We start from the raw sequence: 268,905 nt of genomic DNA, 5'->3' as shown, positions 1-268,905 counted from the left end.
GGTGTTCCACGATGCCCCCATGAAAGTAGCGTAAAGTGACCCACGGTAACAATATATAGAGGGGCTGGTGTATGCAGAGATACTCCTCACTTACATAGCAATAATGAGGTTGGCCTGTTACTGTTTCACGTGCGGTTGGTTTGGACGCCTATCGGAAAAAACAGCAGCCATGTAATAGATAATATATTAAGACCCGTCCTGCTTGTATAGACTATAAGCCATGGGTCTGGTTTTTTACACCATTGTAAATGATTAATTACATGTTAATTACTAAATTTTTATTACTTGGATGTGTTCGCAGGCCTAAAGAACAGGGTAGGTCATGCGAGCCTTAGAACATTTCATCCTTTAAATGAAATTGCCTGTTAACCTATGATTGTCATTCCTATGGCATTTGTCATCGACAGTTAGATGTGCCTGTAATTTAAATGCACAGAAAATCAAGTGGCTGAAGTATAAATCAGGGTGGCTTCATCAATAATATTGATTATTATTCAGAAGCTGGAGTGTATTCTTTGCCAGGAGAAGCAGTAATGTACTCATGGATTTGCATTGCATTCTCAATTCTGTCCAGCAGATGTCAGTAAAGGCAAGGTAGAGAGTATTTCAGAAGCTTACTGTCTGAGATTTAATCACATACAGGAATTGTACTAATTAAAATACTGATTAACCAGAGCCTAGGGCCCCCTCACCTTGTTGCCAAATATAGCTTTTACTCTGCTTGGGATCTAAAACTCTACAAGAGACATCATTAACCAATTCATCCCAGATCACCAAAACACCAAGACCTCTCCAGAAATGCAGGTCACGTAAAGAAAATGCATATTGTAAGGCTCTGCTGCTTCCAATGCAATCCTGCAGAATTTTTACAAATGTCCTGCGTTGTGCTTAGTTCACACTAGGAAGCATCTGCGGCCATTTATACAGAAAAATATGATTAGGATCCAATTCTAGCTTTTTGCTGTAGAAGTCATTCTGGGACGCAGACAGTCGCTACTGATTATCCTATTGTAAGTGTTGGTCTGGTTCTTCCAAACCAACAAAAATTAGCATTAAAAAGGATTTACTGTCCAACACAGTATTATTTTATATAGTACCAAGGTTTTCAGCAGTGTAAACATGTATGTAGATTTGTATACATTTAGCACTAACAGATGTACTTTAGTGCTGTACATTTTACTGTATAATAATTTACCGCAGTCGTCTAAGAAACACAAGTAGTCATACAGACATTATCATCTACGATTTATGTTAGGAAAGCAGGTGATATATATATATATATATATATACACACATATGTACACATATACATATGTTTGTCTTCGTATAGCTGTGGTAAGTATTCTTAGCTGTTGTTTATGATGCTTAGATGTTTATGGTAACATACAGCAAAAAAATATTTAAAGATTTTAAATTGTTAATTCACAGTTATATTTTAGCACAATCATCATTATAAATGGCTATAACATAATATATATATATATATATATATATATATATATATATATATATATATATATATATATATATATATATATATATATATATACTACCATTCACTTTTAATGGGGAAAAAAGGAAATTTCGAGCTGTGCTGACATAATTGCAAAATTATCAATAAGCCTTTTAAACTTAAACTTAATTAACGAACACAACATGCCATTGGAACACAGGAGTGATGGGAGTGATAAAGGGCCTCTGTACGCTTATGAAGATATTCCATTAAATATTAGCCATTTCCAGCTACAATAGCCATTTACATTAACAACTGTATTTCTGATCCATTTGATGGAATAGACATGTTAATAGTTTATTTTTATCATTTAACAAAATGCAAAATGAGTAATCTGTGTAGATTGTTTTGGCGCTATATAAATAAAAGATAATTATACTAATAATAATAAACAGAATATAAATAAAATCAATATTTGATGTGACTATTATTTGCCTTTAAAACAGCATCAATTCTTCTAGGAACGCTCGCACACAGTTTTTAAGGAACTTTTAAGGTTGTTCCGAACATCTTGGAGAACTAACTACAGTTCTTCTGTGGATTTAGGCAGCCTCAGTTGCTTTTTCCTTCATGTAATCCCAGACAGACTCGAAGATGTTGAGATCAGGGCTCTGTGGGGGCCATACCATCACTTCCAGGACTCCTTGTTCTTCTTTACTCTGAAAATAGTTCTTAATGACGTTGCAATATGTTTGGGGTCGTTGTCATGCTGCAGAATAAATTTGGGGCCAACCAGATGACTCCCTGGTGGTACTGCATGATAGATAAGTATCTGCCTGCCTTCTGAGCAAATCCCCAAACCCATTTGCAGAAATATGGCCCCAAACTTGCAAGGAACCTCTGCCATGCAAACACTGATTCTTGTACTACTCACCAGACCTTCGGCAACCAAACTGCCTTCTGCTACAGCCTAATATTTCAAATTTTGACTCATCAGTCTAGAGCACCTGTTGCCCTTTTTCTGTAGCCTAGTTCCTCTATTTTCGTGAATAGTTGGGTCGCTTTGCCTAGTTTCCACGTCAGAGGTATGGCTCTTGGCTGGAAGTCTTCCATGAAGACTTCTTCTGACCAGACGTCTCCAGACAGTAGATTGGTGTGCCAGGGTCCCAATGTTTTCTGCCAGTGATGTGCTGGTGGCACTGCTGGATGTCTCAGGTAAGTAAGCATGATGTGTCTTTCATCTGCTGCACTAAGTTTCCAGGGCCGACCACTTCGCTTATGATCCTCAGCTTTACCTGTTGAGCCTGGACAGAACATTTGGAAACCCCTGTCTGCCTTAAAATTTCTGCCTAGGAGACACTTTACTGATGTAGTATAACTACCTTGTGTCTTGTTGCTGTCGTCCGTCTTGCCATATTTTATGACTTTTGACGTTAAACTGTCTTCAGTAAGCTCACCTTGTTAGTGAGTTGAGCTATTCCTTGCCCACTTTTTTCCTCCTACACAGCTGTTTCTGTTTCAGTTAATGATTGGGTTTCAACCTACATATTAGATTGATGATCATTAGCACATGTTTGGTATAATTGTTTAATCATAAACCTAACTATATGCAACCTAGAAGACTTGATGCTGTCTTGAAAGCAAAAGGCGGTCACACCAAATATTGATTTGATTTAGATTTCTCTTCTGTTCACCTAATTTGCATTTTGTTAAATTATAAAAATAAATTATTAACATGTCTATTTTTTAACTCCTTACTTTATAGCATTTTTCACATCTGCCTAAATGTTTTTCACAGTACTGTATATATTTATAGTCCATATATATATATATATATATATATATATATATATATATATATATATATATATGGACTATAAATATATACAGTACTGTGAAAAACGTTTAGGCAGATATAGATAGATATATATATATATATATATATATCCACTATCGTTCAGTTGGATCAGAAATACAGTGTAGAAATTTACTTTTGCATATATTTCCTTGTTCTCCATAAAAACAGTTAAATGGCTCCAAATGTTTGAACAGTAGTGTATATATAAGGACTGCCCCTGAAAATCTGAGACAGCTGGTCGGTATGTTTAAACTGTTGTATTTGTATGGCATCCAATTTCATAGGCCTGGCATGAGCTTAAAAGAACACATGTGCCTGGAATAGCGTGCATACAAGCAGTGAAAGGGTGTATTTATCTATAGATAACGACATATGCTCCAAGTGTTCCGGGTTCTGATCACTTGGAATATTGATAGGCTGATGATCTGTATTGATCTGATCTTTGTGATTCATCCTGTCATGGTAAACGACCTCTGTGTTGTAATTATCTGAAATTAAATGTCTTTTATATTCTGCACAGGCTCCTTGTACTTGATTAAACCATAAAAAATTGTGTTCTGGTATTTTTACATTGATTGAACCTTTCTCTGTTCTTTTTTCAGGATATATATATTTTTTTTGTGTTAGGACTGAAAAGTATCATGAACGGATCATGTAAACAGTCATTAGGACCTTTAAATTACTAGACAAAAAAGGACGAGCTATAATTCACAAGGCTGGGGTGTTTTTTATCTGTCTATCTATATCATGCATACATCCACGCATTCATAAATATAACAATTATGTATTAAGTGCTGTCCACATTCTTTAATTATCTCTGTTACTTTTAACTCCGATGAAGTTTCAAAGTTAGAACAACATTTAAAAAGAATAATTGTTTTTTTTCATGTTTTTTCCCCCAATGCAATCTGCCTTTTGTGATTGTCTTGAAACAATTACTGTGTATCAGCGAGTGGTGAGGGGGGGTAAAGGGGGGGCAGACCCATTAACCGGTAATACAGAACCACATAAAAATGTGATTAGAGCTTCTAAAAGGAGCGCAGTGGGTTCCTGGTTAACACAATGAGATTCCTGGCAAGTGAGGCATGGACTCTCCTCAATGACATCCACTATCTTGCACATTTACTTCCAATTAAATTACTGAGGCAGCACAGGCAGCAATGAAAACACGTCCAGTACGTTACTGGGGAGGAGAGAGCCCCCCCTCTCCATAATGAATCTCCCTGAAATGTCTCAAAACTCACACTTTGTACCCAGAATAGAGAGCTCCTCGCTCTGGAAAATGATGTGTGGTTTGTTTTATCAGAACATTAAAGCGACCCCCCACCATCCTCTCGTTATAAGAACAGATCCCAGACCCTCTCCCTCCCATCGCCATGTTATCCGAACAGATTTCCAAACCTGTCATCTCTTATTGTCAGATTCGTCATTATGAGAGCAGATCCAAGACATCTCATCGTTTTCTCAAATGATTAGATCCTCAAATCAAATCCTCTGATTAGAAGAAAAGAAATAACCGTTTCTCTAAAAAAAAGCCAAGAACGTGTGTTTTCCACTAAAGGCATCCCATGTCTGGGTTATTAAGTTTATCCCAAACCCATACATCCTTAAAATTGTGTCCAAGATGACCTAGCGTCTTGTCATAAGGCTACGTTGAAGTCCTAATTTACCCTTTTCATTCAGAACCACCTCTGCAGGAGGCTCGATCGGCATCCGGTACTTGATACCTTTTAGTGAACCAAGATCTCGAATGACACAAAATAGCTTCGTTGACCACCGTCTCTTATTGACGTTCACATTGATAAACGTGTAAACTTTACAGGCCTTCTATCCCTAAAGACATATTAGATTTTTAAATTTATCCTAAGGAATTCCTGCTTTTTTACTAAAAATCTGAGCGCGCGAGGACACCCACCACAGTGACCCGACGGTACGTAGCACTAACTGACAGTGACACAGACACACTCAGAAGCACACACTCACATTAATCTTTGACACCCACTGGTTTAAATGAATTCAGACCTCATCAAAAGAACAGCACAGCTGAGCAGGGAAGGTGGGGGTCCGGGGTGATCAGAGGGAGGTGATATTAGGCGAGATGCGGCTCAGATATTGATGTTTGAAATGATAGATCATGTGAGAGTGGCAGATATACTATTTGTCTAATAGCCCTGCAATTAAATCTCGTGTAAATGACCCATGCCTCATTTCATCCTAATCTATGGAATTTTGATTGAATTCGTCAGCTCTAATTGAAAAATACTGCACTTTAATGTCTGCATTGCAGGCTGGGCACTGCTGAGTGTGATCAGGCTCTGTCCCTGTGACCTGACTAAGCCGCGTCTCGACATCAGCCACGCGGGGCTCAGGGACACTTGTCCTCAGTGCCAACCTGGGCCAGCAGTCTGCATGCTAATGGCCGGCCAGCTGCGCATTGCTCTATATATATACAATGAAACTTACTGCACAAGGAGGTCATCTTGGCCCACAAACCATAGATTGTTCAAAAAAGGGATTTTATTTAAAAAAAGGAGAGAACAAATTTGAATTACATTGCTGCTGCTTGTTCTGAAGTATGTTCAGAGACGTATCAATATATATATTTATTCTTCAAATATAATATTTCAATAATATTCAGAATTATACATATTGTACGTGTGTGTATATATATATATATATATATACACTACCATTCAAAAGTTTGGGGTCACTTCTTTTTAAAAGTAATGCTAATTTTGTTGTTTGCTAATTGACGTTGTTATTGTCACTGGAAACGGCTGATTTTTAATGGAATATCATCAGAGGTCTTTAGCACTCCCATCACTCCTGTGTTCGCTAATCCAAGTTTACGTTTAAAAGGCTAATTGATCATCAGAAAACCCTTTTGCAATTATGTTACAGCTAGAAATTTCCTTGTTTTCCATAAAAAAGCTAAGTGACCCCAAACTTTTGAACGGTACTGTAATAAATATATATTTTTTTATATATATATAAATGCACATACGCACATATATGTTATACAACTAAAAAACAGAACATGTATCAACAGAAGTGTCTGTTGGTTTGCTGTGATATGAGTTAGTGTAGCACATATATATATATTTATATACATATATACACATTTAATTGCAAAGTAATTTTTAATACATATATAACCATTTCAGCTGACATTGAAAGGCTTTGGTGTCACATGTTGCTGTCCCCGTCTGCGTACACTGACAGCCTGTCACGCAGAGATTTAAATCTGACACATTCTGTCTGGCAGATATACAAAAAAAAGCACACTGACACAAACAGACATTGTCATATAGATAAACGGGGACACCGACACACACTAGCACAGTGACACATTGTTACTCAGCTACAATAAACTGTCATCAACCGAGTGACAATCATGCAGGAGTACAAAGCGACACACAAATATTGCAACATATCTGTATTTAAAATGTAATATTTCATATTTATTTATTTTAACATTCTTAAAAAGGAAAGCAATGCTGAAGTAGTACCGTAATATATGGGCAGAAACACACAAATTAACACTCCGCCATGTATACAACTATATATAAAACTGGACTATATCGAGAATGGATCAAAGCACTGAGAATGGGGAATTGCCGACCTCAGCACAGAAGTGGAGCAGTCTAATCTGAGTATATTGTCAGTGGTCTGTCTAAATGTTTTGTGTATCACTTATCACTCTATCACAGGTTAAATGACATGGTTATTATTTTGTTCATCCATTTGTACCACTTTCATGTAACAATGTCATATAGAGAGGATGCTTGCCTGGGCACAATATTCTCTCACTGTCTCTCGCTATTCCATATGTGTGTGTATATATATATATACACACATATACAGTATATACAATTTATACAGTAACAAAATAGAATAAGTAATAGTATACACTGATACACAAATAGAGATTCTGGGGCTCACATTACTTAAGTACGAGATAAGAGAGATATTGTTTGATCACAGTATCCATACTGAATTATCAGTGCCCATATCGGAATAAGACAAAAATGAGAGCTTTAAGACACAAAGTAGCGTGTTTTTTTTTTGGTAATTCTGGAAATCCTGCAGTCTCAGAGAACCGCTTGTATTTACTCTGTGCTAATCATCTGCTTCAGGCCAATAAAACTGTATAATAGAGCACTTAACGTAATAACGTTTCAGATATGCAAAGTTACTTTAATACTTAGTTAATGCCTGTTGTTTTTTCTCTCGCGCTAATTTGTGGTTATTTTCTGTTATTCTTTATTCAGTTTTTAATTATTAATATATTTCCTTGGTTGTTTTGTTATTAAAAATAATAAAAGCTTGCTGAAATCACTTATTATACAAGGCTTCTTTTGGAACAATCTCAATGATGGTCGTATTTCTGGAATTGTCTATGAATAATAGAACCAGATTCGGATGACGTATAAGAGCCATTTGGTCCACCCATTCTGCCCATTTCTTTATTCCTGTGGTAAGACCTCAGACCTTTTTGGTGCTTGGGCTTGTCTTGTGTCCAAGATAGTCTTATATTTATCCCATTCCTCCCTAAATGCACTTATAGGTTGTTGCCACAAAAAGTGAAAAGGACTGTCTCTTTAAGCATTTTATCCTTTAGTATGATATATCTTCAAAGTTTTCAAAAGTGGTCCTATCACCATAGTAACCAACAGACCATCCCTTCTGATTGCACCATTTCATTAGTTACTATGGTGATAAGATCCCTTTTAAAACCTTCTTACCTGAATATCATGATATGTAGTGTACTCTGAAAATGAATGCCTACAGCATCATACATACAGCACCCTAGAAAAGCTCTTACATATAACACAGAAACATAACCTCGAGTAATGTAAAAAATTCAGTGACTTCCAATATTATTTACAATTTTGGATGGCCTCAAACAGATTCCTGCTCCATTACGTATGAATTGATTACAGTTGGGAAACATTCCTCCCTTGCCCTGGCTTGTTTTATTGAAGATTCAGTAATATTTCCTGTCCTAATCTCAGTGAAATACAGAATTGTGAAATAAATAATCTGGAACGCTTCTTTCGTAGAGAAATATATATATATATTATCGGCTATGTCCTAAAATTTCACTTGCCGTATCCTACAACCTAAATACCAAAAAATCTTTCCAGCAATTATATTGAGTTTATAAAATGCAATGGATTTCCCGGCATCGTACAGCATGGAGATCGATAGTAATTGACCAACCACCAACCCAAAAGCTTGTAGGAAGTGGCCGGATATTGCTTGCTATAAGATCCAGCCACGTATATATGATGGGCACACCATGGGTGTTGAAGTGATGGGAATTATTGATATATGACTGGGAGGCTAACAAGGGATCTGGGATCTGGGTTTACTGGGGAAGCGGAAACATTTGAAGTCCAGGAAAGAGCCCAATAGCGCTGGATAGAGCGTTCCATACAGTGCTGTAGCATAAAGTCTCCTAGGTGGAACGAGATGAAGTACTGAAGAATTGGAGTTATGATGTTGATAAAGATAAAGAAGCCGCTGTCGTTATTTTAAATTTGATCATGGTGGATACTGGCAGATAATATAGAGACTGGCAGAAAGAACTGGTCTTGTATGAGCAATCAGTCTTTTTTTATGTTTGGGTCCCTAACAGGGCCAGATCTCTTTTATGTCCTCACATTGAGGTACAATGTTTTTAAAGAGATTCGGACACCATGATTTTAGGGTACTAACTGTAAAACAATCACATTGAGAGAGCCATCTTTAATGTTCATGGAATACATGGGCAAAGAGTAGGCCCAAGGGACAGCTGCTGTGGGCCCCTGGGGTAAGCATTGGCCTGGGGCTACTGCCCCTTTACCACCTGATGTCCCTGTATATGTAGGTAAATGTGATCACATATAAAACTACTGAACATAGCCCAAAGTATGGGGTTTTACTACTATATAACAGACGCGAGAATAAATCACAGGTAACTTAACAGCCAATTAATTAACGTTTCTTATCAAAGCGCCAGTATTCATCCCTAATTTGATCCATGGCTCAATCCTGCAGATAAATTGACTACGGTTATGCCAGACCTACACGTTATATCATTACCAACGTGTATTAAAGGAGTCACAAAATCTTCAAAGGGAAGCTGTGCCAAGCTTCAAAAAAGTGAAATCTGGTCAAGGTAGAAAATAACAAAAGGAACAAAGTCGGCAAACTGGATGATATTCGCACAACCTGCAGGTCGTTCCACACCCAGTCCCTCCTATTCCAGCCGAGGTCCGTTCATTCATCCGCTGAAGAACTGTGTGCTTCTCTAGCCATTTGCTGGAGGGCCAGCTACACCTTGCAAAACAACTCACTGGAGATTCCTTGGGCAATTAAACATTTAAAGGATCCTTATCTGACTAATGATGGCTTCATAGACAAACAAACAAAGAAAATAGTGTTTGCTGACTGCGGAATTGCAACAATTATGATAATCAAAAGACATTAGAGGGAAAAAGTTATCTACTTTAAAGATTTTGCTTCAGTGGAAGGTTACAAGCAGGTTTCTGAAGAGGCAGCTGTCCTAAAATTAAAAGGTCACGATGTAATCTAATAATACATTTTAAAAGTAGACCTTTCTGGATGAGCCACCTCTGCTCGTACACCAATTTTTGCACTGTATAAATGGAAAATGAACTGCCATTGATATATTTTGCTAATGGTTCAATAGTTTAGATTATACCTAAAATTGAAAACAAAAATATTATGTTGCACCTAAATTTTTTAAGAAAACTGAAGTCCCCCAGCACATGAAAACTTGCCCCTGACGCCATGCACTGGACTTGCAGAGACCCAGCGTTGCAGATTGAGCTATGGATTGGTCCCTGGATGACTGAATGCTATTTAGATTTAGATAATAATGAGAGCAGCCCAATGGGCAATTACCCGCCATGCCCATTTTCCCAGATTGTTTGGTAGGAGATTCATTTATGAGAATGAATCCATTGATCCTGAGATTGGGGAAAAAAATCTAAAGTGCAAATTCCTATGGAATTAAACAGAAAAGGGTACAACCAAAGAAATGGTTGTGTTCTTTTACCATAGTTTAGATACAAACAGTCCCTAAATTCTAATCGCACATGACCAAAGCTGCTCTTTCCTATATGTATAACTCGCTTCAACTTTACATTAAAGAGTGTCCACTCACTTTGTCCTTATGGACAACAATCTCTCTGCATCCTGTACAAACACTCGGATTATCTACATTCAGACCAGAGCACCCTTTAATCCTCTAACTCCCTGTTTCCCTCCTCCTGTTAATCTGAATACAGTTAAAAACTTTGATGATTCAAGGAAGGGCTGTCAGAAGTTGCCCAATTTACCTAATTGTTGCCTGAAGTGGATAACAGTGTGGGGCTAGGGGTTTATCTTTCACATTAGGCTATCCTTGTTCACCCTTTAACCCCTATTTCCCTCTTTTTTAGGTAGCTGGGATTTCCATATCTCCTATCTCCCTAACAATTCCCTGCCCTCCCCCATCCAAACATAAAGACAGCTTCTTTTTCTCTGGCCTTTGAAGCCCTAATTAGGAACAGATAAGATGATAGGGATCAAATATTCACCTTCTCACCTCAGACCTCCTACTGGATCACATTATCTGCTTAGGACTAGAAACATCGCTAATAGCAAGCAAGGCTCGGAGAGAAAATACAAGCCCAAATAACACACAAATGATCACAAAGATTGATACAAACGGCTATTGAATGTGGATATTTGTGAGGGTTTACTCCCTGGATAACGCATTTTCAATCAAATATATATTTTACCTCTATTAGAGTGTTTATGAATACATTTTATCTGATCTCTTTATCTTACTACTTCTTTGTCGAGAAAAATGAGAGTGGTGACTTATAAATAAAATATTTAAGGTATGAGTAAATTACACCTGCTATTAACCCTAACCCTTATATAAACTTGGAGTCTGCAATTTAAGTCTGCCTTGGAGTCGTGGAGTATGGCTAATATCAGACTTGAATTTAGAACACTACTTTTATGGACTCCATCATATGAAGAACCACACTCTGGTTCATACACTATGGACTGAAATCAGTGGCCGAGAAATTTCAGCACCTTCTCTAATCTCTGTTTTTACCATTATGCAATGTATGTACATATTTCTGGAGAGATGGCCTAACTCTGAAATAAAATTGTAGATGTTCTTCAAATAAAACCTTATGAAGGACCACCATATTAGTTTTATAAAGGGCCATGTGTTATTTCATTTTGGTTTCCTTCCCCATGTAGACATGGCTTTTCTGCCCAGCATAGGGTTTGAATGTGTGAGCCTTCCACCTACATGAAGTTGTTTCAATCTAAGATAGTAACTACTCTAGCTCATGCTATTGAATTTTAAATGGTATCTAGTAATTTTGTATCTTTATTCTGGGTCAAAGTCTTCCATAGAGTTCCAGCAGATTCTGTAGCGTTATTACAATGACAGGAGTTTACAATCTAGTAGTCAGGTAAGGTCTAGTGTCTTTATTAGAGGTGTCTATCATAGCATCTACATTTACCCTGCTGTATTTTCTTCCATGAATGTATCAGTCGAACCATTAACAGCGCTAATGTGCACCCACGTTATAGCCATACAATCCGAATAAATTTGCTCTTCCACTGGGGAGCTGGAATGACCATGTGGTCCAATTAGCCTATAAAGCGCTAAAAAATCTAAAGCTAATAATTGCTTTGAGATAAGAACTCTCAATTTCTTCTGAAAGAGATATCTTCTGTTTGTCAGTTTACTTCAATTAGTGCAAACAGAGGTCATATGGTCATGCATGGCTGCCACATGAGAAAAGCAGGTTCAGAACCTGGTATTAGGATTCCTGAAGGAATTAAATGTTTGTGTTTCCAAAGTTGCAGATTTAACCATAGGCCCAGGTGTCTCGAGATACAGAGCCTCCCCCTACCTATATGAATGAGAAGCTAAGGTGCAAGAATTTATTTGGGCAACCACACACAGACAGGGTATGAGTCAACATATTACATGTATTGTAATTACTCTACGCTAAAGTAGCATCTTCAGGAGGTCAATAGGATCTGGGCATGATCTGGATGGAGCTTGATATTGGATTTAATTAATAAATATAATTGTCTTTTTTTGTCCTATATTCATCATTGCTCGTTCTGTGTCATGGTGACTTTTCGACTGCTCGGCATATAATACTTTGATAAGTTGACACATAAGTAGACAACTCTTGTTCTTCTAGGACATCGTCCCAAGTTTAATAGAAAATAATAAACAGGGTCCTATATTGTTTGATATAAAAAATATTGTTAAAAGGCAGTGCCTTTCTTTTCATCTCATTACATGAGTATGTGGGTTGGCCAGCACTATTGCAAAAAGTCAGCCCTTGGCCCCACCTGGGGTTTTGGCTTTCATGAGCTCCTCACATGAACACAGGTGGATCCATCAATGTCTCAGTTATTTTCACAGACATGCCTGTGATGATGAAACAGCCACCTGTGCCCGCGTGAGCCTATTCTCAAATTCGGCATTCTGGAGGTTGACACTAAGGGTCTCTGTTTTACATTCTTAAAAAAAGGGTAGGAAGATACCTGATCAATCCGTGTGGTCTATAGGGAATATAATCATTGATATCACCCATTTTAAAAATCATCTGACATTGTGATTAGTGCACAGATGCATCTTTAAGAGTGTATTCACTAACCTGGGAGGCATTTTTTTGAAGAACTAAATGTTTCAACTCCCTGATATTACTAGCATTATAAAGTACCATCCATGGTAAACTCCTCTTAAAAGAAAAGCTGCACTGGCCCTGTATATTGTATAGTGAAAGTAATAAGAAGGCTTTAAAGAGATCTTCCAAAATGAATTATGCAAGGCCACCTCAGCTCTTGCTGGAGGAGATCACCAGGGATGTAAAATATGCCACTCTATTGCAATTTGTACCTAGGCATTTAGAAAGATACCTGTTTGGAACATTGTTCGATTTAGTGTGTAACCTCCAGGATCTGAGCTGGCACTGGTATAGGCCAATTACAGTCAGTGCCGAAAAAGAGGTGACTTTGGAACTGAATGATAAGTTTGGCACAAAACTGGACCAACTCAGACCATGCTTAAAGGATCTGTGATAATTAATTTTATATAAATGTTCACACTGACCACTGATTTCATCACTGGAATTTTGAATGGGCTTTTAACGTATTTTAAGCCAAATTATTTCACATGTAAAATTCAAATCAAGATTACAGACCAGAAAAAAATCGGATAAGCATATACTAATAGCAGACCCTTGTCTTCTATAAAATAAAGCAAATTAATTATATTAGCCTGGCCCTCTATAAAAATGCATTTGAACTTCTGTGATGCGTGATCTTTTGTGTAAGCTGAAGTTAGACAGAAGCATTATTACCTTCTTAAATTCAATTGGATCTGACATGGCAGTACTTAAATAGACTTATAAACGGCCAGCATTGAAGCGAACCAACATGTATGAACTCTGTGAGATGCGGCATTAACAGTACAGGTATTTCCACCTGCTGGCACGCATACAGAGATCAAAACTTGTATTTGTTTCTTTTGGTTATGACTACATTTATTACATTGAGTGGACGCATTACCGGGTTGCGCTCATTGCTATACATTGCACTGTGTATAGGTACAACAGCGTAGGAGTTAACTTAAAATGCTACGTGCTCCTGATTTATTGCTCTGGTTTCCAAGGTATGGGCTGTTGCCGGTGTTCTCATAACCCTTACCGATTTACAGTGACAGATAAGGTAGGGTTGTGTTTTTTTGTGGGATGGGGTCAGTTTTTTCTCACTCCCCAGACCCTCTCATCAGTCATTACATCCCCACCCCTGCTATTAGCACCGGGACAAATGACAGGGGAAGGATCCTGAATCCGGAACGTATTGATTAACCCGGGCCTCTGTCAGGGGAATGCTTTATCGCTGGGGCCTCCCATGTGCGCCATTGTGTGTGGGGGAGGGGTACAGGGCAATCCCCAAAATTACTTATACTACATATAGTGTGGATATAACCACACATGTGCATTACATGTCACAGGTAGACGGGGTGTTGTCCTGTCTGTGCCACTGAATGCCCCAAGTTAGAGCTCCCTAGGTTTTCTTATCACATGTCCCACGTGTGCCTCGGTGGCATCTAAACTTCAGTCAGTGTGCCAGCAGGTGTTTCTGCCCGTGTCTTCTGTTTCTTGTATGTCTGTGAGTGGCACGGGCATGTTTTCCGTGTATTGGGTTGTGATCAGCACATACTTGTGCATGTTTCTGAGTGACCCTAGTTCTTAATGACCCTGAGTGTCATCGAAGACACCCCTTGCTCCCTTTTTACATCTTTGTGAAATGTGTGTCAGATTGTATACATACATACTGAGCCAACTGTGTGTTGCAGAGTCTCAGTCTGTCAGTGAGTGTCAGCTCTCTCTACCAGTATATCTGAGGGTCTCTGTGATCCCATGGAGAGTCATTTACAAGTACTTGATCTGTCCTCATTGCTCACTCTCCTCATTATTTATTGGTCTTCAAATTGTTTCAAGTCCTTTGACGTCCAATTTACAAGTTTGGGGTCTGTTTTGTTCTTTCTTTTGTCCTCCCAAAAGAATCTGTGTTGGGGGAGCTTTGAAAAGCCAAACATGAGAGGCAGTGTGTGAAAGGGGACAGGGCTAGGGGCTTTTGATTCCTGCTGGAGAGTCAATAGTCACTTTACATAATTGCAGGAGAGAGTTTCAAAGCCACAATCACAAGGAACCCCCTACCCCTCACCTCCAGGAGTCTATTGGGGCTTTCAGGCCTGTATAAAAGGGGATGAATAAACTGGGCCAGGAAGATGGGGCTTTAATGTTTTGCAACTTGCATATTGCTGAGTCCAGATGGGGGAGAGAAGCTACAAACCCCCTTTTGTTGTTTTCCTGGGTGGAGAAGAGAAAAGGGGGGATGCTCTCTCCTCTGCCAGCTCTAGAAACTTCACCAATGATTGTCACTTGCAAGATTGAGCAAGCAAACAGAATTAATGGCTGTAAATAAATGGGGAAAGGAGGGGACTGGGAGCCCAGCACCTCCCTACACAGAATGGGGACAAAGGCAGTGAGTGCCTGGGCTGATCTGCAGGGCCTGGGTTGGGGAAATGGGGTAAGGAGGGGCAGCCTCTAATGAGCTGGGACTGGACTGTATTACTTACATAGGGACTAAACTATCCATGGGCCACCCCCTATACAAACATCACACATCATATATATATCGAGGAACCTGGAATATATATATATATATATATGTGTGTGTGTGTGTGTGTGTGTGTAAGTATATAGAAGTCTAATTGATTAACATTAATGAAATCAGAGGGAATTGTATATAGGTGTCAGATCCTGCTGTCTTTAAATGATGGTAATGTATAGCAATGTATGTGTTCCAGCCGAGCTGTCAATTTTTCACCTTTAAATCCGTAGAAATCCACGGTTACCCTATCCATATACAGCACCGTACACACAGCCGGTTGCATGCCATGCAGTGCCAAATCCTCATCCGCTTAAATACTCCTCTTTAAAATTCAATATTATTATGGAGAACATTTAAAACAAATAATATATATTATATAATATATAAATAAATCACTAACAGTATACATCGTGCATTTGAGATCCGCTGGAAACAGTAACAGTATCTGGGGATTATAGACGGGTTTCTATAATTTACAGGGACAACGAACACACTACGGCACTATACTGTATATAATTATATTAAAACATTATGATATTTTATACTTTATATATGTTTTAGCCATAAAGACACACGTAAAAGTTTACCTCTTGTCACCATGGCATAACGATACACATAAACTATACATACCGGTATATATAATTATCGTCTCTCTCTCTCTATATATATTAGCTAGTATATATAAATATATATATATATATATATATATCTACACGCATACATATATATATATATGTGTGTGTATGCGTGTAGATATATATATATACGGTATACATCTAATATATATAGAGAGATAATTCTATATATTACACAGTATAATTCTATTATCTACCATCAATAATAATAATAAACAACATGAATTTCTGTGTCATATATATATATATATATATATATATATATATATATATATATACTGTGATGGCCTCTCCTCCTGCTTCTGGTGACAGGCAGCGATCACATACTTGTCACAGGAAAAAGTTTAAGGAAAATCCGATTGAAACATAAATAAATGAAGAAGGAATATGAGAGGGCTGAGAAGGTGATGAAGAGAAATAAATCGGAGCGGAAGACTAGGTGATAGCCCGCACGGATGTGTAATCATGCCTCTTGTATTATCTATTCATTAATCTGCCCCGCACACCGGCCACTGCCGCCAGCTGCTCTCGGTCCCTCTGTTAAATCACTTTGAGATCCTCCGCCCTGTACGGGCGTATCATGCGGATATGAGCCGGTTCCTATACAGCTACACGGTAACGAACGGGACTCGCTGTATATGCCGTGTATTCGCAGTGATCGGGGTAGCGAGTGTTATTAATCACAATAAGCGCAGGGAAATGCGAAGAGATCACTCTGCCAAAAAAGGACGAAAAGCAGAATTTCTCTAAGAGCTCATTTCTAATTATTTTTCACTGGATTGTATTAATAAAAGTTTTATTTTGTGTTACTTCTTACAGGACAAAGTTGTGTGCTTACAAATTAATTCATACACAACACAAAGTAATAAACACCATAGCTGTAAATATATATATATGTATATATATATATATATATATACATACAGATGCCGAACCTAACACCCTAATACAGTGAGTTATACAGTTAATTCATATAATAATCGATACAACTGATAATCTGTATAAAGAACATATGTACAACTTGTGCACAGCCGAATCCATAGGTATATATATTTATACAAAGTAATTCATAAGAGATCTACATGTGCTATAAACAGACATATTATCTAACAATACATATCTAATTCCTAAATTACACATACACAACATATGCATACAATTTAACACACACACATATATATATTTCTTAAAATAAACATACACCACGCAAAACACGCTTAAACATTTCCACGCTTCCACAGATGAATTACACAAATTAATTCACATAATAATCGATACAACTGATAATCTGTATACAGAAACCTACATTAAATATATAGACAATACAGACGTTTACATTCTCTATACATTTCATCTAGATTTATTGCACATCTATACATTCTGTGTGTATAACCCTATACATTGTATCAACAATATGTGGGCATTAAGCATACCCACAAAAAGAATAATATTCATTTTACACACAACCTATTTATGTTGCAATTAGTGCAGACATTAACTATGTATATTTGTAAGTATATATATATATAATTATTATTATTATTATTAAAACAATTCAGTCTGAAACCTCTTAACATACTTTTCTTTCTGTTTAGATGAAGATGTGGCTGTGGGTTTTATTGAGTATTGAATATATAGTATTGAGTATATAGGTGAGTAGTGGACCCCAGGGACTGCATATACATATAGGTGTGGGTGAGTCTATCACCGTATAGCACTTATCTGTTACCTGTCCCCAGCCCCAGCACTCTAGTCTAACACTCTCCAGGGGTGTGAGGAGGGCTAGGTTTGCAGGGACACACCCCCTGCCCTCTACCAACCAATCACCTTCATGAGATATGCCCACGTGACCGAGGGAAGGTTCTAAAATCTGGCAATATGTGAATGGGAAACAGGAGCACGGTTTGTATGTGCTGAGACCCGAGAGAGAAGAGGCTGCAAGTCCAGGTCAAGCAGGGAGAGCAGCATCCCAGTACAGAGCCCTGGTACCGGTCACAGCACAAACAGGAGCCCCGCAACACAGAGAGAAGACAATCCCTTCACACACACAACCATCAAAGTGTGGCTGGGGGAGCGGGCACCGCACCGAACATCACGAGCAGAAAGAGAACCCAAAGTCCCACATCCAGAAGTGGTCATCTGCACAGAGAGGAGACTCCATCTCCTGTCCCCTGAACCTCACAGACACAGAGAAGTCCTCCCCCAGACATAGGTAGGAACATCCTGCTGCACCAGGTCAGGAAGATTCTCTTAGAATCCCCAGAAAGAGAAGGAATGCCCTTATGTTAGAGAGTGGCCCGCTTTATATGAATCTGGGACCCATGAGTAATTTGGCACAGAGGAACCAAGCTGAAGCCAGGCCAAGAAATCTGGAGACCCGTCCCAGGCTGACGTGAACAGGACCTGAGTGTGCAGCCCCTTCTCACTGTGTTCTGTGACTCCGATGGACGCTGTGACAGGCTGAGTCTCTGCTGAAGACCCCCCGAGTGTTTGAACTGCTTTAGGGTACTTGCCCTGTCCTTTTCTTAGTCGCCCTTTGACTCCCAGTAGCTTATATGAGTGCAGCCTTCCAACCTCCTCTCATGATGATGCAGCGTCCCCTGGGCAGCAGTACAGCTTTCAGTATAGACTCACTGATAGGAAGCCCACCTCAGCCCAGCCCCGGGCACTTTGTGTACACAGGATACCCCATGTTCATGCCATACAGGCCTGTGGTTTTACCCCCTCCTCCACCTCCCCCTCCGGCTCTGTCCCAGGCAACTTTGCAGTCAACTCTCCCCTCCACTCACCCTCATCATCAGATCCCAAGCCTGCCCAGCGGATTCTGCTCCAGCCTGGCACAGGGCATGGCACTCACTTCCACCCTCATGGCCACCCTCCCCGGAGGGTTCTCAGCCTCACCCCAGCACCAAGAAGCGGCCAGGAAGTTTGGAGCTCAGAGTCTCCAGGGTGGATTCGATAAAGGCGACAGTGGCCAGTCTGATGGAGAGGAGGGCAACAAGACTTATGTGACCAAAGAGGGGACCATATTGCCTTTTGCTTCATCAGAATCTTCTCTGGGTAAGCGTCCAAACTCCAACCTGTATACTTCCCAAGACTCCTTAGATCTGAAAGTATATGGAAAATTACAGATAATTTCATGCAAATATAACTCAACATGATAGATGCAGGTTTAGGATCTTTACGGGTTCGCCTCATAGTCTTCTCTTCAGATGCATTTTAAGTAAAAACATGTTTTTTGATGATCAGAAAACGTATATCTATTTTTACACGTAATAATGAAGATTTCATAGAAATGTATTTTTCTGGTTTAAATTCAAACAAAGGGAAATTAATTCCATCTAATTCTATACATCCCCTTACTGAACCCAAATTAATACAGATTATATAGTCCAGGAAATCAGTCCCAATGTGGATTAATGTTAGAACCAAATTCCTGTTTGCATACTATATCATAAGGAACCTAAAGGATGAGACCTAAAAACATCAAATATCAAATAAAAACTTAAATCACTTTCCAGAAAAAATACACAAAAAGCTACATTCAATCACACAGATACATTTATCTCTGCAAACTGAGTATCAGACCTGCAAAAAAATAGATACAAACAAAGATAAAATTCATCCTAAATTATGGAATGAAGTCCAATTTTCTGTTCATTTTTTAAGAATGTTTTTGACAGTTTGAGGTGAAATATATATTTAAAACAATGTGTAAAATAAACAGCGATTTCTGAACGAATTTTAGCGAATAAGATAGATCTGATTTGATGCTCCATGTTTTGGGAAAAAAAATATTCAGATTCATTTAACTCACAAACGTTAAATTCCTTAAATTGCCTTGATTTAGTCTGCATTTTATGTATTATTATTATGATCTATTTTTGTTAAAATGTTTTTTATCAGTTTATTATTAATTACACTATATTTACTCATTTACTATATTCAGTCATTTAACTAAAACCCTATAGAAATGGAATTAACAAATAATATACAGTCTTAACCTGAATAGATTTTCTAAATTTTAGATTTTAAATCCGTTAAAATGTGGAGTTTGAGTTGTAGGATCGCTGGGTGTTGATCTGTTTAAATGATTTTATTATGGTAAATGTTAAATTCATTGAAAGTACACAAATCACATATTTTAACTATTCTATATAATAGCGATTTTCACTATGTTTTAATAGTGATAAAAAAATCAAAGATTTTTGGTGAAATTGAGAATGTAAATTGTTTGCCTTATCTATCTATCTATCTATCTATCTATCTATCTATCTATCTATCTATATATCTATCTTATTTATCTATCTGTCCATCTATATGCAGCACTTTTAAAATACTCAAAATTGAGTAAATGTATATTTTTCCTTACCCAATTCTTTTTATTGTATGGATGTTTTTATTGTAATGTTGCGATTTTAGCGATCGTTCGTTCAACCCCAATATTCCTAAATATTTCCACGAACATAATGTAATAATTCAAATAATTCGTTAATAAACTCAAGTTCCACTAAGAAAACAGTGTATAAATATTTTATTTTTACTCACGTTTTTGTCTGCCTGGTCTCCTGACCTGATGCACACTTAGAACATACCCCATTGTACAGCGCTGGGGAATATGATGGCGCTATATAAATCAATAAATACTAATAATTTATGGAAGGAAATAGCAACAATCTATATACACTGGGGTGTTTTTTTGTTGTTGTTTTTAGTTTTAAAGCAATGAGTTACTTAGTTGTTACTCTGTATCTAGAAATGAAACCTCACTTTTTTTGAGAGTAAGGATCAATGTAAATGCATATGTCTCCGGTCACCTATATAACTGTGGAGGTGCTCTGATTGCTTCCAGGTCCTATGCGGGCACAGGGTAAAGAAGACACGGGAAAGGATGAGGATGCGAAGGGGAAGGAGGACTCCTACCTGATGGACAGTGACCTAGACTACAGCTCTGATGACAACATCTCGTGTCAGGCGACCCACAAGGAGGAGGACGCCCCGGAGGAGAGTCCCCAGAACCCCAACCCGTCCAGTAACAGCACCTCCACCGGGAAGAACCGGCGGCGGAGAACGGCCTTCACCAGCGAGCAGCTGCTGGAGCTGGAGAAGGAGTTCCACTGCAAGAAGTACCTGTCCCTCACCGAGCGCTCCCAGATCGCACATGCCCTCAAACTCAGCGAGGTCCAGGTCAAAATCTGGTTCCAGAACCGCAGAGCCAAGTGGAAGAGGGTCAAAGCCGGCAACGCAAACTCCAAAACCGGGGAGCCCTCCAGGAACCCCAAAATCGTGGTTCCCATTCCAGTCCATGTCAGCAGGTTCGCCATCAGGAGCCAACACCAGCAGCTGGAGCAGGCTAGACCCTGAACTGGACTAATTACCGAGCCGAGAGTCAGGCTGATTAGTAGCCATGGACAGGAGGGCTGAGGTCACCAATTAATTCTAGACTTTCTGGAGGACAGCAATCAGAACTCTAAGTATTTATTACGGGAAGAGGGACAGAGGGACCTGGTGACCAGGCACAGGGTAAGGTCTCCTTATCCGGGACAAAACTATGGACATAGAGTCCAAGAGACAAGCTCACCTTCTCCGAGTCATTTCCAGGTCCTCCAGTTTTTTGGGGACATAAATCCCTTCTTTTGGACAAACCGGTGTTTGCTTCCCCCAGAGCTTCAGACTATGTTGTGATTAATTTATTTCGTGTCGCATATTTCTTCTAATTTATAAAAACTCGAACAAAACTCAAGTCTTGTGAAACTTAATAATGTTACTAATTATAATAATAATAATAAATAATCCCATGTGGCCAGTCTGGGAGATTTGGGGTCATTCCAGAAGGTAACATGAAGGGCTTGTGATGGGTCCCAGCTAATCTCCATCAAAACCCTCCTGGGACTCATTTTGTCAAATGTGATCTGTGTGATGTGGAGGGGAGTCACCAGATGAAGGTCTGTGTGGGATTTTAATAGAGCAGCACATGTGGGGTCTGTTGGACAAGAAATAAATGAATGTACATTTTCTTCTGAGAGATTATTTAATTGTGAAAGGCTGAAAGTGTCATCTGTGCAGTCAATGTGTCTCTGTTACCCTGGGAAAGGGGGTTCCAAGCATTCACAATTAGGACACATTTCTAGGGCTCACTTTTGGTGGAGTTGAATTAAGGTTTTTTATATATATATATATATATATTTTGATCCTGGGTAGAAACAGATTAATAATTGTTAGAAAGTACCCAGCAGTTCAGACCCAGAACAGTCTCTTGGATGTTCAGGGCTGGGATCTGTCAGGTTATTTGTGGCGATTGTACAAAGTGACTCAGGATCCCAGCAAGGAATAGACAGGGTCATCTCTCCCCATGTCACTTCATGTCATTTGCTGGATGTGTCACTAACCAGCTAAATGGCAGATAAAGGAGAAAGATAGAAATATCTCTTGTGTGGAGCAGGCTGCCCTTCGGTTTTATTACCCTGTAGGAAAGAAGCTTTCTCATCCTCTGTGATTTCTACAGGAATTCCTCAGGTCTTTTTTATATTTAGTATTAGTAATTAAATAGATTTTTTTCTCTGTAGAGTAATGGGAGGAAGGGGTTAAATGCAGAAGGTTAAACGTAGAGATCATAGCAATGTGATGCAGATAAATATATAGATCAATGTATGTTAGAGTGCACAAATAGGTACAAGATGCACCTAACACTCATTTAAAATAAATGACTCTTGGGGGAAATCACACGCTAATTATATGTTAATTGTGTGTATATTGCAACTTTAGCGCTGGGATAAATAAGGTTCATGGTAGGCTTCCCAGCGCTAACAGCAAGATATAATATATATAATATAAAAAATTACTGTTTCATTGCGATATAATATTCTAGGTAAGTGACTGCATGAAACATTTTATTGATATACATTATATATATATATATATATATATTTATATAAATATAAAATTATATATATATAATTTATATATTTATATAAATATATATATATAAATATATAAAATTATATATATATATATATATATATATATATATAAAATCTGTTAGAGAGGAAACTAGAGAATTTTGGGTAATGGTGAAAGATTTGCGATCACAGACTAAGTGAGAGAGCTGAAGAACTAAGCAGACAGATACATTATTGACTGCAGCAGAAAATATATTGCGCCATTAAAAATAGATGATAATAATAATGAATGATAGCCGCAATCGCTTAGAGCAATAGATACAGATAGCTGGATAGACAGATAGATAGATATATAGATGAACAGTGCATTGATGGTTTGCTATCACACACACAAGGAGACAGATACCATTTTAATACTCTGCGTTCATAAAACAAATATATAAAAATCAAACTGCACACATAAAACAAATATATAAAATTCAACGCCTTATTGTTAAACATGCAGTAAAACGCTCAAACTCACTTTTATAAGTTACCATCTCAACTGGGTTTCGGCATATGTTGTCTGTGTCGTGTGCCGTGCGTAACCTTATATCTGATGCTGCCCTTCCTCGCTTTCTTAAATTTAAAAATTGGCTTAGAACACTTAATACTCATTGTGTTGCTCTTTAAGGTGACATGCAATATGCTTCGTTGATGAACGGGCTATTGCGGTCTAGTGGTACTGATACATTCTACAATTCACAAATAATGTCAGTTGACTTTTTGACAACCGCAAGATAGAAATGCAATTACAATTTGTATATTTACACACATTATTGCCCATAGGTACCAATATACATTATTTACACACAGTTGTGCACACACATGCATATGTTGGCTACATCCGCATACGGTACCATAGATGCGTGCAATCTAGACGGATATGAAGTTAGATTACTGTGGATTGAGCGTCCAGGTTTTATCTCCCTTGAGTGCTTAATGGAGGCGCTAAACACATTTAAAATATATTTACATTCTCCAATAGGTTATTATCACTGGGTGCAATACAAGCAGGCCTATGTTTTGCACATGTAATAATAATGTATAATATATTTTTACTGAAAGAGTTTGGGAGAAGGATAAAGTTACGGTGCTAAGAGCTACAAAAATTCATATACATTTGGTTGATCTATGCGGTTAAATCTCAATCGCTTCTTAAGACACATATACAACTACAACGCATGTTTGGAGCTTTCAGGACACAATACTTTTGCAATTTATATACCATTTACACAATTTTCCCTATTCCGTGGTGTTGGTGTTTGCGGAAATATCTCATTAGTAACATCACACAGTTACATGTAACATGTAACAGATACACACATTACACTGTACATGATTACATGCTACAGATATATAACGTTACACTGCCTACACAGATCAAAATTACTTTTTTTTACTTTACTTTACAAATTGATACGTTTTTTGAACAGATATGGAGGCAGGTACTTACACATTCTATACAGTTACAGCTTTAACACAATCATTCACACCATACTCACCATTCGTATTGTACGCCATATAATACATATTGTTATGGATTTTTAAAAAAAGTTTCATGTGGTCATAAACATAAGGGTCATGTTACATGGAACCGTTACATACAGAGTAATATGCTAAGTGGTTGAAAGTCACTAAAACAATATTGTACCTGTTAGACATAAGCCGCCTGACAAAAAAGGAACTCTTATGTCACGGCAAATAAAATTGGAATAACGTCACCCGTATAATCCAGACATTCCTTAGAAACATTAAAATATGCACACACATGTACCATAACATGTTCACATCACATGTTTAATAAATCAGTGACGCATACAGTCACACGTACCGAATGTTAAATGCAGTTGGAAATAGCAAATTTCAGAAAAAAACATATATATATATATATTAAATTCTAGATGTAATTTTGTTTGTAAGAAATAATACTGCTGCACCCTTTCTTGACTACTCATTAAAAAACACACATATCATAACATACTATTAGCACATATTTAATATATATATATATATATATATATATATATATCTCAGATACATATACATACATTCACACAAACATATTCTGAATGTATTTTTCAAAGCGAGATTGTAAACTTGCATTTAAATGTGATTACAATTACTACAATCATAAATTATTTGCAACATAAGTACAGACAATAATTGCCCTGACAACACGCATTACTTCAGATATAATGACTTCTTTTCAATTTAATCTTGGAGGTCCAATTAGGCCTGAGTTTTAAGCGCCAATCAAAATGTATATGTTCCACTCGTACGCACAAAACTATACATACACATGTGCACACTCTAACATACATACACATGTGCACACTCTAACATACATACACATGTGCACACTCTAACATACATACACATGTGCACACTCTAACATACATACACATGTGCACACGCTAACATACACATTCACGCAGGTCCAAATCATGTAGTCCTATTCTATATCCTATATAAAATACGGGATTGGTGAGAACAATAAGAAAGAACAACAAAATAGACAAATACAGAAAGAAAAGCAAGCAAAATAATAAAAGGTTGAAAAAGGGCCCGGACATTTTAAAGTGGGTGGAAAAAGTAATCTTGTGAGCCCATCATACATGAAGGCACCAAGATCTCACGTTCTGGAGACCAGCACAAGGTAAGGAATGGAGACAACCAAATCCTTGATCTATAACCTTTCTAGATTACTGCAAATGGTAATTACACCCAGGGCAGAAATGGTGAGCGGGGATGAGCGGTGAGTAAAGGGGAGAAGGGACAGTGGACTTTTTGTGAGCGGTATTGGGTGATGTTCCAGAAAGGAGCCGGGGGTGATGGACTTATTAGTCTGAAGAGGGTTTGGGAAACGGGGGTTAGCATTGAACGAAATAAAGGTTGACCAATGGGGGCATGCACAAGGAAAACAGGTAATGACATAAGTCAATTTTGAAATAAACGGGAGGGCATCCCAAATAGAGGAGCGATACGCAGGGAGAGGCATAAATTGTGGTGAGGGAGAGCCTCGGAGTCAGCTTGGAGAGGGGGCAGGGGAAGGAGAGTGGGTGCTGGTGAGGGCCTTGATCCTGCACTGGAGAGGCAGGGGGAAGATAAACAAGTGGAGGGGTTTGATTGCAGCCATCATCACAGCTTTCATTTGGCTGCCTAATGAGTCACATCACAGGCAAAGAGAAAAATTGTCACTGGCCCAGGCGCTAATGAATTTTTTTGCAAATTGTAATCAAGGCAGGGCCGTCTGAGGCTGCTGATTAATGGGACTCGGGGGGTTTGGGCTCTCCCCATCCCGTCCTCCCCGCACTAAATTAACAGCAACTTGTCTGAGCTTCAAATTAACTCTCAATGATTAATCCTGATGGGAGCTGTGAAGAATAGCGCCTGCTAATAGCTCCTGGCCCCTGGTGCTGCTTTCTATTAATTCCGATCCCTTTAGCTGCTCCAGCCCCGGCCGGGTCTGCACTGCACCATATTTGTTGCTCCCATAAATTATTATTTACATCTGCACATGAAATTATTGAGTTGGGGGTGTGGGGGTAATAAGCAGCAGCTGAGCCCCCTTAACCCGCCACAGCGCGCGCCAGGTGTAAAATTGCTACATTTTTAATATACCGATCAAAAGTGACTTACATCGAGACCTTCATATCCAATTATACTTAAAAACTCCAATTAATAATTAAAAAATAATAGCATTTCACCTGTTTGCTTTCATGTTTTTGTTAATAATATCTACATATATTTTTTGTAAAAAGGTATACATATTGCAAGATTTTATATATATATATATATATATATATATATATATATATATATATATATATATATAGGTTATATCGTCCCAAATGAAACCAATGGACTCATATAAGTTAATGTGAATGACCATCAAAGGGAACTTTCTAGTATATGTGTGTATATATATAGCAAGGAATTAATGCACACCCAGTAAATACTATTTAAAGCACCTACTGGGATCCCATCACACTATATGGCCATATATTGTCAACTGGCACCCACATCAAAGTACCCCATTTTGTTTAGTTTTATTTATATATTTTACCAAATGATGTACAAAGTGTATGAAAAACGCATCTACTGGTTAATTAGTTGATCTGTAAGATAACACAGAACAGGTTAACACCCTATACAGATTTACTGCATCAATTAAACCTAAAGAAAATAGTCTCTGAAGTCTCTCTCCCCAAATACCCATGATAATGGGGCAATGGCCCAGGGGGAGGGAGCGATTATTGTTAGGACCTGGGGGTGAGGAGAGCGGGAGGAGGAGAGGAGAGGAGAGAGGGAGGAGGAGAGGAGGGGAACTTCTCGGTTTCTTCAGAGGAGGCCCCATTCCTTGACTCTGATGCGCCTACAGACCTGCTTTTAAATGCGCTCGTTGCAACGGAGCCCTGACACCATGTGACGCTCTCAGCTAATTGCATATCTCCACGCGGCCTTCAGAACAAAACACTTTAATGTTCTTCCCGTGGAAGCGACGCATGTCAACAGAAGGCTCTCCCGTGTATCGCATAGCAACATGTCCCAAGCCCCTCTGGCTACAAAGCCGTTAATATGTTTATATTAATTAGAGCAATAAGATCAGGGACTTGGAGAGGCTTTCATCTCTCTAAGAAGGTTATATCAATACAGGCGTCTGTCGGAGGCATATTGTACAGATACATGCGCGGCTCTCCGTATTAGCCAGCTGTACATGTTGCGCCGTGTGTGCAGCCCGTACAGGCTGGGCCCTGTCTATGGATCAGGTGCCAATGTCCGTGATGTCAATGGTTCATATGCCTGTATGATAATACACGCTTACAGAGAAGCACGCAATACATGCTTAGAGATATGCACAGGTGACGGCACAAAAACTGCATAGACAACCCCAAAAAGGATCCAGTCAGAGTGTAAGTGCTGCTTGAAGTCCTTGTCAACTTGGACTCCCAGTTAATTTTATGTGGAACTTCTAGTAAATCACACAAAACAAGATAAATTTGTGTTCCCTGCCTCCCCTAGCCAGTCATTCTCCAAAATATATCAATATATAACACGGACACACACACTGCTCCAGGCAAGAAAAATGGATATTGCTGTCCAGGCCAAGAAAAATTGGAGTCTTTGGTCAAAGTTGATACCTTTTATTGGGCCAACATAGAAAAAAAGATGCAAAGCTACATAAGCTTTCAGGACCTCGGAGGTCCTTCTTCAGAATCTGTTTCAGAAGAAGAGACCGCTAAGGTCCTGGAAGCTTCCGTAACTTTTCCAGGTGCTATACAGATGCACACATTAATACTGAAGCACCTGTCGTGCGGCATATAATACCCCTGTTGCTCTACGCATAGGGATATTTAGAGCCGTCGATATGGTGCATACAGCCCGTGTTAGCGTGTGTAATAGGAGGACGCACAGTGTGACTCGCTGTAGAACTGCGATCGCTAACTGGGAAGAGATTGCAGAATGGGAGGAGGCGCCGGCTCGCCTGATGTCCTGTCACGCAGGGCATGTTGGAACACAAACGTGCATAATTGAGTAATCAGCAGCATATAATTGGGTGCCATAATTAATTTATTGTTGTGTAAGCAGGACCGATTCCTGAGTGATTCTCTGCACAGCCCCTGCCACGTTACCTCAACAGCTGGGATCCGGTCTGTTAGGGGGCCATCACTCTACTGTGTGTCTGTGTTGGGAGTGGGGGCTTTTCTTTTCTCTGTTGCAAATATGGCACAGCTTATGGATTTGTAACCCTCCACTGATGCTGGCTGATGGGAATCGGAGTCCAACAGCAGCTAAAGGCCTTACACCAGTCAGCTATAGTGTTACCCGGTACGAGTGACAATGTCAAGCTTTATGCCACAGAATGGGGGGCCGCCGATGTAATGGTATATAGGGGGGCTGTCACTGTCTATAAATGTAACACACTGGCTCGTTGGTGTCGGCTGCATTCGGTTCTTTTTCACAATATTATATTTCTGTCCAACTCCCAGCATCCTAAACGTCTTTTTGCCCCCCTCACGCCCCCGCCCTCTGTGGTGGATGAATATGCTGGTTGCTTCTCTGTCCCTTCAACTACAAGAATTCTTTTGTGGGGAGAAAAAACTAGGATGAAAGAGGAAATGGTCACTTTCTACAACTGGGGAGGGATTTTGCTTTGTATGTAGAGCTGGCAAGGAGTGGGGGCTACTCTTTTTAATTATTTTCCAGTTTATTGTCTAAGTGGATGACTGGGAAGGAAACCCACTGAGCCATGAAATGTAGAGGATTCCTGGCTTTTGCTCATTAAAAAAATGAATTTTTAAAGACTTTAAATTTAGATAAATTGCATGGAATTATGCTGTTTGCTTAATAACACAACAGAAGATCTTAAGTGCGCCTCAAAGAATCCGATACTCCAACTACAGCGAGCGACCGTTTCAAATGCTGGCTGAGAATGATAGGTGTTGTAGTCCCCAATATCCCCGAGCTCGGGATCTACGATCCACCATAGGCTGTTAAAGGGTCTCTGTTATATCTGTTTGTTAAGGAGATTCTAGATTTTTGATGGCTTCTTTGTAAGGGTTATGGGTAAGAATATGAAAGTAGAATAAGCGATACCCACTGTCTTCTTAGCTTCATCTCAATTCCAAAACAAACGCAAGCAATAAAGCACCTTCTTAATCTATCAACCATCCTCCTTTTCACGAGATCTCATCTGCTACTTGATGGCGAGCCGAGCAGAATGAGTAGTTTGCACCATGACAGCCAGAAAAATAACTGTCGACTTAATGAGCTCATTAAGTTCCACTTTATTAACTAGTCTTTCCCTTTAGCTTCTGTGCCGGGGAGAATGTACATTTCAATGTTTGGTAGTCTTTTTAGTACAAATCCCAGAATCCCCCTCACTGAAAATGCAATGGAACGGAAAGCACAATATTTTTTTTTTTCAAGTCAAGGCATTTTGGTTTTGTTCATGGAATTAGACATTATAGCGTCGCTCGCATACAACGTGAAAAATGTGAAAGGGCTGGCATTTTTAGAACGAGAATTTGGGCAGATATGAAGAAGAGACCTGTGAGGTTTCGAGAATGTTTGACGGTCTTCTAACTTGCATCACAAACACATAAGGACATATGGGACATATAAAAATCCATTCTGTTACAAAAAGTGTCATAATCAACACAACATTTGATGAACAAGATATGTAACCCGTTTGCCGTCTTTTATATTGTAAAAATTACCAATTCTATTTACTACATTTTTATTATTATTATTATTATTATTATTATTAATATTATTATTGTCACCTCTGGTTTTCACGTATATTGTATATTTATGATAATAAAGTCATATTTCTATGTGTTATGTAAACACTGTAATGGCCCTGTATGTGGAACCCTATGGCTATGGTTAGCGTGTAATGCAGTATATGTGTAGAATAGGCCATGGAGTGTGAAGCTCACGTTGAGGGTAAACTGACATTGATCGGTATTATATGCAGGGGCAGCGATAGGGAAAGGCTCCAGGAAAAGTAGTGGCGGTGTGATTGATAGAGTGAGTATGTTTTAGTGTAAGTGTGTGAGAGGGGGTGTGTATGTGTAAGTGTGTGTATGTGTTATAGTGACTTTGTGTGTGTGTGCTAGCGTGTAACCTGTAGGTGGGGTGGCAATGGGCCACTCAACTGTATCTGTACCTCCCCTGATTATATGCACCTATAATCTGATATATAATGCTCACTTTAAACGTAGGGTTGTCATTTGGGCCATTTCTTTCCACAAGCACATGGGAAAGAAGCTCCTGCGGTATCAGCATTCACATGCAGCTGGCAATGAGACAATCAATTAAATAATCACTTTGGAGATCTCTCGGGAACGGCTGTCATTATTTCATTGATTTCCTTATTTCCAGCCGTATGCGAAGGCTACATACTGTCAGGTGTCTGCCGTGTGCCAGCCAACAGCATACATAAATAGCAGGAGTCTGCAAGGTTAAGGGGCTGACCCTATGTGATAATGCTTCAGGGGACCCCATGATCTAACAAGTTAGGACCATGTCTGCGGTCAATTTCCGAAATATTGGCAGGGGTTCGCACAGTAACACGGTAAAACAAACTGAGATATTGGGATTGCTGTAAATACAGAGATGTGACTTGCTAGGTTATCTCACCATGAGGGTGACCTGGGCACTGTACATTGCTGCGTCTTTTTGTGTAAGAAGTTTAATGAACATGCCATTTCCAATAAAGCAATTCCATCCATCATTGTGTTTGTATGCACCGGTTAATTGATGGTAACCTTTTGAAAGGAGTGAATACCGATGTGTCTTCTACCAAAACAGAGGGGTATTTTGTTTCCACTAAATCACTTGCATTGTTTGATGATGCTGATTTCTTCCCCACTTGCTTTATCTTTTGTTGTTCCCACCTGGCAAATGTGAATTACATTGTAGGTAAACTATCATACAAATGAACAAGAAACTTATATCTACCTACAGTATATATTTACCTATAGTTCAAAGGTTTGGGGTCACTAAGATGTTTTCATGGAAAAAAGGAAATGTCAACTGTAACCTAATTGCAAAAAGGGTTTTCTGATGATTAATTAGCCTTTTAAATTTAAACTTGGATTAGCGAACACAACGTGCCATTGGAACGTCAAAAAGGGCCTCTGTACGCTTATGAAGATATTTCACAAAAAATCAGGCGGTTCCAGCTACAATAGTCATTTACAACATCTACACTGTATCCATTTAATGTTACTTTAATGGACAAACATAGTTTTTCTTTCAAAAACAAGGAAATGTCTGTGACCCCAAACATTCGAGCGATAAATATATATATATATATATCCAGATAAAGAAAGAGGAACATATAGATTGAGCTAATTAGGTTTTATTAGCTACTATTTACTGGATTACATCCCAAAACCTTCCTGGTGTTATCAGCAAGAGGTCAGCGACAGTGCGGAGATAAAGAAGATGATACTGTCGGAAATCACAGTAAATGGGTCCTGTCAAGTAGAAGGAAGGGCCAAAATCCACCGTATTCATAATGAGGAGAGAACATTAGAACTGGTACAGTCGCATCTTATGGATGTGTTTGTGGTTTGGGATATAAATGACTTCTTAATCCTTTGTAGCTATTTTATGTCTATCTGCATAGGCCAACAATGACATTAAAAAAGAACAGGTTTTCTACAAATCCCACCCACAAGGAGATGCTAGATACCATTACTGGTGTAAGTTCTGGAGGAAAGGACGCAATGAAGAAGACCACTATAAATGTGAATCAATACCAACTCATCAAACATCTAAAATCAAAAAATGCAACACACACCAGATCAGCCCCATTTAAATAAAATAAGATTCCACATGCATATTATTATATGTATTTTTTATGCTAAATAATGCAATTTGTCCTGCTTATAGCTTCTCCCATGAGGGAGCCGTGGTGGCAGATTTTGAAAGTTATGGACTTGTTACCCGCAAAATAGGAAGCTTTATTCAAGAATCGGGTGTTAAATGTGTTGAGGGTATCTGTTACTAGACATGAGTATTGTTGCTTCCACTTATGTGCTGTTGGGAGCTTGGTAGCTTGGGGATTGAGAGTGCGGATAACATGACTAAATGTGCCAGGTGTGTATCTAATATATATATATATGGCTCTATGGCCGTTCTTTATGTCTAAAACATACTCTTGGGTGGAAACCCAAATGCCTCTTTTGTAGTCATGGGACTTAGACCAGTCTATGGACCTTTATGATTTCTCCTAATATTTCCTCTGCAACTTTGACACTCATTAGTAAAAAAAAACAAAAAAAAACAAGATTCACTCATCTCAGGGATATGGGATGTCAGCCTCCAGTTTCCCTTCAGCTTTAAGTGAGATCCTAATTTCCCAATATCTATGAAGAATCTGAAGAAATGGACAGTATACTTTTTGAATCCATTCATAGTGGTGGACATTTTATTAAATGTCTTATAGGCAGCAATGACTTCACAAGCCTTGCCACAGACATGGGTGTCCTTGACACTTTGCCTACATCTCACAAATCAGGGAGAAGTGAACAAGAACTAATCAATAGGTTCTTCATGTTGCTACTCAAGAGCAACAATGTGATGTCCAGCACCTACGTGGGTATGGCCATGGCAGAAGAGACATGGCCATGTTTGTGGACATGTTTGTGAAACATACAGGCAAGGGCAGCTGCGGTTAATAATCACCAAGTTCAGCCTACTATGTTATTATGGACATGCTCTGTAACTTATTCTGTTTTATGTAAATCTGTACGTTCTAAGTAATGTTATTCTGTACTGTGTAGAGTAATATAGTTCTATTACATCATTACTACAGTTTATTAAACTAATTAAAGTTAGATATCAAACCAGTGGACAGGAAAACAACCCAATCTATACCAGTGTTTTTTTTTTCTTTTTAAAACATAGATTTGACTTATATAATTTCAGCTATCACGACCCTTCTCGTGAACCTAACCCAATGAGATATCCAACTGCTTGCAAAGAGCTCATTAAACCGGTAATCGGTATTCACCGACAGGTGTTCTAAGTAGATGTTTACATAGTCACATGATCATCAAACAGATACAAAAAAAACAACAAAGTCCCAAAATGTAATATGTAAAGCCAATCCTTAAACTCCCATCTGCCACATCATGGTATTAGAGGCAGCCTCCATAGGAGGCATTTCACAGGGATGTCATTGAATAAGGAAGACTTAGAGGTCAGAACGCTGAAAGGGCAAACAGGGGGTTCTGTTACCCAGGACTCCACTATCCTCTGCTAGAGTGCAGCAGCCGGTTACTCTAAATTAGAGCCGGTCTTTCTGGCACCGAGTAAGTTCATTTATTTCATTGCTTATCGGGCCTGTAAATGAAAGACTATATGTTAATCCTAATAAGGTGAAAGTTAAAACAAGTAATTCATTCCGCCAGCCCGTGGATCTGAGAACCTCTGGCTGATGTCAGAGAAACAGTGTGTGTGCCCCCAATTCAAGGCATTCCTGCTGCAGAGGAGCCACGATCAGACTGCGGGGACAGATGCAAATCAGTTTAATTGAGATAAGCAACGCTATCATGGCTGCTTGTAATTAGTGAAATGAGGATGTAGTTCCTGGGTGTGTTAAAAATGTGCGCAACCAAGGAATTACTGATTTTCTTGTTTCCATAACAACTTGTACCTGTATCCAGCTCAGTCTCCAATCCCACAAGAGTTAGGGATTTTTCTAAAGTAGCAACCAAAAACCGGACTGAAGCCAAATGTAACTGGTCCAAGAATCGCACTGGTTTTGTTGTTATAGTGTGACTGAATCACTATGAAAAGGGGACACTGCTAGATTTCTACAGCCGGAGTCCATTGATCTCAATGCAGTTTGAAAAGGAACTGTTAAACCGTAATTGAATCCAGCGTTGAAGCCATCTATCACGAGCGTTATTATTCCACTTAATTCTACATTTTAAGCCATTCATTTCTCGTGATACTTGAGTGAATATTGTATGGGAAATCTCATGTGAGCCCATCCAAGAAGTTATACTTTCTGGTCTCTACCCACACACTGTACATGCATCTGTAGCACTGGACATTGTTAACAACCATGCAGTTCCTCTCTAATGCTCTTCTAGAAGTATCTTAGGATGGAGCAGCATTTTAAAACATGGCATATGGCAGCAAGATGGCAGCTCCCATGTATATATTATTAATCTGTCTCTTAAGGATGTGTGGCCCCGACAAAAGCATCGTCCTCTGTGTCATAAATGGAGATTTCTTTAGTAACTGGCCCATTGAGCAGAAGCACACCAAAGTGCATGGTTGCCAGTTGGGGTGATCTGCCCCTAGGCTTGCAGAAGGGGGGTACGCTGCCCCTCCAACCTGGCACCCTACGTTGCTGTTGACATGCTGCTTACAGGTGGAAACCTCGGACCAGGGATAGTTTGGAAAACATACATAATATTCATACAATATGCAAATGGTGACCTCAAATTGGTCTGAGCCTCACAAAAACACATTAACCACGCAGTGGCCCCAGTAGGTTGTCACTGGATGTAAAATTTCTGGGTAGGATCCCATGTAAATCTGAAGGCCAATACATCCTGGTGGTCTTATATCAACTAGAGCATCTGAAATTCTGTACTCAACTCCTTTATGTTCTACACTAGTAGCCCCCGATTCCAATCCTTGTAACTCTCCAACAATTCAGGTATCCAGTATCTCCTCACATCTGCTTTAGTCATCCTTTCTTTCTGATCCACCTGTGCTAATTAAAGAAACTTGGAGTAAGTTGGGCATTGGGATGACCTGGACCACCCGGAGGACCTCAAATGTTTTACATTGACCTTACATACCTTGGCTTCCTTACCAAACGTATTGATTAATCTCTGTCAGTTTTACCTATGGGTAAAATGCACATTAATGTTTGGTGCTGAATAATAATAATCTAAAAAATAATATAATAATAATAATTGATCTATTTGGGCATTTGAAGTCCTTGGCAGTGTGAACATAATGGGAGTTGATGTCTATCGTGGCTTACGTTCCACATGTTGCCTATGTACGGTGTCAATAATGGAAAACTCACAGAGGGAGACGAGAATGGTGAGGCACTAGTGAGACCGGTAGTCCTCTCCTAGACAGTGTCAATAAATAAGATTGGCTTAAATGTCTTCATATTAATTCCCAGAGCTTCAATGGGATCTGTCACACAGACAGAAAGAATGGATTAGGACTGTTGGAAGCAATTTATTCTAAATCTTTTCTGCCAGAGGGGCGATGAGCTGCTGTCTGGAAGCACAACAGTTAACAGTGAGAGCCAAATGACATTTTATGAAGTGTTACGGAATGTCCTTTAGCTCACAAAGAGCATGTATTTTCTCCATGTAAAACTTGAGGGGTTAATGTTTGCAAAGCATAGTGACATTATTAACCACCATTAATTTTTATGGCAACTGTGCTGATTTTAGGAGTCACCACCCCCCCCCACCCCCCCACAGTAGAAAGAGAAAGCAATGTGCCCTAGGGCAGTAACTGACCCTCTTATCCCCTGGTGACATGCAAATCGCCATCTTCTTTTGAAATTTCCTTGATTGTCACTTTGATCCCTAATTGCAAAGAAAACAACAGGATCCCAAATAATTTCAATATTATTTATTCTGCAAATTAATTTACTGTTCTATTATTTGTCGTACAAAGATGGCAGCTCAGCTTGGTTTACCCATAAAGTAATGGAGCTCTATTATTATAATTTAAAGGGTATGATAAAATAAAATTTACAGACTAAGACAAACTGATATACTAGATCCTGCCAGCATGGTTTCATTATATTAATGGTTTTAAATCCTGCCCAATTGGATCTATTGCTTACAGATAAGCACAGAATCATTAATATAGTGGGGGAAATTGAAACATGCACAGGACAGGGATAAAGCTAGTCCTAATATAAGACAAGACCAAGGACTGATTAGGGTCTGAGTCTTATATAAGGAAAATGGGCCGACTACATGGGCCGAATGGCTCTTATCTGCCACCAAATTCTATGTTTCTATTACTGATTATGGTCCTAGTCTTTAGATCAGGAACAATGGGTAGAATAGACGGGTCAACGTATTCGAATTCTATGATTCTATGAATCATCACAAAAAACTTGGTACGGCAATGGACCAAGGTGACCCAGAGGATCTGGCATTTACCCAGAACATGTGCCAAAACAATCTGGAGGTAACTTGACTTTTCCTTTAGCAAGGATGGAACGAGGAGGGGTCCACAGGCTTCCAAAATAGTCACATCCAATCTAAGTAAGAATATCCCTTGCTGTAGTTTGCGTCTGCTGTCCGCCAGGCCTCCTCTATATGAAACCTGTACCCTATAGCTGTTTTATGTTTAATGAAAAGTCTTCTGTGGGACCCCTTAAATGTTCAAGTTTGGGCTGTGTCGAAATGATGTGCAGAGCATGTAATGTGGTTGTAAATGCAGTATTAGTTTCCTGACTTATACCCAAGACAGACAATATATCCAGATAATATCATTATTGGGGAGTTCCTGTATGACAATGGGACTTGTAGAAAGGAAGTGAACAGTTGACCGGGATGGGGGGAGGCTGGTGTTAAATTTGTGTGTTATCTGGATGCTCTTTTTCCTGCTGGATTTGGCCCAGGAGAGGATTCTCTTTAATTGATTTTCTGCCACTTGATGCCTTTTGTTGTTCCTGCCCCCTGAGCGGATAAAAGTCCCTTTCCTCTGGTTTTCAGTCTCCTTGGCTGCCTGAATTACAATGGATAAAACAGGATTACACTGAGCTGATCCTATTAAAGTCACCCAATCCTTACCCAGAGCCCTCCCCACTGAGCAATCTGCAAACTCACTTACAGCTCTCCTTCTCTCTGTACTGAGACTTCCACAAACTCCGCCCACCTCAACGCACCCTTTCACTGCCAAGGGCTGCTGCTCCTGCCCTGTATGACCTATACACACCCTCTGTTCTTCATCACAATGTAATAAATTAGGGGTGACCACTCTTACGTTTTCAGGGGACAGTGTCCTCCTTTAGACCTCTGCCCAGAAATATTCCATTCTTGTGCTTCTAATATTCATATTAAATAGTAAGCATCAACTTACCAGTACAGTACTGTTAACACTATTATTATTATTATCTACACTGATTTCAACTGATGCTATCGTTAAATATTTTAAAATAAAACAGAGTTAACCTCTCGTAAATAAAGCAACTTTCACCTATATAAGCATTGCGTAAATTGTTGGTGCCAAATAAATGAAAGATAACAATAATAATAATAATAATAATGATAATAAAAAGTATACCAAGGAGTAGCCAGCTTCTGTTCTCAGAATCTACAATACATGATGATTCCTCCCCACTAAGTTACTGCCCCCACCATAATGGCAGCTGGGTTAATCACAATCCGCCATTAAATAACATATTTGTATTCATTATTTTTTTTTCTAAAGCTAAATGTTTACCACTGTCTTTAGCACTGAATAATTATTATTAATTAATGTTTTCCCCCTAAGTAGTTATTTGCCTGCGGAAGGAGTTAATCCCCAGACTGGAAATGCCACAGGCTGCCTTATGCCTTCCTGAGCCGATTGCACTATTGGTTTCAGTTTTAATGAACAGATAAATGGTACATTTTTAAGAAGTTTAATTTAGCTTTACTTTTTGAAATGAAAGAGCCCAGCGACAGGCTGTTTATTTTACTTTAGAATTAATGGAGGTCTGTGCTTTTCCTGGAACACCAGAATATGACATCACATCGTAACATCATTCTGCATAAAGATGTGTAACATTAGGAAGTGGGACCCTCCAGCGAGGCAGAGCTGGGGTCCGGCTGAATTTACTATTTGCACCCTTGTTCAGACAGGTGGCTAAGTCGAGGGTATCCATGTCTATGTGCTAAAGCTCTTGTGATCACACATTACTAAAGAAAATACCAGTGACTCAACAGGCTCTTTGCTTTGGGTTGTTATGGGTTATTAAGGCCGAGGAATTAAGTGCATGCATATATTAATATTTCATTGATAACGTGTGTGTTTTTATTCCCCTCCATATAAAGCTTCACAGGTTATAAGAAGCTGGTGTCACAGCATCTCCGGCTCCCCGAGACAGATGCGGGAGCAGCGAGTCAGTTCCTACCTTCCCCAAGCTCTGTATTTTATCCAGAGAATCAATGTCTAGAGAGAATCCGTCATCTCCACTATTAAGCTGCTGTTAGTTTTTAATGCACTCGTCAATAGTGCATTTAATAGACAGGACGAACAGCTGCAGTTCCTGCGATAACTCATAACGCTGCAGCTGAACAGTCGCAAGGGAAGAAGAATCACCGCAGATTTTAAAGAGAAAATTGTTAATTTGGGATTGATAAAAGGCTTTTCTAAATGAGGAATAGTGAAGATAAATTGACTTGTCTTTTGCTCTCATTTTACAAAGTAACATTTGTGAAGTCAGAGGATTTAAATTATTTCTCCAACATCATTCTTTTTCCCCCCTCTATCTTCTCTACCGCTGTTCCTCTCTCTCTGTATATTCATCCTAAAATAAACTCTCCCTTCACCTCCCTCATGGTCCTGCTGCCTCTCTCCAGCCCTTTCACGCTCTACATTTTTATCTTGTTCTTTTGCTTCTCACTTTTATATTTTGTCCTTTTGCATTCACATTAGATATATTTTTCTATGTAAGCGTTTTTCAGACAGGCCTGTTTTTCTTTCCAGAAGATTAGAGAGTTAGCTGCTAGGATCAGTGATCCCCAGGTTTGGTCAGGAGGAACTTTCTAAATACCTGCGCAGTGAGCGCAACTTCTGGTTCTAGTTTCCAATAATTTAGTTACTCTTAACTGCTGGATGGATATAACATGGACATCCCCTCCAACACTTGGAGGGTTAACTCCTCTATGATGTCAAAGTGCATTAGTAGGGGCTGGTGGCGATGTCTGGTCTCGCCTAAAAATTTTCAGGAAAGGGGAGATGAAACCGAAGGGGTTAGGATGGATGCTAACTTCCAAACGCACCAGTAAAAGCCCCATGAAAGGGAAATCAAAGACAGAAGGACTGGATACACGGCTAAATACGGAAAATAAAAGGTCAACCATAAAGAGGACTGCGAGGCTTTCACATAAAAGAAAGAAGCACAATGGGTCACCCGGGCTCAGATCTACAGTGAGATGGTTTTATATGGAGAGATGGTATAAGAGGTCCTGTTATAATGTGGATCAGGTTATAGCTAAAGAGACAGTGGATCCCGGGATTACTCTTCTAGAAAAGGGAATAACTGTTTCTCTTTATGCTCCATCCTCTTTTATATAGTTAATGGGTCACTCGGATCAAGTGTTAGTTACAGTATTGAATTTATTGAACTGTATTTTATGGAACTCATACCTAGACACTGGCTGAAGGGTACTTTATGGGTTTGTACAGGTAGGAATTCTCTTAAACAAACCACAACAAGGTGCTGCTTTATGACCTGTCTTGCTTGTGTCTGTAAGTCATTTTATAGCCCAAGCAGATCAATAACATATATTTATTGCCTTCCCTGCAGTTGTGCTGTTCAGAAATCATGTAAGCCGCTTCTGTTGTGTTTTGCAAGCCAGTTAAGGGTATGGTTCTTTTATTTATTATTTAACAAGGAGGTTAAGAATAACAAGTATTGTGACAGCAACCATTCCTCCAAGACGATCGCAGTGAAGCATTAACAAACCAAGAGAGCAGCAGCTGACATGAAAATAAATCCTGTACAATACGAACATACATTTCACGCTCAGGATAAGAACTGTAATTCTAAAGGTGCTTTCTTCAGAGATCAGAATGTACAAGGAATGAAGAAATGTTTAGTTGGACTCCAGAAAGTGGGTGTAGGGCTCAAAAAGATCTTGCGAATGGCCCTATAATCATAGCTGACTGATGACAAAAAACATTAAATATTTTATTACTCTTTTAAACAAACATAAGCTAAAACTGAAAGGGCGTTAATGCCTAATTGTAATTTTATATGTGTCAGGACAAAAAGCTTCCCTCGCTTTTGCCCCTAATAGAGCAACATGCAAACAGTCCCACATTTTCCGATATAGTCCTGATAACCAGGCTTATGGTCTAGCCGTTGGCAGCAATTGTCCCGTTGCCATCCTCCTCCTCTTAGTATGCACAACCAGGCCTGCTGCACATGTGCATGAATGGGTTAGCATTCCACCAAGCAATGAGAGGTAGAAAGCTCAACGCAGAAGCTTTCTGCAGAGCATGGGGAAACGGCGACTGACGTTAATTTGTATATTTTCTGTTGAGATAACTTGGTAAAGTGGAATAAGAGGATACCCATAACTGCATGGATAATTTACGTACCTGTATATCCAGTTATCGGCACAGTGGCAAGGGCCCCAGTGTCCATTACAAGTCCAGAAAGCCTGTTGCTGCCTACCGCAGTTAATCCCTTGGCAGTAACACTGCTCATTTAGAAAGTATGCCTTCTTCCGGATCAACTAATATAGGTTTATGGAATGGTGAACTTGATGGACTACAAGTGTCCTCCACTAATATTACCCCCCCCTTTTAAATATGAGCTTTCAACTTTTCTACAAAAAAATACATAAAATACTCTGCTCTCGTGCATATCAAACAATTGTAAACACAATATAGGTTTATATAAAATAAGCGCAAAATACGTGCGGCACAATTATTGGCACCCTACTAGTCAATACTACCTCCATTTGCCAAGAAAAGTGTTGGTTGAACAATTTCCTGTTCCTAGTCACCCGGGTGTCCTAGAAAATATAAAATATCACTCCAAAATATATCCTTCAAACGTATTTTTCTCATATGAATTCATAGGGGTGCCAATGATTGTGCCTTATATATTTCATTTTTTTAAAAACCTGATAAACTGTTAAAAACAATAAAGACAAGTTTTACAGCATTATTTTGCCCATATTTACCAAGGGTAACAACATTAGTGGAGAGCACTGTGTATGTCTCTGTTAACCTAATTAAGTGAATCGACTATATAGGTGAATTGCTGCAATATGATGGATCTTAATATATGTATTCGCAGAGTGGTTCTGTAAATCAATAAATCTACTGGGTGGGAGAAATCTGACGAGGGGCTTAAGAGATTTATAGTTATTAAACTGCTAAGTGAAAACATTGTGTTAACTGTTTCTTTAAAGTTTGAATATGCTCTATGCTCACACTAAACGCTTTGGCATGATTGACTCCAAAGAAAGACACACGGCCCGTACATTTCTAAGCTGTTCGGGCTGAACCCTCTTCAACTAGAGACAAAAACAATGTATAATGAAGGGTGGTGTGGCAATTTAAGGCAAATGATACTATAAACTATAAAGAATGACGATGTGTCTAGTAACAAAAAAGAAAAAATATTTATATTTAATGATGCAGGCGTTCAAGAAGAAAAAAAAAGCGGTGTTGGAAGTTTATTCTGCAAAGCACTTTATGTGCCGTACCGAATTATGGTACGCAATGTAATGTTTTGGGGAAAATTCAAGTATTTCTCTAGGAAATCTAATGTTCACATAACAATCACAGTTTTGCAACAATTACTAGTGTTCTTCTGAGAACAAGCAGGTTTTTGGCCTAAACAAGCAGATATATTCACAAAAGTTCTTGTAGCGACAGAACACAACAAAGTGAAACCAGGTTATGTTTCTATTCAAATTGGGTTTTTTTCTCAGTTTTTATTTTACATACATTTTGCATCCTCTAATAAGACACAATACAAAATAATTCTGTATAACTTAGACAACATAATCAAGAAACACCAAAAAATAAAAATTATAAAAAAACAAAAACACCAACTCAGTCCACCTTGGCATAAGGATGGCGCAGAGTAGTGATCGGAAATAAAGTACGCTCTAATCTTCGCCACGGGCCAGAGACTGGCTCCACATCCGCTCAGAAGAAATACAAAATTAAATTAAAGGTGCCCCCATATTCTGGTGGGGTGGGTGATGTACAGCAAGTGTCCATGGGTGACCCCGACTCTGCCACAGGGGATAGCAATGCATTGTGCAAGTCTCAGGATCCTTCGAAACACCACGATTCACGTATTCCCTTTTTTGAATCACACACGTCCTATTCAAACAGAAATGTCCCTGACTGGCCACGAGGCAATGTGTGGTCCAGTCTCCTGGAGGCATATATGGATTCTTTTTTAGTAGAGCAGATAAGCAGTGTAAAATTCAACAATACAGCCTTTTGTTTTGTTTGATAAGCAATGGTTTGCTGGGGTTGTTTCAGAGCACTGTGTAGAGCCTTGGTTGCTGCAGGGTTGGACTTGTCTCTCTGGTTCCATTGTGAGCATAGCACTTCAATTAGTGTTTCCAATATACGTCAAATGCCACTTTAAAGAAGACAAAATGAAATTGTGGGGATGTTACATGGTTGACAGTCTTTTTTTTCCTGTATAGTGTTTTTGTATGGCTGGTTGATTCCATCTTGATGTTAGAGGCCAGCTTTCCTGATCTGCTTGTTATAGATATGCCCTTCAACGGGTAATGCCATAGTATCGTGTTCCAGGAGGCCTTACCTAAACATCTAGTGATTTTTGACATTATTGAAAATATAAGAAAGTGCTTCCTACAGCTGTGTAACGCTTAATGTTACCGGTTACGGAAACTGGGTGACGTCACGTTGTGCTACTCCTCCTTGGGCCACGCACCCGACACGTACTGCATGCCTACACGATAACCTTCTCTACGCAGAATCTAAAGTCCCTGTCATTCAGTTGCAAAAATGTATGGAGATTTTGATCAACGGCCACATTTATACCCACTTTCCTGCTAGAGGTCACTGTATACAGGGTAGTGTTAGTGCCACTTTTTTGGGGACACAAGAAATCCCCGCAATAGTGAAATGTGGTGAACGCGTGTTAAAAATAATAATAAAAACGACAAGTTCACGATACAAGCTCATTAAATTAGTGTGTGATTAAAGGTTAAAACATCTACCCCTAGGCCTGTTAGAAGCTGCCACTCTACCTAGTTCCTGGATGGAAGACAAGGGCGTCACAGCCACAAGTGGAAATCCAGTATATGGATCGCGTGGCGGCTGTGTAGTTAGATCTCTTAAGTAACGCGCAAGTTGTGTTTCCCTACAGGTGATAAAACGTTCCCTGCTTTACTCAGACTGCATTGTGAAACTCGCAGCACCTGCTAGGTGCAAGTAACATCACCTCAAGAAAAAGAAGCTACAAAGAACGGTCGATGTTCCGCGCTTCCTTATTTCCCGCGCGCCGCACTCGCCTTTTGTCTCGTGGTTTGAGACAAAGGTCAGAGAGATCAACCTCATGCGTCCTAAAAATGTAGAGTTTAATAATCTCTGTTCATCGTCGAGTCCATCAGATATGACAGCTAAATACCGACCCCCGTGAGGGAAAGAATGTATCTGCTTTGTACTCCCTGAATAAAGCGGTGGGCGCTCAAACGGTTTAATGTACACAGACCTGGGGGTGCTGGGTAGGGGAACTCGCCCTTTTAACTAATCAGCACCTGCTGAATGTCTATTTAAGTCATAGAAAAGTCCAATTCACCCACAGGAGACAGGTGATCCAGCAAGAACCGGCTCCCTTCATCAAATCCCGTGTACAAGAATAATATACACGTAACTACGTTCTGCCTTTACACATAGATGAACGCTACTTTTATATATAAACTCTTGCGTGGATAAAGACCCAAAGCACTGCAGAATAAAACTATAAGGTTACATTTTAAATTTCAACACGCAAAGGTTCCCTGTTCTTTCTGTGTAGTCACGCTGTGCCTCCAGACTTTTATTATTTTTTACTATTTCTCTGTTTAAAATTAAATTTGAGACCAAATAACATTACCATTTAAAATTATTGTTAGACTTTTTAGCCAGATAAAACAATCTGACCCCAAATAGCTACCCTTTTAAGGAGATCCTCCATGGGAAGAGACAAGGTGACACATTTTTAGGTGAGCAATTATAATTGCCATAAAAAAGGGTAAAACATCTAAATTATTATTTCACAATGCAGAATGAGACCTGATAGGAGATACATAAAGAGTGGTTTTAAATGTATGCCCTAAAATACACATTTAATAATATTTAACACGTGTTTCCCCCATTTTTTGGGGGGTTACATTTAAACTTACTGGCGCTTTTGAGTTACGAGATAATGACAAGGAGTCTGAATATGGGGCCCAGAATGTCTCTGCTAATATGATTCTTGTAAGAATATTGCAATCACATCCCTGTAATCAGCGAAGCGTGGAGAGAGCTTCCTCCTCAGCTAATATGCTCCCTTCTACATGATGAGTAATCATGTCCTATTAAACAGCGGTACAGGCTGAGGGAACTCAACTATACAAGTGTAATGAAGCCAGCATTCTCTGAGGACAGATTAGCTCCAAGTGATTTGACACATAGCATCATTGGAGCCTCAAACCTGACAAACTCAGTGCCTGCGTGTGATTTATGTGGAGCAGTCCTTGTCAGATGAGAGCAGAGCCTAAGTGCTCTGCTGGGGTAGAGGTGAAATGTGCACGTAACTGACAGCTCTCGGTCTCTCCTCCTTCCACTCGTGTGCTTTCCTCCCTCTCTCTGAAATGCTAGAGGAGGCCGGATAATATTTTATTCTCCCCCCAAACCTTCTTTGCCCTTTGCACTTGGTGCTCTAACTCCTCCCATGTCATTTCTGGCTCCTCCCCCTGCATCAGCGGGCAAGAGGTGCTGAAGCCTATCTGCACCCAGTGTCACCGTGTCAGATCAAGGTGGGCATCAGGCCTCCTCCTCCTGCATTGCTGTTGTTGTTGCGATTGTTTTTCCGGGAGAGGTTTGGGGTGGCCATGAGCACAAACTGTTCATCGGGGCAGCCATATTGAAGTAGGAGTTCTCGCACTTCTGGGGTTACAGCCTGCTTGGCGTATGCTAATGCTGTGTTCCCGTGGAAGTCTCTCGCCATCACGTCCACGCCGTACTGATGGAAAAAGGAAGGGTCTGTGAGTGCACAAACGCCCATCTTCATGTGTCTCTCTCATACAGATCTCCCCAAACACACAAAAACACTGAATCTAAAGCCAAATTCTCCTTCCACCACATTACCCATTGGCAATGCTCGCCATCGTCAACACAAGACCAGTCATTAACATGCAGCAATAGTCTTCCTCTTACACAGCAAAATCTGTTAAACCCCCCCCCCCCAAAGAGTGCTGATGTTCGAGAGCACCTCATACAGCACACACAACCGGAGATACCCCTTCCTCACCTTCCAACAAGCACACACAAGGCCAACACTAGCTTCTTCATCCCTCTCTACCCCATGCATTCTATACTCACCCATATGAGCAGTTGCACCAGTACCACGGTGCCTTTGCGACAGGCTAGGTGCAGGGCCGTCCGTCTGTCTCCCTCCCCGCACGTTTCATTCACCTCTTCCCTGGAGCCATGTGCAAGGAGAAGGATTACAGTCCTCAGATCCTCTTCTGCTGTGGCCTTCAACAGCTGCTGTCCCAAGGGTAGATCCCGACAGGGCAGAGGGGCCAAGAAAAGTTTCTGCTCATACTTTGCCCGTATCCATCGTTCCTTCTCTTCTCTGCAAGAAAAACATATAGATGTGGTGTCAGGGGACCAGCATGACAAAAGCAATAAAATAATCCAATGAGTACACAGGTAACAGAATAAAGAAATAGATTTAAATTGCGTTAAATAATAAGTAGGAACAACAGACTTCTACTATAATATAGAAATAACTTTCTGGTAACATCAAAGGTGCGGAAACCCCACGTGGATGAGCCACCAAACATTTGTGGAATTAAAAAAACACACACACAATGAAATCACAAAGGAAGGATTTATCTCATTACCGATGGAGCAGTTTTGCAGAGGTTAATCCTGCCACTCAGTGTCATTAGTGGAGTCCCTGCCGAGGTGGGGAAGGCCTCTGTCAGGGCCCCTGGCCGTGTTTACACTCTTGGAGGTAATCTAGTGTCAGGTTAGATTTAATCCACATCTAATCCCTCTGTGTAAACAGTTTCTCCAGAGAGTAAATGGGGATCATCTTTACATGGTTTCCTGTACATGCAGAGTGACCCCGAAGCGACCCCGCATCTCCCCTGGTAAGGCGTCACAATGATCCGTTTGCATATCACACGGGAAAATGGGGGTATATTACCGGGGAGGAAAAGGGGGGGGGCAATAACACAAAAGCCCAGGCAATCAAAGAATTCAAAACCTGGATCTGGGGTATATGAGCATATCCTACATTTATCTTGCAGCCCTGTGCCAAGGGATTAGATAAACAGTTGGTATAACATTTGGTCTTCTTTTGTAGAGTGAATATACTTTGTTTAAAAAATACATATAAAAAGAATAATACAAAAGGTACTCAGACCATACGTTTCTCTACTATCATGGACTAAGTTGCTTATGGAGAGTTACAGAATATGATTGCGCTATAGAAATCAATAAATAACTATGATATCATATGGGACAGTTAACTTAAACATAAAAACAAACTATTTTAAAGTGGACTGGAAATAACTGCTACTGTATTTTAGCTGTAAATCCAGACTTTTGGATTTCCTCCTCAGTAAAATCTGGTACTCTGGTATATATATATAAATCATTTTACCATTTAAATTAAACAAAGGAAAATACCAAGGAGATTATATATATAATGAACTACTCATAATATAGTGTTCTGCTTCCCAAAAGTTGACAAGGAGGGAAGGAAGAAGATAACTGAACAGAAATAGAATTTGATGGCAGATAGTCTACCCATTTTCCCTAAAGATTCAGACCTTAATCGGTCCTTGGTCTTGTCTTTGATTCAGGAAAGCTTTATGTCTACCCCATGCTTGTTTAAATTCTCTCACTGTATTAGCCTCTGTCACTTCTACTGGGAGGCTGTTCCACTTATCTATCACCCACTAAAACTTCCTTTTAATCCAAACATCTGACCCTCAGATTTTGACCTCTTGTTCTAACATTTCCCGTTGTGTATTTAGATGTTTCTATCACATCCCCAGCCTCTCACTTTCCCCTATCTGTCTATCTATATATGAGCTCCCTTCGTTCTCCCTGAAAAAATGTATCCTGCTAACCATTCACCATCTCTCCTCTGAACTCTCTCCAAACACGTCCATGTCCTTCTGGAGATGGGATCTCAGAACTGTACACAATACTCTAGGTGAAGTCTGACCAGGTGCCCAGGATTACCTAACTGCTGCTAATAATTTTTTATATAGCACATCATATTCTGTAGTGCTGTACAATGATAATAGGCTACCCTTCTATGTTGTTACCTTGGGATCAGCCCAAGGAGAGCGTTGCATTACGCAGCGGGAAGGAGCGCTTCATAGACTGCACAGCTCTGCCCAGACTGACCGCTCAATCCAAATACAGGAGATTTGATGCGACTCAAACTGCCTGCAATAAGTCCTACGCAGCGACCTGTAAAATCGCAATTCCTTATCCAAGAAGCGCAGGACGCGGCTGCACCAACGCTACCCACGTGCCGTACGTATCAGACAGGTAATCCCATAAATTCACAAGGAGATAAATGTCTCCAGGGCTAGTACCGATCGTGCGTCTTCAACATGATAACTCCGGCTGTGTAGATCAGAACCTGATGAATCATCTACGGACTTTTTATGAGCAGGCCATCCTCCTGTGATATCGAGGCAGCAGCGGGGGGATTCTTTAAAAGAAATTAACAGTGTAACCCAGCTCTGTCGTGGGCACTGCATCCAGTGAATTGCAGTGCTCGCTATAAGCATCGGTAAAGACCTGACCTGCAATGCCACCTGGCTCTAAAAAAAAGTCAACAACTTTCTTGGGTCTTGGCGAACACTGACACAGACTGTACAAAATCAGCCCCCAGTGTTTATCAGGGTAATAAAAACTCCATAGGCCATCCCCTGCAGACATCCCTTCTTGCCACAATTACGCGTTTCAGCACACGTAGGTGTTTTTTAAACCATTTAAGATAATAACTACATGCATGTTTCTTCTACACAGCTCAGCAACGGTTAAGTTCCCACATACAGGGATCATACGCTGTAGTTCTGCCCTAGTTGCCCAAGGCGCAGAGCTCAGACTATGATGGCACATCGAGTGATAGTATCAAGATCACAAGCAATTCCTTCTTTAGTTTTCAAATTTGTAAACTTGAAAAAGAAAATTTTTGTTAGTCGTTTTTTAATACAATGTTCCTAGAAAGCACGCATCCCTCCCAAATCACAGGCGTTGGGAAACACTAAAAAAACGAAACAAAGGGAGGCACTAGGTGCAGCTATGAAAGAGTTAATGTTGAAGACTAAAACATAGGTAGAGGAGTCACCTGTTAATCAGAGAGGGAAGGGGCAGCTAGCTGCAAGGAATGCGGCCCCAGTGCCATCATGCCTACAGCAAAGAGGAAGTGGGAGGAAGAAGAGTTGGAAGAGGGACTGGAGACAATGTGTACGGGGTAGGTGGGGGGACTCTTTCTCTGCAGGGGTAGACTCCAGTGTACGGCACAGGAAATGCTTAGCAGATGGCCGGCCGGGGGCCGCATGCTTTCCGAGCTGGGCTAGGTTGCTAAGGCTGGAGGAAGCAGGGAGGGGATATGAATGGAGGGGGGTCTACATGCTCCAGTGAGCACGAGGGAAATTGCTCCCTGATAGGGAAGGTGTAAGCGGGAGTATTGGTGTAAATGTAACTTGTATTGCACAATTCAATTTAGTAAAAGCACACGGGAACATTTATAAAGTAATAAGGTGTACAACTGTATTTAATGCGAGCCGAGCAGTTTGCAGGGGTTCGGCGGCGTCTGCTAACACGTAGGACAGCGTCAGTGTTTTATTGATGTGTCAGTCAATGCTTTCGGCCGCCTGCCCCGCAGCATGGCGGAGCTCACTTACAGAGCACAGGGAGGGAGTCGTGGATTTATGCACTAACAGGGGCCATGCACATAAATATCCCAGAGGGGCCCGATCAATAAGATCAGTGTTTTGCCAACTTGCAGAATGTTTTATGGAGTCGAGAGAACGGCGGAGGCATTGATGATTAAATAAAGCCAATCTATTAGGCTTATTAGGAGAGCTACAACACTGGGGGTCTTCTGACACATCTCAGGCTGCTTCAGAAGACACACATGAACAGGAACACACATGACTCTGCAACAAAGGCTAACATGTTCTATGTTTCATGACCTAAACAATGTAATATAATATAATGTTTTAAATTGAGCCAAATACAACATTTCAGGATTAATTTCATGGTTCGTGTTTAACGTCTACATGTCCATCTATCGTCACGGTGACTCGTCTGATTAGATACGCAATACTATTTTTTTTTATAGGGAAACGGTTTCATTATCTGCAAGGAACTTGAAGTCTCAGATTAATACATATGTTACGTTTAGATGTCTACCATTCCGAGTAAAAAGCATTGAGATTTCTTCTGAATACACTTCTGTAGATATAATGGGAATACCCGCTGGGTATCACTCCATTTCGTTTAGGGTCCTCTCTCGGTTGTTGAAGTTGCTTCCCCTACTCAAGACATGTATTGTTTACAAATGTCTCACAATACTTAATTAACTTTTCAGGTATAGTTTTTAACCAAAAAGAAAGCAAGCATTGGAAAAAAGGTAATGTTACACCTGCTGGAACCATCCTTCAAAGACATACAAAGTATAGTCTGACCCATGCAGTCTGCAAATTACTACTCATTTCCTCGTTTGGAGATAATTTGCCATGTTAGTAATTTTGCGAATGATTTAACTGTAGGATGCAGACATGTTTATAATTCTGTCATGTTTTCCTAACCCCTGTCCGTGGCACAAAAATGGCAACTTCTCTCCCGTCAAGAATTACAGAGCATGGAGGAACCCGAAGACGACGTGCCTTCAATGAGAAACTGATTTACTACTTAGGGATTAGTAGGAATGAGTGAGTGAGTGTGGTAATTATCAGACTACGCACAACTCACTATGAAAGTCATAGACCATATGAGTACTACTATATAAAATACCTTTTTTATTGGACTAACATTCCGTGTTAAGGGGCGAGCTTTCGAGAAGATCAACCCCCCTTTATCAAGTCAAAAGCAATACTCGAAAGCTCGTCCAATAAAAAATGTATTTTATATTGAAGTACTCATCCCATGACACACACACACACACACACACACACACACACACAGAGGTATAAGGGATACTAAACTGTATAGTAGGTGGACAGCTGCTGTTAATATTCACTTAAGACATGAATAGTAGTTTGTTTTTTTTTAAGGATAATTCCTTCTAAAACACTCTAATTCACCAGCTTTATTGCCAGGGTTTTACAACGTGATGGACATCCTTCTGGCAAGGAAAGTGTTACATACCACCCATAAATTACCAAACCATCAGTATTTGAGCATTAAATTCTCTTGTTCTCAGTGTGATGACGGCTAATTTGGACTTAACTGATTAACACCACAGTCACCTAAAATCTTGTATTACCCCCTCCCTGTACCAATTTCTCAGCTGGATGTTTGCTCCACTTCTCTACTACCTCTACTACTAGAAGCTAGATTTGTGCTCACGGGCTCGTTTGGTGATCAGTGTGCATGGGTAGCCTTCATACCCATACATTGCCCACTCTTTTACCCCACTCCCCTCCAAGACGGTGCGGGAGGCCGTGAGGAATCTCTGCGGCATTACCGAGAGAAAGCAGGAAATTGGGCAGCTTGTTAGAGGCTCACAGAACCAATCAGGACGAAATTATGCAGTCATGTAAGAAATAATATCTATTAGGCTAATTTAATCAGTGCATACTTTACAGATGGGTTAGAATGCAGAATCCAATTATATCAGACATCGTGGCTAAGATGGACTTGAACCCCCCTCACAAGGGAGCAGGGGATGAAAAGTGGGGAGGGGGCAATGAACAGGGAAGGGAGGAGGGGGCATGTAAAAGAGGTGAGAGGTAAAATAGAATGGATGTGCTGTGATTAACCCTCTCTGTGGCACACAAAAGTTAGCTGTGTCAACAGTATTTGTTTTTTTAAATTGGGAAAAATTAATTACAATGTCTAAATCTGTGAGCCGTCAAGATCCCCAATAAAGAAACACATGGAACATGTGCCCCCCCAAACCAAAAATGGCAAAGTCTCATTAGCACTTTAAATAATTTAGAGGTGGTGTAGGATGGACGTTCCATGGCATGGCTTGGATTGTTACCAAAAGCATTTCTCTGCACAGATATCGTTAACCTAAAGCCAGTCCTGCTATGGAAGTTATGATGGGTCATGCATGAAACTTAACATTTAACCCCCCCCCTCACTTTCAAGTTTTAGCAGGCAAAGGTCCTGATGGCTACTGCAATAGAGTTAGGGTCTAGCTCCAGAATGGCTCCAGTTTTGTTTGGATAAACATGACTCAAAGTACCATCATAACGTCAGCGTGGAAGATGGAGCCTTTTAATCTGGGACATGTACTTTACGCAGAGGCTGCAGATATTATATCGGCTCACGTGGCAGAGAGGTATTCTGACGCAGCTACCTGTGACCCACATCACTAGTGACAGTGTGATCTATTGGACGATCTGATGACTCTGTCACTACAAAGGAGCAGGATGACAAAGTAAGAAGCACACCGGCAGCATACAGTAACCTGACAGAGGATCATGTGCAGTATAAAAAGAATCCAGCAGATGGCTTGCTCTCCAAACAGAGCACCCGATTCATCACTCACCTCCCAAACACAAAAACCGAACTTAACAGTAAATATAAGAAAAGAAGTCTACCCACAGTGATCTTTAAAACGCGGGCCCTTGCTTTTGTAATTTTCTTTGTAACCTCTATAGCACATATTTTGGGGCCTATTCTTTGGATAAGGAGCACCCAATGCCTTGCATTCCCTGCTTCATTATGATGTTTTGAAGCTTGACCTCGTCATGGATCAATGTGAAAGATCTGTTTGTTTGGGGTTTTTTGTTCTTTATACTACTCTGTGTTCATTGCGACGGCTCACGCGGTTCTGTGCTGTTCTGTCCAATCCACTACTTTATGAGAATATTTAGATTTCAAATCCTCCAGAACTAATATACATTTTGTTGCATACCTTCATCTCTTGACTGTCAGGGAACATGAATTATAGTGAAATAATGCAATGATACATTGGTGTCACACTTACATGAGCCTCTCCCCTTGTGGCATCAATTAGCCCACTAAGTTGGCTAAACTATATAAGCATTGGGGGCACTATAACAATTAGATGGCACTTTGATTTTTGCATTTACTCCTTTTTGCACTTTAGTGCATTAAGGTCCGTGCATTTATTATTTAATCACCAGAATTAGAGAATGAGACTTCTGCTCTTAAGTTCACTTCCTGGACATGCTTAAAGCAGCCATTCGGTCGCGGGAAAGGACATGCGCAGCAGGGTCTCATTAGACTGGCGTTAAGATTATCACAGCTAGGGTGGGGGAAAAGGGGCAAATGCATATGTATCCTGAAGAACCCCCCATGCATTTGGAAGGGGAGCTCCACATAGATATAGAGAGCCCTTCCTGTTATCATATGGAAGGTGACGGGTCACGGAACAAAACCTTTAGTACATTTCCAACCTTGGAGTTTGAATGTTAGTCTAAAATTGAAAAGCGGGGAGTGGGTTGCCAATAAATAGATATCCAAAATTGAAACCTACAGTTACAAAATGGAAAGCTCAGAGCAAAAATTGATTTAAAATAATATCAATACTACTAAACATGCTCCTGACAAGTTCAATTAGTTCAAAGTAGAGTTTCTAAATAAACCGCCAATCTTTTTCTCTTTCCCTGACCTCGGCAACGGACACGGCCAGGACACAGTGTGCATTGCTCAGTGATATGCTTGCCATGCGATGCCTCCAGATACCCCATCACATATCTGCACCAGGGAAAGAGGGGAAACGAGCGCAACATTGCTTTGGGTCTGTAAAAAGCAGTGTCTCAGTGTCTAATTAACGGCCCTGCTAGTCACAGCTGGAGTGGCAGATCTAGGGGTGATTAATTCAATTAGCTGGCATAGGAAACAATAAGAGTTTCATTCGTCCTCCGTGTGAGTGTGGCCTGGGGAGGGTGCTGCGTGTTTCTGGAGGGGACTGTATGCCGAGTGCCAACTTGTGAGCTTTGAAGTGCAGCGATGACATCGTGCAGAGGTACAGCAACCAGCGAAACGTCCCAGCAGCGCACCTTACAGGAGCTGGAGCGCAGAGAGCCTTAAAACCGAGGCTCAAAGTAGGATCTTAACGATCGAAATCATTTACTCAGAGTACGCTTAGCACTGGGTAACTTACCGTGCCAGATATTGCACTGCCTATACAGATGGGGTTGCAATGCATTGTATTGTCCGACTCAGGACTTATCTCATGGGCAGAAAGAAAGTAAACAGTGACATATTCCTTTTAAGCATTGCCCCTCACGCACAGGCACATGAAGCCCCCTCCCAAGCTGGGGCTTTTCTCATTACGGACACTGTGCTAAAATTAATCAAGGTGAAAATTGCAATCAGTCTCCTGCTGGGGAGCCAGGCTGGCATACATTGCCTACGTGGTAGAGGGAGGTAGGGAGCAGACTTGTGCATCATGTGCTTTTGAACCCATAAAAGTAGCGATTGGCATGACGCGTGTGCTTGGCAGAAATGCTCAGGGCAAGGCTGGCGACGACGTGATTGTTCGGTACAGGCAGCTGGAATGCTATACCTTACAAACTCATGCTTTTACCTTTATGACAATAAATTTCCACAACGATAAACTAGATCCTAAAATGTTTTGCCTGCAAACATATTAAGAAAAAAATACAGAATCACATGGCACCAAAGGACGCCACATGTATATTGTTTTTATACTATTGCATTTTAGGAAGTAACAGAACATTGTAACATGTAATATTCATTTACTTAAGACTGTCCCCATGGTCATTTGGATTTTACCCGGATTTGGACATCACCTAACATATATGTAACTTTCTGGCATAAGCAGGAAAATGTGTATCCATAGGTCGCTTTAACTTGTGTAACTGAGTGTATGCGAAGAGAGATTCGGACTGAAAAAGGAACCTCTCTCTACACCTCTTCTTTGGACAGAAAGAGTTAATAATGTCTTGACACCCCCATAACCCACACCCAGCATCTGCTGCCCCAGGAGAATCCAGCTGTCCAAACTTTATTGGCAGCAAAATGTCAGATCTCCACGCCGAGCACACGGGCAACAATCACATGTAATCATGCCAGAACGCATGACACACGGCACAGGCAGAGCTTCCTCGCATGAGCATGGCATCGAGGGCACGCTGATCCGGCACAGCCCGCCTGACTCTAATACACCTTGAGTTGCAATTAGTTGCCCTGTCATTTTCGGGCACTGCTGCCAATTAATTAAGCCTGTCAAACAGAAAAACAGCGGCATTCACAAGATAATTAATATCGGGAGAGACGCTGCAGCTCCGAGCTGCGAGATCTTCCCCTGGAGAAGAGCAGAGAGAGAAGGAAAGACAAATAGAAACATTGGGAGAGACAGAGGGAATAACAGATAACGCGATACACAGAAACATACACAAAAAGGAGAGAGAGAACATGAAGACAACACAAGAAAAAGGTGTAATTAGAGAGAGAGACAGCATCAGCAGAAGTGATGGAACAGAGAAATCAGAGAACAAGGAAATAACAGAAATAATGAAGGACAAAAAGAAAGAGAACAATGAAGTAACATATGAACAGATTATTTTATGAAAAAATAAAAGGCAGAACATGATGATAGTAAGGACTGGAGGAAGAAAGACTGATGAAGAATGAATGAAATGAGAGAAAATGGAAACACGGTGAGGGAAAAACAAATGAGGGCGATAAGGTAGACTCGGGGGGAAGAAGAAGAGAGACTGCGCAGACAGGAGAAATTGTAAAGAAAGAAGAAGAGAGAACAAGCAAGATGAAAATAAAGATGAGGGAATGCGAGAGGAGGGAAAGGAGAACACAGGATGCCGGAGAAGAGATTGGCACCAGCAAACTGGCAGAGAAGAAAGTTAAACTGCCCTTGTTCTAATTGTTAAATTTGATGGCCCGTGGAGGGGGGGTGTTGTGTGCTCTGATTAAAACCTCCCCACGAGCCCGGCAGCCTCTCACAGTCTGGGCAGCTGCAGTGTCAGAGCTGGGGAGCTTATTCATATCATTAAGCCCCAGAGAACTTAATTGAAAGAAGAGCCAGGCCTGGACCTTGACACGCAGGAGGTCAGAGTAATTGCTGCCGGACATATTTAACATTAAGATAATCAGCCTATTAATTACCCTTTGGATCATTAAATCAGCCAGTTGCAAAATGAAATTCCTGCCTCTATTACTCAGCTGAGAGACCACAGGGCCTCCACTCACCATCTATCAGTGTGAGGCTGAGCCAAAAGAGAGCGAGAGGGGGGAGAGTGGAGCAGTGAGAAGGGAGAGTGGGAAGGAGACAGGGCACAGAGAAGCGAGGAGAGAAGGTTATGGCAGAGGACCCTGGTCATCAAGAACATGGAAGAAGCAGCCAAAGGTACATGCGAGAGCAACAATGAAGAATAAGGTAAATATGACAGGAATGGGGTATTATGAGCAGAGATGGGAAGCTCTTAGAAGGAAAATACGAGTAAAGAATTTCACGGAATATCTGTAACGAAAACAATTTTATTTATGAATTCTGGTGCTATCTGTACGTTCATTGCATCTCCGAGGTGGGAACTGACAGGTTAAATCAAAACTAAGACAGGAGATGGCCTCTGGACCAGAGTGGAGAGATCACAGCCAGCCATGAGGTCCTGATTATAGCAAGTTAACGAGGTGAGGTGACCCTGGCTGGCAGAAACAGGAGCCAGGGTAAGTAAATAGGGGAGGGCACGCGTGGGGAGTGTGTATGCGTGTCTGTGTGTGTGGAGGGGGCCGCCTGCTCTCCACTTAGCAGGATAATAAAGGAAATCATCCTTGATTATCAGTGCTAATTTGGACACTGCCGGTAGCTTGTTATGTGAGCTCTGAGTAGCATTTAATTAATTCAATTGCTCGTTAATGGGGGAAGTGACATGTGGGGAGCAGATGGGTCTGTGGGTCAGTGCAGCACAGTGTATTGTCCTGTGCTGGTTACACACATACCCTCCTCTTCTGCTCTAAAAGCAGGGGCCACACACTAGTATGTACTATACGGTATAATGAATAAGAAACATATGGTGGCAGAACGCAGTGCTAATGGTAATGACAATCACAGAACGGCTCCATCATTTATTTTTTTAAATTAAAATGATCCACACTTTTTCTATAGAAGTGAATTATTTCCATGATGCGTCACAGAACACTTTGCATAAAATGTAAATTACATTTTCCTTTTCAACAGTAGATGTCATTTTTATATCTGCTCATACACCCTACTGTATGTGTATACATGTATGTATGTATGTATGTATGTATGTATGTATGTATGTATATACACCGGTATATACATACAAACAAATCCCGGCAGCCTTTTGGCCACAGCTCCAAAAACATAATGGCCGAAGCCTGTTTAAAGGGGCAGTCACCTTATAATGAGTGCAGCTTAATGTAATGGTCTCCATATATCAGACAGGAGGGTACCTGTGTGCGCATACACTAATCCACTAATGCTTAACATGCTATCCTTTGGCTGTTCTGGTCAGAAACCAGAGAAGGGTATGTTTCTTTAATTATTATCTAGATATTAAATCGGAACATTTATGTTCTTTTTTGTGCGTGTTTTCACTGGGTTAACTTATGAAAACAGACATCGGTCTGAGGACAGGTGGATGTAAATGGCCAGTAAGCATTTTTCAATAAAATGTCCAAACACAATTTGCTTCTTTAGTGTGGAAACGTCTAATTTAATATCAGTTAATATCTGTTTTAATGGCGCTGCTTGTTTAACATTTCAGATCCACTAATTCAGCTGATTGGAGAGATCACAAACAGGATCTCATAAGAACCTGTGACTTCTTACCTGAATGACTGAGAGCTTGGCTGTTCGTTGACACCCCTAGGACTCTTCCTTCATTGCACTCATATACAAAAACTCTGCTGATGCAAACTCAGCAATGTGATATTTTAAAGGTGAATGACCCCCTATTGGTAAATATCCTGCCACATAGAGTGAGTAAACCCCGCATATAGAGCTGAGTTCACATGCCACAAACAGAAAAATGGAGCAGAGATGGTGCGGATGTGTTATACCCACAAAGTACCAAAGTTGGTACCAAGCTGTCAAAGTTCTAGGTTAACTAATTGAGGATTTTGTTTGGAGTGAAAACCTTCTAGTAATGGCACTGACCTGGGGCTTTCTGAACACGGCTTCACGTGGCCTTGACTGCTCCCTTCCCATATGCTGTTAGCCAGCTCGTTTCCAATGGCTGACATGACTTTGATGAGCTCGGGTGGCCAGTCATCGAGGTCCAGAGAGCGGACGCGGGAGAGATGAGTACCGAGGTTGCGGTGGATCCCAGAGCACTCTATGCACATTAGGGTGCCCAGGTTGAGACTGGCCCAGTCTGGATCTGTGGCAGGAGAGAATGGAACGAATGAGCAGGGACGGTGCCAATAAAACCGTGACAGCAAGAAACCAAGGGACAGGTCACTAATGACTGCTTATGAGTATCTATTAGCAAGAGGGGGAAAAGGATGCCCCCAAATAATGAAAAGAGCTCACTTCCCCATGACCACAGGACTATGACCACAGGAGATGTGGTTAGTCTGCTATTCATGTATGTAAGTGTGTGGATCATGTTCAATAATGTAGACGAGAGGGGAAAAACACCTCAGTATAATTTGATGATGAGCAATATATACCCACGATGCATCGGGGGATCATTATGGGCATGTGTTGCGATAGCCGGGCATTAGTACAAACGAAGCGCTATATGCCCCAGCTGTCTGCATGTAAGCAGGACGCAAACTAATTTGTATACCTGCATGTTACAAAGAAAATAAAGCAGCTTCAGCCCAGGCGTTTAAGTGGATGGAGCTGCGTTTGTTTTCCCAACATAACTTACTATGTTATAAGCTCTTTTGGATACTAGGAGTGATGCACACACATTGGTGTTTATGTCTGGGAATTACATGACAGGTACACTATTCTGGAAGAAACTATATAAGGCGGTGTGTTACATCCCATGTACTGTACATCTGCACAAACCAATGAAAAGTATCTGCGCTATCCATATGTGAAAGGAAAATGCAATGAATGTATATTTGGAAAAGGTGCATAGCATCCAACTTTAGTTTTGTGACACTCGCTATGTCCTACCAGAACAACCACACTGGTTTGTGTACATGGAAATACACAAAACAAAGAAAGCACTAAGGTATTATACTTGTTCAAGTTGTGTCATTACACCAGATATCTGGCATTTTCATTTAAGAGTATCACTCTTTCCTTTTCACTGTGTACATGGAAATGTATAGGCATGTATTAGTAAATAATTCGATGCTCTTTTTATAAAGATCTAAGAGAATACAAAGCAGTCTCATTTATAAGAGAAATACTTACTTTGTGCGTCACAGTCCACACAGTGGGAGTTTCCTGGCAAGTTGCGGATGGACTGGAGGGCTAAAGCCTCGTTGTGGCTGGTGAGACGGGACTGAACGAGAGAAAAGGAACAGAATTTAGGGAAAAAAACTACATGTAAGTAAAGTCAGGGTGCAAATCAGTGCAGCGGTTATTAAGTAGCTGGAAACATGTTAGGTGGCATGGAACGTGATCTGCAGAGCCTTGAACAGCTGGTAGGGCATGCTGTGATAAGGTTGGTTTCAATGTCTTCATGCAGGAGGGTGTGCTAGGGACAATTAGTCTAGGGAACTAGAAATAAGTGTTGGTGTTGGGCCAGCTTGCAGAAAATACAGGCCGAATGGACAGAGAGCAGAAGTAGTACACGTCGTGGTCACGCAGAACGGCTATGGAATAGTGCAGTAAGCCGGTACCTTCGTTGTGGGATCGTTACCTTATTCTTGCTGCTCTCGCAGGACTGGAGGCTGGCCAGAATCTGACTCTCTATGGCCTGCACCCAGGAATCCCTCTCTTCGTAACTGGTGGCTTCAAAGTGCCAACTTTGACCAGTAAGAGAAACAATAATAAACTCAAAGTTCTCCTCTTGTTCTGGAACAGAAGAAAAAGTTTTAGTCAGAAACATTGAAGCGGGTTAAGAAATCTGTGGGCAGACAACATCAGCTCTAGAACGGAACAGCAGCGTGTGATATGGGATGATGACTTTGCCAACGTTGTACAGTACCACCAAAGATACATGTTACGGGTCTGGATACTACAGAACGGAAGAATTTAATTCTCAGTGTATAATTTATTTCAGATGCCCTATTATCGCACGTGAGGGCAAATCACCTATGAAAAACATACCCCTTGGGACTAAGCAACCTGGACTTAGGTTAGTAGTAGCTTCATAGAAAGCATGACGTCAACATGAATAACCTAAAAACGGCAAGAGCTTCTGTCTTAGCACACATGTATTAAAAGCAACAAATGAGCTAAACAAGAAAAGTGTACTCACCTCACACTAGCAACACGCGTAAGGGTATTTAATATCGTACATTACTACACGTCACAACAGTATGTATAACGTGCCAAGAATGCTTCAGACCGAGATTCGCAACATTTATTACCATTATATGGAAAAAAGCGATTTAAAATTTACAATTTGTAAAATCCTGAAAAAGACAAAAACCCTAACAAGAAGGGAAAGCACTCGCACACGTCAAACACACGGTTTCATATGTGTGTAGTAACGCGGTTTGAGGGTGACCATCCTATTGCACATGGACTTGATGCACAAATGAATGAGTTTACATTTGTACGCTTATTTCTTAGATACGCATACATACTGTGGGACACGCTGCTCATCTATAAGCTAATGGTAGGAAATCTATGTGCTCGGCCTCCACGGGGCCTGCGGATCCAGGGAGTCTGCCAGCAGGCTTTCTAGTACTCAGATGTGCTATGCCGGAATCGCCACTAAATGAAATGGAAAAGGTGGGCACGGGTGGGACTGCAGGTTTAAAAATATTCAAACAGAATCAGGGGAACCGTACCATCTGCAAGGGCATCTGATCCCGACCACAAGAGAAAACATGACATTCATGACATATAACGTCAACTTTAGGGTTTTCTGTCATTTAATGAACTTGAACCAAATTTAAAAATGGGCCCATCATCTAAACAGCATTCTACATGGTATAAGTACTGAAATGTCCTAAAGCACAAATTCACATGATATCATCAGAACAAACCTAACGCCTGTTATTAAAGGGTCTCCCTTAGCTCTTTATTATCAAATATCTGGTCATTCCCGTCACCGCCAAGCATCGCTTTTTCAGCTGCTGTGTCAGACTTACTGGCGACAGATTCTACAACACAACAATTCTAACGTAACGGAGATCCGTTCTCCACATTCATTTAGTAGGCTTACTTTGTGGCTGATACAAGTGCTGTCACCGAATTATTTGCCCATCACACCATTACATTACAGTACATTTTATTTATGGAGTATATTACCCTGTGATGAAAAGGCTATTGGAAATTGACCATTGTTCCTGATTTATTGTTTTTGGTAAATCATTGCCATTTAAATTGGTTCTTTACAGATCTTCGGTAAGCGAGCCCATAATCATTACTGGACTTTTCAATGACATTGAAAAGACACAATGTGCGCTTACGGTCTGCGTCAATCAGTGCAGGTGCATGAAGCGCGAGTCTAGCGCAAAATTGTGTCAATAAGGCGATCAGAAAGAACATGCCTTTGGTTTCCATGGAAACTGCTCTACTTTTCACCGGGAAACGCTCCTTACAGACACCCTCTGATATCCATGAGCGAACCTCAGTTGCCTCCAGTATGCATCATATTTATGCCCCATCAGGCCACAGAGGAGCCGCACTTTCTAAATGACGCCCAGGGAAAGCAATTTGTATGAATCCATCGTCGGGTATAAATTGCTTTGGCGACCATAGTGTTAAAGGACAGGAAAGCGGAGCTGGAAATCTTAAATAAATAAAAATCCAATCTTTTATTAACTAGAAACCTGCGTGACGCGTCCCCCAGCCTGCAAGTCAATTTGTGACCCCTGACCTCGCTGACCTTTAACAAAACGGCAGCCTGCGCATGCAAATGGCGCCTTCCGTAAGAGCAGCAGGGGAGAGGCGGGGGGGGGGCACATCTTGGAAACGAGAAAGAAACGCGGGAGAGGAGAGAGAGGAGGGTGGGGGCAAACAAAAAACAAATTAAAAAGCTGTTACTTAAATGTCACAGAACACAATTGTTTTTGGCTACAGATCATTACACCTGATACGAACACATTACATACACAGAAGTATATAGAGATATATATACATATACACACATGATGAAGGGTAATGACCGAGGAGATGGCCCCTGTTGCTGCATGAAAGAAAAATAAAATGTATTCCTATTTAACAATTTACATGCCAGGGATGGACTGGGATAAGTGCTACAATGGCATAATGTGCATACGCTACACTAATATAATTATTTCACCAATATGTGTGTCTTTATATGAAAATGGCTATAGACAATGGAGACGGACGCAAACCAGTCATTACACATCGAACATTACATTCTTATTATATGGAGTTATAGTCTTAGAGCGCCAGCAGATTGAGAGCAATTACATACAATATTTATATATATATATATATATATATAAAAAATAATAATAATAAAAAAAAATATATATATATATACATACACACACACACACCCCGGTATATAAAGTCACACCCATATATACATACACAAACGTTATACAAAGTCATAACCTGCTGCAAAGCAATTGTTTTAACCCTCTGCCACATTCATACCGTTTATCAGGGAGGACAGAGACATGCTGCACTTGTATTTGCACAAAACCAGATTGTGCCACATTGTTCCAGAAGAGGTTTGCATCCCCTTCTTGTAGGCCAGTGTATAAAATGTAAAGTCTCTCTTTCAGATTAAACAATTGGAGATATATTCTGGAGAAAGAGAGAGAGGAGAGAGAGAGAGGAGAGAGAGAGGAGAGAGAGAGGAGAGAGAGAGAGGAAAGAGAGAGGAAAGAGAGAAGGAAGGAGAGGAGAGCGGGAGCGACCTTCATCTCGAGGTCCCAAGTCATGTTCTGGACACAGCGCAGTAAGTAGTATAACGCCCCGTTTATAGTTAAAGGTTTCTGAGAGCCGTGTGAATGTTTTTGACTCGTGCGTTGTGTCCTGGGCCATAGGCTTCCATCTTAGTGCACATTAAGCCTACATTTAGCACACTTTCTAAACGCTGAGATTTGTAGAACAATATGACGCAATATCACTGAAACACTTTTGGTGCAAATCTCATAACGGTTGATGGCCAACAGCCATGTTACCCACTTGCCAGGGCTTTGCTAGCTTAGTTATCACCAATTACCCTCCTATGGTACCCACAGCCTAAGGGAAAGGCGTACACTGACAGCACCCACCATCTCACTAAGGAGCATTGCATGTCACCCATCTCCTAAAGGGGTCCAACAATCCAGTCTACTGACTTTTCACACTAAAAGAAGGTTAAATGAGTGTGTATAGAAACTAAACTTATGAAGGCACATGAAATCCAACAAATGCATCGTGAGGGTTTGGCTAGATCTAGACTTTGGGAGGCATGGTGATAATAGCCAAAAGATGAGTCCGTGCCCACATGTGACTACAGCACGACTTCTGCATAGGGGTAAATGGATGGGTTTTCATGTGCGAATCACAAATGAGTGCGTAACTGGACACTACTTCAAAATCTTTCTCACGTGAGAAACACTTTTTGCACAAGATGGAGGCCGGAACGGGTGGTAGTAATTGGATGAAATGAGGCAAAATGGGACGACGACCTTGACTGGCTGACTACAGCCTTGATGAGACTACCAACCTTGTAAGCATCTTCCAGCAGGGGCCGAGTCACCTCCGTGTCCTGTCACGGAGTGTACGCCGCCGTATAAAGCTATCACATGGATATGGTACTCTGCTGCTATGTATGGTGCTGCGCATACACCTTCCGGGACGTGAAATGATAGCGGCCGCAGAACGATGACATGAAACACCAAGAGAAGACACAGCCGGCGAGGCACATGCAGACAGCGTGGGGTGAGAAGGGGGCGAGCGTTACCTTCAGTGTTAGCGTTGCCGCTGTAAACATTTCGCAGGCTGCCAACACGGTTTAGTTTCCATGCTTTGCGTTTAGCTGCATCCAGAGAGCAGGAGGTAAGGAGAGACGGAGAAAGAGAAAAATAAATGGGGAAGAGAAAGGAGAGGGACAGACGGAAGAGCGAGTGGGTCGGAGGGGGAAAGGGGGTATTATGTATTGTGTTTCCAGTGCATTCGACAAAGATCTAGCATTAGCACAGCATTAGGCAACCTGCGGCTGTCACGCCAAGACACATTTTTCTCCCGCATCTGTACAACAATGAGCTCCGCTCGATGATCATACGGCCGTCAGAGATTAGTTATTTCTCCCCGCCAGTCACTATGCTTTGTTCCATCACGCGCAAGTTTGGCTATCCAAGCAAACACATCAGACCCGTTAAGCTGCATAAAGTCCTGTGTAATGCAAAACGCATGATCTGTTTCGGGAATAAGAAAGCGACAGCGGGTTTGTTCACAATATATTTGTTAAAGCGGCTTTTCATTATTTAAATTCATGAATTAAACGTTTAGGCTGTTATAGAGATTTATACGTAAACAGTGTCACTGAGGTGTACCCGATGTTACAAGGCTGAAAATGGACACGCCGCAGAAACCGAGGAAAGGAATAGACGTGAAAACATTTATCCAAAACAACTGATGGATGCAGATCTGCCCGCTGCTCTATTACTAACAAAGAAGGAACGTGTTATGGATATGATGCACATACATGCTTACTCCGTGTACGATGGATACAGAGCCAGTCTGGTAACACAGATACACGTGTGGGAAACCGCGGCGGTCCGCAGCCATCTCAGAGAGGCTTTCCCCACTTCATCGCGGCCCCGATAGTGATAGAGGATCACTAATACCAGCATGCTGATCCAGCCAGCAGGTCAACCGCTTAGACGTAATCACTCAAATTAATAAAACAGAGAATCCTTTCCGTATATTATTATTATTTTGTATTTGTTTTACCAATTAATTTTCAATATAATTATACTCACCCTATGTTCCAATCAGTGTCACTAGAGGACTATCACAACACGTCGGGTACAGAAGCAAACATCACACTATGAGAATTATTTAAAGGTCACTGTGTTTATGACTCTGAATGGAGGGACACAAAACTTTGATATAAGTTGAAGTATACACCATTCATGAAACTGTGGAGTAAGGCCTAATAACATACATATATATATATAAATATAAAATCAATGGCCTGAAAACCAGTAACACACAATACTGCCCATTTCTAAAACTACAATCGCAAAGCAGCTGCACTTCTTTACACATGACAAAACACGAAGTGTCCAGAGATGGTCCATGGATATACGAGAGACCCCCTGATCAGTAATTAAAATCTAGGGGTGCATCATATAATACATGAGCACAGGTGCACAAAATGACCATAATACGACTTCCAGGTGCAGCAAGCTCAGGGCATGGGAACCCGCAGCATCAAACCTAAGCAGGGCTTTGACAGGGATCACATTTCAAAGGGTTAATTAGAGGGCTGCATATTTAACGTGAATCTGTGATCAGTGAAGCACTGGATCCCCAACAACGCAATTTGAACTCATCCAGGGTCTAAGGATCTGATTTTACAGATGTGGTCTAAATACGGAAATAATTCCTTATTTCAAACATTCACAGCAAAAGGTCCCAAACTGCGGGAAGGACTGAAAAGCTGCGGCATCTCAGGGAGACGGAGTACATTCTGCTTACAATTACAAGGCAGCCGATAACGGCCCTGTCATCAGCTAAATCTGGGGCGGAAAATGCTTATACTATTTAAAACTAGGCAGCAATATTGAGGCGAAAACCTGAGTGCCAGTAAATAACATGAAAAGGGACCATGTGCTATTAAATCATTTGTAAGGAAAAAGGGCACGTAAGAAGTTCAACCCCTCCGTGTTTTTTTGAAATGCAAGGATGATGGCAAAAATAATCAGAAAAGGTGCATCTAGTGATTCTGCTTCCAGCGTCTTCTATCATTATCAAAATAATACCTTTGTCGGGTATAATAGTATCAGATACTCTGCTATTTCATGGCTTCCTATGGAAAGGAGGTATGGCAAAAATAGGCTAAAAAATAGTTATGGTAAAAAATTTTTTAAAAAAAAGTATACATTGAGTATTATACGAAAGCATTTTATGCAGCCGTACAAGCTAACAGAAAGTAGAGAAATACAAGACGTAAAATTGACATATCACCGCACAAAACAAACATACCAATTCATTCTTTAACCTGAAAGATTATGATTAGCTGGGAAGAGGGGATGACTTGGCTCGCTAACCCCATCCCCAGTGCACCGATACCTAAACTGTATCTCATACCCCCAGTGCACCGACACCTAAACTGTATCTCATACCCCCAGTGCACCGATACCTAAACTGTATCCCATACCCCCAGGGCACTGATACCCAAACTGTATCCCATATCCCCAGGGCACCGATACCTAAACTGTATCTCATACCCCCAGTGCACCGATACCTAAACTGTATCTCATACCCCCAGTGCACCGATACCTAAACTGTATCCCATATCCCCAGGGCACCGATACCTAAACTGTATCTCATACCCCCAGTGCACCGACACCTAAACTGTATCTCATATCCCCAGTGCACCGACACCTAAACTGTATCTCATACCCCCAGGGCACCGACACCTAAACTGTATCTCATACCCCCAGGGCACCGACACCTAAACTGTATCCCATATCCCCAGTCGAGGAGGGCGACAGGGACCTATTTGGGTGGGACATGGAACTCCATCAGGCAGCCACAACATTGGCAAATGGACACATACTCTGTAAACCTATTCTTCTCTCTCTACGGGTTAAGGGTTGCTCATAGGTTTGTTAGAACAGTGTTGATGAAAGGAATTTTTCTTTTTTGCAGCGGTGAAACCGTAAAGAAGGAGCCCACGGTGGAGCAAGATTTGATGTTCACATCAGAACAAAATTTCTCCGTCGCATTCCTTAATGGCTGTGACAATGAAAGGGTTAATGTGATTACAGACAGTGGAAGAGGGCTCTCACCTTCGGCCGTACTGGACAGGCCGTCGGCTTTGAAGTTGCTGGTGCTTTTCTTTCGGCGGTGCTTTTTGCGGTTGGCGTGGGGAGAGGGCGGCGGGTCTATCTTCGGGCTCGCGGTGCTGCAGATGCTTGGACTGGAGCACACGGAGTCACCCAGGCCTGTGTCTGTAACAAGAAGAGAAAACATGACTAAATCCGATGTATGCAAAGAGGGGGGGAAAAAGGACCAGACAGAAAGAAAAGAGTATGTGGGTAAAAGATAATAAGAAATGAGACAATGAAATAACAGAACAGCATGAAATAGACAGAGCAAAAAGAGACAGAAAAATAGCGAAGGATGAAATGAAGAAAATAAGAAGAGCTCAAAGAGTGTAGAAGAAACCGAGAGGGAGGGGACAGGGAGAAGAGACATCGTCTATTTAGATTGCGCTGCTTCTCCCCATGACACAACAATTTCAATTATTTTATAGATCTTGTACATTCACAATCCTGTTTTATTGCGCTAGCAAGAACCCGTCCCATCCGCTCCCAAAATATACCCCTCTCCTCTGGGCAGCAGCTCCGATCAGCTTAGTGTCAGAGACAGGCAAGGAATAAAATAACATTCACATCCCATAAATATCAGCAGCGGGGAGATGAACCCTCCGAGTGATCGCTGCCATCACCGGCCTGCTCTCAAGGACACTCGTAACTTATTGTACAATCATTTAGCTTCAGCTCAAGTGGAAAATATGGCAACTTATCTCAGCTGACAGGATGCCACATATTGTCCTGGCAATACCCTCTGGTCATGTTGTGACTGGCGAAGACTCTGGGAAACGGCACGTCCTCCAAAAATAAAATAAAATGCAAACATTTCGGGCCTCACAATGAATCTGTGTGATTGCTCGCTCTATTTCCTGTATCCAAAAACGGTTTTATGTCCGTAACCGGATTTTTTCTCAAAAAAGATGGCGGTGTATCAGAGTGGGGAATTGAGACGCTGATTCTATTGCCTCAAGATATACTGTTTCCGCAACTTGGGATTTTACCGGTTTCACTGCTTTCTGGTTGCTGATGGCTGCACCCGGTTAGGATACGAGTTAAAGCAAAGAGCGCCGTAGCCACGTTACTGCCAAAGAATTAATGACTGCCCGGCCATACAAGCATTTAGCATTCTGCAGCACCGCAAACTTCTGTGAATATGGGACGCAGGCAACTGAATACCGTTACAAAGATACCAATGTTTAATAACGGAAGAATATGGAGCCATCATGCCTGATGAGTGAAAGAATACACCAGACACCGGAGCGATAGGATGCCGTGTGCCTCCGTGTTTGTTTGTAACAAAGAAACGAGACGTTCTTCTGCAAATGTTCTGGAGTTTCAGGTCTCTCTGTCGTTGTGTTCCTCAACTAGCAATTATGCAAGAACGTAAATGTTTTTTTATATGTTCTTAATATTTTTTCTTGTTTTATTTAAAAAAATCATGCTACCTTAATGTGGACCGCGGGCAGTAACGTATAGCAATGCTCTGACTTTTTTTGAGAGCATCAATTGATGAAGAACGATACATCAAGCACCAAAACGCTAAAGTATGTTGGTCTTTTGTGAAAAATAATAAAAATTCCAGTCGCTCACATACGTGAAGAGGCTTTAGAACGTTTTCACGTATATCTTGCCATTTTACAATTCAACGAGACCAACGGGATTCTAGACACTTTCCACCCTACAGCAAGCGGAGGAAGGCCCAGGGCCAAAGCGTCCGGCGCATAGCGTTTAACATACGGAGATTTCGGTGTTTCTGGCCGCTTTGTTAATGGAAAAGCCCCCCTAAGCCGGCTTTCCAGGTGATCCGCCGGTAAAGCGGTTACGATATGACAGAATCATTTTCCCGCCCGGAGTTGCTTGAGAGCTTCACTGCTCCACTGACAAATCGTACAAGACAGCTAATTTTACAAGTCAGGTAGCAGATACCACACAGCCGGCAAAAAGCGGGCAAGAATCTGACACGAGACCCTCCGACGCCTGCCTCCTCCCCCGATCTATAGACCGCACTCCGGCGCTTTTTTTATTCTCTCGCAGCACCTCCTGTTTTGTGGCCCTTCAGATAAAGTAATTTATCTAATTAGGAAACGTTCAGAGAGCTTTTCAAAAGGCGGGAGCCACAGGGAAACGCGGGCTGCTTAAAAAAATAAGATCCTTTTACTCTGCCCCCCATGCATGCCGTTAATTGAATGCGGTGAGGGGGGAAGACGGCATTGAAATCAGAAAATAATATGAGAGCCCGATGTGTGTTATTTTGTCTTGCACAAAAAGCAGGGACAATAAGCAGCATATTCACTGGCAAAGGGGGACATTTAAATCCCAAAGATAGAGAAGAACAAGAAGAAACAAGAGAAAAAACTTCTCTCCCCGGCCCCGCTGATATCACACGCGCATTAACACAGCGCTTTTAGATTCCGAAACCTTTTAATGAAAGGAAGAGAGAAAGTTTAAATTAAAAGGATTTTACATGTTTGAAGTAAATGACAAAAAAAAAAAAAAAGGAAATAATAAAATAAAATAAAAAAAACCCCCCTTAAAAGTATGGAACAATGAGCGTTGATGGTGCAGCGTGAGTGGGCCACGGGTAAGGGGGGTCTGAGAGATTGAATTTGCTGTCTGGAAAGAATGGGGAGGGGGGCCACTTTCGGAAAAGTTTATTGCAAGAAATATCGGAAGCATTTATCATTTTTCTCGCATTGCCAAGTACCTGATTATTCCTCATTTCCCTTTTTGTCATATTCTTGATGAGTTTTTCCACTGGGGAAGTTAACCCTTTATTGCTATAAAACTAGCTGTGGTGACAGCCTAGCAGCCGATAAAATTACACCGATGGTCAAGAGTGGAGGATTCTGGGACGGTAGGTGGTCGCGTCACCATAACAGCATCTTTATTGCTATGGTTTGCCTATAGTCACTGGGTGGTTGCCGTTGTCTCTACATCTTTTGATACTGACCTGTGTACCCGACGTCAATTTTATGCCAAAATTCTTTAACCATAAAACTATATCACCACACAAATACAGTAGCAAAAAAATACGTCAGTACTCAGTATCCGGTGACGTCAGAGGAAGAAACAGGTCCGTAGGTACACACCTTAGTCTGGACATACCCCATTATGGTTCCTCCACGTAGGGACTAACCGCAAGCACAGTCTATAATATAGGACAAGAAAAAAGGGCAAACCCAATACTTTCTAGGCTTTTTTGCGGGGTATATGAGAGGTTCCTACACCCCATGCCTAATATCTATATTGCAGTAAGATACGCAGGTTGTGCGATCTGTGATGAGGAGGCCTACACCCTTGGGCACATGCTCCCCTTGTAGCCAAGACCAATCCCAATCTTTCCCAAAGCTCATAGCTGTCGCATTAACATGAGAAGACAAGGTCACCAATTCTCTTTTAAGGATCCTGATCTAGATGAATAAAAGACACGCAAACCATTTTCTGGGGCTCGCTGTGGATTGTATTGTTCCTCTGTGACAATGCTCACAAATAGTGTCTTGTACAGGAGACATCTTCAAACTCGCGCCCCCTCCTACCCCCCTTCCAAATACTCGGCTGTCTTTTTTTGGCTGCATAGATCCTTGTTATTATTTCTTGCGCCTCTGAAGACATCTCTCTTCTCCATTTCCCTCTGTTCCGTTTTCCCCGTCACAAGATTGTCACTCGGAGGAATTTTTCCCTTTCTTGTGCTTTTCTCTTGGAAGAAGCTGAAAGCCTCATCCCCGACTGTCACTTCAATGGGGTTACGGCTACGTCCCTACCTCTGCTGTCTGCAGCACCTGAAATCCCTAGAAAATCTCAGCTCCAGAACCAGAGAACTTGTGCAAATTACAGCAAAAAGTTGTTCCTTTGCATTAACCAATTCATGGACATCACCCTTATATAATCATTTAAAAAATAAGGACATAAACTGGGAAAGTAGTAATAGATTTCTTACGATTGTTTTTTGGGAGGATACAGGACTGTAGGATGCTGCAGGGGGTTGGTGATTAAAATGTGCTTCACTGAGCGGTGCTGTATAGTGTGCTTTGGCAAGCAGTGTGTTTGTGGTGGGCATTGTGAAGTTTAGTGTGGCAGCAGGCAGATTGAGGTTTTGTACGTGGAAATGGGCACAGTAAGTTTCAGATGGTGGTTGTGGCAGTGCAGTATGCCACAGTGCTCATGGTACAGTTTAGAGCGTGGTGGTGGCGGGCAGGGTACAGTTTAGAGCGTGGTGGTGGCAGGCAGGGTACAGTTTAGAGCGTGGTGGTGGAAGGCAGGGTACAGTTTAGAGCGTGGTGGTGGAAGGCAGGGTACAGTTTAGAGCGTGGTGGTGGAAGGCAGGGTACAGTTTAGAGCGTGGTGGTGGCAGGCAGGGTACAGTTTAGAGCGTGGTGGTGGCAGGCAGGGTACAGTTTAGAGCGTGGTGGTGGAAGGCAGGGTACAGTTTAGAGCGTGGTGGTGGCGGGCAGGGTACAGTTTAGAGCGTGGTGGTGGCGGGCAGGGTACAGTTTAGAGCGTGGTGGTGGCAGGCAGGGTACAGTTTAGAGCGTGGTGGTGGCGGGCAGGGTACAGTTTAGAGCGTGGTGGTGGCAGGCAGGGTACAGTTTAGAGCGAGGTGGTGGAAGGCAGGGTACAGTTTAGAGCGTGGTGGTGGCGGGCAGGGTACAGTTTAGAGCGTGGTGGTGGCAGGCAGGGTACAGTTTAGAGTGTGGTGGTGGAAGGCAGGGTACAGTTTACAGTTGCTGACATCGGGCTGCTCGCTTCTCATAGATCCCAGTACTTCTCAGTGCCAGGAAAAGCTGGTGGGATATTTGCAAATAATTATAGTTGAAGGATAAGCAGTACCCGGTCACCTCAAATAAAAGTCACATCGTTGGGATGGGCAAAAAACTGCTATGCTCAAGCTGGAATGCTTGGTATTAATTATTTTGTTAATCCACTATTAGAAGCACATCTTTTCTGTATATAAAGGGGCGATAATAAATAGAAAAGTTGTTCATGTGAGACATTTGCCACTTTTAAAAGTCTAAGGAAACTACAGAATGTTAACCCCAGAATTGCAAAAAGAGAGTAGGTGAGGATTGACAGTAATGTACCCAAACTGTCACAAAACTGTCAAATGCGCCACACATATATAATAACCAGCCATTGGCTGGCGAGGAAGATATTAAACGGAGATGGTTTTTGGCATGTCCTTACCGCTGCTGATAGCTGAGTTGGCGATGACAGCGCCCTCACTCCACTGATCGGCACTGGACACAGAATACGACCTTTGGTGCATCCCGTCCATCCTGCTGAATGATCCAAGACTAATTCCACTCGGGCCACTAGCCATCTGGGTGACGGATGTGCTGCTGGTCACATTCCCTGGACAGGTTAGACAGGAGGAAGTTTCTACATGAATCATTGACTTTGGTCCCAAGCTATAGAGGATATCCAGTGATCATTAAAAAGTGACCATGTATATCATCACAAGGGCAGGCAACTGCTGGATTTGATAATATTTTTTTAAGAAATGAACAGCAATTAAGTCATCGCTTTAATTCACACAACATCTTGGCATTGCTATTTCCATCACCTTATATAGAAACTGCTAACATCATGAGTGTGTCTTTATCTTTAGGTCTTTCTGATCGATAAGAATATGTATCAAAACAGGTATAGAGAAACAGAAATAAATGAGATAAAAGAGATACGACATTAGAATACAATTTAAAATGAATTTAAAAGCTCAAACAGTCTGAAACCGCAAAGAGGATACATTTGGATTTGCACTGACATAGAACACGGAACAGACAAAGGGAGGGCGTTATGGGTATCTATGTAATAATATGTACCATATATCTACTCACACGAGTTTTTGTTTGGAGGTGGCAGGAAATAAAGTGAAGGAAAGAGAAACAAAGAATTGACAGCAAAAGGAAAGAGCATAAATGAGGGACGAGAAGCGGAAGTAATAAACAAGTGCTGGAAGAAAGTAAAAGGGAGAGGAAAAGGGGACCCAATAAGTGTTAAAGAAACACAAAGGGAAAAAAAGAATAGCAGTTAGAAATCGCAGAAAAAATATGAAAAAGCACAAGAGAAAAGATAAAAAGATACGGAGAGAAGGACAGGAAAAGAAAGTGTTGTGTGTGTGATCGGGAAGCAGAACGAGTCCTGGTCCAATGAATGGCAGCAGAGACTTGCGCCAAGCCCATGTTACCCCGCTTCCCAATCACAAGAAGACTTTCCCCGTCTCCGGGCTCTCACTTGCGCTATCTTTATTATTAATATTAGTCTCACATTTACTTGCTCCTGCCACAGCGAGAGCGACATCAGTTGGTGCCTGTCGGCTGCGAGAGGCGTCCTGATAAACAGCCTCTACAGGACACACAACAGGGATAATGTACACTTAAGTACTTGCAATGTGCTGCCATTCTGCACAGCCGATTACTTCCCGCGCCTGTCACTCAAAGAGGAAATGGCTGAAGCCATTAGATAGAAACCTTTGCAATGTATCCGAAATGCATCCTGCGATGCCATTAATCTGAGAGCTGGAGGACGCCTAGAGAGGAGCTTCCCTCCGTGAGGGGGCCAGTGGAAGGGGCTGTAGTCACGTGAAATTGCCCCCCCCATGTCGTTAATCAAGGCCTGCTTATTGCCCCCACCACTGTTTGAGGACAAAAAGCCCCCTCTTAAACTCTCATTATGAGACATAGAGCACAGCAGAGTGGGAAGCGTGAGAGAAGCGGGTGAGAGGCAGGAAGAGAGGGGATCAGCGTGTAATGGGGGAGACGGAGAACAAAGAATTAAAAAAGTGCTCAAGGATTAAAAACGGTAAAGGAAAAACATACCGGATGGAGAAAAAGGAAGCAGGAGACACGACGGGGAGGAAAGAATCTAAGTAGTGGTGGAAGAAGTAGTTTAAAAAAGATAATAATTAAAAAAAAATTATATATATATATATATTTCATGCATTCACACACACACACACACACACACATTTATATACACATACACACGTGCACACAAATGCATCTGTATTTATATGGGGACTATAAAGTAAAAGGGAAAAGTGTTGAGGAGATAGGAGATGCAGACAGACAATGGGGAGGAGGAGGAACACAGGGGACCAAAGCAAGTCCGATGGCATTAATATTCATGACAATAATTAGTATTCTAGGTCACTGAATATTCATTGCTATTAGTTTGGATTTTATGGGTTTACGAGATGTTCTGATTGTTGGAGTGTGGAGGACGCGGCACGATGAGGACTTTTAAGATGTCATCAGCAGTTCAGCACCGAAAACACATTAGTGGTTTTGGGTAAAAATCAGCCCCTTGCCTCTTGATGGATTTAACATTATGAAAGAGACCTGGGGCTAGTGAAGAGTTGAGGAGGGGGAGTTTTCACCCCCTGTCTCAGTGTGAGAAGCTGGCAATACATTAAGTTTTACATGTTTTAACAAAAAATACACAGAGACACGCATCTCATTTACAACTCTACATTCATTTACAATGCTATATTCCTCTGACTATAAACATCGGACTTGCTGTGGTCTCCTCTACTCCACCTTCCAAGTCTTCTCCATCACCTTTCCCTGCACTTCTTAACTTCCAGCTAAGAGACACATTATAATATACATTACCCACCCTTCTGTCCTGAATTCTTCCACTCACGCTCATTCATGGCGATTTTTTTTACCTATCATATTTATATGGTACTCATTTTTTAAACTTTGTTCTTCTCTGCCCACCATTATCTTGGTTGAAACCAGATAAAATAATGCTATATTCATCAAGTGGGCGGTAACAGTAATGAAGGCTTGGGTGTTGTATTCCAACAGCCCTAACCCCAACCCGCCACCCATTGGAAATGGAGGCCACATAACGTAGCAAGGGAGGCAGAGATCCATTCTTTCGCTTCTGCCACAAAATTAATTCCAGGATGCAGTGCATTTTATTGTGAACTGAGACTTGTTGGCATCCTGGCACTTCAATAACTAATTGCTTTCATTAAAGCTGCTTATAGGTTGTGCTTTATGCCAGTCAGCCAATGTAACAGTTTTGTAGATACTAGGAGTAAAGTTACCCTCATATAAGTAGAGACTGGTCGATGAGAGAGAACAGACAAGATCACTCAGACTCAGAACAGAAAATACCCTTCCTCGTGGTGTACACATAAGGTGAGTTTTTAGCACATTTATTGCTTATTTTCATCTGTAAATATAATTAGGGTTCATTTAGCACATAGAACTGTAAAGTGTAGAATTTGGAAACAGCAACTGATCAGCGATAGGACAGAAAATGTAATTATTTACAAATAAGATTGCCTAGTGACCCAAGAGAACACTGTTTGTGACTTTCGGGAATATTTATAGAATATGTAGCGTTACGTAGGCTTTCAAGACCTCATTGAAAAAAAAGAATGAACCTACAAAACATCATATAAAATGGAAATGAACTTATCACCTAAATGATTATTCCAATTCTACATATATAAAGAAGAACTGAGAATAAACTACAATTACTGGTAAAATTGCACATCTCACATAAGGCACCTGATCTAATATAACTTACCAAGAAACACACACTGCTCAGAAAGCACACTAGGTGGATGTACTTGGCACATACAAGATCCTACACAAAGCTTCCGCTGCTTGCCATATACACATTTACAGCGCAGCAGGCAATCCAAGCTATCCCATACCTGTGTTAGAGGAGATCTGCAGCCCGCTAACCTCCTTTGTGAGGCCGTTGGTTTTCGGACTGGCAATTGGCGCGCAAGATGATGTTGCTCGTGGAGGCCGTTTCCCTGGAACTTTGACTGTGGTCCTGAGGAGATCAATCTCTTTACCATGGACATTCTGCATATAATCCTAAAAGGAATCAGAATTGACATGGGATGTGAAAGTCAGCATGGTGCCGTCACGCAAACCACATCATATACCGTCATACATGTTTTATATACTTAGGCAGGACTAGAAACCATCATTGTGCCAGTCCAGGGATGCACCACATGACAATTCGGCATGTGTCACAATGAATGCGGATCTGAACAAGTCCCGCTTCCCACAGCTGAGTATAAAAGGCTCACTGAATATTAGGATAACGTGTAATGGAATCACATTGACCCACCAAAGGAGAGTGAACACAAGTGAAAACCCCACGTCAACAGGAACATACTAGCCATGCGTTTTGATCACAAGGGACAAAATATAGCTGTAACATATATGATGCAATGGAAACACAACCATGTACACGTGTGTCAAATGACTACCACCAGAAGAAAGGAACAGCAAAAATAATGACTACAAATAATGACAAATCAGCGTTCTGGTGAGCCGTGCCCCCTAGCAGAGGGTCAAAGCGAGACACCTCATAGAGGTCGAGGTACAAGAAATGACTTATTAAAAGCTGACCTCATCTCATCCTGCGGATCACCACCAGTAACGGGCTGCGCATCCCGGCTCACATATGCAGATTGCTACCCATTCCACCCCCATCCAAAATCACTGATCACAGGCAAACAGCAGAAGATCAAGGTACACGGACACTTAACAAGACTGGAGGAGGAGGCCGCACCAGCACTCGTGAGATAAAGAGCGTTTAACAAGTCTCTGGGGGCCACTCCACGGACCCCCCCCTTTGCCAGAGCCCCTTTCTGCCCCTTGAAAACCTGAAAAAGAGATAATTGCCAGGCTATTAGCATGCTCGGCTCGCGCTGCCGCTGATCTCTTAACATTAGAAACAAATAAACCCACATGAAGGGGGAGATTATCTGTCTGAAAAAGGAATTGAGTCGCCCCCTGTCACTGTGTTTCCCATTATTTGCGTTTCGGACGCTGGCCGCGTTGCACTTGACACATGTGGCAGGGCGGCGTTTCTCTTATCGGTTATGCGGGAAAAACCTGTATTTGGAAACAAAACAAGACAAAAAAGAAACACGCAAAAATAGCACATGGGACCGGCAAAAAGCCTGCATGGAAAGCGATCTGTATGTGTTCGGGTAAGTGGGATGTTTGAGCGTGGATGTTACAAAAGGGATGACGGATTAAAATGAAAAAAAAAAATCTTGGTTATCACGATTTAACCTCCAAATCTCAACACGGCTCGCTTCCGAAGAATACCATACACAGGTGTAACGCGTTGTTCTGCAATGTGTTTTTACCCCAAGCAGTAAAAGGGTTAACATCTCTCCCACTAATTATGTTGCATCTTATTGCCATACACTTAATTAGCTGCATTAATGTGATTTCTTTTTACATAGGCAAGCAATTAAGGGCTATGATTGAGTTTCATTCAATTAGCCTCAACAAACATGCTAATTGATGTCCCAGATGCAAATGAGATGTGGTGAGGAGGAGAGGCGCACACTGCGCAGTGGGAGGGGGGATCTTTACTTGAAGAATGGGGTCTCCGCGGGGTCTGGCTGCCGCCTCGCACCCTGTGACTGGCACCTCATGGGGCACTGCTCTGGGGCTGGGTGGGAATGAGAACTTTCCTTCTTGGGAGGGAGGGCTGCGAGTGACTTTATATCGGACCCCCGGGGCAAGCTCTTATAGCAGCAACAATTAGCCAGCGCAGACGGCAGCCAAACGTCAGCAGAAAGCAGATTCGTCGGATTGCTCCACAGTCTGCTGCATCCTTACAGATATAGGGGGTCAGTATCCAGCTCCCATCCGTGGCCACGCGATCCGGCAATCGCCGTACTATTTTATACTGATGCTTCTCCAAATCAGTCACAGCAGAGATCGTTCTAAACGGGGCTTATTCACCGAGAAATGTGAGGTCTGCAGCTTTCTCGCAAGAACAAAATAAAATGTAAAAAAACAACATCACCTGTGATTATTGCCAAAGTATCTAAATAAATCAGAAGATCAGGTCTATTGTTGGCGATAACGAGCACCGCTTACAATGACATCGGAACCCACCGTCGCGTACCTTATAGAAAGGTACCCTTTACCCGCTACACTCACACCGTACTATCGCTTACCCCGCACGTGGATTGCTTGCACGTAGGGATATGTATGATAGCAGACGAGTTTATTTTGCAGAGATGAACATTTTACCAATGAAAAAAGCAGCAGTGGCGAGACTGGAGAGACTGACGAGACGGCAGATGTTTTCAGAACTAAAATTACTAGAGGGGGGCATTGGGGGGTTGTATTTTTTTTTATAAAAAGTTCACCATCTTATTTTTTTTTTTTAAATGTAAGAGGTATTCATCTAAGTTGTTAAGTGTCGTCTAAGTGTGTTTACGTGGAGACACAGAAATGTGTTGGGTTGGGGCACTCTTATTACGTGTGTATGTTTGTATATATTTACATACCATACGTATATATTTACACACTATATGTATACACACATCTATCTTGAGATGGACATATACATATGTACATCCGTGTGCCACGCTCCTGATGCCGGGTTGCCAGTGGCCCTTCCTGACCAAGATTTTCAGACAAAAAACTAATCTGTTAAAAAAAATAAAAATAAAAAAGAACGAAGCACATAACCTCTCTGCAGCGAAGGGAGAGCGAAGGAAGAGAGAGAAGGGAGGGAGCGGGGGCTCTCTCGCCTTTTGCTTATTGAGTTTAAGGCATTACACGCAGCAGCACAGAGGGAAGCAACACTAATTTTAATGCCATAAAATGCTTTAAAAGTGCCCCAGGCCCCAGCTACGTGGGAGCTACTTGCACCTAAATAAGACACGGTTCATTTCCTCTGCAGCTTAGCCTAATGTAATCAGCAGCCTGGAGACGCGAGCGCCAGCAAGCACATAGAGAGGGGGACACACCGCCAGGGGTCCAGGGGGCTGCGGACAGATTGCTGTTGATTAGAGAATTTTTCAGTTTTGACAAGGATGTAACGAAGAGCTCGTAGAGACCATCACCTGGGGAGGAGGGCGTCTCGGACAGACGTCACCTCCGAATAGCCCTACCGCAGATGAACAATACATTGGCATGCAGTGCGCCAGGATACACCGACGCAGAATACCAAACACATGTAGATACCCAAACAACGGGGCACAACACAAATGGCACACACAGTCGTACTTACACAGAGCCATGTAACTAAAAGAAGATACACACAACACAAAACACTGAAACCATCAATCTCCTAAAACCGATGATTAACAGATCCATGTGACATGACCACATAAACAAGGTGTGGGTTCTTTATTGTATTAAATGACTCAATCACCTGAGACTGACTATAAAAACCATACATGCTGAAATAACTAATAGGATTTGGGGGGGGGGTTTAATCTTGAACCAGCCAAGTACATTCAGTACCTGATTCCTCCAATACATATGAGTGTCTTCTTATGGTACCAGTTTTGGCATCACAAGGCAGTCAAAAGTCAAACAATTGATACATATTTACCAACAGCAGATACACAAACCAACACATGCATCAGATATACCCATTTATACCAACATGTGGTTACACTGGGGTGGAAAATCAAAAGTCAAAGTGGTGTTAGAAGTCTGCACTCACATGTAAACTGGGGTGATAGGTCAAAACTCCATTATCACTCAATGTGACATATTTCTTCTTCCACTCCTTGTTCAGCGACTTTCCACTTCTTTTCAGCAGCATGCCCTACAGTGAAACCAGAGATAAGGAACATTAAGGAAGGAAAGGTAATTGAGAAAGAAAGTTTTATTGGAATGTATCATTTCAAAACGGACAATATGTACTGCAACGCACCACGGTCCACCGGTGGATTACACCAAAGCTAATTTTGGCTCTGCAAGAACAGACGTCAATTCCAATATTAAAGCAAAAAAATGTTTATGGAATCGATGACATTCTAACATTATTAGAGTTCAATTACTCAGTCGTCAGTAACTCAACACAGGAACGTGGTGTTTGGGGTCAGCCATTGTCGTAGACAAATGCCATAACAAGGACTAGTAATAGGTTCCTAGACTAGCTAAACTAACAATGTTCTACACTGTCCTCTGGCATTTCAAAGTTCAGGCTCATGTAGAAGTGTAGATGAACGTCCTTGACGGAGCAGGAAAGAATGAACTCTCCCGTAGACATGTGCTCCTCACCCAAGAGCTAAGGCAATTTGTATAGGTGGGAGTTGTGCCCCCTTTGGCCGTCACAATACAGCGCTCGCACTCTTGCATGGAAACACAGCTCAATAGCAATTATTTACCAGCAAAGATTTATTGATCCGGTCCCGCTCATGGAGGAGCGGGTTGGGAGGCTGAGAGGGACTTGGGGCAGGAAGGTCCTCAGGAAATGTGAGCGGGATGGTGGCACGAAGGAAGCACAGCTCAGCTTGCAAATTAACTCACAATCCCCATTGGGAAATGTGGCACTAAATAATTCCCAAAACACAACATTTCACACCGAGGCATAAAGCATCGCCATTTAATGCTTAAAATATCCTCTTTTATATAAGGGTTTTTGTTTTTTTGTTTTTTAAGGAGATGCCACAAACACAATGTCCCCTAAACCTGAAAATGAGATTGGAATACAGCGCCCAACTGGGCTGCTAATGGAGCGCAAGAATGAGGAGGGAACCTGAAACAGTCAACCTAGGGCACTAGGAACCTTCAAGTCAGTTCTGCAAGCAATGAAAAGCGAATATACAAATACACCTTCAAAATCACCAACCTCCTGAATACACAAAGGATGTGCAAGCCAAATAAACAAGTATGTTGCTAATTTATAATGAACCCAAATAGGTAAAGTCTGCTATTGGTTTTAGCAGCCCTTGCCGCAGGTCCTTGGTACTGAGATGGTTAATCAGTGTCACTTCCCCCCCAAAATCTGTTGTTAATAATTCTGTCACTGTGTAGGAGGAGGGGGGACACCGGATTACACTTTAATAGAGCTGTCAATGGCTCCCAAAAGCCCCTGCCGGGTGCCGAGAGGAGACTTGTTATTGTGGTTGCCCTATTTGCTAAACCTGGAATAAAAAAGAAAACCAAGGAAAAGAAAAACAATAAAAGGATGTTGGTGGCGGGTCACATCACCCCAGTGACCCCACTGTCATTACCAACATCTCACCGCTGGGAGGATATCACACAGGAGCTGGCTTCAAAGAGCCCTGCACAGGAGAACAGTTAATGACAAGCAAATCCAACTCAAATGCCACTAATTGGCTAAACCGCTCACCTCTCCAGCGCTCAGCAGTAATTTACAATAATAAAGAGAGGGAGATAGAGGAAGGAGAACGTCGCTCGCTACCATACCCCCCCCCCCACATACATATATATATATACATAATGACCGATAGATTCCAATCTGGGGCATCTATGGAATTGGGAAGGTAATTGAGAAATAATGTAGTTTTAACCTGTGAATCACCAAAACACTAATCCACTGTTGGTTTTCCTGGAACTACAGTTCCAATAATGCAAAACACACCAACCAGGCTTGGTAACTCGGGCAAAGCTAAAGAAATCTATGCAGGACTAATAAGCCAGACAGAAAATTCTAGGAGCCAGGAAGGGGTTCTTCCATAGACAACGATAAGAACACAAAACATCAGGCTACGGCAGTAAAGTGTTAGGCGCTGGTCAGGGAATGGTGGTCCAGGGCAGCCGACATGCTCTCATGTAATGTTTGAAGAGCGCCACTAAAAACTATCTTCGCTCTTCTATCCGATTATATTCATCACTGTACATTGTTTTTCCCTATTGCAGTCTATTGGTAGTCAGATATCAGAGACAGTGTCAGATTTGGCACAGGTAACAGAATCTGGAGAAGAGTGTAGTCAGGGGTCAATAATGGCTTTGGGACCGGCTGAAAGGTGGAGGGAGGCCATTTCTGGAGTCCGCTCATCATATTTTGTACTGCTTTATATTCGTCAGGGCACAGCTATGTTCTAAAATTCAGCTTCCCTAAATAACAAAAACCATCCTGTTCCGGTGGCCACAGCTGAAGTTGAAGCTGGAACCTCAGGGAGGCTATTACCATCCACCCGTGACCACAGTCATTCCAACCTGGGGTCCATTATAGGGATGCTCCATCACCTGCCCACCCTGCTGTCCCTGCACATCTCTCCCAAGGCCAACAATTAAAAGAACCATTTTCTCCCAGCTTGATTTCCACAGGCCACTGCAGCTATCCCCTGCATATTAACTGAAAGTCTGTCGTATCTATAGGGCATTGTGCGCATGCGCCACAATATACAGGTGCATGACAGTCACTTCACAGAACTATGTACACATACCAATTGTGCTTTTAGCTACTATTAAGTACAATGTGTATAATCATTACATGCGCTCTAGGTAAACACCATTGATATGAAATATCTTGGGACATTATTTAAGTCTGGCCCTGCAGGGTATCCGTGCGAGAAGGGTCAGGCTGGCTCTTCCCAATGTATGGTTAATGCAGATAGATTAACAAATTTCATCTGGAACTAAATGCAACATTGGATACATCCTCCATAGTACTGCCAAAAATTACAGAATTATTTATCACGTATAAATGATGTCTCTTGGGAATACTTGTAAGATGAACCAAGAGCTGGCACCCATAGCGTGTTTCCATAAGGATTCTTACACTTAAGACCTGCTAAGGGTTATTTACTTATCCTTAAAAAGAAAACTCCATTCAGTGGCTCAGCCCAGAGGATTTTAATAGAACTTGGACTTAACATGCTTGGGTCCAGTTCAGTTCACGGTGTTCCTTGGAGCAGTTCTCACCAAACTGTGGACATACCCATGAAGTTACCCCAATAGGTTTCATATGATAAGAATACTTCATAAGGGTTATGACAATTACATACTAGGCTGACTTAAACCCCAACTCTGGATATATCAGCATAGGAATGGTTTCCACCACTACACACACCCCACATAAAGAGGGCAAGGTATACAACATGATGTATTACCATGTATCGTAATGAAGAGACCGTAAAAGAGCTGGCTGAACTGATAGATGTTGAACTCCTACCGCTTATGTGTTGGTTGAGATGTATTCACTGGAGATATAATGGTTCTTTGCTTGCTTTGACTGTAAGCAGGAATAAGGGCCAGCCCAGGCAGATATCCCAAGCTGTTACATTTAACGTAATACATTTTAGCCACATAGGGAACCACTCAAAAGACTGTGCTGAATATGTCACGATCTCTGAATCCGGCACAGTTCAGTGTTAATCTTCTATGACCTGCCGAGGGCGGCTTAGCTTGATAGAAATGGCGGGACAAGTTCACCTGAAGGTCTGCTACACAAGAAAATCCACACACTGGTCTTCAGGAAGGAACATGGTAAAGCTCAGCACAGCTTGGCAAACAATGATCTGTCTGAGGTTTATCTGCTGAGTTCAGCATGGCTGCAGGCAAATTCCAGACATTATACCATTCAGTCATATAAGCTATAGCAGATTAGACCAATATCTCATGAAACCTGTGTTTATAGCTAAAGGGAAGAGACGAGGATCATTAAATGCGTGACTAATTAAATTAATTAGTTTTACACACATAATGTGCTCTCTGCCTACTATTAGAACTCCAGTAATTATTGGGAGGATGACCCCACTCGTAGATCTTGAATGGCAAATATGAAAATCAATATTTATTAAACTTACTGGGCTATTGGTTTGATCATTATTGGGTTTAATGTTGACTGTTCTATGCAACAGCAGCATTTCTAGACCATAAAATCCCAATAATTACTCGAGAGGCACCTGCATTATGCTACAACGATACCACATCATTTTGTCTAGCGAGCCAGTGCGTGTTGTTGTATGCATGTTCCCAGCTCTATCTTATGTGTAGTGTTATCCAGTGCATGTTACTCTTCCTATATGTGTTATAGGAGGTACCTACTTGTAACCAGGTGTTCTCATAGCAAATGGTTAAAACTAACAATGTTTGCATCCAATACCACCTAAATCTCACGTTAAACATCTCACTGTGTTCTCAAGATCTCCCTCCCCACCTCCCAATGAAATGTTAATGGAGACCGGAATGCATGTCTTATAAATGTAACGGGGATCGCATTCACTTTGTTCACGACCACAGCAGATACATATCGGTGAAATATGAGCGGCTCGAGGAGCATGGCTGAGTGCCTTGTCCAAGGTCCTGAATTCGGTCCCTAGCGGAGCTCTGTCTACAGGATTCCACCCCAGCTTCTGCTTCCCTCATCATTAATTCTCTGTCTCTGCGTTCCTTGCTATCTGCCTCTTGTCATGAAGATGAAAGTGACATTATGCTTCTAACATTAAAATCATTTGATACACAATGTTTTACGAGAAGGACATTTAATGGCTCATTTAGCACAACAGTTATTAGATTTTAGTCAACAATTAAAGGGTGGCAGGATAAAAAAGCAGGGTCTGCGCTTTTTTTGCTCTTCAAAATATACATCTTCACAGCTCCTTACACATGACAGCTCAGGCGCCCAGAACATGCACATTATAGCGGAGATCAGATTGATTCCACGCTGCTCGGGAGGCGGCCGGATCCGTATAAAGGAAACACACTCCTTTTTATCATTTAACCATTTGCTTACAGAATGCCATTGTTACACAAGGCGGCTACCCGGCCCACACCCTATCCGCGACGAGGTCAGTTTCGGGGTTTTATGCTCGAGCCCGTGTCCCCTGGACACTCAAATGGGGTCGAGCACAGAACCAAAAGCCCACGCAACGGGGGGGGGGGGGGGGGGGGCTATGGCTTCTCCACCGTCTCCTCTTCCCCCCACCCCCTGCCTACTGACACAATGAGTCTCAAAGTGTCATTCATCTCGCTCAGCGTCTTCGCGGAGAGCACATTATCTCACATTGTTATTAGCAAATACAAATGGAAAACAAGAGCAGAGCCATTTGTAACTAAGTGGAATAGCGCGTTACACCGTCTCGAGGTGCTATCGGGGGGGCAAAGAAATGCATCTTTGTAAATTTTCCCGTCTTTTCTAAATCGAACCTGGCTGGTTTTTTTTTTTTAGATTTCCGACTAACTCAAGTACAGTACCCCAAAGCCATTTACTTCATGTACTCTGGCTGCGCACCGATTTCTGCACCGATAACTGTTAGGCAGCAATTAACACGAACAAATAAACACAAAACTCCCACGTTCATCTAATGAGCACTTCCATACAATACGATGTATTTACACACAGCGCGCTAATACCAGCGGATCACTGCCAGAGCTAATTCCAGCTCGCTCCATTCCCCATAATAACTCAATCAGCGGATAGAAAACACACACGGGGTTAACCTATTCCCCGCCAACTGGCACTGCTGACCACTGCAGCGGGGAAGGGGTTAAGCAAACCAATGAAAGCCTTTTTTAAAAAATGTTATTTCCTGGTGACGGTGCCGTATCTGGAGGGATATTACCTGTATTAGATATATTTATAAGCCTAAAATGGGATAGACAGAGAGGAGCTCCAGCGTCTCCCCCGACCCGATGGTCCGCAGGGCACGGCCCCCTGCACCCCCCACCCTTACACTGTCAGCGACAGGAGCTACCCAGAGAGCAGCTAATGGGATTAAACGCCGGCTTTAATTTTAATGAACAAAGTTGCCCGTAGCAACATAAGCGGCAGCGGAGGCTCCGTTATCATTAATAAAGCCCAGACAACATTAGAGGCCCGACAAGAGCACAAAATAAAACGAGAAGAAGCCCCCGGCCCCCACCTCCCGCTGGGCTAAATTGGCTGCCCAATTTTTCTTAAGTGTCCGCACTATTTAGAAGGCAATTTATTAATTTTTGTCATCCATTGTCACTTTGACAGGCCATCACTTCCCCATTCGGAACTTTACAGAAAACTAATTGAAGGACTGGCAGTATTTATGAGGGATATTATTTATCAATTACGTCTGATAATGATACTCTGCCCCGCTACCTTCCCCAGCCCTCCCCACCTCCTCCTCCCCCCCAGCGGCTTCCGTCGTCACATTGCACATTGACGGACATATTGTCTCTCCGAGGGCAGCACTCGCACCACCAATCTTTGTGACATCGGGCAAGGAGCACACCACCATCTCTTCAACTCCTAAAAAACCCCAAACTGACCGAATGCTTCTTTAAAAGTCTGCAGGGAGGCTGGTACATGGATCCACAACTTTTTCAGGTCTATTTAATTTCGCAGCATGATCCCATAATTTTCGAACTATAAAAATATTTGCAGACAATTTTTTTTTTCAGAATTCAAAAATATTCACGCTTTGTCCTGTACAATTTATATTTGTGCACAGATAAACACACAAACGCCTGCAAATTATATAATTTAATAACATAAATGATATTTGGGGAGATAAAATGTTTTATTACCCCAAAGTCTATGCTACGGCCACTAAACTTCACCTTCATCTTTTTATTGGTCTGGTGGGTTGGATGGGTTTGACTTCAACCATAATAAATTACTCTTGGAAAGGAAATATATGTATAGAAGGCATTTGACTTGTTGACTGTATGGTGGCTCCAATGCCTGGTGGGGTGGGATTAGGACACCGAATGCTCAACCTTTCACGATTTAATTAAATGAAGGACCGTACAGAATCCATGACCATCAGAAGGATGCTGACAGAGGAGTACAAGAAGAAACTATCATAAATAGTTTTTTTTTTGTTTTGTTTTTTTAAAGATGGAGATGGTAAAAAACGATAAAGTAGAAAAAAAAATAATCACATTGTCAACATGGAAGAAAATTAGGGACACACCATAGGGTTGAAGAAAGAGGGAAGCATAGCGGAGATAAAGTTCCCCTAATCACAGTGGGATCAATCAGAGCTCAGGGTTCTCTCCCCAGCCCATGGGCGATAAGACTCTGAACAGACACACACTGAATGGCGCTCATTTGCAGCAGTATTGTTGGTGGGAATGAAGCAGGAGATGGAAACGCGGGTGTCCTTTGTGAAAGGGGATGCCAATTCTGGGAGGCGTGGGACTGATGGACTCCAAACTTTCAAGGCCTTTGTTTGGGAAATGTCAGAAGAACATCAGGCTAGCCCGTGAGTGACATGGTGGGAGAGAGCAAGGCAACTATCGTTGGAACCAATCTAAGCATCACCCACCAGCTCACTCCTCCAGCTAATCCATCATCACCTATGGGACACAGGGAGGGGACAGTGGCCAGACTTGGTCAGAGATAAGTACATACGAGCAGCCAGTACAAGGACAGAGAAGGGCAGGCCTGGGGGACATGGAGAGACGGAGATGGTGATAAAAAGGAAAAAAAAATCTCTACAAGCATGTTATCTGATGAGGGTTCTGGGTAATTAATTATAAACTCAATTACCTAACGCTTACTTCAGCACTCTCTATTCATTAAGAGATAAAGCCTGACTTGGTGATAAGTTTCTGTTCCTTGCAGCAGAGGGCTCCTGAGTCTGTGTATTACCAGGGGGGCTGATCAGAGGCAGTGGGATAACAGCATGATCACAGGCGACAGATCAGCGACTGTACAATACACGCTCTCAACAGGAGACCCCACTGATGTTTCCACGTGTAATTATCACGGGGCACCAGCAAGCATCGTCACAATCCATCTTTGCGCAGGTAGACCATGCTGGCAGTAAAGGGGTTAATGTTCACTCAACGGGCAGAATAGGTCTACTTAAGGTTAGAAGGCATATACTCATTAATAATACGCAGGGCAACGCATCAAAGTTTTCCCAAACATGCGAGCTCGGCCCTTTGTACCGGATTGTGGCAGGCGGGGTCCCAGTGTCCTTCTCCCAGGGACTTGTGACGGCGGGTCGTTAGTATTCACGGGAATAATTAGGGCTGCAGTTAATTTCATTAGAGGCTTCGCTGCTAAATGAAGCAGATTATGAGACACCTTTTATTACAAGCCGTGAAATTACAGCCTGTCAGCTGCCAATTGCAGAGTAAAACAAATGAATTACAGCATAAATAACACATGAGGGGGGGGCTCAGCTACTAATGGCAGAAGGAAAGTATATGCGACGTGCAGCACTGCAGGAGATAGGCTACCAAGTCATAATTATCAAATTGTCGCAAACTTCAACAACACAAGAGAAGTCATTAAAGGAAATGCCCTCCTGAAATTACCTGCATGCGAAGAATCAAATATCAGGGGGCCAACTATGGTTTGTGAGAGGCCTTCGACTCGAGGGGCCACACGTTACTCATTCAAATATGCGTTATCAAAGGAACACGATACACAACGTTACTTTACTTTTTAAACAAACTTCTATCTTCCCTCCATATTCTGCAGCAGGCCCCATATTTCAACAAGGGTCCTAGGCAACTAGGCCTATGGTAGCCCACCTTATGCCTCCAAATGGGTATATGGACATAAGTGGGAGCTTATAAGAATGATCAACAGGCCACGCGCGCCCTAGAAACAACATTCAGCATTAAATCACCAGTTTTATTCTGTAGGAAAAGGTCTTGCGTGTGCTGGTTACACGTGTTGTTTGGAAGGTTATTAATCAGCCACCTATGCAAATTGCACAGAAAATTATTTGATTTCATATGTTGCAGCTGGCATTCTCGGTGTTATCTCAAAAGTGTTTCTTCCCAGATCTTCTCCTGGAATCAATGAAACAAAAAGTGCATGGCCCACAGACTTCCGGAAGGAACCGACGTCATTAGCATTGCCATAAAGAATGATCTCAGTGTGGAAAATCACCCCAAACGTCACGGACAATGGTAACCTCTACGTCTGCCGATAAAGGAGATCTATTGGAACGGAAAGAGATTCCAAGACCAAGGACATGCATTCTTTTCTGAGGAGGTTCTGTTGAATATCCGATAGAAGGGTTCAAGTGAAAGACCGTAAAACCGAAGACAACTAATTTGCATGTTTAGAGATGCAGATTTTTCCTCGGGATGGACAGGGAAGAAAAAGATTTTGCCCCAAAGTTTGGAAATGTGCCCAAAATCAAACCTTTTGTGGACATGCGTTTTGTTTTTTTGTGCAAGGCATATTGTAGAATTTAAAATATATCTAAAGCTCCACTATGGTTATACAGCAACGAGAAATAAACCTAGACGAGAGATCTCGATATCAATAACTGCTAAAATACAATAGGAGTTTGCTTTCCTTTGACAGCGTGGACTGTGAACTTGAGGAACAAGAACGGAAGAGGTTAATGCGTGGCCTTAGCAATGGGATTCGGAGGCCTTCTTCACCGACACTTTCTTATTATCCATACGCGCCGTGCAGACGCTCCAGCTCCTTAAGCCTCCGTGGGTATAGCCATTTGACATGATAATAGCCATTATTACTGGTAATCAGTCATTACTGGGAGGATTGGTCTGTACAGGTGAGGTACTTTACTGCATTTGCATGATTACATTTCCGCCCCTGAGCTCTGCACACGCAGACAGAGATGTGATGCTTTACTACCACCATCGCTGCTTTGAAATTGGAGACCATGGCTTCCATGTTTGCTGAAAGCAAAAAGCTTATTTGAAATGCTGAATGGATCAAATGTATACTTTGTATATAAACTGGGAGTTTTTTCTAGGATATACCTAAACTGCTTTCCGATGCAAAAACAATAATATGATTATGATGGGAAGGAGGTTGTATGGGGTGAGGAGCAACTAAGAAGATATAGAAATAAGACATAACAATGAAGAAGGGAAGGAAGATGAAAGAGTTGATTTTGAGTTGTGACATCATACGCGTGGAAAGTGAGCAGTTTGGGCTGTGAACCTGCCTCGTCCTCCCCCTAGTCCTTGAATTATTTAAATGCCGTCCAGGTGCTACCCTCTGTGAGGCATCCAGATGATTTATGGAAGCGCTGTGAGGTGGGTACCACTCGCCGTAGGGCATGTAGAGTGGGTAATTACAGGAGGACTGATGAAGGAGGGAGAGGGACTTTCAGGGCTATGATGGTTGATTAGTGAACAGTTTTTGGACATAAGGCTTTAAATACATGGGGAATTAACCCTGTTTTGGGATATATCACGGGTGTGAAGGGAACAGCTTAATATCTGGTAAAGGTATTGAGTTTGGAAAGATCTCTGCTAAGATTACTACAAAGATTGGCAATTCACTACTACAATGTTGCCAAATATTAAACAACACTGTTCCAACTTGTGAATTGTATATAAAACATGATACTGTTATCCAATCTTGTATCCTACACAGCCTGTAAGGATTAATGCAGGTGCTTTTAACAATGAACACAACTGGTTTGCTAAAGCATATCCTACTGTGGAGTGATGATTCCATGAGGACCACGGAGCAATTAACAGACATTGCAGTGGTCCAGGGAGACCCCTAAACAAACAATGCAGCTTCCAGCTCCATCAGTGGTCTAAAGATGTTCACCACTGATTGGCTGCTTCAGTGGCAGGAAAGTATTACCATTGACATCCTCGGGAGCACTTTCCATGCACGCTTAAAGGGGGTCTCAACAGAACCCTTGCTTTATCGTTCACCGAGCCAGTACTGGAGCCAACTGGCAGTAAGTATATCGCAGGCAAAGAGATGCGTCTGTCAGAACATACCTCTCGCGCAGAAAGAAGCTGCGGGCACCATGTAATGCATTAAAGTGCATATGATGGCTGGAGTATACCTTTAGCAGAAATGGTTTCTGCAACATATAATGATCTATAGAAGCTTGTCTATGCGTAGTGCTGCCTCCTAGTGGTAAAAAGGTGGACATATCTGTTGCAAACATCCTTAGCCTTTTTTTATACACAAAAACAAAGACATAAGGGTTGTGGAGTTCTCATGCATGATCAGGTCATTTAAAAGGTCACTGTAGGTCACCAATGGCTTTTGTATTTTCAGCCCTACCAAAAACGTGTCATTTCATAAGCCTGTGATGGCAAAAGGTGCATAAAAGCCGACAGGGCGGGTAATACAGTTACATTTATATGCTATACAGTTGTGCCACTATATCACACCTTTACTTAATCATGCTGCTTGTGATTTGGTATCCTGTCAGTTCTAAAGCTTCTAAAGAATAAAAAGGTGGTATTTATGGAATGGGACATGAGCGACTGTATCTGTGGCTTCACTGACACAGAAATAAATAACGCTTTTGGATGTGAAAAGCAACAGGGAGTAAGAGAAGAGATCCCCGACGCAGTAACACAACTCGTGCAAGTATATACATCATTTATGTTTAGGAGTCAAGTTATTTTCTATCACAAGTTCATACCGGTAGTTGTAAATAGTTAGAAAACAAACTTTGATACGCACTTCAGGTACAATGTAGTAAAAATTGAGCAGCTCTTGAATAAGTGCCTTTGCGCCTTTACATTGTACAGGAAAGCAAAAACATACCCTGCCACACCAAGGAACGGCAAGCAGATTAACAGGTAGGAAAAGCAAGCAGTGTGTCTATGGTATTAAACCCTCCTTGGTCTTTTACGGGGCACCAACCAGCATGTTCCACACCTAAATTCAGTCAAGAGGGAAGCCCGAGGAGCGCACATAGAGAACGGGACAGACAGGGTGACGAGGAATCTCTCTGCAGTCCTTCCTACAAAGTCTGCGCAGCCCTCACAACACCTTTGCCCTGCAAATCAATTTATTCTTGTTCCCCGTACAAAGAACCAGGCCATTACAATGACAAACACAAAGCTCGTTCATAATTAGCACTTAATTAGTACCAGGGAACAGATGTTGTTAGAGCTTCAGCAGCTACACAGGTTCTGTAAACAATGCTTATAAATCTAAACGAATGTATTAAACATGATGTGCCTGCCATCCGCCACCAGAATAAATGTGCAGCGGGATGCTGGCTGACAGACCCGGCGATACCGTTCACGCTAACAGTAATGTGCGTGACACCACACCCGTGTTACCGCACACGGCATCGGCACGCTCTGCCAGCAACACAACCACACTTGGGAACGATACGAAGATATCAGGATCAACGCTGAGGTCTGTTATACAAATAGACCTACATAAAATACTACAAACAAAGATAGTTGGGGGACTTGGCCAACCAAATTTATGAGGATTTCCAAAAATTGTTTAACACCCCTCGGCATGTCCTACATCGCACCCGCACGGCAACAAACCCTTACTACAGAATAATCTAGACACCCCAATATCCAACGTACGCGGGTGAGAATAAAAACTGCTCTGTTGATATCAGATTGTCCTCCACACCAAGAAGTAACAGAGAAGTCCACAAGGCCAACGAGTAGAAATGTAATTTGCAGGCTTTGCCTAAACAGCCAGCCCATGTGTAACGAGCGAAGGTTAAGTTATATCAAAAAGTAAAGAGCAGAAGTGGTAGAGGGTAATACAGTGAGGCGATCTAAATAGGCATAAGATATGCATGAAACTAAGGCCAGACCAAGGACTGATTAAGCCCAGGGTCCCTGTATCAGGAAGGCTTGGGAAGAATAGATGGACTGAATGGTTCCTATCTGCCATCAAATTCTACATTTCAAAAAATATCCAGAAAGAAAAAAAAAACAAAAGGGCTCCAGAAAACCAATGTTAAGTTACTGGGTATTAATTGTTAGAGGAAGGCATGTGGAAGGGTATTAAGAAAGCAACGAGATGCGTGCAGAACATCGACTAGAAAAGGAACTGGCATCTTAGGAGCATGAAGTGGCACATGCAGGGTACGGGGAGGGAAAAACAAAGGCACAAGCAGGGAATTAAAAGGGCAAACAGGCACACAAGGGGTATTAACATGCCAGACAGACACACAAATAAAAAGGACAAAAACATAGTAGGGTATAAAGAGAACCAAAAGCTATGTGGGGGTATTAAGGGGGCAAGGAGGATACCCCCATAGTATCACTCATAAAAGATCTGAGACAGCGTAGCAATCTCATATGCAGACAAACACACACACTGCTCCTCTCATTACATCTAATTGGTAAACATGATTGTGAAGCTGGGAGAACAGACACTTAAGGAAAAGCAACAAAAAGGGAAAAAATGAAGTGAGAGAGAGTGTGCAGACCCCAGGGAATTACCAAATCAATTAACAACTAATTCAGGATGTAATTTCCGGATTGCCTCTTAGCACAAAACTGTATCTTTAATTTCTCAAGCAATAAGCATCATCCAGAGAGAGGGCTCTAACACACACTGACGCTTCAAATGAGTTTACAAGTATCTCTTTTTGATTGGCTATATAACATTATTTTCTTCACAGTTCGTTGACACTGCTGCCGAGTGCTTGGAAAGATTTAATTATACTGGTACAATCGTTAGCAGCTTTCAGTCCCATCCACAAGGACTCGTAATGAGTCTCTGTGACTCAACCAACGCTGGGTGACCAAATTATATGCGGCAAAGTGATACAATTCCACTCCTAATGGGAAGCTGTTTATGGGCCCCATTTAATAAAGATTTGTCCCAGAGGCTCTGGCGTGAGACACCGGGAAGAGACGAACAAACTTCTGTCCAGAGGTCTGATGGATCTCTGCCGCCGGCGGGTGGTAACACGCGGTCTGTATGCGGTCCTGTTTCACTGGGTCTAACTGGAGCTGTCACAAAGTGGAAGCACTCAGCGATTCAACAGTCATAAAAAACACATTTCTCCCTCCGGTATCCTGATTAATAGCCAAAAGCTCCTCATAAAACACAAAAGGTCATAATTACATTTATGGGAATAAAATAGATAAATATATTCCTAAGCAGCACATGATGTAAAAGACAAAAGCAAACAGCAGAGAGACCCCCTTTTATGAGAGCTTTCAATGAAAAGAATACAATCACGCTTCAAAAATAGACCTTAATTTCCCCTGTTCTTCACGAAAAGATTTACCTAAACAATACATTTCCGCTGTGTGTAAATATGTCACAAACGAGTCCAGAACCTTTGTGCGGAGTTAATTTCTGCACTTGTCAGAAGAAAGAGGGAAGCAGTTGTCAGGGCACAGGCTCTTGAGAGCAGAATGTGTGCAAAGTTAAACTTCTTCCCCTAGTCTGAGAAATCACATCTGCAGCTCCAACATCACATGTTTGTACGCAGGACAGGAACTGCATGGAAGATGTACATTTCCTTTTAGAGAAAACAATGCTCAGATAGCACTATTTATGCAAACGCAACAGTAGACATTCTACTGCGATGGGCAGGAAATATAAATCAAGGATGATGGCTATATTGTTATGCAGGGTATGAGTGAATTATACAGGCCAACTGATTATTATCTGTCATCAACATAGTATCCCTGCCCCAACCACTGTATGTCTACCAGTCCAGCATGGTGTGTGCGTATATATATATATATATATATATATATATATATATATATATATATATATATATATATATATATATATTTATATATATGATACGGGGGCTGTAGACCCTGGCAGCAAATATCTCAGGAGCCACCTCCCATCTGCCAGCACTGATCTGCATGTCACCTTCCCTGCCTCATTTGTACCTCATTAACTGCCTCTGACTTAACAAGATTTATGCAAATGGCACCAGAGGAGCCTCTGCCTCCCACTGCAATCAGGAGTTCTGTATGTACGGCTCTCGGCGGCCAGAAATATGGCAATTGTGAGGAAAGAGGAGGCTGGCAGAAATAGCGTCAGATACAAGAATATTTACTTATTACTTCCTCACACACGCATATAGAACTGTATCTGTACATAGACTTCCGGGAATATAGAATCTATCCTCAAAACTAGACAGACGAGGGACAACAAAAAAAGAATTCGGAAAGGGAAAAAAGCTAAAACACAATCATGAAGGATACGTGTACAGAAGGAATAAGCATTATATTATACAGGAGGCATACACATACTGATACACGCATATATAACGCTAGCCGTATCCGATTGAACAGAGAGGGCATGGCACGGCCTTGGCTCTCATGCCAACGTATACAAAGAGAGATTAGGGTAGGGGTACCATTAGACCTGACTTTCAGAAAACACCTGCAAAGTTTCATTCTATATCCCTCATATAAGAGACACGGTTTCTCAGACTGATATCCGGCCGCTGGATACACGTTTGATGGAGACTACGGTGGTCTGTCGGATGCAGAGGCTGGAATCACACGATGTACATTTCTTCTCTGCCTCGTTATTAAGCCCTCACACCTATTGGATCCATACCAAAGCTTCTCCTCCTCGTTAGGCTACTAACGCTCTTTCCTAGGCTAATGTTTCACAGCTCCAGCTCCTGCTGGCTCTACTTTAAACCCCCCCTTCTCCCCAGCAAGTCACCAGAAAGAATTAATTAAGGCCGTTCATTAGGGCTGTAAATGCTCACTCGGGTAATGGAGGCCTAAATGAAACTGAACCTAATCAAAAGGTACAAGTACTTCATTAGCAAATTACAAACAGGGTCTTGCAGCTGACACGTTCAGTGTGGCTAATTGCCCGCCGGCCTTCAGAGGGGGGCTCATATTACCAGCCAAATCAAGCCCGTACATGGTTATCAGAGGGGGCTCCCTATCCCTCCCGCAGACAGGCACACAGAGGCCCAATCAAAGTATTCTGCACAAAGGCGTCACTTTGAAGCTACCTAGGCCTGGCCGCCTTCCCCTGAACAGCTCACTTCATTAGGGCCTGTTGTCACATGGCGCCTTCCCCTCCCCCTCTCACACCACCTCCTTATCCTAATGATCCCATTTTAATGTGCGCAGGATTCGTGCCTAATTGATGTCAAGTGAGCAACTCTTCTACATTCAGGGAGGGGGGCATCAAACACGGTGCAGAGAGCGGGGGCCTCGGAGACGAGACCCCGAGCGTGGGCTCCTCTAATTACACACCGGAGCCTGGCAGAGGGAGGCGGAGGCCGAGAGGAAGCTTACCTGTTTAATTGGTATTGCTCGCCCGCTGCCGATGCTGTCGGCTCTGCTCTCTAGACCTTTCTTATCTTTGTCTGGGTCGCTCCCTTTTCGAGACTGAAAAAAAGCAAAAGTTCACATCCCGTTAAAACCTCGGCAAACACGGAGCGTCAGGTCCCCCGGCGCGTCTCCCGCCCTCCCGTCGGAGCAGCTTCATTTAATCTGCTGTGGGTGCAGAATTAAGAAATGAAACCTTTTTTGGAGCAGTCGGACAGCAAGCTGTTGCAGGATCCGGGGCCATTTGCAGAGTGATTACTCTTCTATTTTTGGCTACAATTTTTACCGACAAAAGGACAAGCAAAGCACCTCAGAGTCACACGGGTAGCGATGCCGAAAACAACCAATTTGCACTTAGCGCAAGTCTGCTTTAACCCCTCAAAGTGTCAGAGAGGTGAACAGCCAACTACTCCAGGTATTCTCAGCGAAAGCTGCTGTTCAATACATCGCCGAGTCCCTTATCGGACCACTGACGTATAACGTCCTTAGACCAAGAATCAAATGACATGAGGCTCCCCTGGGGTACGGTTGCTACCTAAGTATACTCTACAGATAATATTACACAGCAAGTGGGGCCTGTGTTCCCGTGTTGAATCTTTAGAGTAAAAGCTGCTTCGCACAAGGATCTCCATAGTATCGTTACAGAACTTAATGCCCCGGGCTACCTGTTACACCTCCGGCGTGTAAATGCCCTTGGCGTTTGCGAATGAAACAGAAGCCAGGATCTCAAATGATGCCCATGCTTGTTTAGCATTTCTATACTGTTTAGACACAGGGTCATGTTAATGTTGTAAAGGCTACGTTGTGTATACGGAGTTTATATTTCTGTAGACATCTGTAGAGCTCCAAGATGAAAAAAAAAATCTTATCCGGAACACTTTGACTAGATATTCACCAACAGGCCATAAAAACAAAGCAATTGCCACCACTTTTTTCTGCCTCCCTACGGATATTCTGGCAAAAGGTCTTCTTGCAACACTTGGACTTCCAGAGGTGTTTTTGGGGCCAAATGTATTAAGTTCCCTTATACAGAACGCTGTCAGTGAGCAAACTCTAATGTGAGGAAGGAGCAGTACATCTCTCACTCTGCAGAGTAACTAACCCTGACAGCTGCACTCCATTAGCCTGCCCAGCAACCACTAGGAACAGTACAGCGCTGTGCCCGGCAGACACAGGGTTAAGCCCTTTGGTGCTGAAAAGGCAGGCGACGCACTCAACCCTACATATGGTTGAATAAATCTAATAACATGGGACGTACAAGAATCCTGGCACTGAAAAACGTTAAAAAATACATCGCTGAATAGTTTGCATGGCTCATTAAAGATGGTTGTCTGCAGACAACTTTGTGCTCCATGTCCAGAAAGAAAGAAAAAAAAAAAGAAAAAAAAGACGAGGGGATTCTTAGGTGAGGATCAAAAAAAAAAAAAAGTGTGATTTCTACTGTTAGAGATTAATTGGAAATTTTTAACAAATACATGTTAAATAAATACATATACCGTATTGGCTCGAATATAGGCCGCACTTTTTCCCCCCACTTTAAGTCTTTAAAGTGGGGGTGCGGCCTATATTCGGGGTCTAGCGCCCGACGCCCGGGACTGCCGGGCAGGCAGCGGGGTTAGGATACAGATCCCCCGCAGCGGTGCAGGCGACCTGCATCCTACTCTCCGATACGCTCAGACAGCCACTTTCCACGGGGGGTGCCGGCACGGGAGGTTGTCTAAGCGCATCGTGACCGTCCGCACGATGCGTTTTACCTCTGCCCCCAAGACTTACCAGAGCAGACGCCCAGGTGTCTTGCGGGGCCGGAGGGGGACATCTACGCAATACACGTATACAACTGAGTGCCGGCACCGGAAGTTGTATACGCGTATTGCGTGGATGTCCCCCGCCGGCCCCGCAAGACACCCGGGAGTCTCCTTTGGTAAGTCGGGGGGGGGCAGAGTGGCAGCATATCTCGGGGGGGGCAGAGTGGCAGCATATCTCGGGGGGGGGGGGACAGAGTGGCAGCATGTTTTTTGGGTGCTTTTTTAAAGAAAAACTTTTTAAAATAGCACCAAACTTTTAGGGTGCGGCCTATATACGGGGGCGGCCTATATCTGAGCCAATACGGTATATAACAAATACAAAAATGAAGATTAGCCAGTCCATTTGCACTGATACAAGTAACACATCCGCTTCTGGAAATACATAGAACGGGAATTTACGGATGGAGCTGCAGTGCCTTGTTTTCTGCTGCCACCTGGTGGGCATAAACGTGACTTACACAAATATATCACAATCCGTATGCTCCATTGTGCTTTTACATGGGCCTTTATTTTTCAGGTGTCATTTAGCAATTACATATGCAAATAAGTCAAATTAATTTCAATTAAGTCAAACTTCTCCAACTTATTTCTAAAGTCGATTGGACTCGCACTGCCATTTATATTATTGTAACACTCCTGTATGCTTTCCGTTTCTTTGTTAGTAATCAGCCTTTTTTAAAGTATTTACTAAGCATGTGAAAACTGCGTCACACGACAGTGAACTTCAAATTTTTTTGTCCTTTTATGTGTTTTTAAAAAAAAAAAAAAATAAAACCTTTTCTATGGTGAATATAAAATATCCTTTCCTGTAACCTAAAAGGATGCTCCGTGTCATCTCTGAAGTTCCAGCTGTAAAGAGATCTTTCAGTGGCACAGCTGGACATTAATGACTGAGACCACGACTCACATGACAGGTAATAGTGAAACTATTCACTACTCCACTTGCTGGGTTCCATAGCTTAACTTACAGAGAAAACCCTGCTCCGTCATGGACAGCCTCCTTAATAGCTATAGAAGAATGAAGCAGCTCAGAGCATGTCGCCCAGAATCTGTTTCAATTAAACGGTAAGCCATATTATGTGGCTCCTGACATTAAGTACGTGGCACTGACTCACCGTGAAAAGGTTGGATCTCCGCTTGGATTGCTTGCGGACAGGAGTGGGGGTGCTGGCAGTTGGGGGTACATCAATCCTCAGCTCCTTCTGGCTAGTGCTCGGGGTGGAAGGGACAGATGAAGAATAGTCACTTAGACTCCCTCCGCCATTACTGGTCTGCGGAGACAGTGAACAAGAAACAGTGTATTCCGGATATTCGTGTGCATGTTTAAATGGTTTATTCATATGTATACACATGTGTACCGTGGGTGAACGAGCATGCGGCTGTTTATCGCATACCTGGCTTATGTGCACAGCAGACACCTGTGTCGAGCAAACAGACGTGTGGCTGGGAGAGTTTGGCAGAGACTTGCAAGGACCAATGGAGAGCTGCTGCTTCTTACGGGTTGCTACAATTTTCTGGGCCACTGGAAATAGAGAACACAGAAGATATGTGGATGGGAATGGAATAGAGAAATAGCGTAAACAGGAAAATGGGGGCGGAAGGAGGGAAAGTGGCAACAAACAAAAATAGTGAAGAAAGACAAAGAAAGGAAGAGACGGTCAGAATCGTTACAAAGGAACCTTATAGACACAGCCGCAGATTCAGCTTCAAACCAATAAAATAAAGCATTGGCAGTTCAGGCGTTCACAGTATGTATCATGTCACGTCCAGCCAGGAACCCTGCACACGATCAATAGATTATCACTCTCAGTGTATTCTGTGGACTTAACTCTCTAACTTATTCCTCCCTATAAAGCATGTTGCGATTAATACTTAGAACCATTTGACAGCTAAACTGTTTTGTGGTTCTATAGCACACGCACGGTCACACACACACGGTCACACACAGTCATTCCGGCTTTCAAGCTCCAAACTGCTGAGAATGACTAAAGTACATGTTGGGAAGACATTTATTGTGATTGATCGCCCATAAATATATTAAAATCAAATATGGAAGGGATTTATTGCATCTCGGAAAAAATGCACAAGGATATTTGTCAAATTATTGTCGAGAGGATTACGCACAAGTACATAAAGCACGTTATATATATATATAGTCACATACTTAAGTCATTTAATATTTTATATATAGAGTAGCAAGGACATCCTATATACTTAAAATTACATATTCATATTTAGGAAGCAATATGGTATTTAAGGGGTTTTGGCCCAAATTAAAACTGGTGAGTGTGTGATAGAGGTGGGACGGCACCTTTAACAGTGGAATTAGTTTTTGGGCAATCATTCCCCTCCCCCACTGCCCCCTGAGCTCCGCTAGGCCAGTGCAATGAATCCTGCAATAGCCATAAAACATCGCCCTCACAAAGCCTGACACTCTCTCCTGGCCTCCCTCCCTCTCTTGCAACATTAAAACAAATTTATCTTCATTTATGTCGCAATTACCTCTCTGGGCTGTTAATTTGCTGGAAATGGAGCTATTCTTTAATTGCTCCTATTAATGGGGGGATTTAAATGCGAGAGTAATAAGCTGTTACCTTCAGAAGGGGGACAAAGTCACCCACAGCATAACAGAGGAGACAAGAACTCTCCGGAGGTCTCTACCCCAAAATCAGGGGGTGGCTGCTGGGACTGAGAGGGCCTCCTGTCCTGTAGTGATCAAAGAGCAGCTTTAACCCTTTAATGGATAGGAACTGCAGCTTCCATTGTGCCACAGCTGAACTCAAACGGTACGGGAACATTTATTATATTTGCTGTGAAAACACTGTATTAACACAATTTTCAAAAAGCTCTCAATGAGAGAGACAGGGGAAACAGATGAGTAGGTACTCATTGGATACAAATGTCCCTCAATAATAGATCACCTTCAATAATAGATATAAAAAAAGCAGAAAACTCAGCCAACAGTTCTCTTTATTAATGGAAACATTTTCCCCTCTAATTGAGAGATTTTTGAATATTTATTGTTACAGAGTGGAGTTCACATTTATAAGCAGCTCCGGTGATCCTTTGCTATATTAACACAATTTTAAATGAAAAAAATTTATTTTATTAAATGGTTCACCTTTATTACCTATATCAGATCTTTTCAAAAAATTGGTGCTAGTTTTTTAATTTTTTATTATTATATATTTTTTTTAACAGTGCTAGTTTTAGCATGTTTATGTTTTCCGATATCTGCATATTAGCCATTTGTATGTCTTCTAACGGCTCAGGTGTAACTGCCCAGACACTAACTCTGTAACTAGTGAAAGTCTATGGAGGAACATCTATCTATACATATATACACACATATGGTAAGAGACACACAAAGGTTATGCACAGGGCATGTTAGTGCTGAACAGGAATATACGGTCACTAGCGGCGATCCAACACACGGCTATGACCATGTCAGAGCACACGTAGTAAGCTAGTGTCCCACAGTAACCCAACTCACGATATACAGTATTAGAAACAATACTGATCAACCAGACCATCTGGAATGACATCTCTACAGCCCAAGTACCCAATGGACACATAACTGCTTCTTAACATAAGCATATCTGGGATCACAAGGTTTTTCTTTTGAATCCTAAATAATAAATTGACACAGATGGGGTGTACTGCCTGGCCATGCACGCAAAGCGGTCTCGCAGTCACAGGTACCCACTGCTGCCACCTGGTGGTAGGATAGTGTTCATGCAACAAATAAATATTAACTTTTTCTGATCAATCCATAAGGTTTGATTTGAGCTCCCAGTACTCTGTAAGGGGAGATATTTGGGAGATGGTTCAGAGAGGAGGTTTTACAGCATGTGGAGAAATCATGTAACCTCACAAAATGAAAATGTTTTGGATACAAAGGCTGTTTGAAGGCGCATGCAGCATTTACAACCATCAACGGTCACAAAAGGTATATCACTTAGACCTAAACAAAGAGCTCTGTATATACCTGTCACTTAATAAATGTGTTAACTAGTTTAGATGCTTAAAATGTGTCAATGAAACAAGGACTTTTACCCACCTATTCTAACCTAAAACTATAATCGTAATCACAGCACCGACCCCTGTGCACACTGGACTTGTAAGACATTCATCCAGAAGAACCCTGCTATCTTCTCATGCATAGAGTATGGAGCTCTAACCACACCTGCAGCTGGTGAACCTACGCCGTCGGTAGATACAATTGAAGCCCCTGTGACTCTTGTGCCTCTCTCATCTCATCAGGAGTCAGACAGAAACCTTCTCCTTCTCAACATGTTTGGAATATTTATGGGTTGAGGATTAGTCCAGAATCACTATTAACATCTCGTTCTGAAGCTTCATTTTGCAGCTCTCTCACCCTTGCACAACTCAAAGCTCATCCAGACAGACAAGTAATGCCCGGAGGGCACATTAATATACCTCAAAGGTTACAAGATATGGCCTGTTGGCTCCTGCCTGCTTATTTCATGGGTTATTACCAACCTCTACTAGTCAGAGGCTGTATGTTATAGAACGACAGCACCACCTGCTGAATAGAACAGGAACTGCAGCGCTCATATTTAATATATCGAGAACAAGTTTAAAGCACAAAGCAAGTATATTTTCTCCATACTAACTATAACCGAATCACTGCAGATTCAGGTGATGGCTACACTGGTTATGTTTTTACAAGTTTAGATTTGGTTAGTTTTTTCCTATCTTTTTTGTTTTAAATCATGATTGATTTTTTTGGATTGTAAACTGGCAAGCAGGGCCCTCTTTACAAGGTGTATCAGTGCGTCTTGTTATTTTGTAACACCTTTTGAATGTATGTATATTGTATTAAAGAACTGTGAACATTGTTGGTGCTATATAAACGGACAATAACTTGTATTATATGCGAGGACATGTGTGTGTATAAGATTCTGCATGTAACCGTATGTTATTGACAAACATGAACAAGAGAAGGTAGTAATTGCTTACTGCCCAACAAAGATAATGTGCTTTTTATGACGGATTACAAGGGTCTGGCTTTTTTTTACCCTTATCCACCCGACGTACAAGATGTACCATGTTTTTTTGTCATAGATGCTGTGTGTTATAGAAACAGTTTCCAGTCAACTTACAGAATGTGCTGGGGCCCCCGATCAATGTCTATTAGAACATATCAATTTCATGTGAAAATCAATCTATGCGTGCAGTTATATATGGAGCCAAGGAACATTTTTTTTATTTTTTACTAGCAAATATTAATTCACATGTAAACTAGTTTTTCATATTAAAAAAACTATGATTGAGAAAAATGCATTTCTTGTTTTTATTTCCTTTTACTCCAGATATGCCTTATACCTCCTATATGCCACTCTGCCTCCCTGACATGCCGTATAGACCCCTATATGCCGCTCTGCCCCCCCCCAGGCATACCAATGCATCCCGAGACTTGTCCCCCATGCTTCAGACTCCCTGGTGTCTAGTGGGGGCAGCTGGTGAACGTCTGCTGCTACCCCGGCACTTCCGACAGGGCTTCAATGAGAGAACGCCGTAAGGTCATGTCATGCCAGCACAATGTCATAAAAGTGGAAGTGTTGGGTACTGCTGCTGCCTGGCACTTCCTCTTGGGGTTCTATGGTGAAGCACTGGAAGGTCATGTCACGCTGGTGCTCGGCCATAGAAGTCCCGACAGCAATGCCGGGCAGCAACAGAGTTTGTCTGCGTATATCGTACAGATGTCCACTGCCGGCCACAGAGGAGGATCCAGGTCCTCTGCATCGCAGCGAGACGGCCTCAAATACAAGAGGAGGGGTATTTTCTGAAAAAAACATTGTCGTACATTCAAGCAAATACGGTATATTCAACCTGCAGAGGGAGCTCAGAGTTCTCAGGAGGGCCGAAGAGACCCTCTTCAGAACAGGTGGTTGGAGCCATATTAAATATGGTGCATGTTGACACTCCATAGAGTTAACAGTGAATTCTGTAGGATTACATACTTTGTTATAAAGGTGTAGCCAGGCAATGGAGAGAGTAGGAGTAAAACAAAAGTATAATAAAGTGACAAATAAAAATGAGTAGGGCCTTGTTTACAGTGGGTGGGTTATGTGGGAGTGATCACAATTAAATCCCCCCTAATATTCACCATTAAAGTAGTAACCTATGATCAGAACCTTGTGTTATTCTCGGAGCTATATGATGGGGAAGCCTGCCAATTCAACATCAATAACTGAAAACAGGGACCCAGACTTTAGAGCCAGTAAATGTGGAATGCGTTCTCTGTATACACCACTTGTGAACACATCTGTTTCAACCGTTTCGATTGAACATCCTGCTCAGGTTGGAATATCCAAAACCGTGGCCTGTTTCCAGCACCTAAGGCCAGGGAATCATCGGCCTTAGTCTGGGGACACATTAAACAATATGTATCATACTGAGGAGGATGTGCTAAAGAAAAAAATACAATGTACATTCATTTTCCCTAACATGTACCAGTATTTTAAAATAATACGAGAATTTTTTATGCGCTACGCTACTAATATGCTAACGTGCGACTGAAGCTGAAGTTGCCCGCAGCATTACCGCTATTGGATCATTATAACGAAATTAAGCTCTCATGGCGTGTTCTGAACAGTTAGCAGCTGGGATGCAGGACTGGGCTAGAAACACACATAATGTACTTGGAAATTAGTAATCCAGATGAACGCTGGCTTTTCCTTAGGCACACTGTCATTTAAAGCCGAGCGAATGCAATTTACTAATAGACCTGTCCATTTAATGAATTCCTTGTAACGCTCCTGTCATTCCAAAGTGCAAACATAAAACAATAATCCGAAACCAGATACCATGAATAAGGGAAGCGCGTGAAGATTAATTTAATAAACCACTGTTTTTTGGTACGAGTACCATATATATATATATATATATATAAATTATTTTTTATTTTTTTTTAACACTTTTTCGCAAGCCAAAAAGGATAAAAAGTGAGTTTTATACCAGGGGTGCTGGTAGGGTGAGGCAGTCTAACCTGGGCAAGCTGCTGCGGGCCGGATAAAAACCTGTGGCTGTAGATTGGAGACCCCTGCATTAAAGGAACAGTAAACCCCAATTGGATTTTAAATTAAAAGTAAATGGAAACGAGGGGATATAGTGACTGGTTTACAACCATAGAAACATAGAAAGTGGCGGCAGGTTCATACGGTGCTATTCATGGAGAAGCTGCACAGTACTTAAAAGCACATTAGTCTTGGGATTTGCTTTACGGATCACTCAAAGGAAACATGCTGCTTTAACACTTCACCCAGTGCACAATGTTCTGCCCATGCACTGTGCTTAGAGAATGTGAGGGGCTCCCTGTAGGTACACATTCTGCTAGACAGTTACTGTATTTGCCCAAAAATAGGCCACACTTTTTTCCCCCCACTTTGAGTCTTTAAAGTGGGGGTGCGGCATATATTCGGGGTTTATCGCCCGACGCCCAGGACATGCAGTTCTGGGCGCCGGGTGGATGTTTTTTTCCCATTTAGCAGCGCTGCAGGGTACATAGATGCATGTAGACAACCTCCGATGCCAGCACTTCCGCCGGGGCTTCTATGGTGGAGCAGCGGCGTGACATATCCTTCCAGTGCTCCACCATAAAAGCCGCGGCGGAAGTGCCGGCAGCAGAGCTTTACTTGCATCGCCATAGCTGGTGACAAGCCGGCCCCGCTAGACACCAGGGAGTCTGGGGGTGCATTGGTAAGTCTGGGGGGGTGTGATATATCTAGGGAGCAGAGTGGCATATCAGGAGGGCAGAGTGGTATTTCTAGGGGGCATAAAGCATATCTGGGGGCAGATTGGAATGTCTAGGTGGCAGAGTGGCACATCGGGGGGGGGCAGAATGGCATATCTATAAGGTGCATTATGAATTAAGGGGGGGCCTTAAAATGGCTATTGGTTTTCCAAAATTCTGTCTGTATGTAACATATGCTGACAACGCTGCATAATAGATACCAAACATGTTAAAATACATGTATTCCTGTGTATTAGGTAAAATACTGTTTTACCATTCCACTAATGTGTATTTTTTAAAATAGCACCAAACTTTTAGGGTGCGGCCTATAATCGAGCCAATACGGTATATTTTTTTTAGTATATCAGTAGTATACATATAAAGGTTGACATCCTCATTCAAAGATAGTTTCAGCAATAGATGAGTAAGTGACTTAGCAAGTACAATGTATGGGGGGATTTTACACGCTGATCCAGCTCTATCCTCATCTGGGGGAATTTAATAGTAGGGAACCAAACAGAGTTGGTTAATCGTGGGAGACACAAAAAGAACAACCCATTTGGGTCCTGGGTTCCCAAGACATTACAGAGCACATCACCCTTAAAACTTGGAGCTGTTCTTCCAAAGCAGAGCCATTTAATGATGTGCAAAATACACCGGGGGATCATGGAGCGCAAAACTAATTGTAGCTCAGCATAAATGGCACTTGCCTCATCTGCAGACTTTAAAGGATTCCAGTAAAGTTAAGGATATAGCCCCAGTTCCTAGAATGTTTGGAACCTTGTCTCTTGTCGCTGTGTGTAAAGGGCTAACTTACTTTTTTGGTCTCCACAGCAATGCCCCTGGTTTACTAATGGTGGTTACTACATGAAAATATGTCAGGATACAACAAATTCTCTGTTAACCCATTCAGTTCTTGGTAATCTTACAGCAGTGAACAAAATACTTTTTTCTACGCTAGGAGAATACATATGACTTAATTGTATACAATACATGTTCACATTTGTGTTCAGTGTTAACAGAACAAGAATGAAAAAAGAACCCTGTTGACACGGGAGCCTCCGTGCCATGGGCTCCTGGACGGGACTGAGTGCCAGCTTCCTTACTACAGACTACGGGCCCTGGTACAGAGTGCCACGTTATCCAAATCATAAGAAACTGTGGAGCTCGGAAACAGATTTGGGGTTCCTGCATTTTGGGACTGTGAGTGTTCCTAGAGTCACCCTAGACCCCAGTTAATGTTATCCTTTTGTGTATTATTAACCCCTTAATGACCTTTGCCGGTTCAGGACCGTCATGACATAACGGTCACTAAATGACCTTTGACGGTCCTGAACCGTCAAAAAATTAAATAAGCTTAGAAAGTGATCAACGATCACTTTCTTCGCTTAAACGGCGTTACTGTAATGCCTCGATGTCGAGGCATTCAGCAAGGCCGAGATCGGCATCGGGGGCCATGTCTGGCCCCTCCCCGGGGCGTCAACAGCCGCCATACATTGTATGGCGGCGGACGCCCGTTTTAAAGCGTTTAAACTTAAATGGTGTCGCTGGAATGCCTCGATCAGGAGGCATCCAGCGACACCAAACACTTACCTCTGGATGGGCTGTGACCGTTCCGGAGAGCGGTCACAGCCGCAGCTGCCGGTGTTCTTCGCCATCAGCAAGATGGCGGCCGCCCTGTAAAAAAAACAATCACGTTTTAAAAGTTCGCTAGATGGTCTCCAGACCCTCTAGAGACTTCTGGCTCCACTTGCAGGTACTGCATTCAACCATGCAAGTCAATGGAGCCTAGCTTTCTAATCACAATGTGATTAGTAAAATATTCAAAATTATGCAGTGATGTCACTAGATGAACCATCCAGTACCAGCAAAATGTGTAAAAAAAATATAAAAAAAAGTATTAAAAAAATAAAATAAAAAAATAAAGTTTATTATTTTGAGCAAGTGCTAAAATTTCTCAAAAATCTCAACAAAGAGTTAAAATAAAAGCACTTCAAATACCCAAGGGGTGTCTAATATAAAAAAAATGGCTGATGGGGTAAATTGGAGTGGCCGAGCTCAAAGATAGGGCATAGGTACAGACTTTCCAAAATGGAGAAAAAAAGCGCACTTCCCAAATGTGGCATTTTAAATCTCAAACATCCCGACAAACCCATGCATCTCGGGTATCACTGCACTCAGGAGATGTTCCTGAACACACATTGGGGTGTTGTTTGACAGTGACATATACCAGAACCTGTATATCTATAACTAAAGTACAATTTGTGTGAAAAAAAAATGTAAAAAATTACTATTACAAAGTTTGACAAAGTGTAGTTGTATAATTGGTGCATGGAAAGGGTTAAAATAACAGCATTTGGCATACCCTGGGGTGTCTAGTTTTCAAAAATATATGGTTTGAATGGGTTAAATTGAGTTAACCGGCTTCAAAGATGTTCCAAAGAGGAGATGGAGGCAGAATGACCAAATGACCACCTGAATTATGCATGCCCCAAAAGTAGCCTTTTACCAGCCAAACAATCTGACAAACCCATGCATGTTGGGTATCGCTGTACTCAGGAGATATTCCTGAACACATATTGGGGTGTTGTGAGACAGTGGCATATACCAGGACCTGTATATCTATAACTAAAGTACAATTTGTGTGGGGAAAAAAAAAAATACTATTACAAAGTTTGACAAAGTGTGTTGCATGGAAAGGGTTAAAATAACCGCATTTGGAATACCCTGGGGTGTCTAGTTTTCAAAAATATATGGTTTGAATGGCTTAAATTGAGTTAACCGGCTTCAAAGATGTTCCAAAGAGGAGATGGAGGCAGACTGACCAGATTTGTTAAAAAAGATTTGGAAATCATAAAACGCTGCTTGTACTTATTGCCCTATAACTTACAAAAAACAGCAAAAAACATAAAAACATTGGGTATTTCTAAACTCAGGACAAGTAGTAGAATCTATTTAGCTAGTTTTTTACTTGCTTTTTTAGGTGAGTAAGGCTAGGTTTCCACTTGGGTTTTTGTCATGCGTTTTTTTTCTTGATGAAAAACGCCAAGAAAACTGCCACTGCATTCTCCTGCGTTTTGGCGTTTTTTTCTGGCGTTTTAGCCTTTCTGTGGAAATTGCTTTTTTTGACCTTAGGCAGTTTTTCCAGCCTTTACAAGTTAGAAGTTTCACCCAGCTAAAAGGGATTAGGATAAATGGCAAGTATCTGCCCCCTGATGTCATTTACTTGGTAGAGTTCTACTTAAACGCCCCGGCGGACCCTTTTGTCTCTTTTCTGTGGTTTGTAAGGCCTGCTTTATTCCGAATGTCTGCTCCTCTAGGAAGATTGGCCCCAAATGATGGTGCAAATTGTTTGCTGTTGCTTTTGGCACGCAGGATCTAGTTGATGCATCGCGTATGTTTGTTTGTAATGGCATGTTTGTTCCAAATGGTGTAGAATTCAATATGAACTTTGTTTTGTGTGAAACTGTTTGTTTCCAGCCTATTTCTCGTAGGACACACAGATACTGGGTCCATCCTCTGCATTGTAACTGTGGAAAAAACTCCATAAAAAACGCCAAGGCAATAAACCCACATGGCTTTTTCATGGCGTTTTTTCTCTCCCATAGACTTCTATTGGAGAAAAACGCCATGATTTCCTTGCAAAAAACGCCAGAGTGTCAACATGCTGCGATTTTGAAAAACTGCCACAGAGCCCAAAAAAGCAGAAAAATGCCAAAGAGGACTGAAAAAACGGCAAACAAAAAAACGCCAAGTGGATATGGCATTCTGCGATTTCCTATTGAAGAACAGCTAACATCTGGCTGCAGCGTTTTTTCACAAAAAAAACGCCAGGTGGCGCTATTGGCGTTTTTATGGGTGTTTTTAGCAAAAAAAAACCAAGTGGAAACCTAGCCTAAAAGATTTTTCAAATAAAAGTCATAAAATGTGTTTTTTCAATTTTTCACGTTTTTTTAATTTTTTTTTTTTATAGTAAATAAGATGATACGATCAAAATAATGGTATCTGAAGAAAGCCCATCTTGTCCTGAAAAAAACTATATAACTTATGTGGGTGAGGAAAAAATTACAGCTGAACACAAGCACCACAAAAGTGTCAAAACAGCCTCGGTCCCGCAGGGTAACAAAACGAAAAATGAGCCCGGTCCTTAAGGGGTTAATAAAAATGTATTTTATTATTGCCTTATTTCCTAACCATTTACACACAGCACACTAAGGTCTGGGAGATAATTTAATCAAGACAATGTGTATTCCTTATCTTAGTGGTGTGTGTGTCCCTTTGTATTGTTAATCCCTCTACTGCCCCTGTTGTCTCTGGGAGGCAGTAATCCCAGTATCTTGTTTTATGTAAATGTGTGTTTTGCTGGATATATCCAGCCGTCTGTTTCTAAAATAAATCAGTTAAATCAGAGACTAAAAAAGTTAAAATTATATACACTGGATAAACGGCGTCTCAGAGGGGATATGATAACATTATACAAATATATGCAGGGCCAATATAAAGAGCTCTTCGGTGACCTGTTCATTAACAGAAATATACAAAGAACAAGAAGTCACCCTGAGACTGGAAGAGCGCAGGTTTCATAGACGACAAAGGAAGGGATTCTTTACAGTGAAGACAATAAAGGTATGGAATTCACTTCCAAGGGAGGTGGTGTTATCCAATACATTAGATACCTTCAAAAGGGGCCTCGATATTTTCTTAGAAAGGCATGATATACAGGGATATAAACAGAATAACATTATTATTTTAGAGCTTCTTGTTCCAAGGAGAAATCCGATTGCCTCTTGGAGTCAAGAAGGAATTTTTTTTCCCCTGATGGCAGAATTTGAAGTAGCTTAATTAGGGTTTTTTTGCCTTCTTTTGGATCGAGAGTAGGAAGGTTAGGTAGAAGGGTTGAACTTGATGGACTTAGGTCTTTTTTCAACCTTATGAACTATGTAACTATATGTAGTTCTCCTCTTGTTGTACCTAAAGACGAGTCTTGCCTGGTTATTTGGGTGCTGGATAGCGATATCCCTTTACTTTGCTTGGGGATATTTCCGACGGATTGCGGTGGTTTGTCCTAGCGGGATAAGTAATCGGAGAGGGACAACCTGAGGTCCCTGGTCGGTCCGTCACACCAGTTCTAGAACGCCTGAGTATTGTAGAGTTTTTTTTTTACGATGGCTCCATGACCTAGGTTTCAGTTTGATATAAACGTTCCTGTTTGTTTCCTTTGGTTTTCTAAACTTTCCTTTCTGAAAACAACATTGTGGCTTTTATGATAAGAAATGCACGTTCCCGTCCCACACCTTGTAAGAGTGCTATGGAGACAATGTCACTTCTGGCATCAGAGATCATATGAGTAATATCTACTTCAGTATGTGCTATTCCTTACAACCCCAACAATAACCAGAGGCAGCCCTCAAATATTACCGTTGCAAATGTATTAAACATACACTTTCAAAAGCACCACAAAGAATCATACCAAAATGGTATATTACACAGGTAAAATGATCTAGAGTCATGGTTCTATGGTTTAACATATCAGGACATAATAAAAATGATCTGTTCCTTAACGGGTCTAAAATTAGGTGAATACAACCTCAGATGAACAACACATGACATATTACGATTACGATGATTTACTCAAAAATAAAGCCAAAATGGAGAAGCCATGTGTGAAAACTAACTACACCCTTACTGCTTCCATAGGAATTGAGCTGCTAAGTAGCAGACAGGTATTGTTAATCAAATGCCCTTGATTAACTGATCATCAGCAAGTGTGATCACCTCCATAAAAGCCAAAGTTTTAGTAGTTTTCTGGTCTGGAGCATTGGGATGCGTGTTAACAAAATGCCAAAGAGGAAAGACATCAACAATAATCTTAAAGAAGCAATTTTTGCTGCTCATCAATCTGTAAAGGGTCATAAGGCCATTTCCAAACAATTCAAAGTCTATCACTCTAAAGTGAGAAAGATTATTCAAAAGTGGAAAACATCCCAACAGTGGGCTTGCCTGCTAATGCACCAGATTAAGTCATACAGAAAACGAGTACTTAGTTTTTCACACATGGCTTCTCCAGCTTGGCTTTATTTTTGTTGAATAACTTATAACAGTGTAATATGTCATGTGTTGTTGTTCATATGAGGTTGTATTTACCTAAATGTTTTAGACCTGCTAAGAAACAGACGATTGTTATTATGTCCTGATATGTAAAACATTAGAATTCAAAGAGGGTGTACTTTCTTTTTCACACAACTGTATGGTACTCCCTCATTAGTGTGCAAGGGCGAATTTGACATGTGGTGTGTGTCATTACTGCCAGAAGATGGAGCTCTTGCATTAGATATCAGCAGATTTCAAACATTTCTACTAATAAAATCACACACAAATTACCACTGGAAACAAACCCCTCATGTATTTTATTACAAAACTTCACATACTGTATTATTCCTCTACAATGTAGAGATTGTAGCACAGACTTCCACTCTCAGCTACAGTGGATACAAAAAGTCTACACACCCCTGTTAAAATGCCAGGTTCTTGTGATTTTAAACAATGAGAAAGATAAATCATGTCAGAACTTTTTCCACCTTTAATGTGACCTATAACGTGAACAATTCAATTTGAAAACAAACTGAAATCTTTGAGGGGGAAAAACAACTCACAATACCCTGGTTGCATAAGTGTGCACACCCTTAAACTAATACTTTGTGGTAGCACCTTTTGATTTTATTACAGCAATCAGTCTTTTTGGGTAGAAGTTTATTAGCATGGCACATCTTGACGTGGCAATATTTGCCCACTCAGCTTTGCAAAAGTGCTCCAAATCTGTCAGATTGGGAGGACATCTCCTGTGCACAGCCCTCTTCAGATCACCCCACAGATGTTCAACTGGATTCAGGTCTGAGCTCTGGCTGGGCCATTTCAAAATGTTAATCCTCTTCTGGTGAAGCCATGCTTTTGTGGATTTGGATGTGGGCTTTGGGTCGTTGTCGTGCAGAAAGGTGAACTTCCACTTCAGCTTCCTAACGGACGCCTGAATGTTTTGTGCCGAAATTTCCTGGCATTTGGAACTGCTCATAATTCCCTCCATCCTGACTAAGATTCCAGCTGAAGAAAAACAGCCCCAAAGCATGATGCTGCCACCACCATGCTTCATTGTGGGTATGGTGTTCTTTGGGTGATGTGCAGTGTTGTTTTTGCACCAAACATACCTTTTGGAATTATGGCCAAAAAGTTCAACCTTGGTTTCATCAGCCCATAACACATTTTCTCACGTGCTTTTGGGGGACTTGATGTTTGTTTTTGCAAACTTCAGCTTGGATGTTTTTCTTTGTAAGAAAAGGCTTCCGTCTTGCCACCCTACCCCATAGCCCATTCATATGAAGAATATGGGAGATTGTTGTCACATGTAGCGCACAGCCGGTACTTGCCAGAAATTCCTGCAGTTCCTTTAATGTTGCAGTAGGCCTCTTCTAAGCCTCCCTGACCAGTTTTCTTCTCGTCTTTTCATCAATTTTGGAGGGACGTCCATGTCTCGGTTGTGCCGTATTGTCTCCACTTGATGATGACTGTCTTCACTGTGTTCCATGGTATATCTAATGCTTTGGAAATTCTTTGGTACCCTTCTCCTGACTGATATCTTTTAACAATGAGATCCCTCTGATGCTTTGGAAGCTCTCTGTGGACCATGGGTTCTGCTCCAAGATGCAACTAAGCAAATGTCAGGTTAATCCTACTAGAACAGCTGAACTCTGTGATTAATCAGAGTCACTTTAAATGATGGCAGGTGTGTAATGACTTCTATTTAACATGAGTTTGAATCTGATTGGTTAATTCTGAACACAGCCCCACCCTCAGTTATAAGAGGGTGTGCACACTTATGCAACCAGGTTATTGGGAGTTTTTCCCCCCTCAAATATTTCAGTTTGTTTTGCAAATGAATTGTTCACGTTATAGGTCACATTAAAAGGTGGAAAAAGTTCTGACATGATTTATCTTTGTCTCATTCTTTAAAATCACAAGAACCTGGCATTTTAACGGGTGTGTGTAGACTTTGTATATCCACCGTACTGTAGATAAGCAACTTAAAGCAAACAATTTATTTCTGGTGACCATGGAACAGTTTTGAAGTGCTGATACTGGTAGCAGGTACTTACCGTCTTTAATTCAACTTGTGACAGGGATTAAGGCATTTTGCGCAAATACTATTTCGAATACTGCCCATATCCACACACTAGGTTGCTATTAGTCTGATATTTTTTGCGTATCATCTTCGTATATTATTTGTAACTACAGCATTGATAAATTGCATAATCCGTGTTTATTAAATACATCACTTGCCATCCATTCTAGCTGTGCTTGTAGCTCATACTTACCATCCTGGAAGACTCGTTCCACATTTAGCCCATAGGTGGCGCATGTCTCATAGTAAGTGCACCTCTTGAGGTCATTGGAAAGCTTCCGTGCGCGCCCGTCATCTATAACACGAGGATTACTGCAACTGATGGCGTCTATTAGGGGAGAGGTAATAAACACCAGGCTGTCAGCTCTGGAGGACGGTCACATCATCCACATGTACAATTCATGTACATACAGGTAAATGTTTGCTTCTGGTTTAATGCTAACCAAACAAATGCATGATTAGATCCGACACTGAGAAATCTAACTTCTTCTACATATGAAAACTGGGGTATTGATATGCCTAAGTTTCATAAGTTGCAGAACCATCTAGCTTTCGTTTTTTCTTTAAAGCCTGTGTACAAAAATATACTTAGTACTCTGCTGTACATAACGGAAAGACACATGGACAAGTCGACAGACCCCGAATTCATTATACCCTGGTAGATAATTTTAAAGTGTTAAAAGAGGAGTTGCTAGGCTTTGTTAAGAAAAATCTAAGACTTATGCATGGCTACCTTCCTTTTATTTATTAGACAGGTGTCAGAAATGAAAAAGAAATCAAACATAGAACTTAAAAGTTGAACACCAAATTACAAAAACAAAGATAACAAATAGACCAGTGCTTTATTGAATTATGGTTTATCTCCTATGTCACCTTTCGCCTTTAAATCTTACTGCACTGAACCATCACACCTTAGGGTTCTTTACCTGTGAGACGCTGCCACTAAAAAAACCAAAGAAAGTAGTTCTAAACTAAAGATACATATTGGGTGTATGATTATCACAGTCAGTCACTAAAATTCAGTAACTTGGTTAGTTGTTTCTGAGAATTAGAACTAGTTATTTTATGTCATATTTATAATGTTGCAGTTAGCTACGCTCCCTGTAGAGGGTGCTATGCTGCCATTAATGAAAGGCCTCTGTTACGATAATGTTTCTTTTAGTTTGGCAGAGCAGATGCCACATTCACTTACCCTGAGTGCCCACCAGCACCATTGGAATTTCGTTGGTGTTGCGGTAGTTGGCGAGGCGGCTGTAGTAGTGGTAAACAGTCTGGAAGCTGATCTCATCTTCCAAGCTGAACACAAAGATTACAGCATCCACCCACATGGCAAACTAAACAAGGAGAGAGACGGGAAAGCGAGGGAGTAAAACGATACAAATGACAGACTGGAAGACGGTACAGGTCAGTTCAGGATGACCAGGAAATCGGGAGAGAGAGCAAAGGAAGCAGTGGAGGGAAAAAAGAAGGTAGGAGTAAAGAGGAAGTAACTAAGGTACTGGAGGTGAGCAAGGTTATGATGTGTCCACAATATGAATGAGGCAAGTAAATATTTAAAGCAATTTTGGAGATCTGGAAGCTACAGATCATATTTGCCCTTCAAGCTGAAATGCATTACGATAAAGAATGGTGGTCTGCTTTCCAAATGACGCAGCTTAATACTAGTGTAGAGGATGGTTTATCTCCAGTCCTCAGCAGCCCTAGTACAGGTCTTCTACTTTTCCTCACAGGAACAAAAGTGGCCCTATGTGGACAGGTGCGGACAACATGAGATTCCAGTGTACTTCTCTGAGAAGAGCCAGGTATTTGAGGATCAATGCTGGGAAATTCTGGTCAAGAAAAGTCATAAAAGATAGAGCTTGGAAGGTTTGTAAAAGTAAAGTCAAACCGGGGGAGACCCGTTACCTGTGCTTCTGGAGGTCCTCCCTCATCCCTGATCAGCAGAAGGTAGCTTTGTCCATCAACCACAATTTCTTTCTTGAACCTACCACCTGCCACATTAGTAAAATAGTTAAATATACAATAAACAGATGAGGGGCAATAAAAGGGATGAAGAAACGTATCAGGTCTTTGCTTGCGGAAGAAGTTCTGTAATCCAGCAGATACTGAAGTTGATTGGGTGCACAAGGTGAGGAATACCAGATCAATTTACAGGCAGATAACCCGTACATGTACTATCCTCAACCTTTTACTTTGACATAGCCTGTATGGGCTAGATTAATATGTTTAGATTAATAAAATTGAAGAGAACACTTTCTGTGATGTGTCCATAATTAGTAAAATAACAGTGGGTAGAACATGGCTTCACTGGTAGGAATTCCTACAGAACAAACTGCCTTTTCCCTTCAAACCATGGGCTACGTATCTGGGCTAAAACCCAGTGGCAGCTCGGGCAGGGTGAGGATGGTGGGACCAGCAGAAAGAGGTGATGCTGCCCCCCAAACGCTGCTTTAACAATGAGCTGCACGTCTCTAACGCTAAATGGTGCATTTTCTTGTGTCCCTGACAGGAGAATATTCTTCCACAGGGAAAGCCTGGTTTGGTCCAAGAGGTGGTTTAAATGAGAGGTCAGGAGACAGTAACAATACGGCTAGGACCACCAGACAGGGCAGGGCTGCTATCACACAGCTAGTAATGTGCAGGGAACACGCAAACCATAATGGATTTAAAGGGACCTGGCGTTAAATCCTCCCCACCTGGAATAAAACACTTTCCTAGTAGCAGCCCTGCCCTGGAGGTGGATTCTACTACAGAGGAATCACAGGATGAAAGATGTGGGACCAGAACAGGACAATGAGAGACTTAAACAGCGACAAAGCAGAACCACACAGTGACCCAAACACCCCACGCACCAGCCACCAGCCTGACCTACGCAGAAAGCACCATTAGAACCATCATAATCAGATTACATCTATATTCCTAAAATCCACAAATCTATATTCGCAAAGAACGTCTTAAAAAACTGAACAGGTTGCCAATCACTCCGGATTCACACTGTCCATACAACGCACCATACGTTTAGTACACCCCCCCCCCCCCCCCCCCGCGTTACTGCAGACTCCTAGCACCAAGCACATTCAATCAATCAAGCCGAGTATCTCTAAGAGAGGCTTCTCCGGGCTCCTAACATGATCTTAAGTGCCTCTTTCACCACAAGCAAAACCAAATCACGGTGGCCCGGAGGCCCAACACTTGACCTCCACGATATTAGGCTATCAGTAGGGTAGATGCAGGCGCCCAATCTGTGGAACGCGGGACTCAGTCTCAACACCCCAGCAATTTTTCACTATCACAGACAAATATATCATTAAGAGAAGATAAGGGCTGACACACAAGACAACTGTGGAGGAATTATTCACTAAATGTGGAGTTAGCAGGTGAGCTGTGGTAAAACCCACAGGCTTAAAGTGGCAGTAATACTGGGGCAAAGGGTGTTTCACTTAGAATTGCTGCCTCCTGGCAGACGGTACCCCGGGTATACTGCGCATGTGAGTGCGTGCACACGGAACATCACCATGCATTCTCCCCTAGCCCAGGAGCACATGATTAAACCTTCTCCGCTGCCATCAGATGCTATTTAATCAGACAACCAAGTATCCTACCTAAAAACAGGGTGGAATGGGTGGACGCCCTGCATATAATAACCCTTGTACAGCGCGGCGGAATATGATGGCGCTATATAAAACAAATAATAATAACAAGGTGTGAGGAACACAAGAGAACCAAGACGTTTAAGGGGTGTCTGGTTTTTATCATTTGAGGTTAAAATCTTCACAAAGCGGCTTCTTTAACTGAGTGAAGGTAAATTCCTGCTGTGTATCTGGGATGCCAGAAAGGGAGCAATGTGTTTAGGTTGCTATTCCCCCCGAGGCTGGGATCCCAACTGGGATCCTATTTGGAGTTTCCATGCGGCCCCTTTTGCTGACATTGTGTTCGCCAAATGCCCACCGTAATGCACGACTCCAAAACAAAATTTACAGGCGGAACAGGCATCATGTAGTCCGTTTTGGAGCAATGCATTACATGGCTTGCCAGACTTTTAAGTGATAATTATTCTTTACCACTATGAGTGCCACGGGGTAAACTAAGGTAAAGGGTACCATTCAACGCACCATCCGCCAATCCGGCCCCCGCTGTGTTAAAACCGTAATGACATTGAATTAATTTGGAATTTGGGTGTCCCCACCAACAGCAAGTGTTTGCGGACCAAGTATATGGGATGAAAGAAAAAAGCACTGACAAGAGAAAGAGCTGTAAGATACAGAGTACAGACGATCCGAGACAGAAAGAGACACGGAGGGTGGAGGAGTAAGGCTCAGGGAAACGGACAGGGATGGGTCAGATAAAAGCATATCACGAGCGGAGAGAAGGATGAGAGATCTGTGTGCTGTACTTATAACATGACAGATAAGCTATGGACAGAGCCGCTTCGCTCCAGTACCGCTTCAGCCATCACATCAAGAGTAAAGCCATATACTGGAGCGGAGGATGAACTCCCTCCTGAGTGATGTCACCCCGGGAGGGCCTGCGTCTAGACACTAATCACTGACAGGTTGGCTCGCTATCAAACTTTGGTCAAAGATCAACAATGTTTTACTGAAAAACAAAAGCAAATGTACTATTAAAAACTATTTGAGAACTTCTACCAGGTTTTGAGACCAAAACACGCCAGTTACGGTGATCCTCCCAACGCGCCGGATATTGTTACCCCCGATCCTCGTTATAGATACCCCTATTCCAGCCCACCTGGCTGTAACTCGCATCCCACCACGCATGGCGGTTGATGTCCACAGCTGCTGGGGAGCCACAGGTTTCCGAACAGTGGCTCAGTCAGTGGGCCTGACACAACGCTCAATAACACTTGGTAACATTAGACGGATGATGCTTCTAGGTGACAGAGTCTAGCGGGCGACAGTGGGGAGACAGCGGGAGTGGGATGAGAGTAACCCGAACTAGGTGATGCACAGGGACACAGAGAGATACAAAGATGGAGGTACACAGAAGGAGGAGCAAACTCTACGTCGGATATCTCAGCCGCCTCTCTGTCTCCTCCGCCCGTAGAGAACGTATATTTACCTGCATCCATATCTGCAAAGAACCAACGGGACAGGCAGTAAGGGAGAGAAGGAGCGCAGCCAGTCACAGACCGGCCACGGACGTACACAGTATAAAGAAGACAGATGCAAGCGGTACCCAAAGCTACAGGTCACAGGGGTCAGAGGAATACTAATCAGGCAGGTACAGAAATAAGGTCCGTTATATCACAGACACACTTTTCATATTAGGAAACAAGCAGACAAAGCCTGGCATGGAGAATGGACTATATCTCCACTATGCATCAATCCAACCAGCAACGTCTAATCAGCAATTCAATAAACAAAACGCATAACTTTTTAACATTAAAGGGAATCTATCACGCAAAATGAGATTGGCTTGTTTCATTCCCTGGTCACTAAAACGATTTTCGTTGTAGATGTCGGATATAAACCACAAATTGTCATGAATGAAGCAAATGTAGCGATCAAGCCAAAAACACAATTGACGCATTATGCACAGTAATAAGACAACGAACTGTAACGATGTAGAATCATTTGTAGAATGCGCTTTCATCCTGATCTGTACTTTCACATATACTGTGATTGGCGGAATATACTGTGTGCTTTACATTTACTATTTAAACACACGATTACCTTTAATGGGGACCAGGTATGAAGCAGACTGGCGCTTGTATTATTTTACTGGAAAGATATTTTTAACGTGCCTTGGGACGTCTTATTACAGAGGTACAGATGCGCACAGACTAATTAACCTACCTCTGGGCCCCGGGCTACTTACAACAGCAGTTAAAAAATGTATGGAAAAAATACTAAACAAAAGAGGTCAAAATGACTGAGCAGATTAAAGCTCAGTTACCTGGTAACATGTCTATAATAAGCATACGCTAATGGAACATCTTCCAGCGATACTGGGGGAAACCACCACGGCGGTTGCATCTTTCACATGAATGAGTCTGTAAAATGTCAAATTAACAGAAATAGGGATTCTACACAAAGATTTTGTGTATAAGCAGAGCCGCCTATTAGAGGACTGCATTGGGAGGCGGGACCCGCCAAAAAAACTTGGACGCAGGCGGTCTTGCTGGTGCTGCGGGTGGGAGCGGGCGGTCAGGCACCGTACCTGCGGGTCCCGGTAATCTTGCGCAGCCCCGCAAGGCTGCCTTCTCGCTGCTTCCTTACAGTGTCTCTCTGTTGCTCCGCCCAGGAACAAAACGGAGTCACGTGATGTCACTTCCCGTGACTCCGCCTTGTTCCTGGGCAGAGCAAGAGCAGAGACACTGTGAGGGAGCAGGGAGAGGGCAGCCTTGCGGGACTGGGCGGGAACTCTGCAGCTCAGGTAAGTAGGTGGGCGTGATTGGCCACAAATGTGGCAGGAGCGGGCGGGATTGGGCACACATGTTGCGTGAGCGGGCGGGAGTGGAACACCCACATTGCGGGAGCGGGCAAAAAAAACAGCGGGAGCGGGATTAAAAAAGCTGTCCCGCGCAGGGCTCTACCGCCTTTTGTTCTTGTGCTAAAAAAGACTGTAATTGGTCTAGGTTGGTGATATAAGAATTGCAAATGAATCCATGGACAGCAGCCAGAAATTCAAACCGGTATATGTGTAAAGAAGCAATGCGTTTGACACCACGAAGCACATTTTGATGGCAGATTCCCTTTAATGTTCTTATGGTACATTTCCTTCTCTGCCCGCATACAGTTAACTTACTAATGGGAAACAGTATTTATTCAATTACGTTTTCCAACCCCGCAGGCTCTCCAGGTGTTCGCAGTCCAGGCGTAGGATATGAAAAGCATCATGTCACAGGGGAGATAAGATCGGCACTCACCTTCCGGGGACTCCTCTTGCACGTAGGTACCAGTGAGGTACCGATGCACCAGCGCCGACTTCCCACTGGCCAGGTTGCCCACGATACCCTGAGACAAAGCAAAGTTATAGAACGTTTAAATGCAGAGAAGATCTCCCACTCCCAGTAAACCAGCCGGCAGCACCGTTCAGCAGCCGCTACCGCGAGGGTAGGTCCAGCACCTTACATCATAAACCAGACGGAGCTGCTCCTAAACTCTCACAAAGGGGCCTCGGAAATGGTGATGAGATACTAAAGAAAATAATGTCTAGAATAAACCTTAGGCTGCTTTACACACATATTAATGAGGACCGATGTGGCACCCGTGTTAACCCTTTCACTTATTTCACGACATGGCTTTGACTAGTGCATACTCCACTGCGAGTGTTGGGGGAGTTACAGGCCTTCGGGATTACCCTCAGACGGTGATACCTCGCATCTCATGAATCTGGTCACCTCTACTCCATGGGGAGGTCTAGCAGTCTCTCTCGGCAATGATTTAGAGCGTGTCCTGCATGAACAACTACCACAGGCCTGCACAACACACAAAGGGCTTTCAGACAGCATTAATAGCCATGCAAAGAAAGGGCTTATAGATAGACTGAAAACGTGTGTGTGTGTGTGTGTGTGTGTGTGTGTGTAGGTATGTGTGTGTGTATGCATGCGCGTGCATATGGTTTCCTTGATGCAATATATAGGTGGGTTCCTGCAAGTTCAGAATAATTATGTATGTAAAATAGAGGGACAGGGAGAAAGAAAGATGACACTAGAATGAAAAAAAGAGAAAGATGGAGGGCACAAGACAGAGAGAGAGAAAGAAGAAATCAAACTTTGTTTAAAGCCCTTTACTGACGCTTCTATCACCAGTTCTGAGGAGGGGTATACCGAGTGCTGATACACCGACAGCGTGCCATTTCTAGAGCAAACCCCTCGCTTTAAGCTGGTATTTAGGATGAATACGGTTTTTATCTACTCACCACTTAGTAGTCACCCCCCCCCCCCCCCCACACACACACATATGGGATTAATAAGAGAGAGGCAGCAGCCCCCCACTCACCACTTTGAGCTCCGGCACAGCACGGCTTAGTGTCCATTCTTGACTATTTACAAAGGCATCTGAAAGACAAAAAAGGCAACGTCACAAAGTTAGGAAGATAACTTGTGTCAACAACAATCAAACAATACACTGCATGATGGCCTCTTTTGTATTAAATGGTTAAATGTCTCATTGGATCCGTGCATTCATTTAACACTTCGGTGGCTTGTACTAGAAGCAGAGAATTCTTTTATAGTGCCACGTGAATGGAGAAAGACTGACCTAAAGATGTTGCCTGTATAAATAAACTCCAGCTAAGCTGTTTACATAACTTTAGAAAAGATTCCCCAGGGTTATTGCCGGTCCAGCCAAGGATCTGGATAGAGAATATTCCCTTTAACTTCACAGTCCTTCCACTCCCACCCACTCGGGACAGATGAGTAAAGCACACTCTAACACGACCTAAATCCACAGCTGGAACACTCATACACTTGGTCTTTAACACTTCCAGCTGGTCCAAGATCCCCGTTATTGGCTGTGCAGAGATCCTTCCATTATCTAACTTGGTGCTGCTGGGAACAGACCCAAGGTTCAGAAGTGCTGGCCGCTCTCTGTGTAGGGTTAATGTTTGGGTTCCATATCAGAGCTTTCACTACACGGAAACTCCAAGGAACAGCACATCACGCAAAACTTCAGAAATTCTCGAGTTGTATTGGTCTTGCACATGTAAAAGGTCTGGAGTCATCCCTCGCAACACAAAGCAGCATCACGGTATCTCACACACAAATATTCTTATCTGAATGAAAAATATAACTAGCTGGACACAATTATAATGTAAAGCAAATATATTTGGCTCCAGATCTACAACTTTCCATAGAGGCATTTAGAAGGTTGAAAGCTCTCAATTCCTCCTCAACAGAACCACCAGAAACCCTATATGTGTCAGCCTCAGCCTCCTGCGGCACGATCTGACACGGTTATCCCAAAATAGCTGCGATAAAAAGCTAAAACCCACTGGAATCAGCGCGAGAACACTCTATAGGTATCCTCTGATTGATCTTGATGTACAATTCTTATTACAGACGGTCTTGTTTCACCCGTTATTCAAAGATATTGCTTGGTCAATAAGGGGGTTTATTCACTAAAGTAGGCACTCCCCTATTCACAGTAAAGAGTGATTTACCTACACAGTATACAGGACCAGCCAAGTTTCCCTGCAGCTCACTAGGGTTGGACCTTCATACCGTGAAGTCAAGGAGTTGGAACTCCTGCCAACTGTCCCTTTACTGAATAAACCCCAAGGTGTGGCTTAAGTCAACGTAACAGCAGCCATTCTTAAAACACACCGACCAAAATCACCGTTGATCATTGAAGTGCTAAAGGACTTACATTATATTTATTGAGGTCCTACCGACTTTCTGTGGTCTAAACACAAGGAGGGGCTGCACATCAAACAGGCTCACCCCCCCCCCCATGTCAGGCAGCAGCAGGATCTTGTTCTGCTAACGCGGTCTTAGACACGGCTGTGATACGATCTCCTGGAACCACCACAAAGGTCCACAGTCTGGAACTTCGCTTCAGACAGACTAACGGTTAATCACAAGCAAAACAGACCCTGCCGTAAGCAGCGAGTGCTCATCCGGTGCTCTGGGACACGGAGGATGTATCAGAAAGATAATGGGAAGCATGGGCCCCAGTCCTCTAGGGCCACAAACAGCATAGAAAGCCCATGTTTCCTTGCAGTTTACCACATTATTTATTGAGATGCATGTGGGATATCCAAATAACGACGTAGCCTTTTTTTGCGGTCCTCAAAGACTGGTGTAGCGTACGGTATGGAAACCAGGGAGTGCGTAACAAAACGACCCCAACAGCTTCGAACCGCCTGGGACAGCCATGTACAGAAACATGAAAATACCATGCTTAAATCAAACACAAAGTATCCTCCTGGGAAGCAGTTTATGTAAATATGGGTCACACAATGAAGAAAGCAAAGCCTTTTTGTCTTGATCGATACACAGCTTGCAATTCTGCAGAATATTGGTTTGCTTTTTTTAATCAAACAAGTCTTTGGAGGTCTGGTCCCCCGTAACAGAGCTTTGTGACAGTCTGGGAATTATAGAAGAGGACACGATTTTAAGATTCTTTCTAGCATGAAGATAGCGCCCCAGGCCCCTCAATGCAAACCGTCCTGACCGCTGATAAATAAAGGCCAACCAGCCCCAAAACACAAGGCGACCGATCAAAGAAAGCTGGCCCCCCGAGGAGAGGCTAATAGAGAATTCAGATCCCTTTTAATGCTGCGCCAAACCCGAGAGCAGCCGACTATGTATTTACCTATATGTGTATCTTCATGCAGGCCCTTAACAATGTAGGACATTGCATATCTGTCTATTTCCATCTCACTAACAAACCCCACGACAGGACACGCCGCACGCGCCACGACAAGACACACCACAACACACGCGCCACAACAAGACACACCACGCCGCACGCGCCACGACAGGACACGCCACACGCGCCACAACAAGACACACCACAACACACGCGCCACAACAAGACACACCACGCCGCACGCGCCACGACAGGACACACCACGACAGGACACGCCGCACGCGCCACGACAGGACACACCACGACAGGACACGCCACACGCGCCACAACAAGACACACCACGACACACGCGCCACAACAAGACACACCACGCCGCACGCGCCACGACAGGACATGCCGCACGCGCCACGACAAGACACACCACAACACACGCGCCACAACAAGACACACCACGCCGCACGCGCCACGACAGGACACACCACGACAGGACACGCCACACGCGCCACAACAAGACACACCACGACACACGCGCCACAACAAGACACACCACGCCGCACGCGCCACGACAGGACATGCCGCACGCGCCACAACAAGACACACCACGACAGGACACGCCGCACGCGCCACGACAGGACACGCCGCATGCTCCACGACAGGACACGCCGCACGCGCCAAAAAAAGACACACCACGACAGGACACGCCGCACAAGCGGGGTTATTCTGTCATGGCACAAATCATTCATGGATACACACTGAAAAGTCAAACCACCAACACGGGGCGCCACAGTAACAGCCATCTCTAACGGCACTATCAGTATCCTTGCCTCTAGAATTTTATGCCGTTGATACTTTTTGTAACATGGAGTATATTTTACAGTATACTCTTTACCACTCACTGGGTGCCTTATTGCTCCTTCACTGGATGTTCTGTTTAGACGTGGTCCCGACAGATGGTTTGCCTGTTCAGTTTATTGGACACGGGTGCGGCAGGGGAACACCTGGTGCCCCATATTATACATGGCCTGGAAATGGAGTCATTTAGGTCGTTGAGATCTCACTTGAGACAAAGGAAACGGTCCGAATAACCCAGCTCTGTTTAACCCCTTTCACTGGTAAAGGTGGTGCGATTAAGGGCCAGGAGGCCTTGGAAACAATCAGTTGTACTAAACTTTGACGCAGTGGCTGTCCGGGAATCCGCGTCGTACCTTTTATGCTTTTTAGGTTGTGCGCTGCCTTATTTTGTACAAGCTCATGCGCTGAAGAAACATGAAAACACGGTGGGCTGTAATCAGAACTTCTCTTACAGTAGTGGTTATATGGAAATGGCATCCAGCAGAGGCGGTACTACCATGTGTTTCTGATCAACTCATATGTTCTTATCGTTCGAGAATAGCGTCAACGATGCATTAAATGCCTGATTTCTGATTTCTAGCGGGTTTCTGTAGCTACGGTTTGGATGACCGAGAACAGGAGCAGCAGAGCGCACAGTGCTGCGCAGACACCTTTTACGGGAGTGAACGGCCACCTGTGTCTTTACTACTTAACCCTTACAAGAAGTCGTTTAACGCCGGTACAGTCCCACCAAGAAATGATTATTATTCATTAGCATGTTCACAAAGGTTCCTTTTAAGCAGTGAATCAGCTGAAGGGTCCCTTTACTCTGACAGCCTGTCATCAGCACCGTACGAGGTTTAATACACCGCAGCGCGCAGACCTGCTGGCATGTAACACAAGCACTGCACACGCGTGTGTGAGGCTTCCCGGGATCTGAGAGCCGCCGCTGCGTACAAAGGGCAGATCCATCACATTCTCCAAACACACTATTTGCTTTCCACGGGTCAAAAAGTTAATGAATATGCAGGAATTGTGTAACAGATTGAAACAGATAAAAGCTGCCAGCGCCCGCCTTGGGGGGGGGGGGGATCCGACACGCTGCATGTGAACACGTCTACTGAACATACTGAACACATGTGTGAAGCGGCACCAGATCACTGCTATCCAGCCACTAAACCGCACAGATCGAGAGCGAAGCCGGCGACTCCCAACCGCTCCACGCACGTCTGTACCGAGAGGGCACGCGATCTGCCCGCCGCCGTTACGTCAAGCTAGTGCGGTCTAACGCTGGCTGCGCTTTTCCCATTTTGACCAGAAGCCAGCGTGACATTTGTGTGTAGGGGCAGTGTGTGTGTGTGTGTGTGTATGTATGTATAGGCAGTGTGTGTGTGTATGTATAGGCAGTGTGTGTGTGTGTGTGTGTTCACAGGCAGTGTGTGTGTGTGTGTGTTCACAGGCAGTGTGTGTGTGTGTGTGTGTGTATGTATGTATGTATGTATGTATAGGCAGTGTGTGTGTGTGTTCATAGGTAGTGTGTGTGCGTGCGTGAATGGGCAGTTTGTGTATGTATAGGTAGTGTGTGTGTGTGCGTGCGTGCGTGCGTGAATGGGCAGTTTGTGTATGTATAGGTAGTGTGTGTGTGTGTATGCATGTATAGGCAGTGTGTGTTTGTGTATGTATGTATAGGCAGTGTGTGTGTGTGTGTGAATGGGCAGTTTGTGTATGTGTATGTATGTATGTATGTATAGGCAGTGTGTGTGTGTGAATGGGCAGTGTGTGTGTGTGTATGGGCAGTGTGTGTGAATGGGCAGTGTGTGTGTGTGTGTGTGTGTGTGTGTTACCCTCCCGCTCGTCCTCAGGGGATACGCAGCTATAATCCTGGCAGCTGCAGCATCTAACCTGGGGCCGCTGTTTGTTAATTACCCCTCCTGCTCCTTTCCCAGGGGCCGTGTGTGCACAGCCCAATGACATCAGCCCATCTCCATGACATTAAACGACCAAAACAAGAGGTTTGTCCAGAACAGAAATCCAAGCGCCCTCCATGTATAACATGATTGACTTCAGTAATGCTAAACACTTTATCAACTGCAGAGAGTTGGGGTCTTAACGCCGGAGGAGGCGGGCGGGAGACGTCCTAGACAATCTAGATTGTCTATAAGACTTGCATTTCAAAAGGGGAGGAAAGTGCAAACCTAATACCGAGATGGTGGTGGATAAGTGGAACAACCTTCCAGCAGAAGTGATAGATAAATATACAGGAGCCAAGAGTTCTATACAGATAAATATATAGCCCGTTCGACTGGTAACCTACACACACGATGTATACGCAAACCAGGAAGATCAATCAGCATTACCTACACAGAGATTTATCATAAACACACTTCTACAAACGTGTGTGCGAGTGAGTGTGAGTGAGTGTGAGTGTGAATATACATATATATAGTATTTGTGCGTAAAAAAGAAGTTTAATGAGAGCAGAGCTGGGAGTATCAGCAGAGCTGGGAGTGCTGCGCACACACCATGCATTCTTGGAATAGTTTGCTATGATTGATAGAACCAAAAATCCACCTTCCCAGATACCGGCTTCCTCCGCCAGTAAACAGCTCAGGGCTTAACAAACATGCAGATTACACACCGAAGCACCCTGCGAGAGATATAACGCCATCCGCGGGGGCGAAATAACGCCATCCGCGGGGGCGAAATAACGCCATCCGCGGGGGCGAAATAACGCCATCCGCGGGGGCGAAATAACGCCATCCGCGGGGGCGAAATAACGCCATCCGCGGGGGCGAAATAACGCCATCCGCGGGGGCGAAATAACGCCATCCGCGGGGGCGAAATAACGCCATCCGCGGGGGCGAAATAACGCCATCCGCGGGGGCGAAATAACGCCATCCGCGGGGGCGAAATAACGCCATCCGCGGGGGCGAAATAACGCCATCCGAGCGGGGCGAAATAACGCCAAAAAAGGAGGTTAAGTCCCTAAAGCGATGGGGGCCGCTCATCCGGCAGAGAAAGGGGTCAAAAAAAGAGGTCACCCTGCGACTATAACAGAGTTATATATAAGCAGCGCTATATCTGTACCTGTCAATGACACGGCGTGATTCCTCTCTGTAACCGCACCGACTGGGTGTCAGGACATTATCTGCACTCCATAGCACCCAGCGTGTCAAGCAGAGGCGCTGCTCCAGGCTGCGAGCCACAATCCGGAACACACGCCAACTGCATCACACACACATGCATGTTTCATTGAGAGAATCCACGAATCAATGAAAGGCTGGGAAGGAAGACTGGGGGTGCGCTTTAATAGAGCGCCGTCCACAACCTGCCTCTCCTCCTGCTCTAACCCCAAACGCAAAGCGAGGAACGTGACGGCAGGCGAGAGCCGCTTCACCCGATCCAACCCGCCAACCAGCGCAACATGCAATAACATTAACAGGGTACGACGTCTCAAAGGGGTCTCATGCCTTAGAAACCAGTGGATTGGCCCAAAAAAGAGAAACATTTAATTATCTGCTAACAGGATAAGGCAGGTGGGAGTGGAGCCCACATTTACATCAGCAGCCCTCACTCACATGTAAGCTAGCAACATACTGGTGTCCATACAGCATAAATCTGAGTGCAGCTGCTCCTACTCATTTCCATGGGGCAGGTAGTGAGTGAGCGCTGTACACAGGAACGCTCCCAGCTGAGGAGCTAAATGAGACCGCAGTGACCGCCTCCACCTGTCTGCAAGCAGCAAAATTACCCCAACACGTATTTTACATAGAAACTAGACTGAAGTGCTTCTTTAATAAAATGCACAGCGCCCGTTACATCTACCTGAGTAATCAAGGGCCGAGCGGGCCATTGTCACATTATCAGTCCTGCTTGGGGCTCTGGGCTTTGAAGATGTGAAAAACACTGGTGCAAATTCCTGGAGGGAGGGATAGTTAGCCTGTAAACGGCGCGGTTAACCCAGCCCAGGCTCTATTCACTAAACTCGGGTTTTTGGAGGATTCCTTGCGTATTGAGTTTTTCTGAGCACCGGCCGGGGTGTTATATTTCTTCGTCATGGGGTGCAGGGCGGCTGATTTATTTCACAAGCAGCGGCAGAATATGGGCTGCTATCCTGATGCCAGCACAATAAAAGCAAGTCAAGGTGTTTCCAGATTCAAACCAGAAGCTCGGAGCAGATCAGCAACTCAAAGGAGGTGTTACATGAGCCAACCGCGCTGAAACACGAGCCTTCTACCGGCCCCAGGAACGGCACAGACGGGCCCCAGGAACGGCACAGACGGGCCCCAGGAACGGCACAGACGGGCCCCAGGAACGACACAAACAGAAAACACAGAGCTTTCATATGTCCACAGACCATCAGAGCAACCCCGACAGAATATCCCTACAAATACTAACAGTTCTCTTAACAGGCGTATCTACAAAGGAGGATCTCCAGACAGGACATTAAACTCTCTAGTGTATTAAGCGAATCAACCTTAACCGCTCTGTAATTTTATCCTTTTATATAAAGTTTTAATCATGCAAGAAACAAAAAAAGAAAAAACAAAAACAAACTTAGGAAGCCTTTTCAGTTTCTATGACAACCTATTAGTGCACATTTATGTGTCACATGACAATTAAGAGTCCCTGGAAAATGACCTACAATGAAAGAATGATTTACGTGGCTCGTGTTCAGACATTTATCAGTAATGTGTTCTCAGCGATAAACATGTCAAATCCAGCAGGTGAAACAAACACGAAACATCCCGAGGAGCGCGGCCATTCACAGAGAACAACCCACCCAACAGCGCGAGACGGCAGCCGGAGAGATCGCAATCTCCGAGTCATTCCACAAGCCCGGTAGCCAAAGCACAGAAAGCTACTATCAGCTTCTACAACTCAGAGGTGACCCATACAACGAGAGCGTGCGGAGACGCATCACTAACATTCAACCATTGATAAGCGTTACAATCATACAGCGCCGGTGTCTGAAGGGCACGCCAAGAAGAAAACAGCTATCATTAAACGGAACACACAGGGTCATCGGGCTTCTTCTTCTATCGATTCACTCAGGCCAGTCATATACTTTCATGTTGCGCTGTATTCCATAATAAAGCAGCACCGTCCAATACACCCTCACATTACACTGTATTCATAGAGCAGATTACAATAGAGGAGACTGCAACTCATCAGTAACACCAAAACACACAATAACACACGGCAACACATACCGGTGCGGAAGGAGAAGCTTACAATCTATCACTACACAACGGATTTCTAATCTCTCATTCACTAAAGAGGGACTTGGCAGGAGAGCTGGGGTTCCAACTCTCGGAATTCACTTTTCCTTATACGCATGACACCCCTTATAATGCATAGTTCAACCAGTGCCACCAATTTAAACATGCATGATACAGGGCCATGTGAGCTGTTCTTGAAGCAGCCGCTCTCTGCTCACCCCTGCGCAGCCTTCGCCAGACACGTTCCAATACTATGCCACATGCAAGTTTAGAGCCCCCCAGTAACAAGGCCACCCGTTCTAACAGTGTTTGCCAACAGGTATATCCCTTTATGTATGGGTGTATGTACAGAAAAATGATGGGGTAACCTGCTAGCTTTCATCATTTCTAGGCAATTGTTCTATATTCATTTTCAGTTCCGAGTATCCCTTAACGCGGTGACACTAAGTAACATTAAACTTCTATTTTGATACATAGAAACCAAATAATACATAAACGGCGCATAATAAACAAACACTTCCGCTGTACATTACACCTTTCTGTAACGCGATGCAATGTTTCTTGCTTCTTGTTTCCTAAAATCTAAGTGTTGAAGGAGCCGTGTGACGTTTGAACCGATTCATTATCTTGCCTGCCATTACTGGAGAAAATACACAGCCTCCATACCATTTAACCCTTTGGCTGCCAGGATACTTTGCAGTTCCCACATTCATACAGTTCAATGAGAACCCGCACAGACCAGGGCTTCTGGTAAAAGCATGTTGTGCATGTGTGTCCAATCACTGCGTTAGAGGGCCAACAGCACTTTGCCTCCCCGTATCACTCCATGCAGCATTTTAATACGTCAGAGGTTATATGCAAGTTCTAAAAAGCATGCTTATCACCATAACAACATATGGGACAGTGTCACTAAGACAAGACCACTTTTCAACCTTTGCCCCAGAGCTGTTTTTTCTACATAACCCCTATTGCCCCCATTCCTCCGAGGTGCCTGAATGAATTCCGTTACACGCAAGGACGTGCGTGTTGTGTAAACAGAATAAGCATGTCACCACAAACAGGACTGGGCACACAAGGTCAAAAGCTATGCCCTAGAAACACATAACTTGCTTTCCAGGACTGAAGCACTTGGAGGAGGGATATGCAACATATGGTGCTGTGGGCACTTGGCAGTGGAGGGGTTAACAGTACAAAAAGTGTACAGGAAATTCCTAGAAGCCTCACAGGACTGAGCTCTGTTATCCTGAGAAAGCTCATGCCCTCGCCTCTGCTCATGCCCTCGCCTCTGCCATGTCTGCTTCCTCCACCACCATCTTCATGCACCTTTGTCCACTCTAGTCCTAGTTAGACTGGCCTTCCCAGTTACTTCCAGTCCCAGACCATTTCCCATCTCTTTCTTTTCTCTATCCCCCTGCACAGCACCTTCCCCATCCCCCGCTCTCTCCTCCATGTTCCCTGAACAGCCCCGGCTCACTAAATGCTGTGGCTCGGTGAAAAAAAAAGTACCTAACAAATGATTTCAGAAATTTCAGCACTGAGTAATTTCTAACAGAACCATTTTAAGTGTGTGCCACATATTGAATCATAAATTCCTGCATCCCCAGCGGTACCATAATTCTGCCTCTTGCTGTAAACGCTGAGGAGCTGCTGCAACACAACGGCAGATCCAGCCACATGCTGCACTAATCCCCAGCACAGCACAGAGTACACAGACAGGGCCACTCGGTCGCTGGTCCGATTCTGGCAGGAAGGGAGGAAACCACTATCAATTACATACGAAAGGAGAGAACTATTTGAACAACGAGGGAGACGGCGAGTAACAGCAGCCGGCAGTGTACCGCGTGGTACAGTAAGGAGGAGGATGGCAGTGGCAGGGCACACACCAGTCCGCGTACATGCGGCTCATCGATGTGGGCAAAGATCCAACAAATTCATTTCAATAGTTTAAAATCCCAGCGCTTATCCTGGACATCATACAAAAAGGCGTGTGCATGTTTGTACATGTTTATATGTTGATTCTGCGCATGGCATTAACCCAATACACTGTTCATCATCCTTCTGGCACGTTAAGAATTAAAAGCAGACCAGAGCCAGTTGGACAATCTGTTTTGAAACCCCGCTGGCCACATCTGACCCTTTCCCTTACGTATAATATTAAGAGTGTTTGCCTTCAGTTCCCTTCCAATAGCGAGACTATCCTGTGAACCGACCCATCGAAGAGATCAGTGCCCTGCCATATGTGCGCCCCTCTTTCTGGCTTCAACGCATCGCCTCTTTATGTTTAGGTGAATATTATTTACTCAAAGAGCAAGTATCTCTAACTTATGGTTTATTTCTGCAGCACCAGATTTGCAAAGTGACAGCAGTTGCCAAAGACCAGCATCTGCCTGGGGCTTTGAACTGCTGAAGATCCCTTTTAAAGTCCGGCCAAGTCACACAGAAGGGTATTAGGGAGCCCCGGAGCAGAGAGGGTACATACGCTTTATGTATATTCCAATGTGCTTAAACCAGTACAGGGGGGAGAAAAGGTTCCATTATTATCGCTGTCACTGAACACGCTGGGCTTGAGCTGGGGGGGGGGGTAAGAGGCTACCCTTAGAAAGGTTCACCTGGATGTGCAATTGGGTCTGCGCATGCACAGCCTACACACACAGTAATCCATTCACCATGACGGTACACACAGTACAGGTTGTCACATAAACATAAGAGGACTGTAACTTTGTCAGCAGAACATGACATTTTCTACACATATTTGTTCCAAAATAAAAACAAAATGAAGGGTGTCTATCCTATTGTACAGCGCTACAGAACATGATGGTGCTATATAAATCACTAAAGAATAATCATCTATTATCGGCAGAGCTTTGTCCTTTAGACTATGGCTTAACTATGATTTAGGGGGTTCTAATTACTGTAGCCCCCCATTACTTTTAGCAATACTGATCTAACATTGCCGCCCCAAGCCACGGCTGCTAGATTTTTAGCGCTGGCTGCTAATTTTGTGCCATTTATACTGATTTCTATCGGTGAACCTGTCTATAGAGCCTAAACATTTCAAGCTGGCTCCAGGATTTGTCCATCTGGCTCCTGAGCGCTACACAAATTTGCCAGCCCTCGTATAGACGGTTCTAAAACCCTCATGCGTTTGTGATAGGGGTACAGCGAAGGCTCGTAATCTAAAGCCAGGCGTGACCTGAATTCCAGCGGCCGGTTATTAGCACATCTGGACACAAACACGGCTGTGACCATCGCGCACGGCCTGGACTTTATTCTCAGCGCTGCCAGATGAGCCCTTCTCTCAGTAAACACACCTTCAGGCCAACACTTCGCAGGTCACAGGGCTATCTGCTCTCATTCCGCTCTTCCATTATCCTAGTAACACGAGGCGATACATTTAACGGGTACCGTGTATATATATATATATATATATATATATATATATATATATATATATATATAGATATATATATATTTTACATGTACGCACACACACAATGCAAGACATTGCATGGCGCTGCATACATGTATAGAATAAAGAGAGCCATGCTCGCACCTATAAAAATGTTATGAAAGAAGCAATCACCTTAATAAGGTGTACGTGAAAGGTAAGTTGTTCCTTTTGCAATAATGAATAAACCATCACACTATGTCTATGTATTGTTTTAAGGTTTGTTTTTTTTTTATAACAATTTTGGGGTTTTCAATACCTGTCTCTGGTGTTTAGAACATTACATTACATTTATTTATAAAGCGCCGGCCGATTCCGCAGCGCTGTTACATTCATTAGAACAATTTATAAACAAACACAAGCTTGCGAGCTTACAATCTAGCGGGTGGTTGAGGGGAGTGAGACAATAGGAGAGGACAGCTTGGGTGAGGATGAGTTGATCTGCTTCATAACCGCATAACCTGCTTCTGATGCCATTACTCGGATTGGAGCTCTAGGGGTATTACTTTAAAACGATCAAACACGTTATCTATGCTAAAAAAAAGAAAGCAAGGAGAAAGCGCTACCAAGAAGAGCTGTGGGAAATTCACCTTTTCTTTGTTTAAGGGTCCCTTCTAAACACAAGAAACATTACCCAGGAGCCATGAAGGATAGTTTAATACATTAGGTGAAGGATTCATGGAAATTTTGCATCACACAACGGTACGCATCAGAAAACAACAATTCAGATCAATGCAGTCCGGCTGGTGGGTTCATTAACACCAAAGGCCTGCTTTACAATCTCATAAGCCCACTTTTGGAACTGTTGGTATTAATTAAAAGTGTCTGAATAGCCACCAAATGCCTGTAGAGCTAAGAGTGCTAATAATATACTACTAGCGTCATTAGTGATACATTAATGCCATTGTGTCAAGCGGAACACATTAGCGGCTTGAGACATTGCCCCTGGCCAAAGCATTGTCTTCTGGTTACTACAGACAAGCTCTGCACTCCACTAAAGCTCTCCGTTAGCTCTTTAGGAAGCGTGGCTGGTATCATGTCTCCCGGTAAATGTAACCGGATCCCACAGTAACCAGGACGATGCTCCTGACAGTTAAGTGGTTAACAGATTAGGGAAACCATCAGAAACAAGACACCTTTAACAGTTCCTTTCCGAAGTATGATGAGGGGGTAGAGAGGGTCTAGATTTTTATCATCAGACTGAGCTCACAAACACGTGTGCTGCCAGTTACATTACCAATAAAAAGTGTCATTTATGTTAGAAAGCCACAAAGAAACCCCACCCCACACAGCGCCAATAAATAACGCCATAACAAGAGCCCAAGGACACACCAGACCTAGAAAAACATCCAACATGTAACAATCCGGGTATTTATCTTCTATACCAGTGCTGACCAAGAGGATAGGCAGAGCATTCAAGAAATATGGCATATTTCACATTAGAAAGGGGGGGGCTGTGGCTCCGAGCTACTTTTGGAAATGAGCCTCTGCCAATGAAGAGGCCATCAAAGAAGGAAAAAGCCGAAAGACTAGATGTTGTCCACCTTTGCTTTTAGCACCTGTGAAAATGCTCAGTTATTAATGAATCAATCACAATGTTTCACAAAACCACATTCAGTCATTCTGTGGGGTGATAAACAGCGCCAACCCTTCCCCATCGTACTCTCAGATGTGCCCATTCTACGTAATGCTACATAGAAACACCATGCGTTGGCCTACTGTAAAGTGAGGTGACATCACTCTATTAGTATGATACAAAAAATAGAATAGCCTGGGTTTCATAAGTTAATACTAATGCATATATATATATATATATATATATATATATATGCGCATCTGTGCTTTGACCCAACCCGCTCATATACACAACAATGATACAACTGGTGAGGGATTATGCTAAACTGATCGTATGACCATCCCCTGCGGTAATGTCATTATTCTATAACTCTTGTGACTTAAACAAAAGGTTGGAAATGGGCAGAGGAAATAAACACCTAAGGGGTACCAGACTCATATTTCCAAGGTTCTAGATCAAACATCCAGCCCAATCTCTAAATATAATAAGTATTACAGCTGTTCCTTTACCAGACACTGTAGAAAAAAACCACAAACAGTACAACAGATGTTAAGTGGCTGCCCTGACTACCAAATAAAATAGGTAGGTATGAACAGTGATTGTTACCATAGCAACCAATAGAATGTTCATGCTTATCTGACCATTTCATTGGTTGCTATAGTGATAAGACCACATACATAAACCCCTGTGATTCCATGATTCTCAGCGTGTGGAATACACGTGTATCACTTACATCCAGACTGGCTGAAGAATGAGATTGGGCAAAATCTGAGAATGTAAACTGTGTTTCAATGCCGTCTACTCCAGCCATCACATGTACTTTAACGCATATGATTGTGGCGCGGTTCAGATCCCTGTGCGCATGCATGGCAAGTGTTCAATCAATGGAAAAGGTTTCCTGGCAAGCAACCAATCAGTGGCAACCAACGTCAGACCACTAAGGATGAGAGCTGCTGCAGCAGGACTGCAGCTTCGGTGTGAGCCAAGAGCTTGTTTTAGTCTTATTTTAGAACTTAGTACATTACTATGCATTGTTCTTTAGAGGCCTTTGATTACTTACATTATAAGTATTTCTGATGTACCTGTCAGGGTGGGGTTTTTTAAGCACTAAATCATGTCACTTTTCAAAATCACAGCAGAGCACTGGAACGTTTGCATAAACATTGTGCGTACATATCATACATGTATATACACAGATTCATGCCTATGTTATATAATGTGAAATCACATTAGAAGCTACAAGGAAAAGCTTGTCCGTGACAATGCTTCCAGAATTTCACAAGCGCTCAACCCAGGCTGGTTACGTTCTGGAAATCAAACGCCTGCTTCCCAGGGTTGTCACATCTCACACAGGCGTTCTGCAAGTATCGTCATGTCAGGTGCCAACCTAATCCTCCAAGGTGTATCTTCTCTTTAAACTACATACATTTACTAATACTCACTTTACTTTCACCAGAAGTCAACCCAACAGCTTTGTTTCAGAACTTTGCATGCATTCGCGGGTTACTTTGGGGATAGAAAAAGCAACAAATAATTGTGACATGTTCCATGTTCCATCTAAATTAGGTTTATACAAGAGATATTTTAATGAAAACATCCCAACGCCATCCGCTTCACTTACTGCGCCAACAATTCACACCAACACACAGCATTGAACAGGGCGTCTGACATGACTATGGGATACAGAATGGACACCAGCTTCAGCCATACGCTGCCAGATCGTTCCTAATGTAAATGACACAACAGCTGGGGTGACCCAGTAACCCACATTACAGCAAAGCATTATTCTTTATTCTGATGGAAATTAGAGCAAAGTCACCTAGTTCTTGCTGTCAAGCTTCCCTTAAAATGCCTCTCTACTCAATGTATGCCAGACACTTATTTTCACACTATACACGTAGCTGTCTATAGGCCTCACAGACGATAAGACTATTCTAACGTGAGTTAATGGCGTTCGTACATCCATGTGTTACTGCAAAGGTAATTAGGGTGAATTCCATTTCAGAAATCATCAATTTCTAGAGTAACATAATACCGGCTCCGGCACGGAGGTATAAAGCGATGCCAATGGAGTATTCTGCAAGCCCAGATGTTATTGATAACCGTGAATCGCCTGCATATATGTCAATTTGCATACAATAAAAACCAATAAAGGGAAAAACTTGTATATCAGGACATGCGAGACACACTTTTTACAATCACTTCAAAGCAAAGGGTTAAGCTCCTTTTGTGAGAGGTACGAGGTTAAAACAGGAAGAGGTCTCAACTACCCGGTCCTCATCCCATGAAACCCAATCCCCACTTCCTTTCATTTTAATTGGCCCAGTGAGAGATGTCTTTCTGTATTCCCAGTCTGTCAGTCCTCATCACAACATATAATTATTATATATATATATATATATATATATATATATATATATATATATATTACATGGGACACATATGATGTAAGCCTGGATGAGGCTGAGACTGGAAAACCTCCAGTAGCCAGGTAGCCACAGTTGCTACATTTTAACATCTGCCTCCTGACCTTTTGTGCCGTTTTATGTTGCTCCCTACTGTGATATCCACTCGAGCTGTTAAAGCATAGACTAGCTCCTAACATCTGCATTCTGCCGCCAGGCCCGGGCTGAGCACAGACAATTCTGCTAACTGTAAGCAAATGAAATTATTTGGGAGGATAAACGGCTCCCAGTGTTAGACACTCGTATTGTACCAGCGCTCGGTTGTGAAGTAAGGACTTTTTGCTAAACCAAAATACGCAAAAGCAATGCAGTAGAACTATAACAGATACCAAGAATCCATCCACGCCATACTGTTAGAAAATGCACCTTTGTAGGGCGATCCATTGACGCTCTCTGAGCTTGACTGGATGTCGCCGGCCGGTCTTTTCAAGCTGCTGAAGTAGCCCCTGGACCTAGAGTGACCGGTCCTAGGTGATCGTCCTCCGGGGCTGGTAAATTGGGCCGAAACTCCATCTTTCCTAGAGAAGATTCCGCTGAAGAACCTCAGCAGTCTCTTCTCCTGACCCCTCCTGTCCATTTCCAGCTGCTCAGACAGCTTGTGGAGGTCACTGTTATCCAGGGTTCGGTTCTTGCTCTTGCTTCTTTCCCACCTTTCTATGTCAGTGAGAGGGTCCGTCTTGTTCAGCACCTCACCTACATCCAGGGTGTTCCTCTTCTCATTGCTACCGGGGTCAGCTGCGGACACACAGATGGGGTCCTCAGGTTCTACCCCGGGTTGGCTTAGACAGCTGGAGCTGCTGTGGTGTTTCTCTTTTGTGAGACTCCTTATTTTCAGGAGTTCCCCATTCCAGTGTCTGAAGCTGAAGCTTCTCCTTAGAAGGCTTGGGTGCCTCTTATCCCAGGACCCTTCAGCTCCAGGTTTGACCCAGTCCCCTTTTCCTGGCAGGACAGGCCCCTGGTTACTACCCGTATCAGGGGGCCCAGGGACATTGTAATCCGTAGTTGGCGGTGTCTGTAAAGAGGTCTCCTCAGAAACATGTGGGGAGCTTTTGGGACGGACCCCCGGGGCACCCCCATCTTCAGGACAGATGGCAGGCGTCTCCGGGACAGGAGGGACCCGGTCTCCACCGCAGTTGAGGAGGGAATGCTCCCCGGGACTTATTACTTTGCCTCCCACTGGTTCCCCGCTCCTGGCTCTGGGGCCCCGCGGCAATGCCCGACTCACCCTGAGTCTGCCCAGCTCCAGCTGTCCGGTGCTTCGGGTCCTGAAATTCCTGAGCCCCGGGTGAGGGGGGAAAGTGTCCTGCTCCTCTCCCTCCTCCTCCGGACACTTCTCCAGCCTGGTGTCCGTCACCAGCTCCTTCTTCACCAGGGTCAGCGAGATCCGGTAGACGGTCTTCCTCTGAGGAGTACCCCGCTCCATGGAGGGGGGCGCAGGGTCAAGCAGGTACATATCCAGGTGGACGGCGGCCCCTACGGCTCGGGCACGGGGGAAGCTTTAGAGCGGTACTGGGGGTTCCCAGCCCTTTCCCCGGTTCTTTCAATCCCCCGCTGTCGGTCAGAGCCCACGAGCACCGTCGGGGTGAGCTCCGCTGGGAACGGCATGAGGGACCGGGACAGCGGCGAGCAGAGCCCGCAGGAAACTGACACGGAGCCTGGGGAGAGAGAGGAGGGCGAGGGGAGGAGAGAGGGAATGGCTGTGGGAGGAGGAGAGAGGAATACACAGGGAGGGGAGGGAGGAGGAGGGAGGAGGAGGAGAGAACAGGCAAACCCCGGGCCGGAGCCGCAGCGAAACACTGCGCATACATCATAGATTGCCAGCTCTCAGAACAAGAACCGGGGAGCAGTTATCTATATCATAGTATAATACATTACATATATCACATACTATGCATGTGAATATAGTCTGCACACACAATATGAAATATATTTTTATACATTATACTATTATTAAATAGCCACTTCCTATCCCCATCCATGTTATTACCCCCTGCCGCACCCACACATGGGTGTGTATATATATATATATATATATATATATATATATATATATATATATATATATATATATATGTATGTATTGGGTGCATAGGCGCAGACACGGCTCCTCCATGCGCCCTCTCCCGGTGCTCCGCTCCATGTTTTGCATGCGGTGATAAATGAGCGGATTATTCTCATCCTCAGATGACTCCGCGCTGCTCCCGGTAATGGCGCGCAGATACCGTGTGATGCTCAAGGTGTTTTCTGTCAACACTCTCCCTGGTCTCTGCATTAATGCTGTGAGGGACAAGATGGCTCCTCTACCTGCTGTTATTGTGATAACAGCATCTGCTTGTCGCGGTGTCCCTGAGCCCAAACCCCACGGCGCTGCTGTGCTTTTATTCAGGTGTAGGGGGGAGAGACCGCCTGCCAGCTTCACACACGCTGTATCTGCACCATCCCTACAGCAGCGGTGTGAAAAGTTACAGGTAGCCATGGATCCTACCTACAGCTCACATAATGACAGCAGCCATCAGAACACCCATTAGGGTACAATCTGCCAACGACGCCTTATATCCATATAAACATCTGTATGGCATCCCTATAAGATCCCAGCCGTATAATATCCCAGCCTTAGAACATCCGTATGATATACCACCCTTAGAACATCCCTATAATAGCCCATCCTTATAGCATCCCATCCTTATAATATCCCATCCCTATAATATCTCAGCAGATGAAAACAAACCAACACAATCAGTAATCGCAGTGACCAGCGGATTGTTCATAAGAAGCCATTATGTGGAGAAATGATTGAGAGGCCAGAATCTAAAACTAGAGGGTCAGAGGTTTAGATGTAATGTAAGAAGTTTTACTTTACTGGGAGGGTAGTAGATAAATGGAGCAGCCTCCCATCAGATGTGGTTAATACAGTGGGGGGGTAAGTACAAAGCTATTCTGCATGTTAAATGAGACCAAGGATTGATTAAAGCCTTTATATCAGGATAAATGGGCAGACCACACGGGCCGAATGGTTCTTATCTGCCGTTAAAAGCTACGTTTCTAGGCCAGTCAGCTGACGCTTTTTCTTGCTCTCGGATCAGAAATTCTACATACATTTGTCAATCTGTTGCTTTTTGTCTCGGTTTGGCAGGGCCTTTTTCTCGTTACGGTCATCAGCTGCCTGTCGAAGGAGCCCGCGGTGCATCACTCTTACCCCGCTACCGAATTCTTACTCCCAGATTCATGCTGTACGTCCGGGGCTGGAAATAAATCCTAGATTTTCACACTGTGACTGCCTACAAAATAACACGCGCAGGAAGCAAAACAAAGCGGTCTGTAACGAACGCGGCCAAAAGATGGCACCTGGCTCCGATCAGGAGACGCGCGGAGAGCTCTACAGCCGTAAGGAAGCCATAACGGTCCATCTGGTGAAACGGTCATTAAAGAACCAGTGACCCCCAAACATTTTGCTAGCTGTTAATGACTTTTATTCATATGGCGCCAACAAGAGACGTGGCGCTTCTTATGTACAAAACTAGTACTGACCGACCAAGACAAGCCGACAGGCAGAGAGGGCCGTGCCGGTGAGCTTACACTCTAGACGGTCACCTAGTTGATGCTGCTAAGAGAGTTTGTAACACGTGTCAGATATCTACCGTGTAACGGAAAGCTTTATTACAATGATTTTCACTTAAACTCTACACCCGCAAATGATTATCTCCTGGGTGCTCTTAGCTGAAAGAACAGTAACCAATTCTGCGCATTAAATGCATGGCTCAGGGCCGGATCCATTCAAAGCAAGAGAATGTTACACGTCTGAAAGTTTTACTTTACTGAAAGGGTCAACGATAAGTGGAACAGCCTCCCAGGAGAAGTGGTAGAAGATAGTATTGAGGGAAGTTCAACATACGTTGTCTAAGACAAGACCAAGGACCGGTCGACGTTTGAATCCATTGTGTCTAATTCTACAGAAGACGATGCAGCCGCTTCATACGGATCGCTTATAAGGACTTAACAACCAACACACCACGCGTGAAACGTGTAACACGCAAAAGGTTTGTGGTCCGTCAACACATCCATTTGCCTTTCAATAGCTGGATGGCACATGATGTATTCTCTGCCCCCTCAGAGACCACACGTTAAACTGGATTCATTAAATGCCATCTCCATCTTCTTTTTTTCCTCCCCAACACCTCTGAGGCGACACATTACAGTAACAGGTCTGAGCAGAAACCAGATGAGCAGGATTCTTGCACGTTTACATATATGAGCGGCTGGATTTCAGGAGTCGCTTCATAATGCGGCTCTGGCAGGGTTAGGACAGGATTTCCCAAAACCCGCCGCCGCTCACGCATCAAATCAAACGCCAGCAGAATATGCAAAGAATGTATTCAGGAAACCCCCGTAACTCTCTGCACTGGGAGCCCTACACGTAAACTGGGGACCGGGTACTGGTGTGCTCAGCGTTACACGGCAATGTAACTCCCAGCACTCTCAAGTAATAACATGCCCCAGACTCCGGAGGGAACGGGACACTTAGTGCTGGGGAAACCTACGATCGCCGATAACCGGAGATCTCCAGGAGCCGAGGACTTTATCCGCTTAAGAATGCTGGGAGTAATAAGTGTTGTGGATCTTCTATGACATTTTATCGAGACATTGCAGTTGTAACGGTGTCGGGAATTTTGCTAATTTCATGTGTTTTTTGCTTAATGGCAGTATCATCGTTACTATGATATCCAGTAACACGTATATTTGATAAACCACACAGCCCCTTCCATCTCTATTCCTAGTACACCGAGTAGCCGCCTGGCAGTAGATCCCCCGCTATATACGCAGCGGACGAGGTCCATCCGATCAAACACCAGCGACTGCCACGACATTCGCTTTGCACTAGAAGGCCCCTGCGTTTCTCTTCCCTATGAGTGCATGACGGGGATAGCCGTTTTCTGGAGTCTAAAAAGGTGGATACTGCGATACTTTACTCCATTACAGATCCGTTTTAGAAATAACTGATTTTGTGATAATTTTACAGACATTGGATGAATTATGCACCGATTGTGTCGCTCGTCCTTGCCTGCTCTTGTTGAGACAGATGGCTCATGGTTTGCCAATGTTGTCTTGCCATCCTGAACTGTCTTGGGCTATTAAGAGATACATTTTACTGGCGAACGAAGGCTATGGGCTGTAGGAGAGGGGCTCTCAGCTCTTCTGACCCTTACATGGTGCAGAAACGCGTGGCCCTTATACAAAGCACATGGCTAAGAGACAAAAAGCCTGCTTCTCTGCAGTTTGTCTCTGGGGCCATAGGGCTAATCACGGCTGGAAAGTAAAGACGTGCTAGGTGTGGAGCAATTGCCAAGGAAACCAATGGATTTTTTGCTATAGAACCACTCCAGTTTAGAGGTGGCCGCTGGTGCTGTGTTGTGGCTCAGGGACCATCCGTGGAGCGTTTAGATTAACTCGGAATTGACTGCCATCATCGGCACATTCCAGGTGGGGATTTCTGATGTCTCCATCTTCTCAATCTACATGGGATCCTGGGTGAAAGCAGACAGAGCGATTTCCCCGCTAGCTCCGCTGTTCAGGAAACACGGAATGGAATGGCACGATGGGGGAATTTACATCCATTCGTGATGCCGTTTTTGCTTTGGGGTTAAACAGACCCAGCTGTCCAGGAAATGCCATTGTAATGAACACATTATTGAACACGGAGGAATCAATCAGGGCTTCTCTCTAAAGGCTTCCCATGCCGTACACGTGCCAATCGCCCAAACAAAACACCCCCCCGCCCCCCCGAATACAAAGTGTATCCATCATTTATACATTATACTTGTGCACAGGAAGCAATGTAAAGGACCGGAGAGCTCCGGCGGGTCGCGTTCTCCCAGTTGCTAACAAACAGAGCTGTAAAGTGTTCCGGACACATCTGCGAAGACCGATGAGCACCGGCTCTGTTACAAGCGGGTCTCCGCAGTACACTGGGACCACACAACACTTAATGTGTGTGCAGATGTCCACACCAAGCATAAAGCTCTATATTCATCAGACATGGCTTTCTTTTTCATTTTAATTCAGAGCCAAATGCTGTGCTCTAAAAGACAGGGCCACCAAGGACACTGTATTTATCTGTTAACAAATGTTAATACATTAACACTGTTGATGTATTCTACATTCACCTATATTGACACAGGGCTGCCTCTACCAGAAAGCAAAAGGGGCATTTACCCGGGCCTATACCTACCTGCCTGCGAATGTTAAAGGATAGAAGCAAGTGATGCTTTATCCTGAGTCACGGTTTGGAGCAGCAGTAGATTGAGAGAGCGTAGGGATGTTACATTACACAGAAAAGACTGCAAGCTCCTTGGGTCAGAATTCAGGCTCCGTAAATAAAGCTTGCAATCAATTCTAGATCCTACAACCTGCTCCAAAAACGTCGGTTCAGGCTAGGCCTAAGAACCCCCCTTATGTACAGGTGTAGAGCCTACCAGGAGTACCTGCTTAGTTCTTGCCGTGGTCGGTATAACGCCAGCCAGAATATACATTTTAAGAAACCCACTCCTCACCGCGATAGCAGGTCGAAAAGTTTCTGTCTGAACATTGGTTTTGTGGCTGGGCTCTGTTACGGTCGGCAGGCTTGGTAAACAGAATGCATTTGCTTATGTGATCCATACGAGATATACAGGGCGTATAAAAAGATCACGCATGTTTTTGCTTGCATACAGGAGGTGAGATAGAAGCCAAACATGTTCTCGGGTTCTTCATTGCTTGGGACATGTTTGCACGTTTGCAAGTATGTATTCGGATTTTTATTTCTCATTTGAGGAGGGGAGGGGAAAAACATGACATTTGCACCAAAGGTGGCTCTTTGCACCTCTGCTTCTGATTAACTACATCGCCAATGATACTCCAGTAGCCCACTCCCCGATTGGAGACACTCAGGTTAGGCTCATTTGATGGATGACATGCCTTATTAAAGCCTTATCCCCATGCTCAACGCACCAAATGTATGCAGTAATGAATAACATACAGCCGGTACGTCTCATGGTTTGAATAACGGACGAGAAACGCCTTTAAAACGGCTTATTCATTTTCCAATTACTTGCATAAAGGCTCCTAACGACGTAGCCATTTCATTAGGTGTCTGGTATAGCGTTTTTACATCACATGGTCAGGAGAGACCGACTCCAGACATGAAGAAGAAATAATACTTAATACTGAGTGGTCACTAAACAGTCGTGGGGTAAGCGTCAGGTTGGCAGTCATCATGTTTATTAACCCTGAATAGGCCTGAGTTACACACTATGTGTGTCCAGTCCTGCAACCCACTGGTGTTTTAACCCTTTCTGTAATAATTGCGTGCCAATTTTGTTTATCATGAATCATCACTTTTACTAGATCATGACGATATGGGGAATATTTTTACAGGTTTTTCTTTATTGTGGTGATATCTGCATTCCAAGAACGCACCGTGACTATCAGATTGGAAATATTTGTCATGCAAGGCGAGTTGGCCTTTCCCATTCAGTCCTCAAAATACCCAGACTTAATAACGTTTACTTGGTAATCCCGGGCTGGGGATGATGAGGATGAGGATTTTAAGGCCAGTGGCCGCCAATTAAGTGGGCGCAGCAGACAGGTGGCGACGAGAGGCCGCACGCTACGTTTCTATGTACATGCAGCGTGTGGCCGGCCATTTATTTCCAGTGGCCACACGCTGTGGTACCTGATCTGCTGCTCCAGCATGGAACGATGGCGGCCAGCAGCCCACTGGGTGCCACAATGCCAGTCCAGGCCTGTTGGAAGATACATGATGAGTTCTAAAGGTAATCTACTGTATAGTTTTTCTTTTTCGAAAGTGGTAAAAAGCTTTAGGTCTTACTCCTTTACACAGACACGTGAATGACCAGCTGCACCTCTCTCTCCTTTATCCACGTCTGTCTTAAACAGGAATCCATCATGAAAAATGTGTTTTGGTGGTTTATATCTTCAAATGGATGGCAGTGTCATGAAGTTCAGCATTGTATTAAATATAAATTGCTTTTTATTGATTGGCTCAGTAGACCTGGAGTTACTTGCAAGGATTCATTTCTTTTCTTCTTTGTCTCATGAACGTAGACAAGTAGAACTCCTTAAACTATGGTGGTGTTATCGGGCTGTTATAGGGAGAAGCGTATCATTCAGAAGCACAAAATCTTTAAGATCGCTGTCAATACAACAAGACCTACAGTTTTTATTCCGGCTCACGAGCAATAAAACATCCTACAACAATGCACATTCTAAAAAGAAAGCACAAAATAAATACGTTGCACAAGATTTGTTGTTTAGTAATCGGGTACTGATGGGGACTCGCACCTTTTTGTCCTGTATGTGGCATACTATATATTGTCACTAGGGTACCCAACAATGAGCGTTTTTGGTACTTACAAGTTTTACATGGGTGCTCCTGAGTGCCAGTGACAATATATAGTATGCCACATACAGGACAAAACCGTGTGAGTCCCCAGGGGGTACATATTCCCTACAGCCATACGACAATAAGGCTGTAAAAGTGTATAAAAGTATCGTGATCGTGGCAGTTCCCTTTTAAATAGTTGTATTTGCATAAAGGTTGGAAAAAGAAGAATAATTACATCAATTCACCGGCAGCGGGGGTATCCTGGAAGATACAGAAAAGAGTTGTATGTCCCTGGCTTTTGTGTTAATTATTAGATCAGGGAAGCGGGTGCTTCAGATCACTTAACACCAATCTTCCTAGATAAGCACATAGCAAGCAGCCGCTATGTGCGGTCAGCGGTCTGATAAGCCTGATTATCCTGTAAGGACGATGCAGGGAGCGAAGTGCTACATAACTACATGGACACAACCGCCAGCCCGTTCCAGCTCCGGCCCCGGCCCCATGTGCTCGCAAGCAGAGCGGAGGTTTTCATGCACACGCAGTAATTATTGCTTTCCTGTGTTTGCTTTCTATGAATATCTCATCTTCCAAAATATGGGTGTTTTCCCTGTAGTTTGATACAGAGATATAAATATATCTTCTACTTCTATAACCTTTAGTCAGCATGTGCCCTGCATGTCAGCAATCTGGTCACAATGCTTTTTTTGTTTTAATTGACCATACATGCCTAGGGTCAAGTGATGGGACCAGTCCACAAGCGATCAAACCTTAATACACATCCGTGCACATAATACCAGGTGTCGCTACCTGCCAGCCACAGGACAGGAAGCAGCTGCTGGAACGCAAACAACTAAACGTCCGCTGAAAGATGAACATCAGGGAAAGGAAATAAAAAAAACGGTTTACTTTCAATGAAAGCTATGACTGCCCCTCTAATATTATAAAACAACTGCAACAAAACAGGAAAAAAAGGCTAACACTCCTTCTGGACTACAACTCTCATTCTGCTTAGTCAACCAAAAGCGCGCGGGCAATAGAACTGTGGTTATTAGCAAACACTCAAATGTAACATTCAACACCTAAGACAATCTGAGACGCTTTATCTGCTCTGTCCTATAGATGAGCCAGCTAATAATACGCAAATAGGGTTCTTATCGACATTTTTAATACCTGGCCCCAAGACATACGTTTTTATCAGGCTGACAGCCAAATGTCTTGGTGGCAAATGCCGTAAGGTCTGGGGCACCTACTGCAGGATAGAAATAAAAACAGCTTTAACAGACAGCAACTGGATTTTGTTACACCACAAATCAGCGCGGACTACTTCTCTCCGGAAATACGCTTAATAACGTAATAATCTTTAATTGCACAGCACTGACTGGAATGCTCCGTCTCCCTCTTGGATTCGCACGCCGAACTTTGGACAGAGCAGATTGCATGACTATTTCTTTTTCTGGAGACGGAAACTAGAGTGAGAGAATGCAAGCAGACCGACGCATGGAGGTGGCGCGGCCAAGGGAAAGTGTGAGTGAAGCAGATGTTAAGTGCAGCGAGGAGACGTTTCCCAAGAAGAGATACCAAGAGAGAATTTCCATTCCAAAACATCCAAGATCAGGAAGTTTCCCAGAGATACGTACTCCCCAAACGGGATGGTGACGTGCGTGAGATCATCCCCACTTCCTGAGATCGTTGGAGGTCATCTACAGTATCTTTGTGTCCACTCACGGCCAATCCTTTCATACATCGTGGTTATGAATTAAAGGGACACTCCAGCCACCATATGTGCTTTAATGCGAGTATCACTCGTGTAAATACATGGAGGGATCCTAAAGGATCCAACACGATGTCATGTTCAATTTTCAAAAAAGCCAGGGTAGCCGAGTGTAATGGGAAGGCTTATACGCTCATTCATGGCAGCTTAAGAATAACAGCTCTATAATATAAATACCCCGATCTGGATTTGTTTTTAAATGTTCCACAACCTATTTTGATGCACTAAGGGATGTGGTCGTAGCAGTGTACAGTACCAGGGCGTTAATTAAAACACAAAAATATTTTTAAATATGAATTGCTTAATTATTTGCATATCTTCAGTGGTTGAAGGGTTAATTCAACTGTCATGCAGTACTCTGGATTAACAAAAAATAATTCAGTTTTTCCGATTAAACAGAGGTGTCATTGGGTTTGTTTAGTGAATAAATGCTGGGCAACTAAACGTGGCTGCAGATTTAGGTCCGTTTGCCATGTCGCTGCATGCTCCCTGCCGCAGCACCGCGTTCCACTTCCATGCAGCCCACCCCACGGCGCACGTTCCTCTGCTGGAGGGAATTCGGAGATTCATTTCAAATAATTAAGAGATCGGCTAACGGGAGAGGAGGGGGATGGGTCGTGTGAGGCTGTTACCATGGTAACATCTGCAAAAGAGCGAGGGGGCTTCAAAAGCTGGTCAAGAACAACAAATACTCCTGAAAGAGACACTGCTGTTGGCTGAGCGATAAGAGGAGGGATTTGGCATATAATAACGCCACGGCCCAGGTCACAAGCAGAGCTTTCACTACACTTTGATCTTTGTCTGCAGAAAACCTTGCACCTCCGCAACCGGTACCCAGAGAGCATCGAAGCATTATCCAATCATGATGCAGCTTCCCCTGTCCTCTGGGGAGATCTTCACAAGCAGATCTTTCAAATCCTGGGTCAGTTAAAACATCAAGGAGCCAATAAAAAGGCCACGTTTCCCGGTCGAAACAAAAGGGCACTGTATGTAAATAAAGCGTACCCCAGTTTACTGCCAAGTGTATACAACATACAAAGCCGACATAACAAATCATCTTTTTACTTTAGGTAGTGAGGGAGTCACGTTAATGTTCTTAACACTCACTCATACTTAATGTCAAAAGCAGAAGCCCCATCCTTCTTGTACATAGAGCTGTTCAGACCTTTCCTATGCTTCCCAGACCTTAAAAACATATACAATACATATATAATTGGTCAAAATAATGGCTCCTCCAGCTTTTATACAATATTTTCAGCCCTAATACACCTAAGGAGTTTCTATCGAAGATGCTCAGCCACACACCTGAGTTTATGCATTTCCTTCAAAGCCTGTCTCCTAATTCAGGGGGCATGGAACTTGATACACGGTATATTATACCAGGTCGTAGATGTTCCATCAATATCCGACAGCAGTTGATTCGTGAAACGATGTTCCAGGAGCCTGATAGAAGAGCAGGAACCAGACGGCAATCTCCTTTGTGCCAGTTAATATGTTTAGGGCTTTGGGTAGGAGTCTGTCTGCTCGCTAATCATCTGGCTCCCTATCTATAATGCTTCTAGGAGTAGGAAGTAGGACACTTCAGATCTGACTCCAACATTAGGCAATTGGGCGAGACATGAATAAGAACTTATAAAAAAGAGTTAAACTATTAAATATTGATTCCCTGCAAAAAAAAATCTAACATTGCCACACTGATATTTCGTTGCAACCCATTTGGAGACAAAACTAAAATCAAGAGGAGAGCTTTCAGTCACTAATAACTCCCTACCTATGAATTCAGATTAGGACTGCTAGCGGGATCTCTCTGTTAGTTAACCGAGATCCCATTCATAAATTAGTTTTAATACTAATCCCGAGGTGACAAATTCCTCCATATTGTTAAAACTACACATGGATTAGGGTTGAGCGGCGACTTTCTAGATAAGTAAATTCTTGACTGTAACAAACAGACTGCTCCGGCTATAGTTACCCGACACAGAGGCTTCTATTGCGGCAGACACACGAGGAATGATACCATGGAGGACATCTAAGTGGAATTAGCCTTCACAGGGGGACATATAGACATATGCTTATCCTGAATCCAATGACTTTAAAGCATAAAACAGGCAGACTAGATGGGCCAAATGGTTCTTATTTGCCATGAAATTCTATGTTTCTTTGTCTTACATCATAAAAACAAAGCAAATTCACCACCACGCCTGTCCATCTTCTTTCCTCTACATCTGTAGGTAAGGATCCCAGTTAGAAAAATTGAAGGGCTAATAGGGACACACGTTCTGGATCAAAAATGGGGGGGGGGGGGGGGGGACCCAGTGAGACACATTCATAATAGATGAAAAGATTTGTTTATGCAAATGCGAAATACATTTCAGATCGCGCTCTTAATGCAGCTACAAGGGAGGCATCTGTCAGAGAAAAAGTAGGTCAGCTTCCACCATCCGCAAATCACGCAGATTGAGATGAGCACGAAGAGGAGGATGTTCAGCGTCCCGTGTGAGACGGATTCCTGCTCCATGTCATGTAAGGTAACAGAACACATGAAGAGTTGGATTATCACGCAACAGAAATAGGCAAAGGCTGATACCTCTCATGGGTACACATTTACTTTATTTATTCTTCTCAATACTTCTAAGAATAATAAATACTTATTATGTACCGAGCTGAAATAATCAGCGCGTGACTGAGTAAAGCATACTAAACCATTCACTGCGGCATTTACACTGAACCTTTCGGTTAGCCACTGGGTAAATCACCACAAAATAGCTAAAATTCAGGGCACAGAGTAAACCCCCTGGTTAGATGCAAAACGTTCTGGAAAGGTATGGAGAAATGAGTAGGCCAACAGTATGGGTTGACCTATGTGCTTACACAAAACACAGGGATGTGCCATATTGTGCCAAGTACACCAACACATACAAATTCCCAATCTCACTCTAGCCTTCAGTCCCAAAAACAAGCAAGGTTTTCCTTCTTCTCCAGGAAATAATCTTTACTAACCAAACATAACAAGATACAGAGCTTGTCGGTAAGAGTCTGGAATGTATGGAAAGCCACCAGAACACAACTGTGGACACAGGTCTGTTTTGTGGCCCAGGTTGATGTTTAGTAGTTACTAAAGTATAATGGATTGCAAGCTTTCAAGACTATCTAGGTTTCTTCTTCAGGCATCAAAATCTTGCAATCCACTATACTACAACTAGCCAATAAACATATCACCTTTACCAATTAAGGTAATGATTAGGTGTGTCCCAATACTTTTGTCCATATAATGGATCTTGCTTTAGAGTTGCCCTATGAATGTCCCATTTCAGTATTTATTAAAGGCTATCCACAAGAAGCTTGGACTGCCCATTTCCAGAACCACTACACTAAAATCCCAATTGGCCATTTCCTGGCTTTCTTTTCCTTGGTCTGGCTAGTCTCTGATATCTTATCACACTTCATCAGCACTTATCTAAAAACACAAGTGTTCTTTCAGTAGCAAGGACATAGGAAACAAATTTAAAGAATCCCAACCACCATTCTTAAATGGAATGGTCCAATCAGCAAGAACACTTACTTGGTGGCTATACCACTTTTCAAGCAGGCCATCCGATGCATACCAGTTCACGTGTAATATGAAACGGATTGTAAATTACTAAGAAATAAGAGACCCTTCTTGGGTACAGACTTCTTGGGCTTATTCACTACAACGAAACTTGCTGGTAAGTCGCATTAAAATGAAACAAAGCAAACCAATGGCTTCACCGTGCTTTAAGCGGACCAGCTAAAGCGAGCTTTGTCTGCATGAAGGGGTGAATTAACCCAGTATAAAGCAGTCAAATCAGAGTGATTACTGGAAAGTTACCTCCCCAGCTGAACTACATTCATGCAGGATCTACTGAGCACCTATTACAAGATGTTGGAGCAACCTAAGGACAAGTTATTTGGAAATGTATACCTACAATATTAATATTAATGGAGAAATTATAAAATTGAGAAGAGTCTTTAAAGGAACACTGCACTTTAACATATATGACAGCTGAGTGGTCCCTTTATATTCTTGTGTGGTCCCTGTTGCAAACACTTATGCATTTGCCCCACATATAATGTGAAACGGTAAACAGGAGCATGTCCTTGCTACTTATTGGCTGCTTGAAGCAGCCAACCAGTGGAACAAAACCTTGAATCACAGAGACAGTCGTGGGCTGCAGCTTCTCCGTAATTTATCATTTGTTTTATGCTTTTTAGTTTTTTATGTTAGTTTAGGCATATTAAAAGTATTTAAAGAGTACTTCAATATGCATTACCCAGCGAGAGTCATGTCACCAGAATAACATTCAAAACTCATGAGGATCACAGCTTCAAAATAATTTACACAGAGACTATTTTTTTTTATCTCTAGATACAGCCCACACCTACACCCCGGCTCTTTCTTCGTCTCGCACAAGCAGTTTTTGCAGATAGTTAAACAGTTGTCACATCTAGTATCAGAGGTGGTGGATAGAAGGGGGCTTCAACATCTAAAAAAAATGACGGGTCCACACTCCGCCACCCCCCTGAGACCTCATTATCAAAGCCGTGGATCTCAGATGCTATGAATTATTCACAACATCCCCAGGCCTATTATTATCAACACGAAGCAGAGAAACCACAGCTGAGACCATCCTGTTTTTTACCAAAATCAGTTGCACTAAGTAATCGTGAACATGTTATTTCAAAGCCCTGCCAATAACCTTAACAAGTATCCAACTTTGTTTGGTTACTCAATGTCCACGGTCTGATCTGTATCCACTCACTGCTGTCAGACTCACAAACAAGGGAACAGTTGGGTAACAATGGCCAGGGTTCTGAAACAAAGGATTATTTTTCTGCAATAGATGTGAAGAGAGTGGCGCCGACACACAATTCTAATCTATGGTGATCTTGGTGGCAAGTACAGAACAGCCCATTTTATTGGCTATTCTCATCATTGTGCATGGATTAATGCAAGGAACATCATAGGTACATACATGATTTATACCATGCTGATCCCTTTATAGCCATAATGTATACATTACAAACGTGCCTTTTCTAGAGTACACTTTATTCAAATGAATATACAAGAAAAATGTTACATAAAATCAACTGATTTCCTGCTGGTTGTAGACTTGGTGTAACCCATTTTATTATTGGGGTAGCTATACATGCATGTAAATGATACACAATCAGAACTGGGTCATGCTCCATGCAACGGCCACACGGCTCTGTAACGTACATGGGATGCCTCTGTATAACATAAAATCACATTTAAGGCTTTTGATTATTGTATTTAGGGTATCCTATAATGAAGCCCCTAAGCTAAATCTGCTATTCACATGTCTCAATGTATCTCTCTGAGACCCCCCAAGACCCCAGGCTGTGTATGTACGGCAGCTTGTGCTACTGTACATGAAAAGTATTTGCCGGCGTTGGGGGCTGCAAAGCATGGCAGCCAATCAAATTTGGTTACACGTTTCTGCTACAGAGCTGTTACCATGGCAAAATCTCTGTTCTGCACAAAGTCGTAATTGCACATCGACTGCAAACCTCCTGCGTAGTTCTGCTATAGGAGGACATAGCACAGAAGGGAAGGGCTTATATCTTCGGGGTAAAGGTGGAAGCAGATGCGCGTGACTACAGTCCTAAAAGAACGATGGCTTTCATTGTCAGATGAAGAGGACAGGTTGTGCTTCTCATAGTAATAGAAAAAGGGCCACATTACTAGGAGCCCTGATAATGAAGCCGTCTCTCCACAGCACTCACACGCTACCTCCACTCTACACAGTATTACACAGACATGGGGTGGAATATGAAGCATGGAGCGAAGGGGGAGGGGTGAACATGCCAGAGACTTCCCATCAGCATTCCCATCTTACGCAAAAAACACAATACATGGACTTAATCAACAAACCACCACCTTGTGACCTTCCTAGGTCATCTTGATGACACCAACAATGGAAGGACAAAAGACAGATTTAATAACAAAGACTAGAATTTTATGTATATGTAAATATATATATATATATATATATAAAAATATACTTCCATGTTTGTATCAATGATAGAAACAGTAACTAACAAGCTGTAACACCACTTTAGAATGCCTGTAATGGCTTCAGGGTGACTAGCCCAGCTCCAATAAACTATTTGGTTGTTTTTTTTTCTTCTTTAAAAATAAACTGTAATTATGCATTCCTCTGTAAAAGAGCAGAGACACGTGTGATTCATGGTATTCACTAAATGGTGCCTGATGCTTCTCTAGAATGAAAGTATTAGCAGCCGACAAGTGGGCCGTGACACAGACTAAAACACCCCACACTTAGTATGGCCTCCTAATATTATGTTCCAGTAATTGGATCAAAGATAGGGCCCAGGACGTTAAAGAACTCATGCCCATAGGTTAAGGTGGGCTCTGCAACTTGTGTACCACCAGGAAACTGTGCGGGCTACGACCGGTACCGAGCGCTCGTCTTACATGAAAACCAGAAAAGGTTTCCAACTTAGTATGCTGGAAGTAGGATCTCTCCTTCTGCTGGCATAACAGAAAAGTATCATCATTTGGAGTGTGTAAAATTAACGTTTTCTTATATTTGCTCCTCGATTCTCTCACCACTTTCTGTCCTGCCGTCTCCTTTCCCCACCTCCTATGCCTTGAGGAGAGCTCCAGTGAGGACATTCCACCAATCTGCCACCACCTCCTTGGTGCAGCATTTCACCACATTCCACATGAGCATTCCAGCCATCAGCTTCAAAGGGATACTCTCTGGACTCTCTCTTTTACTACAAAATTCATCATTTTCTGACTCCTTTGTTGCCTGGCTTACATATTTGAGAGCAAGAGAGAGAGGAAAGAGTGTGTGCAGGTTGGGAGGTAATGTCTAAATGCTTTCAATATTTCCAATGCTACATGTCTGTCGCTTATGCGTCATACATACTCACAAGTCAGATGCAGAATGGTGATAGGACTACGACGCATGCATACGTGTTATGACCTTCTTTGCAATACTTGATGCCTTTTGTTCAAGGCTGCTTTAAAGTGTTGGTTAGCCCTTAGTAGACCTCTTTACAGAAGCCTCCTCACCTGACTGGCATGACAGGTAGTTGCCCATCCTCTCTAAAAACTGGCATGACATTCTGGGGCAAACATTGAAGACCAAGGGCCGGCATCTATATTTCCCGTTAAACGGTACAGGGCTGGGCAGCTGGCAATATTGATTTTAAACTCTCAATACGCTCAGCATGCCCATGGCTGGATATTTGACCATGCTCAATTACATTTGGTTGCAGGATATTTTTCTACAAGAGGTGCATGGCTGACGAGGGTTGCAGAACACTTAGGTAAAGCGGCCAAATACACAGCTATGCCTGCTGCACAAAGGAGAGAACATGAGAAAAATCTGAAACCTTAAACTTCCGCTTCAGGCACATATGGTTCATATCAAGGAAGAAACACACAGAGGTTGGCTTAGCCGGAGCAACCGCACAGGAGCGCCGCATTCTACACTTCTCTGCATTCTGGAGAACAATGCAGCCTGCACGGCGTGTTACCGATACACAGGATGGCCAAGAACTTCACTACGTGCTGCGTAAATGCATGCTACACGATATACACATGGCTTTGTGTGTGAAACAACATAGGCACTGCTATGTGCATGCCATCAGTGTACTCCGCTCTGAGCATGCAAACTATTAAAAAGTACTTCTCTGTGGGCCATTTGCTGCATATTTTGGTCCCAACTATAGGGGCATCTGTGTCCAATCACCTTGTATGTGCTGCATGCTTGCCATGTTTTCTGTAGGTGGGCGACCCAGAATGCAATGTTCTGCGTGTGATAACCCAGTATGGGCTGCTCTGGGAGACACCAATACCCACTATCCTGCGAAGCCTTCAATAGAGATCAGTAATGCAGAACGTCCCACAAAAGATAACAAGTAAGCTGTCTTAGCTTTATTATGGGAGCAGCGCTCTCACGCTCTGGATGAGAAGATCTCTGTCACCGTCTCATGCCACACAATGAGATCTGGCTGCTGTCCAAAGAGACACAACCGCATTTCCTGCTAGAGCAAAGGCAGATTTCAGCTGTGTCTCCCAAACATTAACATGCCTGCTCCATACACCGAGAACTTAGCTAGAATGCACTGTAAGAAGCGGATGTCCCTCGGAGAAGGTTCATCATAGGTAATGTATTAAGCTTAGAGCTCCAGATGTGGCCCTTGCTGCAGAGCTGGGGGGAGGGCTGGAGATAAAAATAATCAGCTAATATAAGAATAGAGAGACAGGACAGTGGCGGCAGTGATTATTCCAGAATAACATCACTCACGCTGCGTGTCTCGTGGGGCACAGCTAATAAACATCACCGTCCCTCCCCCCGCATGGAAATGCCCCGGGTTTGCAGACACTAACAAAGCACATGGATGATGTATGACCCCGCACAGCTCTGTCACTGAACATGTCAACCGGGAGAAATGAAAGGAGGTGGGGGGGGGGGGATTACCCTCAATGCTGCATTACTTTTCCAGGTCCAAGCAAGACTATGTGCACAATGCGAAGCAGCTGTCATCGCCCCCCCATGCAAACACAATGGACATAATTGCTATTAAACAAAGAAAGTCATACACGATGAAGCAGCTTGCTTTGGGAATGCTCCTTGTCCAGCCGCTGCAAAGATGGTCACTCTCAGTATGGGACCAGCGAGCATGAAGAAAGCCACGGGGCCACGTAAGTGGGAAAAGAGAAACGTGAAGTCACGCTCCTGGCCTCCAGGTAACGGACATTGCCATACGGTATCATCTCACGGAATAATCGATCGTCTCCTAGCGAGGAACTGTGCGATATGCTGCGGTACATTATTGCATAGCTAACACACAGTTAATGTTTTCATTCATGCTTTAAAAGCTTTTGGATCGTCACCTGTCTCTCTACCTGTCTCTCTACGTCCTACAAACGGTGTCTAGCCAAACAGGAAATGATGTCAAATGTACACTGGATGTAAAACCCACAGATCAGCTTGACATAAAGCGAAGGCCAGCTTCTCGGTGTGATAAACAGGACTTTCGTGGACTGGTTAGAGTGCAACAAGTCAAATGTGAGCGTCAAAGCCATACCTGGCACGTTTCCTGGATTTCTAGGGACATTCCCTAATTTTGGCTTCCTGTTCTGGTCTACCGAGGTCATGGACATGGTCTCAGATTTTTAACTGGTATTTTAGATTCATATAGAGAGCCTTCAAATGTATAGCCCTCCCCATTCCTGCTTTGGCTTTTCGAGACCGAGGTAGAGCCCCGCGGTCCTGGTTTCATTCTTTGGTGTCTGCGGCATACCACACTGCCAGTTTCAGGAACACTCTACCTTCCACGCCTCGATTCGCTGGGGGTAGAAGTTGGGAAGTACGTGTTATGTTTGAATTTCACTTATTTATATTGCATTAAAAAGTACTTCGTATCCCCACGGTCACCTCATTATTATGACTTTATACACTCTATGAGACTTTGTGATGCTTCCTGTACATCGTTTATGAGGTCTATTCAATTATGTTATATAAAGTGAACAGTCTACTACAGAAGACTATTACAGACATATAAAGATAAAATCACATCATCCATGAAGACAGTTAGGAAGCCAAACTAGAGCTCACTCAGATAGCATGGAGACAAGAAGCCTCAGCCCTGATTGGCTGCTTTATTTGACAAAGTGTTTGCAGCAGAAGCAGAGCGCAACAGGAGTACAGCAGCTCACTGCTCCCATCTAGTGGACAAAGGGGGCAGTGCCACTGAATAGATCATGTCTAATACAGCTAATAATGCTTATCTGATGATAAAAAAACACTTATTTTCTCTGTAGAAAATAGGGGATCCAGCTGCGTATTTTCTCGATTAGGATGTGTATGATGTATCATTCACTAACCGCAACATGTGCAGGTAACCTATTAACATGTGCAGGTAACCTTAGTTCTGAACAGCTTCTTCTCATTTTTATTTGGCATTGGTTTTCATTGCCATATGTCTGTTTGTGGCTAAACAAATAACGACAATAGTAAACAATATGGCCTGCAGGCTATTTTGTAACTAAATTTAAATATATATACCCCTTATTTGTCAAGAACAAAGTGTCTTTCCCCTCACCCATTTTTCCATTCTTCAAAAAGCACTTCAGGATTCTCTGGGGAAAAAGTAAGTATAGAAGCCGTCATAATATTATGATTCTGCATTAAAGGGTATGAAATATTTCATTGCTCTAAACCCATATAGACTGTGAGTCATTTCTTTATTATCTATAACCTTATTGTATTTCTTAGGGTGTAAATTGATAACTAAATAAGAATCAATCATGATGATGCAAAATAGTGTTTGAGACTTCTGGTCTAAGAGGTTCTGCAGCTGCTGCATTTGTTACGACAAGAGCTGGGGTTTCTAGCCCTGCTGGCATACGCAGCAAGAATCATTTAATCACAGCAGGAGACATTTTTCACACACACCGACAGTGGTGCTGGAAATGAAAAGTGTAAAAATAGCTTGAGGAAGGATAGCAGGATATCCACGACAGGAAGATGACAACATGCAAATGAAGGCAGCTGGACCAAGGAACTGATCTATAAATCATCTATCCAGGATGATCCGTCATGATATAATCTGGATGAACTTGTTGAAGGCACCATTAACAAGAGAAACAAATATATATAAAAGTGCTAAAGCAAAAAAATACACAATATGATGCCGCACATACATACTCTGATGCTTCATCATATACTCATTGTATGGTGCTGTTGAATATGATGGAGCTGTTTAAATCAACAAATAATCTTAGAAGTATTAACACATATATCCCATTATCTGCTTATAGTCAAGTTCAGGAAACCGGCCTGCTAAACATTTTAAATTATTAGATATTATATTTATGGAAAAGCCCAAACACCCAGATTATTATTGAAAAAGTTGCTTTGGATTTGTACTGAACAGAAAGGAGAGAAATTATTGACATTGCATAATTGTGATTGTATTTAATTCCTTCTGTGAATGATTTTTGATTATCCCTCATAGTTAACATTATGGGATCCAATAAAAAAGCCATCATCAGGTGCTCTATACCAAATATTATCCTGCTTCTTGGTTGATTTGCACTTGCCACCCATCTACTACCAGTTCAGAGAAATGTAACTAGAAAATAAGTAGGCAATATACTACATATCTATCAAAGTATAAAGCATAAACTATTGCTAAATCAATGCAGTAATACACAGAAATCGCCACTAGAGGGGAGTGTAGGAGCAGCTAAGTGACATTTTCCCAAAGCTACTCAGAACAATCACTAGTAGTTACCCGTATCGATGCATTTACCTTACTTCTGTCTTATTATTATTGTTACCTTATATTTTTATAGCGCCAACAACAGAACTAAAAAACTATGACAAACCAATACATTAAATTAAAGATGGGCCTGCTCGCAAGTTTACGCTCTAAAGGCAAATATAAGTGTAAGACTTGAGATAAGAAGGCTCTTCTATTTTAAAGCCACAAGATTGATTAATAATCCTAGGGAACCCACTGACACCACTTTAAAAGCTGCAACATCCCGCTTCTCCTCCGTCTCTGATGTTATAAGTGACATTACACAATGTGCAAGAATATACGGATGACGGACCTTCTCATTGCTATTTACTTTGAAATAAGATGGTGGTGTCTCAGGCATCACAAGTCAAGAAGTCAGTAGCTTTTGGTTGCCTTTGTCCGATGTAACATGTAACTATAAATCCTAATATTTTCATTATGCAAGTACCTATTTTATGCTGTGAACAGACCCTTAGATGTGGCCTTGTCTATATGTAGATATATACCGTACTGCATTCTAAACACATAGACATTAATATGTAGTTGGTCCCCCCCTTCACAGCTATAACAGCTTCCACTCTTCTGGGAAGGCTTTCCACAAGATGTTGGAGTGTTTCAGTGGGAATTTTTGCCCGTTCATCCAGTAGAGCATTTGTGAGGTCAGACACTGATGTTGGACGAGACGCCCGGCAAGCAATCTCCATTCTAGTTAATCTCATAGGTCTTCAATGGGGTTGAGATCAGGGTTCTGTGGTGGTCAAGTTCTTCCACACCAAACTCATCCATGAACGAATTGATGGACCTTGCTTTGTACACTGGGGCGCAGTCGTGCTAGAATAGAAAAGGGCCTTCCCCAAACTGTTCCCACAAATCTGGAAGCATAGCATTGCCCAAACTGTCTTGGTATGCTGAAGAGGACTATTGTCCATAATGTATGTATATAAGCCAGAGACGTAATCAAATAATCAACATGACAGGTGCCTCTTAGCAGTAATATTTTTAAGAGTCAATGCTACCAGAGGCCAACCAAGCCGTGGTTTCTGTAGTTAATCTTTAAACTCCAACCTCACAATACAATTTCTGGTATTTACTTTATATCACGTGCATCCAAGGGGATTGGGGAAAGCGAGGCTTCATCCTTCACTCCATGATAGGCCTCGCATTCATCTCTGGCTATAAAGGAGACTTGAGTTTTACCGCATTGTAACATCAGTTCCTGGTGCTACAGAAGTGAACGGCTTTGTTCTCACACACAGGGACTTGCAGCCTATGCAGATGTTTGCTCTGCCCCAGTGAGTAATAAGGGAATTACAGAGAACAGAAGCAAACTTGCGGGAATCAGAGAGGCCTCACAATATACAGATCAATAGCAAGCTGGTATAAATAGATTGCCATGAATATCATGAGGAGTCTCAGTGTGCGTAGCCCGGGTGTATAAGAACAGGAAATTCACACCAGCTAAAAGGAATGCAATAAACATATCCGGATCTAAACACATTCCTTACAATGCTGCAGCAGCAATTTTAATTCGGATGAGATTATCGGTTGATACAAAACGCAATGTTCTTGGCTTTGCCTTAAAGGGCCAGTTCTGTGACTGGGAGTGCGTTTAATGCAAAGGCTTGGATGCGTATGTCAATATCCTTAACTTATTAAGGGTACGATGAAAATAAAACCAGCATGAAAAGATAATTTCCTAAACCCAAGCACATGTAAGACACTATTATTGGGATGGTTGTTCACTCGCACACACATAACACGGGGCACGGTCCAGAAAGGTCCCGCAGACTGGGACTGCTGGCAAAGGCTAGAACTCCTGTCTAGAAAAACTCTTTTATAATGTAAATTAAAAATGCTTTAAAACTGACAGATTGGGATATTTTAATACTAAAATCACACAGTAGGATGCGTGCTCAACAGGAGGATACTTGTCACAGAACCCTAAACAGGAAGAGAATTCCTTCCTCTGCCGGCTTTTTTAAGCAGCCTTTCTATTCTGCACCTGGGATGCTGTAGAAGCGTCACAGCATCCGCTCCGAGACCCCCCAATACATCCTACTAACTACAGTCGCTGCAAGAGAGGGGCTGTCCGCGTACACACGTGCATCACTCAGTGGCAGTCACTGAAGGGTTAAAAGAAACCCTTTCATGACACATTTAAGTATCCCTTCACCATATCCTCTCCCTCCTTGGTGTCGGCACACCGCCAGGACCCAAACAAGGAGTCACATTCCCACAGCTCTTGTTTTGCCAACAGTCAGTTCACAGCTGGTTCAGTAAGGAACTTCCTGCTCAGGTCACCCCCAGCTTCCTGTTTGCTGGGAGAAGTATTTATATATTCATTAGCATAATCACACTGAGTGCTTGACAGAGCTTACCAGGTTACAGTGAGCACCACTTGACATAATGATCCTCCTATTATAGTCTGGAACATAGGATACCCTTTTAAGCAGGACACTCAGTTGACAGGTTAATACAGACGTTCTAGAACCACGCTCTTCCCAACACATGAAAAGACCAGTCAGGGACACTTCTGTTTAGGAGATGTGTGAGGGTCGAGAGCGTCTCTCCCAAAGAGGTACACTTGGGAGGTACGGAATTATTTAATAGTACATATTACTGCAGTGGTTGACATAATTGGTGTATATCTAAGAGACAAAAATGTCTCCTCTCATAACACACTGACACACTAACATACTTCCATACAGTAACATACTTCCATACACACATTACCCAAAGTACAGCGTTCCACTGCACAACCCTAGGCATTAGAGAGTGATTTCTTGTTGCCGTGGTGACCTGGGGTTTGTCAGGCCCTGCATTACTGAGATGACCTTGGGTAACTCACACTCATGCATTACAGACGGACCTAACAGCAAAGCACCAGGTTCCTCTGGAAGAAGAACACAATGGATTTACCAGGATCGACACGATACAGGGTTTGCACCAAGACCCACATCTTAGAAACACAGAATGTGACGGCGGATCATTTTGCCCGTGTAGTTGATCAGTCCTTGTCATAGATTCGGTATAGTTTTATTGTTTATCTTTTTGCTACGTCTGCACCGCGTCTATGTCGCAGGGGCTGTGGAAGACTGAAGTATAGACAATGGGTCGAATTGGGGCGCAAACACAAAAGTGAAATCAGATACGACAGAAAAATGTTCCCACAGCAGCGTGTCAGGTCCTGCCGTATTCCGCCGATTGCCAGAGCATTTCTAGGATAGTTGTAAGGAGCCCAGCGATTCAACAGGGAGATCAGTATAACAAAACTGTCTCCTGGGGCCGACGGTGGGCACAGCTGCCCAGTGACTCAGCTCTGCAGCGGAGAGAGAACATACCCGCGGCATAAGAATATTCACAAGATACAGGCGCCAACACACGGCACAGACATTAAATGGTTAATAGGACGTGCACACAGCATACTGATGAATGAGAATGATTGGCATATTATAGTCATTGAATAAGGTACTGAGGGCAGAAATCTTGTGTTTAAAGACTGTTTATGCATTGCTATTACACTTGAAGACAAAGTCGGTGGAATATTTCAAGCAATTAAGCCATTAAAAATATTCTATATTCTGACACTATCAGATAAAATCACATTTGTGTGGATAACGTTCAGTACTTATAGCAATGCATGTCTTACCCTATAACATTTCAATATTTGTTTTAAACGACTTTTTGAATGCATTTCATTGAATACCATAACTGCTATTGAAAAGGACTCACTAGACTATATCAACAGGACCTTGAAGACACGTAGTCAAAAGCAGGGATTGTGGCTTGGACAGGCTGCGGAAGGATGCCCCCGGGACTGGCACCAGGTAACCGCATGCAATAAAGATTTAGCCGGGCTGCTTGCGCTGATCTTCATACAACAACAAAGAGAGAGTAGGAGCTTCTCTGATTGTTTGTCCTTCATAGAAACATGCCGGGGGTCATGAGCGTAGGCAATTTCACCACGAGCCACGTTATATATATTTTATACCATAAATATGTTGTATGTGATTCCTCAAATAGTTTGTCTTGTTATCCTCTGAACCATGATTCCTCTGGTTCTTGGTGGGATATACAATTCATTAAGGGGTATAATTCCTACAGGACCCTAGAAAAGTAATAGTCAGTTGACAACGGCCAGGGTTTAACTTTTGCAACCGTCGTTCCCATCACATTCAGTTACATAGCAAGCAGGACGAGATTCTTGAACAGCCCCAAAGGAGCTACAAGTATTCACATTTAGCAACACTCGTTCTAGACAAGCTGCTGCAAGTCAGAGCAGACGTCCTCCACGATACCCCACGGTGACAGTGTATTACCAGAAACTAACAAAGCAGCATAAAAAGACTACAAAACCTCATAAAGAACCTATACAAACACAGAAAATAAAGGGATGGAATGTGAAACCCAAATACAGACAGGATAAAGCCAGTTTCTTTTAAATTGCAGGAGTTCATACATTTGACAAAGTCCACTTTTCCAATGTTTTGTCCCTAAGGGGTATAAGGAAGGCCAGGCGCTATATCAGCACTCTCATAACTAATATATTACACCAGCAGGGCATTAAACTCCCCATGAACCAAACAATAATAAATCCATGGTGAACAAGAGTGTACTGTAACGCTACAACACTCAACCAGTTATAGATGCTGCGAAAAAAATAAAATACAAGAACTATTAATGTGTCGTTCATACGCCCGGCACTTAAACAGTTGAGGCCACATACTTTCCACCAAAAAGTCCAGCTGCCAGTGTCCTGCGAGATAAACAGCTGAACTGACCACCCGGCTCTGGGAACAGATGCTTCTAGGCTATGAATGGACGGAGCGACCCAGACTCCGGCTTCCCATAGGATGTCAACGTTGCACAGAAGAGGACGTCAAATCATCATGCCCAGTTTACCAGCCCTGCCATTCTGTGCTACTCCACAAACAGGGCAAAGGCTTCTCAGAGCCATGATAACGACTGTCAAACGGTCACACAGACCGACGTAACCACAAAAGGCCGGCTCGCAAACAGGGGAGTAATCATGGGGTTGATTTGCCCAAACATCACTATGCGTACTACACGGCTGAAATAGTCACAAATGGAGACTGCTTGCTCTGCCTTTAGGAGGATCTGTTACCTTTTAAACCCCCTGTCACAAAGAAACGTCTACGTGTTTTAAAGACAAAGCAGTAGTTTTTGGAAAGACGTGTTGGAGACTATATAGTCACTCACGCTTATCCCACTCTGTACATCCCCCCTCCTAGTGCTAATGCCAGAACAAGTCAACTTCTACCAAAGGTGTAAAAGAATGAATAGCATAATCACGGAAATCACGATAGACACCTGGAGTTATAGGGGAGTATCTCACAGGTAATAAATACCAACCTTTTTATTATTCAGAAAGAACCAACATACGCTACAGTGCTGCACACCTGCATGGGGCTGGCATGCAAAGAGATAACACAATACCAAAAGTCTTACATTACAACTCCCATCATCCTCAGTCACCAAGAAACCCTTACTTGTAATGCTTTTGGCCTGAGTAAATAGCAAGAGCTCCAGTCAAACACCCAGGTACTAAAACAATGCTACCCTGAATTACCACTCAATCAGCAATTGGGGCGAGGGGATGATAACCTTCCTGAAAGCTATTATGAGCGAGACACGGTAAATATAAAAGGTCAACTACATATTAGATAAGGAGACATCCGAGGTCTGCAACAATTCCACACAGCCGGTTACACCTTTACATTAATGACACAAGTTACTTTTGAGTAAAATAACATTTTCACTTTATGATTTCCTTCAAGACAAATACACGGCTGCATACACACAAAACCGTATTACCGACAATGGGATTACACCTGCCCCATGCCCCGTCCCATGCCCCCTCACCCTGCCAGGGGAATTACAGTCTGCGGGCTTGTAGTTTTAGGAACTTTGGCCTGCCTTGGTAACTAGGTGACAGTCTATCGCACTCATTGTCACACGTATTATGTACTTAAGAGTTAATCTGTAACGGACTGCAGCCACAGAGCCAGACCAGTCCCGCTGGCAAACCCCAGGTAAGCGTATTTGCTTTTACATTTATATATACGTATACTATTTCATTGACTATTATAATACCATCAAAATACGGACTTCATTTATTAAACATTTTCTTAGCTTTATTGGATTCTCTATTGTCATTGAGTTTTTGTTTCGCTTTTATTATCCTCACTATGTGTCAGGTAACAATATACCTGTTTCAGTGCAGCCCTAAAATACCCTGTAATTCAAATAAAAGCTAATTAAAAGGGACCATATCCAACATTATTTTAAAGTATATTTCCAAGGGAATGAAATGACACAGCTAATGTTACTTTGTTAGCAGAATAAAGACAGCCGGTTTTTAAGTTTAGTTGCAGCCCTCGTTTCTTCTGGTGTAGCGCGTGTGCTCCATGCAGTAAAGTACATTTCAGCAGATCTCCAGAAGAGAGAGGCGATGCGTGTCCCCCAAGACAGCAGCATGTAGTGCTAAGCGCGTTCCACTAGCCATGGTACCTGCTGCTGCTGAGTTTGAATAAAGAGGACAAAACATACTTTTCGCTGGGATTTATCGAGACATGTTGGTGAGATCAGAATTCTAAGCATGTGACGTGAATAAATTCCTGCACTCGGTAGCATATAACTAAAGCAAGTTCACATTCTATGATATGGCCACATGTTATATTAGTGTTGGGAGGGCAGATATGCAGGGTGCTGTTGGGAGGGCAGATATGCAGGGTGCTGTTGGGAGGTCAGATATGCAGGGTGCTGTTGGGAGGGCGGGCAGATATGCAGGGTGCTGTTGGGAGGGCGGGCAGATATGCAGGGTGCTGTTGGGAGGGCAGATATGCAGGGTGCTGTTGGGAGGTCAGATATGCAGGGTGCTGTTGGGAGGGCGGGCAGATATGCAGGGTGCTGTTGGGAGGGCGGGCAGATATGCAGGGTGCTGTTGGGAGGGAGGGCAGATATGCAGGGTGCTGTTGGGAGGGCAGATATGCAGGGTGCTGTTGGGAGGAAGGGGCTGCTCTGTGATGCAGAGCGAGGAGGAGGTAGCCACGTGCTTCAGGGAGCGACCTCCTCATAGGTAAACTGTATACCTTTTAACCCAATAGCTGCCTTTTCACAATGTGTGATTCTGGATTGGGAAGTTCTGGTTATTCATTGTGACCTGGCAATGACGATGAAGATACCTGTTTGCCGTGACACCGAGGGCTTTAAACACCACAAGGGCAGATTGGTAAATCTAAACTGACAATGCGAGCAGATGCTCCTTCCAAACATGCACCAGCTGCTCAATCTATCGTAAAACAAGAGCACTAAAGGCAATAACAGACAACAAGCTCTATTCCGAGTGATACTTATATGAACGCTGCTATATCAGGGAACCTGAGGGCTGCAAGATGCCCAACACGACTCCAACCAAGATCTTTCGAGTTTAAAGTGCTGGCCACAAGGGTAGGTAAACTGAATGCCTCCCATGATCCCCTCATCAGCACTGTGACATTATATTTAGCCTACGTCAGCAATTTAGGTCTTTGTCAAGCCACCATAGAAGGTCACAGGTGACTCCAGAAGCGTTATGTTTGAGTTTCCAGCCTGATGTTCACTTATATCCTGAACGTCTGCTGCTACAAGGATCTATAAGCGACTGCAACAGTTTCATCAAATAAGCACAGGCGGATCAAGTGGATTCTTCATAAATAAGGAGCCACAAGTGTTCAGGTCAGGACAGAAAGTCAGCTCTCCGGTGTGTGTGTGGGGGGGGGGGGTTGAGGGGAGAACAGCTGATAAGCACTACTTCTTTGCACTTATGTCATGAGTGTTTTGCAGTTTTGAGTACCAATGTGTACTCAGGCACATAGTTTGACAGACATCAGGGATGTTTTTATTCAGTTGGTGCCATCCATCTACAGCTAGCAACAGATCCCAGGACTGATATTTGGAGATAGGCATTCTTTTAAGAAACCGCAAATCATAAAAAAAACATAAAACGATACGTTCTAAGAAAGCACACTTAATACACGTATACCACATCGTTCTATCGCGTAAGATGGTGTTCTTGTAATTTTGATGCCGTATCTCCAGAATGAACTTGGTCATATTGCAAGCTATTTAGAGGGTGCTGTCAGTATCAGAATCTCTACACACAAACCCTAACATACAGACAGTGGGCTTAAAGTAAATCCACAGTAAATAAACAGCCTTTCAGAGCATCAGGTTAGGAGCCTCTGGCTGAGTGTACCCTCTGAATTTGCCAAAACTACTTTCAGCATCTAATCAAAAAGCTACATGGCACTTAAAATGTCAGGAAGTGAGGAAAAATGCATCTTGTACAAAAATAATAAAACTAAAATGTCAAGCTGTGAAGGTTATACTGCATAAACAGCACCCTGTACCATGCATAATGACCATGCACCAGGAACACCACGAGACACTTGGATCTAAACTCCTGCTTCACCAGTCTTCTCTCATGGCACAAAAATATATTTTCTAGTTTTGAACAACTTGAAGAACAACTTCCTTTGCAAGAACTTTTATGATTTCACTACAGACCTGAATTTGACTGGCGTTCTCAAGGACCTCAGGGCCCTACAACATTCTCATTATCTGTATAATAATGTGCACATCACATCTAGGAACAGCGACGACTGCTTATGCACCACATACCAGGGCCCCTAAGATATCTATGCGAAGACAAACTCACTGCTCCCCAACAAACTTTGGAGCTGCTGCGTATTTAGTTATGCAGATCCAACATTTAGAGGTTCCCACAGGCCACAGACAGATTCCATCAGCAAGCTCCACGTTCTTCCACATCCTGCCCATGCATGTCCCGTACTGCGCTGGCACAACTCCAAGATCACTTACCCAGACTTTGTAACCCACGTACACCAATTAAATGTAGCAAAATGACACATTTTATCCACACAATGTAGGCAGCTGGACAGATCACACAGTGCTGTCACATTCTTCCGGCTGCTAACATTAAACGGTCGTGGAACAAATTCTCCCAACTACCCACAGGGATCAAAACAAAGCAGGCAGCAAAAATACTTCTAATTATTGCAAGTATATAAAGAAGCAATCCAACTTGGCGTAATGCTCCAGCTCAGCCTCCATAAAACAAAGCAGTGATGCCATGTGCATTGAAGCATTTCTCAGATGTCTCTATAACAAAAGGTATACATCTTAATATTTGCTATACACATGGTTTATGACAAACTATTACCGTATTCTACAGAGGGCTTGTTAAGCATCTTCACTGAGAAGACAGTAGAGTATCACCCCCCATCACATGGGTGAGGAGAACAGGCCCATAACAATGGAGGTGTCTTTAGTATACAAGTCTTAATAGCTGCACTGACTAGAACTTCGCACCACTGTTACTCAAGGACATACTCACCACAGCTTTCGCTGAAAGTACCCAAGGTATTTTAAACAACCACAGTGGAATCATTCTCTGGGCCTCCTGCCAACAAGTAAACAACAGAGTCTATGGTCTATTGCAAAAGTGATGGCTATCAGAGCCCCATACCCATAAAAACATGCGGTCTCGCATATCTATCTATTACCCACACCTACATCACCAGGTGGCCAATGGAGCTAAAGTGCCAGGGTTGCCTTGTGATCGCCAGTGCAACCCTTATAATGGCCCGTCAAGTCTAATCACTGTACCATTACCTCTTGTCTCAAACAAACTGGAAAGGTTCTGTGTAGGTGCCCGAAGCCAATGATACCAGGAAGTACAAAGGAAGGGTACCTAAAACACATATTGGACAGTACAATGGTCTAAGAACTAAGAAAACGCTTACACACACAAGCATAAACATGGGCACGCAGCATTAAAAAAAAAACATTTTTGTAGCAGATAAAGTTTACTGAATTATTTTTTTGCTCACAGCACCTCATGTTGAAGTCAAATTGAGGAGAGTACAAAAAAATCCAAAACGCCATATATTTGCTTGACAGATTCTCTTATATGTTCTTATATAGTGATAGGGCTTCTAAGTTCTAGAAACCCACAATCAAAAGGGAGGTGAGACATGTTCAAGGTCAAATGGTGCAGACCCTGCATTCTGTGACTTCAAAGGCTGTGCCTGAGGGCTCCCTTCCTCAGAGCTCCTCTCCAAGATTCCTTTTACACTGAGGCAGCAGCCAGACCACAGCGAGTGCCCTTAGCGCATGAAGAATTTGCTAAACTCTTTCGGTGCCACACTGCTGATTCACAAAAAGATTGTTTCAAAGCTCTCTAAAAATGCATCTGTGCAGCTTCATGAAAAACACTACCCAGGTTAAAATGTACCCCCTCTAATGCCTCCCCTGAACTACTATGTCTTAATTGGACCTCAACATCGTTCCTTAATCCAATGAGTCCTACTTGCCAAGCACACTGTCAGGGGTAGGCAAAATGCCTCTATAAGGTTACCAGCGTCGCTGGCAAGGCTTGTTCAAGGCAATGTTGCTTTTGGGGCATTCAGTCGAACAGGTGCCAAATAGCCTGTTTCTGCATTCACCTCCCGATGCCTTCAGCAAATCTATACCGTATAGAATAATAAATAAAATGTTAAATCATTTAGTCAGCGTAGCAGCCTTTCCAGAGAGATTCTCTCTATATCAAAAGCCCATTTTCCGAGCTTGCCTCCTGTAGGGCACGTTTTCCTCCTCGCTAATTAATAGAGAGAAAAGGCCTGTATCTGAAAATCGGACATAGGGAGCATTTTCCAACAAAGGACGATCCTTGTTACAGTATCAAGAGTTGCTACCAATGTATATGTCAAGAGCACAGTGACATACAGTTGTGTGAAAACGAAAGTATACCCTATTTGAATTGTATGGTTCTACATATCAGGACATAATATTCCTTATATGGTTTAAAAATAAGTTAAATACTCAGAAAACAACACATGACATATTACACCATGTCATGATTTAACAAAAATAAGGCCAAAATGGAGAAGCCATGTGTGAAAAATGAAGTGCACCTTATGATTCAATACCTTGTAGAACCACCTTTAGGAGCAATAACTTGCAGGAATTGTTTTCTGTATTACTTTATCGGTCTGTCACATCGTTGAGGGGGGGAATTTTGGCCCAATCTTTACAACGTTGCTTCAGTTCATTGAGGTTTGTGGGCATTAGTTTATGCACAACTCTCTTAAGGTCCTGTCACAGCATTTCAATCGGCTTGAGCTCTGGGCCATTACAACACCATGATTATTTTCTTTTTCAGCCATTCTGTTGTAGATTTGCTGGTGTGCTTGGGATCATTGTGCTGTTGCATGACCCAATTTCGGACAAGCTTTAGCTGTCGGAGAGATGGCCTCACATTTGACTCTAGAATACTTTGGTATACAGAGGGGTTCATGGTTGACTCAATAACTGCAAGGTTCCCAGGTCATGTGGCTGCAAAACAAGGCCAAATCATCACTCCTCCTTTCCCTGAGCATTGCACGGTCTGACCTTGGTGTGAATTTGCTAGAACGTCCACTCCTGGGAAGATTGGCAACTGTCTTGAATGTCCACTTTTGAATAATCTTTCTCAGTTTAGAATAATATACTTTAAATTGTTTGGAAATGGCCTTATAACCCTTCCCAGATTGATGAGCAGCAAAAAATGCTTCTCTAAGATTATTGCTGATGTCTTTCTTCCTTGGCATTGTGTTAACAGACACACCTGAATGCTGCAGACCAGCCAAACGTCACAGTTGCTTATGATCAATTAATCAGGGGCATTTGATTAGCAGCACCTGTCTGCTACTTGGCATCTTAATTCCTATGGAAGCAGTAAGGGACTACTGCATTTTTCCACACATAACTTCCATTTTGGCTTTATTTTTGTTGAGTAAATCATATCACAGTGTAATATGTCACGTGTTGTTCATCTGAGGTTGTATTTACCTAATTTTTAGACCCCTAAGGAACAGATGATTGTTATTACGTCCTGATATGTAAAATCATAGAATTCAAAGAGGATGTGCTTTCTTTTTCACATGATCTATATATAAAAATATATATATATATATACTTCTGTATGCAGAGCCATACCTAGGTCCTTTTGCGCCCTGAGGCAAGAACAGAGAATTGTGCAAGAGTAGGTAAATTGCCCCAGCCCCAAGATTGCAGAACAGTACTTGCCCCAGCAACCAAACTGTAGCCACAAGGACTTGCCTCAGCACCCAAACCCCCCAAGATTTCACACAGACACAGAACTTGCCCTGACTGCATCCAAAGCACCCAGTTTGCACCCACAGCGGTCTCCTCTCAATCCGGCTCTCATGCACCCTTGCTCCCTACGCTTTCTTGAGTCTGAGTTGCTGGACTCATTAAAAGGACACCAAGTGTTTGTTTTTTTTTATTTTAAACAGTATAGTGCCCATGAGTTTAAATGTGTTTGAACAAATCATTCTATACCCTTTAGGCACAAAACAGTAATGGGTAGACTGTCAAAATACACTCTCTCATCATCTTTCCTCTCTTTCTCTCATTATATGACATCATATCCCGGTGCTCAGCATCAACAACATCACACTTTGTGAGGGAGCATTGAAACAGAGGTCTGTATGAACCGACTTCACACTCCCTTTATTTTTGCACAGTCAACGGGAGATCCATGATCTCTCCAACCAGCCCCGCGCCTCCGATTTTTGACCAGGGTTCATACCCTTCCCAGCTTTCAAAAAGTTCACTAAAATGTCATATTCTTAAAGAAAAATTATAAAAAACCTAAACTAATCTTCAACCCTTTCTTCTTATTAAGCGTATTTGATTACTGAGTGAGTACTACTCATTGAACTAAAATACAATGTTTTAGACAGATCTCGAGTGGCTTTTGAACAAGAATAGTCCAACCAAAGCTGAAGAGCAACAGTTAACTTAGAAACGGAGGTGGCCAATTCCTGTAAGCATATAGCTGTAGTATTTTATTAATACAATTTATATGGAACTGTATGCCTCCATCATACTTGGCTCTTACAATGTTAACTGGATTAACCTCTGCCTAGGACCATAATGTGGCTAAGTAAGGGGGAACTCCCAGGGTCATCCATCCCAGTACTACCCTGCACCACTAAACAGATGGTAACCTATTGTGCTGTGTGGACCACAGATGGAACGTTATCCTGACAGAGCTGTGATTAAGTTATGAGCGTTCCTGTTCACAGCTGTGTCTTCGATACAAGAAAATGCAGATTAATATCTTAGAAGGGGAGTAAATGTAATTAAGTCATCTAAGCAGGTCTAAGGGGAAGGCTAATCAAGACAAAGTTTTGGAGATCAGCACAGCCCACGCTAGCATAATCTGGCTTTTAAGTGGAGGAAACACAAAGCATGTAAATCCTCCTCATTGAAATTTCTATTCCTGTCTCCTATTTGCCATCTTAAGAAAAGATCTCAGAAGTTCCAAAAATTATGTGGCACCAAAACTTTTTTCTATAGTGTCCTGGATTTCAGGCACTGTCTTGCTTTTGTGGGCAGCGGAGATCATTGGCCAGTTGGGGAGGGTCCTCTGATCTTCTGTGACTGGCCAAAGAAGCTGTAATATCAATGCAGCATAGACGTTTATTGCAGCTCCCATGTGGCCACCTTGCAACGCTCTGCAGCTTAGCGTCACAAGGTGGATCTTCATGTAAGGCAGGTGGGTGGCCACCATACATTTGTACATAAAAGAAGAATTGACTGGAAGGGCTGCTGGTCAATACAGTGAGGAAATTTGAACTACTCCTGGGACAGGCATGTGGCTATCCCAATATCAAGTACCGATTAAGGATTGAGTCTTTACATCATTCAAAACAGGCAGACTAGATGGGCCAAATGCTTCTTGTATGCAGTTAAATACTATGTTCCTGCATGGTCTTGGGCATTATAGAAAGTAGTAATTGGGGATGACTGTAATATGCTGCTGATGCTTATCTGCCACTAATATTTGTGTCACACTGACCCAGACAATAAACACAGAGACAGGAAGGGCAGTCCAAGGCACTATGATCTGCAGCTCTATACTTAGCATCCTCACAAAAGCCCTAATGTTCTCTACAGCCTGCGAGATGAGAACTTTCCATCTCTGCATCGCACAAACTCTGCTTTATTGACTTAAATAAAGAGCTTGTTCAGGCTGTTACTTTTCTGCAAATAGATTGTCTTTCTCACTTATCGATCTGGACATACAGCAGTCTGAAGACAGCAACATACACTGCAGATAATTGGACTGAAACTAAATCAAGAAATCATTCTCAATAAACAGAGCTTTGAACACTGCACTACAGCCATTTATTGGATTGCAACTCTTATGACACTCAACTAGATTATTTTGTTATGGCGATGGGATGGTGTTAAATTTCAGGCTCAGGGTTAATCAGGGCTCTTGAAAAGCAAAATTCTCATGGTGCTACACGAGTTGCAACTTTGCATCATAAAGTCACAGTTAAAGTCAATAGGCGTCCATTCACAGAATATAAGCTCTTGGGACTGTCATTAACTTAATTTTCTATATAAAATATATACAAGAAACACTCTTGATAAAATATACATACAGTTTGCAGTTGTGTCAGCGATTGTGACCTCTTCCACTTAAATTTATTTATTTATATTATTTATTTTTTTTAGAGCCTGAGGTGCGTGCTCCTGGGTGCTGTACTCTGTGCCATAAGGCAGCAGAAGCCAGATACGAAGAAGCCCTCCCCATGGGAGGGTCGGATCTTGAGTCAACCCGAAGGAAGACTCAGCTGGGCTTATTTGAAGAGAGGAAAGGGGCGATAGGCACCCAATCCTCCTCCAGCCAAATCCAGCTTCACTGCATCTAAAAGAAAACAGTGTCCAAAACAAAGTGCCAAAACGTGTGCCAACTCAAAGTGGGGGCCTCGCCGTGAATTTCAAAGCCGTGTAATCAAATAAGGGAAATTAATAGGCACTCGTGAATCACAAAGTGATGAATAAATTAATAAAAATAATTTAGGGGCGGCCATTTCTGGCCTAGCCAGATTCAAAAATAAATTCTTCTCCCCAAGACCTGATGGTTCAGGGGGAAAAGTGGGTGCAAAGCAACCGCCAGTGCGACCGTGCACTCACCATTTGCAGCGGCGTGCAATACCGCAAATGGTGACTCCAGCATTACTGCCGGGGCAAATCAACACCTCGGGCTCCATTGAATTCCCAACCCTAAGGCCAGAGGATCAGCATAGTCCCCCCCCTTCCCAAAGGGGAACTACACTTGATCTTAGCCAAAAGGCCGAGAAGCGACCTCTTCCACTTAAAGGGACATCATTTGCGACAATGCAGAGTGTCCCTTCAAATATTCACCCGCTTGCCCAACACATGATATACTTACTGCCAGTCTGCTCCACTGCTGTGGAGTCTTCCTGCCACTGATTGGTTGTTTCAGGCAGCCTATCAGTGGTGCGGAATGTTCGGCTACAGAAGAGGGACTCTGCTACAGCTTGTGACACTGGTATATCCCTTTACAACAAAGCATTGATTGTACTCTCTGAGCAAATAAACATTAGCAGCTCTATCTTCTTGTCTGTCTTTTGAAGGTTTGGTCATAGTAAAAATAGAAATTTAAGAAGGTTTTTCAGTTTCCACGGAAACAGTCTATCAGTTCCAACCCAAAAATATGAATGAGGCAAATTTTACTTGATTAAAAAATTATTTCTGGGAAGGGTTTGGGTACTATAGTACTAAGAATGTGTCCCATGATGCATTTAGTTACAGAGGTTTAACAGAGTGGAACAGCACCTTTAAACTTTATACATAAATGTGACAAGATTGGGTCTTTTTGTTGCAGAGATGTTGCAGAGATTTTTTTGGTTGGGCCACCTAGCTGGTAACTAGCTGTTAATGAACTACAACTCACAGTAAGGCTTAAGAAGTGAATAGCTTTGGACTTGGTTAACTACAATTCCCAGTAGTCCTCCACCTGCTGAATTACAAAACCCATGACACTCAGCTGGATGTGGGCTGCGTATTCAAAAACATCTTGAGAATCGCATATTCCCAGTCCTCCCTTATACTGCTCACCAAAGGCGAAAATAAGCTGCTGGCAAAAGAACGGGCTAGAAAAAAAAGAGAGGTGAGGGAGACCGAGAGGTGGGACCTACTTTAGGTGCACAACTGTTCTGTAAAACTAACAAGACAAATGGCACAGGCACTAAATAGAAACAGGCTATGGAAGTGTTAGCCACAAGAAAACAATAAGTGGAGATAGATGCCTTCAACGTAACATGAAATAGAACTTATTAGCAATCCTGTTACACCCCAGTCAATTAGGACTTTAAGATGGTATCGGAGAAGGTTACTCGGGATGGTACAGGAACAGCCTGGAGATGGTGATTCATTCCCTACATAGTCTGCAAAGATGGATTGTAAACCAATCTTATCTCATGATGCTCCACGCGGGTAACACGTACCAAGGATATGGCAAAACTGGTAAAGGACAAAAAAAATGGCGTTCTCTAGGTATAAAATTATAAAAAGTAACAGAATTCTCCACCCACCCTTACTTTTTCTACTTTTTACTGAAGCGACGTCTTGTTTTTGGACACATGTACATGCAATCAAACCAGACAGTGTGTAGCTCGAGGAGGAAACACAAATGCCATGAAAACAAAATAGGACAGAAGAAGGAGGAAACAAAAAACGCAAGCAGTAAACAGGACACACAAACTGACCCAATCAGTGCATGTTACACACTGACAATCGGAAAAATCCCAAAAAGGGCCACTGAGCGATGACAAGGGTACAAGAAATGATATTTGAAATGTATTCTTATAAAAAGGCAATTTGTTAAAATAATACAGATCTGTAGCTCCAGCTCCTGTATAGGTTGATACCAATGGCTCTAGTAATCCCTCCCCATATCCATACAGAGGTTATTCAATAATTCCACTGTATTCATTATAAATGAGTACTTCATTACCTCTCGGCCTGTCTCCCTCCTACTCCCTGCCTCTGTCACACTCCCCGTCTACAATATCTACCCAGTTTCAGTGCAGAGCCTGAACTCCCATGATCATGTGCTTGAACACATCAGCGTTAGCAACCACTGCCTTAACGTATGTTAATGGAAGGCCCTATTAATTCACTTGTCTAACCTCGGAGTGGACAGACTAGGCTTTTTGCTCGGTGCACACAAAGCAGAGGCTGTCAGAGGAATGTGCTAGGAGCTGGAGGGAACCCCACACACAGCGACCTCTCCTACTGGAATAAGAATGCATACAAACTGGGAAGAAGCAATCGGAGCCGCACAATGTTACATTATACTAAAGGCCTCGATCCTTCACCCACTCAGTGTACACACCAAGTATTCACTGTAAACAAGGACAGCCCGGAGCGAGCAGAAGTACCAGCGTCCTGCACGTACTCATTACATTGTAACAATCAATGTGATTGTTGCGATATACAGTTTTCTATCATAATAATTACAATATACTCCATGAAAGGCGAGACTGAGTCAATCTGCAGTGGGCCAATCATAGACAAGTACTGCATAGGGGGATTATGATATATTGGGCGCTGCAGCCTTTATGAGAAGGATAACATGTCTAGTTGCCGGACAATTCCCAGGATGCAGGTAGCTTTGTGTCTCTCTCCTGTATCTAACTTTCTGTCCTGGCTTTAATGGATGCCTGTGGTTACATTTTTTAATGGCTCAAAACAAAGGAACTCGCTTGTCCAATGCAAATCGACCTGCTGGCCCACAGCACCGAGGGCATAGCCTAATTGGCTAATGGAAGGGCTGTCGCTGCACTCTAAACTGGGCAGCTGTACAAACAGCAAGATGGTTATGGAGGTCATGCTGAGCCATCAATAATCTCATCAGGGATTGATATGCAGAGATGCAAGTTCATTACCTCATAGGCAATAAACTGGGCGCTAGATAGTGTCAGCATACAATTATATGCGACAAAAGAGAAACTAATGCTGGAACACACCTCAAGTCACAGAAGGACTTTGTTTTTAAAGACAGGTAGATGATAATACAAATACATGGACATGGCTTAAATGATGATAACAGATGTGAAGTATGCTTTCAGGTTGAGTAAAGTTCCAATAACTTCTCCTGGTGCATGTCTAAAACCTCACGTCAAGCCATCACACCTCCTTATCACCTGTACATCTGTCTGTGGCACCATGTCGGGGGGAGGCATGTCAGGACAGGGTTGAGAATGAGTGATGAAAAGTGAAAGCAGAATCCTAAAAAGAAATCTTAAAGAAAAACAGGCAAGATTTCGGTAAGACTGACAAAAGAACAAAGCCAAGCAACAGCACTGGAGTATACGACGGGATGAGAAGAAGTGCTTTGTGTGGATAACTTGGAAAAGAAAACAATGAAAAGAATAAAGAAACACAAAAGACACCTGGCCAACCATGGCTCCTAATATAAGAAGAGTTAATGTAAGCAAGTATCAGGTAAACACACAGCTCTATGAGCACAGGTGAGTGTGAGACAAGTGAGTGTGAGCTACTGGTATTGCCACAGCCATACACGGTGAGTGTGAGCTGCAAGCAAATGGCTATACACAGGTGTGTGTAAGCTACAAGTGTGCCCACAACTGTACATGGGTGAGTGTGAGCTACAGGTGTACCCACAGCTGGGGGCAGATCTGGATATAGACATCACTTGGGTGAAGCTTGGGTAACATCGCCAGCTCTGGGGTAAAAGGCTTTGTGAACACCGGGTATACAGTTATGTGTGCAGGTAAATGCCAGAGGTGCGGGAGCTCAAACCATTGTTCAGTACTTATACTAATATTTACCTTACAATGAAACAAATCTCTCGCAGTACGTCAGAAACGTTCAGGATGTATCATATGTTCCCTAAACCGGTCTCCATGGAAACGCTGGACAGGAAGTGACGCAGAACTCCCAGAACTTTGGCTGGAACACAAATTAACCTCTTCCCTGCCAACGATGTTAACACAAAGCAGCTCTCCCGCCGGGCACACACCAGGCCCGAGCGTCAGCTTGCCAAGAAGGTGCTGCAGTGGAAAACGTCTCTGCGCCAGATACCGAGAAACCAGCAGCCCGAGAATGATGTGATGTCTGCACAGGACACAGACACGGACCAAGAACCTGCCCGGCCTCTCCAAGCCTTCATAAAATAAGTGTTTAATTTCCAGTAGACCTACAAATTAACTCAAACGAATATTATTTCTGTTCACATTTAGGGAAAGGATTGTCTGGCACTTAAACCGTTAATTTCTTCTCTGGGTTCCACAAGTCTGGTAGCTGAAACATCTCTCCAGTCATCTCGTTCTTTCTGAGCTGCCTCAACTTGAACTTTCTGTATAACTGTATGCTGATACCAGTCTAAATAAATAGCTGCATACCTCCCCATTACACAGCTGAGCAAGCGTGAGGATGCTCTCCCAATACTGTAGCCTAAGGCCAACATCTCTCTGCCTAGCTGGCGAGACAGACACGGAGCGAGCAGGAGATAAAGCTATAGGCCATGCACGTGGCTGCTCCCAGATGCTAAATCTCACAAAGAAGAAAAACACACAGATGCAGAATCATACATTTGTGGGTGTGGGTAATATCACAAGACGCACGCTTTTCCACACTAACATCTTATATGGTGTATTCAAGGTGCCGTTTCACGGAGTCAAATCATTAACAACACTCAAGGATGTTTAGCAAATACACCATCACTGATCTGTCATTTTATTCTTTCCTCTGAACATCTAATCACATAAAAAAACAACACAGAACCTCTAAGGAGGATTTTCAGTGCCTATGGCAACAACCCATGACTGTGACATGAGAAGCAATTCCCAGTAAAAATGATGAGAGAGGCAAAATTTGACACGGTCAACTGAGTGTTCAACAGCACAAGGAATAATGTCATCAATGGTTTACTGTGGACAGGTTGAAAAAGGACAAAGTGCATGTAATAGACCCAAAGCACACCCAATCACCTCTAAAAAGCAATGTTTGCCATCACCTGGAGGGACTCGTGCTGCCGGAAAAAATGGTCACCCACTGTAAGTGCCGACATGGCCAGCCTGAGCTGCAATTTACAAACAAAAACTGACATTAAGAAGCAATTTCTGGTTACTTTTAAATACAATACTGCCTAATTATTTTACTATGGCAAAAGCAGGCCAATTCAAAAATGGTTAAAAAAAAACTTAACATTATATTTATTAATCCATAGCGGCAATACATTTCTTACTGATGAACAAAGCTAGAAATTAGTAAACTTCGGAAGTAGACGCTTGCTCAAAGCAGCTGAAAATCAACCAAAAATGTGATTTCAAAAACTAGTAAATCAGTAAACTAGATACTTTTGTTGCCTGCTAACTGCATTATTCTAAATGTTTGGAGCAGATTATGTAGTGCTGTTAATATAGGGTGATAATGAAAATTAACAAGAACATTAAGCATGACAATAAACAAGATTGACAATCACGTTAATACACGTCCAGACAAAAGATGGATCTGCTCCACCTACACCAGAGGTTGACAAATTTGGTTTCTAACTGGGAGCCAGCCAAAAAACACAGGAGCCATTTTTTTTCCTTAGTAAGACACAGAGTAACATGCGAACACACACATACATACTTACTCACAATAACATACACACAGCAACACTTACTAACACACACTTACATATTTACACACACACACGTTTTTGAACCGCTACCTTTGACAGCTCTTCTGTTCATGCTCACTCATGATCCCACAAGCTGCTTGCTTCCGAGCACCGGGACTTGGCGCCATCTCCCCATGCTCAGACAGAGAGCACGGGGCAATGGTTTGTGGAGGGTTGTTAGCGGTACTGGGCAATGGTTTGTGGAGGGTTGTTAGCGGTACTGGGCAGTATGCAAAATACAGTACTCCCCTTGAAAAACCTTAGGGGCCTGGAAGAAATTTCTTGTCGCCATGGCTACCTAGCACCTGGGGTTTACCAAATCATGATCTAGATCAGCGGTTCTCAACCTGTGGGTCGCGAACCCTTTGGGGCTTGAACGACCCTTTCACAGGGGTCACCTAAGACCATTGGAAAACACATATTTCACAATATATAAATACATAATTTTATGGTTGGAGGTCACCACAACATGAGGAACTGTATTAAAGGGTCGCGGCATTAGGAAGGTTGAGAACCACTGATCTAGACCATTGCATTCCACCTGGCTGGCCGTAGCTCATTTTATGTCTACTCATCAAATGGGGTCTGCCATAATAAAGGTGGGTAACGCTGCTCTCAATGTTTGCATAGCATCCACATCTATTAAGAAAACTTAAATAAGAAATTCAAATATAATGATTCAAAATGAGATAATCAGGACATGTCTTAAAAAAATACAAATCACAGCGTGAAAACCTTAGCACTAATCAAGTGTGTAGTGAAAGGTGCAGTAGGCAAAAGGCTCTTATTTCATTATTCATTCAAAAAAGGCTCCATGATGAACTGCTTAATGGCAAACAAAGATTTCTTAGCAAGACGGAAATATGAGTGTTTCAAGAACAGGTGAAGGTAGAAGAATAGGCTTTAGTAAATGTCAGTGCGATCAGTTCCCCCTCTCCCTGTTCACAAAGAGACAATATCACATAACTCCGGAAGTGCAAAGCCTTCCAGCTAACCGCATATACGTTTTCTTTGTAGCTGACAGACAAACTAATTGAAATTTAAGTGCTACTAACAATTCTGGTGCAATCTTTTGATCATTTTTTCTTATTGGAAAATAGGGCCACTCAATAATAAATAATACGTCAATTACACCGCCATGACAATCCAAGGCTGGACAAATGCAAGGGCCTCTAACATTTCATACAGTTTCTAATATTTTGTTATACAGAGATCTACTATTGTATATAAGAAAATTTAAATACAACAAAACCATGCTGCGCCTGAATGTTTCTCCTTGGCTCTCAATTAATTTTATTTTAGCGTACAATTAATTAATTAGTGACTCGATTTCCTAAAGCGGTGGGTAATGGCTTTTATTTTTCCATTTCATCTGCAGTCAGTAGAGAGAGAATAGGTATTCAGGAACACAGAAATAACGACTGGAAGCTGTTCTATTCCAGAGAGCGGGAGCCTATTCTTTTCCACATTAATATCCTTTCCCAGATTAAGACGTGGATAAATATACTCTCTGCTGTTGTTAATCCCCAGGCATCTGCTCCAAATCCAAGGACACATCTGCACAGGTGTCTGTGTAAAAGTAATTTTTACAGCACAATCAATAATCCAATATCGGTCATGCTTCAGACAATACTAGAAACAGAGATTTATGCAAGAGAACAAGAGCCATATTCCAAACATAATCATTTATTAAGCAATTTCCTAATTCTAGACCTCAAAATCCATCTGCTTTCCTACAGCAAAGCGCTGTTTGAAGGGGAAGGTCTTATTAAAAGAAAGGTATGGAATAAAGATTGTCTGTACATATATTTGTTTCTGTGTGAAGCAGCAGTTCTTTACTTTTCTAATATAAATTGGGATTGCACAGGTAGTCGAACATTCAAGACAAAACAATAGTTCCCGGAATGATTTCTCCGCATCCCGACCCAAGTCAGCAGGAGCCCTCACTTCTGCTGCAAAAGGGTGACCCTGGTCTATTCTTTCCACCACATCAGTATAGACATGAAGACAGAGTGCAGAAAGTGAACAAATCATTAATAAACCATTCGCTTTATTTATTACCCGATTATAGTAATACAAACAAAAAATTAAGAAAAAGCAAATTCCCTCAAATGCTAATATCAGACCTTATGAAAACCATTGCTTGCCAGAAGCTATTTATATATTGTGAATTAAGCTACCTGTATTGAAGGAGGGATTTGAAATATGAGATACCAAAAAGAATTAGATCTGAGTTATCATTAAATGTAGAATATAACATTAATGAGTCAGCTCCAAACTGCACGACGGTGAGAATTTGCTGATTCAAGTTCCCAAGTACGATAGTATGACTGGAGTAACGTTAACTGCACAGGTTGAAGGACAAAGTGCATCTAACAGACTACACAACGTCTGCTTCTTGTGCTTCTTCGCAGAGTGATAATCCGTACACTCCATGTGAGTGATGCACATTTACTCCAGCTGTTTCCTTGTAAAGTATTTAAAGTTATGCAGAAAGCAAGCCAAGTAGTAGTGACACGCAATGTCCTCATGACTTAACCATCACGGGTCAAGAATGAGAGCCATGGCCCAGAACAGAGCAAAGCACGATAATAATGATGATCGAAAATAACTGTATACCCCATGAAAATAAATAAATATAACTAACTACTAGCTTATCAGGTTTTTTGTTTATTTATTTTTTTTACACAAAGAATATATATTTAAATGCGGATATAAGATGGAACTCTACCTAATCTGTCTGATCACAATTTGATGTTTGAAAACCGCCAATATAATTACAAACAGGCTCTAAAAGTCAGAGGATTTCAAAACGGCAGCAAACTGAAGAATTGGCTTTAGCCATCAAGTACAGGGATAGCCTACTTTTGGCCCTCTAGCAAATCGTGAGCATGACAGAGGCTGTACTCCACAGTTGCCAGAGGTCCTGAATTTTCTTGCCGTCAATGCCCCAAAGCAACAGTTAATTACTTTAGATTGTACTTATCTTTAATAGTATTCTTATACCAGCGAACCACCAGTAGGAAAGCGCTACTACTCAACACAAGCGCTTTCTGAAGATGCATGCACTCTTTAGACCCCTTGGAAATATCATGCGAGCCAGAGTAGGATTTGGCTTGTGGTGACTATACCCCGTACATGCACTGTTAACAGATACATTCGGCCAAACACATAGAGTCGCTGGGAGGGGGCAAATTGCATAAGGTGGGGGTCTTATGAATCACTCCATGCACGTGCAAAGGACAAAAACAGTAATCAAAACGGGACACAGCTACCATTTGCAGTAAAGTACACACAACGGCTTGAGCATCCCATTAATTGCATCAATGTCCTTTTAAGTATTGTAAGCATGCCTAAGACAGAATGTTAAACATACACACAGCCTACTTTGCCTGGAGAATTCCATTCTACATAGAAAATACAAAAGAGGATTATTTAGATTATTTTTTCTAGAGGCAAACTAAAATTTTCAGGCAATTTTTTGTCCCGAGTGTTTTCAGGTTCAGGAGTTTTGCACCCTGGAGCTTCATCCCATCAGGGCCCCAGATCCGTAAGCCGGCCAATGCATTATGTAGATGAAAGAGCCCAGCGTTTGAGAGAAGCCTTGGGCAGAGGAAATCTGCTTTCTCTTAAGTAATATCTCACACAGTGGAGCCTTTATAAAGGGTCTCTTGGACACATTTCAAGAATAGATCTATGGCCAAACAGCCACAGGCTGATACAGTTTCTCCTACACGAAATGCCTGCTTGCTTTTTCACACTGCCACAAATAGCCCAGATTCCTCCATGTGTACAATACAGATTTTATTTCTCACATACATACTTAAGATGCTTAAGACATTAAACAAGCAGACAAGACAAATAAAAAGAATCAAACACAACATGACAATAAACAAAAGAATAGCTATTTTCCAAATTATCTAAATGGAACCATATACTTGCCAACAGCTAAGAGACACAATAGAGTGGTATTAAAATGTACCACTTCTGCTAGAAAGCTATTCCCCTTATGCACCGTCTCAAAATACTTTCTAACACTATATTCAAGTATGAAACAGAGATATTGCATCCCAAGTAACAATTATTTTTTAAATGCAGTACATGCGTGAGAAGCAGAAAACCCAAGCAATTGTAAAGTGTGGACGTGTCCAGTTGAGGAGGCCACTGCAAGTCTGGGCAGAAGTCCTATTGACTCTAATTTCATGGGTGATGGAGCTCCAAAGCAGAGAAGATCTTGCGTATTGCACTCGCAGCTGCAGCAAAGTACACATGGAGCTCTGCTAACTGCTCTACAATCACACAATTTGTTTACACACTATTCGCTCTGCACAATGAGCACGAGTCCCTCTCCTATATCCACAATGGTATTAGGACAGATTCTGTGGGCAACCAGTGGGATACAGAACCAGGAATGTGTTCATACACTGATGACCCAACATGAACTAAGAACATACCACTAAAGTTAAGGAACTAGAAATTACAAGGATCATTTTGTATTCTTTTATAGATCTATGTTGCCTTTCATAAATAGGTAAAAATAAATGAAAAATATAAATATGGAACTAGGTGAACTAGTCGTTAAGCCAAGAATATTGGTCCTACTATTCCCAGCGACATTTTTAAATTCCATTTTCTAACAAATTGTAATTCAATCCACAATTATGCCAGAGCACGTTCCTTGGGTCAGAGCTGCAACTCTGTGACATTTCTAATTTACATCACCAAGTCGGCCTGTGGAATTTTATTGTGTGCACTGGGAAACAACTAAACTGTTGTTACTTCAAAGTTTACATGTAGATGAGACTTTTGGAGTCCTCTAAACTGAGCTAGACAGTCACAGATTGTCACCAGTGTGTCGTATTGCACACCTGCCCCATCACCTAAAGAGCTTCACAAATCAGAGAACACATTTCAGCACTTTCCTGCAACTGCCAAAGTTTTTACTATATCATTTTATTAAACCGGATAGATTAAGAGTACTGAGTTTCTAGCATTATCAGTGTATATACAGAAGCGTTTAGAACTCTAAAATAATATGGATAATGACAGAAAAAGAATAAACCACAAAAGCTCTTAATCCCAATTTACAAACTTGCAAAAGACCCATATAAAACTACCCTAAAGGTATAGTAAAATCTCATTACAAGTGCTAGAAAATTGAGGTTTTCATAGGTAAAATTATACTTTTAAGTTGTATTAGAGGGCAAAGCTAGGCCAACAACTTAATGGTGCTTTAATATGGCTTAAAAATATACACAAATATTTTGGCAAATACTTAATTCAGGCAGCTATCTATAAATAGTAATTTGTTTATGCATCCATTAGTCGTCCTACAGAGTACATTTGATGTAACTATATAATTGTATTATTTCTTCTTTGTTATTTTTATGATTTTCTTAGTTATACTCAATGCACCAACTAGGAATGAAATTGGTCCTGGTGCATTAAGGCCAGCGGAATACACACAGCTGCACACTTCTCCACTTTAGGAGCCTGCGGCCGCTTGTATATTGCAGAAGATGGGACTTACATCTCCATCGGGAAAAAAATTTACCTGCGGCTTGAAGGTGCTACTTGTTGTGCCTGACCGCCTGTCCAGAGATGTACTGGAAACCCCATATCGTCATGACTGCCCACACACAGCTCTGTAGAATATGGTGGCCAGCCATAAAATGGAGAGATTTTTTACCCACCAACTATTTTGGCAGTTAAACGGTCCCTATTTCCCTATCATACTCCGAAGACTGCCACAGGACGCAGGAGATTTTTCTCCGTGCAACTGTAGACTTGCCAAGGTGATTAGATTACAGCACAACTTCTTATTGTGCATGAAGCAGGAGAAAAGCCAGACATTACTACTATGGCCAACCAGATGTGCAAGAGTAGAAGTCACTTCCACCAGATGGGAAGCAGCTTGCGTACCCAACATTCGGGATTTAACCTTGTGGTGTGTTGTGATCCCGCTCAGCAGCTTGACTGAGCATGTCTATAACAAACACTCAGCAGAGCGGAGGAACCCTGATGGGACTTCATTTTTTAACTATATTGATACTGTTTCTTTCAGAGACACATCAGGGAGGGATGGTGGAGATCCCCACGAAAATGTATACCACTGCTAGTAGTTGGAATGATACCAGCAGAGAAAGGTATGGAACTCCATTGTTTCTTCTCCCCGGCTCCCCATGAATGAACACGCAGACAGAATGCCTTACATAGTAACACACTGCCTCCTGTACCTCATCATGCAGCAGAGCGAGGTGGCCCTCATCCCATACAGAGCCCCTCCTCGCACTCTGGAGCCGTCACAGGTTTCCACTCCTAATAAAGATCTCTGGATTTCTCATTTATCCCATAAATCCGGGCAGCAGTTTAAGAACTTAAGCTTTGAAACAGCCAAACTCCTCTGAGCATAAAGTGAACACAAAAGAAATGTAAGAATTATAACTAAATATTTTTTTTAATCCTGTGAACTGTTGCAAGTTTGTTGTCTTCCATTATAAAAACAACATAAGCAGTCACGGCTTTTGGTAAGGGGATAGATCACATGATGGAGTTGGCATCCGTGCCACAGAACACATTACGGTGAGGAATCAGATGATGAGGTCATTGGAGGAGATAAAATGGTCATTATTCTTTCATATTGTGCGTAGGTCAGACTTGTGATGCCTGTACTACTACTTTTCTTTGCAGCGACTCATTATTACTATTAATAAAGCTGACATAATTCCTGTACATATGTTTCTAATTTATCTGGCAAATAGTGCAAAACAATAAAAATCCCACAAAACTGGTTAAAAAACAGCTGTTGTTTAATTATGTACCTAATATGATTAAACCAACCAACCCCCCCCCCCCCCCCAGTCTTCCTGTACCGTACAAAGCTCTTCACTTTATCCTGGATGCAGTCTGTTGGCATCTAGGGCTCCCGGTTGGGATCAATTCAAGTAACAACTTAAAACAGAGATAAGTAAAGCAAACTCTGCTTCCCTGATCCCTGAAAAAAAAACTTGTCTGCATAATGCATGAAGAAGAGGTGAGGCTTCCTTGCTTCTATTTCAAACGTGTTTCCCAACACTAGTAACACAATGTAAAGATACATATGGAAACACATAGATGATGAAGCACATGGGAATACCAGTGACAACAGTTAGCAGGGAGTAATTGGAAGAACTGTTAGAAAACATTTGATTAACATGCACTAACGTGGTGCTTCAGATATTCTACCAGAGGACTTAAGTTCCCAACCTGTGCATCATTGCAGCCTTTAGAGAAACCATATCTTGCCTCTACAGCCCTGATCAGCTGGGGAGAAACATTGAAGCTGCCAAAGCCATTACTCAAAGACACCACCACTTGCTACAGATTCCACTGATCTGCCCACCCCAACATCTATGTCTTCTCTTGTCCTCTGCAGCTGTCTTGGATGATCTCTGACCCACCCTAAAAAGAAATTCCCTGATCTGGCTGTGGGAGTGAAACAGAGGGGGAAAAAAAGGGTCAAAAAGTCAGAAAGTGATCCAATTTCCATTAGGATGAGAAAACACTGCTTAGGAAATGTAATTACTTTACAAATTAACACAAACACACAGAAGTGCTGGGCAGGGTATAATGAACTGAGCCCTACAGATCCTCCTACAGAGAAATGGAAAGTACAGGTAGCTATAGCTCATCTTGCAGCGTAGGGAGATTACAGGCGACGTGTCAACCAGAGAGTATAAAAATCACAAGTGAGTTAAAAGGGACACTCCAGCCACCATATGCACATGATAGCTGTGCGGTTCCTTTAAATGGTCATGTGATCCCCATTGCAAACGCATGAAGGGATTCTGCAGGTCCTGAAGAAGTCCTTTCAGAATTCTATGCAGTCACATCAGATAAGCATCGCCTGCCTGCGCTCTCTTGTAGAATATCTGTAGGTTTTATGGGTTATGCAAGGTTTTGAAAGCAGCATAAAGCACAACTTTAAACATGGTTATCCTCAGACAAGCAGCAGCTCTATGACTGCAGTAAATAGACACTTCTAGGAAAGCCACCATATTCAATATAATCAGTATTTTGTTCCGTGTTTGTGGGGAATTATATAATTTAGGGCAACTCTTTAATCCTGTATTCAGGGTGTTTGGAAACACACCACTTCTTAACATCGGGAGAGAAGAATATAAAAAGTGAGCACAGGCAGAACACAAAAGAAGAGGAAGCAGACATAACAAGGGGTTATGTAATGCATATACCAAGGCTGGGAATTCACCGCTGTGACGAGAACGGTGTTTGATTAAACCAAAACTAAAAATAGCCACACGTAGTGGAGTGCCGAGCGCCGGTTCGCATGCTGTTCTCTGGTCCCACTATGTACAGTTAAACGAGGTTCGGCACACATGGGTTTTTCTCAGTCCCTGTTGCCGACTCTCACCGGATTCCCGTTCCTGACACTTACCTTTGTGAAACGCACCGGCAGCTGACTCTGCAGGAGCAGCATAGCTTGTGAATACCCAAAAACCTTTCCTTCCCCCAGAGCAAACTGGAAGTTAATGGGAGATGGCAGAGCTACCAGTGCTTCGCACAGCAGGAGCTACAACAGAAGATTCAGCCCTCTCTCCCAAAACGAGAGCCGTCATAATACATGCAAATTAGCAATGGTTTCTCATGCCAAAAGTAATTGAAGAATATGCCTGGCAGATGATCTGACTCTTATCTAAAGCCATGCGATTTGGGCACCCGCCATTAGACTAGAAGACGGCAGGTGTAGGCTGCAAGATCAGAAGGAGAGAAGAGTGTCAAGGTCACCAAGACAAGAGTTGATATTTAATCCCAGATACAATGACCCCCTCCTCTAACATGAGCATCATTCCCAATAGAAAATTGCACACTATGCTTACATTTACCTTTCAACAGCGACTGTTTCAGCACCAGCATCCTCTGAGCGCATCTTAGGGACGTGAGCCGAGAGCAAACACGGCTTATTCATTACCTGATCATTTTGTACACAGAGTTCAGTTCAGGGCTGTCAACATGGAAACAGCGATGACAACGTACAGACTTTTAACGCTGTGTCTTATTCTAAAGAAAATATTGTGGCACCTGCAGTAATGATATCTCATTATTATTAGCGCTGTTCCCACTTTTGTTACTGAATGCAGCATCAGAAGTGACACAAAAGCAGGTACTGATAGGATGTTGCCATGAATTACAACTGCTTCTTAAACGTTTCTGTGTTATTATGGTGTTCTTCAGAGAAAAGAATAAAATGACAGGCGTGATATGAGCCGAATATATACTTAAAGCTACATTTACAGCCCTTAATTGGACACTCCAGCCATCACATGAACTTTAATGCATACAAGAGCTGAGATGCCCCTTTCATTCTGCTCTGGGGCAAAGTAGACAGAATCAACTCTGCCTGTCTGTACATTTTATTTTGTCTACACTGAAAATTCTCCCCAAAATCCTTTGAGCTAAAAATGGCTGATCTGCTGAGGTTTTTTTCTGAGCATACTGAAAGAAAAATAAATATTTTATCAAAGTGGAACAGCACCTTTAATGTCTTAGGACCCGTCCCGTCATAGTGACGGAATGAAACATGTTTTATTTACGCTGTTAATGTGTGCCAAGTGTACAAAAAAGCTGTTAGAATAATCTGACATTTCCCATGACCCTATCACAATCTAGCTCAGGGTATGACCAAGGCCGAGTTTCTCATTAGGCAAAGTAGATGCATCCTCTGGGACACATTAATATTAAGGGAGTGCCGTCCACCAGCTACAGCGATTAATTGCCTGGATTTCAACAATTTGTCCGGTGCATCCCGTTTAAGGTGCAGGTTTACACAGGATTATTGCACTAAAAATTGCACCACTTCTATTTAACAAGACTTAATTCCAAGGAAGGTGAGCTCAAAAAGAGAATATATATATATATTAACAAGGCCAGCTTTGGATCCTGGAGCAAGTCTACAGGAAGGATCCCTTCTCAGGTTTTCCTGCATTTAGCTCTTTTTTCCCCTTGCTTTCTCTCCATTCTGCCTTGTGTTCATTTTGTTTTTACCTCTTCTGCAATTTCTTTTGCCATGTGTCTTTTTTTTTTGCACCTCACTTGCTGACATCCGCCTCACTTTTTTCTATTTTTTCTTCCTTCCCTGTTTTTCTTGTATCCTGCTTGCCTGACTTTTTACATTTGTCATCCTCATGCCCGTTCATATTCACATACACACATATATATATATATAATATATATATATATACACACATATACACACTTGTTACTCCCTCACTGTGCTGCACATCCAGAAATGGCATCACTTCTCAGTGGGGTGGATTGTGATGCCACACGTCATAGGTCCCGACTGGATTGTCACTTCGTGGGACGGATGAAAGATATGGACCCATCAGAACACTGCTGTAGAGCCCCTCAGAACATCAGGACCCTGGAGCAATTGGTCAGTGTGTATACAAATGATGTTAGTGCAAAGACTGATCTTATCAACACCACAACCGTGCTAAGGTCAACTCCTAAAACTTTGCACTAGAATTATACAGTATATTACACACCTCCTCGGTTCTGCTGTGTTATCTCGGCTCACAGCTGCTCATAAAGATATCCCAAATACAACACGCCCAACAACCCCACGCAGCATGGAAAATATATTTTAATTAACACTGAAAAACTACTTTGAAAGAAGGGAAAAAAACCTTCAAAACTTCAATGAAGGGCAAGGAGGTCTTAAGGACCTCACACTGGCTGCTCGGTTTGGATAACATACTGCAGGTGAGCAAGAGGTTGCCGATTCCTTAAAACAAAAGCAGCATGGATGCAACAATAAATGGATAAAACAGCCATATCATGCTAAGCCAGAAAACAGGACTCCGTTGGGTTTAAGAACAAAGTGTCCTTCTTCGAAACTGCCAGACCAAATCCCCCAATGGAGGAAATATTCAGCACTGCGAGCTCAAGCCATCTAGTACCCGCAGTCTCTAAATAAGACTCACTGCATACTTCACACTCAGGACTTATACTTTACATACGACTGTGTCTTCATGTCATGGTAAACTTCAATGGAACATTGGAACTGAATGTACCTAATAGACATCATTCCATGGGATCAGTCATTAGTGCTCTTTGATTTAGTTGAAGAAGAGACCTCCGATGTCTCAAAAACGTATGCGACTCGCCATCCTTCCCTCTATTGGTCCCATAAAAAGGTATCGACTTTGATGAAAGACTCAAGGACCAACAAGGCTGTATCCATTGTCTTTAGATTTGGCTTTGGGACATAGATACCCATGGACACACGAGTGCAGACATTATAGGTGCCCAGCTTCTACCACATAATGGATTAATAGAAGGTAGGACAAGATCAAGGAATTTGCAACTAAATAAAAATAGGAACTGTTGCTTCAAAGTGTTTAGCACAACTAAAATCATTCACTAAAACTACATACAGATGGTATTTTTAAACAAAGCTTAAAAAAGTTGCTTTGGAGAAACTTCATGAAAATGTAAGCCTCCTGGAGGCTGAGAGCCGTCTCTCAGGATGACAAGATAAGTATGATTAGTTAATTTGAAGGAATTATGTGGCAAATGCTAAAAAAAAAAAAAAAAAAAAAAAAAAAAGCTAGTTAACATTAACATACCTTTCCCTACGGTATACACGTAAAGAGGGTTTTAATGCATATATTGGTTACTTTGGTCTGTAACAAGTTCTATATTGAGCAGATATAACTATAAAATGCTGGATTTGGAAAAGGTGACTAATTACCGTTAACATTTTCTGTGCAATCCAAATTTTGGAGTAAAGGAAAAATCCGGCAGGGAGGAATTTCTAGACAAATTTAAAATGCTCTAGATAAGCAAGCGGTTATCCTAAATTTCATAGCCAACGATCAAACACACCCAACACAGGAAACATTGAACAAGCTGTTTATTGGTTTTAAACTCGTACCTATATAGAATACAATACTTCTTTTAAATGACATTATGCTATCAGTGACAGGAAGCTGCAGCTTCACGCCCAATGCATCCCAGTCTTGGTAGTTGTTCCAAAAACAAGCGGTATCCGAGCATAACAGCAGATCAATAACAGCATCAGGAAGGAATGGTGCACTGGCCTGCCTGGGATATTAGCATATATATCACGTAACTTGACATATATTTACATTACAAACACGCGGGTCTCTCCTATTGTTTTACTTTCCCCCTCGTCCACTGACTAGATTGTAAGCTCGCAAGAGCAGGGCCTTCTTCTCATTTTGTACCAGTTTGTTGGCGCTATATAAATAAATGTTATGTAATAGTAAGAGAAACGATTCCGTTAAATCATTAAGCAGTGTGGTCAGTGTCCAAATTAAGGTCATTGATGGTCCACGTCCAGGTGCTCCTCATACCACCACTTCTTGAAGTCTGTTACCACACCTTACAGTGACAATCTAAAATTCGTGTCCTAGGACTACAATTCATATATGTTAAGGGTACTGGGACCCGAGGCCAAAAATTTTCATCTTGAGCCACTTTGCCATAATCTGTAAAAACAGTCCGACAATCATGCAGAATTAGGGAGATACTCTGACGTCCGAGTACAGAATACATTGGTCCCTGACCTGTATTACAGTTACAGAGTGATCTTCATAAAAGAAAGAAAGACTGAGAATGAAGAGATGATACCAGGGTTATTGAAACTATACCAAATTTACTAAAGCAAGGCTGGCTGCATGATTGGGAACTACGGGGTTAAACGACTAAGCCTCGCAAAGTGATCTCATTTGTGACACTTAACAATCCATGAAGGTATCCCACCCCAAGGCAAATCTTATCAAGGAGCACAACACATGGCTTCAGCAATTAAATTAAGTCATATGACCAACAAAGGCAGGGATTAGGTGAAAGAAAGAATATACGGCCGGCTAGATGGGACAAACGCTTCCCACACACCATCGAATTCTACGTTTCTACATACCGAGTCTGTAAGCTCTCAAGGACAGAACTGCGCTGTCCGATAGAATAAACCACTGTGTTAAAAACCAAACGTAGTAAAACTATGGTATTAAACTGATGAGCATTTAGTCCGTCAACCACAAAACAGCCACGTTTTACACTATAAACGGTTCCCTTTAGTAAGAACCTGCAGCCTCTCCACCCAAGACACTTTGGAAGCCATGAGTAGCTTACAATCTGCTAAACACAACAGCCTCTCTACCCACGAGCATGCAGGCATGTCTGTCTCTTATCGCTGCAAAAGGAGACATCACTTGTTCTGCTCATACACAAGTAAGCCGGTCTGTTCTGTACATAGACTTAGCCCCCAGAACAGGCCACCAAGGTGTAAAGATGCAGCGCTCTGATGCAGTGATTTAGAGCAGCCCAACACACAACGTATAAGCAAATCACTAGGTTCAATGCGGATGAGGCAGGTTGGTATATAGAAAACCAACGCCTGGGGGGATGGTTTCTATCCGTGTTGCTTAGGTTCATGACTAATACCTTCACATAGTAGAAAGGAACCGGCAAGGAAAATGTATTGTTCCCAAAGCTGCTGCTAAAGAAGTTAGCACAGAAAAAACCAATAGATGAGCTCCACAAACAGCAATACTAATATTACCAGAGGGGCCACTAAAATATTGATAAAGCAACGCTGTGTTCTACGCTATAGAAAGAAAACTCTTTATTACCTCTATTTCCTCCACCCATCATTTGTGATGGAAGCAGCTGCAGCCTTTATATAATTAAAGAAATTACTTAGACAAGGCTACGGGGAGCAATCATCTCACTTTTTAGCAGACCTGAAAAGGCACAACTGTACTTAGATTCATTTTATTTTTTATTACCAGCAATATTCTTAACTTCCAGTCATAGAATAAAATGCTTAAAAATGGAAAAGGAACCATATTTTAGTGTGTGCGTTAATTAGGAGAGCAACACCGACATCTGAAAGTAGACAATATTGACTATATGATCAGGTCAAAATTGTTCGCAAAGGTGGGCAAAAAAAGGTAACCCCCTTAAGTATGCACACATGGTAAGTCGTGGCACCGGTAATATGGTCCGCATTCGGAGGAATGCTTTACATGACCCCCCCTGGTGCTGGTATGGCAGAGACCACCATTGAGGAGCTCGGCATTTGCGAGACGTATGGAAATCCTATGGATAAGCACGGTTTCCATCATACAGTATCCCCTCCACCCTTGTGCTGTTGCTAGGTTCTCAGAATCGCTTCTGTCCTCGTTTCACCTTTACCGAAAGACACATTTTCACTTGCAACATGCCTCAGGCTTGCCGGTAACAGCACTCTAGTAACATGTTTCCATTTACATGTATTTTAAAAAATTATTGCAACGTTCAAGTTGCTTGTTATTAGATGTCTTGTGTCATGGCGGGATAAGACAGATGCGCAAACTACAGTGTCAATTATACTACAGTCTCACACAGTCACATATGGACATGAGTTATCATTACCTCTGTGTATTGCATCCCTGAAGCTACATCGCCTAACCTGCTGCAGTTGTGCAATAACGTATTATGGTGTAGTGAAGAGCATTACTGATTTAGTGGTAAGGCCATCAGCTTGCCGGCTGTGCATTGTCTCCTGCATGGCACGCCGACTGTCTCTGCGGGATCATCTGGGTGCTCCTCGCTGTATCTCTAAGGCCACTTCTCGTGGCTCCCTCTCTGGCTTATCAGGATCAACACTAGCTCTGCGGGATCAGCTTATCCCCGAATGCATGCAGGTGTGTTCTGCAGTAACTAGAAATCCTGCAGAATAATCGCCCGCTGCACCCTCGATGACCAGAGAGTAGCCATGCTGCAGCCTTGTCATCTAGCCAATGTTGGACGTTAGAAGCACCCAGCTCCTTCCATACAGTCTCCTGCCGTTACAATGCGATTAAAGCAACGGTGACCTTCTACGTGTGTTCAGGTCATAAAATAAATTGTTTCAATAGATTTTCGTGCATGTGAAAGGCTCAAAGCAGCACAAGTCTCTGATTGTGATTGCAAGCTTCCATAACAAGGTTGTATAATTCTGCGACATTATTTTGTGTGTGTACATATATTATATATACAAATACACACGTTAATATAGTAGAAGTCACCGTTATATATAACTTGTGCTTTGAATTTCGGTTTTGCTTCACCAGCAATTGACACAATGTCAGTATTCATCGAGATAAAAGAAAATCATTTTGAATTGGGCAAGATTCAATTGTAATAAGTAATTACGTTGTGTGTGTCTGGAGAGGAATTGGTTAATATTCTGGCCACGTTCCTTGCCTTATTCTCAACAGCCAATGATCTTCACAGAGTTGCCGCGTGAATCCTCGTGCCAGGTTTCTACGCGCCCCTGTTATCAGCAGGCATGGCAGTCTATACACACCGCCAGCAGCTTATGGTAAAGGAGCATAAAAGAACATGAAGAAATTCTAATTAACTGCAGAAATAGATTATGCTTTATGGATCAGGACACCTGTGTTAGAGGGTGTGGCCAGAGGCGGGGAGGGGCAGGCCAGAACTAGAAGTGGGCGGGGTCTTGCACAGTGGTCATGTGAGAGCTGCAACATTTTACAGCTGCCTGGGCCAGTGAGGGAAGATTAAAGGATCTCCCCAACTGGACCATGTTCCCCACTGACTACAAAAGCAGGACAGTGGGGCAGTTACCTGGGACAGCGGGAGGTTTACAATACAGATGTAGAGACACAACCTCCATAATCCTCTGCTGTTCTCATGTTGGCTGACCGTAATAGGAGCTGGGATCACTTTAGGTCTGGAGGACCCAAGCTTACCCACTAACTGGTCTGCTTGCACAACACCTTTGTTTCCTGAAGGCCCTTCCGAGTTCAACAAGGTCTCAAAACCATTTATATTACTTTGGGTTCCATAAGGTGATTGAGACTGTATTAGAGCATATGTCACCCTAAGGACAATATAGACATGTGCCATCATAACCAGCAATGTACTCCGTCGCTTTGCCATGCCGACTAAGAAAATCAATCCTCTAATTACCTGTCGCCACCGGTTGTTTAAGCAGCATGTGGTCTTACAGCCACCTTTTCTTATTTGCCAATGAATCCCGCTTTCTATGCTTCTTCTGCTATAATCCTATTAATCACAGCTACAGAAATAAAAGCAATATCAATCGTACTTCACAATATCATACAGCATTGCAGCTGAGATGATTCCTCTAATCTTTCTACTCGTTCATTAACATGTTTACAAGTGTGTTTTCATGGTGAGTCAGTTTTTTATTATTTTTTATCGAAAGAACAGCCATCTGTGCATACCTCGCAGTCATGCAAGGTAACGCACTGTTATGGTGCACCAAAATCCACGTCATCACACGCCGCACAACTACAATCCTGGTGCTGAACCACCGGCCTGATGGCGGAGAGCCTTTATTATCGCCATTTATTGATTTATATAGGATTTTAATATTAAGCAGCGCTGTACAACGGGTCGAGAGAACAAACAAGTATTGCATCACATAACTGGGATCCACAGAAGCAAAAGGTTTACAATCTGGAGATTTGCACTGACCTTGGGCAAGTTATGTGACCTCCTGGTGCCTTGGGCCAGAAAGTCATAGCTCACTGATGAACAGAAGGCATAGCTCAAACAGGGCTTACTGTATAGAGAAACCTGCAGCCCCCCAGCATAGACTCCAAATCTGACAACTTAAGGCAGCCAACGGCTGTCTTATATTCTACAGAAATGATCTATGTCCAGCTTTGAGTGATCGTAGTTGTAGTCCAACAGCAGCTGGAGACCTGTAGGTTCGCCATTTCAGATATAATACTCTGCCTTGATTGGCTACGCAAAGGCCTTTGGGAATGGATCAAGTGCAGTGTAATGGCCGAAAAATGCATTCCATGCAGTCCCTGTAATATCCCCGCAAGCAGCAGACAAGAAGCACAGATAAATAGGCTTGTTTTAAATAACACCTAGGTATTCTCAGCAAGGTCATCGCCCTCAGGGTGTTATATATGAGCCGTGAGACAACAAGCAGAGGTAAGCACATGACAAATCTAGCAGCACCTAAATTAACAGGGAGCTGTGTAGATGCCAGGAGTCAGATGAAACCGGGATCAGGGACCCTTCAAATATTCCCGATTTCAGCTTCGCATTCACATAGAACCGGATGGCAGATGACCAATTGGCCTCGTTTTTCCTTCCGTATATATCCACCATAGAGAGCGCCTCCAAGCCAATGTAACAGCGTGCGACAGACATGATCACCTATAATAAACCAGTCTTTCCATCACAAGAATCGGGCCGCTGTATTGCAATCAGTCTGTTTTGTTTAGAGGGAGATCAGCACAGAAGTGACTGTATGCAGAATACCGCACTCCCTGAAACACAACAGCTGATCAAATAACTGAAAGGCCACGAATACCCACTACAAATAAATCTGGACTACTTAAGCTTTAATATGTAATCAAACGAGAACCAGTCATAAACACGCAACCTTCGAATGTACATAGTGACATTACTATCGGAAAAGAACCAAAACATTGCTAAAATTCTCATACTCAAGTAATAACTATCTGGAATAGAAACAATTAACACAACATGCAAAATAAACATTCAGCACTTTTTACAAATCGCTCACTTTACGTATAATACTCAAAATAGCATAATATCGGGAAATCACCAAACTTTACTGAGCTGCATGAAACAGTTTCCTTATTCTATGCAGCTTCTTCATATGCTTGAATAGAGCCATACATCCAGCACATACGCAGAAAGAAGCCCATAACATTTGTCATTAAAATAAACATGAATTAATATAAATGGCAACACGCATTTTTAACCATCTGCTCTTCACGTTCATCCCTAGACTGTGAGCAGGGCCTTCCTGATGTAACGTGTCGATCTGTAGCGTTAGGCTTGTATTACTGTTGTATCTGTTGCTGCGGACCGCTCACGCTGAATAAATAAATGATAATAACTACGAGACTATTGCCAATCCACCGACCTGAATACACAACTCTGCATTTCAAGCAAAGTCAATTAACAGATGGCAAACACGCCGAGTCTCTCACTTACAGAACATGCGCGGATTTGTGCAGAATCACTAATATACAGTGTGTCTCTAATAAACGTGTCTGAGAACAGAGTCTTTTATCAAACCGGACGCCTTTCATTGTAAAGTTCATAAGCTTTCGGGACCAAGGAGGTCTCTTCTCCAGATGGAATCAGACCTTATGTTACGTTACATCTTCTTCTCTGTATGCCCAATAATCATCAACTTCAGCACAGTCTCCTATACGAGGTGAGAAACGACACACACATATAATATGTGTCATTATTATTATATTATTATTACATATTTCACCCCTTAATGACAAAGCCCGTACACGTACGGGCTCAAAATGCATTGTTTTTCAATGGGTTAAGGGACCGCCCATTGTCCTTAAGGGGTTAATATGTGGGTTTGCAGACTAACCAGCTCTGCATTGGCCTGAAGTGGCGTGAACAAGAAAAAGGAACATATGCATGTAGTTTTTGTTCATTCAGTAACAGCAGCCACAGGTGGAAGGTCAGACCACTGTTGTGCTATATAATGGAACTGTTGGTGTCTCATTAGGAGACTCACACTGGCCACCAATCCATCACGCATTACTGTAGGGGCAGTGAAATACAGGCCACCAGCTGTCATTGCACTACAGCCCAAAAACACTTGTGATAGCCACAAGCACAACAAGTGGCTGATGGAAACAGACAGAGGATAGCATACAGTAAAGACTTTACATTTGCCTACATCTTCTCTATTGTATTAATTCCATTGGTGCAGCTTTGAGATACTAGCCTGCAGCTAAAGGATGACAGTCTAAGTGTCATTGTCACAGTGGAGATCCTACCACTCAAGGGCGATGGTGCCTACAACAAGATGCTCACATTTCCTAAACAACGGTTAAACCAAGCGGCTCTTCTGTTATGACGAGCTCTGTTTTTTAATGCCGCAGCTCCTGACTCATGTCTTCCGTTGGGAAGAAATTCCTTTAAAATAAAATTATTGAAAGACATCGTTGTCCTGGGTAAAGATAAAATCATGGATCAGAACAATCTCAGGCAATCAATAAAAAGCAGGAATAGGCCAAGAAAACACAAAACAACACAGGTACATCTCCGACGTTCTACTGTCTCGGTTTCCCTATAAACCTAAAGATGTCACCTTTAGGAAAAAATGTCTCCTTGGAGGAACACTAAAGACAGAAAATCAACACGAGCCATTTAACAGTGCATGTTAAGTAAAATATAGAGTACAGTGGAAGTGGTCCTGACCTCAACGTACCCCTCACAAGAATGTGAGAGAGAGACGGCATTCACTCCAAGGAAAGTGAACACAGCAAAAATCCTGCTGGGATACCTTGGCACGTAACGGACAAATGTGTTAAATGCATTCATCAAAACGCGGAGCCCGCAGACACGCAAGTTCCTCTGCTCTGTGTTTAAACAGCATTCAGACCAGAAGAGACGGATGTAGGAGATAGCTGCTGGTCCAGGGATTGCAGCATAGCCTCCAAACATGAAGCATCCAACCACTAATCCTATTTTATATTGCATGTTCTTCTTGTGGACCTGAGATAATAGCTTACTGTAACAACTATGACAAATATAAGCCTGGTGTAAATGTAAAAGGTAACGCTATATGGTTCTCCAGGCTCCTTAGGTTTGTTTGTTGTCTCTGTACCAGACTGACATCTTCTCTTGGGATAAAAATTCTGTGAAACGAGGACTTCAATACCTGTAATTTCCGATATCAAGTTTTATTCTGCCGGAAAGTTATTTTATTCAAGGAACCTGTTGGGAAGAAAAGGGTTTATAATAGGGGCACTTAGCTGGAAAAAGGTTTCTGGCAGTGCTTGACTGGAAAACAGTTCACAGTCGCTGATCGAGGTCCTATGGGGCACACAGTCTCTAATAAAATGGCCAGACTGATATGTTAAAGGTCACATCATATTTCAACGTTTCTCCAAACGCTGTCACACAAATACAAGATTGATGCCGTGACAATCCAAAACGTACATACGGTAAACCAGAAAAAATATATTTCTAATCAATGCGCCGGCACGTACTGCAATAATGAAAATTTACAGCAAATATTTACAGAGATCTGCATCCCTCCTCTCACTAGGCTGCAGGGAGCTCATTGTTCTGACAGATGTGGAGTAACTACTTATTCCACAAATTACAGGCTTATACAGAGGACTCTAGCCCTGTGAATGCCAGAACAGTGAGCAAGGGGGACCACCATTGATGAACATTGCGAACCCTGATGGAGCGTAAAGGTTGCGTCCTCTGAGACACAAATAGAATCTATCTCGCCTTCACACCACAAACTGCGACAAGTACAAATACTGCAAAAAGAATAATTCAGGGTAAATAGGGGCAAACAAAACAGATGTAAGCAGCAAAGGATTCAATCTAATTATGCTGGGTAATTTAACTAAATGGTCAATATGAAATTATTGATTGCGTTAGAATGATCTGCTGGTTTGAGAACAACTAAGCGTAAATCCAAAAGAAATCTACTGTATGTGAAGACATATGTAACAAACCGCCCTGTAACAGGGAAAGTAATGCTCAGACAACAATTTTCACATCTTGCACCAATGTATTAAATCGGTTAAGCAACAGATCCAGATTGTTGTCCTCCATATTGATGAATAAAAACACTTATGCTACACCAATCGGTGCCTCCTACAACTCAACCCCATCAGCTGTTTCCACAGTAAACCTCTAGACATGTTTTGCCAAAAACATAAATAACATCAGGAATCAACACAGGCAGCCAACATCCAGAGCCCAACAAGAACCACAATGACCTCCAGGTTCACCTCTTACCTTCTATGGCTATAACATGCTCTCGGATCTGGTTCTGCAGCACCGGTTCATCCACCCGCTCCAGAAGCTCATAGATGGAGTAGATATTGGGATGTACAGACTCAAAGCGTTGAATCTCTGCACGGATGGCTGCTGAGTTGGCTAGTTGCTGCTGGTAGTTCATCCTTCCGGACCGTTGGGGGCCTCACATCTCAGGCCTTGGGGGCTATTGTGATACTGGGTGGGGGAATAGGTATAGGGGGTAGAGACGTCCTAGGTGAAATGTTTCTGTACTATTAATTCAGGGCAGCATCTAACTACTGAAGGACTAATTAGCTGTGCACTCAAAGCAGAAATGATGAGGTGGTCTACAGCAGAGGAGAAAGGAACATGCAGCCAGAGATAAAAGGACCAATCATCCTATAGAGTCCAACTTAATTTTCTAAATTAGGGACAAACTTAGATGCTCATTACAAGTCTTATATATGAAGCTTTATCTAACATTACATTCTAGATTTATGGACAAATGGGGGACTGATGTGGGAAGAAGCCAGATAAAGAGATTAGCTGCAGACCAGATTATTAAAGGCTAATGACCATGCCTGATGGACAGATGGGTTTTAGGGGGTGAATGTGTCAAGCAGGGCCTTATTATTAGTATGTTTACAATCTGAGCTATGGAGCAGCACTTTATGGTAGTGAGGGCAGGAGAATGCAGATCTTAAAGGAAAGGGGGGGGTCTCAGCAGGACTTGGAAGGATGATGTAGAGAGTTATAGTCGGCACAATGTGTAGAGAGAGGGACCTGATGAGAGGGTACAGGCTGGAAAATGCTAGGGGCAACTGGAGAGCAGGGTGCATGTGGGGTGATCGGATTAATGGAGCATACGGTGAAGCGGTGAAGTGATGGAGTGGAAGGCGAGCGTAGGGTATCGATGTGCGGGGAGGTGCATTGGGGGCTGCTGGTGGGTAGGCAGGGTGCACAGAAGGGTGATCTGATGAGAGACACAGCTGTGTGAGGCTGCCGGCTGGAGGACACAGTCCTGGGCTCTACAGCTGTGACAATACCCGCCGTCTGTCCGGATACCTCAGAGTCCTCTCCGGGTGTCTCCGCTCCCCGATCCCAGGCTGTCTCTTTTCTATTCCCCGTAAGACGGTCTCCTGATCCTGCTGTGTTTTCCTCTCTTCCTCCGTGAGTCCCTTCTCTCCTCCTCCTCTCAGCCTCTCCTTCCTGTCTCCTCCCCCTCCCTCTGCATCACCCGGCTGTGTCTGAGGGTCTCCTGGAATACAGGCAGCCCGTGTCTGTGTCATACAGCAGGGTCTCTCGCCCTGGCACTTCCTGTCACCGGGTCCCTTGCCGTCTTTTATTTTCATCGGCTGCGCCTGACGATCTCATGCTCCCCGGTTGAAGCTCGATGGGTCTGCAGCGTGTATGGGTTCATTCTGTATCTCACCGCTGTCTCAATTCTTTATTAAAATTAACGCTAACTCTCAAACTCCTCTGTGGTCACTATACCCCGCCAATAGCGCTCCTCAGACATGTCACTCTGTTGGTGGGTTGGCTCTAATGAACCAGCCGGTCTTTGGGTCGACACATACCCGGTTACGGGTCTCTTTTACCAAGCTTGCGGGCGGTGATTCTTCTGTACGAAACCTACCCATCTACCGCCACCACATCACCGTACGGGACAACTCTATCCATAGCCAAACTAAGACACCTGCAGGCCTCAAACAGAATGCTGAAGCTGGGCTATCGATGCCCCTTAAAATAGGGTGACAATAAGTATGCATGCGCCCATACTGCTTCTTGCAGGCCAAGAGGCCCAACTTTGCCAGAGGGCCTGAGCAATAGCAGGCAGGCGGTTTGCCTTCTAATGATGCGGCACCATAAACTCCTGAGACCTTGGCAGCCCGAGCATTTAGACAGTTGTTGTGCACGGCTGCAGACATGCCATACATTGCCAATAGCTCCATGTCCTTTCAAAATGGCGCCATAACATTCTGGATGAGGTGACAAATGCTTCCTATCAGGTAGGTGCATCCCCTGATGCGTTAAACGACGGCATCCTGGTTTAACACGTTTTTTAAGAGTCCTTGGTTAAGAGAGCCATCTGATCTCTGTAATCACGGATATAACCAGAACAACCATCTTGGTTTACTTGTAATGTGACTACTTTATTTGTATTGTGACACCAGCTCCCAGCACTAAAAAAAAAAAAGGATGTTAAAGCTAAAAAAAAAAAAAAAATGAGACCATAGAAACCACAAAGTTTATTCATCCGCCCAGCCCGTCACTGGGTCCCATCCCATGATAAAGACATAAGATTAGCAGCAGAGCACCCGATCCATTCACACAATGCAGCCGCTCAGTAATTTCCACTCCCTGCAGGTTTCCATTCATTCTCCACCGCTCACCACACACATTACCTGTCCTACAGCAACGTATTATGCAGCCCCGCCCCTCGAGCAAAGACATTGGCTAATTGACGATCCCCTCTACCGATACGTAAATTTAACGCCGTTCTGCTTTTCCTGCTGGATACTGCTAGAGGATCATGGGAGTTGTAGTCCAGTCCCAATCCCAAACAGCTGCTGTATAACTGGTAGCGTAAAATACTAGATTTCCTTATAGTGATGGTATGTCATTGGCTATTCTGCTCACACGTTTGCTATCATGAATTAAATGAGTCAGTTCCTCGGTGACTTTCACTAAATGTGACAGAATGAGTGTTATATAGCTACCAAAACAATGGTACATATGATGAAGACACTCTGTAAATACACTCTGTTTTAATTAGGACACCATGCCAAAATGCCCTTGGACATGTGTCCCTATTACCCCATCCGTATCTGCTATTACCGGTTGACAGTATAAATATAGCTTGTTAGCTCTGGGTGCCCATCCCCATCAGTATGGTGCGCAGAATTTCACATTCATATTAACTTCACAAGAGCAGGGCCCTCTTTTCCTGTTGGCACTATATAAATTATTATTTATTGTTTCATATAGCGCCATCCAATTCCGTAGCGCTGTACAATGGGTAGACAGGACATAACAAGTAGTATGTAACATAACAAATTGACTTACAGATACAACAGGTGAGGAGGGCCCTGCTCAAACCAGCTGCTTACAATAAATAATTGTAATGTAATATACATACAGTATTATATCATTTAAAGCACTGTATCCGATTTGTGCTTTGCATGTGTTTTGTGCCCTCTGGTGGTGGATATTGGCACATACAGTCACTTAATCACTTGCATTAGAATAATAATAGTGTACAATGTTCACTTGTATAAATAGTCGGGTATGCCATTTTCATACAATATAACACAAAGTGATGTTCTTTTTATACCTATGTAAATAGTTATATATGACGTGTTTGTTTTGAGAGTCAGCACTGTTATATGATGCCACTTTATAAATATAAATACCCTACACAGTAAACTTGCAAGCAGGGCAAATTTACCTAAAGCACGCCTAATGCATCCATATTTTTAGTCTGCCAATTCTAGTTTTGTCATACCCTTTGATTTTATAGTTATATAAACAGCAGAAACTGTGGTTATCAATTAAACTATGTAAAAATGAAATAGATTATTCTTTTTCTTCACATGGTCATGTAAAACATCTCATAAAGCTCTATCGCCTAATCACAGCTTTAACCACAACCTAAAACAAGAGTGTCCTTTTTGACATGTCAGGAGGTGTGGCAGTATATTATATTAAAACAAATGCGTACTGTTTCACATTAAACAAAGAGCTGGTTGCATCTGCCAAAAAAAAATAAAAATCCCAAACTAACCCTCATATGAAAGATTAATTGAAAGAATTGTGAATTATAACCACTGTTATATATGCAGAGAAATGAAAATCAGTGTCAGGAGTGCCTCTAGGTTTTCAGGTGCCTTAAGTGAAGAGATTTGTCTGGCCCCATCTATACCACATATAATGAATAATTTAGCACAGCAGGCACAATTTATGATGCAAACATGTTAAAGAAAAAAATATTAGGATAATATAGAGCCATAACTAATCTTGGCACCTTGAGAAAGCAACATGAAAAGCATAGCTGACATCAGAACAGGTTGCGTTAGGTCAGAGGTTGATCCCTGGTCGTATGTCACTTGTCGCAAGAGGCCCAGAGAATGTGTGTTTGTGTGTTAGCATGAATGTATGTGTGTAAGTGTTTGTGTGGTAGCGTAAATGAGTAAGCCTGTGTGCTAGCATGGATGTGTAAGTGTGTGTCTGCCAGCATAGATGGAGATGGCTCAAGAGGGAATGGCAAAGGAAGAGATTTTTTTATGTAACAGCTAGGCGGTATAAGGAGACGTGCCTTTTTCTTTTGAATTTGCCCTTTTCTCTGTAATCAATCCTAGAATAAATTTCTGTCAATTTCCAAACTGTATATGTCAGGATGACATGCCTCCCAGTCCTTATTTTGTGACTCTATGCCGCTGTCCAAGCAAGTATTGTGCGCATGCGCAGTATTTATGTGCATATGCAGTAGCACTGTCAGTTTGAGTGACACTCAACCTCCCATGGTCTGTCCTTGTACCGAGGGCAGAAGTTGGGAGGTATGAGATGGATGCCAGCTTTCAAATAGGACTCTTTTGTAATAATTATGTCACACTAAATAAAATGTTCTTGGAAAATAAATATTTGTAGTTACCGTAGTTTAGAGCTATTTAATTAAAAAATTTAAATCTATTTAACCTCAGCAGAGATTAAATCACAATGGCATATGACACAAAGCCTATGTTTTCTGCTTTCACTTACACCAAAGAGCGAATATGACCCGATAGTAAGAAACCATCATTTCCAAACAAACAGTTAAAATGGCCCTCTCGCTGGCATACCCAGAGACCTCTGTGGTCTGTCACCATAGCAACTAATGGAATGTTCCTGCTGATTGCATTGGATACTCTGGTGACAAGACCACTTTTTCAACTTTGCACCAAATCTCTTTTCATATATACATATATATATATATATATATATATATATATATTCGGATATAGGCCGCATCCGAATATAGGCCGCACCCTAAAAGTTAGGTGCTTTTTTAAAGAAAAAAATTTCTTAGTAAAAAAAAAACCACTTAGTGGAACAGATATGCTGCCACTCTGCCCCCCCGAGATATGTTGCCACTCTATCCCCCCTCAGATATGCACTCTGCCCCCAAGATATGCTGCCACTCTACCCCCCCCGAGATATGCTTTCACTCTGCCCCCAAGAGGTCCCCCCCCCTAGACTTACCGGTGCAGACTCCCCGGGGTCTTGCAGGGCCGACGGGGACAGCTACGCAGTACGCGTATTCAACTTTCGGTGCTGGCACTTCCGCCGTGGGAAGTGCCGGCAAGGAAGATTGTTAGCTTACATCGCGCAGACGTTCACCGGCTGCGGCGAAGCAAGCGTTAACAACCTCTCGCTGCTTGCACGTCTGCACAATGTGCTTTAACAATCTAACAAGATTGTTAAAGCACATCGTGCAGATGTGCCGGCAGCGGGGGCTGTTTACGCACTTAGACAACCTCCCGTGCCGGCACTCCCCCCATTGAAAGTGCCGGCAGGGGAGGCTGTCTAAGCGTATCGGAGAGTAGGATGCAGGTCCCCTGCACCGCTGCGGGGGATCTGTATCCTAACCCTGCTGCCTGCCTGGGGCCCGGAACTGCATGTCCCGGGTGTCGGGCGCTAGACCCCGAATATAGGCCGCACCCAATGTTCCCTCTAATTTTTCTTGGGTGGTGTGCGCAGAAAATTTATGTTGTGCAAAATTTTTCCCAGAGCCAACATTTTGTGCGCACAATATGCTTCTACAGTCCATGTAAAGCGAAGTTGGTGGAGCTGAAAAAAAAAATCACATTGCAAGGGGGGGGGAGCTATATATTTCCAACCCTTTTGACTCCATGGTCTATTTAAAGGGGAAATTCTCACCGCAAAAGTTAATTATGAGTGAATCACGAGCGGGGGCTCCGGGCTGCATAAAGGATCAATATATATATATATATATATATATATGTGTGTGTGTGTATATATATATATGTGTATATATATATGTGTGTGTATATATATATATAATTTTTTTTATTGGGAAAAACTGCATAGCTTCTGTCGTTAGGCAACCATTGACAGGGGTACAGCATAACACCTATCAATATATACTGAGGAACACATTGACTGGGGTACAGCATAACACCTATCACTATATACTGAGGAAGATATTGATGGTGTTGCAACATAACTGCTATCATTATATACTGAGCCAAATATTGACAGTGGTGCAGCATAACTGTTATTATATACTGAGGCACTCATTGACGGTGGTACAGCATAACTGCTATCATTATATACTGAGGCAAACATTGACGATGGGGCAGCATAACACCTATCACTATATACTGAGGCACAGCACAACACCTATCACTATACATTGAGCCAGACATTGCCAATAATGTAGCATAACCCCTATCACTATATACTAAGCCAAACATTGATGTGGTGTAGGCCTACCGCTTCAGTGTCTGGCTTAGTATATAGGGGTGCACCGAAATGAAAATTCTGGACTGAAAATTCAGCATTCAAATGACCCCCCTTTTAAAAAAAACCCACTTTATTAAAAATAACACACCAAAATTGGACCAAAAAAAAAAACAACAACAATATTATATATATATATATACGTATATATATATATATATATATATATATATAATTGCTAACAGCAATCACACTCCTATCATGCCAGGCATCATATTAATGTGATTACAGCCTCCCTATGCCATGCTATCCCCCCCCACTTACACATCCATGCTATCACACACACACTCATTCACAAACATTCAGCATAAACTACAGCAAAACACCCATCACTCTCACACACTTACTAATCTCACTTAATGTTTTTCTACCTTTCCTCTGCTACTTTTCCTCCTCCTCTTCGTTCTTCCTCTTGCCTCTTCTTCTCCTGTGTCCTGTCCTTCCGGTGCAGTGAAGATGGTGGGCGTGGCTTCAGTGCTGTGTGCCGGGATCTGACATCAAATCCCGACGCACAGCATCAGTTGCCGCGCGCATCGCAAGGGAGCAGGATCGGAGTTCTGCATTAACCTCCCGCTCCCTTGATTGATTTTAAGCCGGTTGGGGTGAGATTTTTGATCTCCCCAACCGAGCTTGCTCCTCCAGCGGCAGACATTACTGTCCGTTACTGGAGGAGTGCCAGAGTCACCCTGGACGGCACACTGGACTGCCCGCTCCCCGTTAGGTACTGTGCGCACAATGTTAGGACGTGTGCGCTCCCTCAAAAAGTTATGTGCGCACGCACAAGCTCACAGCTTAGAAGGAACACTGTCCGCACCCCCACTTTAAAGACTTAAAGTGGGGGGGGGGAGTGTGACCTATATTCGAGCCAATACGGTATATATATATATATATATATATATATATATATATATATATATAAAACCCCTAATATGTATATGATTCCGGAGTAAAACCTATGCAGAATCGAAGCCATGAAAACATCTCCTGTTATAATTTAAGCAGAAAGGGGCATATCATTTATTACTTAGCAAAGAGCTTCATTTTAATATTAAAGAGGCATTAAAAAACACTTGTAGTCTGAGACGCTAAAATATCCATAAAGCCTACATTTTTTTAAAGTTTCAGTTTTCTGTTGATTACCAGTATATAAAAGTCAGAAAACATTAAAATGAATTAATGGGGGTTTAATTTCTAACTCAATACTGTCTATTACTCGTGATATATATATAAACTGTATTCAAAATAAGCTTCGTTTGTCTGCACAATGGAATAATATTTTGTATTTCAGTATAAAACAGCACTAACCATTATTTGCACCCGTCATTCCATCTCCTTGTATCTCAGCATTTGGTTAAATTGCTACATCGAAAACATTTTTTTTCTGGTAGTTATTACTGAAAAAAACATTCCTCTCCCACCATATATTGGGTGGATTTTGGTTCACAAAACCCCACACCGCATTTTGTATATTTACATTGGAGCTCACAGTTTGGCTTCTTTTCAATCATCTTTTCCAATACTACATCAGGAGCTCAGCAAAGTACACAAATTAATGCTTCTCCGGGGACTATGGTGACAACTTGAAAATGTCAATGCTCCATACTGCAGGCACCACAGAGATAACAAAAAGGAAATAGTCCTTAGCCAGGACCCTCATCACATTTTTATTTAATATGAAGTTAATTGCCTGTCAGTCTTTGCAGTGCTACATGGCGTTTTGACACTTTATTAATAATTATACTCCAAGATGTCCAGCTGTGTCCATTGCTGAATTCAATGACAGAACATTGTCGCAGCACTGGTAAATAGAAATAGGGATGAGGGGGTGCTTTTTATGAAATGGTTTCTTTTAAGGTAGAAAAACACTCTGTTACGGTCTTTTGGATAATAAGTAATTGGGTTATTTGACCAGGGCCCATCATCAAAGAGTCACTTTTTCTCTTCTGGTATTTGCTTACTTTATTTTATGAACATGGACACTCATCTCTTGTTTGTTGAAGATTTGGTGCCTGTGAGGCTTGCGCTTGTGTTATGAAAGGCTAGCTTGAGTGATAGTCTATTCTCCTGCACTATGCGTACTTAGATGCTGTATATAATCCATAGTAAAGTTGCAGAAATAAAATGTTTCACCTCCTTCAACTCACCTGCAACTTATAGGTTAGTAAGTAGACAGTCCACCATCTGGCCTGTTTCTAGGGAGGTCATATCAGACAACTAATTGAGGTGGCAGTGCAAGGATGACATGGTTCCATAGTGTATATTTGGGGCTTTTTTCTAAATATTTGTTGTTTTAGTGAAGAAACATAAAGGGGTGGGGGGCTGCTATTAGAATGTCTGCCAAGGACTCACTAGTTACAATAACGCCACAACATTAGGTTTGTAGCGCTTTTCCTAAATCCTTACTATACATGTCTTATTCATTTCAATGTATAGGTTTCTGCAGAACATTTTGCATATAGGGCAAAGTCTTAATTCATAGTGAACAACAATATACTGTTAGATGTAGGTTTAATACACCCAATACATCAGACCACATCCATTAAAACATAACTGTTTACCCAAATTCATATCTCCCAACATTTCTAACTTTCTGTGTATTTTTATCTCAGACTTTTAGAAGAAGTAGAACATATTTCCACAAAACACATTTTTCATTTACACAATTTAATTTTTTAACACATGTTTTGCTGTATAACTAAATACTATTGTGACTTTTAGGGTAGAAGATTCAGAGCTCTTGAAATTGGGTGGAAAGAGGGATTTAGGTTCCAAAAAGGGAATTGTGTGAATTCCGGTAGGAATAATAGCTCCAAAGTGTACATTTTGTGCAGTATGCAACAAGATTAAAAAAGAAGCTCAAATAATACAGGTTCACCTTATTTAAATACCTCGCAACTAATTCAATCAGCTCTTCCAATCAACACTAATTAGAGCTGTTTAATTAAACAGATTAAAGAAATCAAGTTTGAACCAATGCAATTTAAATCCCAAGCTCCCTAGCTGAATGTAAAGAAGGGTATACATGGGTGATCATAAATATTATGTACTTTGTATAAAAAAAACTGATATACTCGATTATAAGACGACCCCCCAAATCTGAATATTAATTTAAGAAAAAAAAGAAAAAGCCTGAATATAAGACGACCCTATAGGAAAAAAGTTTTACCAGTAAATGTTAATTCATCTAAACTATTTTTTTTTTATAAAAGCTATGATTGAGAAAAATATTTTGGTTTTATTTCCTTCTATTTTCCAACCTGCCCTCCAGTTATGGACATCTGCCCCAGAAATGCCTTATACCCCCTAAATGCCACTGTGCCCCATGATATGCCTTTTAACCCTATTTGCCACTGTGCCCCATGATATGCCTTTTAACCCTCTATATGCCACTGTGCCCCATGATATGCCTTTTGACCCCCTATGTGCCACTCTGCCTCCAGAAATGCCTTATACCCCTATATGCCACTCTGGCATTTAGAGGGTTAAAAGGCATATTATGGGGAAGAGTGGCATATAGGGAGGTTTAAGGCATTTCAGGAGGCAGAGTGGCGGATAGAGAGTTAAAAAGGCATTTCTGGAGGCAGAGTGGCATAAAGGGGGTTAAAAGGCATTTCAAAGAACACTCTGCCTCCAGAAATGCCTTATGCCCCCCATTTAACACTCCCCCGCCCCCCCCCCAAACTTACCGGTGCTTCTGGCTTCCCTGTCATGTAGCCGGGGCAGCGTGTAGATGTCTGCGCGATTCACATAGACAACTTACGCTGCAGCCGGAAGGAGGTGTGGCTAGCAGCGGGGGTTGTCTGCGTCCATCGCCGGTGCCGCATCAGTGCTGGGAACTCTGATCTCTGACAGCCGGGGAAGGTCTGCGCGATGGACGCAGACAACCCCCGCTGCTAGCCACACCTCCTTCCTGCTGCAGCGGAAGTTGTCTACGCGAATCTACACGCTGCCCCAGCTACACACCGGGGACTCAGAAGTATCGGTAAGTGGGGCGGGGGGCGGGGGAGACAGGAGGATCCAGGTCCCCTGCAGCTGCGGGGGATCTGGATCTTAGTCGTCTCATAGTCAGACCTATTTGAGGTCTGATTATAAGATGACCCCGATTATAAGACGAGGGGTATTTTTCAGAGCATTTGCTCTGAAAAAAACCTTGTCTTATAATCGAGCAAATACGGTATTTATTAAGTCATAACATGCCTTAGAGAAAATCTCTACTGATTGTTAGCACTTTGCATTAGACTTTGTGCACAGCAAGCAAAAACAATTCCTACTATTCTTTTACATGAACACACATACTCATATATATATATTTAAGGGATTAAATGTTTTTTTATGAAGCAAATTTTAAGCCCTTTTGTAACATAGTTGCCTCTGGTCTAATTAGAGAATGTGAACATAGATTAACATTCCCAAACTGTTGCAGCTGTACTTTATTTAACTTAATATCAGACTTGTACAAATGGACCAAAAACAATTTGGATTCATATTTCAGTTTGTTTTTGGCCAACAAATTATGTTCTCTGCCCATTGGTTTCAAACAATTGGGGGCCATCTGCAGACGACTTCCGGTTCTGTTTCCGCATATTTTTGTTTTTCTACTTCTCTTATTCATAGTCTCTCTTCTATCTTCTCTCTTTCTCCGCATCTCTGAGGACATAAAGCACCAAGGTTTTTCCCTAATGAGATCTTCTGCCAAAATCGAGGCACCTTTTGGTGACATCCCCTTCCCCGATTGGCGCTATATGAAACAATAAGTTAATCATGGCACCTGTCAGTGGGTGGGATATACTGGGCAGCAAGTGAACCTTTCTTCCTCAAAGTTGATGTGTTAGAAACAAAAAAAATGGGTAAGCGTAAGGATCTAAGCGGCTTAGACAAAGGCCAAATTGTGAAAGCTAGACAACTAAGTCAAAGCATCTCCAAAACCAATCGAGCATCTGTGGGATGTGCTGGTCAAACATGTCTGATCCATGGTGACACCACCGTGCAACTTGCAAGACATAAAGGATCTGCTGCTAACATCTTGGTGCCAGATACCACAGCACACCTTCAGAGGTCCAGCAGAGACCAAAAGGGGGCCTACACAATATTAGGGAGGTGGTCATAATGTTATGGCAGATTGGTGTACATATGATATATATATATATATATATATATCATTGTTATATATAACAATCATCTGTTCCATAGCAGGTCTAAAAATAAGGTGAATACAACCTCAGATGAACAACGACACATGACATGTTACACCGTGTCATGATTTGTTCAACAAAAGTAAGGCCAACATTGGAAGCCATGTTTGCAAAACTAAGGAATAGCTTGGAGCCTTGAGGCTCAGTTTGAGCCCCTGTTCAGGTCAGGGTGCATGCACACAATTAGGAAAATGTGTGGTTAGCACAGCACCTTTATTTGTTGAGTACTGTTGATAAGTGCACTGACCCATCCAAACACTTTTTATTTTATGTACATTAGCCCCAGCCTTTCATGTGTACATGAATTTTTATCACACCAACCTAAAGGCCTTCAGTATGGATCATTTGAATGAATGAGTAAATTAATGAATGAATGTATAAGTGTGGGGGCAGAGGTGGCATAGGCAGGCAATTTAAGTGGCACTGGGAGGCTGTTTAGGGGCAGAGATGACACAGGCAAGCTGTTATGGGGTAAATATGGCACAGGCAGGCTGTTTAGGGACAAAGATGGCACAGGCAGGCTGTTTAGGGGCAGAGAGGGCACCGGCGGGCCATTTGTAAGTACAGACAAGCTGTTTGTGGCAGAGATGGCACAGGCAAGACTGTTTAGGGGCAGAGATAGCACAGGCAGGCTGTTTAGGGCTAACTGTGTACCGTATACAGTAAGCAGTACACAACTTTTGTAGTTACTGTATATGAAGCGCTTAAGGAGAATAGATCACATTTAGACACAGTGCTTTCTATAACCAGTCTGTTATCTGAAGACATTGATCCAATGGAAGCATGTCTGTTAGGGTCTCCCTGGGAATCCACCAATTACATCTTGTGCTGTTGCTCTAAGATGCAGATGATGCTCCTGTTCTTTCCCATCTTATTTACTGCTGTTGAAGCATAATTTTAGGTCGCCTTGATTGCCATCTAGTGGCCCCAAATGGGCACTGTGGCATTTCAACCCTCTGACTGTGCTGACCCTAACCTTGGAACCATACGTGTTCAGCCAGCCCGGGAAGGAAGTGTTTGGCTCCATGTCTGTTCCGTTGGTTAAGGCGGAAAAAATATAATTTTCCTTCTCAGCTAGTGAATGCAGTACATTGTTTCCTTATATTTATTTATTTTATATATTGCCAACAGAGACACAATAAACGCAGTATATTCAGTGACACAAGTTGAAGCAAATTCTTCACAGGGTTTATATCCAGAGGTGCACAATTTGGAATTCTATGCAAAATAGATCTATGAGGCCTATTAATCTAGATGTCTCGAAGCCAGACCCTAGTCCTCACGTTATACAAAAAAATGTCAATGACTGTACTACGGAAAAGCTAACAATTGTCAGCCTTTTTTGTGGGCCAGGTCCCCAGAACTCTTTAAGCATATCTCTTAACCATTTTGTTTTCTGCAGATTTTTATTTTCATCATCTTTGCACCTCTCTATTATAAGTGAGGGTTTTGGTTAGGATTTTAAATATTATTAAAAGTTTAGCTTTTGAGTGATTTGAGGTAGTGTTTTTTTAGTAGAGTTACCTCTGGCATTGCAATGGATAACTATAGCTTTTTATTTGCTTTAGCTTTGCCTATAGCGATTCCGCAAACTTTTTTCTCCTCGATACGGTCACTCTTTCTTTCATTTATTTGGGCACGGAAACCTCCGAGATTGGGGATGTCCTAGTTACGGAAGCCCAAGGCTGCGGGAGGCTTAGGTTTACCATGTACACGCACCTATTATTTTGCTTGTCATCTGCTGGAGTGGAGTTACTCCCAGCCTCATAAGTTGTGGGTGGCCGTGGAGACAGATGCTGCGTCTGTTCCAATATGAGTACTCCCTTGGCTGGATCCACGTGTGGCTAGGAGGGGGGTAACCCTTTTGTTTTAGCTACCCTTGCGGTTCTACATAACACGTATCGCAACCATTGTCTGGCGACCTACCCTTCACCCCTGACTTCCCTTCGATGTAATCCGGACTTCCCTCCGGGTTTGACCAGGGGGGCATTCTTACTGGCGGGGCCTGGGGGATCCCCGACCTTAAAGTCCTATATGGGCAGACCTAAGATCCGACCTTTGTCTGCCCTTTTCAACTAAGTTGCCCTGACTGCGTTACAGACCCTTCAGTATTTACAATTGCGAAATTACATTGGGTCCATCCCACAAAAGTTTACCCCTTTTGAGTTGCTGCATACAAGAGATGCCCCCCCTCCGCATGGTATTTCTCTTTTGTATAAGGTGCTTATTCATGGGGAGGAGGACCCTCTGCCCCATTTGTGGGTAAGTGGGAATAGGTGCTCGATGTGTCGCTTTAAGTGGGAGAAGATCTTTCGGTTGACGCATGAGTCCATCAGTACTAGAGCTCAGGAGCTCTCCTATAAACTTCTCATGCAACGGTATCGTACGCCTTTGTGACTGCACGCCATGTTTCCAGATCATCCTGATATGTGTTGGAGGTGTAGGTTGTCGGGGAGATCTGTTCTTCATATATGGTGGGACTGTCCCCTTATTATTCCGTTCTGGAAGGCGATACATGGTACCCTTCATCATTTTACTGATTCTCTACCCCATTTTCACCCCATTAATTGTTTGTTACATTATACCTCCTTATCTGTGGCTGTGTACAAAAAAGCGGTGGGCAGATATCTATTGAACGAGACCAAAGCCCTGATTCCACTGCATTGGGGTAAAACCGCACCGCTTTCCTTCTGGGGGTGGGTTGCGAGGGTGGAGGGCGTGCGGAGGGCCCTGGAGGAACTGGTGGCCAGATCCAATGCTCTCGATGAGAGACACGAGAGGACCTGGTTTTACTGGTCTCGATACGTGGCTGACCCTTTGGCTTAACTCTCTGGCATGGGATGAGATCCGTGGCTTTCTATTGTGTTTTACTATGCTGTATTTATACATGTTCAGCTTGTTAGTATAGATGTCCTGCCGCGCCAGGATTTTGATACCTGCTGTCCCTTTTTTCTGTTTACCTGAGTGTATGAGAGTGTGAGAGAGTGTAAATAACAAGAGTAAGTGAGAGTGAAAAAAACAACGAAATCCAAATTAAAATTTGGAGCTCTTTGCTTCATTTTCTTTTGTTTTGTTTAGTCCCTACTCATTTTTTGGAGATTCTTTTGAATTGACAAAATTGGCAACTTTTCTTAAAATGTAACGTACGAATTTGAATGCAAAAGTCTAATATATACACAGTTAGGTCCATAAATATTTGGACAGTGATATACTGTATTTGCTCGATTATAAATGCTCTGAAAAATACCCCTCATCTTATAATCGAGGTCGTCTTCAAATGAGGTCTGACTATGAGACTAAGATCCAGATCCCCCACAGCGCTGCAGGGGACCAGGATCCTCCTGTCTGGTAACCTCAGCTGATGCCGGCACTTACACCTAGCGCCTATCACCGAGCGCCGGCGAAAGTGCTGGCAGCAGCGGAGGTTGTCTGTGTTCATCGAGCGGACGTTTGCCGGCTGGCAGAGAGGAGAATGATAAGTGGGGGGGGGTGTTGTATGGGTGGTATAAGGCTTTTCTGGAGGCATGAGCAGAGTGGCATGAGTGCCTCATGATATGCCTTTTACCCCCTATATGCCAGAGCGGAAGTAAAGCAGGCCATCATTAGGCTGAAAGACAAATCAGAGAGATAGCAGAAACATTAGTAGTGACTAAATCAAAAAAAGATCAACTTTTTCCAGAGGAGGAGAAAAAACATGTAGAAGGCTAATGATCTGAAGCATTATATATCACCTGTGAAACATGGTGGAGGCAATGTATTAAAATGGGCATATATGGCTGCCAATGGAACTGGGTCATTAGTGTTTACTGATGATGTGAGTGCTGACAGAAATAGCAGAATGAATTCTAAAGGGCAAAGGGCAACACTATCAGCTCAGATTCAGCCAAATGCTGCAAAACTGATAGGACAACGCCTCCCAGTACAGATGGACAATGACCCAAAACATACTACATAAGCAACCAAAGAGCTTTCCAAGGCAAAGAGATGGAATATTCAATGACCAGGTCAGTCATCTGACCTAATCCCAAGAGAACATACATTTCACTAGCTGAAGACAAAACTGAAGGCAGAAAGACCCACAAACAAGTAGCAACTTAAAATAGCTGCATTAAAGGTCTGGCAAATCATCACTAGGAAGGAAACTGAGAACTTGATTATGTCCATGGGTTCCAGACTTCAAGCAGTCGTTCACTAAAACAGATTTCCAACAAAGTTTTAAGAATGGCAATTTGTTGATTAAGTTAGTTTGTCCAATTACTTTTGACCCCCTGAAAATGGGGGAAGTATGTAGGAAAATTGCTGTAATTACTAAACCATTGGGAGGCACGGGCGCAGGCGGTCTTGCTGGGGTTGCGGGCTGCCAGGCACTGTACCTGCGGGTCCCGGTAATCCCGCGCAGTTCTGCAAGGCTCCCTTCGCGCTGCTCCCTTACAGTGTCTCTTCTCTTGCTCTGCCCAGGAACAAAGCAGAGTCACGTGATGTGACGTCACTTCCCGTCACTCTGCCTTGTTCCTGGGCGGAGCAAGAGAAGAGACGCTGTGAGGGAGCAACTCGAGGGCAGCCTTGCGGGACTGCGCGGGAAATCTGCAGTTCAGGTAAGGTGGGCATGATTGGCCACAAATGTGGCGGGAGCGGGCGGGACTGGGCATGCATTTTGCGGAAGAAAATTAAGAGCTCTTTCCTTAGTTTTTGTTTGTTCTGTTAGGGGCCCCACCCCTGTTCTGTCAGTAGGGGGAGCGTGTGTGTCTGGAGGCTCTACTCTATTATGGAAGTTTACCAGGAGGCTTGGTTCAGAAGCAGATGATGAAAGAAGACACAAGGAGCAATGGAGGACAGAAGAACAACAAGATGCAAGAGAAGAAGCAGAGCTGTAGGGCAAGTACACAGGGACACGGAAGTGGTCAGTGGAGAACGTAGGGAGACATTCAGAGAGAGAGTGAATGAAAGTGTGAGAGTATGAGGGAGTGAGAGTGTGAAAGAGCATGAGAAACTGTACCAGGGTGAGTTACAACAGATTTCATGTCGAATGTAAAAAACCTTCCTAATTTCATCTGAACCCACTATCCTTTAGGCTCACCTCTAGCACCATATATTGACACACACACACTCATGCTAACACCGTATGGTACACACATGCTAACCGCATACACTGACCCAGGCAAACACCATACACTCATACACACTGCTGCCCTACTCCAGCAGGGTCACGTAAATCTCTTTCTGGGCTGCTGGGAAAGACAGTTATAGCCTTCAAGTGCAATCCTCAGCAGATGTGGTAAAACTCAGGAGTACTCTTAATTAATCTTAAGTACTCATCAATGTTTTCCTTTGATTAAATAGTTTGTTTTGTAAAAATGCAAAGAGACTACATGGCATCAGTGCCTCCAGAACATGTCTGGATTGTACACTTAGGTAAAGACATTGAAGTGGAACTGACAGGCAGTGCTCACCAATAGGTGTCAGTATACTCAAATGCTAATTTATAATTTATCGGGGAAGAAGGGATACGCTATTATATAGATTTTGAAAAGCAGCTATTTATTTTTTTCCTACCAAAATCACCTAAGATGTTAACTTCAAATTAATAGAACCACACTGTGTCAGTAATTGTTTGACATACGTAGGTTTCCATACAATGCAAGAATAATGGGTCTTTTTTACTGATTGAGGCATACAGCCTTTTATTGTTGAGAGATGCCCAACATATTGTGCAGCCACTTCCCTGATCCTAATAAAAATTTCCGGTGCAGTTTAAAAAAAATAGTCTTATCACAGTAGCAATAAATAAAATGCTCCAGATCAACATAAACATTTAATTGGTTGCTACGGTAACAAGACCATTTAAAAAAAAAATCTTACACTCTAATTGTTCTTCATATGTATGTGCACAAAGCCATTGCCATTTTTCCTGACTAACTAACTCACTCATTGAAATGCTAGTGGAATATTAGTACTATAGCAGCACTTCTTGCATTAATGGTAAATGGCTGAACTGTCCCTTTGCATAATATTTGCAACAGGTGTTACCATCCTGAAAATACAGAACCGAATGTCTTGCCTATAGAGTAGACTCCATTAACATCACCAAACATCACTGTGATGATGTAGTATCTTGAAAGTTCTTTTGATGAAACACGGTCTGCTTTTGAATTAACGATCAAGTGACAGTGACTCATATCTTATTGCTATGATCGTGTAGCCCTTTATTGACGGGTCATGCTGACCCTTGCTAAGCTTCTCCATGGTTACCTCCTACAGTGAAATCCTGAGACTCCCCTAAGGGGAGATTGGCATATATGTGGCAATGCCTCCACCCATCTGGATATCTAGGGGGTAGATATGTCTTCCAGTAGGATATGGATATAAATAAGCACGATACACAGTGGTACCAGTAAATAATATATATATATCAAAATATAACAAAATAATAATATAAGAATGAGAATAGAGGACTATCTGACACCTGGATCTGACTACCCAGCTTCCCAAGTCCCTCCTAAAACAACCTACCACCTCCCTCAGTGTTCACTTTAGTAGCAGGATTATGGTGGTGGACTTAGGTGGGGCCCATAGGACTGTATCCAAAGGAGTAAAAGTTTATTTGGTGCGCTGAATGCAAGTGGTGCCCCTTCTGCAGAACAGGGGGAGAGGTTTCCACCTTACCACTAGGGCAGGGGTGTCCAAGTTTTTTCTGCAGTGGGCCTTTTAATCAGAAATGGATGTGTGCGTGGGCCACACTCATTTTTCACTGAGAGAAAATATGGCCTTTTAGCTTTATAATGCATATTAATACAAGGTTAATTTGGTGATAATGAAAAAAGTAGAGGACAAACTGTTTTTTTGAGCAACCACATCCATTTCAAACAAGTTAAGTAAAACTGCCCGAGGCTGGAGCACACTGTGGGTACAATCTGGATTTAAAATGGCTGACGCACACTGAGTTGATCAGGGCCGGATTAAGAGCATCATGGGCCTGGTGCTGAGGATTTTGGTGGCCTTTTTTTGGAAATAAATAAAATAGACTGAATCTTAACTCCTCGGCATCGATGTGTAAAAAAACCAACCCACCGAAAGTAATCATCCGCAGGGGCCCTGCCACTTCCCTCTGTGTTGCTCAGCAGCGTCTTTTGCTCCGTCGAGGGGACACGGGAACCCCAGCGGGAACGTAACCGGCAGACCACCGCGTTAGTGAGCAGGACCGGCAGTCCGTTCCTGCTCACTCACGCGGGCCGCACCTGGAAGTCTGGCGGGCGGCATTTGACCCACGGGCCACACTTTGGACGCCCCTGCACTAGGGTGATCAGTAACTCAGGCAGGGAAGCCTCTTACTCTCTGGGCACTTCGTTCAGCTACTCTGGCTGGCTGCTTCAACTCCACAGTATGGCAGCTCCTGGGAAACCCAGCTGATGGTATTTCCCTCCAGGTCTGCTCCTGCCAGGATGAATGCCTCCAGGTAGATCTCATACAACATCAGGCCTTGCACAGCTTCAGTGCTGCAGCATGGTCCTCCTTCCTCTCTTTCTCAACATGGAGTCTCTTTCACTCTCCTCAGCTCAGGAGTTGCTTAGGCCAAACCCCCTGCTGCCCACCACTGTCTACAGCCCTAGAGATGCAGCATACAGTATCTAAGTGGAAATATGAACCCATACAATGCAATACACAGAACTATGCTTGTAACACAGGGCTGCTACATTTGTTACATCTTTTTTGTCTTCTAGTATGGATTCTCCTTTACTTGCTTCTAGAGCAGGGGCATCCAACATGCGGCCTGCGGCACCTTGAGGTGCGGCCCACGTGAGATCGGCAGCCAGGGCAACCGGGATCATAAGAGCCCTGCTGCTTACCTGTGGGAGGGTCTTTTGTACTGCACAAAGGAAGCGGAACTCAGTAGAGTTCACGTGACATCACATGACTCTGCTCTAGTCCTGCTTTCTCTGTTCAGTACAAGAGAACGCAGAGGGAGGCCGCTCCCCCTGCTTAAGTCTGTGAGCGGCATCGAGAGAGCTGCAGGGCAGGTAAGGGGGTGGGGGAGGTTGTTTGAATGAGTATGCGTGATTGAGGGAACTCAAGCTTTCCTGGAATACAAAGTAAAGCATATACACCTTGACCCTCCATAACATCTGGCATGAACCCGCCTACAAAGGGAGAGACCTAAGCTCCTGCCTCGAGGAGACCTTGACACTGAAGTTTAAGGACTGAAAGAATGTGTCCATGCTGAGCACCATCCACCATGAGAGGAGTGCAGAGGTAAATTGAAAGAGAATATTCTAAGATGACAGTCTTCTGGTTACGACCGAGTGATTGGATGTTTGTCTTCATCTTTCTAAGTCCTCATGGGGGTCTATTGGCATAAGACAACTTCTAGGATGTCTTTAGTAGTGTTGATTATCTGCCCTGACTCTCTCAGAATAAATGTTTTATGGTATCATCAGACTTCAATATAAACTGTATAATGTTGGGAGCAAGGGAGGGCTGCCAACATTGGCCCCAGAGGGCATCTAACCAAGTGGTCCAGTAATAAAGAAGCCCAAAAACATTTGTAGGCAACTCAAAGTGCATTAAAGAGAAGGAATGCATAGGAAATAAATTGAGTATCTAATGTGCAGCTAAAATATTTAAATCAGGGCAGTCCTTTACCCCCTGCAAACTCCCATCAGGTCAGAAGATAATTTTTTTTTTGTGAATGCTAATTTTTCTGAATGCTTTTTTTAAAATGTCCTTATCTTATTTTTTTTATGCCTGGACTGGCTGTCTGGCTCAGGGCAGGCATCGTGCTGCCTGGGTTCAAGGATGAAATGCCGACCCCCACAACCACAGTCACCCTGGTAAATCATATACACACTGGCACACATTTTTACACACACTTACACACTCAGGCCAACACACATACTCCCTCTCACATACACATCCATATTCACACACACATACATATCCATGCTCATACATACACGTCCATGCTCCCACACACATACACATCCATGCTCACATACACACTGGCACACATTTTTACACATACTCATTTGCACAGATGTACACATTCACACACATACTCCCTCTCACACATATACGCATCCATGCTCACACACAAAAAAGTTTCCCCCACAGTATGCCTCTGATCCTGGTGCACTTCCGGTGGAGCTTCCGGGTACACCCTCTTCCCCAATTAAAGGAACGGGGGAGAGGCTGTCCCCATGGCGCCGCCAGATTCCTGGAGAAAAAGAGGTGCAGAAACGCTTATCTTCCTCTCCGAGTCAATCCAGAAAGAACATGTCTTGGGGTGGCAAATTGCCACCTGGGTCCCATATTGCCACCTGGGTCCCATGGACCCACCATGTTATTTAAATTATTTGAAATCTTTCAAAATTATGTTAAATCTTTCAAGCAAATTGGCATGCTCACCAAGATAAAAAAAGAAACCAAATCCTTCTGGTTAAAAAATTGTTCTCAGTTCCAAACAACCAAAATCGTTAAATGTGTCAAGTCATCAGAGGCACCATAATCTGTTTATTATTATTATTTACTGTAACAACACCAATGGTGAAGGGGAAAAAGGGCTAACCGTTTTAAAACTTGGCTCTAAATATTTATATCAAGATGGCACTCTGGGCAATTATAGGCTTATGCAAAAAAGTGCATTTTTTCCAGCAAGAAACAATGCCTTACATGTTTAATGCCCTCAGGCGCTTAGTCATAGGCCATAGGCCTGAGGGTATGAAAGATGAAAGGCATTGTTTCTTTCTAACCTGACAAGGGCACCTGTGAGTGCCAAAAAAAATACATTTTCTTTGCAAAAGCCTCTAGTTGCCCAGCGTTTAATTTATTGTTGGCGTGGAATCATGTCCTTGTTTTATATCTGCTATTGACTGGAGGAAGCACCGGTCACTACAGTCCACAACCTAAAGTCCAAGAGGGGGCTTGCATTTTGGACTCCGAAGTAAGGTGGGAGCTGATTTGTTTCTGTTCCCACACATAACCCTAAGGATGGCCCTGTGCTTGTATTTGGGGATAAACCAGCAAACCTCCCAAAGTGGTGATACCCATGTGCATCACACTGCATGTGTAGTAAGGGTGCTGTTATCCTAGATCATAACTATCAATAATTCAGCAGCTTTTTGAAGAAATGGCTCTGATCTCCGGCTTTAAATCTCATCAGCTCTTATCTCTACCCAAAGGAGAGCTGTGGTGAGGCAACTTCCCCAGGGGTGTTTCTGAGTAACAGCGTACCCTCATCCTTGGGTTCCATCATTTCCTGCATTGGACTGATTTGTAGGGTTCATGTGAAAATGAGGAAAAAAAATTGCACTTATGCATGCATTCCTCCCGGAGAAAACAAGGTCATTGCAAAAATAGTTCAGCAATAAATGTCTGACACAAATTCGCAAATCCTTCCAAATGAAAGCTGCTCTGTACAGATGAGCCTGCTCTGCATTGTCCTCATCAGTACAAAAACCCACGATTAAATAAAGTGGATAAAGACACCATTCTAGCCTGTAGACCTACTGGCATTAAACCTCAAGATTTAACAAATATAGCTAAACAGACCTTCAGATTTCAGATATAAGTTCAGATATCAGAGGATCTCCGCAATTGGTCCATAATCCTCGCTGCCCACAGAAGCAGGACAGTAGAATGCCAACAAATCGAGACTGTCGTGTGAAAACTGGGACTATTGGAAGCTGTGGTTGGGTATGACGATACATTTAAATACATTTCCTACATGCAGCCTAAATTAGAATAATCCCATAGCTGTGGCCTGGCCTTGCCTCTGTTAAAAAGATACTGAAAATCATACTATCCAAGAACTGATGGCTGTGAAATTGTAGGACTCTGGACACCAAGGAGTGCATAGTTAGTGCTGGACATTGGTTTTGTGGTAATTGTGGCATATAGGCTCTAATGTTCTTGAGGATTGGGGGCTCTTTAATACATAATAGTTGCAAAACAGATATTTTTACATTCCAGTGTAGAGAAAGATAGAGGCGGCAGAGAACAGTGAGAGCATCAGTAAATAATTGATCCAAATTAATGAGCAATAAATGAGACATCTACTCAGCCTGGAGTATTTACGGGAAGTATCATCCATATTTCATGTCCCGTGTTTCTCTGCCCGCGATGCCATTTTTATAGTCTGGATCTTGCCAGCGGTTACAGGCGCAGTGCCATCCTGATTACAGGCGGATACAAGTCGTGTTCTCTCCTCTTAGTGTATATTACACCATTTCTTTCTTGAAACACTGCTATTAAAGGGACAGTTTACTGTCCCTGGTACCCCCAATATAGAAGAATGCATATTAAAGAACTCTGTGAATACTTTAATATTAATTCTATCAAAATGGAAAAACAGTTAAAGCTCCTACCTGACTGCTGCTGCAGTTGCCCTTATGCTCCATAGTCAGACTATTCACTGACTGTCTGTTTGAAGCAGTTAATTAGTGGCAGGAAAGTACCTTCCACACAAGGGAATGGGAGTTCTGACACCCCCCCCCCCACAGCGTTCACCCAAGCTGGAGGTGACTGGCGGTAAATATATTACATGCTTTGAGATGTGTTCCGCCAAACACTTATAATGTAGTTGCTGATAACACAGGGGTGGTAGACTACTTATAGGTTTTTGAACACATTTTGGACAACATTATAAAAAAATATGTTAATAAAACATGATGTAAAGTCATTAAAAAATCTGTTATAATGCATAATGTACAAATATTGCTAATGTTGCAGTAAAAGTACTATATATATATATATATATATATATATATATATAGATGTCCTGATGAAAGTCTAATAAATAGACTGAAACGTTGATTAGAAAACTACAGTTTCTGGAGTGATTATTTAAAGAAGTCCTTGGAGTGCCGGTAACTATTTTTGGATGTTTTATGATTTGCTGTTGCAGCTACTTGGCACTGGGCTAAAAAGGTGGTGATTGGTGTGCAATTGTTAATTTTGGACATTATATATATATATATATATATATATATATATATATATATATATATACACTCACTGGCCACTTTATTAGGTACACCTTGCTAGTACCAGGTTTGACCGCCTTTTGCCTTTCGTGGCATACTTTCTACAAGATTTGTCGGCTGTACATCCATGATGCAAATCTCCCGTTCCACCACATCCCAAAGGTGCTCTGTTGGATTGAGATCTGGTGACTGTGGAGGCCATTGGAGTAAAGTGAACCAATTTTAATGTTCAAGAAACCAGTTTGAGATGATGGGAGCTTTGTGACATGATGCATTATCCTGCTGGAAGTAGCCATCAGAAGATGGGTACACTGTGGTCATTAAGGGATGGACATGGTCAACAACAATTTCTGAAATACTCAGACCAGCCGTCTGGTACCAACAACCATGCCAGGTTCAAAGCCACTTAAATCCCTTTTCTTCCTCATTCTGATGCTCGGTTTGAACTTCAGCAAGTTGTCTTGGCCACATCTACATGCCTAAATGCATTGCGTTGCTGCCATGCGATTGGCTGATTAGCTATTTGTGTTAACAAGCAATTGAACAGATGTACCTAATAAAGTGGCCAGTGAGTGTATATCTATATCTATATCTATATCTATATATATATATATATATATATATATATATATATATAAATACACAAAATGTTGAGCCCGCTGCAAACAAGTTCTTTTCCCAGTTGTCCTTTTACGGATCTGAATGCCTGTGAAAATCTGAACTCGCTTATGTGCTATGTGTTGTTATAAACTAATAAACCTTAGGTGTCAGTTTTGCATATAAATAATCCTGTGATATGATAGCAAAAACCTTGCCCATACCTGTAATAAATAATCACAATTATATAGGGGATATGCAGGGCCTATGTTACATCTATATATATAAACAGGGTTTAAATTAGCAGCTCTGCCTGAATGGCAGGATGACATCCAAGCAGAAGGGTTATGAATAAAATGTGACTTCTCTACAGAAGAAGAAAATAATCCAATCCGTAGCAACGTTCTTGTGGTTGTTATGGTTGTATGACCACCATGATTCTCACGTTGCGCCACAATTAGTTTATACACAACATCAAAATCTTCCATGGGTTAAAGCACATGTTCATATGTTTCTCTTTAAACATGTTATAGAGGTAAAGCATTTTAACACAGATAATCCTGATATGTTATGTACATGCTGCAGAACTGCAGAAAATGGTTCTGGAAACTTTTTGGACAAGTCATGCTCCCCCCTGTCTATTCAAATGTGACAGAGTATAGGACTATAGGAGAAGCATAAGGATACAATAATAGCTGGGTAAACTAGTATTGACTCCAACTATGCTCAAACCTAAGTTTGTGAGGAGATAAAGGCTGAAAACCAGAGTGGAATCAGGTCAAATTATTCCACTTGTTCAGGTCCTTGTTAGCACACTTACTTCCTATGTTGCGGTTGGGTCCAGCTTGGCTGGCATTTGATTCTCCAAGTTGAGCCAAGGTTGGGGTTTAGGTCTGCTTCGGTAATTAGGTAATACAGGTTGACTCACCCACCCCTAGGTGTAATGGAGAAAAAGGGGGTGTATAAAGCTCTGTTCCTCTACCTCTCTGAATGAAGCCACACTAATAATGGTAGCTTGTGGGATGCCAATTGGTGCTTTTTCTAACAGTATGTTACGGTTGATACTACTGCATGCGACTAAATTCAGTGTATCTTTAAATAATGACAACCCATGGTTTTCTTGAGGACCCCTATTAGAGCCACTTGGTAACTACTTAGAATCTTCACAATGGGCTATGGGGGTAGTATTTCAAGACTCTCAAGGTCAGCTCAATTAGAAAGTTCCCAGGAATGCACATAAGCATACTAAGATTTTTTTTCCTGTACTCTCTATCATTTTATTCCTTTTTAACTCATGTTGATTTTCACCAAATTTGTCTTTCCTCACAGGGTGTGGGTACCATACATGGAAGAAGTGCCAAAGTCATGGTCTTGCCAGCTGGAGATGGGGCCACAGGGAGTCGATGTATCCGGGAAGGAAGGAAGGAAGGAAGAGAAATGCAGAGAGAGAGAGAGAGAGAGGGGAAGCTCGTCTTCACACAGCAGAGAAAGACTTTGATCAGACAGGTGCTGTCTACATATTGCGCAGGACAGAGCTGAGCAGGAGATGAATTTAGAGCGCCAGTGATCCTCTGACAAGGAGTGCCATTTATGTGTAACCTGACTGCTAACAATAAGGTAGGGTCCTTTCCTTCTCCATTAACCTTACCATTCTTTGCCTGAAAGGGATCTATATGGGACTGCTGATCCTGCAGGTGCCATGTCTCCACATATCTTTTTAAACATCAGTTTAACAGCCACATATATCGTGTATACTATATATTTGTTTCAGATCACTTTCATTCTTAATGAAGCCCTAACAACCTGTGTGGGATCTGAGTATGCTATTTGATGCTGAGATACTGAGAAATATATTGGATTGCGTCCCATCGGGAATGTTAGAGTGATTTCAACTTGGCAGGTAAAGCAGATTAGAATAGTTATATGTGAGTGAAGTATTTCGGGGACTCTATGTTTAGTTGGTGCATTTAAAAGCACGAGTCACCCTTTCTTTTGCTGGGCTGTTAGGGGAGGATGTACATATAGGGAAAATGGGTAATAAAAACCAGGATGTAGACCAGTTCTATGTGTATGTGCATATCTGGGAACTGTTTGACCCTGAGTCTCAGGGTGAGGTGGCAGATTCTAGAACTGACTTACTCCTATTCCACAGCGCTGTGATCATACATAAGACTGCAACTTGTACTTTTGCTACCAGTATGTTATGGCTGATATCCATGCTTGAAAACAGGTGACTTAATAAGGTGTATCTTTAAATAAGGACCGATATTAGAACCATTTGGTTAATACATTTGGCGAGTAACTATCATAGAATCTTCACAATGGGCTATTAAAGGGTTAATATTTCAAGTTTCCATCTATGTGTTTGTGTCAGTAGGTACCAGCTAATAATGGATCCCACAGACAATTCACTTCTAACCCGTTTTTATGTATTATTTGTATGTACCGTATTTCTTTTTCATCCTGCCTTCGGTTTTTCTTCTGTGCCACTTGTCATTTCTTTTTTACATACCCGAGCATTCCTTTCAGGGTGCCCACAGTGTACTCTGCTCCCAGCTGTGTAATGACTGTCAGACAGACCACAAGAACATGGAGCCAGGAGTTTCTGCCTCACTCAGAATCACGATCTGGTTCCAGCTCTCGGGAGAGGTCTCACTCGAGAGAAAGATCTCGACAAAGGCAAGATTTATTTTTCTGTCCCTCACTAGAGATGAATTAGATTAATTATCTAAAATGGAATGGAAACGACCTTGTGTAACAATATGGTTAAAGCAAAAATACCAGAAGATATTTGTATTCTTATTATATTTATTATTCATATTGTGGTACACTGGACATTGGTAAGATGATGCCGTAATTAAATGAAACCTATGAAAACTATTCCTTTCTTCATGAGGTTTGGGGCCGCATCCAAATTGTTATGAGCCTTGTATTGCCTTTGGGATTTGAGCTATATCCAATATATATATATATATATATATATATATATATATATATATATATATATATAAAAAACGAGCTTTAATTAGCAGGTGGATCAATGTTTAAGGCAGCTAGAGTATTTATACATAGGCTACCTGACCCACAATTAAATATACTCAAATCGGGACACCTGTGTGTGGGGGTGTGGCCAGAGGTGAGAGGGCAGGGTAGAGAGTGGGCGGAGTCAGAGGTATGGCCACCTGCCCATCTCACCCAAAGAGCCACCATGTGGTGCTCAGTGGCAGAGTGTTGCAAAGTTGCCATGTGGGAGCCGTTTTACACATCAAAGGCTCATGATCCATACTGCCTGCAAGAGCTGGAAAGTGCCCAAAAATCATGACTGTACTGCTAAAACGGGGACACTTGGGAGACATGCATTCCCGATATCTCTCTTAAATACTTATAGGTGCCTCTGTGTAGAAAGTCAGCTTTATAAAGTTATATGAAATATTTATCATTGAGTTTAAAGGAAAGCTTTCCCCTCCAGAAATTAACTAAATTAATTTATTAAAAATACCCGTGGTGCGTACCACTTTTCAATCTTTGTAAATGATTTGCTGAGATTTTGTCCTTTTACTTTTCACCAGTCTCTTTAAAAGCAGCTGAACAACTTTCAGCAAAAGCAAGAGTAACAAAAGAGGAGGAATACATAAATAATCTAAGAAAAGAAAGATTACTACCCCCAAGTATGCCCAAACTCATGAGCCACACAAGAACATATGTATACAAATGGGTTGTAGATATATGGGTCATGCAATCTTCAAAATTGCTTCAAAATTGCTTTTGCAGCATACACATTGCATCTCCCACATGGCCACCTTGCGACACTTTCAATCTGAGTGTAAGGGTAAGATAGGCAGGCAGTCCCAGCCCTGCCTACCTATTGCTTTGCCCCTTCCAACTTATGACCCCATGTCCGCACCTCCATCCACACTCCTAGATGTCCTGGTTTGGAGACATGTTGGAAATGTTGGGATATTCTAGATGCATAGAATTAGATGTGGTGTCGCAGAAGCCCTCAAGATCTCATCTGTCTGGTGGGAAATGCTACCCTGCATGAATCTGCATGGGAATCTTTAATATGCATCTATTTCTATTTTGCAAGTAGAGGTTTGTCATTTAAGGGGACCCACAATAAACTGTGATTTCTATGACTGCTCCCCCTAGAAGCTACATGCCAAGTAGGACCCTGTGATTGTGATTGCTGGGATATGACACTATGTAGCAGCACTGTTCTCCCAGTGAGAGAAGTCTGTGCTGCCCTAGGCTCAGATCTCTTACTCCCTCTGCAGGATTTGTTAGCAAATTCTCATTTACATTACCATTCTCTTGTGTGTATAACCCTTCCCACCAAGCATAAGTCTGCTGTATAGTAGTTTTTAAATGTTTCTCTTTACTTACCGCTTTTTATAATCAGTGATACATACAAACATGTCCATGAAGCGCCATTGTGTATGTTCTGTTGGATTTCCCTCTCTATTGGTTCTATGCATTACAGCATATAAAAAATCAAGTCTATGACTGTGCTGGGTTGGTCAGTATTCTCCACTGTGCTGTATTATGTTGAGTCTCTTGCTTGTATGTAGTGAGCTTTTTCTATTATAAAAGGCTTAATCAACAAGCCCATTATACCCCAAGGTAATTTGCGGCACAGCAGAATGATTCGCCAAGCTGCTTAATCAGTGTGACAGTGTGTAGACTAGGGTTCCCACCTGTTCCAGTTTCACCAGAACATACCTCTTCATGGCTAAGAATCCACGAGGCTGGTGGCAGTGGTGGGGTGTTTGTGTGAATATGAGGGTCTGAGTGTATGTGTCTTACTGTGTGTTAGTAATACGAACACTGAAAAGAATCCCAGCACTCCAAACAGCTTCCAATCCTTAGGTTACTTTATTAGAGAAAGCAAATAACCTCAGAAGCCATACTCCCTAACTTGCTATCAGTAACCAGTACTCACCTCCAATCATGACATAGGACTTTGTTGATGGTTTTCTGGACTACGTACTCGGTTTACAGACCACAGTTACGATCCTGACCTTGCTTCCAGCAGTATCCCCTGCAGTTTGACCTCTGCTATTATACCTTGTTTTGGCTATCTGCTGCTGCTTCTGTCTGACATTTTGTATCCTTGGTGGTTGGCTGCCACTTACCTTGTGTCCTGACGTGTTCCCACCTCTTCCAAGCCTTACAGTAACATGTAAGGTAGGCCTGTTAGTAGTCTCTCTAGTAATGTACATTTAGCAAAAATAATTCAACCGCTTAAAAAAAAGGTAAAGTCACTGTAGCTAACAGTTCAATAATTGAGTCAAAAAGACAACCACCTCTGAAACTGCTTTGATTAAAACAGCATCAGAACCCATACTTTCTAAACTTTTTTGTTTCCTGGTTGTGCGTAACCCAGTCTAATAACCATATGTCACTGGATAAGGACTGAATACCCACGCTACATTATACCAACATTAAACAAATGCTAGAGGTGCTGGCTGGCTAGATCAAAAGATCTCCCCTCACCAGTCCTCTCTCTGCAGGGGCAGGCAGGTAGCTAGACACTTGTGTTTGTCACCCTGTCAGCTATCTCCAGAGGTGGACTGGACAGCGCGCCACTGACAGAGCAGGGCCCATTGGAAAGATTATGGAGGGCCCAAAATTAAGGAAGCAAGCCAGTGGTGATGTTGAATCCCAGCGCTCAGCACTGGAGACTTGCCCACTGTGATGGAGCACTGGAGCAGAGGTTGGTACGAACAGACTTCATGCTTATTCACAGGACCTAAGAAGACAAAAAAGGATAGAGAGAAAGGTAAGAGATGGGGGGGAAATAGGAGAGATAGATAGATAGATAGATAGATAGATAGATAGATAGATAGATAGTGAAAAAGAGGAGATATAGATAGTGAGAAAAAGGTGAGATGGATCATGAGAAAATAGATAGTCAGGTAAGAGTTGGGAAAAAAGGGGAGAGATAGATAGTAGAGAAAAGATAGTATGAAAATGGAGAGATCAAGAGAAAGATATAGGAGAGAGATGATGAGGAGGAGATAGAAAGGGGTGATATAGAGAGAAGGAGGACATAATGGGAAAAAGGGGAGAGATGGAGACAAAGGGAGAGATAATGAGAAAGGTGAGAGGGAAAGCTGCAGGAGCTGTGAGAGGTAGGCGGGGACGGGAGATGGGATATATCTATATGTGTTTGCATATATATATATATATATATAAATATAAATATGAATGTGTACTTGTGTCTGTGTGAGCATGGATTGTGTAATTGTGTTTGTGCATGTGTGTGAGCATGGACATGTAATTGTGTGTGAGCATGGACATGTAATTGTGTGTTTGTGTGAGCATGGATGTATAATTGTGTGTTTGTATGACCATGGATGTGTAATTGTGTATGCGTATGAGCATGAATGTGTAATTGTGTATGTGTATGAGCATGAATGTGTAATTGTGTATGTGTATGAGCATGAATGTGTAATTGTTTATGTGTGTATGAGCATGGATGTGTAATTGTTTATGTGTGTATGAGCATGGATGTGTAATTGTGTAAGTAGGGTGAGATGTGTGTGTTAGTGAGTATGAGTGTGTGTAATTTGTGTAAAGTGTCTTTACATATGTTGTAAGGGGAGGGCAAAGAAGGCACTCACCAGTTGTGTGGGGGCAATGATGGCAGAGACCACCTGTTGAAGTTGGGGGGCATGGGGCAATTCTTTGCACCAGGGGCCCATGGTTTTTAGTAACGCCCTTGGGGCTGGCCTTTGGGGTGTGCTACCCTTCAATGCTGACTTTGCATGTGATTTTTCATTTACTCTATAACTGCAAATACAGGGTTTGTATATCTTATTCAGTTGAGCTGTACCTGCAATGCTGTTTTTACCTGTGTTCTTTATTAGATTTATAGCTGAACTACATGGGGGAGGAAAAGTGTGTGCCACAGTATAGAAGGGGTCAAATGGACTCTAAGGGTGATGATGGGAGGGTGCCACAGGGTGGTCCGCACAGGGCGCTTAAACATCTAATGCCAGTTCGTCATAATCCAAACAGTTATATGAATTATTACAAATGTCCACATCCCGTTTGAACATACAAATTAAATCAGTAAAACCAGATGAGCTTATATGCCTCTATATGATCGAGCATTATATTTTGCGGAATACAAGTATTTGACGGACCTGGCTGAATGAGCACCTAATTCCAAAATTCAACCATTTAATTTACAAAAGGAACAGTTCTGCATTAAAAACAAGAATAAACTTTATCCTATCATTGGACATGACTAATAATTCATGATGCCTCTCTAGCTTAGGGGCGTACACTTCATTAAAGTTAAACAGGGCACCTTATATTCTACTCACATATATACAATGTGATGCTCAGAATGAATATATACTTGTGCCGGCATGCTCGTGTCAATATTTCGAGTCATGCTCTTTATTAGCATTAATGCACACACGAAACTGGTACACTCTTCAGTCTAGATGTTCACCTTTTATTGACTTTCATTTCATAATTAGATGATAATTAAATATATAAAATCACCTGCTTCTATTAAGGAATATCTCCAAAGCTGACATAAGGAGCTATGTTATAAATAATGTTGTGTAAAGTGCAGGGATAATTACAAAATAACATGAACCTCCTCCAGGGAGTTATAGTTAGATATAGCACCAGTCGGGCCATTAAAAATAAAACAACAAATAGCTCTATATTGTTATCCTATAAAGAATAACCATTGGTCGAACACAATTTTGACAGTTTTTGATGATGTGGTAAAGATGGAAGATTGTTGGATGCTATGAGCTTTTTTGTTTCAAAGATATTTTTATGGTTCTTTTTCCATGGTGTGAAGGGCATCAGAGTTTAAAACTTTTACAAACAATAGGTTTTAAATCAGATTAATACCAATACACCATGTAGTATCATATTGAGATTAGCCCATCTCCACCTACCCCCCCCAACAGGACCACCTTTACCCCCATTGGGGCACCACACAAAAATACAGCAAAACCGCACAAGCCAAAGTCCTTGGCCACCAGGCTGTCACAAGAAACCATAAAGTGAAGAGAAGCCTTGATACCCTAAAATGCAAGCATAATAATACCAATCATAATAATAAAAGAAAATACAAAAACAATATGGCGTGGTTTCCCATCCCTCAACTCCTAAATAAAAATCATAGTCAAGATGTCAGTGTGTGGCGCTCAATAACAGACCTGTGTAACCATACGCAAGGTCAAATCCAATTCCTTAAATAGAACAAGGTATTTATTCTCCATCTTCTCAATGTCTTAGTTTTTAGTTCCCATTTAAAGACTAATCGCCTTGCCCATTGACTTAATGTTATAAGGTATGGTTGATGATATGGCCCAAAAAAGAAACAGATCTCTATTGATCATGTAGATGTTTTTTGCTCTTTATTCCATGTCCTGGCAAAAGAACATTTGTGCTAATAAACTTTGACTATTGCGGTCATACTACAAAAGCATCATGGTTTATTGTGTAGCATTGGGTGTCTTTAATTGAGATATTTCTTAAAATACCATGCAATCTATCACTTTGGCTAATATCAAGCAGGAGAATTAGAAAAGCAGATGGGAGGAATGTACCGACGGATATACGCAGTTCAGTATGAGATGAAAAATGCCTTTTTAGATGGAAATTAGTTCTAGCATCAGTGTAAGCAAACCATTATCATTTAGTGAATGGTACAGAATTGTATTTTCCATAATGATTTCTCTTTAATGTTGTTCTGATTCGTTTCATTTTTCTCTCTGTGGGTTTATGTACTGTTTGATATCTTCAGATAATTTAATTATGGGAGGTTGGGCTGGAGGTGGAGACTTGTTTTTGGAGACAGTTAAAATATTCTACCTGTTGGAGTGAAGAAAGCATTGATTGTGCCGACAGAAGGAAGCCCCTTCACCAGTCACAGGTAGTGTCCAGTGAGTGTGCTTGGGTTTTATTGAGTTTTTGTGTTGATATAACTCAACTGCTCCTAATTATAGACCTCTACATGCCACTATGCACAATATATACTGTTGGCTGTTTTATTCTGTCTGTGTTCACTCCTGTTTGCTACAAAAAAAACTATAAAAATGCAAAATAATTCATCCGATTTCAGTCTTTTTGCCTTTTAATAAAGTAACATTGATTTTCTTCCTAGGATAAATCATTACAATGCATTTCTTCCAACATTTCAAATGGTCAAATTGGTGTGGCGGGGGGGGGGGAGCACTAAGTCATGATGTCACTTAAATGTTTTATTTACATAATTTAATGCATCAATACATGCTGTTTATCTAGTCATTGTCGTAACTTTGTTACAATGAGTTATAACTTCACTGTTTAGTGAATATACCCCACTATATCTTTAGTACACTTTTGTACTTGCTCTTGTCAGTAATGATTTTCCAATGACTGCATTTGTTTTATACAAGCCCTTCTTTTATCAGTGTCTGTTTTGGCTACATGGTTTTTGTTAGCATTCTCATTAGATCTTCCTTATCTTAATCATGGGCCTGAATCTGTTTCTGTGACTTCTTGGGGAGAGATACCCTGTTCTCACAACCACCTTCACCTCTGTTTCTGGCCCTTTGTTCTGTTTATGTTCATATTTCTATATTTTGTGTTGCACAATAATGTTTCATACTCACCAAAAACTCTTTCTCTACTTGTTAGCTCTCGGCATGTTTTGTCATTAGATGAATTCTTGAACTTGTTTTTCTCTTACTGTATCACATTGTTTTTGAGATTCTGTTACTCTCTCTTGTTACTGTATTTATTCACTAAACACTGAGTCATGGATGAGTTTCAGTGAACTCAAAACTCTAAGCTCACACAGTAAGATCTCATTATGAAAGGCAAATCCAGAAAGTTTCACTTATTAGAAATGTTGAGATGAGATGGGATTTATCATAAACCCAAGTGGGTGCAACTTGAACTTAACTACAGAAAACACTCTGTGATAAATTATTTCTACTCAAGTGGTTCATTCTCTCCTACCTCCAGCTCTATTTTGTTTCTTTACTACTCTAGGTCTGTAGCTCTTTATCACTTTATTTTATAGTACTTTCTATCTATAGCTTTATTACATTATCTGTCCTTCAATAGCGTTGTCAACACATTATACCCCCCTAACATTTTGGGTGTTCAAACCAGGGCACCTTGGGGCAGTGTGTGAGGACAAACCTCCATCCATTTACCGCTCATTAGGCTAGTGCTAGTGAGTGAGATCAGTAGATCTCCTCAACAGGCCCATAGTCTCCACTGCCCACAAAATATTCTTAATATGAAAAATAGACGTAGCTGCATTAGCCAAAGGAAAAATGATGTTGATATCTTTAATTGGGCCAGCTTGGGTCACACAAGGTCTCTTATTCAGCTAAAGGTCAATAAAAAGTAGCAACTTTAGCCTATGGACTCCTAGTGGTTTCCAAAGGATATGAATTATGTTGGTGATTGGGACATTGAGGATATTTAGGTTTGGCAACCTAAAAAACCTACATGTTTAAGGTCCCTTTTAGCTCTTTGACACCTATGGTGAAAACAAATAATAAGGTAGAAATCTGATATTTTTAAAGCAATATTTCCATCCTATAAAAAAGGTGGAAAGGATGAAAGTTACAGTTAACATGACACAATATTAATATGTAGTGCCATGGAGGTAAATGCAACACCTTTCATTTTTATGTATGAAGGGCAAAGTCATACCTACCAACATTTGAAATGTCCAAAGTTTGTTTTTAGGAAGTGTGGTTAGGGGGCAGGGCTTTACCAAGACTTCACAATGGAAACCCTCTGTGATAAGTTGTACTTTAAGCTTTACCGAGTTACATTCTCATTTTTTTAAGAACACCTGTAAGTTTATCAGTTGTGATAAATCCCATTATGCGGCCTGTGCCCCTATAACACCAGGTACCTGAGTGATTACTGTTCTAGAGATAAAAGCACTACTACATTTCAGCATAATGACATGCCTACAATCTTTCCAGGATTTCCAGGGACAGTTTTTGATATTGGTTCCCTGACATCATATGCTGCCCTTCCTGACTCTGGTATCTGAAATATGCTCGTACATCACGTCCGTATATACGTCTTTGGTATCTGGGTTAGCTGCACAGGTCTATGAAACCATGCAACCAATCAATAAGTGAGCAGAGCCTCCATCGGAAATCTTGGTGTCCAGGGATCAGACACAAGTAGTGGGCCATGAGAGCCCCGTCCTGGGTAATGAGGGGGCCCATGACAGATTAGGGAGGCCAGACTCCTGTGCTTGCCTGGGGCCTGTACATTGGTACTGGTTGTACCTCCTTAATGGCAACCCTGTATGTCTGTACTCACAAAAACATTGTATATATATTTAAAAAGATGTCAATTCACATAAGAGAAAATCTTGCTAGTTGTACATGAGCGCAAATTACAGGCCACAATCCAGCACAGGTGACTCGGCTGCTAGAAAGGTGAAAGGCAGTATATGACATTAGCCACACATATGTTTCTAACAAGTGAATTACAATCCTCTTTGGTGTCAGTATATCGTTCTGGGGACAAATACAGGCTCTACAGTCAAAGCTTTTATAAATTATCTTTTAAATGCTATGTGTCCTGTCCTTTTTTATAGCATCTTTTAAACATGCATGGGATAGACACATAGCTATCTATAATCTAAGACATGGACTGATTAAGGTTTGAGCCTTTGAAATGGGAAACAATGGGCAGACAAGATGAGCCAAATGGTTATTATCTACAGTCAAATTCTATGTTTCTATCTTCATTAACTTCTGGTAAATCCAGAAACATTTCACTTGTGGTTTGGGAAATGTGTCCAAAATAATATATATAATTGAATCTATTATATTTTTGTAATCAGCTAATTGTATCTATTGATCTTATTTCACATTGAAGTTAGGTTTCTAATAATTTTTCTAGCAAACATTTAGACTAAAATGTTTTATTCTAAAATTAGAATTAAAAAAGAAATTCTGTCCGCTCTTTATTTTTGTATCTTGATTTAGAAATGCTAAGGGCATTTCAGTGATGTTTTGTGTCTTTGCATGTTTTATAGGGCAACACAAAGGTTTATTCAATAATATATTAAAGAAAATATAATTTTGTAACTTAAATTAAGATTAAAATTTCCTTCACATAGTTTAGCCAGTTTATTAAAAAATCTGTATTATTATTCTCTGTTTAATAGCCCAGTGATACTCTGTGCCAATTAATATCACATGGTTTAACTTCTGAACTTTACTTCCAGGCTTGTGGACAGTTCCTCCAATCTGTCCACAATGAGAAGTCGACGGGGTGTTATGTTGGAGAGCTCACGGACACTTTACTCCAGCTTTTCCCGCAGTATTGAGCTTTCTTTGGACGAAATCGTAAGATGGGTTTTATTTAGTTCTTCTACTTCACAGTTCACAGACATAGTGGTGGCATGTAATATTATGTACTCTTCTACTGCAGGATGCCACCAAATTTATTCAAGAGAACTTTAAGAAGAGAGAATGTATTTTATACACCAAGGACCCCAAGTCACAGTAAGCACCAGCGGCTGGCTATGTGTGGCAGCTACACGCAGGCATATAGAGACACTGTATAGTCAGATATATTAGAATGAAAGCAAGCGTTTTTGTTCTAGCATGCCTTTTTCATGCATTTTTTTAAAATTCTTGTAGTCGGAGATGCTACCATGCTTCCATTGTTTTAATCTGCTTTTATACACATGAAAAGTATTCGACCGAACATCCTTACTAACTACTTTAACATGCTTTAATGTTTGTTGACACTGTTTAAGACAATAGAGTGTCCCTTTTAAATGCCGTTTTGGATGTAAGAATCTATGCATGGGGTAACCAAAAACTTGTCACTGACCTTGGCTGTATCATGGTACACCTTGTGGGAGTGACAATGTATTTTCCGTAATCACAGGGACAATATATGCAAGTGCGGATACTCCAAGACTCAACATATAGACAGCACCCAGAACAACCAGAATGAGAAGTGGAACAACAAGAAGCACACAAAGGAACTGCCTACAGATGCCTATGGGGATATTCAGTTTGAAGCATTTGGACGGAGGGGAAAGGTGAGTGCTATTGGGAAGATACTGAAGTGGGAAGGTAGGGCCCTGCTGTGACAGCAAAGTGCAACCAGAAGTTACACGCTGCTGATGACAAAGATGGACTCACTAAGCTTAAGAAAGAAACACCTGATTTATGTCATACTGCAGTTAAAATGATTCTACATGTTGCAGTAGAGCAGGAGAAAGAGGATAGGGGAGTAACAAGGTGGGTTGCCAGAGGTGATAAGCATATACTGTGTGTGATTCTGTATTTTATATTATTTTTGCATCATCAGTACATCCGGCTGTCCCGTGACACAACTCCAGAGATCCTGTATGAGCTGATGGCCAAATATTGGCAGCTGAAGACCCCGAATCTCATCATCTCTGTTACTGGAGGAGCCAAGAACTTCTCACTCAAACCACGAATGCGCAAGATCTTCAGCCGCCTCATTTACATCGCACAGTCTAAGGGTGCTTAGGGGTATCTGTGTGTATGTGGGCAGGAGGTAACATAGTAACATAGTAACATAGTTCATAAGGTTGAAAAAAGACCAAAGTCCATCAAGTTCAACCTATATACATATTGTGTCCCTACTGTGTTGATCCAGAGGAAGGCAAAAAACCCTTATGAAGCAGATGCCAATTGCCCCATACCAGGGGGAAAATTCCTTCCCGACTCCAAATATGGCAATCAGAATAAATCCCTGGATCAACGTTCTGTCCCTATTAATCTAATATCGATAACTTGTAATATTATTGCTTTCAAGAAACACGTCCAGGCGCCTTTTGAACTCTTTTATTGAGTTTTCCATCACCACTTCCTCTGGCAGAGAGTTCCATAATCTCACCGCTCTTACTGTAAAGAACCCCCGTCTGTGCTGGTGTAGAAACCTTCTTTCCTCCAGCCGTAGAGGATGTCCCCTTGTTATAGATACAGTCCTGGGTATAAATAGGTCCTGGGAGTGATCTCTGTACTGTCCCCTTATATATTTATACATAGTTATTAAGTCCCCCCTAAGCCGTCTTTTTTCCAAACTAAATAACCCCAATTCTGATAATCTTTCTGGGTACTGTAGTCCTCCCATTCCCCTTATTACTCTGGTTGCCCGTCTTTGAACCCTCTCCAGCTCCACTATATCTTTCTTGTACACTGGTGCCCAGTACTGTACACAGTATTCCATGTGTGGTCTGACTAGTGACTTGTACAGGGGTAGAATTATTTCCTTGTCGTGGGCATCTATGCCCCTTTTGATGCACCCCATGATTTTATTTGCCTTAGCAGCAGCTGCCTGACACTGGTCGCTACAGGTAAATTTACTGTTAATTAAAACTCCTAAGTCCTTTTCCATGTCAGTCGTCCCCAGTGTTTTCCCATTTAATACATATTCCCAGCCTGGATTTTTCTTCCCCATGTGCATAACCTTACATTTATCTGTGTTGAACCTCATCTGCCACATCCCAGCCCAAGCCTCCAACCTATGCAGATCCATTTGTAATCGTGCGCTGTCCTCTATTGTGTTAACCACGTTACAGAGCTTAGTATCGTCTGCAAAGATTGATACTTTACTATACAATCCCTCTACAAGGTCATTAATAAATATATTAAAAAGAATAGGACCCAAAACTGACCCCTGTGGTACCCCACTAGCAACAGTCACCCACTCAGAGTATGTACCATTAATAACTCCAGTTCGTCAGTTTTATTGGTCAGACTTCTGGCATTAGTAAGCATACAATTTAGAGGTGTATGGTTTTTTTCCCTATGAAGCCTATCCCTATTAACTATTCTAACCCCTCCCTCTGCTCCACCCCCAGGTACATTTATAAGCCCCAGCTCTCTATCTACACTATCTTCCCCTTCTATATTGTAGTTTCCCTCCCCCCCTTTCCCTAGTTTAAACACTCCTCCACCCTTCTGACCATCTTCTCCCCAAGCACAGCTGCACCCTCCCCATTGAGGTGCAGCCCGTCCCTACCGTAGAGCCTGTATCCGACAGAGAAGTCGGCCCAGTTCTCCATGAACCCAAACCCCTCCTTCCTACACCAGCTTCTGAGCCACTTGTTTAGCTCCCTAATCTCCCGCTGCCTCTCTGGTGTGGCACGTGGTACAGGTAATATTTCAGAAAATACTACCTTGGAGGTCCTTGCCTTAAGCTTGCTACCTAAGTCCCTGAAATCATTTTTAAGGACACTCCGCCTCCCTCTCACTTTGTCATTGGTGCCAATGTGCACCATGACTGCTGGGTCTTCTCCAGCCCCTCCCAGTAATCTGTCAACCCGATCCGCGATGTGCCGAACTCGAGCGCCAGGCAGACAACACACTGTTCGGCGATCCCGGTCTTTGTGACAGATCGCCCTGTCTGTCCCCCTAATAATTGAGTCCCCCACTACCAGCACCTGTCTGGCCTGCCCTGCGCTCCTCCTTCCCTCCTTACTGGAGCAGACACCCCTCTGGTGGTCAGAGGCAGTGACTTGCTGCAGTACTGCTAACTCTGAACTAACATCCCCCTCATCTGCCAACCGGGCAAACTTGTTGGGGTGTGCTAGATCAGGACTAGCCTCCCTGGCGCTTTTCCCCCTACCCCGCCTTCTAACTGTAACCCAGCTAGCTGCCTGACTGTCCTGTACCTCCATCCCACTATCCTCCCCCACCTCTACCTGCGAGAGAGCTTGCTCAGTGAGCAGCAGACTCCTCTCCAAGTTGTCAATAGATCTCAGTGTTGCCAGTTGCTCCTCTAGACTCAGGATTTGTGCTTCCAAATGAGCAACCCGCACACATCTCGCACAGCAATATGCACCCTCGAAGCGCTGCTCAAGGATTGCATACATTGAGCAAGATGTACACCTGACCGCATTGTCAAACATGGAGGACATCTTGGCAATGGGGATAGCTCCAATAACTGGCAAAAACAGACAGTAAGGCGCAAAATATATATAAATATATTATATGCAATCACAAGGATTTATACTTTACCCTCCTTCTTGCTTTTTAACTCCTCACTTAGAGATGTCACTTAGGAGATTCGCCCCAGCTCAGGATTCGCTTGTGTGTCCAAGCTAAATGCAACTGCAAAAGCCAAGCAGAACTCACAGAGAAGGTTACTTAATTAGCAACACACCTGAAATAGCCCTTACCCTTTTTTATTTTGCTTTTTTCAACAAAACTTTACACTGAACACAACACAAACAAACACAGTTCTCCCCCTTGCAATAGTAATGAATATACTCTCCTTCTTTGCTTGTAACTCCTCACTTAGAGATGTCACTTAGGAGATTCGCCCCAGCTCAGGATTCGCTTGTGTGTCCAAGCTAAATGCAACTGCAAAAGCCAAGCAGAACTCACAGAGAATGAGGTGGTATGTTTGAAAGTGTGAAGAGTCAAGATGAAATAAGCAAATGCAAGGATTCAGAGGGATCCAAAGCATACACTAGCAATGAAATTTAGGCAATTGTGGTCAGAAACATTTAAGACAGAAAGGGTACTAAGGATGCCATTCCCTGCCTTACCCGAGACAGCCCTTCCTGGAATGATTACAGATCAAAACCAAATTTTATGTTACCAGTTAATTTTAACCTAGGTTTAAATATGTTCGGGAACATCTAGGATTCTTAGGGCGTTATCTGACCTAGAAACTTTCTTTAACCAAACAATCCTGTATTCCTTCTTAGACTCTTAATATATCAGTGTAAGGAGACTAAGTTCTTACACCTTGTTACCAATTTAGGGCAACAGCAGTTACCTATAAGAAATGATGTGATTGAGGACACTATGTTTTGTATTGTTTCATTTAAGGAGAAAGGATAAAAACTAATGTGGAAAACAATGTTTGTAATTGGATTATGGTAAAAAAAGTGGAGCAATTGATTAAGACTTTTATTTCGTATGTAGTCCTTCACTTATTTCAGTAACATATCTTTTCATATCTGACCTAGGAGCCTGGATCTTTACAGGGGGAACACATTATGGCTTGATGAAGTATATTGGTGAAGTGGTCAGAGATAACACTATTAGCCGGAGCTCAGAGGAGAAAGTTGTAGCCATTGGAATCGCAGCCTGGGGAATGATTTCCAACCGTGACACCCTGATACGGAGCCCTAATGCTGAGGTTGGGAGGCTGGCATGTTGGGAGCTTAATCAGTTTGGATTAATCTTTGTGGTTTCATGTAGTAAACTAAGTATTGTGATAGACTAGGGATATACCGCAGTCTGCAGAAATATACCTTCAGTATAGGCCAGTAGAAAAATAGTAGAAGAAGGTTTATATTAGGTCAATGTGGGTGTAAAAATATGTCACTAGTGGCACTTCTTTAGACACAGTTTGTGATACACTGCACTGTTTAACAGGGGAATTATGTAGCTCACTATATTATGGATGAGCAGAAGCGAGATCCTTTGTACTGTCTAGACAACAACCACACGCACCTGATCCTGGTGGATAATGGAACCCATGGCCATCCAACAACTGAGGCGGAACTCCGAGCTTCTTTGGAAAAGTACATTTCTGAACTGAATGTGCCCGGTGAGAAAACATTAATGAATGGGGTCAGGGGTAGTCATATAATTTGGGGTCTTATGACTTTCTTGAACACCCCACAGTAAAAGAAATGTATCTTACACAGCTTCTTAATGGTACTTTTACAGAGTCTAATTATGGTGGAAAAATTCCAATTGTGTGTTTTGCTCAAGGAGGCGGGAAAGAAACACTAAGGGTGAGTAGGATTATAGAGACGATAAAAAAAGATTAGAGGTTGAGGTATAAGAATATGGAAAAAGGAAGCATGTTTGTGTGTGTGGGATTTTGTGTTGATGAGTAATAGAAAGCTAAAACTTGATACATTCATGTGGAGGTGTACTTAGAAACCACCGCTCCTGGTGTGAAAATTGTCCTGAGGCCCCCATCCCCACCATGCAACTCCACCCCAGAAATGCCACTTATACATTATATATTCTTATAACTAGCAAACAATGTTATTAGAGACAAGGAGAGTTTGCATGTGTCATATATAGTTGTGCTCAAAAGTTTGCATACCCTTGGAAAATTGGTAACATATGAACCATTTTTAAAGAAAAGATGAGTGAGCAGGCAAAACACATTTATTTTATGTCTTATGAGATTCATATTCAACTGTAGGTTATAACAATATGGCACAATCATAAAACAAAACATGGCAACAAGAAAAGACTGCATAACCTTAGTTCTTAATACTGTATTGCCCCCTTTAGCATCAATGACAGAGTGCAGTCTTTTGTAATGTTTATCAATGAGGTCCCAAATTCTTGCAGGTCCTATAGCTGCCCATTCGTCATGGCAAAATGCCTCCAGGTCATGCAAAGTCTTTGGTCGTCTTTCAGGAACCACACATTAGATTTCCCCAGAGTGGCTCGATGAAATTAAGGTCAGGAGACTGTGGTGGCCAGTCTAGAACTTTCAACTAACAACTGGAGGGTCAATATAGCCTTGTGCTTAGGGTCATTGTGGTGATGGAAAGTCCAAGAGCGTCCCATGAGCAGCTTTTGTGCAGAAGAATGTAAATTGTCTGCCAGTATTTTGTGATAACATGCTGCATTCATCTTGCCATTAATTTTCACAAGATTCCCTGTGCCTTTAGATCTCATACACCCCCAAAACATCAGTGAGCCACCACCATGCTTCACAGTGGGGATGGTATTATTTTCTCTATAGGCCTTGTTGACCCCTCTCCAAACATAGCTCTTATGTTTGTGACAATAAAGCTCTATTTTGGTTTCGTCACTCCAAATTACAGTGTGTCAGAAGCTGTGAGGTGTGTCAAGGTGTTGTTGGGCATATTGTACCCGGGCTTTTTTGTGGCATTGGCATAGTAAAGGCTTCTTTATGGCAACTCTACCATGCAGCTCATTTTTGTTTAAGTATTGTCTTATTGTACTCCTTGAAACAACCACGCTGTCTTTTTCCAGAGCAGCCTGTATTTCTCCTGAGTTTATCTGTGGGTTTTTCTTTGTATCCCGGACATTTCTTCTGGCAGCTGAAATCTTTCTTGATCAACCTGACCTTGGCTTGGTATCAAGAGACCCCTGAATTCTCTACTTTTTAAACTTAAGTCTTTTGACAGTTCTTTTCTGCTCCCCATGGCTCAGTATCTAGCCTGCTTAGTGCATCCACATGAGATCTAACAAACTAATTTACTATTTATACACAGACACTAATTTAAAAAAAACATAGGTGTGGGAAATTAACCATTAATTGCCATTTTAACCTGTGCGTGTTGCCTTGTGTGTCTGTAACAAGGACAAACATTTAAGGGTATGTAAACTTTTTACCCGGGCCATTTGGGTCATATCTGTTATCATTATGATTTAAAAAGGAGCCTATGAAGGAGAGCTATGTGATACTAAATGGCTTCATATGATCACTAGCCTTAAGGAAACGACTGTTTTTTGTATGATCAATGCCAACATTTAACAATTTTTGCAGGACTTTTGAGCACAATTGTATTAAATACAGATTACCCGGTGCCTGTGCCATAAATTACTGATACCCTCAGCCTGATTTCCCCAGGAATTACTGATTACCGTATTGACCCGATTATAGGCTGCACTCTTAAAGCTTGGTTCTATTGTTCTTTTAAAGAAAAAATACACATTTCTGTAATGGTAAAACAGTATTTTACCTATTAAACAGGAATACATGTATTTTAACATGTTTGGTATCTATTAGTCAACATAGTCAGCATATGTTATATACAAACAGAAATATGGAAAACCAATAGCCATTTTAAGGTCCTCCACCTTAATTCATAATACACCTTACTTATAGATATGCCAATCTGCCCCCCAGACTTACCAACGCATCCCCAGGTATTGCTCTGTGCTCCCTGGTGTCTAGTGGGGGCAGCCGGTGGACTTCTGCATGATGAACGCAGACAACCTCCGCTACTGCTGGACGGCGCTTCCGGGGCTTCTATGGTGGAGCACCGGAAGGTCACATCACACCAGTGATCCACCTGGATCCGTAACTCTGCTGTTTGCCCACAGCAGGGCTAAATGAAAAAGAAAACCACCTACCCGGCGCCCGGAACTGCATGCCCCAGGCATCTGGCGAAACGAATTGCGTAACTGTGTTAAAGCCCGATTATAGGCTTAAAGTGTGTGGGGGGGGGGGAGTGCGGCCTATAATCTGGCCGATACGGTATATACAGATTTCCACAGCCAAACTCCCCCCATATTAAATATAGATTCCCTCGTATTAAATATAATAAGTTACTCATCCCCCCAACCTATGCTGTGCCAATCTTAAATATTCTTAGCAGGAGGTGGTGTTTGACAGTGCTGATGAGTGTCTCTCCCTCGCAGTCTCTTCCTCTCACTGCGTACTCTGCCTCGACGGATACAGATTCCGTCATCGTGTAGAAGGAAGTCTTCCAGCTTCCTGTAATGCGCCGAGGTGTGTTTGTGATCATGACTGGATGCATGGTCTCAGCAGGGGTTGACCGGGCAGCCAGGCCCCCTAGAGTGACGGGCCCAGTCGCAATTGCAACCCCTGTGACCATGGTAATTACACTTATGGTAACATTAACAAAGAATAAGGAAATACATAATTCAACAGAAACTGGAGAGCTATCTGCTGGCTTCCCATAGTCTACACGAAATGTAGCCTTTCATAAAGAACATCAGGTAGGTGCTGGCTATCTTTTGACTTTCCTTCCTATGTAATATTTTAATTTATTTTCTAAAAGGCAATAAACACAGCCATTAAGAGTAAGATCCCATGTGTAGTTGTGGAAGGATCTGGGCAAACAGCTGACGTCATTGCCAGTCTTGTGGAGGCAGAAGGCACTTCACTTGCGTCATCGGCCATCAAAGAGAAGCTACTTCGATTCTTGCCTCGCACAGTGTCTCGTCTGGCAGAGGAAGAAATGGAGGCCTGGATACGATGGGTACTTCATCAGGACAGGCCTTACATAGTGGTGCTTAACTATTTTGCACCACAGGGTGGGAGCTTTTTCAAGTGGGGTAAAAACAAATAATAGCATTTGAGTAATAATTCCTTCACCCCACTTCCATCCCTCCTTCCTCCACCTATTCTCCATTTCTGCCTTCCCTTTAAACCCTAAACTACCCTTTTGCCTGTATTCACTTTTATTTTTAAATGTTCTCCAGTGGGAAGGTTGCAGGTTGTAAGTAGGGGTGAGTGAGGCTGCCTGCCTTAAAGAGTCATACTCAACCTCTGGGTACACAGGTACTTTTGCATGACCTTCATGACGACATTATAATTATGATTATGTCTATGTCTTTATTTAGTCATGAAAATATGTGTCTATCTTCTGATACACTAGTTTCTGATACCAACACAGACAGATACAGTAATGACACTAAAAGTTTGATTTTTCTGCATTTAATTGCAATAATTTTTATAGATAAAGTAATAATGCACATACGCTGAATACGCTGAAGGATTCTGAGGGGTGGCTGCCACGAGGAGGAGGGATACACAACATCTAGGCTGTGTCTAAAGTAGATTTGTGTATTGGCATGAGCTTTCACTGAGCGTGACTTATGCAGCCTCATCAGTCATTGTAGTACTGTAAGCCATTATTATGAGGCTAACAATGGGCCACAATTGCAGCCACCCAATGAGTACAGGCGGCTACTATAGAGCTTCTTGGCCACCAGCCCCACATAACCAGCCTCCATCAGATCTGATAAGATAAGTAATACAGGAAGGTATAATACACCCAAGTTGGGTTACTGCCCAAAGGAACCACACAGCAGGTGGACCTGTTGGGTTTGAGTCTCCTGCAACACAACTACATCTAGCAGTGGGTTAATAGATCTGTCTGACAAATGTAAAGTGTGTCATATTCATACACACACCACTGGCTATTATTTTATTATAGTCCTTCTGTGTATAGTATGAATATGGACTCTACATGCTACAGCTTGAATTTTTTTAAAACCTTAATCTCTTTTGGAAAGAAATACATAATGGAAAAAGTAATTTTGTTGAAATGAATGGTAGGTCAGTAATTATCTCCCCAAACCACAGATGTCTCATATAATAGAATTTTTTATAAATGGATGTATTTCCAATTAGGGTTTTAGTATCCAAACAGACAGAAGACGCTCATGTCATTATCACAAGATATAGTGTTCTACCTGTGTTTAAAGCAGGTGACGTATGAGAAGAGGCACACGGTTCAGCAAAGTCCTAAATACCGAATTACTTTAAGATAAACCTAAAACATAATCATATTTCTGTATTAGAAACATAGAATTTAACAGTAGAACCGTTCAGTCCATCTAGTCTGCCCATTTTCCTGAGACTTCATGCCTATCTCATACATGTTATACATGTTTCCCGTAGACGCAGCTCCACATAGATTTTTCAGAGAACATGCATGCTTTTGCAATAGTAAAATATTTTCAATCTTATTGTTTTTGGAGATAATTGGTGTGAGAGTTAGGGGCTTTTTTACTTCAGGGAAAGCTGTAAAAATGTACTTACTGTTCTGAAATTACAATTATAAAGGGTGACCACAGCTTCTATATATATAGACAGCGATTATTAATGGGTGTTTTGGACCGCTGTAATCTCTTCCTCATACTGTTTTCTAAATTTCTTTTTGTAGATCAAAGAGATAATGGAAAACTTGCATCTTCTCACAGTCATCAAAATCGAACAGGCTGGGGATGAAATTGTGAGCAATGCTATATGCTTTGCCCTATACAAAGGTACCAAATAATGTGCCACCTTATTATTTCTAATGTAGCAATTTATTTTGGGGTGGTGAAAAATGTTTGTGTATAGTGTGAGACAAAGTATTTGTATATAAGTGTATATAAGTGTTTATCACATACCCATTATTTATTATACTTAATATTACGTAAATATGAAAATCAGCTGACATATCTAGAGAAGCATGTTTTATAGATATATACCCTTTTGTATGCTGGTATTAGTCCACAATATTAATCGCGCCAATGTGGTACTGCCAACAGATTAACATGACACATGCAAAACCTTCCAGATGCCACAGGTCTGCCCAACTACAAATTCTTTCCACTATAAGCTTTTATCAATGCGCAGGAACCCTATAATGTGTATTTACATCCTTTTGTAGTACAAAAATGAAAGGCTAGTTTTTAGTAGACATGTGCAATGGGCCAAAAACAATTCAGACAATTTTTTCAGTTCGTTTTTGGCACATTCATTTTCTGGGCAACAAATTACAAGTTACCCGGTGTCCACATTCACTCTCATTCACTCTCTCACACTCATTCTTGTTGACCTTCTCTCACGCTCTCTAAATGTTTCCCTACGTTCTCTGCCAACCACTTCTGCTTCTGCCAACCACTTCCGACAAGAAGTTGCGGAAGTGGAAGGCAGAAGTGGTCGGCAGAGAAGGTAGGGAGAGAAAATTTGAGAGAGAGTGAACGAGAATGAGAGAGAGTGAGTGAAAATGTGGGACAGTGTGTATGAAAGGGCCTGCGAATTTCGGCAGAAAATTCTGAGCGTTTTCTTTTTCGTCTGCTTAGTGGGCAGTCTGGCCTTGTTTTCGTGGCTTCGTACTAATAGTTTTTAGTAAACTTTACTGGTATGTAAAATCACTTAAAGCAGTTTTGTTATTTCTTTTCAGCTTTCAGTACTAACGAACAAGATAAAGATAATTGGAATGCACAACTGAAGCTTCTTCTAGAGTGGAACCAGCTGGAGTTGGCCAGTGAGGAGATCTTCACTAATGACCGACGCTGGGAGGTCTGATCTTTTGCACATAAATGTCAATAAAAAAACTGAATTGTACTTTGTGTTTGTTATTGATTAAACCCCATTATTTCTTATTTGTCTGTGTTCTCGTTTATCTCAGTCAGCTGACCTGGAGGATGCCATGTTTGCTGCTCTTGTTAAGGACAGGCCCAAGTTTGTGCGACTCTTGCTGGAAAATGGTCTCAATCTGCGAAAGTTCCTGAGCAGCGAGATCCTCAGTGAGCTTTTCTCTGAACATTTTAGTACCCTAGTGTTCCGCAACTTGCAGATTGCCAAGAACTCCTACAATGACTCTCTACTCACCTTTATCTGGAAGATGGTCTTGAGCTACCAGCGAAACCGCAAGGATGAGAGAAACAGCCGTGATGACTCTGAGAGTCAGGTGTGGGTGCAGCATTGTACTTTCTTACATGTTCTTCATAAGCTTTTTGCCTTTTTGATGGTTTCTGTAGTATCAGATGGAATTTTCAACACAGGGGTAGCCTACAAAACATAATTAGTACCCTTAACTGGCTTTTCAAGTGTGGGACTTTAATGTGACAAAAGTGGCTGACCGTTTATGTAGCATCACTAAGCATCATTGATGAAATGTGTGCATAGTTACATATCAATTAATCATGATATTTCTTCCAGGATCTTTCTCAGACAATTAAACATCCGATCCAAGTACTATTTATATGGGCGATTTTGCAGAACAAAAGAGAACTGTCTAAGGTTATTTGGGAGCAGGTAGGTAATTTAAATTGTGATGTTAAAATTGTTACACAGAAACACATCATCTAATTTCTCAGACTAATCTCTGTAATGAGTTTTAGCAAAGATTTATCTTTTGTAATGCTTAACGAACCCAGACTTAATTGCCAGCTATTTTCCCGGAATAACCTGTATTTTCCCCAGACAAGAGGATGCACTCTGGCTGCACTTGGTGCCAGCAAACTCCTAAAAAGTTTGGCCAAAGTCAAGAATGATATCAACGCTGCTGGGGAATCAGAAGAAATTGCAAATGAGTATGAAACAAGAGCTGTGGGTAAGAGTACTGGAAAGTCCAATTCTTCCCATCCTACCTGCTAAATTGATTCTTCTGCAGACAGCATGAATATACACTTCATTTAAAGTCTGGAACGCATCCCATTATAACTGCAATGATATGGCTTTTGGTAGTTTAATAACCAGAGAAGCAGTCTTTTAATACGAGGTTTATATAAATGGTCCCTGGGCAGATTAAGTATTGATGTCCAGCAGAAGCAGATGAAATAATTGCAGTCCTTTGGGGGATTCAGGATTAATATTTCATGCAAGCCTTTCTATGCTACCTGAATATGAAAGAGTCCATGAGAACCCACGAGTAAAGGACAGCTAATTTATCACACATTTTAGCTGCTTTTTTTAATTATATTTACTGGCATGAATTGCTGACAAACGAATCACGTATTATGTTCTCAGTCAAATAGGCCTAGGCAGCAGGTAGAAGTGGGTGGCAGCTCCTCTACTGCAACAACAGGGAGTCAATTGCCATTTTGGGATTGTAGGCCACTGTTGAATGGGCAGGTTCAAAGGAAGATCACTGACCTCCCCAACTGGCCCACTAACACTGAGCCAGCACACTCCTCGATAGTTCATTTCCGTCCAGCGCCGTGCATCTTTAAAAGGTGGAGTTCCGGGATATGACATCATATCCCTGCACCCAGCAGTAAGGATGGCCGCATGGAGTGAGCGGCACTATCCTGGGTTAGGGTTTTGCGGTGCCGCCACTGGATGTACTCATGTAATCTACCGTGCAAAAACAGGGAAGTGAAGCCCTCGGGGGTTCTGTAGCCACATACTTGGCACCTGTGACAGTGCCAGGAATCCACTATGGTTAAAGGTGCTGTCCCACTTAAAGAAAACATAAATTGTACTCCATATTATGCTAGTCAAATTAACCTAAGCAGGTCTGCAGTTTAATTTTTTCCTTCTTAAGATTTAATAATATGAATACAATGCAGAAATCTTTAAGGACCCTTTTTAGTTTCCATGGCAAGAGCCTATCTCTGCCTGCTTTTGGATCATATGACTTTTGAGTGTTCATAGCAAAAATTACGAATGTTTACAAAAGGTTACCTTACTAAAAAAGTAGCAGTAGCAGAGTAGGTGGAAAAGTACCTTTATAGCACAGGAAGGAGAATATCCTTGTGGGATCTAAAGACAGGCTAGGACTAGATGGTATAGGTGCTGTAGCCAGATTTACATGGTGAAGCAGGCATGACAGGGCAAAGACAAGGTGCACATAGACTAGTGTAAAGAACTAGTATTGCTGGAAAAGGGCAGGGGTTTATTCACGCATGACGGCCATGAGATGTTTAGCTTGTTACTATGGATCGGAATGGCTGGGCAAGAGAAGCCTTCTGCGTTGCGGCTGTTAATAAATGCTTATTAGTAATGTGCAAATCACATCCTCTTTTATTGACAGAGTTGTTCACAGAGTGTTACAGTAACGATGAAGAGTTGGCAGAGTTGCTCCTGGTTTATACCTGTGAGGCCTGGGGGAATAGCAACTGTCTGGAGATGGCAGTCGAAGCAAAAGACCAGCAGTTTATAGCACAACCAGGAGTGCAGGTGGGAAATCCGGAGCTAGTGGCATCTTACAAACATATTGACAACTATGCATATACCTTACAAATAGCCATTATAACCAGAATATACAACATTAAAAGCATCTCAATTCTGTCTGATTCTGATCATGTCTTTCCAACTTGAATATTCATTCTTTAGTTGAACTTTGTATATTTTGAAGCATATTTTACATATCCCTAGTGCTGCATGCAATGACAGCGGATTTAAAAATCCACTTTCCTTAGGCTACCATGTCTTTTAGTGACAGAGTCATGTTGCCTGTTTACCGGCACAACCCCAGTCATTTGTAACTTGGGCTGTAGCATAGGCTTCCGCAGCTCCTAATGAGCAAGGCAGGCAGTATTTAGGGGGCTCCAAGGCTTCTTGGTGGGCAATTGGAATTTTTAATACTGATTAAATTACATCTGCTACTAAAGGCTTGAATAGCTTTTTATTACTAGGGATGTGTCCAAGTTTTACATGCAATATTTTTACATGCATCCAATTACATATATATCTGGAAGGTGGTCCCATCATTCTCTGTTATGCCAGTGTGTAAGAGCACAGGAGAAGGCTGTTGTGTGTTGTTATGCATCCATTATGTAATTTATGGATATTATGTTAAGACATAACTTTTATTGACCACATAACATGTGATTAAGATGAATTTGTATTTTTAGTTTTTGCTTTTTTTTACATGAAAAGAGGTAGCCATATTCTGCTTGTTCTGTGTATCGCATGGTTAATATATGCTGAAACAGTTTGTTTTACAAAGTACATAGACAGTCCACAGTCAATAAACACATTCCTTTCAGTCTATAGATCACATTTCTCTTTTATAAGATTTATTTTGCAATAGTATTGAAGGTTACAATACATTTAGCAGCCACAATCAACCCCCCTGCATTACTATACCTGAGAATTTTCTAAATAAATTGACCCTTAGACTCAATGAACATCAATTCCTTCGTAGCTCATCACACAGATTCAATGTTCGGATTCATATTCACTAGCTAAAAGTGACAACCAACCTGTTCTTAGAATGGCCCTTTCAAAAATTATAATTTACCAGGAGGTAAAGTAATTTAAAGTCTGAGATATTCAGGCAATGGTTTCACGGCAGTGAAAATAGCAACTGGGCTACCTTAATATCATGAAATCACAGTACAATAAGATTAAGCCAGCTCTAGATTGTGGAACATTACAAACCAGTTTAGCCCGAGATCTTGAGTTGATGCATAATATGAGCCTCCGTGTCTTTGTAAATCCTAATTTTCAGGGTTCAACACTGAGTTGCCAGCTATTTTTTGATCTGTTAGCTCAACAAAAAGGTTGCCTTCTGCATAATTGTTTGGAAACCAGCCACATAACCACAATTGATCTAATTTCTAGCATCTACTGCTTCACCTTGAACGGTCACAGTGATGTATTAGATTACTTTGTGCAACTGACTTATTGTGTAATATCTGTTGAATCAAGGTAGTTTGTTGAAGTCTGTTTAGAACTATCTGAGTAATTGTAATGCTTACTTTTAGTGTGACAATATGTGGAAGTTTAGAAATTATTCAGTTCCCCATTGTTTTTGCAATTATGTCCCAGATTACACTGTTATGGGTATATCAGTGCACCTTAGATTTGCTTACATTTGGTTCTTTCTGCGCTTTTGTAGTAGACAATGAAACAAAAAGAAAGCATAGCATGACAATTAGGGAGGAACTATAAGGCTTACAAGGCTTACATATGTTCAAGATCTTTACAGAGATAATGATCATACCAAAGTATTTGTTGGTTCCTGATGGGATGCAATTAACTTTCAATTTGTGTAACAACAACACAGTCATTACTAGCACAACATAGGCATACAGACCACACAGTATGTTGCTATAGATTTAAATCAGGCAATGCCACTCATTAAACAGATACCTAAAATAAGACTGTCCATTTTATAAGATTGAGGAAATGTGCCTATAAAGATTGCTTGCATTTGTGGTAGGGCAACAATTTGAGACTAGTAGAACCTCTTGGCATCCAGTTTGCCATGTAGAAAGTAAATATTTTGTGCAAATGTTGTGTTGTTGTCCATATTGCTAGTCATCCAATAAAAGGCTGTCCTGTCCCTAATCATTCTGTTTCTGCAGAACTTTCTCTCCAAGCAGTGGTATGGAGAAATCTCCAGAGATACCAAGAACTGGAAGATTATTTTGTGCCTCATTCTGTTTCCTCTCATTAGCTGCGGATTCATCTCCTTTAGGTACAAATATATGCACTAGCCATATTGAAATGTAAATCTTGTGCTAATATAGCCTAGTTATATATATATATACCCAGACCTACTAAGTCAGGATATGACAATTAAGTTGTCTAAGGGTGTGGATCCACTGTTAGCATTCTAAGCTTTTTCCCCCATAGGAGTTACATACTTTTGGGTAATATATGATAACATTGGTACACTGTGGTCTTAATGCAGGAAGAAGATCTCAGAGGGAAAGAGAAATCATTTGTGGAAGTACTTAGCTTTTTTCACCTCCCCGTTTGTTGTCTTCTCCTGGACAGTTATCTTCTATATCGGGTTCCTCCTACTATTTGCTTATGTATTACTAATGGACTTCCAGCCATTCCCCACTGGGCTGGAGATTGCAGTCTATGTGCTGGTTTTTGTACTGCTTTGTGATGAGATAAGACAGGTATGCACAATGTATAAATGTATAAACAGGATATATATATGTAATTTCACTACACCACTCTAAAGTCTAGCTTTACCTCCATGTATTTTGGCACTAATTTAATGTTGATTTATTACAAAACATGCATTTTTGAAAAATAAAGCAATCCTTGTCATGGAATATATATATATATATATCAGTTCAGAGCTCTAGAAACACTTTTTAGCAGTTTGTTGATCATACATTACATTACTTTCTGCAGATGTACATGAGCGGAGTGAAGTATTTCATTGACTTGTGGAACATTATGGATATTCTGGGTATCCTGTATTTCATTGCTGGGATAGTATTCAGGTCAGTACAGTTTCTAGTAAGAATCACATATGGAAAATACAGCACTGGTGTGGCATCCTGTTTGCAAATTTGGGCTTTATTACTGAAAATTGATAGGTGGACAAGAATATGAAAATTGGCAGAGCTCATATCTCACCTACTTTCTTTCTACAGACTATACAGCGACAGTCCTAGCTCTCTGTACACAGGCAGAGTTATCTTCTGTCTTGATTATATCATCTTCACTGTGCGGCTCATTCATATTTTTACCGTCAGCCGGAATCTGGGACCAAAGATCATAATGTTACAGAGAATGGTGAGAGCAAGGCAGCAATAAACACAGTTTAAAATGGTCGTCCAACTGTTCAAGAAAAAGAGACAAAGATTATTGAGCACCACGACATGTTAAGCAACTCCATCTTTTTTTATTCTTATTTCTCAGGCTTTAATCACATAAGGGCAACACAGAAACTTTTCAGGAACGTTTCAGTTTCTATGGCAACAACCTATTAGTGCCAGCTTTTACATCATGTGACAGTTTGGAGCATCACAAAAGAGGCAAACTTTTACATGATTAAGTAATTTGTTGTAGGGCGTTGGGCATTTAACAGTACTAGGAATTGTGTTTCTAATGGTTCATTAAGCAGGAGAAAAATATAGAGGAGGCAAGAAGGGCATAACAAGCAATAGCAAACAGGGGGGGTCATCCTTAAATGAGGCATTGTTTCTAGAAGAAAAGATTCTGTTTCTAGGAGGCAATTTATATTTATTTTATTTATTTTTAAGCCTTCACTATTGTTTCCATTTCTGATATATCTCACCTTTTTTGATCTGTTAGCTCATCGATGTGTTCTTCTTCCTCTTCCTGTTTGCCGTCTGGGTGATTGCCTTTGGAGTGGCCCGTCAGGGAATCCTACGACTGAACGAGCATCGTTGGGAATGGATTTTCCGCTCAGTTATATATGAGCCATATTTGGCTGTGTTTGGACAATACATATCTGATGTTGATGGTAATTTTGCTTTACTCTTCACTCTATACAGCTGGTTGTATTCATTTGGCAGAGGGGTGTACATGTGCTTATCTTTGTACTTCTCTATATCTTCCTTATAATGTTAAATAGACTTGACTTGGACCCTACAATTTTAATTAACCTACTGTGACATGCACAGCTTGATTGCAAAATGATGGCATTCACAAGGTGAGGCAGGGAGGATTATAAAGAATATTGTAGAATGGCTTGTGAGCAAAGCTTTTTTGTATATACTGTACACCCAATCAAATTGTATCCCTGGATTCCAGAATGTTAGTAAAATGAATTGAAATCCCTCAAATCTATCGAACAACAGATCAGTACTTGTGCATCTCACAGGTATTGTTCTGTTGTTTGTCATCAATGTGGTGTCTTTTTAACCCAGTTTTCTGTCATTGTTAGGAATATTCTTCTAATTCTAGGTACCACTTATGACTTTGACCATTGCACTATTACCGGGAATGAGTCTAAACCACTTTGTGTGGAGCTGGATAGTGACCACAACCCTCGATTTCCTGAGTGGATCACCATCCCACTGGTCTGTATCTACATGCTCTCCACCAACATCTTGCTTGTCAACCTACTAATAGCCATGTTTGGGTAAGTTCTGGAAATCTGTAGCTCATTCTAGAGCTGTGAGCCTCATACAGATCTATTGTGCATATTGTTCACATTTCATTTTTCTTGTGTAATAGATGTTCTCCTCTTTGATCTAGGATTGATTGTCATAACACATTGTAAGCATAACACAACCAATAACGCAGTTTTTTTGTTGCCCGGTAGATACACCGTGGGCTCTGTACAAGAGAACAATGACCAGGTGTGGAAGTTCCAGAGATATTTTCTGGTGCAGGAGTATTGCAGCCGACTCACTATTCCTTTTCCTTTCGTCATATTTGCCTACTTTTATATGATACTCAGGAAGATGTTCAGCTGCTGTTGCAAACAACAGGAGCCTCAACCTTCACCATGTTGTGAGTGATCTGTAGAAGTCACCTCTCTGAGAACTGAGACACTGCTGAGAACTAGGACACTGTTCTGATTAAAAGTTGAATAGTTTGTTGAGATGTGAACAGAATTACCTGAACCTGAACCATTTTTTAATCTGCTATTATTGATTAACGTGTTTTTTTTTAGATATTTGGAGAATTGTGAAACTAGGCTTGGAAAGCTGGTCTGTCACTAGCTAAGACATGTTGTTGTTTAAGTAACAAACATGGGAGCGCAAGATGAGATCATCATGGGTTCTATAAAATACTATACTTTGGGAAACTATGACCTGTTGCTAGTTGATCGTAGTTATATCTTACCATCAAATAAAAAAATGCATTCAACAAACTTCAGTTTTCTTCCGTGTAGTTAAAATAAGACTTCCCATGTCCCATCTGCCAACAGGTTCTAAGAAAGAAGACAATGAGACACTGGCATGGGAAGCTGTGATGAAGGAGAATTACCTGGTAAAACTGATCAGCCAAGCACACAACAGCATGGAGTAAGTGACATGAAGGGCAAAGGCATTGACAGTTAATGGGGAATGACTCTAACTGGGGTAACAAAGAAGGACTAGAGAGAATGGTAGCTGGAAAGCAGAAAAAGCTGGACTTTAGATGTAACTAATAATACTGCTCTTTTCCACAGACATTTGTGTGAAAAAAACACCACAAAGAGTACTACCCCGGTTTCTGTAAGGTCTGGTTTCCACAATAGGCTAGTAACAGGAAGTAGAATTAATAAAAGCATTAGCTTCAACCACGTCTGATGTAAGGCTGTCCCATTTATCTACCACTCAGTTGTCATTAAACTCCCTTATCATTTTCAGACATTACACAGAATATTGTGTACAACTCTGGAGACCCTGGATGGAATAGGCATAAAGCTATTCAAGACCAAGGACTGATTAATGTCTGAGGCAGAATGATTCTTATCTACCATCAAATTCTATGTTTGTTTATATCCAATCAAATAATTATTTTAAAAAAGTGTCCCCATATGAAATGCAACAATATACTGATAACCAGTTTACTTCATATATATATATATATATATTTTAGAGATATAGTTGTATAAGAAGTCAGAATATGTCATTTTTCCTAACAGAATGGAACAGAGATTCAAGCAACTGGAAGCGAAGGTAAATATTATTATTATTATTATTATTATTTTGTCACAATATGAAAAGATCTCTGTAGGAAATGTTCCATTCCTGCACATCATACTGTCTCCCAACTACTTTCTCACATTCCTCTTATGCACCTTTTTAATCTTTGTCTTCACAGCTGAATGATTTAAAAGGGTTTATGAAGGACATCAGCAGCAAATTAAAGTAAAAACCTGTCCCAAGGGAGACGTATGGTGAGTGTTGATTCCGTATCATCCATTCTCCATCTAACTGTTCTAAATCTGGGATGTGTTTTTGTACATTGTTACACTTGCATTAATGTGACTTTACATTTCATTAAAGTCTCTTGGTTGGTTCATCATAGAATTGTGGTCAGTTGTTATTTTTCTTTGTGTAGGGTAGGGTTATTATATATATTTCTGTTTACATTCTGTTGCACTTGAAGTATCTCTAGTTCTTGAATTACATCAGTCATCCTTTGTTGGATTGGCAAAATGGGCAAATGCTCACTGAGCGGGTGGCTGATGGAGCCGCACACTTAAGTCTACTGCTTCTCCTGTGCCATATTGGGTCCTTAAGTGGGCAATAGATACACAAAGTACCTCATTTATTGGCCACTTTTCTTCACTTTCCTTCTATCTGAAAAGGAATGATGGAAGGTGTAATCCATCAGATGTTAGATGGCTGCATGTACTGCTCTTGATGTCAGTCATAAATAAAATGCACAGATTGTTTGGCATACTCCACAATTAACTTTGTCTTTTTCTTCCTTCTGTTGCCCTTTTCCCTTGACACAACCCCCTTTCATTTTCAAAAATCCCACCTATCCTTCTCCATCTCTCTATCTCATTTCAGATTACTATCCAACAAAAGAGATGTCATCACCTCATTCATGTAAAATAACCCTTTCACTGTCAGTCTAATGTAATTGACATTACATTATTGTCATTTTTTATCACCAAGCCTTCAACTTTCTCAATATTGACTGACATTCTGGGGGTGTGTGAACTGGTTTGATTTCCATTGGTCTGGATGAGTACTTGATACTTGTGTGTTGTAACATATTGATATGTTACTTCCATACATTCCACCTCTGTTGTATCCCTTCTGGTGAATCCCATGAGAATGCCCACATTCTGAGCCATGACGTGAACACGTTGGAACATGTGACTTTGCTCAAGCTGCCATATTACCTCCCTCTTCACTCATTTCCATCATTGGGAAATTGACTTATGCCCAATTTAAAGAAAATAATAGAGGATGCTTTAAGCACTAATAAAATAAATTGGCTCAACGCCCTTATAACCCATATCGACATGGTGACTTTGAGAGAATACGTTTTCTTGAAAAGACCAGATACTCTTTATAGACCTTCCTAACAACAACCATGGGCCTTGAGTTAGGAGAGTATTTTGAGATAAGAGCAGAGATATAGGGGTGCAGAGTTGTTAAGAGTTCCTTAGGTCAGGAGTTTGAATTTAATTTTGTAGGCTATAGGGAGCAAATCAAAGGACTGGTACAGTGTGGCAGCCATTGATATAAAGAAATCGTACATATTGTTATGTTATTGGTAGTAGAGTAGATGCTATATTTAAAAATCTATATAACAAACTTTTCATGTTAAGCTGGTGAAATGTTTTTATAACTAGGAAGATGTCAGTTTCATCTGTCTTAGTTTTGTTGAGATGCGAGTGGCAGGCATGCTGTTATATTACTCACAGTATAAAACCTCACAGTGCATGTTCTGGGCAAGTTTAGTAACCATTTCTCAGATTTGGCTGCTAATTGTACTTATAAGAACATATTCTTTGATTCTCTGTTATTTTATTGATTAAATATATATATATGTATATATTTATTTATTTATTTATCTTCAAGGACCTGTATTGTAATTTTTACACTAATCAAATTTAAACATAAATAATGAGAATATCCCCTTAGCCTCTCTGTGCTATGCAGGGTGTTTTTGAGGCATATCAAGGTACCACTGGGTTTAATACAAGACCCTGCTGCCTTCTAAAGTGCATCCTTCCTATGGATTTATTGTATCTGTTTCAGTTTGTATCAAGTTGATCTAGACAGAGCAGTGTTTGCTTACTTGAACCTAACTTTAAGTTGAAGATGATGTTCGCTACGAGGAAAATCTGAGTTACGTTTGCCAAATGTGTAAATGAGTTGAACAGTTAGTGCTTTTTAACTTAACTACATGCTCTAGGAGTTGAATTACTTACTGCTGAGTATGCTTTTAGCGTGCATTTTTTTCCTCATTAGTCTGGATATTAAGCAGATCATTAAATTAAGATATCTAGATATCTAGAGAGACCAGCATCTCTACATGTAAAACTGAACCACAGGGACAGCAACGTTAACGTGTCATTTCTGGGGTAAAAGACTTTCCCTTGGGTAAAAAGAAAAGCAACATAGTCCTCGTCCCTCTAATTAAAAAAGGTTATGTACTTCAAAATGATTTTTAATGATATTTATTATCATCGTATCACCAGTTTGTCTCATAACATTATTGAATCCTCTGTTTAGTTATATATTGGATGAATAACTTTGTGTTTTGTGGTGTGTCTGTTTCCTGTATCACTAAATAAATAAAGCTCAAAATCCAAAATTTAGTTTTTTTTTCGCTTTCTTACCTGGTTTGCTAATATATATATATATAGATCGGAAATATATAATTGTTTTAAACCTCCCTCCCAATCACTTTGTTATATAGATTAGTTGCTTAACCCTTCCAGTGGCCTTGACATCATACCCCTACCCTGCTATGGGACAACGGGAGCACTGGGTAGAAGACCCAAATTGTTAGGTCAGAGCTCCAATTTGCAAACCAGTCAGTTGCCTAATACAGGTCACCTGGCCAATGTATGTGTGTGTGTGCATATATATTATATATAGCTGAGGCCAAAAGTTTACGCACACCTAGACTAAAGACATTCAAACTCAAGTTTTCACGTTGCCATACATTTCTTTTGGCAAGTCAATTAAGGCATCTACACTAACAGTAGCAGTAACAAAAATAATAGTTTACAGGCAGAATTATTTCAGCTTTAATTCACTATATCAGAATTCCAGTGGGTCCAAAATTTACATTCACTTTGGGAAACACCCCCACATCATGATGCTGCCACGCCAATGCTTTAGTCAGGATGGTGTTTTGGACTAAACGTCTCACGTGCCCCTTACGTCATGGGGTTTTGGCACCGACAGGGTTAAATCCCTGCCAGTGAACAGATATCAGGCTGTCAAATCTGACAGCCTAGTCTCCCCCTGACAGCTGGGGTCAAAATGTGTGACCCTGAACTGTAAGATCAAATGTAGCACGGCTCTAATAGAGTGCCCTTACATTCAATAGGCATTTAAATATCCAAACTTCTGTTCAACCATTTCCTTCCGGCATTATCATCACTGACGTCACTGGGGAATCCCTGTGATGAGAGGTCATGCTGCAGCCACATGACAGAGTTGTCACAGGGCTGCACAAAGCAATCAGAGGGCCCCCATCAAAGAGGTTCCCTGTGCTTATAGGAAAAAAAACACTGCAGCACTCCCCGGTTGTAATTAAATTTAAATTACTACCACAAGCATTGACAAGGCTGGTGGTAAAGTTAGTGCATGGAAAGTGTTAAAATACCACCATTTAAAATATCCTGGTTTGTGGAGGTAAATTGTCCACTTCCAAGATGTCCCAAATAGAACATGGGCGCATGATCACCAGATGCCAAATTTGAAATTGTAAACTGAAGTGGGCATGTCCCAAATGTGGTATCATTATACTCAGGAGATGTTGCTAAACACATATTGGAATAGTTGGTAAAAATTTGAAATAGTAAAAAGTGTTATTTTTTCACCATTTTGTATAATATTATGTTATAGTAAATAAGATATGACCAAAGAAAGCCATTCTTGTTCTGAAATTAAAAAAATATACAATTTGTGTGGGTACAGTAAATGAAAAAGAATAATGACAGCTTAACACTTCAGAAATGTAAAAACAGCCATGTCACAAAGGGTACAAAAAATAAAATTCAGTCCAATCCTTAAGGGGTTAAAGACACCTTGGTGTATGTAAACTTTTGACCTTTTTTGATATAGTGAATCAAAGCTGAAAGAATTGTAATTGATTGTTTTTAAGTTACCTCTGATGTGAACTTAAATGACTTGCCAAAAGAAATGTATCGTAACAAGTCGACGTTTCAGTCATTGTTGACTTTCCTCAGGACATATCCTAGCACCAGGCTTGGGAAATTTGGAATGGCGTGCAATGGACTTTATGAGTAAATATATATATATATATATATATATATATATATGTACACATGTGCAATAAAAAACAATTTAGCCTGTTGTCTCGACACATACACCAAATTAAATAATAAAGGCTGTGTATAAGGTAACAATGGAGCCACATTGTGTTCTGTAGCAGGCTGCACATTAACCAACAGACCAACACGGTAGAAGGCAGCAAAGTACAATTCGACAGTGCGAAGATAACATGCAAAGAAAGGTCGCGCAGTCCAAGTTCAGGGTCCCATCTAAAGTTTGCCGCCCTTTTAATCACAGTGTGACGTTATTATACTTCCACACCGAAATAACTATTGGGGGCTGATCACAGTACCACTTATACTTATATGGTACTCATCCCTCCCTAGGAGGAACAGTCCTTCATTTTTGACATATCTGATGAGAATTTAGAGAATGGTTTATAGTAATATATAAATGTGTTTATGGATTAACGCTAAGGTTATATTAAGTTGCTAAATTTGCGTTGAAAGACACTCCAGCCATCATATGCACCTTAATGTATATGATGTATATGATAGCCAGTCAGCTCCAGCCAATCAGTGGTGTGAAATATTGGACCACAGAGAGAAAGCAGGGAGCTGCAGCTTCTACCTTAGGTAAGTATTTTTGTAACCTTTTTAGAGCATACATATATATATTAAAGTACTCATAAAGTAGTTTAATATGCTTTTTTTCTTTGGTGAGGCTGTCTGGGGCATTAAACTGTGCCTTTCAGGTAAACATTTAAACTAAATAACACCAAAATAATGAATCTAACACAAACACAATCCTGCTATAATTTACCTTAACTGGTTAGTTTTTCTTTAACTGAAGGGGGCAATTACCTTTTGATCCAACGCCAATATCTATGTTACTAGGAATTATTTCTGGTTTCAGGCAGCACTGTCTGTCCAGACAGATCAGGCTGTGGGCACACATACCAGAATCATACTAAATATGATGCAACGTTTGTCTGTCCTTAACTCAAAAAAATTCCTTTACAGAATTCTACATTTTAAAAACAGGATCAGTTAAACATTTACAAGTGGTCAGATAAGACGGGTGGGAGCTATATAAAGGCAGATTTTCAGAGAGGAGGGCCTTACACAATCGCCTGCAGAGCTGAACATGAAGAGGTTTCTGCTCACTATTCTGCTGCTGCACTTGCTGGGCTGCTCAGGTAATGTACGGAATTAGTAAGAATTGGGAAAGAACGTTGACATCAGTAACATAAGAAGTGGGCGTTTATTCACTGAACTGGGAGTCTGCGGGGAGTTGCGATTTGAACTCACCTATGTCTTTGTGTTATGACGCACCATCACCATCATGAGCTTCTCCTGACAGAAGAGCGGGCTTGGTCCTGCAGAATGTATTTTTCAGTTGGTTGCATTTCTTTAAATTCAATAACCAATTGAATTATGCATGTTGTAGGGTTACCTTGGCACTTCCCTGGGTTAGCACTACTCAATGTATCTATAAATTGAAACCAAGATCATCAGCAATTTCCAAAAGCCAATGAAAAGTTCCACTAGCCATCTTACACACTTTGCAATTTGCATTTTGTATTCTTTTTGTATGCATGACCTTGGTCTCTGTGGCACTGCAAGATTTGTAGATTTGGTTATTTTTACTGGGAATCTTATTAATATAAATCAGATTTATGTTGGCAAAGCACAAAGTTCCTTGTGTTTCAAGGAAGTAACCGAAGCAAGGATGACACCATCTATGAAGTAGAGTTCCACCTTTCAAGAACACTTGGATGTTTTTAAGTATATAAGAATGTGGTTTTACTTTTAAAGCTAAGTAAGTATTTTAAAGCAAGTAGTTTTAAAGCTAAGTTATACCATATGGCAGGCTTGCTTTGAGACGCAGTTTGATCCGTAGTAAGGTTGCAAGGCAGGTAAGTAACTTTGCCTAGGAAGATATAGCTGTGTACTCTGCCTCACAGTACATGAAGCGACATTGTCTATATTCACTAAACTGGGATTGAACATTTAAATCTCTTGAATTTACTTTGCAAGAAGGGTGAAGCTGGCTCGGTATAATGCAAAGATAACTCAGTAAGAATAGATTTAGGAGATCCCCCATTACATACAGTAAGTATGAAGCAGGGCCAACAAAACTTGAAGGAGAAGCTCAGTGGTGTTTACCATTAATAATTCATTGTGATATCAGGTAGTTTAAATGTATAACTTCACTACAAATTCATCTGACATCTATAGGATCACCTGACGATCTAGATTTTCTCTTTTAGTATTATATATATTTTCTCTGTATCCACCAGGTTTTCCAGTTAATGACTATGATGATGATGTCATTAGAACAGCTTTGAATGCCTCCCTTGCTGAGCTAAATGATCAGTCCAGGGATGCAAACTTGCTCAGGATCACTCGGAGCAGAGTGAAGAGGGTGAGTAAACACATTAGGTGAGCTCACAAATGCATTACTTACACAGTTGCAAGGTAAGTTTGAGTTACAGTGCTAAATCTGTGCCTTGCCTGCAGGTGATGTATCCAAGGGACAGCGACGTAGACTTTGACTTAATTCTGGAATTTAGTGTCCGAGAGACCATCTGCAATAAGAACTCTGCCCGTGATCCCTCATCGTGTGACTTTAAAATAGGATATTATAAAGTATGTGTTCCGGTTCTGTAATTAAGTGTGTGTAGTCTGTATAACTCATTGTATAGATAAACAAACTCTTGGTGTTATTTCTTGGCTTTATAATAGTAAATGATAAGGATAACACCAAATCACTGACTTTCTGTATAGATGTACAATGCGCTATCATAGCTGGTGTGCCTATAGTTCTCATGAACCGTAGTCCAGCCCCAGATTTCTGAATGGAAATGATAGCTAAAATAGCATTAGAAAAGTGATCCAAATCTCTGGTCCTATGAAAAGCATAGGTTTTCAAGACCAAGAGCCATATCTCACGCAGACTAGCAGCACCAGATGAAGTTAAGTGACCGTCCCTTGTCAACTTTTTCCATATCTGTTTTATGGTGTTGCCCTTCCTACAAAGACTACTGGGGAATCTTAAGTCTAAACCCAACCCTGGTAGCACTGCTTAATATTAGAAGAACCAATTCAATCACTCATCCTTTCTAACCGAGAACATTCCCAGCATGAGTCCGTTTTCCAACTAAATGCCCATGGATTTGAAGCAATTCATCTATGCCAGCGTAAGCACAAGAACCAGGGAAGTTTCAAAATAAAGAATTATTTGCGAAGGCAAGAGGTTTTTATGGTAAAGTGAACATATTCACATAATATTTGGAATATTCATCGTCCTTCATATTATAACAGTGCAGAATAGATCAAGATCCTACGGATTCCCACCTTTTCTCACTCAGAGCAAGTGTACACAGTGTCATCTGATAACACGTTAATGCTATTTATGAAAATTAATTCTTATGCTCCAAAAATAATAATTGCACGGGAAGACAAACTTGATATCAATGTATGCTAAGATAACACTGTAAACTTTCAAGCATGTACTCTAGCCTTCAAAGAAGCACCAGAACAATATAAGGGGAAAATATAAGATTTTTTATGTCTTATAAACCAGATTTGCCTACTAAGTGATACAGGCCACGTGAGTACTGTTACTCCATTATAGGAAGATGTGTAACTGCTGATTTCTCAGCGCTGTAAAAATGTGAGAGGGTTTCTAATGAAATAAAAGTTGAAAGGTCACCATTGGATTTGTTAGCAGAAGGTATTAGAGGTCTTGTGTTTGGCCCCCATGGCCGGTATGTATTTCACGGTTAGGTGTTGACGCTCAGGGCTATGGTTTACAATGTTTTACGTTATTACTCCCTCTCTTCAGGAAGCTTCCTGTAGAAGCCAAGTGTTAGTCTCTGATGGAGGCACCAAGGTTTTGAGCGCATATTGCTACATGCCTACAGACAGCTCATCTGAATCAGACAGCAGTGAAGAGGTGAATAGAAGAAATACAATATATAAATGTATACCCCCGTTGTGTCTTTTGTTTTCATAAAGGGTATAAATACCCAAGGGGTTGACATAACCCCCCAAATGTTTCCACAGAGCAAAATGAAGGGTACAATTCTACCCGCGTATTCAAGTTCTTACAGCTCATGGTTTCCAAGATCTTTATGCTTATATAAACCTTTTTGTAGGAATGTTGAATTTCAGGCCTTGAGTGCTCATCAGAACTGAACAGTATATATGAGTAAATCCTCGCTCAAGCAATGTAATCACTTACAATCATTTTGATTGAGGTGGCAGTTCTGGAGCTGGAATATCCAGAAAATCAGGCCTTGAGGGCTGTAGTTTGACACCCCTGCTACTGTATTGAGTTTATTGTGATCTCACGAGCTATAGTTACGCCATACATCCCCAGGTATTGTTAAATAATATCGCTAATATATTTGATTAATAATACACATTATTAATATATTTCTTTTGACACCACAGTGTCTCTCTAAGGATTTGTTTTTCATTGGTTTCTTACGAGTTCACACAGTTCCTTAAACCCCATTTACTGGAAGTGCAGTAGACGGAGCTTTAATCTTACAGTTTTTAATGAGAAGTCACATCCAGCTTTTGTTTCAAAACCCTGCCATTTGGAGCACAATAACAGCGTAGGGTGTGAGTAAACCCCCGCCATCAGAAAGTCACTGGATCCTCTGTTTGATGGGAGTATCCTATATATGAAAATATAAAATTATCAGGGGCCCCTTACATATCTAAAACACCAGGTTTACAGACACCTTCCTCATAATAGATCAAATAAACTGGCACCCGGGCATGGCTAAGACCAGGAACATTTGTATTGGGTATACCATATGAGATCAGGTAGCAAATACATCCGGGTGTGTGTGTGTGTGTGTGTAATATATATATATATATATATATTAATGGGCACTCACGGGTCTTTGTAGCAAAGTGCATTAAACACTAGTTTATTTCAATCAGCATGGCCAACGTTTCGGACCACCTCCGGTCCTTTCTGCAACCATAGCCATATTTTGGCGTTTATAGGTTTGTGCAGATCACTTGAGCAGATGATAGAGACGTGGGAGAATAATGGGGCATGTGGATTTGGAAAGCATATGATCAGTGGAGGACAGGCACGCAATGATTCTAAGACTTGGGCCACTGCTAAAAAATGTATTCTTTTTGTGCATATCTTACTTGAAATTTTCCATACAGACTTTTACGCTATAAAAACTAACTGCGTGGCTTTGTATAAATGACAAATAACAGGATACTTTATGTTCATGGGTCCTGCCCTGCAGAATGCACCACATTCCTTTAGACATATAGAAAAGTGCCCAGACTTGGATGCTTTTTGATTTCGGACCTGTCTGAGTTCTATATGCTGTTAACATCACCTGCTATACGAGTTATATGAGTAATTACATTACATTGCACCAGGACCAGAAGCTTCCTGCTTTTTCAAGCAGTTGGAATCATATGCCAGTTGTGGAGATCTTCAGTGGCCCAGAGAGCTGCAAAGTTACATGCCAAACCTCCATCGCAGCTTCCACGTGGCCTCCTTGAGAGGCAGGGACAAGCTGTAGGACAGGCTATGAAGCGGCTGTCTGTGCTTGGTTGAGCATCTCAAATTTGTTTTGTGTGACGTTCTGATTTGGAAACCTGGGGGTGCTCCCCTGATTGTCATATTATCCGGGCACAATGTCTTACCTCTCTTTTCTTTTTCTTAAAAGATAAGAATTTCAAACACACAAAGAGGAGGCTTCAGGCAGAACTCGGGTATGGACCTAAATATTTTTTTGTATTGATGCCCACAAAGAGGTATTTCCCAACTTGCAGTGCAACCCTTGGTTCTTCTGTTTCCGACTTCGTATACTTGAAGTTATTGTTGTTGATTTGGACTTGTTTGTTCAGATATTCGGTAATTCTAATCACCTTTTGTAAACGATGCACTGTCTGCTGTTTCCAGTTTTTTTTAAATCTTTAGACCAACTGGGAGCAGCAAAGTTGCTTGTTGCAGAAGACAGCACCTGTGCTAGCTACATACGCAAGTATAATAAAGTGTCCATAGCCCAATGCCTAGCTTGACCCAGCTTAACAATAAGTAAGGAGTGTGAGCCAGTTCCAAGATGGCTCAAACGGCTCTCTTCATTTAGTGTCTTGGTAAATGTGTCTTTATAGATTTTCCTTATGAGGCGGGTGAGTATGGCTTGGCTTGTGCTTCGCAAACAGCTGACATATTCACCACGTATATACAAGTGGTATCACTTATTTCCTAATATAGTTTTCACAGAATCACCATGGCTACTTTAGTTGATAGCGAATGAGTATACGGGTTTATCCAAACAAAGTGTGCCAAGAGAAGTTACACATTTTTACAAAAAATTGATTACAGTACTGACTCGAGGATATAATTCATACAATCTTTTAGTGGGCTATATATTAATAGAAGAAGATGTAAAAACATCAGGTCATTTATAGGCGGGACCGCTAAGGTTTTGCAAGCATATACGCCTCTAAAGTTCCCCTATGAGTGTTAGGAATTATTAAATGTATCACAAGTGTCTAAAAACTCAACATTTTAGAAACAAGTAATCATCCTTACTCCTTAGCCATAACTTGTTTTTAGCATTTTTTCCATGATATTCCAGCAGATAAACGCTTTCCGCTCCATTACAATATTTTCTGTATGATATATACATATTTCTTGTCATTCTAGAAAGATTCCCTTCCCATTGGGATCCATACGGAAGGATGAATCAGAAACCAAATCCAAGATGGGAAGAAGAAACTTGGGACTCACCATTATGGGAATAATCCTCCAAGGTGTTTGCTCCACTTCTACGCTTCCATGTGTTTCGTCCATGTTCTTCCTTGTTTCGTGTCTCTCCTCCCTTTTTCCATTCCCGTCATTAATTTATTCAACGTTCCCTTTTCTGAAACATCCCCTCTTCTCAGTCTGTAATTTTCCGACACTGTGCCCTGGTTTCTTACCCTTGTTTCTGTGGCCATTTATTTTGGTGTAATTTTCTCACAAGCCATCTCTTCCTTTTTCTTCTTGCAGAAGCAGTGGCATACGCCCCACACAGCCAAATGTTTTATCTACTGGATTTTGACCTTGCGCCTCTGTAATTCACAAATACATAAAGGTTGCATGTTCTTTGAGAACAGAGAGAACTTAAACATTTGCACGATTATTTGGATACAAAACTCACAGTGCTAAAATTCTCCTAATAAAATCTACCACAAAACAAATGATATCATTGTCTATCCGCTCTTATTAAAATCTAACGTGACAACCTTGGAAAAGGTACATCCAAAACTCCAGTTATTGTGGACTACAACTCGAGGATCCACCACCCAGACGATATACCAGCAGATGGCAGAGTAGCCCAATAAGTAAGCACCCTGAGCGAACTCTGTATGAACCGAATCTTTGTAAAATCAGTTTTACATAATTTATGACCTAAGAACTGGTTGTGTGAAGACAGAGAGGGATGATTTTCTTCAGATCCTCTGTAGGGACCACAAGTATTTTAAAAAAGAGCTTTAAACGATGCTGTGCTAGTTACTCCATTAACCCCTTTTTTGTTTTAAAGCATCCATTTCTGTGGCAGCCTCATTAAATGCATTCCAACTGAGATATTTATCTGGTATTTCACACCTTGTGCATTAGCTCACATCATCTACTGCTTTTGTGGCCCCATCCTGTATTCCTATATAGATGGCAGAAGATACTTGGCACAGGCCACATCTATGTGAAGGGGTAGCAAACAATATTTTTGCACTAAGACATGCTGCCCAAATTGGTAGTGTGATAGGACGGCCCTCACTTATAGGAAACCTAGGTGATTGCCAAGAAGGCTGAGCTGATGCCCCTACCTAGTAAGATAGCAAGCAGTGCATGCAGGAGGGGG

At 42.0% G+C, this 268,905-nt stretch overlaps 3 protein-coding genes and 1 non-coding gene across 8 annotated transcripts; 2 read left to right on the top strand and 2 right to left on the bottom strand.

Moving 5' to 3' along the window:
• The first annotated feature begins 18,726 nt into the window (after positions 1-18,726).
• On the top strand, positions 18,727-21,535 carry GBX2 (gastrulation brain homeobox 2). Of its 2 annotated transcripts, XM_089498282.1 has the most exons (3): positions 18,727-19,231; positions 19,336-19,358; positions 21,041-21,535. In XM_089498282.1, exons 1-3 carry the CDS (start codon positions 18,727-18,729, stop codon positions 21,533-21,535), a joined length of 1,023 nt encoding a protein of 340 aa, XP_089354408.1. The 2 variants fall into 2 exon arrangements, with proteins under 2 accessions (XP_089354408.1, XP_089354409.1); XM_089498283.1 differs by lacking the exon at positions 19,336-19,358 and having other exon boundaries at positions 21,024-21,535.
• A 23,805-nt stretch (positions 21,536-45,340) lies between these two features.
• LOC149282375 (arf-GAP with GTPase, ANK repeat and PH domain-containing protein 1) lies at positions 45,341-200,091 on the bottom strand. 3 transcript variants are annotated; one of them, XM_089498233.1, is made up of 19 exons: positions 199,929-200,091; positions 121,167-121,225; positions 120,092-120,179; positions 115,111-115,196; positions 114,398-114,539; positions 113,399-113,533; positions 98,668-98,795; positions 98,389-98,544; positions 95,436-95,528; positions 79,279-79,383; positions 75,488-75,656; positions 71,998-72,165; positions 66,790-66,951; positions 63,732-63,806; positions 59,550-59,704; positions 59,099-59,189; positions 57,884-58,106; positions 45,916-46,171; positions 45,341-45,556 (listed from the first exon to the last, which is right to left on the bottom strand). In XM_089498233.1, exons 1-19 carry the CDS (start codon positions 200,089-200,091, stop codon positions 45,341-45,343), a joined length of 2,670 nt encoding a protein of 889 aa, XP_089354359.1. The 3 variants fall into 3 exon arrangements, with proteins under 3 accessions (XP_089354359.1, XP_089354360.1, XP_089354361.1); XM_089498234.1 differs by lacking the exon at positions 63,732-63,806; XM_089498235.1 differs by lacking the exons at positions 63,732-63,806; positions 71,998-72,165.
• On the bottom strand, positions 173,569-173,750 carry LOC149282376 (U2 spliceosomal RNA). Its single transcript, XR_016277963.1, has one exon. It is a non-coding gene; the product is annotated as a U2 spliceosomal RNA (small nuclear RNA).
• Positions 200,092-226,774: 26,683 nt separating the features above from the next.
• On the top strand, positions 226,775-256,941 carry LOC149282374 (transient receptor potential cation channel subfamily M member 8-like). Of its 2 annotated transcripts, XM_089498238.1 has the most exons (25): positions 226,775-226,890; positions 236,444-236,564; positions 236,650-236,723; positions 237,115-237,271; positions 237,544-237,721; positions 241,184-241,356; positions 241,596-241,770; positions 241,893-241,960; positions 244,967-245,167; positions 246,860-246,962; positions 247,868-247,986; positions 248,096-248,377; positions 248,629-248,724; positions 248,893-249,022; positions 250,445-250,590; positions 252,726-252,838; positions 253,055-253,271; positions 253,513-253,604; positions 253,758-253,899; positions 254,422-254,593; positions 255,037-255,214; positions 255,398-255,588; positions 256,010-256,106; positions 256,712-256,745; positions 256,891-256,941. In XM_089498238.1, the coding sequence occupies exons 1-25, from the start codon at positions 226,775-226,777 to the stop codon at positions 256,939-256,941; spliced, it is 3,426 nt and encodes a 1,141-aa protein (XP_089354364.1). The 2 variants fall into 2 exon arrangements, with proteins under 2 accessions (XP_089354364.1, XP_089354365.1); XM_089498239.1 differs by lacking the exon at positions 226,775-226,890 and having other exon boundaries at positions 236,475-236,564; positions 248,096-248,383.
• Positions 256,942-268,905: the final 11,964 nt, after the last annotated feature.

This window comes from Sceloporus occidentalis, unplaced genomic scaffold (assembly GCF_023333645.1).
Source record: "Sceloporus occidentalis isolate IW3139 unplaced genomic scaffold, rSceOcc1.0.p SCAF_117, whole genome shotgun sequence".
In the NCBI taxonomy this organism is placed as follows: domain Eukaryota; kingdom Metazoa; phylum Chordata; class Lepidosauria; order Squamata; family Phrynosomatidae; genus Sceloporus; species Sceloporus occidentalis.
Note: the sequence above shows the minus strand (reverse complement) of the source record. Positions and strands in the feature narration are given on the sequence as shown.

Excerpts from the sequence above, each read along its gene's own strand:
- GBX2 (XM_089498282.1), top strand. The coding sequence starts at position 18,727 with ATGAGTGCAGCCTTCCAACCTCCTCTCATGATGATGCAGCGTCCCCTG. Across the intron at positions 19,232-19,335 it reads TTCATCAGAATCTTCTCTGG|ATGCAGGTTTAGGATCTTTA; the intron begins GTAAGCGTCCAA and ends TCAACATGATAG. Across the intron at positions 19,359-21,040 it reads CAGGTTTAGGATCTTTACGG|GGTAAAGAAGACACGGGAAA; the intron begins GTTCGCCTCATA and ends ATGCGGGCACAG.
- LOC149282375 (XM_089498233.1), bottom strand. The coding sequence starts at position 200,091 with ATGAACTACCAGCAGCAACTAGCCAACTCAGCAGCCATCCGTGCAGAG. Across the intron at positions 114,540-115,110 it reads GAGGACCTCCAGAAGCACAG|TTTGCCATGTGGGTGGATGC; the intron begins GTAACGGGTCTC and ends CTCCTTGTTTAG. Across the intron at positions 63,807-66,789 it reads CCTGTCCAGTACGGCCGAAG|CTAAACGCAAAGCATGGAAA; the intron begins GTGAGAGCCCTC and ends CTCTGGATGCAG.
- LOC149282374 (XM_089498238.1), top strand. The coding sequence starts at position 226,775 with ATGACTGTCAGACAGACCACAAGAACATGGAGCCAGGAGTTTCTGCCT. Across the intron at positions 253,272-253,512 it reads TTTGTGATGAGATAAGACAG|ATGTACATGAGCGGAGTGAA; the intron begins GTATGCACAATG and ends TACTTTCTGCAG. Across the intron at positions 255,589-256,009 it reads GCCTCAACCTTCACCATGTT|GTTCTAAGAAAGAAGACAAT; the intron begins GTGAGTGATCTG and ends ATCTGCCAACAG.